The sequence below is a fragment of the Simochromis diagramma genome, unplaced genomic scaffold, assembly GCF_900408965.1.
Source record: "Simochromis diagramma unplaced genomic scaffold, fSimDia1.1 OVJJ01000171.1, whole genome shotgun sequence".
NCBI lineage: Eukaryota > Metazoa > Chordata > Actinopteri > Cichliformes > Cichlidae > Simochromis > Simochromis diagramma.
In genome coordinates, this window is record NW_024387222.1 from 396,090 (window position 1) to 646,390 (window position 250,301).

At 41.9% G+C, this 250,301-nt stretch overlaps 5 protein-coding genes and 1 long non-coding RNA gene across 13 annotated transcripts; 3 read left to right on the forward strand and 3 right to left on the reverse strand.

The window, feature by feature from the left end:
- Positions 1–2,903: 2,903 nt before the first annotated feature.
- LOC120746557 (ectonucleotide pyrophosphatase/phosphodiesterase family member 2-like) lies at positions 2,904–36,462 on the reverse strand. Of its 4 annotated transcripts, none has more exons than XM_040051975.1 (25): positions 36,121–36,462; positions 34,404–34,509; positions 33,636–33,785; positions 31,756–31,881; positions 31,610–31,670; positions 31,087–31,184; positions 30,809–30,888; positions 30,491–30,610; positions 30,136–30,191; positions 29,056–29,121; positions 28,083–28,155; positions 27,872–27,980; positions 26,524–26,649; positions 26,403–26,434; positions 26,172–26,299; positions 25,804–25,882; positions 25,018–25,105; positions 24,515–24,681; positions 24,330–24,387; positions 23,939–24,078; positions 21,765–21,906; positions 21,029–21,106; positions 19,337–19,469; positions 18,440–18,593; positions 2,904–5,158 (listed from the first exon to the last, which is right to left on the reverse strand). In XM_040051975.1, the coding sequence occupies exons 1-25, from the start codon at positions 36,457–36,459 to the stop codon at positions 4,988–4,990; spliced, it is 2,880 nt and encodes a 959-aa protein (XP_039907909.1). In that variant the 5' UTR covers positions 36,460–36,462; the 3' UTR covers positions 2,904–4,987. The 4 variants fall into 4 exon arrangements, with proteins under 4 accessions (XP_039907909.1, XP_039907912.1, XP_039907911.1 ...); XM_040051978.1 differs by having other exon boundaries at positions 36,126–36,257; XM_040051977.1 differs by lacking the exon at positions 2,904–5,158 and adding an exon at positions 14,604–15,245.
- A 7,357-nt stretch (positions 36,463–43,819) lies between these two features.
- LOC120746555 lies at positions 43,820–45,144 on the forward strand. Its single transcript, XR_005698879.1, has 3 exons — positions 43,820–44,051; positions 44,136–44,558; positions 44,663–45,144. It is a non-coding gene; the product is annotated as an uncharacterized LOC120746555 (long non-coding RNA).
- Positions 45,145–46,601: 1,457 nt separating this feature from the next.
- Positions 46,602–51,477, forward strand: LOC120746621 (DEP domain-containing mTOR-interacting protein-like). 4 transcript variants are annotated; one of them, XM_040052048.1, is made up of 6 exons: positions 46,602–46,836; positions 48,639–48,698; positions 48,735–48,869; positions 49,091–49,161; positions 49,505–49,609; positions 49,887–51,477. In XM_040052048.1, exons 1-6 carry the CDS (start codon positions 46,818–46,820, stop codon positions 50,013–50,015), a joined length of 519 nt encoding a protein of 172 aa, XP_039907982.1. In that variant the 5' UTR covers positions 46,602–46,817; the 3' UTR covers positions 50,016–51,477. The 4 variants fall into 4 exon arrangements, with proteins under 4 accessions (XP_039907982.1, XP_039907984.1, XP_039907983.1 ...); XM_040052050.1 differs by having other exon boundaries at positions 48,747–48,869; XM_040052049.1 differs by having other exon boundaries at positions 48,639–48,686; positions 48,723–48,869.
- A 5,489-nt stretch (positions 51,478–56,966) lies between these two features.
- On the forward strand, positions 56,967–217,267 carry LOC120746560 (collagen alpha-1(XIV) chain-like). Of its 2 annotated transcripts, XM_040051980.1 has the most exons (50): positions 56,967–57,165; positions 57,572–57,754; positions 57,955–58,102; positions 59,574–59,688; positions 68,356–68,472; positions 79,472–79,615; positions 82,168–82,251; positions 115,271–115,429; positions 115,552–115,671; positions 118,135–118,299; positions 119,018–119,179; positions 119,518–119,687; positions 120,976–121,102; positions 123,923–124,068; positions 128,068–128,197; positions 134,621–134,760; positions 134,988–135,114; positions 135,205–135,344; positions 136,216–136,348; positions 136,556–136,600; positions 137,883–138,028; positions 145,061–145,190; positions 152,947–153,069; positions 154,057–154,206; positions 161,847–161,963; positions 167,152–167,301; positions 170,370–170,444; positions 174,892–175,031; positions 177,947–178,070; positions 180,119–180,262; positions 180,435–180,599; positions 180,772–180,810; positions 181,904–182,042; positions 182,313–182,455; positions 182,697–182,806; positions 188,055–188,213; positions 191,170–191,247; positions 191,909–191,995; positions 193,201–193,254; positions 204,149–204,244; positions 204,334–204,387; positions 205,618–205,671; positions 206,283–206,336; positions 206,582–206,653; positions 208,577–208,612; positions 209,080–209,146; positions 209,231–209,419; positions 209,697–209,774; positions 210,399–210,554; positions 214,698–217,267. In XM_040051980.1, exons 4-50 carry the CDS (start codon positions 59,607–59,609, stop codon positions 214,976–214,978), a joined length of 5,601 nt encoding a protein of 1,866 aa, XP_039907914.1. In that variant the 5' UTR covers positions 56,967–57,165; positions 57,572–57,754; positions 57,955–58,102; positions 59,574–59,606; the 3' UTR covers positions 214,979–217,267. The 2 variants fall into 2 exon arrangements, with proteins under 2 accessions (XP_039907914.1, XP_039907915.1); XM_040051981.1 differs by lacking the exons at positions 56,967–57,165; positions 57,572–57,754; positions 57,955–58,102; ... (2 more) ...; positions 79,472–79,615; positions 82,168–82,251 and adding an exon at positions 103,288–111,788.
- Positions 193,341–196,039, reverse strand: LOC120746574. The gene is made up of 7 exons (XM_040052001.1): positions 195,767–196,039; positions 195,533–195,640; positions 195,243–195,332; positions 195,039–195,143; positions 194,887–194,940; positions 194,623–194,765; positions 193,341–193,935 (listed from the first exon to the last, which is right to left on the reverse strand). The coding sequence occupies exons 1-7, from the start codon at positions 195,888–195,890 to the stop codon at positions 193,870–193,872; spliced, it is 690 nt and encodes a 229-aa protein (XP_039907935.1). The 5' UTR covers positions 195,891–196,039; the 3' UTR covers positions 193,341–193,869.
- Positions 198,625–202,532, reverse strand: LOC120746572 (CD209 antigen-like protein A). Its single transcript, XM_040051999.1, has 6 exons — positions 202,147–202,532; positions 201,475–201,594; positions 201,251–201,370; positions 201,037–201,161; positions 200,252–200,370; positions 198,625–199,314 (listed from the first exon to the last, which is right to left on the reverse strand). The coding sequence occupies exons 1-6, from the start codon at positions 202,298–202,300 to the stop codon at positions 199,188–199,190; spliced, it is 765 nt and encodes a 254-aa protein (XP_039907933.1). The 5' UTR covers positions 202,301–202,532; the 3' UTR covers positions 198,625–199,187.
- Positions 217,268–250,301: the final 33,034 nt, after the last annotated feature.

Sequence of the window (250,301 nt, forward strand, 5' to 3'; positions counted from 1 at the left end):
GAAAAAAACAAAAACCTATAAATGACATATAACTCTGTCCAAGGAGAGCCGGGATGTTACAGCAAAGGAGTCAACCTAACTGAGAAGCATTTCTACATAAGTGCCCCTGATTATAAATCACTCATAAAACTATGATGCAGTGTGATAACAGGACTCGGCTGATGTCCAGAGGGGGGGGTTTATGTGCGTCATCTCTCTGGTTTACAGTGTAAAGACCCTTGAAGATCAGTAGAATAACCTTATCTGTAGCGAGAAATAAACACAGACTGAAGCATGAAAATGGTCCCACCCATAGAAGAAGGTGAGATTTCCAACATATTACAAATAGCTCTAATATCAATCATAAATATCAAGAATATTACAGATTAAATATGTATGACTCACATTTGACTCTAACTGTAACAGGTCATCAGCCTGTGGAGGCTGTTGATTGAGCAGAAGCCAGGCTGTTGTAACTATTTCAGTGCGTTCTGTGCTTTCGATGGAGGAGTACGGGGCAGCCGCCATGTCCTGTTCCGTGGTGCATCATGAGAAATCTCAGTTTCTCACTAAACGTTCTCCTGTGACTGGCAAGCAGGTCATGGAGTGGGTAGGAGGTGTTATCCTGCATTGTTCTTATCTTGGATAACATCCTCCCGACACCACCCTAAGGGAGTCCAGCTTCAACTTACTCACTTTTGTGAGATTTGCTATCGTTTTCGCTTTAAGTAGCATATTAGCTCATATTTCAGATTTAACTGGGACTGACTCGTGTTACCACTTGAATATTGTCATGGTCTGGGTCATGCAACCCAGTGTTTGGGTTCATGTTATGTCTGGTTTCAGGCGTGCTGGTCATGTTCATGTTGCTCATTCATGTATTTGTTTTATAGTTATTTCATTTCCCAGCACAGACTCATCATAGTCACTTATTCATAGCTTTCTGCTTTGTTTGCCACCTTTAATCCAGCCAAAATAAAGGCTCGCTTTTTGTTTCAAGTTGCTGTCTCCACGTCTGTGTCCGCTCCTGGGTCCTCACACTGCCCATGCCCACCCTACAAATGTATGGTAGTAGAAAACAGCTGACCTGTGTCCTAACATAGAACAATGCGTAATTTCCAGAAATGCTAGTTGGGAAAAATGAAGAGACACTACACGTGCATTAAGGAGATGAAACATTATCGTGTGTATCCCCAAAAGTTTATTCTGTTCATCTGGATGTAGCGTCTCACTGTCGTTGCCCACGTGAGCATTGAAGTCTCCCAGTAGGACGACAGAGTCCCCAGGAGGAGCGCCCTCCAGTGCCCCACTCAGGGACTGCAAGAAGGCTGGGTACCCTGAACTGCCGCTCGGCGCATAAGCACAGATGACAGTCAGGACCCGTTCCCTGACCCGAAGGCGACCCGGAGTGCCCACTCCAGGTCAGGGACGCGACCCTGCCCCAAGTGGAGGAGTTTAAGTATCTCGGGGTCTTGTTCACGAGTGATGTGAGAAGGGAGCCAGCCGGCTGGGGTTACTGCAGATGCATAAACACACCTAGTGTGATCTAAATGATGTTACATAAGCTGCATGATTATGCAGCTTATGTAACCTGTGAAAAACTCCTTCTAGCAGAAAAGAAGACTGTCATTCTGCTAAGAAAAGCATACCACTGAGCCACTTAAGCAAAGAGAGAAAGAAGCTGTGTGCCAGTTATGTGCCAACCATGAGCCAAACACTCACACCGGCTATTACATTAAAAACAAATATCCAGTCATGCAATAAAATGTAAGAAATGTAAAGTAAACACAATCATATTAATATGACTGAAGCTACTGCAGACTCACCGTGGCAAGAGACACAAAGTTCTTGACTCATTCCTGACTCTAATCAAAGTGCCTGTGGTGTATCTGCAGATGGGAAGCTGGATGTAAACCCTTGTCTCTGTTGTAAGAGGTACACACTTTATACACCAACCCTGAGAACCTCAAACTGATTCTACCGTTAATGGAGCTACAAGTTATTCCCTTCGCCAGCCTAACGGAGGAGTTCAAGGTCATCAGAACCAGGGAGGTGCTACTTTTTGGAGCCTCAGCAGACACTGGAGTTTCCTCTGCAGGTGTTGCTGTGAAGACTGAACAGATGTGGCAGGCTTTGGAGGCTTTGGAGTGAGCACATATTTTGAGTTGCTCCCCTAAAGCCCTGGTAGAGGGGAGAAATATATGGCACCACTGAGGTCTTGAACACAGTAGCTGATGCGATCTCTACAGGGAATCAACAGGCCAAACGCCAGATTTACCAGATACTGATTTAAACCTCTGAACTAGCTGAAGACCTGTACAGGCTTTACAGGCTTGTTGACCTTTGAACTCACAATCCCCCTCGGAGGACCATTTTGAGGACACCCATGAGCTAAAGGTGGCAAAATATCAGCAGCTTGTAGAATTCTGACGGGTGGAGGATCTGCTATGAACCCTTGAGATGGGCTACAGGAGGTTCCTGGGTCGGTCTCCGTACCACACACTTACAGTTGTTGGCATCAGAGGGTTGCAGGAGTGGAAAGCTTCCAGATGGCTGTGGATCAAGAAAAGGGAACCGTGGTGTAGTGCACTGCTTGGACACAAGCTGGGGCCCGATCACCTCCAGCTGAGTCACCCAGGTGAAAGAACGCCTGGGCTCTTCATAGGTAATGTGACCCAGCTCCTCACCTGCGCAGGTGCTGCTTCTTTAAACTTAGTTGTATAGCAAAATCATTTAGGGGACAAAGGTGAACATGAAGCATGAGCAATAAATTACAAGGAAATCTGTTTGCAAAATAAAGTTGAAGTTGAGCCATCACAGAAACCTTGATGCTTTCTTAAGAACAAAACTTCTCAGGTTTTCAGGAGTCATCATCTGCCAGTCCAGTGGTTGCAGAGAACAACACAATAAAAAACAACTCAGTGAACGTTTCCACTACTCTACAGATTTTATTTGAAAGACTACAAGAATAAACATGGCTTCATACACATCTTGACAGGTCTATTAACTGACTTTTTATTGATCCTTTTACTTATTACCATGACGATGGCTACGCAGTCACGAGTAGTTAGGTATGGTAACACTGGGCTGATGTTACAAAATGCCAAACGTGAAAAAAATGCAGGTTCTGGCTTATCGGTGTAGAAATAAAGGCATGGAAGCAAAGTTGAATTTGAATAAAGAGATAACGTCAGACAGATGACATCAGTGTCGCCTCTCCACCGTTTAAACAGAACTAAAGGACACTTCCATGGTTTCGAGGTTAGGTCTCATTTTAAGCTATCATGTTGTAACTCAGTTGGTTCAAAATCAAAGTGAAGGTCAAACGATATTCATTTTAATTTGTGCTTTCAGTATCTCGGCTATATTACACTGTATTGCAGAGACACGTGGTTTTACAGCAGCCTCTTTGCACACCTAATGTCTGCATTCAGTTTGCAAAATAGTAATCATTGGGACTGAGATGAATGCATTCATTTCTCTTTAAATTTTCTAAAAGAGGTGGTGGCATTAAGTTCTTTAAACTTTTAATTAAACTGGACATGTTCCAAACCACACTCCTTTGTTGTGATTGTGAGTACATTGTTAGAACGGGAAAAGCAAGAAAACAAGACTGGAATTGGCATGCTGTCCTTGTGCTGGCATGAGCTCCCTGCAGGTACTCCGGTTTCCTCCCAAAGGTGTGAATGTGAATGCATGTCTCAGATGTAAGAGCTGTGGAGGATTGGAAACCTATATAGGGTGCACCCCACCTTTCACCCAATGATTGCTTGGTTTCAGCTTCAGCTGCCCAGGACACTGAACAGAATCGGAGAAGCGATAGCTAGTAGGATGGACGAGTGGCAAAGTTATTATAAATATGATAAATTGTAGAAAAATTCACACCTTTTGACAGAGTTAGCTAAAGAGATAACAAGCAGGTGCTTATGAAATCACAACGACAGTTTTTCACTGTAGGTGCAGGACTATGGTCGGTTAGGCCTGTTGGATTCACTGTCACACAACTGTTGGTTAAATCATCATGGAATCAAGAAACTAAACACCAGCAAATTTGCACATTTTAGCCTTTAAACTCTTAACATCCGCTAGATCACCATCAAGTGGTTTAGGGACAAAGGGAGAAAGTTGGGTTTTGTAAAAAAGAAGTGCTACATTTTCAGAAATTAAAAGATAAGAAAAAATATGTGTTCACTTTTTTTCCCATTTGGGAAAACTCTGCCCATAATCATAGTCTTATAGTTAGTGGCACAGGCAGTATGAAACAGGAAGTAAAGTAAAGCCAGTGCAGACGTGCCTTCAGCTGAAGGCCAAGAGTTCTGGACCTATAGAAGTGTCTTAATCTTGATCAACCTTTTGATGAGTTTACAGACTCAGTGACTAATTTGGGGGCATGTTGCTTTTAAAAGTTTGTGATTCCACCTGTTACACTGGCTGCTGTGAACAGGTCAAGCTACAAGATTGAAGAAATTAAAGCCTGGTTGATATGTTCTCATTTTTCACGTCATTTTTTAACCACTTTGATCTTTTTTTTTTTAATCTATTTTCTTACAGTTTGCAATGAAAACTTCTCACTGTGTCAGTTCACAATGATTATCCTCCATGATCGAAGACCACCAAGAACGGATTTTTCTAAATGACTAAACACATTTAACTTTAAATATTAAATCTCATAGCATGCAGTGCATATGGCAGTAGAAATGTGAAGGAGAAATCTCTTTTAGGCACAGACATAAAACACTGGTGTGGTTCTTGATGTGTGCTTTAGAATGCGTACTGCATCTTTCCTGTGATAGCTTATTCCTAAACAGATTTCATAGCTAGGGTTGAATATTCCTGTCGTAACAAACCATTCTTGTAATTTTCAAATATGTGTTCCCTTTCCAAGCACTTCTTGGGCGGTTCTTCAGCAGTGGAACAGCATTATGTTGTCTTTCCAAAGAGCATGCAATAAAAATGCAGACATTTTACAAAGGGTTACATCCTATATGATCATCTCTGTCTCTGGCTCCTACTCATCCCCCTCAAAGGTCTCCAGGTAGGTTTTGAGAATTAGGGTGTTGGTGTATGTGAGGTTTGTGGATCTGTAGAGGTCCAGGCCCGTAAGGATCTCCACATCTCGTACTCGGGCTGTGTGGAGCTTCAGCATGTCTTCGACCCACTTCGATTCATCCTCGGCGCTCTGCAGAAACAAAGGCTGTGATTCAGCAGCCGATACCATCATGCATTCATTTTTTTCTAATATTTTCCACAGTTATTGAAAACATTTCACCACACAAGTTGTGCAATTGCAGTGTGACTTTTTCAAGTGACTTACTGTCTGACTAACAGTAAAGAAGAACGACGTCTTTGTGAATGTCTGTTGTTTCCCGTTTTACTTTCATAGTCTTCTGTGCTATGTGGACATTAGTGCCAGCTGTGTTTGCACCTGTTTCCTGCCTGTGTATTTTAGTCCTCAGTCTTGCCCTGTTTGGCGTCACGTTGTTAACCATCAAACCTCCTCAGTGCTGTGTGTGTTTCCTCCATATTCGTAGTATTTTCCTAGTTCTCAATCCCAGTTTAGTTCACTAGTTTTCATGTTTCTAGTAGTGCTGTCAGCGTTAATCTCGTTAAAATGACAGCAAACACAGCAAATCTCCATTAACCGTGGATCACCCCATGCGTGGGGCTGGACGGTGTCAATGGGTTAGTGCGGTTAGCTCATTAACGCGTTGACGCCGTCCATTTTAACGAGATTAACGCTGACAGCACTGTTTCTACTTTCCGGTTTCATTTTCTTGTATCCGGTGTAGAATTTTTCCAGCAAATAAAGCCGCCGTTTTGAGTCTACTTTTCCGTGTTCTGAGTCCTGCGTTTGGGTCCTCATCCTGTTTGCCACACAGGGAAACAGGAGACGTAGTTATTTCTAGGATCTGAAATATAATACAAACATAACCTCTGCACACTGCCTTGCTTCTCATTATTTTTATTCAGGACTAACATTTCAGTTTGTGCAACCTTTGACCCTGTACTTTATTTAGTTTACATTTCATCCCTTTTCCTGTTTTTCCGGTTAAGACATCTGTGAACTGGATGGATCCGCCTTTTTGTTGGGGCTTGCTCAAGTTTCACATAGCTAAAAAAAAAAAAAATATATATATATATATCCCACCACGCTGTATCTCTGCCTCTGTATATATTAATGTTGTGAAATTTTACCAGCCAGAATGTATATTAAATATTACACATGTCCATAAACCTTTCTCATATCAAACAGCAAGAATGTCCTTGGACTATTTCTGTGGCCGCTTTGGTGTAAGCAACATGTAAAACTATGAAACTCATTGTTGAATATCCAAGGTGCAGTAAAAACCCTCTTTAGCAGAGAAGTACACTTTAAAAACGTCTAAACATTTAGAACCCATTGAGTTGTTTTCTCTAAATTTATGTTTCAGTAATTTGAAACTAAAGCTAGATTGTGTTGGTTCTGCGTGATACCATTTTACCAAGATTGAAGATTATGTGAGACAAAATGAAATCCCTAAAACAAGTTAAAATACTGACCACATAACTACGCTTCAAAGCCAGCACACCATTGTTCATGGGAGAGCAGAAACATGTCAGCACCTGCCCTGCTGACAGTTTGGTTTACTTGTTGCCATTTTGATGACTCACTGTCAGTACTTTGCAGAATTAACAGGAATCTCAATATCAAGCAATAAAAAAAAAAATTTCAAACAGCTTTTCATGCTTCCTCAAACTGACAATTTTAACAAGGTCATAAGACACATGACACAGAGCTGCACACTGATCCCAATATTGCAGTTATTATGCGTGACAGGTTTACAGTTGGTGAATGTGACTTTCCTCAGAGCTAGATTGTGACACCAGTAATGCTAAACCTCTGAATCACCAGCTGTCTAGAAATGACACGTTTTAAGCTTCTAATCTGAACATGACTCTGAATTTTTTAATATCAATATTTGCTCACGGCCTGAGTTGTTGGTTCTTGTAAAGTTTATAGTCAAAATGCCAGTAACCAGAAACTATACAAGGTCTCCATGTTTTTGTGGTTGTTTTTATATCTTAATTAGCTCTTGTGAGGTAGGTAGGTATTTGATTTAGGAGAAATCCAGTATTGCAAAGTTTCATATCGTTTCCTTTCTGAACCCACATTTACTTAGTTTTGCAGATGAAATATTGGCTCTGTACTCTGAGCCTGTACCAGCCTGATTGGCTACAGCCTCCAAGATTAACCCACAGCTCATAGACACAGATGACATGCTGGTGAACACCGAACAGACCAGATGTGTTTACACAGTTGATCTAACACACAACTTGTCATTTGGCTTCAGCAGCCCGATTTTCTGGGTTATGGCATTAGACAGGTCTGACACTCCGTACTTTATACGCCAAACTACAATCTTTTACAAACTGAACACCCTGGTGTGAGAATGAATCTACTTCAAAAATTGTTCTGGTTCAATAACCGGTGGTTCTGCTGCTTAACATGGAGTTGAAAAGCAATCCAGAAGCTTTCAGTACCAAACATGTTGTCCCAGGACAACCGTACGTAAAACTTGCTGGAAGTAATTTCAAGATCATTCTTATGTTCACAACATAATATACAAAACATCAACAATGGAATCAAACCAGCAACCTCTAACCACTACACTTCGTTGATGATAACATTGAGAATAAAATGCAAGATGCATCAACTGATGGAAATAATGTGAAATTTAGTATGACTAATGCCATATCAGTGATCTTTCGGAAAAACAGATCAACGGCATTAACATTGATGACTACTACTGACAACATTTCATTTGCAACAGACAAAAATAAATATACAACAGGGGTATTTTTTGACTCAAAAAAAAGCTTTTGATACGCTGCAACATTTTATTTTGATTTCTAAGCTGAAGTATGGGGTGAGAGGAAACGCTTTGAACTGGTTAAGTAGTTATCTAGAAAATGGGTTCCAGTTATTTAGACAGTTCATCTGAAAGACTGAAAGTTGAATGTGGGGTTCCTCAAGGTTCTGTTTTGGGACCAAAACTTTTTAATTGATATATAAATGATATTTGTCCAAAATGTTAAATTCCGTTTTGTTTGCAGGTGATAAAATTTTATGTGCTGGAGATAAATTGAAACAACTGGCTGAATTGATGGTTTCTGAAATGGAAAATCTATATAAAAAAAAAAAAAAAAAGGTTTGATGTAAACAAATTATCTTTGAACTTGACAAAGAAATGAAATTTATCATTTTTGGAAAGCGTGTAAAAGAGGATGAAGTAACTCTGTCCATTGATGGAGTTCCAATTAAGAGAGTTACTGAACTCCGTTTTTTGGGGGGTAGTATTGGAGAATAAATTAACATGAAAATCGCATATTGAACATGTTAGAAAAAAAGATGGTTAAAAATATTTATATTTTGGGTAATGTCAGAGATATACTGGATTATAAGGCAATGCGTATTTTAGATTTCTCACTAATTTTCCAGTTATTGTGCTGCGACTTATATAAAACTTTTATACTTTTATACTTAGAAGAAAGTGGTACGAATGGTTCATAATGTTAAATATAGAGAACATACAAATCTGTTTATAAAATCGAAATTGTTGAAATTTGAAGACTTGATTTGAGGACCAGTCGCTCCGTAATGGTCGATTTGGGCAGCGGCCCTTTTATTTGCCACACACAAATACACTGTGGTTTCTGCTCATTCACCCTGGGACACAGACACTCCCCTGGTGGCTCACTGCTGCCTTCTGTGTCTCTGCTCCTCACTGACAACATGAAACAACCCCACGTCAATCCTCTGACCATTATTACTTTAAAAACTGATGGTCGGTCCGTCCAGAAAATTGCTAAAACCAGAAATCACACCTCAGGTCAGAGCCCACAAAGAGTCCCAGTAGCAGACACATCTCTACATCAGCTGTTTAGAGGAGCTGAAAAGCTCAAATAGCTGCAAAGAAACCACGACTAAGGAAAAGCAACAAGCAGAAGAGATTTGTCTGAAAAAGACAAAAAGTGAACAGATGGTCTCTACATACATGATTCCCACCGTGAAGCATAGAGGAGGAGGTGTGATGGTGTGGGGATGCTTTGCTGGTGACGCTGTTGGGGATTTATTCAAAACTGAAGGCACACTGAACCATGGCTACCACAGCATCCTGCAGCGACATGCCATCCGGTTTGCATTCATTTGTTTTTCAACAGGACAATGACTCCAAACACACCTCCAGGACGTGTAATGATGGAGTGCCAGAAGTAAAGAAAAACCAATGAAAAGGTGTGTCCAAACTTTTGACTGGTAGCGTACCTGCCTGGACCTTCTTTGCCACCAGCTCCACTTCCATGCACTCCTGTTCAATCACTTGGAATTTTCAAACAACTCTTTCCAAGAAGAGAACAGAACTCCCATGCCTGCCCTCCACTCCTTCCACCGACTCTCTGCTCACCAACTCCTACAGAGCATTCCCTCCCCTCAGCTGCTTCACTCACCTGTAGACCAAGTAAGCCGAACCCTCTCCATCTCCGATCACACACCTCTCTATAAAAGCAGTGGCAAGACTAACTCTTCTCTCTCCCGTTACAGAAGAACCGGCCCCTGTGAAACTCTCCAAGTGTCTCATTTTTGCCTGCCTTTCTTGATGAGATAATTCAAGAATTTCCTTGTTTCATTTTGCATTTCATCCGTCTTCTTGTTTCTGTCCTCTTAGGACATCTGTGAATCGGATGGACCCGACATTGTTTTACGCTACTGTATACTGGTTAAAGTGTCATCCACAGATGACATGAATTCCAGGAAGCAAAGGACAGACTCTATTTTTTGGGAAGATGAAACTTTTCAGTCAGGAAGTACGCTATTTCTAATAAAACTGAAAACATTTCAGGTTGTTCTCAACACATTCTGTGAATAGTAATGAGCTCCGTCATTGGGAAAGGCATCCAACTACAACTGATACTCCTCCACAACAGAAACCAGTCGAGCTGGTTCATGCATGTGACGAACTCCTAAAGATTCCTCCTAGGTGAGGTGTTTCTGGGATGTTCAATTGGGAGAAGGGCTCAGTACATACCTGGAACACACACGTGAGAGATTACACCCGACTGGCTTGTACATGCCCGAGTACCTCCCTGAAAATAGGCTGGGGGAGGGAGGTCTGGGGATCCATGACCAAGACAACACCCATCAATGCAAGAAGATGGATGTTACAATTACTATATTATGGTGTATTGATAAAGGTAGGTAGGCCTTTCTAAATAAAATCAACTGTATGTAACTATGTGCATATATGTTTGAAAAATGTCAGATTGTTCGTTTTTACATAATCCTGCTGACAGACTGTAAAAACACAGCTTCAGGCGGAGCTACAGAAACTCAAACATCACAGTTATAAGACATCAAAACAATATGACTCACAAGCAAAAGGTTGACGAAGAATAATATTTTGTCATTCCAAGACACATGAGCTAAAGTGGTGTGTGTGACTGGGCGCACACACAACGAATGGAAAAAGTTCAAGAGCACAAACAACCCAGGTACACAAAGGGAACCACATATCTCAAAACTATTTATCCTCACAACGCTTGTCACGCACATGCCTACACACAGAGTGAGAGAAACCCCTGCGATTATGTTTCTTTTAGGACATCAACCAAAACAAATAGAGCGCTGAAGCCTGTCAGGATATACTCAACTCACCCTCTGAAGAGTTATTCCCTGGAAAGCACATTACATTAAAACATCTTCCCATTTATCCATTCAGGGAGTCTGCCAGGAAGCCAGCTGTTTCCTCCATATCAAATGTCTTTGCCAGCTTCCAACTATACCTTTTATCAGACTCAAAGTAATCAGTGGAGTGCAATCATTTCCCAGAAACGATTATAATATTCAGAGTAAGATGACAGGAAAGCACAGACAGTGTTTCCTTGTCCAGGGGAATATTTGTGAGGATTGATTAACTGTTCCGATATCAAGAGCAATAAATACTTCCAACAAATAACTACAGCCTTTCTTCCTCAGTGACTTGTTTCTTATTGAGGCCATACCCATAACTTTCATTCTTTCTTTTCTTAGAAATTCGCCATGCCATAAGAGATTGCAAATGGGCCACTGTGGCTCCGAAAGTTTGCTTCAGGCACGTCCTCCCTCCACACCTTTGTCCCTTCTAAAGAAGGTACTTTGTCTACATCTTCCTGATATCTTGTTCTTTGTCCCGTTTCTTTGCTCCATGGATATTGTTAAAGAATATTTCCTTACAGTTTTCTATGTTTTTACTCCCTCTTTCATTCCTTTTTCATTCTCTTGAGCCTTCATTTCCCATCTTCTCTTACGCAGATTCACAGGCATGCTATTACTGAGCAATATATGATACAGTGGGGCAAAAAAGTATTTAGTCAGCCACCGATTGTGCAAGTTCCCCCACTTAAAATGATGACAGAGGTCAGTAATTTGCACCAGAGGTACACTTCAACTGTGAGAGACAGAATGTGAAAAAAAAAATAAAAATCCATGAATCCACATGGTAGGATTTGTAAAGAATTTATTCGTAAATCAGGGTGGAAAATAAGTATTTGGTCACCTCAAACAAGGAAAATCTCTGGCTCTCACAGACCTGTAACGTCTTCTGTAAGAAGCTTTTCTGTCCCCCACTCGTTACCTGTATGAATGGCACCTGTTTGAACTCATCATCTGTATAAAAGACACCTGTCCACAGCCTCAAACAGTCAGACTCCAAACTCCGCCATGGCCAAGACCAAAGAGCTTTCGAAGGACACCAGGAAAAGTATTGTAGACCTGCACCAGACTGGGAAGAGTGAATCTACAATAGGCAAGCAGCTTGGTGTGAAAAAAATCAACTGTGGGAGCAATCATCAGAAAATGGAAGACATACAAGACCACTGATAATCTCCCTCGATCTGGGGCTCCACGCAAGATCTCATCCCGTGGGGTCAAAATGATCATGAGAACGGTGAGCAAAGATCCCAGAACCACACGGGGGGACCTGGTGAATGACCTGCAGAGAGCTGGGACCAAAGTAACAAAGGTCACCATCAGTAACACACTACAACGGCAGGGAATCAAATCCCGCAGTGCCAGACGTGTTCCGCTGCTGAAGCCAGTGCATGTCCAGGCCCGTCTGAAGTTTGCCAGAGAGCACATGGATGATACAGCAGAGGATTGGGAGAATGTCATGTGGTCAGATGAAACCAAAGTAGAACTTTTTGGTATAAACTCAACTCGTCGTGTTTGGAGGAAGAAGAATACTGAGTTGCATCCCAAGAACACCATACCTACTGTGAAGCATGGGGGTGGAAACATCATGCTATGGGGCTGTTTTTCTGCCAAGGGGACAGGACGACTGATCCGTGTTAAGGACAGAATGAATGGGGCCATGTATCGTGAGATTCTGAGCCAAAACCTCCTTCCATCAGTGAGAACTTTGAAGATGAAACGAGGCTGGGTCTTCCAACATGACAATGATCCAAAACACACCGCCCGGGCAACAAAGGAGTGGCTCCGTAAGAAGCATTTGAAAGTCCTGGAGTGGCCTAGCCAGTCTCCAGACCTCAACCCCATAGAAAATCTGTGGCGGGAGTTGAAAGTCCGTGTTGCTCGGCGACAGCCCCAAAACATCACTGCTCTCGAGAAGATCTGCATGGAGGAATGGGCCAAAATACCAGCTACTGTGTGTGCAAACCTGGTAAAGACCTATAGTAAACGTTTGACCTCTGTTATTGCCAACAAAGGTTATGTTACAAAGTACTGAGTTGTATTTTTGTTATTGACCAAATACTTATTTTCCACCCTGATTTACGAATAAATTCTTTACAAATCCTACCATGTGGATTCATGGATTTTTTTTTTTCACATTCTGTCTCTCACAGTTGAAGTGTACCTCTGGTGCAAATTACTGACCTCTGTCATCATTTTAGGTGGGGGAACTTGCACAATCGGTGGCTGACTAAATACTTTTTTGCCCCACTGTATATAACAATCTGTTGTTGTTGTTACAATTTCCTCATTTTAGTAATTTCCTTTCGCAGTTTTCCCTCGCCTGCTTCAATCCTGTGACAGTGACTAAAGTATCTCAACACACTGGAGTCGGTTTATGTTTGTGCAGTAAGTTAGCTGTTAGCATATTATAAGTTAGCATATTACCATAACCTCACTGTAACACAGATTTTCATTGGCCTCTGCTATCAGTGCAGATTCTTAATGGCTGATATGTTGCACACAGACACACTGATCATGTACTCTGTGTTCTCTGAAAAGAATTGTTTTTATCATTTAGGACATTTGGAGTAAAAACATGAGACTAGATCAGTAATGTCTTTCAAACAGCTCGTGCTGGTGGTTGTTGGGAAGCCATCTCCTCAATTTTCTCCTCAAATGATCAGTGAAGCTAAACATCTATTGTACCGTTTGACAAGTGACAATGGGCGAATTTTTAACCATAAAAACACACAAACTCAAATGTTTTAGCACTTTTCCTGATTTATTTTTCTTGCAGCTATTAGATAAGACACGATTTATATGTTTGCCGATGGCTTAGAATTTTAATCCAAGGAGCAGCCTGTGTGTGTCACACTCAGTGACTCATTATTTATTCAGAGGCACATTTTTCAGTCACACTAACCCAGACCTTCCCAAAGTGTGGGGCCCGCCCCCTAAGGGGGGCGCAGAGCCATTGCAGGGGGGGCGCGGTATGAAAAGGGAAAAAACTAAACAACGCTTGGACACTGCTAGCACGGGGCACCCACAAAAACGCAAAGCAGGAGATGAAGCATCGCTGAATGTTTCCAAACCAACTTCATTCTAAGCCAAAGACTAGAAAATATGGTGAAGCAAATCTGCCCTTTGGCTTCACCTGCACAGGTGCTGAGGTAGGTCTCCCTGCATAACTGCTTTTCCCTTCGTCGGGAGCAGCGCTGGGCTGTTCAAATCACAGACAAACAGCATCCCACATTCTTGATTTTTAGTTCACAAACACTTCTTGTAATGACTCACTACTCCTGACATGTTGGAGATGTTAGCTCTTTATACAGTAAAGTTACAGTGAGATACAAATAACATCAGGCTGATCCTGCCACGATTTGTGTTTTTAAACCCATTTTGCACAGAGAGGCATTTTTTGAAAAATGTATTGACAGCAATGTTGAATATTATTACACAGGAAAAAAACAACTACATGTAAAATAATTAGGCCTCTGCCTTTGTAAATAGAGGGACGGTAACTGCTTGTGTAAACGTGCAAAACCTGCAGATAGAGACAAAATACTGTTAATCTGACTCTCTGCAATTCATCTCCTGTAAACAATAACGTGGCGCACAGCGTGACGTGGAAGAAGGCACATACCTTTAACATTGCGTGACGAACTCTGCATTCCTCGTCCACACAAACCCAAAAAAGGAGTTTAAAAAAAAAAAAAAAAATCTCCATTTTCGGTGATTCGAAACGCCGTTTACGTGGACGAAACAGCTGCGTGTTCAAAATCACCGGTGTAGGTGCGGACGCAGCATAAAAGCGTTAGTAGTTTATTTTATTACTACCTGCAGTTTACTTGTATTTGCTTAATTGTTCACTAAATGTTTGAGCTGTGAAATAAACCGCAATGGAGCAAAATATGGGCGTGTGTGGTTGGAGGATGTGTTTGTGTGTATGCGCGAATATTTTTCTTGTAAAACAAAGAAGGGCCCAGCAAAAGAAGTTTGGGAACCACTGCCCATATTTCATTACATATTTAGACAGCAGGGACAAAAGCCAGATGTTACAGCAATGAGTCTTATCATTATTTATTTAGTGTCCCAACACTCAAGTTTTGGCATCATTTCCATTCACAGAGAAGAGGAAATCAAGTGGATCCGAACACTACGAGTCTAATATGGGTTTTGCATTTCCTTTGTCTATAATCACATATTTATTGAAGGTGCAGTGATCTGAGATCGGTGGGACTCTTTATAGTCTGTTTTTTCGCAGAATTCATCTGGTTTGAAAATATCATATCATTTCAAATTTGTCTCTGAATCACAGACAAACGGGCCGAGTGCTATCCTGTCTTTATTTATTTAACATACAATAAACAGAAAACGAGTGCAGACAAAGAACAGCTGGCCTCTTGTCCTCACTTCTATTTGCCGTATTGCCTCTCAGCATCATGCAAAACAGGACTGCAAAATACTGTTTGATAGGTGGTTTCTGTAATCTGGGCGTTGTGCTCGTTTCAGGATCATTCGTGGCTCCTTGAACTGCCCAGCTGGCTCTGAACTAGCAGTTCTGCATAAACAGGCAGTCAGGGTGGTAATAAGTTTACATGTCATGTTGCTGTACTATAGATACAGTGTTTGCCCCTCCCTGATTTCCTATTTCTTTGTATGTTCATCAAACTTAAATGTCTCAGATCATGAAACGCCCATCAAACAGGTAAACACAAAAGCGTTTATTAGTAAAGGAAAAACTTATAGCCAGTTATCGCAAACGGTTGATTGCAGTTTTTGCGGCTCAGGCTGGCCCAACCTGATATTAGGTTTACGGGCCAAATACCCTCACACAGGACCAGCTAGGTTTGGATTTTTCCCCTTAATAAAAAACCTTCATTTAAATTCTTCTCAATGATCTGAAATATCTAAATGTATCAGGAAACCATCAAACGTGTTCTGTGTGTTCTACATGTTTAGGAGGACGAGGGCATCTTTGTTGGGAATTACTGATGCCTGATAACTCTCCAAAGCAACAGTACTGTTACAATCATGACACCATAGCATGTAAAGCTAATCTAGTGAGCGTGCTCAGAAGCATGTCATAATTGGTTCTTTGTGTAGGGAGTGAGCAAAGAACAAGTCAGTGACGCACAAAATCAGTGGTTCTGTGAGCACGTACTGGATCAGGGTTTTTATTACACTGGTCATGACTCTTTGTTCCAGTGCCTCCTAAAGCACACGGCATGAGTCAGTGTAAGAATTATCACTGTTTATCATTACAATCTCTAAATTATTTTTCCCCACTTCTGAACGGCTCAAAAAACCCCAAAGACTGACCTGGTCAGAGTCTAGAGTCCAATCAGATTGAGCTACTTTGGCGTGATGTTAAACACGATCATTTTCATGCTGGAAACCTTCAAGTGATGCTGAATTTAAGAAAAGAGGACGAGTGGGCCAAACGTTACAAATGTCATAAATGTTCCCATTGCTGCTTTCTTCTTCTTCTCTTGGATCTTGACCTATTATGAACTTGTTTGAAAGACGTTGCTCAACCTTACTCCGTCCCACCCAACAGAGGAAGAAAGGACCAAGTTGTGTGCCGATAAACAAAGACACATTCTTTAGAAATGACCCAGTGGTGCATTCGCAGCATGGGATTGTTGGCTGTTTAGTTTTTTAAAAGAGTCAAAAGCATGGCATGAGAATGGAAGTAGTTTAACCTATACTGAGTATATATATTTGTAGGGTCTGCATAAACATGAGCAGTGTGTTTATCATGAACTAATTGCAGTTTTATATTTAGAGCTGTTTGTAAAAGCTCCATCATTTAATCTGCCCGCTCCATTCATTCTGCTCACGACTGGAGCTGAAGAGTCCCAGGAAAGTTTGGAGATGTTTACAAAGCTGCCCATTAACAGGCACACAGGGCAGCGGATTAATCACAGTTTATGTAACATTGTTATTGAGCTTGGACGCAGAATAAGAAAATGTACTGGTACTAAAAGTGAATTAAGAGAAATGCTGCCCATTGTTATTTTATTGCTTTAATTTGGAGCCACGCAGTCGGCCTTCATAATGATTTAACACAGAGTGGGTAAGTCGTCAAATCAAACGTCAGTGTTGCAACACATCCCCTCCCAGATATTAGATGATCGACTGCAACTTATTGCAACAAGTCTAAGGAGCTTGGGAAGAAACATTTTGGAAGGAACGTCAAAGTATTTCAGAACAGCACGTATTTAATTCCTTCCATAACAGTCACGTGACTGTCTTCTGATAAGACTTATCCATCTCTATGGTAACGCTCTTAACTGAAAAACATCATCTTAAAACTTCAGTGAACGATTAATGAAGCTGAATGAGTTGTTTGTAAGGATGCATTATAGCTCATTACTGTATCATTACTGTCACCTGAACTACAAAAGCAGATACAAAGACACGATGCATGACTTCAGCTCATGCAGGAGAAAGCAGACAGGCCTGTTGACTGCTTTTATTTTACCGCAGTCCAGTGCTGCCGACACAAAATCGAAGCTCTACCAAAACATAGTACAGAATAGCATCGTTAAGCTTCACGATATTCATTTTATTCTCCTTTTTCTCAGTGAACGATCTTTTGTAAGAATTTCTGATTTAATTAACAAGCTAACAAAGAAGATGAAGGAGACGAGCACGGACAATAAAGATGCTGTTTGCTCACATAGCCCCACAGAGTGCATGTAGGACATGGAGCTGAACACGAGCCCATTCTATTCACCTCAATTTGGCTGCAATGAAAAAGGATTAGCTACACTCATCTTTGTCAGCTTAGCTTTGCTGAATCAGTCACATCACTACCAATATCCACTTCACCCAGAAGTTGGAAACCGACAAACCCACAGACTGTCATGGCGAGTCATCATATCACACAAGATTATAATACCAGTGGTATTATTATTATTATTATAATAACAGCAATGGTTACCAAATAGCTTGAGGCAAGTCAAGACAATCCATCAGATTTCGTAGTAACTGACTGGAATATGCAGCTGGTTTCTTTAATTTTCTCCTTTATTCCTACTCTCAGTGTAGATGGATTATCTGTTGGGAGACAACACGTCATAAGTGCCTCCAGCTAATAATAATACTACCCAAAGACAAATGACAAAATGTTAACAATAATAATAATTTTAAAATGCAGAAATTCAAAGAGGTGAGACATGAAATGTTGGTTTGGGCTCTGATCCTCTGATGTGCCCAAGGCAGGTCAATAATGATTCTGATTAGTACAAAGATAGAATTTTATCCTGCCTCTTTCTATGATACTATATCAAACTGCACCTACAACGGTGCTTTTGGTGTTTTTAAGAAATATGGTCAAAGTGACGAATTTGTGACAAAACCCAGCTGAAGGAGAATTCAAAATGATTTTTCTGCAGTTTGAGTCATTACATAAAGTATCTGACATTTACTGTGTTTAAAAAGGAAATATCGGCGATACTTTAATGCCTGGGAATTAAAAATTCAAAGCTTCATCCTGTAAATCTTTTGATTGTTTTTCACGTTTTCATTTTCTTAATCTTTAAATAAAAACCTACAGCTTAATAAAAAATAAAAAAAATAAAAAGTTAAAGGTCTTTTTTTTTTTTTTTTTTTCCCCCTGCTGCTGCTCACGCTGTGCAAATGAATTCACTACAAAGATATGTAGATACTGCCACCTGCTGGAATGATTGGAGGGTCTTTACCTTTCAAAATAAAGCTCCATAAGGCCATGAATTCATTCTTACTCACATTGCATGCCTCACTGTTGTCTGGCTTGTTAGGAAGGAGGAAGGAGAAAACCTTTAGCGCTCCGTCACACTCATCAACCGTCTGGTTCACCTCCTGGCAGCTTGTAATCACAGTGTAGAAGTGGGTGGGAACGGGGAAGCCATCAGCTGAGAACCTGGACCGAGGAGGGGGATCAGAGGCACGTGCAAAATGTGAAAAAGTGAAAAGCACAAATGCATCACTTACACTACTCTGGCTGCTTACGTTAGGAGCTAAATTGCATCAGAAGTCAGAAGTAAATCTTTAAATAACCTCCACAACCAGTTCAGCATCAGTAATGAACTAAACACTCGTGCCTTTGGACCACTGGTGGAACATGCACAGCTACTGAGAATATGTAAGCTCCACAAAGTGAAAACCACAGCATGCTGTGTAGTTATTAATCACTTAAATGATTCCTCACATGGAGACGACATGCTCGCCATATATTTATGGTGCATTTATGACACAGGCAGACAGGAAGTCTCTGCAAAGGCTCATAAAGACTGGAGAGCATCGGAGGGATAAAACGTCCATCCGTGGACTCCATATACACACAGCGCTGCCAGGAAAGAGCTGAGGGAGTTATCAGGGACTCACTGCTACCTCAGAAATGTGCATATCCTGCCACCCCTCTTGTAAAGAGGGTATAATATGATTAATAATTTATATTTGTGTTGTATTTTGCATTGTCTTGCTTATGCTTATCTTTTCTCTACGACAGAGAGCTCTGCGCTGCTTTATGCACAAATGGCAACAAAATAACCTTGAACCTTGTGTTGATGTGTTTTGACACACATATGCACATGCAAGCTCACTTTAGTTGTTATCAGCTAGCTGACCGAGCGCCATCATCGCTCGCCGCTGCGGTGAACTTACTCTTTTATCTTCTCGGTGGTGTCTCGAAGGCCGTCGTAGTTATAATCAAAAACAGGGCCGCAGAGAACGTTGATCCCATTGTTGGCCTCTGCATAACGCCGCAGCAGCGTGCCTTGTAGGTAACTCCACACTCCTGCACACCCACAGAAAAATAGGCCATGCTGCTTATACGCTCACCTTTTTTTTTAATAAACATCAGTAATAAACACTCGAAGAGCAGCTCAGCCTCTGTCCAGCATTTGATTTTGTATATATTCATTTTGTTTTCTTTTCGAGTAGATTTTCCATTTCAAAGAAAGAAAGAATAAAAACAGGAGAAGTGAGGTTTCACTGGTGGAGTGAACATCTGAAAATCTACTGACCATGACAAGACTTTAGGCGTCACGTCCTAAATAAAGAAACCTATCCTGCTCTTGCTGTTTCCCCATTTATTCCTGCAACCTTTTATGGCCTTAATATAGAACCTATTAGCCGAGCAGACACAAACAGACGCACACACAGCATAATGGGTGCATGCATGGGGCAGATATGCAGAGACTGAGTGTCTGCTTTCTCCTGATAAGTCCTCGCTCTCTTTATAAACAATGGGTATCAGGCCACCCTCGCTCACACCTGACATCACCACATTTCTGTCCCGTGTCTCATGGAACACAACTCAATTTCCACCTCCACAAGGACAGTTAAACTAACAGATAAAAAACGTGCTGATGTCAGACTCATTGTTTAACTCTGAAACTATTCTTAAGTCACAATCTACTGTAAATACAAAGGGAGGGGGTGAGAAAGTAAAATAGTAAGACTGTCACCAAACAGTGTGTTGTTGCAGCGGCTCCGGTGCTGATAAGAACTCATAATTATTCAAATAGAGATGCAGTCACTTCACACAATGTCTTTGTTTTGGGTTTGAGCTAGAGACTGTATATCAAAGATGGACATTCCCGCTGTACTGTATTTGCTGTACTTTTGTATTTTGAAAGCTTGATGTTGGCCGAGGGCCGACTGTGGCTCAGACTGAGGAGCGAGCTGCCTACCAGCTGGATCAAATCCTGTCAGTGGATCATGAACAACATACTGGACCCCAGGTGTTTGAGTGTTAGATAAAAGAAGCTCAGGTGTCGATAAAAGCACTGTATAAACAACTGATCAAACTTAATGAAAAGATGCTACGGCAGGGGTGGGCAACTCCAGGCCTCGAGGGCCGGTGTCCTGCAGGTTTTAGATGTGTGCTTGATCCAACACAGCTGATTCAAACTGCTAAATTACATCCTCAACATGTCTTGAAGTTCTCCAGAGGCCTGGTAATGAACTAATCATCTGATTCAGGAGTGCTGACCCAGGGTGAGATCTAAAACCTGCAGGACCCTGGCCCTTGAGGCCTGGCGTTCCCCAGAAGAGGAATTTGCTAATTACCAGCTGACAGTGGCATATTTGATTAGTAGGTTTTATTTTACAGACAAATCAGTGCTCAGTGAGAAGAGTCCTAATGTTTCACGAGCCTGTTACTGAGACTGAAGCACAAACATCTTGTATGGGGATGTAACATATTTTGTGGAATGCAGTAAAGACCAGAGTCCCCACATTCCCGGTCCCTGGTATAAATACAACATCTTGAGACAACTGTTAGCGTGTTGCTACAGTTACGTACAGCTGAAGTGAAAATACGAACTTTTGACTTTTATGGAGGTGACTTACTCTTGAAGGCAGGGTACATGGGGACAGTGTTGGTGATGAGCGAAGCGTCATATCTGGACTCGGGAGACGTTGCCAGCTCTGTCAACACAAACGTGTGAGTCACACCTGTCTTATCATCCACTGTTTGCACATATCCAAACAAGCTCGTATAAGATGTCGACATCGCAGAAACGTCACTCAGAAGTTGTGACAGTCAAAGTTAACCCAGTGAAATTTCAGATTATTGTAATGATTTCCTATTTTCCCGGCACTCCGCTGGAATTTCAGTGTTTTCTTCCTCAAATATCATTTTTAAATGTAACTATATTATGTTAAATAACATAAGCTATAGTGCTAACAATGTATGCAAAGTTTGGACAAATGAACTCCCCCATCATATGCAACAAGGTGGCCTGGTCCACTTCCTGTCGTTCTCTAACTTCCTTGGAAAGGTGAACTTCAGGAAACTGGTTCTCAGGGCCCTGATTGCCATCCTTATTAAAGGGTTAGACTTTTATTTTTTTCACATAATTGATACATTTTATTTTCTATATGACTACATCAGTTAAATCGTCAAGAATTAAAGCTCAAAACCTAAACGACTCTTTCGATTACAATTAATATTACAAATAACTCAACATAATATAATTTAATCTCATTTATACTAAGATCCGGTTTTTATGATGTTTGCACAATGTATATTAAGCAACATGGATATTTCTGCACAGAGGGTCCTGTGTTCACCCTGTGGTGCTACCTGGGGGGAAGAGGAAGCCATACGTGAGGTGGGTGTTCTGGCCGTAGGCGCTGCAGCTCTGACTGTGATCAGCTGACACTCTGGCGTCGACTCGGATGCACTGAGCACTCGGAGAAGCATCTGGTACAGGAGTCATGTCCTCCTGTGAGACAGACATGTGACAACATACAGTGAAACTGAACCAGAAATGTGGTTAATCGCAGTCAATTCATGATTTAACAGTAGGGGCATTACTTTTATCCTGCATAGGGCCAGGTAGGGTTAATGTTTTATTCCCTTAATAAATTTAAAAAAAAAAAAGTGTTTGTTTTGTCATTTAATGGTATCAGTTGCACTTTGGTGCAGCTGAAAGAATCTAAGATAAAAAGCATCTAAAGTGAGAGTGAAACTCGGATGTAATGCTGGGCGCTAATATAATGTTTACTTCCACTCATGTCTGCGTGTTGTTTTGGCATTCATGCATGGCGATGTATATGCACGGAGCAGGTGTGCCATACGTGAGCAGCTGCACAACATCACAACACAACACCTGCAACGAGTCAAACACGCACGTTCACCGGATCACAGAGCGAGTGTGTTTACTGCAGTGGCTGTCTGAGATTTCATGTTTGCATGTTTTCAGAGCTCTGTCACATCCTGCTGCGACACAAACAGTCACTCACTGCAAACACCACGAACAGAGTGCCTCTAATGTGGTTGCATCAGAGGTTTAACCTCATTTATATCAACGAAGTTCTGAGAGTAAAGAGAGGAAGACGTCTGTTTACATGCTGGACACGTCTGGACATGCTGTTCGTGCAAACACAGGGCAGGGTTAAAAAAAAAAGCAGAAATGCAAGAGTTACTCTTGTACTCTTACAGTCACTGTAGTTTTACCATAAATGCTACATTTCAAACATTTCAAACTAATCACCTGAGTAAAGACTTCTGTAATAGTCTTTACTCAGGTGTCAGTCTGTCGTCAGATTCTAGCATCCTTACACTGGCTGCCAGTCACTTTTCAAATGGATGTTAAAATGTTATTATCCGTCTTTAAGGCGTTGCATGGGTTGGCACCCTCAGACCTTTCTGATCTTTTGAACGGGTTCACTCCAGCAAGGTTATTGAGGTCTGCGGATCAAACGCTCCCAGCTGTGCTGAGGTCCACATTACAGCACAGAGGAGGTCGGGTCTTTGCTGTAACTGCTTCTAAACTTTCAAAACCCATCTGAAAACCCACCTTTATTCCTTGGCTTTTAAATGAGAATGAGGAATGAATGAACTACTTTTATTTATCTTATTTCTTATTCAAATCTTCTCATTTTATGCTTTTTTCATAAATTTTCTTTTTTTATCTCTTTTAATTATTTTTAATTTTAAATGTTCAGCACTTTGCTCAACAGTTGCTGTTTTAAATGTGCTGTATAAATACATTTGACTTTGACTAATCATCATAAAGCACTGATTGCACCAGGGTTAGTAACACCGGCATGTCCCTGAAGTGCCTTCAAACATGCTGATATAGCAGCTTCGAAACATTGCACAGGAAGGCTTCTTCCTCTTCTTCTATCCCAAGCGCCCTCTTGTGTCTCGCAGGCACCTCTGCATATCCTCCTTGACCACAACCATGGACGTCGTCCAAGGTCTTCCTCATTCCTCCAACATGTCCACTCTCCCTCCTCTGAACATGTCCAAACTCTCTCAGCCTCGTCTCGCTAGTGCCATCTCCAAACTACTCGACCTGAGCTTTGCCTCTGATGTACTCATTTATAATCCTGCCAATTCTGGATACTCCTAAATGAAAAAGTTTGCAAAAGGTGAGTTTTCACAGGCAAGAGTATAAATATAAGAATAAGACTTTCCACAGGAACAGGGCGGTGATGACCTGCAGACTCTTCAGGTTAAGTTTCTTGATATGAACAGCAGCTAATCTTAAGCAAACAACTGGCAATCAATATGAACATAAGGACTCCTGAAATATAACAGAAAGAAACTCAAACTTTTATCTTCATATCATGGAAGTGTATCTGTGAATTTATCCTCTGACGTTTTTATAATTTGGACTAGCAGGAACACAACAACCAGAGCTCAGTGAATGAAATTCCAACAAGAGAAAAAACTAAATAAAGTTTTAGGTGGCTTGTAGAACCAAGCTGACTGATATAAGACAGAGTGAGAACTTTACATGTGTGTACCTGTGGTGGCAGTGTGTATGATGTCCACAGGGGCATGGCTAGCTCTTTGCTGTATCCACTGATGAACTCCACATGATGAAGAAGACTGTACTGAGTGTCAAACATCACCGCTGGTCGACCAAACGGCAGCTGGGTGCTGTCTGCAAAAACAACAACATGTTGTACCTCGATGCCAAATTATTTGATTATACTTCATAATTAAAGGTGATTCTGTTGGTGTCCTCTGCAGTTCCTACTGACCAATAAAACGGCAAAAAATACAAATGAAAGCAGAAACAGGAGGCATTGCTTTAAGATACATGACGAAGAAAATCTAGATTTACTGTCAAATAATCCTATTTCCTCAGCTGCTAGCTGAATGCAGCTGTTCCAGTGTGTGTATAACACTTACTATAACTGTAGACCCCATCTGATGCACGAGTGAACGCTCCATTGATCTCCACTTTGTTCTGAAAATGATAAAATGTGGTTTTTTCCTCGTCCTTATTTGTTACAGAAGAAAGTGACAAACACGGTGAAATCAGCTGGATTTAGATGTTACAAATGATTTCTGCGGCATTGCTGCCTCCCACAGACCTCATCGTCACAGCTGCAGCCCAGGTCGTGGCTGATTTCGGCGTCGGACGGCGGCGACGGTGGCGTGACTTCCTCTGGCATGCTGGGTTGGAAAGGCGGATCTTTCAGCATGTCGTTCAGACTGCCGTGTGTCCCGTTGTTTGGAACTGGCTTCAATCCCAACAAGTCTAAAGCACGAACAATCAGAGGACACACTATTATAGTAGTAATGATAACATCGGTATTATTATCTCGGCCAGGAGCGTCCTTCTCCAGTCCTTTAGAGCTTCCGTCCTGCAGCTTTTAGACACATCCTTGTTCCGACACACCTGAATCAAATGAGTGGCTTGTTATCAGGCCTTTGCCAAACTTGATGGCTGAAGAGGTCTCCAACCGTTTGATTCAGCTGTGTTGGAGTAGGGATGGCTCTGCAGGACAGTAGCTCTCGAGGACTGGAGTTGGACACCCCTGATCTAGACCATATTTTCTGGCATTCAAAAGAAGATAAAAAAAAGAATTCTTACCACACATGACATTGTATAACTCTATATTCTCAAACTCTGGCACCATCTTCTGAAACTTAAAGCTTGGCCCATGGCCAATAAAGATTGTCTGCAAAAAAGAAGGAGCATGTAAAAAAAACCAAACAGTGAAATCAACTCGTGGAGTTTTCAAACAAACTTTATGAAAAACTGTCGTGTGGACATCAGATCAGAGAGATGTACTCCTCATAATGAATTATAAGGTAATAGTCAGCCATGTTTCTTGTCCTTCTCTCAAATTCTACTTTTCTCGAAACAATACTCAAGAAGAAAGAAACCTCTGGGGCTGAAAATGAAGCCGAATGAACCTTAGATTCCAAAGCTGCAGTTCCTTCAGCCACCACTTGATGTCATCATCAAGGGTCAGTCATCATGGCCTTCTGTGATAAACTGCCACTTTATAACAGATGGTTTTAAAACGGTACAAAGTCTTTTTTACGTTCTTTAACAATCACATCTGTACTGACAACACATCTGTCTTCAACTATTTAAATTCTGTTTGACTATAACTGCTACATGTCAGCCTTTAACTCACCTGGTTCAGCCACTGAGCTGAGCTGCTCGTAGAGCTGCTGGTGTTTAACAGATTAAGATACTATGGCTTGCTGTGTGATTTAAAAAATGCTACATGGTAACCTTTGGCTCAGAAAGCCCAAGATGGCGGTACTCATAACGCCAAGTATTCAAACAAAGTATCCAAGCTTGACGCGCGATGCCTTTAACATATAAACACAGAAGGAGCAAACAGCAGATACGACACACGAGTACCCTCATGCTGGTTATCTTGTTGTCAAAGCCGTGATCACCAAAGAAGCCACACCGAGTCCTCGGCTTTTCTGGCATTTTCCTGAAAACAACAAACATGGAGTATGCAGGCACCGAGTCATTCTGTGATTTTTGTAGCTCAGTGTGACAAAATTCAAAAATCCTTCCTTCACCTCACTTTCTAAATATCAGTGAACTTAACTTAAAGTCCTCAAATTTAACCAGACATAATTTAAACATAAAATGGGAGTAGAGGTCACTGAGGCTGCCAGTTTCCTTTGCAATCGTCTTATTTCTTCCTCAGACTTGATAAGATCTCGATTTATTGGTAGTTAAAACACCGTTTCTGACAGATTAGAATCACAGGCTACCTGGCAATGTGCCACTTCCTCTCCATCAGCAGATGGACATCCTCAATCCGTCTGTTGTTGGCGTAGTGAAGCCTCTTGGGTAAATCCCGTTTCAGGTATGGCTTGAAGTGCTGAGCTGGCATTTTGCACTGAAACAGTAAATACAAAGGTGAACGACCTGACCCCTGCAAACACAGCAAACCGCTCAGTTTGTTTTAGGCTGTACTGTGATCTTATACATTTGTTACTTACAGTGAGGTTTGCAACCACAACTTTTGGGTCATCTGGAAATGGAAATTTGAGAAATATAAAGCAGGTTTTGCACCTAAAGAAAGCACGTGTCACAGTGTGCTATTTAAATGTGCGCACTTACACGTGGTCGGTTTTGGCTCACGGGGTCGTATTCTGCCCAGCGAGCCAGGGATCAGCGTGATCTCGTCTATGTTGAGTGGGTAGCTGCTGAGAAACTCTGTCCTGTCGCAGTGGGCCTCCTCCATCCCTGAGACACAGCAGTGACATCTGTAACTTCTCGACACACCTCAGACGTACACAAGTTATGTGACCAAACGTTTCATGCTTGTGCTGACACTGAGAGTACACGCCAAGTGAAGGAACCTGTGTGTCTTTTAAAAGAACCATGTGACTTTCAACAGTTTTAATAGAGACTCTCAAACCTGATGCAGCTCTTGATGGCATCTCCGTGGCCTCCAGAACTAGAAGAGGTCAGATCTAGTGTTTCTTTAATCCTGTTTTTCTCCCCTCACCCTCAACCAATCACAGCAGATGGCCCCGCCCCTCCCTGAGCCTGGTTCTGCTGGAGGTTTCTTCCTGTTAAAAGGGAGTTTTTCCTTCCCACTGTCGCCAAGTGCTTGTTCATAGGGAGCCATCTGATATTTGGTGTTTTCTCTGTAATATTGTCTCTATTCATACTAAAAAGCAGCGTGAGCTGTTTGCTCGTGTGATTTGGTGCTACAGAAATAAAAGTGAATTAAATTAAACTAATGTGAAGAAATGTTGAGTCATTTTTGACCAATCGTTTCTTCCGTAGCCCTCATATAAAAAGTCTATGCATAACTTCTTCCTTCCATTGCGAAAACTGGGAACATCCCATCTCAGAGTGATGCTGAAAAACTAGTCCATGCATGTGGTGTTTCTGGATTGGACTATTGCGATTGCTCATTTCCAGGATGTCCGAAAAAGTTCAGTGAAACCCTTCAAAGTTGATCCAAAGTTGTTGCAGCAAGAGAAATAAAGAGAGATCATATTTCTCCAAGAACACTGGCTCCCTGTAATATTCAAGACTGAATTTAAAAGTCTCTCTGGGACGATAAAGCACCATAAGATTTTAACGGTCTCGTAAAATTGTATTATTCCAATAGAGTACTTCCATCTCAGGCTGCAACCTAGAAGTAGAAGAACCTTCAGCTATCAGGGCTCTCTCCACTGGAACCAGTTCAGATACCTGGATCAGGTGACCCTGAAACATTATTTAGTAATGAGGCTACAGGATCCGGCTGCTGGGGGGCTTCCTGAGCACTTTTCCTTCCTCCCAGTGAAGGAGTAAAGGTTCTAAAGAAGGTCTCTTACTCTGTAAAGGAGCTCTTCGCTCCAAGTACAAACATAGAGGACTGTCTAATCATTGCTGCATTTACAAGAACTGTAATAAGAGGGTTAATTAGACAAAATCCTCTGAATTCAGCGGGTTTCTGTGGAGCTCATACCGTGATCTCCTACAATGATGAGATTGATACAGCGGTGCAGGTTCATCTGCTTCAGTCCATTCATTAGCTGACCAATGATGTTGTCAATTTCCCTCAGAGGGTTGTCCAGCTGTGGACAATATTTCAATTGAAACCAAAATGATTGATTATTGCATATTATTAATCGCACCTCCAGTGAAGAACTCTTAGACCATCTGCAGGCCTAGCTCACCTCACTGCTGAGTGGACCCATTCGATGTCCGTAGGCATCGGGCTGCTCTGAGTGGATAGCATAAACATACGGCCTGAAAAGACATGACGAAGGAAACGTTGTGCTGCGAGACACTTTTCATGGAACAGTGATGACTGAACAAGGTAGAAAAAAACTTGTTTCAGTGTGAGTTCAAGCATCTCACCTGAACGCACAACCAGAGAAGAAACACAAACACCTACTTCACCTGCTGACGCACCGAGCTGTACAAACACTCCATGCACGTCACTACCCAGCACTTATCTGCAGCATCACCTTCAAGCTACTTTTTGCACAATGCAACAGTATTTTGCACATTTCCACTGCACGGTCTTGTTTCTGTATCGTCCTGTTCTGCCTGGTGTTTCACTGTCTTGTCTTGTTTTATTGCAGTGTTTGCACATTACTCTGTTATATGTCATATGTAGCACCAGGGTCTCTGAGGAACGCTGTCTCCTTTCACTCTGTACTGTAACACTGTGCATGGTTGAAATGACAATAAAAGCCACTTGACACTTATCAGCTTCTGATCCGATCACTGACCCCAGACTCTGCAGTCTCTTAAACAGACACACCCACAGTATCACTGTCACTTCATCTTGAGTAATTTTACACATTATTTTGTGTGTGAAAGCTACATGCTAATTTATTGTTACAGTTTAAGAGACAAGATTTTATATGTATATTTTATTTGTGTAATTCAACCCTCTCATAGTTGTTCCCCACTGAAGCATAAACAGCTACATGTATCCTTGTTTTAATATTATTTCCAGTTGTAATTTCACACATTTTGACAATCCTCTGCTCCTGAGTCTGATCCTGCTTGCACGGGCCATCGACCACATAATCATCAAATCAACACACAAACTTTGACATGAGAGAAACTTTACACGAGTGCTGCAGTTTTTGCCCGGCACCTCGGGTTGTTTAGTAAGTAAAAAAGACATGGACACACCTGACATCATCGGGCAAGTGCAGCCAGTGCAAGATGGTCAAAATCCTCCTTTCAAGAGGAATCACCCTGAAAACAAGAATCATGATGATTAAAATGTTAATGACAAAACCTGACGATCAATTTCTATTCTGTCACCAAATAGCTGAGGCTGATGGTTTGAATGTAAATCAGCAGATGAACACGGCGTTTTGTTCGGACTCCTCGGACTCTTCAATGGCCTTTGTTGTGACTGTGTGGGAGTATTGTCCCATTGTCTGTCTGTCTCAGGATGTGACTAGTGCGCATCTTCATGTGTAGCCCTCGTGATCATTGAGTCATGGACATGCAAACACTCGCTGACATGAACCTGTCTGCTTCGTGCCTGTCAGTCGAGCTGGGCTCGGTCATCGGGTCAAATCAAAATCAAAAGCTCCTCTTTTACGTCTGTGTTGCTCAGACTTAATAACACTTTGTAATTAATTACACGAAGCATCAGAGAAGCACTGTTGCTCGATGATGTCACACATTTTAATACTTGCTTTTTAAAATTAAAATCTTTGACTCTGCCCAGTATCCCATTATCATTTCTCTTCCCCTCACTGCTTCGGACTCAATCTTCAAGAGTTTTTCAGCTACTAAAGTGTATTTTTGTTGTTTTTTCCCTGAACCTCCCTCATTATTTCTCCTGAAAGACTGAGTTTTATTTATTTTAGTGCATTATTGTGTTATTTGGCAAGTAGAAAGATTTCCCCACAATGAACAACAGCTTCACCAGCATCCACATCATGTCTCCTTTCTGTACTGTTTCCCTAAATTGGCAGTATCCTCGGCAACATCCACACCTAAGCCACAGACTGGCATCCAGGGTGTGCCCAGCTGTTTGCCCATGAAACGAGTCATAGGCTCCAGCCCCACTTATCCCCGAGGGGGCATTTCATTAAGAGAGCTCCAGGGCTCTGACTGAGCCCATCGGACATTCAAAGAAAATCAACACAAAATATATCAAGAATGTATAAGTAGTGCAGGAAAAGTGGAAGTGACTCCTCAGTAAAGTCTGACATCTAAAGCTACTGAAAAACATTCCAGTACTAACTTAAGTACCAAGGCCAGAAGAACGTGCCTGGTTTCACTCCTTGTTTCTCAGCGGTGATCCAGATCTGAAAAAGAAACAAAAGGAGATGAAATCCAGAAATCCAACGGTCCTCTTAAACGCTGTTATAAGTGACCTTAACACCTTACGTAAGCTCTTCAAATCTATGGAGAGAAAATGTTGACAAAATGGTCACAAATGTGTTCAATATTCTCAGGATTTTGTGTCACTCTGCGTACTTACAAATGTGTGCTCCGGCACACGTACAAACACCAGTTTTTAAAGAAGCACGCTTTTTACATTTGCATTTTATGCTTTAAGAGTTACGCCTGCTTTCTGGTCAGCTGGACTCTAGACTGGACTCACAGGCTGTCCGCCCCACCAGCGGTGGTTCAGTTTCTCTCTGGAACGCAGTGTGAACGTGGCATTAAAGTCTGGGTCGTACATGGTGTTCCCCACAATCCCGTGGGACTCTGGGTACAGGCCCTGCAGACAGATGGCACATTTACTGTTTTAAAAATGAGTCCAACGCTTGAGTAGCAACACGAGCACAGTGTAAGGGCATTTTGAACACACTGGCAAACATTTGTGTTTGCTCATTCTTCAGACAGAGTACTCATTAACAGACTAGCTTTACTGTAACTTCTAACATGAACCATCCATTAAATATGCTGGCTCACTTACCGTGGCTAAGGTGTACAAATTTGGAAATGTTTTTGATGGGTAGACTGGTCGCATGTACGGTGTAGACGTGCCACATCCTCCTGAGGGGAAACAAAAGGTAACTTTTTGTTAAATTTTGCATTTTAAAGAGTAAAGAGTTGTGAAAGCTGCATTTTACAGGATGATACAAGCAACCAGGCTATATTTTTGACTCATCAAAAAGTAAATAAAGGACATACAGAAACTGCTGGCTCTGTAAAAATCACTTAAATACAGATGAAGTTAAAAAGAAGACATACCGAGTTTATGAAGGTTTGGGATGACAGACTGGTCCTTCTTCAGGTAGGAGGCTCTGAACCCATCGAGCGAGAGCATGATGAGAGGAGGACGGACGAAGCTGAGAAGCACAAGAATGACAAAGCTGATTGATCTGGTAACAAACGTCAGTTATCCTCCAAAATGGTGTTTCAGGTTTCTATAGAAGGCGTGGAGCCATTATGCTTTTTTTAGAGACGTGGTTAGTCATCAGACTCCACGGAGTTTGCATCTTCTCCCCGTGTTTGTGTGGCTTCTCCCCGGGTACTCCGGCTTCCTCCCACAATCCAGAGACATGCACTTAGTGGGGATAACTGGCAACTCTAAATAGGTGTGAACGCGGGGGTTAATGTGAGTGCAAATGGTTGTCGTCTCTGTGTGTTAGACGGGCGACCTGTCCAGGGTGTACCCTGCCTCTCACCCTGAGACAGCTGGGATAGGCCCCAGCCCCCCCTCGACCCTGAAAAAGGATAAACAGATGGATGGATGGTTGGTCATCGATCTTACCCTGCAGGGCATTCAGGACTCGTGATGTCCTCGCATTCTTCTTGCAGCCACGAAGTCTCACCTTGAGAGGAAACCACAGTACATCACATGCTTGAAAGCAAATTTAATCTCCATGTCACTTGGTTAAAAATGATAATGACATGTACCTTTGCACATGGACTTGTAATTTGAGCAGCAGTCTCCTTTTTCCAGACAGTCCTCTGAGCAGTGGCAGGCATGGTCTTCGTTCCTCTCCTCCCCACAACGTTCCTGTTTGCATTCAAAGCCTCCCTCTGAGCACAAACAGGAAGTCAGTTCATTGATTGTTTCCGTGTGTGAAAAATAACATTTTCACAGGATTCTCTGCAGTTCTTTGAGAATCTAAGCACATGCAATGATTCAGCTTGTAGAAGCAACTTCAGCAGCAGTAACCTAAGTAAGTCTAGTCCACTGGTCCACTGGTCCACTCGTCTTTGCAACACTGCTCCAGTTGACTGAGGTTGATGGTTATTTGTTTGTGCACAGATCTCTTAATGATCTTTTTCTTCTTCTGTATATTCAGATAGAACTTAGCAGACCTAATCTGTGCTGCCATGCTCCTTCTTAAAGATTAGAGTCCTATCCTGGCACAATATCATGAACTTTAACATTTTACATGTGAATGAAATGAATCATTTGAGGCCTCTGAGCTCCAGCTCTTGTTCTGTTTTGGGGGTTTTGCAGTTAGCCTGAGCAGAGGTCTGACATCCACTCCTGGGGATATGGTGACATCATGATAAGATATACATGCATTTGATTAGCAGCACCAAGCTGCTTCCTACCTTATTAATTCAGATGAAAGCAGGAAACACAACACATCAGCGTGCTGCATCATGACAAATCCAATCTGATTACATCATAACGTTACTCTTACTGGCTCCGTTTAAGACTCTCTTGTGTTTTTCCCCTTTCATTCAGGCGTTTACAAAACTTCTGAAGGAATGTGTTATCATGTACAAAGTTGCAGTCTTACAAAGTTTTCACAAAAAGTTTCCTGAGACACTAAACGATGCTGATCCTTCACACAGCCTGGTTAGTAGGTGTGAACCCACGTCCATTAAAAAAATGACTTTCAGCTGTTCCCTTCTTCACAGCACATAGTGCTCTGTGTTTGATTTGGCATCTCAAAGGATTTTTGTCACAAAGTCCACAGAGTCTCCTCGTTCTGTAGAAACCCATCCAGCAATCAGACTCCTGGACAGCACGTTCACTCCATTCACTGATCGTTAGCCATGTGGTACAAACTCTACAGAGCTTGTTGATTAAACCATTGTGTTACTGAGCCTTGAAAGTAATGCAGTGTCTCTGTGGGTCCACGACCATCTTCCAAGTCACATGTTAGACGAGCTCAGGCTGCACATTCGCCTCCAGCAGCCTCGACAGCTTGTTCAACTTTGGCTAAATTCTGCCGAGTTCATCTGCCTCCGAGTCCCCAATGAGCCCTGTTCCACTGTTTAACTGTCTTCTCCCAACCAATGTTTTCAGATCTCAGATCTCTGTTGCATAACAGAGGGTCCTAAAATGTGTTACAGATTATCCATACCCAGGCAACGCTGACTTTTTATTATACGTTTTAAAAAGAAGACCCACAAGAAGCTCATGGTTGCTGAATTCATTTGAAGATTTTTTTTAAATGTTCCACAGTTGTTTACTTCATGTTTTCAAGATGAACATACAGTTATATGTGATGCAACCGAGATTTAAATTAGCATCAGATGAAAATGAACATTTTGGCTTTTGTTAAGTTTCCCTGTGTTACAAGAGAAAGTACTCATGCCGAGCTTTGCAGGCATGTTAGACACTATATGAAGCATATGTAAATATCTATACTTTTAATATTAGACAGCTCTGTAGCTGTTCATTGGCTGTTACGCATCTCTAAACTGCTTTTAAGGGTTTACATTGTCAGCTCGATGCAGTTAGTTGTTGACCAAGAGCCACAGACTGGGTAAGAAAACAGGAAGTGAAGAAAAGACGAGAGACGTGAGCAAGTGTGTAGAAGCCTGACCTGTTTTCAGGCAGTGCTCATCAAAGTCAGAGCAGCAGCTGTAGTAGGTTTTGCAGAGATTGTCACATCTGCATCCTGGAGGGCTGGCCACCTCCAGCTCAAAGCACCTCCCCTTACAGGAGCCCGCTGAGCTGACCCACTCTGAAATGACTACAGGGAGGGGAAGGGCATGGTGAGACACACATGCTGCAAACATGCCCACATACAACGTTTGCCAAGTATAATGGTGCACAGCTCTGGTATAAAATGTGTTTTTATGTCTTTAAGCAAAATCGAGGAGTCATAGTACACAAGTTCTAGCTCGGTTTGCCTCCATAACAGTCATTCAAGGTAAACTCAAGTCATTTTCCTATAACGGTTTTTGTCATCTAGATTTTCGATGTCAAAACTCTTGATTAAAACACTCCTGTTGATGTGAAGTTAAAGTTAAATAAATGCAACTCGTTCCTGCTTGAAGTTTCGTTCACATTGGCCCAACCATTAAGGAGGAAATATGTACATACAGATATATATTCACATCTATCCTGCTATGATTAGAGTGAGAAACAAAACACCAACACGGTGCGCCTGTAGCTACTAGCTCGGTGTTTTTTCTCGCTTTGATGTAACTTGGCAATACACATTTTAAACATCAATGTCATTTTGGTCCAAATGCAGAAATAAAGGTTTCCACCATATTTGATCACATCAGTCTTCAGCTCAGTTATAAGACTTTCTGAACTCAACAGCCCAGAATAAGCGTTGCTAAGACATCAAGTGTGTTCTCACTTTTAGTATGAGACGGCGGGTTGTCCCCTCCCTCTGAAGGTCGGCTGGCTTGAAACACATAAGCTCTGCTGACATCAATGCCCCACAGACAGAACGCAACCACTACCTGCAGAAAACCAGAGAGCATTACTTTTGAACACATTTCCACTCCTCAAGGTCAAAGGTCAGGCTTGGAGCATCTCTAGAGCTGGTACAGCTTTAGTATCCTGCTCAGCAAATCTTTACAAGAACGGATGTTTTCCAAAGTACAACTTAAAACCCAGATTTAAGGTGAAAGCAGCTCAGAATGGTAACGGGAGCTTTGTTTCATGCAGCTCCAATGTTTCTAATAGGTTTAATTACACGATCATGCAGTTGGACATTTTCTTGCTTAAATAAGTAAGACTTTCCCTGAAGAATCAACTAGAAGATCTGTTAATGATGAAGCCTAAACAGTTGTGCAAGTTGCTGTGCCATGTGCACCAGGTGCACCTTTACACCCACATACAGTTGCAGATGTTGACTCTCCTCACAAGCCTGACGGTCTCCACTTTTACCCAAATAATAATAAAAAGATTCACACAGATTTACATATTAAGAGTTTCCCTCTTCCATTATGATATTTATTACTATTCAATATTTTAGACAATAAAAACACTCAAATTAGTAGAAATCTTACATGAAGTAACATAAGTTCAACCATGAGTTAGACCATGACCTGAACACCGAGTTTAGAAACAAATGTTTGATCTAAAATGTGACTCACATCGGCGGATCTCTCACAGATCACATTTGGCCTTGACAGACAGTTTGGACACAGGGTGACTCTGGTCACCCCAACTTTGCAGGTCAACCTCATACGTGTCATGTGTCAGCGGTGGTAACATTTCTGTGTCATGTCAGGCACGCACGACACTTGTCAGTGCCATAACTGAGTTAGAAAGTCCCAAAGTAGCCCAATTAGGTCCAGATGTAACTGGATATTTCCTGTCAACTCAGCATGTAGTGGCCAGATGTTAGATGTACTGTGACTTCTCCTCCACACTACAGCTGTCATAATCTATGTCAATACAGCGCCATGACTTGTGGATCGTGTCTGGCCCTCAGAGTGCTCAAGGTTGCCAAAATCAGTATGTTATCCGGGTATTTTGACGTCAACTCAGCGTGGACTGGTGTGTTCTTTAAACTATGACGATCCAGTGACTGATGACTAATTCAGGTATAATTCATTTTTAATATATTGCGTTTGCTAATTTCAATTCATTCTAAAATGAATGATAATAAAAGTGATGATGGTGATCAAACCCACGTCCTGAAGGGAGACGGGAGTGATCCACGGTGGAACCGTTAACCTGAAGCTTTTTGCTTACCTTTACCTCCCACAGGTAAACAAATCTGCGGCATTGTTGACAATGAGCTGTTCCAGGCTATCCATCACCATCACCATCTGTCCCGGCGTGAGTCAGACCAAAAATAACAGCAGCAGTCATCGCTGCTGCATAATTGATACTTCTCAGACTTATGTAATGCCTTCTTTCTTAAGGTAAAGCTTCCAGGTTTGCGCGTTTGCGCTGATATCAGGCACGGAGCGATTGTCTCGCTCTCAGGTCGATACATCAGTTCTGCAGCCCTGCAATCTGTGTTTAGAGGGCAGGCGGGACGGAGCTGGGAAACACTTCAAATGAAGCTAAAACTACACAACGCTGAAATCAAACCAACAAAACTGTCACAGTCTTACCGTACCAAATTTCCCAGAAGCATTTTCCAAAGAGTCACTCTGGCATTCACTTAAAAAACTGAAAGATGTGACCAATGTCCGACAGAAGGTCCTCGGTGCACCTCTGCAGATCGATGAAGCACGGCGCAGGCTTCCAACTCTCTCCCCCTCTCTCTCTCTCTCTCCACTTGTTTGCCTTTGCTCTCTCCCTCTCTCCCTCTCTCCCCCTCTCTCCCTCTCTCTCTCTCTTTCTCTCGGTCTTGATCTAATAAGAGATGAAGTAATGGTAACAGCTGCGCTGTGGTACAAGAGAGCGTCAGGTCGGGGTGACGCTCCGGAGTCCGACACAGTCAGCAGCATTGAACGATCACAGAGAGAGGGAGGGAGGGAGAGAGGGAGGGGGAGGAGGGGTGTGTGTGTGTGTGGGGGGGGGGGGCACTCACGGGGAAAAGAAAAATGTATAATCTTTGATCCTGAACCGTTTACTGTCTAAAGGAATATGGTGGTTTCATTAATAAGTGACCGTGATTTACGCGAGGTTGATCAGACTTTGTATAATAAGCACTGCCAGCTGAGATTTAAAGGTCTCTGTAGTAGCTGCTGCGATTTCTTCAAAACAAATAAGAAAAGTGTGCGTGGACACATATTGCATAACAAAGCAGTTTTGAATTTTCCTGAGAAATGTTGCACTGAGTCAAAGTCCCAAACTGACTGCAACGAACTGTATGCTGTCTTATCAAATGCTTAGCGTTGCCTAATGACTGGTGGTGAAATGTGAGCAATGCACAGTGACTGTGAGCTGATGTTTCAGAAAAACAGAAAGCAGTCCCAGTTTCACCCCATTTTCAGTCTTTATTGTAATATCGAAAATCATCTGAAAATACCAGTGAACTGTGGAAAATCCACAGGACGGGTTTTTGAAGCTCTGTCAAACTGTAAAAGTTCATATTTCCTTTTAACACAAACAGTAGGTTGAGCTAAACATTGGTTATTTCACCAATCTTAAAATGAATTTTGGCTGAAGCAGTAAAACAGAACTGTTTAGACCGAGCTCTGCCACGTCACTCAGTGACTACAGTGAGTACTCCCTGCATGAATACACTTTATGTTCTGTCTGCAAATGTTCCAAAACAGAGGGACTAGTGAGCCAATGCCCATGACTTTCAACAGGAAAGTACTGCAGTGCATAAGGATGGGCTTTCCACAGTCATCTATGTAAAGAGGTGGGCAGTGAGGGCTTCTAAAGTAAACCTGTTTGCCTCTGCTTTGAGTTTTTGGGGGTTTTCTTTTAATGTTTCTATGAAATTCACACACCTCAGGAATAATTCACCAGTGCACAATCATCCCTCAGACTGGGTTCCTCTTTGTTCACAGAAGAAGGTAGAGTTTCATCCAGGATGTGGCACCACCACACCAGATGTGGAAATGAGCTCTGTCCATAGTGTGTCTTGGATCGGCCCTAGGTGGCGAGGAGGGTGGCGTTCCACTGGAGGTGCTGGAGCGATTCTTAGTGTTTTATTGAGAGATCAGAAGAAACACATGGTTGCAAATTAGCAGAGCGTGTGCACTGATATTCCCGCCTGCTACCACACAGCAGCAGGCCATTAAAGGCTATCCAGAAGCCGTGTGTGCAGAACCACGTTGCCTTTCAGCACCGTAGACCTCCTCCTCGGATAAAGACGAGAAACGTTGGGATTTGTGTTCGTGAGACGCCTCAGAGGTGACACGGATGCACCTCAGAGGGCTTCGTTAAAGAGTTGGAGACATTTCATAAGTTTCCTTTAGACACACATGCTCAAATTTCAGTGGAGAGGTCAGAGGTCATGTGCTGCAGGTCGACATTTATTGACTTGTTCAAGGACATCAAACATCAGCGTACTCTCCTGTTTTTTTGTTTTTGTTTTTTTACTGAACAATGAAAGTCTTTTGTATTTAGTGTACGTGAATCTACTTGAAATTCATGGCATAAAATATTAATTAAATCAACAAATAAATGATTAATGGCCAACACTTATAAACACACGTAAACATTTAAGGGACTTTGTATCACAGAGGGTGCACATGTCAGCCGGAGACAAAAGGCTGATCCAGCATCAGAAGCTCAGCCTCGGTCTCTGACTGAATGACTGAAAGCTCAGAGATACCTGAAACCTGCAGCGTACCCAACCCAGCGCAGCCAAAGCAGCATGTGAACGTCTAACATTTCTTGCTGTACAAACAGCGGGACGAAGACACAACACTACGAAGAGAGCGCTATTAGTCAAAGCTATCTCGTCTCTGCACCCTCTCTAATGGCGCCCTTTGTACGGCGGGCGAGAGGCTTCAGAAGATGTTGATCTGTTCTGTAAGGCTGGATGATCACCGCAGAAAGTCACAGCTTAGCCATGTTTAACAGCACATGCAGGCTTTTAAAAGGCTCTGCTCTCACTGACAGTCTGGACTCTGCTGGGAACACGATGTTGGGGGGGACGTACTGGGGGAAGGGAGCTCTCTGGGCTTTGAAATGGATCTGTACATCCATCCCCTCAGGGGGAAACATCCTCGTCTTACAAAGACCACACACAGACATAAACAGTCACATATGCATGGGCACGCATTCATACAGAGGCACGGCCCACGGCGGCATGCCAGAAGCAAGCGCACGGTGATTTCCATGGACAAGAAGACAAAAGCCAAAACATTTGAAAACATTTTAAGAAACTGCGCCTCATTCGTGGTTGTTTCTGAGCCAAGCTTTGATGCTTCGGCCGGCTGATGGTGGTCAGGCCACAGCTTGAATTTCAAAGCACCTGGACAAACCACAGCAGCGAGACCAGTGAGATTGGATCAGATGAAACTTTATTAATCCCTCGGGTGGGTTCCTCCGGGAAATTCAGTTTCCAGTAGCACAGCACCGACAGAAGTTGCATGTTACAGATACAATAAAGGGGAGTGTGAGTGAGGATATCAGCATAAATATACCATATGTACACATATATAATCCATATAATATGGATAATGTGGATGTGGAGGTGCATGAGGCTCAAAAACATCCAGACTTGTTGTGTACAGGCATTTTATTTCATTCTTCAGGGTCACCAGGGGCCTGCTGCCGTAGGCTGAGGATGGCTGGATGGGTATTTAATTACCTTGCTTATCTCAGTATTTGAGTGCACGATGGAAATATTCAAAAGACTTTGCAGACATGCAAATATAAACAAATACACATGAAAACTTTGTAGGGTTTTTTGGACTTCAACACTATTCAAATCTTCAAACTTCAAACATGAGACGAGATGACGGTTTGCAGCCAAATCTTCATGATCCTCAGCCTGAACTGAACACTGACTCATGAACGTTGTGGACAGAAGCGCTGACCTTACAGAATCTGAACTTCCTTTTCTCGTGGCTCAGAGCGCCGCTGTCAGCTCAGCCTAACCGGAGAGGCAGGAAGAAGTGTGACGCAACCAGAAAGGCAGATGCTTCCTAAACAGTGCTTACACGTCTGCACTGAGCCAGCAGCTTACTTACTAGATGACAGTTATGTGATTGCATTAAGGTGCCGATGACACCATTTAACTTTAGCACATAAAAAAGACAGTTAGCGAGAAGAGCTGTTTGCATTTGTGTTATTATCAGCTGCAGGTCAGGCAAGAAGTAAAGGAAGTCAGGGACACGGAGTGTTTTTCTTTTTATGATCTATATTTTAAAACTACAAATACATTTCTGACAGATTTAGTGTGAAACTTCAGCTTTGTTACATCGTTCACTTTTATGATGTTTGGGTCATTATTTGGTGGTTTTTCCTGCTTCATTCTAAGAGCTCATACACTTACTGTCATGGGGACCCAGGGTTCATGTGTTTGTGGACTTGTTTATATTTCTCGGGCTGGCAGTCCTCACTGGTTGCCCTGCCTGTGTGTCTGTTTAACATGTATGTGCTGTTGTTGTTGTTGGCGGTGTCCTGGTTTCCCTGGGACACCAGGCCTGGAGAGTGTTTCCCACCGTGAGGCCAGCCACACCCGAGGAAGGATAACTACACGCACCTATCGCTGATCAGCTGATCTGTTTAACAGAGTAGCTGAGCTGCAGTGGATTGTTGTGAGAAACCCAGTCAGCTAGTTTGCAACCGTGTCTTGGTTCTCAGGTCTTTGCATGTACTAACAGCAGCCTGTTGTTGTTTGCAGAGGGTTGCAGAAACAAGTAGAAGCAGTGGAGCGCTGTTGTACGTCAGGATACGATGACTCACCACAGCACAGGAGCAGGGAGCGAGCACAGGAAGAAACCCCGTGGAGAGGATTATTTGCACCTTTGTCCTTTGATTCATTGTAAATAAACGCACTGAACTCTGCACAGGACGTCCTGCGTTCAGGCCCTACTCTCTCCATCTCTGACACTCACTCTGGTTTTCTTTGTCTGTGCTTCTTTCCCAACCTGTGTGATTGTTTAAGGAAACGTTTTGTTTCGTTTGTGTTCAGTCAGTTTTCACTCAGTTGTCGGTCAGTTTATCTGTCTGTGGGTGTTTCTTGGATTTTCTGTTTGCTTTCTGCAGCATCTTGTGTTTTCTCCTTTTTTAAGTTTCCTTAAGACCCCGGCCAGTTGACAAGAGGGCCTTTGGGTTTCTGTTTGGTTAGTTTAACCCAGTAAAACTGCAAATTTTAATAATTCATGTATCTAGCATTCATGTCAGGTATATGGGAAACAAGTCTATAGAAAACATTAGTATTAGGAGGAGAACCCGGTGAACCGACAGGCCAGACTCCCCAACGTTTCACCATAAAACTGCAATCATTGTTTTTAAGCCTTCATGACAACCTTAAAGTTGGCCTAACAGTCCCATATTTTTATTCTTGGACTAACGCATGTTTGCAAAATGATCCTTTTTACCTCTGCTTGGCCTTCGTCCTGCCCTGCGGTTCATCCATGTAACTTTTTGGCCACCTTCCCTTTAAACCACATTACTTCTGATTGGCCTGGAAGTTTGGCTGTTGGCCTTCTGTGCTCACTGTCAGAGCTGTATGCCTGGTGTGAATGTATAACCACTCTCACTGACGTTCTACAGATTCGAACATAGAAAGCAGCTGTATGGTGTGAAGGCTGAGCCTTTGACTCGCATGCATTTATCTTATTCTTTGAAATGCTGCCTGTTGTAATAGCACACATGAGAGAAAATAAAGAGGAGCAGAATAGTCCGCTTTAAAACAATCACACTCAGCATCTTCTTTCTTTATAAAATTGCTGCAGTAACACATTAACACGTGGTTGCAGTTCCCACCGTTGAACAGCTTCACATGTCTGAAGCAAAGCGTGGAAATGTTAGCATTACACATTTAAATGCGTGTTTAGAGACACATGTGCTCCTGAATGCCGTTTGAAGTTCAGATAGCATCGCACTGAAATACATGAACTCTTTGCTCATCGTAATTCTGGAGCAGTAATGTACTTTGGACGGGGTTAATATTTGCCTCACTACGCTCAAACACACACCCACACAAACAGCCTGGTCCAGTGTTCGTGTGTAACATGAGATATTTGATGCATAAACTGCTTTTTGTGTCACTCAGTTTCATTTTATTTCTATTGTCCCAAATCATTCAGCCCAAGTCACTTTATAAGGATCACAAGCCAACGGTGTCATTAGAAACAGGAACGAGTCAAAAATCAAACTCAGAAGCTTTCAACAGTTTTCAGAAAGAAAAAAACTATCGAAACACCAAAGGTGTGAAAGGCAGAGATGAGTGCTGGTCTGGGATTAATTAACACCCAGGACTCAAGTTCTTCATTGGTGTTATTTAGCAGGTGAGTGTGCAGACAGCCAATGGAAGAAAGCAGCATAACATTTATTAACTGTTAACAATTAAGAAGAAAATTTAGCAGCGACGTGTGAGTGAAGCTTGTGTCCAGCAGAGGGCAGCAGTGCTTCTTTTACAAAGGAGGTGAGGCGGTACGTGCAGAGAACAGAGGAGCGGGGAATGAAACAGATATTAAAGTTTACTCATAATCCTGAAAAGATGAACATAAATAAACCCTGCCAACACATTACTATGAATCAAAGTCAGATCTTTACAGCTGCAGCTTCGTATTTGCATGTGCACGCAGCACTCGGGTGATGACCATCATTTTAATGGATGATCTTTCCAAGAGTCAGAATTTACAGCAGAGAAAGGGCCGCATATTTAAATACAGACAGTGGATCAATAGTGAAACACGTTAACAGTTCTGTAAAACATTATGTGTATTGACTCTGGTGCTCTGTGTCCTGTAGTCTGGGAGCTCATTGATCCGCGTAATCAATGAGACACGACAGCGTTAGATCACCGCTGCTGAGGACAGTGTTCGATTATTAACGAGGAAGTGAGCAGCGAGTGATACTTAATCACTGGAATTTACATCCAGCAGGCAGTTGTTTAAACGGCCTCCAAACATGTCCGAATCTCTTCGTGAGCAAGACGCTCACAAACGGAGGCCTCGTGCTTTGCTCAAGGGCACTTCTACTGAATATGCAGTGACAAAGAGACGCGATTAGTCTTTTTATTTTCTACTTTTTAACCTTTATGTTTTCCCAGACTGGGAATTTAATTACTTTGTGATTAAAGAACTAAAAACGGACATCATAATAAGCCACCAAGACAAAGAACCTCATTAGCGGCTCTCGCTGCTCCTTCTTGGGACACGTGTGCCTTAATGTACCCGCTGTCTCGGGTGATTGATTTTAAATGAAGCCCAATTGTGAAACAAGCTTTTAAATTAGGACAAACATTTCCCATACAAAGGTTATTAACGGGCTGCTATTTTCTACATTCTCAGGAAGAGTATTGGAATATTATATTATCTACTGATTTGTGTCCATGCGCATCAAATTGTCCAATTTCTCCAAGTTGATGAGGTTGTTGTGGTTTCACCACCCACACCAGAGACCAGTTTGATCAAAAGTGAACCACAATTTCGACACTTGTTGGTATCAAATAATCACTCACCTGCTGGGTAAAAGCACCAGTTCTTCCTGTTAGTTATCACATTGTTATACCAGCCTATATGCCAGCATCAGTCCAGTTTTAAAGTTGCCTGACTTACTTATCTGAATCTCAGATCCCAGACTGCAGCATGCATCTCTGTGTGAGGGAGGTGCAGGGGGGAGACACAACCCCCCTTTCCTGTTGCTAGAATTTGTTGCAACTTGGGTCACTTCCTGCATTTGTGAGTTCTGGTTCAGTTTTGAACAGGTTGGTTAGCTTTAATTAGAGTTACCATTTATTTTATTATTTTTGCTATAAGCAGTAAAGACGAGAGACAAATGAGAATAAACTGCAGTAGCTCCAGAAAGAAAGAAAACAACGTGGCTGACAGAACTGGCTCTGTGTTAACATGTACACAAAGGAGCAACGTGCAACACGAGCTCTTAATTTAACTGAGACAGAAGATTGTTTTTACACTTGGATCTTTCAGAATAAGCTTTACTCAACAAACTCAGAACTGTGATCTGCCCATCCTGGTTTACTTCACATTATAGGTTTGTAGGCCTGCCATTCACACGTCACATGCAGTGAGATTCTCAGAAAATACAGAGAACCCCGGAGTCCTGCAGGTTTTAGATGTGTCCTTGATCCAGCACAGCTGATTCAAATGGCTAAATGACCTCCTCAACATGTCTTGACTTTCTTCAGAGGCCTGGTAATGAACTAATCATTTGATTCAGGTGTGCTGACCCAGGGTGAGACCTAAAACCTGCAGGACACCGGCCATGAGGCCTGGAGTTGGACACCCCTGCTTTAAACTATGAACAAAGAGCACTTCAAATGGTCTAAAACATGCTGAAATGCTGTGTTTGTTTCATTTTCTACTTATATGAAATCAAGAAGTGTCACGTGGGGTGAAGAAGCGTAAACGCTGCATGTTCGTTTCATGATGAAAGCACCTTTGCCAGCCTTCAAATGTCACTGAGGAGAAAAAAGTTAACCAGCAGCCTGACGCAGGTACTGAATAGTAGCAGCTCAGGCTCACACCTTTAACACTTCTCAACACTTTAATAATAACTCTGAGCTGTTATTAAACTGCAGCAGAGATCCAGGCTTTAATCCAAGGATACCGCCTTTGAGGAAACATCTGAAGGCGATGAACTCCTGACTCCGTTAGTCCTGCGGCAGGTTGCCATCCTGCCCGGGGCGCACCCTGCACCTCTCTCTGTGACAGCTGAAGACTCCAGCTGGGGCCACACTGCAGAACTGAAGTGGAAGAAATGAATGAATGGAACTGCAACACAATCGGCTCACTGTTCCTCCTGGTTACATTTGGAAATAACTGGAAAAGTCATCATATGAAGAAAACCGTGTGAGTCACAGAGGTGTCCAGTGAAAAAGCCCAAGATGGAAACTGACTATAAAACTCCTTTATGGATGAGCTCACGCCCACATGAGCCCTAAACTGCTTTAAAGTCGTATACTTTACAACCACAGAGGCTTTCTTCATTTTAATGTTTCCAGGTAAATAAAAGAAACACATGAGACGTGTTGTGTTAGAGGAGTTCATGACCCACATGACTCGTGGGTCACTGTGTCAAAGGTTAAGAGCTTGTTTTGTTTTGCAGGGCTGAACTCCTTTAGCCGATGGCAGGAAATCCCACCTCATCATCCGTCCCCAGTACAGTGTCACATCTGCTCTCAACAGCAACAACTTCATATTAAAGAAAACTGTCCAAGACCTTCCAGAAATTCCAATAATCAAATCCAAGTTGCAGGTGGAACAACTGAAACTCCATCATGCAGTAGAAGAAGGAAGTCACAGTAAAAACTGAACATGTGATTGAACACCAGCAGACAGTGATGGTGGAAAAATACAATGAAGGGCTTTTTTAGAAAACCATTAAATTAATGCATAACATAAAGTGCTGTGGATATTAAATCCATCTTAATTAAAGCAGAAAAGGTAAATAAATTAAAAGTACAAAATAAATGATCATCGTTTGATCCTGATACCAGAGTCACCTGAAAAATGACTAAATATTATCTCCAAGGTGACGACGCACAGGCTTCGTCGTTTTGTTTATTGTTTTGTAATAAATTCAGTTAAATGCAAATCTTGCTCCTGGATTCTTTTTGATGCATCTAAAAAGCTTTATTTATTTATTTATGCATTACTTGATGATTAGTTATTTATTCATTCGTTTTGGACATTTGTTTCCTCCAGAAACAAACACAAATGTCTTCTGGTTTGTTCAGTTTACACTCTCACCTTCATATCACTCCAGGATTAAATCACTTTTTATTCAAACGGGTATCATTGGCAAAAAGTGTCGTTTAGCCCAAGATAATGTTAATGGTGTGAAACTGGATATTTCCTGATTCTATTGATCTGTTTGTCAAGCCAACAGCTGTCCGTGTATCTTTGTGGTTTTATCTTCAGTTTAACGAGCTCTGTTGGCCTCATGATCGACTCACTGATGAGTAACCTGAAAACCCGAGATTTGACCTCCAGACATTAGAAAGGAATGTGGATTTATCTCCCACATGTTGTTGTTGTATAACGATGATTACGACCACATGTCCTTCCGTGTGACTCAATTGACAAGTTTAAAGCAAGTGACAGCCTCGGGGGTGTATTAAGGTGTAACAAGGAAGTCAAGAAACCTCATTACATGAGGCTCAGAGAAAATACTTCAAAGGACAAATATGGACGAAAACTCGCTGCTCTGTGCTGACCGATGGAAATCTCCACTGCTCTGCCCATCAGAGCAGAAATGATCTTTGTGTTTCCCCTTCCTCTCCACCTGCAGCTGCTCCTCCAGTCTGCATGGCAACCAGGCTGAAGCTCAGTCCCATTTACGAGCAAAAACCTTCCTAAATCCTTCACGTCTCTGCATGCTTTCTTGTAAAGTTGCCAAAAGCTGCCAAATGTTTGAGTGTTTTTATCTTCTAAAGTTACACAGTGCAAAACTGTAAATGCAGAAACCACCTGTATTATCACACAATGACTTTCAGTGGGACAAAAGCTGAAACTGAAAGGTGATTGATCCTCAGGAACAGTGAGTTCTGTTTGAGGTGATGGCAACACAAAGCTTGATATCTTGATGCGCTGCAGGAGCACTTGCTTTTGTTTTCTGCTCTCCAAACAAAGGGCATGCAAGCAAAGTCTGCCAGCAGGTAAACATGCATGCAGAGTGTGCAGGACGCCACTGTGTGTACAGACAGAAAACACAGGGTTTACAGTACTAAAACTCTAGCACCACACTGCAGATTCATGTGCAACAGTCTGTGGAGATTAGTGCAATACTCATGAAATCCCCTCTTGCTATGGAATATAAGAGCTCCCATGCACTCTTTGCATTAAACCTGATTTTTTTGTGACAATAATTGTTTAACGGTTCATAAGTAACAGTTAATAATTAAAATGTACTGTGAGATTTCTACATTTACGAGTGTTATTTCTCATTTTTTACATTTTACTACATGTCGCTTCTCGCCTCCTGCTGACGGCTGGTTTGTTTGTTCGAGGGTTTAATATTTAACTCGGTCACGCACGTCTATTCCTAACCAGCTGACTACCCTCCCTTCAGACCACAGGTCCAGTAACTGAGTACTGAACTGAGAAAACTGATAGGTGTCATCAAGCCTGTGCAGAGTCTCACTTGAAGCCGGGCAACACTCAGAGACTGATGGTCCGTCCATCTGCTGGTGTGCGCCTTTGAAGCTTGTCGTCTTCCGGATTCATCTTCTGCATTTTGCTTTTCTTGGACTTGAACAGAAATGGGACCTCGTACAGGAGGTAAGAACATCTCGCTTTACTTTCCAAACTCTGAACATGTGAGAAAAAAGAGCAGAGACCCCTACAGGACACAAACAACACACAAGATACAAGAAATTTAAAAAAGTTGTAAGAAAGTCAAAGTTCAGAGTTTTAGTCTTTATGTATTTCTTTATCTTTAGTTTCAGAGCTGCTCGTAATAAGTCAACAACAGCAACTTCTCAGTTTATCCCACATGAGCTGCTTTTCCATCAGTGGCTGGCAGATGGTTCTCCTGCATGTGTCACTGATGCAGAGTTAATAGAGTTCAGCTTGTCTGGTTAATTCTTATTATTAAAATAATTGTCATGTTATGACTGCATGTACTGATGGATACTGACTTCTCACATTTACTTCACTACACGAGGAAGACGGTAAATTATTATCCTGCAGAGGAAGTAACTGTGATGACTCAAAGGCAACCATTTCCTTCATGAAGCAAATAAACGCACTTTATTGTTTGACTGTCGTTGTCTTATCCGGGTGAATCTTCGCCGAGTCAGCCGCTCTTAATAAAACGACCTAAGCGTGGATCTGTGTGTGATCGTGTGAGACTCCACAAACACTCAGCATCATTTTGTGTTCTGATACATTTATGGAAATAAATAAATGGAGATGACGAAACTTTAAAAAGTGACCCAGAGGTTTTGGGCAAAATCAGTTTTAACACAAATTATTACATATGTGATAAAACTGTTTGCTTCAACACATTAACAGTTTTACACCTCAAGTCATCAAAGACTGTAAGGGCGAGGGAGCAGAGCGGCCTACGCTTTCTCATGCTCAGCTAATCGTGTAATGATCATGACCCCCGGGCGTCACATGTCAGTGGTTTAACCTCTTCACTCATAGCAACCTCAAGAAACGTTCCTCTGTCTGCTATATGTTTTTTAATGTTGCTGTTAATGTTACAACTGTAACCACTCAAACTGCTTCTCCGTTCTCATGACAACTGCACCGGAGCAAACATGGCTTCAGAGTCACGCGTAGGTTCATGTGCTACAAAGGGAGAAAACGAATGAATCGCCGTTAAACTCGTCTGGCGTGAATGTGCAGCAGCGGCGAGGCGCTCGTCACACTGCCTCGTCTCACAGCAGAAGGAACAACTCAGTCAGCACCATGAACTCTGTTAGCCCGGCTTATCTCTGCTATTGAAAGAAGCATGGCTTCTTATCAAAGCATGTTTGAACTGAATTGTTGGAAGTTAAATTCAGGAAGTCAAACACAGAACTGGGTCAGCTTTAATCGTTATTACTGAAAACATGGGAGTCTCCATCTCATCACTTCAACACTTTCCTTCTGTCCAGGGCCAAGTTTTCCCTGATGGGTGGGGCAGTGAGGGGAGAAGCATAAATACATGCATACACATCATATTATTACTACAATATGTATATTTTCATTCATTTAAAGGTGGCTTATTGTGAATAATCCCACTCTTGCCTCTGTATAATATCAGGAAATATCTCTGATGTGGTGACGTTAGGCACACGGCTCTGACTCATAAAACTCAGCTGCTGTTCAAACCTGTTTGTGACCTGCAGATGATCCGAGCAGCGCTGGCCTAAATCGGCTCAGAGGGCAAAGAACTAAAATAACCTGTTTCAGGGAGCAAACAATGAGATTCAACCAAAATGAATCATGCAGAGCTGCTCTAGTACATCAGAGCAGGAACTCAAGATGTTGATGTCAATATTCATTTGGTAAATAACTCAAATGTTTTCGCTGACATGTAAAATATAATCAACAGAGTATTAAGGTTATAGAAACTTCTTTGTCTCCATCAGTCACAGCATCCAAGGATGTGAAAGCTGTCACAGGTGGATGTGGTGGAGGTCGTGGCGGAGGTCGTGGTGGAGGTCGTGGCGGAGGTCATGGTGGAGGTCGTGGTGGAGGTCGTGGCGGAGGTCGGGGAGAAGCCCGGGTGAGAAGCTGCAGTGATGGAAACATACACACCCGAGGACGAGTCGGTCTCCCCAGCACCACCTCCTCCCTGGTGCTCTCCAACCCCAAATCTGGTAATAAAAATGCTCAACAACTGAAGGAAGGAGCAGCTTTAGACCTCCACACTGTCAGCGTCGTCTTTGCTTTTCCAAATATGGAAACCAAACTGCTTCTAGTCATAAAAATCTGCCAAATCCAACATGGAAAGTTACCCGCTGTGGCGACTCCTTGTGAATAAGGGAGCAGCCAAAAGCAGCTTGCATTAAATATAAAATGTCTTTTATTTTTGTCTCAGTCCTCAAGAGACCAGTGAGCACAGAGGAGCTACAAGAACCAGGAGGACCCTACATCAAGAAAACCTTCACGGTAAATTCATTTTACACACTTCAAAGAGTTTTCTATCAAGCTGAGGGAAAAACTTGTAACATTTTTTTCACAGTACAAGAGAAAAATGAGCGAATGGGACACCTTCTTTCTTTAAAAATGCTGTTCTTTTATTTTAATGTGAACATGTTTCAAAGATGATTGTGGATGGTGTTGGTGCTGGAGTGAGTGTAACAGGTGTCAGGAAAGACAAATGCTTCACAGGCTTCATGAACAAAACACTAGATGAGAACGACGATGTCTTTTTCTCACTTTCTGTGTAAAAGACTTTTGCATAGCACACACCCTGCAGATAAATGCGTGACTGTCGTCTGCGTGTCTGCAGATTGTCGGTGATGCAGTGGGCTGGGGCTTTGTGGTCAGAGGAAACAGGCCGTGCCACATCCAGGCCGTGGAGCCTCAGGGTCCAGCTGCTCTCGCAGGGATGAAGGTAAGCGTGACAGGCCACGTGGCTACTGAAGGAAGCCCAGTCACAACCAAAGCAGTTAGAAGTAGAGGAAGAAGCTACTGCTGTGAATTTATGCACCAAATATCCTGATATTGTGCTGAAGAGATACCAACTGAAGCTGAACTAGGACTGTACTGTTGTTTGTACCACAACACGGTGATGGGCTGGCAAAATCCAACTCTGTTAAGGAACTGATGTTGATTTCAGCAGAGGACACTTGAAAAAGTTCTTACTTCCTGTCTCGTGTCCTGATCTGCAGGTTCGCCAGTTTGTGGTTTCAGTCAACGGCCTCAACGTTCTTGATCTGGACTACCGGACAGTCAGCTATCTGATCCTAACGGGGCCCAGAACCGTGGTGATGGAAGTAATGGAAGAGGCTGAAAACTGAAATTAGAGTTATGTGACCTACGTGTGCCCTGTTCCAGTTTTTCCTACAAAGACTGCAAAGATGCAATAATGAAAGAGGAGAACCGTTTGTTAGGAATTACACGGGAAGTCTTCTGTCTTTAAACTGTTGCTGAGCTGATGATGGGTGCGGTTGTTTTCAGAAGGGACACTTTTATATATTTGAAAGATGATTTTGCAAAATCTGAGTAGCTTCATCAGGAATGAGTCAGGCTGCGATCCAGAGAGTAGAGTTTATCAGCGATGTGCGATCAGATAAAGTGGTGAAAGGTTTCTATTGAAATGAATGTTCAGCCATGATAGATTTGTTCATACATGCACTGTGGACAGGATATTTTCCACAGTTATTTCTCCCGTGTAGCACACATGCTGCAGGGAATAGTCCAGTCCTGATACTTTAAACTACTGGAAATATTAATGATGCAAAGCTGCTGAATGCAGTGTGTAGGAGGCGGCACACATGGTGCCAGCAGTGCGTGGAATACTAGCTGTGCTGCTCAGACATCACAACAAGGTACTAGCAAGAATGTGCTGGCTTTGTACTGTAGCAGCTCTTATATTATATCAGCTAAATGCATTCTGGCTCAACGAGTCCAAGAAGAATAACAGTGGAAAGGAGAAAACGTTGGCTGAACGCGTTTATTTTCAGGCGTTTTGAGACACGCCTGCACGCCGTCGACTTTCACAGTGACTCCCGAAGTGACATGATGATGACAACAGTTGTTGTCTTTTCTTACTGTGACGGGTTGGACTTTTAACCCCACGCGCCACCTCACTTCCTCGTCCACACACAAATACATTACTTACGTCCATCACAAGAGTGTTTACACACACCTGAACCCCCACGCCTGGAAACTCTTCCTGCTCTTTAGCCCTTCGTTGTGTTTGCCTTTCCATCTGCTCGTGTCTGATTCCCAGTAAAGAAGCTTCGAGTGTAGAGAAGTGTGAAGTAGATCAATTTAAACTTACTGACGGAGCGGCTGTAACTGCACTGCTTAGTTTTGAAGCCTCTCTAAAGAGTCTCTTATTCTTTTATCTTTTTATACCTGTTTTTATAACGTGCCTGTGTGAGAGAGAGTTTGTGGGATATGTAAAGCCTCTCTGCGGGAGGATCCTGGAGACTCGGTGACTCTTTTGGCTCCTCTTGCGTCGTTAACGCCGTTTTCAGTTTGAAGGATCGTTGTTTAAAATACCAGCTGCTGGAGATTTTATTGAGAAACTGAATTTTTAAAATGTGTTTCACTTTTTCATTTTCCGACAAAAGAAATAATCAATATTTAATGTGTAACTGTATATGTTACCTCTTTGCTTAATTATTTTGTAATTTGCTTCAAACTACTGTTCCTTTCTTTTATTTGTGCATGTTTAATTGCTTGCATTTCAGTTTCGTTGTGACTGTAAGTAAGCTTTAATTTTTTAATGCTGAATACAAATAAAACCCTTCAGTGACAAAGACAGGCCCTCCTGTTGTGTTCTTTATTGTAATTAAAGCTCATTAGTTGGAAGACGTGTAACAGAAAAGTTACAAAGAATGTTCTGAAATCATCAGACAAATTGTATAACCAACCAGATTAATACGAAGCAAAATAAACCAAAGTATATTGATCGGTTTGAGCTTAACTGTCTGTTTCCAGTAACTTAAAGTCATCACAGATAATCTCATCCTCCCACTGATGGCTCGCATGTTTGCTCTGGTTTCTCTCACCATCGCCAAACACTCCGCGTTAACACTGACTAATAATTAACCGTTCATCTCAAGAGTTTCTTGGTTAAATGTAAGTTAGAAAAAAACAGCCAGTTCATAAAAACAGGCTTTAATGATCTCAGAGTTGCAGAATGTGCACTGCTGTTCCAAGAAGAAGTGATGTTACAGTCGACCCCGAGGAGCAAAGTTCACTGTCTTCTGTTTACTTTTAACCCTTTATCCCTGCAGCTGCTGACAGGGGCGAGTTTGAGAGCTTTGTTTCACCTTTTCAGCGTCACTTCTCTCCGCTGCCCTGCTCATCACTACCACAGCTTTTAAGTGTTCACGCCTCACTAATGGCAGATCTTTCTCTTGTTGTCAGATTCAGGTTCTTGCCCTCGTCTCAAGAGTGGCATCTTATCTTAAAAAGTTTGAGGGAGTTTCAGAAAACTTTGTAGTTTGTAGGAACACATTCAACACAAACACACAAGCCTGCCAACATGAAGTAACACAGCTCTGTGAGCACAGGAGCACCTGCCCACTTTAAAAACTTCGTGACAGGAAGATCATTCAGACGAACTTTGTCTTAAAGTAGCTAAAGCAGCTTATTTCATACAGAGGATGAATCGAAGGGCTCGTGAATCATGCAAAGCTACTTCAGAGCAGATAAATAGTAATATATCTTCAAAAACTGCTCCCCACCATTACAGCTAAGATCATATCTAATATTTTAAATCTCATGAAAGAATCGAGGCTTGGCATGATAGTGATTGTTGTATAATAAATTCACTGTCACTATGAAGAGTGCATGAATGTACTGTCAGGAAGGGCAGCGTAGTAATGCTAGAACAGAGTCACACTGGATCCCAGTCAGGAAATAAACATCAGGACATGATTTCAGGATATTTTACTCTTACTCCCCTGGATGGTGTCAGATGTGCTGACAGCTAACAGTGGCAGTGATAAAGGGGTGGATAGTATTGCACTCACAGCTGCGCGGCTCTGTTTCAAGCACGATCGTGGTTACTGTGATATCTACGCCAACAGCAACGTGTTGGACAGATGGAATAATAACGAGCTGCTAACACAGTAAGTGTGTGCAGGACAAAATAGAATAGAATAGAATAGAATAGCCTTTATTGTCATTGTACAGAGTACAACGAAATTGGAGTGCCACTCCCTTGGTGCAAGATTCAATAATAAATATAAATGTAAAATATAAAAAGTACAAAAAACCAATCGCAGGTACTCAAACAATAGTAAGTACGATATATACAGGATAGCAGCATTAATATAATGACAGTGAGGGTATGGTATAGCTCAGCAGGTTCAATTGTTTTTGTGCTTATTTACTACGGTGATAGCTCTGGGAAAGAAGCTAGGAAAACTGGATGTGGAAGAACAGGAACACACAGAACCAGCAGTGTGCTCAGCAGCTTCTCACAGCTTGGTGTTTTTTATTATTGTTGCTTTGGAACAATTAAAATCAGTCCAATCACATTGCTGTGATGTAAATAGACGGGAGAGATTAACTTTGAGTTTTGTCTTTTGCACGAGCTTAAAATATAATCTAGCACATGACTCTAATGTTTAAATTTTAAGACAATGAAGGGTTTGAAAATGGGCTGTAGGACAGTCTGATGTGTTGTTATCTTTTAAATTAACCTGCTGAAGTGAGCCGAGAAAGAGCTGTCCAAAGAAATGTTTGGTTACTAAATGAAATATTCTTAAAATCACACATATGCCTCCTGACATCAAAACAGAGAATCTGTAAATAAGCTTCTCAGCAGCTATTTCTCATTTCTAAAGGTTAATTACTGTTTGCAAAGTGTTTGCAGGTCTCAGAGTATATGCAGGTGCAGCTTTGCAATTGTGTGCGCTGTCTGTTGAACCGTGACTAGCCTCTAAAGTAGCTGCGGTATCGAATCTTTAACTTTTAGGTAAGCTCAGAAAGTCTCAACAGAAGGACGGGCTTCCTGTGAAAAGCCAGAAGAGAATCCAGGATGTAAAAGAGTCCTTCACACAGATGTTTGACTGGTTACAACTGAAGCTTTAAGTCAAACACAGAAACAGACTGTAAATATGTCTTTGAAGCTGCGCTGTCAGTGCTGCAAAAACTATGGATCACCTTTGTTGCACTGCCCCCTACTGGCAGAACCGAGGTCCACCAAAAAGCCTCTTTTTTAGTAGTTTATATATATACTGTGAAACTATAAACCATATTTGTAGTTTATAGTTTGCATATTAATAGCTAATAGTAAACGCTAATAAGAACAGATGCTCTGTGGGAGTAATCTGTAAATTATATTCTTTGAAGTGTTGTTGAATAGATTATGCAGAATAATTTCATACATACTGCTGTCCCGTCGAGACTGATGATGTCTCCCTGTCATCCTCGTAGAGCCGTGTCAGTGTGCTTCACGCAGCCCTCTGTATCCTCGGTGGGGGAGCGCATCATTATTATTTTCCTTTCAGTCACAATCAACGTGTTGCGAGACTCTATCTGTGACTCTGCAGGTGAACAGGGTCATATTTCCAGCTTCAGCATGAGCAGAAATATAATTTGTGTTCATTTGAATCTTGTGGTTCAGTCGGTTCATTTACGACCAGCCACAGGCTCCCGTCAGCTGAACCCTGTCACATAATGAAGCCTTGGCTCGCTGGCTGATCAGTGCACAAGGAGACACTTTGCTTATATTCCCAACAAAGAGTTTGCTCGCACAACACAATCAGACAGAGAAATGTTGGCATGAGAAATCAGCCTGGCTGCAACCAGACAGTCAGAGAAGAGTCATGACAGCAAATATCTGCTTTTTAGATTATTTTTTGTCACAAAGATGAAAAAGATGATGTTTAATGCACACGCCTAATTATAAATGTCACACGACACCACACACTGTACTGTATTTGCACTAGTGCCTATTCAGATTACAGTAAACTCTCCTGAGCTCTGTCGGTGTGAGTGTAATATGCTCTGAGGTGCACTGCACTCTAAAAATACAGTTTGGACAGAAACTCCAATTGAAGAAAACTCAGTGAGACACACTGTTTATTCAAGCTGCTGTTTGAGAGCCATGAAACTCAACATCTGAGGGGAACGCATTTTTCCTGTTAAATATTTATGATTATGATAATACAAGAGACTCCAAAGACCTCAATTTCTACTGTTAAAAGCAACATGCTCACCAAACACACCTGGAATATCCGAGGTACAAAAGAAACTTAACCTTCACCTTCAGGTCACAAAGCCCATTATTCATTCAAGGCTCTGCACTATCTCAGAGATAGCAACACCTGCTCATTCAGTGCTGAAACTTCTGTGTGGTTGTTACTATGTTGCTGTGAAATCCCAAAGATGACATGATCGGTGAAGAAATGAGCAATTTAAAATGTAGGGAAAAGGGAAACGTAGCCTCTTTTTCATCATTTCATCCCTGGGTTTCTGGTCCCTGTCGTGTTGCTATTTCTTCTTTTATTCTAGTTTTCCAGGTTTTGATTATGTGTTTGTAGAATTTTCCGAGTTTCTATTATTTTAGTATTATGTAGGTCTTAGTTCTTTCATTTTTAAGTCTTTGGTTAGTGAGTTTAATTTATGGCTCTGGTAATGATGAGTTTCGGTTTTTTGTGTTTGGTTCTTGCCTTTCATTACTGTTATCAGCTTAAGTAGTGGTTTCCCTAACCCAGCCTTAGGTTATAACCCAGTGTACTGCTAGTGCTGATCACAATGGATGAACTCTGAGCCCCTTCTTGTTTGCAGTGGTGATGGACAGATTGTCAGTTGAGGTCAAGCAGGATTGTCTATAAACTATGAGGTTCGCAGACAATCTGTACTGATAGTCAGGAGCAGGTGGAGGAATGAAAGTCGGTGGTTCAGCAATGGTTTTCCTGGTGTTCCTCCTTTTGTCTCTTTTACATGTTTAGACTTTGACTAGTTGTTGTTGCCTTGGTAAATTTTTCAATTCAATTTTATTCATACAGCGCCACATCACAACAACAGTCACCTCAAAGCGCTTTACACAGTAAGGTGGACCCTCCAATAATACATACAGAGAAAAACCCAACAATCAGCGTAAGTTCCTGGTTTTGCCTCCCTGTGTGTTCTCGAGTCCTTTCCCCTTGTGTTTTTGATTTTACCCATTGGATTATTTTTGCGTTTGGAAACTGGCATCTAGATATTGTAGGGACTACTTTTTGTTGACATAGCTAAGTTGTGAGTGACAGCAGCAAAAACAGATGAGGAAAGTAGTTTAACATTTAACCAACAAGTGTAATTAGTGACATGATTGGGTATAAAAACATAATCGCAGACATCATAAAGAGGCTGGATTCAGCAAAGATGGAGAAGCGTTCACTGCCGTGGCAAATAGCTTAGCAGTATTTTAATAATGTTTCCCAATTTTGTATCTGTGGTGCACAATATCACTCAGTCTCTGCACACGAGGCAAAGTGGTTTTTGAACCCAAAGGCAGCTTTGAATGAACACATTTATTGCTGCATCCACAAAATCAGCTCAAATTCTACTATGCAATGAAAACATTCAACCCACAAATGCGTCTCTGAGCTCGTTTAAGACAGGCTAAAGAGAGCGCGCCAAACTGTCCTGGGTTTGACCAATCAGAACTGAACATGGCACAGCAGCCTGCACACCTGTGAAGACGCCATTGATGGTAAACTGTTTGCAGCTGGGTTTTTGAGCAGATGACAAAAGTCACACATTCTGCATGCATGACTGTGCAGTACATTTTAAAATCCTACAGCTGGAGAAAACTGTGAAAACTGGGCCTCATCACTCCCTGAACATTTAGTGTTGTGAAGACAAAGCTCATCCAGCACCTTTCTGTTTGTTTTTCCAACATGCTGCAGGCATCAACTTCAAAATGAGAACATATTTTTCAAACAGTAATGAAATTGTCTGTTTCGACATTCGGTTTTATTCAGTTTTATATAAGGTATAAATTACTGCCTTCTGTGTTTCTCTTTCTCAGATGAAGAGGGAATAAATGCAGATGTTTAATTTTTAATTCGCCATAGTTGCAGCTCATTTGTGCCTTCACCACCCTCCAATGGATCTTAGTGACAGTTGCTATTCAGCCAATAATGTTTCGCAAAGAAAGTCCCATTCATCTTCCTTTGTCATGAATTTTTAGATTTACAACGAGCCACCTGCCCCAAACTGAAGGAGGCATATTAACAGGATCATATTGGGCGTCTCGGAGCATTTACCCAGGGGTCACAGAAACACACATTTCGCTCCTGTCGGTGCTCAATCTGCCTGCCGCTCAAACGCATTTTTCTGCTGCCTCGTCTCGCTTTAAATGAGGTAAAAGGAATGAATAGCTGCAGGCGTGGATGGTGAATGAAGCGGGAAACACCCATCAATCCACTGCAAGTCTCAACTGAAGGGAGACTTACGGAAGAAGTTAACTTGGATACAAAGTACCACAGAGAGGTGGGAAGTGAGACACTTTTACCTTCAAATTAAAAGAGAGACTGTAACGCGCATCGAGCCCTGCTCCAGGTCTATTATACGTTACATGTAGCTCATCTGTGTAATGAGAGGACGCAAAAACCTGTTTAAAATCCGAATCTGACCATCTGTAAAATAACGGGCAGTGAATATGATGAGAAACAGATCTCTAAAAAGAAATCAGACTCTAATTATAAAATAAATACACAATAAATAATTTGCCTCTTTTTTTCCAGCAGATTTATTTCTACCTTTAATCTCTTTAGATAACGACACAAGTTAAACTCAACTTCCTGTAAAACACTTAAAACAAACTAACTAAACAAGAACTTTGAAAGTATGTTGTTGTTTGTTTGTTTGTTTGTTTTGGGACTTTTTCCTTTCATAGTTTCTGGACTGCAGCGCGTGCCTGTGTCTTTACTAAGGTCTACATAAATGCACCAGCTGAAGCTCGGAGCTGAAACATGTTCACGTGTTTGCTCAGCAGCGGCTCACTGGGAGGCTGGTAATGGTTTGTGGATCCTTCAGATTCTGTTGAACTGGATTCATCGTCCTACATCATATACAACACGTAAGCGTGTGTTTTGTATGTACTACTATTGTAATATTCAAAACTGCAAAACTGGACCAATCAAAGCGAGTTCAGACGACATCAGAATCACAGCAGTGTCGTCATGTTTATTGTTCTGGTGCGCACTGGCTCACCAGAACAGAAGGATGAAACATGTTGTAGCAAGTTTGTAACTTTATTTTGAAATTTTGAATCGGCAGTCCCGCGCAGCACTCCGTGTAACTTGTCTCGGGGTCGAGAGCGGAGTTGGTGAACAGTGTGAATCAGAGTCGCTGTGGGGACTGCTGAGCTCGCCACACAGCTGTCAGGAGGAGAGCCGCGGAACCTGCAAACTTATGAACTGAGAAGGTAAAGCTGCTCTTTATTCACACGCCGCGCAGTTGTTCCGAAATCAGCTTTGAAAATCTGCGACCCTTTTCTCCCCACTTCCACGCGCTGTGGTGCTGCGGGTGGCGCAGCGTGCAGACCTCACCTGCGCTCTTTTCAATTAAGAAACTTCCGCTGCTTTTATTTACTGTAATTAAGAGGTGCGGAGAGAGATGGCGTAGCATGTGTTATGGTGTTTGTTAGCACCGGGTGGCTGTGCAGGAGTGCGCAAAGGCCGATTCCACTGAACGCGCAGCGCCCGGGCTTCTCCTCACTGAGGAGCTGGTGTAGCTGTCAGTGTATTCACGACCCCAGCAGATCTTCAGCGGTGCCTTAACACGTGCTAGAAGCTGATCAGCGCCCTAACAGCCCAAGTCCTTCCTGCATTATTACAAAAACTGGACATTAAATCATTGTTTTCTCTTTTTTAACTTTAATTTCTTCAGAAATATTAAAGCAGTATTGCTCTCAGTAGCAAAATCTGTTTGATGGCAGCAGAAACGGTTGGTCTTAATACTGGGGCGATGAAAATATCACATCAAAAATATCAGAAAATTGGCGAAAGAACCGAATATTAGAAACAGACACAGCCATTTCTGAGACAAACGTGTAGGTGCTGTAACGAACAAGTAACTGCAAGTATTTTTATTTGTATTATTTAATAATTTTTTTGAATGTTTCCCTCAGACATTTGCAGGAGCAAACATGCTTTACTTTATTTACCTTGAAATTCTTACAGAAGTATTATATTTGAGTAATAACTCAGTTCTATAAATGTTTAGAATTTACCACATTATTTCTTTTACATTGATAAAAAAATACTTTGCAATGTCCTGCTGTGGGGTGAAAATTGTGACAGTAAGCATAGAAAGACACTTAACACAGTCACAACCCAAAGAAATGTGATGGGAGGGGCACTGTAGTCCTGCAGTGGCCCAGAGATCACATCGTCACATCTCCATTAAGATCTCAGTGCAAATCTCCACAAACTCGTCTGCCTTCATATTTCTGCACATTCAGAATATGAATGTGTTTTAACTGTGAATGGATTCATAAACATGGACAGAAATGACTGAATTTAACTTATGATAACAGGATGACATGATGTTTTTCTCCATGTCTTCATCTTCTTCACCTTCTTCTGCCATGGCTCCCTTTCTCACTCCCCCTTCTCCTCCTCCCTCCTTTTTCTTATCTTTGCACTACTCCATCCTCCCTCACATCCTGCTTTGTCCTCTTCCTCATTCTTTCCTTTCTGCTCCTCTTTCTTTCACCTCTCTCTACGTTCTTTTACCTCCTTTGTCATCCTCTCTGGGTTGTCTGACTCCTGTTCTGTTGCCTCCTAATCTCACGCCCTGACCCGTCCTTTCCTGCTCGTTCATTTCTTTTTTTACTTCCTCTTTTTTTCCACCCTGTTGTCTGCTTTCTCCTCTTGTACTGCTTTACCAATCAGGTGTATCGTGTCCTTCGGTCTGCTGGTATCAGGATGTGGTTCACAGTCAGACTGAGTCTCTGCCTGCTGGGCTTCTTTCTCATCTCTGTGTTCCCTCACGCAGCACAAGGCCAAGGTAAGTATCACTGCTATCCTGCTGTCCACTCAAGAATCAACAATCCCAGTTCACCACACTGGGCCCAAGCAGAGCTTTTTATACACAGCCCGGCAGGCCTAACCATGAAGTTCCCTAATGATACCCCACAGGGAAAGCCAGAGCTTTCAAACCGTGTGCTAAACTGTCAGGATTTGCACATGTATAGATTTTCTCCTGTGTAGAAGAGCGAGGAACGGGGTTACCTGACGATGTAGGACTAGTAAGGACTAGTCTGGATTTTCAGTCCAAGGTTTTGCAAAGCTACGTCCATCCACTGACTTCCCCAGACTGTTACTTATAGAAGCCAGGATTTAGTGAGTGTTGAACACAGGCCATACAAGGTCTTCCACTTTCTTTTAAATCTCATCATTCCACTGATTGGACCTTATCAGTCCCAAACATGCCGCCTGTAGGTGGCCTCCTACATATGACGTTCCTTGTTCCTTTCACACCGTTAAATGGGAGTAATGGTCAAAGTGTTTCCAGGTGAAAACTGCAACAAAACGTTACATTTGGATGTTGTAGGGATTTCATTTGTAACCAAAAGTTACAAATTTCTTCAAAAGAGAATGTGGACCTGACAAAGAAGATAAAATGATTGAAAAAGTGTATACAGCACTGAGATGGGGAAACTAGCATGGGGTGACTGAAACAGACCAATTTAAAATAAATAAATAATAGTCATGTGCACCCTTTCACATATTTAAAGCTATCCTACAAAGCTAGTTAATAGCATGAATGGAGATTTTCCATGCACTCCTTTTTGCAACCACTAGAGGTCTCCTATATCTCCAATCTGTCTTTCTCCCTCATGGATAACAGCCTAGTAAGCTGCTAGATGGTGTAGTATCATGTATTCATTGGTAAGTCTGAATGGGCCGTAAACGACACAGTAATGAAAGTGTATAGAATAAAAGACAGTATTATTGATTGGTACAAAAAAATGCCAAAGCTGATGACTGCATATCATTGACATGTATGGGCTGATACTGACTGATAACATGCGTTTAATGGGCTGATAACATCAGAATGGATGAATCATTGCCAGAGAAAACAGGGTTTTGCAGGCTTTCCATGATGGTAACATCCAGCAGAATTTTCTTGGGCTCACCGTTTTGGTGTCAAAGAAGCCCAGCGAGGGGTCTCCATTCAGGACCAAATATAGACATAAAAAGTCGAGGTTGATATCATAATGGTATCAAATGGCTAGAAAGCCTGCAGAACCTTTTGTGCTTTAGCGTTCTCCTAAAGTTAATTGCTGGTTGGATAAACCTCAGTGTGGTCCCGCTCTCTAAATGTGAAGCTGTTATACTTTGCAGCCACAGTTTTACTCAGCAGGTCACATATCTGAATTTCACTGTGACTGTTTCGATGTGCAGCTTTGTTCTGGAAAAAAGGTTGTTTTTATTCTCTTGATCCTTTTGTCTGTTTGTCTGGGAAAAGCCTCGATGCCAAAGTCGGAATGAGAAAAACAGTTTTGCCGTCGCTTAGCCGAATCGCTTTGCTGTGGCACGTTTTGTCACCTGTGTTAAAAAATACACGTGTTCATCTTATTTGTGAGTTACCGTGGAGTGTTGAAATGACAGTGACAAATGTCTGTGTAACCCTTGTTAGAAGCTGTGAGATCTTCAAAAGTCCCGAATCTAAATTTGATCAAGTTTAACGTCGTAACATCAACATGCTTCACCATGACTCTTAAATCAGCAGCTGTTTGTGTTGTTTTCCCTCTTTTTTTAAATCACTCTACGCGCTGACGTTGTCTTTCACCCTGTTTAACCCATTTAGGATTGAATATATTACCTTGTTAGTGAGAGATGACTCTTAATCTTAACACCATTACGAACAACCTTAAACACCATATTTTTCTAGACCTTTTGTCAAGAATGAAAATGACTGATTGATATTCATGACGCGTCTTGAATTGGCTGAGCTGAATGAGTTTGACCTGACCACATGGATCTCAGATGAAGTTTGGAATCAGCCTTAATGTGCCGAGCGTCACGTCTGGTGGGGAAAAACACCCTCTAACATACTCAAAAGTGTTTTGCTTTGAACACAGTCAGGTACTTGCGCTCCATCCAAACACCTTCTGCTTTGGCTAACGTTCAAAGGTTTTTGGCAACACTGAACATGAAGTGTTTCTAAACCTGCTGAAAACCAAAGCTTGGTGCTGTTCCACAGCCACACACTCAGGACTTGGGCCGATGCTGTGCCACGCCATAATAGCATGTTGAGAGTGTGAAAGTTCGTCCTGTGTGAAAATGAGCTTACCGTAGTTGGTTTACCTTTGTGCCCGCTACCAGGTGACTCGGGTATACCTCGTCATGATTGGCTGGAAGCTAGTCACTAAAGCTAGGACAGTACATGGGCGGTCTGCTTTCCCACCCACCCTTTACCCTGCACTGTGTTTCATATTAATCCAACTCTAATCTCATTCAGTCATATTTTTAATTAGCTCGACACGATTAATATATTCAACCACAAAAGTGACACTTTTTATGTTTGTGGTGCTCGTCTGATATTAGCATAGCATCTTTATTTATAACGCACTTTACATCCAACAGTGTTGACCAAAGTGCTACAAATATAAAACAATATTGTGAATAGTGACAATGGTGGAGTCAGAGGGTTCGGTTTTCCTTCTTATTTACAACAATATGTTGAGAAACTCTGCGTCGCCTCGCTGTATTAAACTGTGACACCAAGGCTTCTTTTCATTACCATGAACATTATTACATTATGATTATTTTATTCTATATATGATAACTGGGAAGTAAAACTCTTGATGTGAAACATTTGAGGAAGAGAAACTTGAGAAAGTGAACAGGAAGTGACACGCTGTCTTTTGTGAGTCCGTGTTCAAAATTCACCAAACATGCTTTTTTTTTGAAGGTTTTCAAAATGTTTTGCACTGGAACAGATCAATTCCTTTAGTGAGGATATTACCCTGATAAGCCTGGAGGGATAATGTCCATATTCACCCGTCGGTCTGCAGAGAGAATAAGTCTAGTAAACAACAGAATAACTCTTTCACAATAAGGAGAGTTGCTAGGTTTTGGCTAAAGTGCGAGTAAACTGAGAGAAACCGCAGCATTCCTCAGTGAAGAGGCTTTAGTGCGCGAGCCTCGGCTACAGCAGTGACCTGGGAAGAGCTAAAGGTTTCCGAGCAGCTTGGACAGCTCCCGCATGTGAAACTGCTCACTGCAATGGCTCTGATTTATTGCAGAGAAGAAGAAACTTTAACATGAAAAGCTGAGGAATGGCTATAATATATCAGAAACAAATTCATATCTATTGAAATTATCCATAGATATGAAGCAAAGGAACCATTTCCACTTTTTACTTCTTTTTTCCTTGTGCCATAAAGTTGAGGCTGTTTTAAGAAATTACTCTGCGCTTGTCTTAAATTACCCTCGAGCTCAGCACCTGTCATTAAAAAAAAAAAAAAAGGTCAAAGAATGATTTCAAAGGCTCAGTCCCAGCTTTGGAGGAGCTTTTCATTTCTTTGTTGCCTGCAGACATAAAGGAGCAGGTATCTAAACCCGGAGGGGCAACAGGCGTGATGAGTGTGGTCAAACGCCAACGTTATTTTGAAGTCATTTTAAGGGTTTAGTTAAGAGAACTTCTGGGATTAAAGGGAATGAAACGTGTGGAATGAGGGTAGGACTGCCAAAGTTATCAAATAAATAATTATAAAATTATCATCATAATAGTTATTGTTTATTGAGATGTTACTTACAACAATGTGCAAAAGTCTTGACTGTCTTTCACTGTTTTTTTTTTTTAGACATTGGTTACTTTTATTCATTTTCAGTCCAGTCTTTGTAACTTACCATTATCAGAGATTTGTTGAGCCACTTAATGCTGACTTATGATTCATTCAAGCATATAAAAGTGATCTAACCCAAGGGAACATCTTAGCAAACAGACATTTTTACATTGTATTTTAAGCCACTTTGTTACAGCCTGTCACAAACCATATGATTTGTTCCCATTTCTTTAGTTGAAACTACAGAAAATGCCAAAGATAACAGTTTGACAGGCATAAAATGGCATTTTTGCACCAACAAGCTGATTCCCAAAATGTTCACTGAAATCTTGGCGTATCTCGGCAGTGTGTCATTAAAAAACACTGAGGAAATTGAACAAGTGTGGGAGACGAAGAAGCAAGATTCAAAAGAAAACTATTTACAGCAAGTGAAAAGTATCTAAAAGACAGGACACGAGACCTGAGAGATACGTCTGGTTCTTCAGTCCATCCATTCATTGTTCACTAAAGCATCATCGGAAACGGTCTCAGACAGTAACTCTCTAGTGTCTGATTGCAAAGTCAGTATCACAAAACACACTGCCAGTGCAGTAAGGGATACCTGGACCAGTCAATGAGCGGGCTCCACAACATGATGGAAGCTGTGTGGAGTGATCTTAACATAGAGTGAAACGTAAGACAGCCAACATCCAAATGAGAACTTTGAATGTCCTTGAAGAAGCCTGGAGAAATTTTCCTGAAGACTAGTTAAACAAATAGTCAGACAGCTTTCCTAAGAGGGTCTGAGCCAGGGGTGGGGAACTCCAGGCCTCGAGGGCCGGTGTCCTGCAGGCTTTAGATGTGTCCTTGATCCAACACAGCTGATTCAAATGGCTAAATTACCTCCTCGACATGTCTTGAAGTTCTCCAGAGGCCTGGTAATGAACTAATCATTTGATTCACTTGTGCTGACCCAGGGTGAGATCTAAAAGCTGCAGGACACCGGCCCTCGAGGCCTGGAGTTGGACACCCCTAGCTTATCCCATTTTCCTAGCAAAAGAAATGAGCAGCGACTCAAACCTGTTGCACTCCAATATTCATTTCCGTTGCTGACAGCACAGTTTGCCTTCAGCACTGCTTTCTTGTTTTGTGGTGTAAAACAATTAAAGACCTTTTCCACCTCAAGCCGTGGTGTTAGGTATGGGAAGAAAAAATAAGGAGTGCTGTGCAGTAATTATCCCGATGTGTAAAAATGGTGTTAAAATGTCCTGTGTTGCATCTTTAAGATGAGAGTGTGTTTGGTAATAAGAACCTCAGTGTCAGAGTATTTTTCAAAGTGACTTTGATTTGCAGAAAACTCTCCAACTTGTTTTTTAATAGTTCCTGTTAAACCTTCTCATTCCTTATTCTTTCCTCTCTGCTCACTGTTGCCCTTTTGCCTAATATTGCCCTTTTAGTCTGCTCTCACTGACTTTAAATGCACTTCAAACTTTGCACTTCCGGCTTGCCACACCGCTCGCGGAGGGTGCGGTGGGGCCCTTCTCCATCCTCGGCTGTTTGCACAGGATTCTCCATGAAAAATAGATGAGAATTAAGTTCCCATCTCTACTGGTGAGGCCTTTTGTCGTCACCAGGCTCTTCGCTCGCCGTCCAATACTTGTCTCTGCGTGATAATACAATCCTGCAGAGAAGATCCACGGCTTTCTGTGAGTGTGTGTGTGTGTAAAAGGCATGTGTGCATGGAGCTGCAAAGGAATCGGCAGGTTTCAAAACAACCACCTGAGTTCCCCGGAACAAAATGCATGAAGAATGTTTTTTTTTTAATGTGGAAACATCAGAAAACACTTGCTTCCAGCTGCGGACACGTATACATAATTAATGCACACATATGCAGATGTGGCACACGGGAACACGCGACCGAGTTCAACCACACTACAAACAGAGCCGTGCGAAATCTGCTTCTCAAATCATTTGGGATTTGAGCAGCTCTCTTCAGACGAGAGAGCATCCTTTGTTTCCAAGACAGAGATCTGTAATACCTGAGCCGAAATCCCATGCAGCCCTCATTCTCATCCGCAGGTTGGTGCAATCACTGGTACTGTATTCCTTATGTGTGTTTCTGTATATTTGTCTGCTGTGGAATGCACCAGCTTCATATCTTCTCCACTAAAATCAGGATTATCCTTCCTGTGCTGAGCTCAAGTTTCTTTGTATACCTACATGAGTAGTTTTCTGCAGATAATCTCTTTGCATAAAGAGGTGGTTCACTCAAAATGCTGCAGAGGATTGGGTGATGAGCCTTATCGGCTTGACTAAATCTTTGATTGCCATCTAAATCGACCTAAAACTGTTACTTTCTCTTCAAACGTGCCAGTTTCATGTTTAACATTGATATACGTTATCATGTTACACCTGGAGAAAGCGGCATGCACACATGCAGATATAAGAGGTGACTTTACCCACAGTTTGGTTTTTTTTGGGTGAACCATTCTTACAAGGCTCTTGTTTACTCCGCTTTTGAGCTACAGCAGGCGTCAATCTCCGTGTAGGTATTTAAAGAAGTCGGCAGCAGCAGATGGCTCACCTCATAATGAGTACACAAACACAAAGACGAGTTTGTGGGTTTCATATCTTATTTTCCACCCCCTGGCTTTTCTTTTTTTTCCACAGTTAACCAAAGTAAACTGGGGAATAATACATATTTATTATCTGGGATTTGGCGCTGCTGGTGTGGAAATGATAGGCTGTTTTGGTTGTTGACTCTGGAAATGTGGTTTCTGCCGTTGCAGTGCTTTACAATAGCCTTATCCCTGTGTTTTAAACCAGCGTCTATGCAAAAACACAACAACACCACATACACGCTTGGTGAACTGTGAAAACAAAGTTCCCCCAATGCAGTGTTGTTGACCTTTCAGAGGTTTTGTGCACAGGTTGAGGCCATTGTAAAGTGTGTGTGGACATTGTGCAGCTCAGTGGATCAGGTGCTCCTGCTGAGGACAGGAGAGGAATAGTATCGAGATGCTATTCCAGCGTCTTTCCTTTTGGTTCCTTTGTTATTTTTTCTCTTAACAGTTAAAAAGAAGTCGCATTCCCTCCTTTTTGTTATCCTCTTCTCACCCTGACATATTTCAAAGCACAGATGCAGAAAAAAAATAATAAAAAGGGAAAGAAAATGAGATCGGGACAAGCAAGGATATATGGAATACAACTCGGGGACAGATGAGGTGACAGTGAGCGCGTAAGCTGGAGAAAATGAATATAGGTGAAGAATGGAAGGCGGGAAAGGGGGGATATGTAGCCCTCTAGGGTGCGGACGGGGACAACAACTAATCAGGATGAGAGGCAGGGGTGTCGCTTTGATGCAGACAGGAGACAAGCACAGAGCAGGAAGACGAGGATGAGGAAAAGGAGGAAAATGGGACTTTTGGGGCTTTTTTTTTAATGTGACATCTGTGCAAGCTAATCTCTCTGATGTGTATCCTCTACTTGGATGAGATACAATTTATCCTTCCTTATTTTTTTCTCCTCTTTCCTTACGGTTTAAAAGCACAGATGGATCGCCTGCCTCGACGCCATCATAACTCTGGAGGGAGTTCAATCTAACTCGAGTCAGTCACAGTTGTGTTTTGCGCTCAGCGGATGAACGAGTGTGTTGAAGTAAAACAGACGGAGAGCAGATTCTGTGAAACGTGCAGATTGTAAAACTTCCTGAGCGCCGATGCTCTATGTGACTAATTAAGGGGAAACGTTTTGTCGCGTACAGTTGCAGGGGAAAGTTTTTGGTGAGATATTTTTGCATAAATATGAACTAAAAAAATCATCATATTTTCACAGAATTCAGTGTTTACCAGATATACGTAGACATAAGTTAACAGCTGCCAAAATGATCCAAAAGAATGCCAACCTTGCTCAGTTTAGAAGTGGACAGGTTCCTTGCTTTTATTTTGAAATGTCAGCTAGCCCCAGCTCTTCCTGTTCCTTGTTTTTCTGTCAGCTGGCTATCCTTCTGCTGCTTCTTCAGTGAGTCTGTCGTGTAAAGATCGTACAGACTCCAGCTCCGCCATCTTTGAGCTGAAGAGTAGTTCCAACCAGAAGTTGCAGCAGGCGGAGAACAAAACACCATGAGGGTGGAGTCTGCTGGAGGTGAAAGGCTCATGGAAAGGCAGCTGATTATATTGATCCATCATTTTTTTTGTCACAAAAATTAGATGCAAAGGAGTTTTTTTTATTTTTGAATATTGAATTTATAAAATTATACCTGCACATACACAATAGGTGAATATTACAACTGACAGAATCTATATCTGTGTGAATCACCAACAGTCCTGTGAGACTAATCAAATGTAACCCAGTGAGTTATATTTTGATGTTACATATTTACAAAGGCAAAAGAGTGTAAATGTATCGGTTTGGTAGCTACAGAGGAGTAGTGGTGCTCAAAGCTACCAGGACAAAGTCGAGCTCTGCAGAATTCTTAGTTCTTACAATTTTTGCTAAAGATCAAAAAGCCAGAAGTTTTTTGTGACTGGATGACACATAAACTTAACTTTCTGTACTTTTTGAGCATTTTATTTGGAGGAAGTGATGCAAGTCACATGATGCTTTAGGTCGTCTTTAATTAGAAATGTGGAAATCTGAAAGGACTGAAACGTTTTCCTGCAGCTGTATGACACCATGTCGCGCAGTCGGCTAAATTGAACTCCATCCATTGTTATGGACACAATCTACTAATAAATTAATGATGACATCAGTTTCATTTCCAATATTACAGCAAAATATTGGATGTTGATGGTGCATGATAAGGAGTTTTATAACCACTCATTCTGCACATATATACACTAAATATCAAACTGACAGTTATTGTGTAAAGCTGTGTATTGTTTTTTTTTTATGTCTAGTTTCATCACCAAGAAGGCTTCGTACCAAAGTCCTGAGCCCCACCAAGCTGCACGTGTCTTGGAAAGAACCCAAAGGACAGTTTGAAAGCTACAAAGTCATTTACACCACACGACCAGGTAAGATCCAGAACTGATCCCGAGTCTGTGCCTAGACTGCCTCCACCTCTTATTAGTAGCTTCATCATTAAAAAGAGGGAAATTGGTTTGGGTGTGACGGTGACTATCACATTTAGTTGTTTAGTTTGTTGGTTTGATTAACTTTTTCGGCAGCAGTCAGCAGACTTAAAGCTTTGGCCACTGCTGGAGGCTGCTTACAAAATCACACACGATTAGTTTTTCTGCCACAGTGTGGTTCGTTTACGATGATGGCTGTGCTGTGATTTTAACAATCGCTTGCGGAGCCACAGAATGCGTCTTTTGTCTCTCGGCCCCGCTGTGAGCTGCTCGCAGAGAGAAATCTGTCCCTGTGCTGACCTCCGGTGTGGCGCAGCGAGAGCCCTAAACTTTTCTCTACACTCCTCCTGACGGGAAAGTTGCTACACCTAGTGAGAAATTTGCTAAGTTGGGAGAGACGATGTGAACTGAAGTGTGATATGATGACTGCTGTGAGAGTGGGATATCAGACTGAATCTGCAGCTTTGTCTACATCATTTGCAAAAATCAAACAAAATGAATAAACTAGCAAATTCTTTGAACATGACAATCCCACACCACGCGCCACAGGCTGAGCGCTTTCAGGCTTCACCTTTGCACAGAGCTGCTGCAGAGACCTTCCAGTTTAGACTTGATTTGTCCGGGAAATTTGACGAGGAATTCGCAATCTTCTCTGGTGTTCACACAGCTGCCCACAGTCACACCTCTGTGATGGATCGGCTGTCTCGTGCTTTGCTCAAGGGTCCCTCAGCAGTGATGGCTGCAGGAAGGCGTGTCATTAAAGACCAATCACCGTCAGCAGGAGCAGTAAAAAGCTGCACCGGTTTTGTTCTCAAATGACAAAAAAGTGCTCTGAAATGAAAAACAGATGCAGATTAATGCATCTGCAAATTAATATGAATGATGTCTTTTCATAAATCATGTTTTAACAATGCGGTATTTGTCTTTTGCTTGTGGGACAAAAAATTCTAGCTATGCACGGCGGAGCACAGCAGTTGAACTTCTTCCCCTGAGGGGAAACAAATCGACCTTTTTATGCGGTTTTCACTTGCATGCAGGTTCATAACTCACTGTGCAGAGAGAGACACGTAACCACACACGGGATCTGATATAACTGATACTGGAGCTGTTCGTGTGCCCAGTGTGGTAGCCTGTGGTTGGTTGCGGCTGACGTTTTCTTGATTTATTGATTAAGGCTTTGACGCGTTTGGCTTTTACAGCTCTGTAAAACCAGCGTCCAGCTGAACACTGGTACGGCAAAGCTTTGGCTGAATCTGAGGTTTTATTGATGACAACGGGATTTATTTTGTATCCAGTTCAGCTGCATCTGTGTGTACATAAGTGAAGACTTCCCCACAGCAGCGCTGTGCACCTCACATCCTCAGTAGTTGGCATCTTGGCTGCGTGATGAAAGAAGGAAGATTTTTTATTTATTCTGTTCTTTTTAAAAATTACTTCTCTCACAATTTCACTCACAAAACTGGAGCACAGACGTCTCGGTTTGGACACTTAACCGCACAGCCAGTCAGGAGGTACAGCTCGGTGCCTCGTTGCTTTATGTTGTATCAGACAACATGCTGATTTCTGTTGGAGTGAACAACACTGCTGAACTCTCATAGTTTTCAGGGGAGTGCATGGTGCATGTGGGATACTACATGCAAGTGTCCTTGGAAGTAATTGAATAGAGACACACTGAAATTAATATATTTATTTATTTATAGTCAGTATGCACAAATGGAGTTGATAAATTAGTTTCCAGGATGACTCTGAAGTTGACTCGATGAGGTTCTTGAAGGAGGGTTTGTTTAAAGGGCAAGCCTGCATACGTTTTATCCAGGTGCACCTAATTAACTGGTAGCTGACTGTAAACTGGCACTATACTTACTTGGCTCTCACAGACTCTGTCATCCTGATGCAGCTCTGCACTGCTTTTTTGATCTGAATTCCTGACTTTGAATCATGGAGCGTATGCTGTTTTTATTGCTTTTACATTTTAAAGGAAGGAATTCTTTGTCATACGCTGACTATAATTACAGCTGTAAAATGATGATGTGTATATAGTTGTTGTATATAGTTGTTGTATATAGTTCCTAAGCTACGTTGTGATTATATGCATAAGTGGTATTACTCGGTTTCAAACTTGTGGCCAAGGCTTTTTAATCACTGTTAGTGGAAGCAGGTGCACTGCAGACATCTTTACTGTCTGTTTATATTGATGCAAAGCTTGAAAGCCTGGAATTTGAGTCATACTGTTGTTTGCAAGTGTTATTAGTTTATAAACTACTCAATGTGTCATAAAGAGACTTTTATTTGGATGATATAGGAGCCGTGTCAGCATCTTGGGAATGCATTTTATTTAAAATATATGATTTTGAATTATATGAATTTCTCCATAAACAATAAATTCTGGAAATTCTTCAAAAGACATAAAAGTTTGGATCCCAGTCTGAGAGAAGATGAATGCTGGGTTTATTTTTAGAGTTGTTCAAGGTTTTTCTACCAACAAGTGTTAAATATAAAGCTGCTTCATTCATCTGTCTAAATGAGAATAGTTGTTTTATTTTTATCGATACACAAATCGCTTTGATTCAAAGCTTGTTCAGTCTAATTTAACACTGCTCAGCTCTCTTCAGAGTGCTGCCAAATAAATGCCAACACTTCCTCTGATTCAGGTTAATTTTAGGTGTGTCTCATTTGGTGGGGAGGATAAAAATGGATTAAGAAATGGAGAACACGAAGCCCTAATTAGAGAGAGAGAGTGTGTGTGTGTGTGTGTGTGTGTGTGTGTGTGTGTGTGTGTGTGTGTGTGTGTGTGTGTGTGTGCGCTTGAGTATGCTGAACTTGGAGAACAACAGTGTTGTTTTTAATCCCCTCAGTATTCCCAGGTGAACTGCAAGAAATGCTGTAAAAACTGGAACAGATTTCTGAACTCTTCTGTTGAAACACCCAGTTTGGAATCAGCTGCTGGTATTGAGAGGGTGTCCAGAGCAGAGAGGCAACATTTTTCTTAGAATTTCTTTTGCCGTTTCTTATCTGTCGTCTCGGTGGATATTTTTTCCTCTGAGGGAGACGTCAGGGTAAAAAGGGATATTTTATTGCAGTGGGAAAAGGTGCTGCTTTTAAAACTGTCAACCCGTCCCCAAGTCCTGTTACCGTTATGATGGAGAGTTACAAGGATTGGTTCAGTAACAGCACAGTTTGAATGTTCCCACAGCACGCGTGGGCAGCATGAGGCGTCCTTCAGAGCATTTATAAAGACATTATCAGAAAGGCTGTTTGGACGGATCATCAGCAGAGGAGAAAAATAGCTCCTACTCTTCATCTCAGTGAAGTAGCACCTAAATGTACTAAAATCATAGTGCATGCATAACCACATATAAATGGCAAAGAGTTGGTGGTAGTTGGGGCTACCTGTCAAAAGCTACAGAAACTTCCTACAAACTTGGTCTGTTCCAAAAGAATGTCTAATGTGTAAAGATGGATGAAGCAAATCTGTAAGGCCAAAGATGCCGTTGACTTAATTTCCAATATTCAGTTCAAATAGATTCAATGTTTTTCACAGTTCAGTTCACCACAACATAAATAAGAAACCATTTTCTTCTATGAGGAACAACTCTGCAAGTATGGAACAGAACTCGAGCCATCAGGTAATGAATGTTGAATAAGCGGTGATGGTGGGGAGGAAGAACTCCCTTTAAAAAAAAAAAAAAAAAAAAAAAAAGGATTCGGGCAGACATCTGATCGGGTGGGGAGAAAACAGGGGCGTGGAGAGATTATAGTCAACAAACATGAAATGCATGGATGGTAAATGGTTCTTATATAGATCTGCTCTCCTTGAGCACTTATACAACATGTCTCAGTCGCACTCCAATGGGCGCCTTGGAGATCTCGGATTTCAGTAGCCAAGGACACCTTAGCATCAAACCATCAACCTTCCCATTAGTAGATGACCTCCGTCTCTTGAGCTAGAGCCATCCTGGAAAAGTGAAGTAGCAAGAAACCAAAACAGTGTTTTGTATCATGGTGATCTCGGGTCTTTAATCATATGTTAAATGTTCCGAATATTGAATATTTTGGCCTCCTTTTACCCACTGAGAATGTTTAAGTAGTGTTTTAACACTTTATGAGAGAAAAAACTTCCATGTGTTTGAACCAGTTATCTCACTGCCAGATGCACAAGTCGACTGTAGCCTTGATTTTGAAGGTGAAGTCAACCTGCTCGTGTTGCTGTCCGCCAATGGCTAAGTAAACCTGTAGCTTTTGGTGGGGTTTGAATGTCTATTTGATCATAGTAATAGAGAAAAAGTCAGATAAGGTGCAGCTTTCCCCTGATACTCTAAGGCAGAATCGGGCAGATGGAGGGAGTGACACAGGAATACAAATGGAGGGAGATACTAGATGCCAGGATAGAGCTGGAGAGGCAGGAAGAGAGAGCAAATGGAAAGAAGGATGTTGGATATAAAACTGAAAAGAAGCAGATCCAGAAAAAATCTCTATCTGTAGCTCCTGTCAAAGAAAGAAAAACATGTTCATAACGTGTTTCTCTTTTTGTTTGTATTTTCAGAGAATGGCTCTGTTTTCATTTGGTGACTAAACTGAAGGCTTACTTACTGTTGTATGTTGTTTTTGTGGCACTGCGTAAAGGGTTGGGCAGTACGCACACAATCCTGTTCTGGAAAGCAATTCAAAACCACCTAATTGGAATTGTTTTAAGCTGCAAAAAACTGGCAAGCCAAAGGACCAAAGTGAAGAAGTCAGATGAAAGACACCTGGCAGCCTCTTAATGAACCGAACAGCAACGGGAATAATTCATGCTGTTACACGATCAGGGTGCACTGCCTGTGGTGTGTGGATGGAAAAAATGGAAACTTGCTGGTAGATGACTAGCAGGAAACTCCCTGAGCATGGGCTTGGGAATGCAGAAATTAGTTGTACACAGGAATGTAGACTTGCTACATAAGTATAGCCATGAGTATAAGCATGTAACAAGTGATTGGCATAAAAGTGAAATAATAAAAGTACTGGAAGGCTAGGTGCACAGTAAAGAGGTGGAGGTATGCTGAGGAGGAAGGAGGAATGAATGATGTAGATGCCGAGAGAAGAGAGTGAAATATTCTGTTGCTCGCCTCCAGGTCACTACAGGAAGGTGAGGAAGAGAGTTTAGGCTGATGAGCATCAGGGGTGATCTGTGACAGAAAGTGGGGAGTGGAGGAGTGGAAGGGAAGACTTACAAGATGGTCGTGGGACCTGCAGTGATGCATTGTTTGGTGGCACTGCAAAAAAGACAGGAAATCAAGTTGGAAGAGATGAAGATTTTCCTTAAGATTTTCATTGGAAGTGACCAGAATGGACGAGATCAAAAAGGAGTACATCAGAGGAACACCTCAGATTTGGAGATGAAGCCAAAGAGCCATGGGTGAGATGGTTTGGACATGTGCAGAGGAGGGTGTGGGCATGTTGGACAAAGGATGCTTCAAAGATGGAGCTGCCAGGCAAGAGGAGGAGAAGAAGGAAGCTGAGAGAGAAGATTCAAATATGGAGTGAAGGAGAACACGAAGAGCTTTGGTCTGACTGGAGGATGAGATGTCGGCGACCCCTATAGCAACCATGAGAAAGAAAAAGATTATAAAAGTCCTGCGAGGTAGTAGGTGTGTGTTCCTGGTTACTTATTCACTGAGCTCAATTACCAAAGAGGCAGACAACTAAATTAGACAAAGCAATCAAACAGCGATGGGCAACCACAGATGTTCTGCCCCACTCCTATATCTGATATTATAGAAACACGAGTTTCCTTTAAGAGGCCTTTTCTCATTTTTCACACATTGTACTGTAGGCCGAGAAAGCTTTCAGCTTCTCAGTCGTGAACACTGCAGCCTCACGAGCTTCATGGCTTTTTATACAGTCTTACGGGTTTCCAAATAGCCTTGACATTTTAGCAGAGCGTGATGCCCTTATTTCTGAAATGTGCTCACACAGGCCCGCTTTGCAACATGTTGCCTAAGGAAGTGCTTAGTTTTGAAGAAAAGGATAAAAATTATTTCTAAAAAGTAAGTGAAAGTGCCGGGATGACTGAGTGCCTTCTGGGCTAAGTGCAGGGAGCAAATGACGGGAACGATCATCTTCACGCTGCAGGCCGCTGGTATCGGTGCGAGGGTAATGAAGGTGGAAAGGCAGCGACTGAGCAGCAGTTAATTTTCTTAATCAGCAGGGATGTTTTTGTAGAGCTCTGCCGAATGGTTTTCATCAGGCTTGTCTATTCCTGGTTGAGCCCAAGACTCGAGTCATTTACCTTTTTACTTCCAAAATGTGAAACAAACCAGTTATTATTTAATTGAATTAAAATGTCTTCAGGGTTGAAGATGCTGTTTTTGACAGTCAAAAGTTCAAGGAAGCAATTGCTATTGAAAAAGCGCCGTATCATGTTGGTTTTTGCTGTCAGTCAATTTGAAGGAGCAGCTGCTGCAGAAGAAATTAGATTTGGTAACTGACAGTTTAAGATTTATGAATCCCAACGGGAACGTTTGTTCTCCAGCAGCAGGAAAAGTACGAGAAATGAACAGAAGGAAAAGTGGCTAATTTTAATTAAGCCTCGTGAAAAAAAGGCAAAGAAAGAATAAGCACTTTTCTTACATCACAAATTCTTAAACTAATTAGCATGTGCTACTCTGATGATCTTGGACTGCTCAGTAAATATCTGGTACACTCTCTCTCAAGCCAGGAAGCAAAAACCTACACTGCACAGTCAATTTGCAAACTGCTGACTTCTGCCAAAACTTTCTCCTGCTGCTACAGCAAAGCGCGTTTGGCAGAATCGGATGCTAAACACATACTCTTTATATGATTTTTATTTACAGTCTATTACATTTTTGCTCACATCCTCAGTTTCTCCCCTCAGCTTTTGAAGCCCGGGGCTTCTCAATATTTCTTGAGCAATTTAAGAGATCGTTTTAGCATATTTTGAGATTGCACAGCGGTGTGTGGCAGGTGTGCACGCTTCACACGTGTAATGATGGCCGAGAGACACTGAACTCAAAGAGTTCAACACGGGGTCAATGGCAATCTCATCACACCACGCATCTTCATCAGAAGTCATCTGCTTGTGTAAAGTGTTCTTGAACAGGCCCAATTTGTTCAAGAACATTAAATACTCGAGATCCAGTAAAGGACCAACAAACATTACGCTCATAAAACTGATATCACTCAAAGTTAAAAACAGACATGCTTGGTGTGGCTGGTTGATCATCTGCCCTCAAGTAAGACACTCATGTGGTATGTGAACAGAAGGAAGTCTGTGAAGCCTCCACTCAAAGCTTACAGGAAGTTAAATATGTTCTATTTTGCAGATTTATTAAATGATTGACCTTTTTTGACAAAATTTATTGTTAATCTGATAATAAAAAGTGATGTAGAGTCAGAGGGTAAATGCAAAGCTTCAGCATAGGAATCGTTACAGGTAACGTTTTGAACTGAAAGACATTTTCTAAACAAAAAAAATCCCTTTTCCTGTTTGCAAAAGGCAATGACTTTCATGCATTCTTGTTAACTCGGACCAGCACACGTTTTTGTGCATTGTAAAGCTAATATTACACAAGCATAGCTGTACGAGGATGAACCAAAAATAGGAAAAAGTGGCTTTGACCCCACAGATGCAGTTCACAGATCTGAAAGCGTTTGCTCAAGGCTTTTTCACCGGTTAGTTTCAGCACAGCTGAACAGACGATTATTCATGCAGCTGCAGATATTTGTCTGCCCTACGCGTGAGTCACAGGTTAAACTGCCTTCATGGCCAAAAGGAGCCCAGAATACAGGGTGGCCCATTTATATGGATACACCGTAATAACATGGGAATGGTTGGTGACATTAAAGTCCTGTTTGTGGCACATTAGTATATGTGAGGGGGCAAACTCCTCAAGATGGGTGGTGACCATGGTGGCCATTTAGAAGTCGGCCATCTTGGATACAACTTTTGTTTTTTTCAATAGGAAGAGGGCCATGTGACACATCAAACTTATTGGTAACGTCACAAGAAAAACAATGGTGTGCTTGGTTTCAATGTAACTTTATTCTTCCATGAGTTATTTACAAGTTTCTGACCACTTATAAAATGTGTCCAATGTGCTGCCCATTGTGTTGGATTGTCAATGCAACCCTCTTCTCCCACTCTTCACTGATAGCAACACCGCAGGAGAAATGCCAGCACAGGCATCCAGTATCCGTAGTTTCAGGTGCTGCACATCCCGTATCTTCACACCATAGACAATTGCCTTCAGATGACCCCAAAGATAAAAGTCTAAAGGGGTCAGATCGGGAGACCTTGGGGCCCATTCAACTGGCCCACGACAACCAATCCACTTTCCAGGAAACTGTTCATCTAGGAATGCTCGGACCTGGCACCCATAATGTGGTGGTGCACCATCTTGCTGGAAAAACTCAGGGAACGTGCCAGCTTCAGTGTACAAAGAGGGAAACACATCATCATGTAGCAATTTCAAATATCCAGTGGCCTTGAGGTTTCCATTGATGAAGAATGGACCCACTATCGTTGTCCCCATATACCACACCAAACCATCACTTTTGTTGTTCCAACAGTCTTGGAGGGATCCGTCCAATGTGGGTTAGTGTCAGACCAACAGCGGTGGTTTTGTTTGTTAACTTCACCATTCACATAAAAGTTTGCCTCATCACTGAACAAAATCTTCTGTGTGAACTGAGGGTCCTGTTCCAATTTTTGTTTTGCCCATTCTGCAAATTCTGTGGCCGATCTGGGTCGTCCTCGTTGAGATGCTGCAGTAGCTGGAGTTTGTAAGGGTGCCATTTGTGAGTAGCTAATATCCGCCGAAGGGATGTTCGACTAATGCCACTCTCCAGTGACATGCGGCGAGTGCTACGCTGAATGAAGCTAGGACAGCCACTGATGTTTCTTCATAAGTGACAGTTTTCTTGCGTCCACATTTTGGCAAATCCAACACTGAACCAGTTTCACGAAACTTAGCCAGCAGTTTGCTAACTGTAGCATGGGAGGTGGGTGGTCTCGTAGGGTGTCTTGCATTGAAATCTGCTGCAATGACCCGGTTACTGCGTTCACCAGAAATCAACACAATTTTGATCTGCTCCTCACGTGTTAACCTCTTCGACATGTCAATGGCTGCGAACAAAGAGAAACTTGTAAATAACTCATGAAAGAATAAAGTTACGTTGAAACCAAGCACACCATTGTTTGTCTTATGACATTACCAATAAGTGTGATGTGTCACATGGCCCTCTTCCTATTGGAAAAACAAAAGTTGTATCCAAGATGGCCGACTTCTAAATGGCCACCATGGTCACCACCCATCTTGAGGAGTTTGCCCCCTCACATATACTAATGTGCCACAAACAGGACTTTAATATCACCAACCATTCCCATGTTATTACGGTGTATCCATATAAATGGCCCACCCTGTATTGTAGCGGTACAACAGTGCTGGTGCCAAGTCAACTCAGTGGTTTGTAAAATTTGGGAGTAGAGAAACCTGAACAACATAAAGTTGTTTTTTAGTCATAAATTTATCAGTCCAGAGATTTACATCTGTTTTTAATTTTTACTTAATCGTAACAATGACCTCATCTTAGAACAAATTACAGCTGTTACAGAAAATGAAATGTACTTTTAAGCTTACCTGTTCTCTTTGCCCTGTCGGGCTCTTTCTGCACATATCTGAGCCGTGTGTTGTATTACCAGCTGTGTCCATGAACATGTTAAATGTAAAAAAAAAAAAACATTTCTTATAATGCACATCTGAAACACACCTATTGATGTGGATGGATATCTAGCCTGAAAGTTTAATTTAAAAAGTTTTGAAGCTCTGCAGTGATCTCTATGCTCCTAAACAGGCGTTGTGTTAAATTTAAAACATAACTACATGGAAATTACTGAAGTTGTGCAATATCTACAAAGTGATTGTCACATTATGAAGGAGGCTGGCACTGAAAATTATTCTGCCAAATGTACTTTAATTGTAAGGTTAGAGTTACAATAGAAAGAAAATGAAAGGTAATGAAGCGTTTTTTGTATTTAATTTGTTTTTGTGCAGCAGAGTGAGGTTTTTGTTCAGCAGTCTTACTAAAGACACTCGACACAACACAGAATCCTCCTGAAATTCTCGATAATATACTTTCGCTGTGTGACCGACAGTCTTGTTGTCCAAAATGACACTGAATTGTTTTTTCTTGACACTAAAAAGGTCAAACAAAGCCAGATTTCTATTGCATGCAGTCCGACCGCTGCTGTCTACCTGTGTGAGGTGATTTATTGATTTAGCTATGTTTTATCTTCACTGGTTTAAACACAGCCTTAAAATTCAGGTTGTGTCGTGCTGTGAATAAGTCCTGGGGGATGAGCTCGTACCCTCACCGACTGATAGCTGCACGGACATCTTGTGCTCACAGTGTTTGTGAGGACAAGATGCTATCACTGTTGAATTAACACCATTTCTGTGGCAGCTGTTTTGGACAGATTTACGACTGATTTGATAAATCTTGGCATATCTTTGGCTTAACCCTCATGCCTACCATGGTCTCTGTATTAAAACGACTGGCTAACACCCTGCTTATTCTAAAGTAAATGGTCTATCTTACCCTATGGTAGGTTTTAGACAATGAAAGTCATAAAACTTCAGGAAAATGTTTACTGAGATGAGACTTTGAGTCATTTTCTCATAGACCTCTATATTGTTTTGCCAACAGAGGTTTATAACGGCTGCAGCTTAAAGAAACTTAACTGAGACTTTGGCTTCACTTCTCAGATCCAGAGGCTTCATTGGTTTTTATCATACAGGGTCTATCAGTTGACTTGAATGCATGTGGGGTTGAGGTTTAACATACAAACAGAAACAAGGAGAAAGGGCCGCACACCCAGAGGGTGGGGGGTGTGTTTCTTGCTTGTAATTATCAGTCTTAAGTGTTTGTGCTTTTTCTTTAATAGGCGGAGAGCAGAAGGTGGTTCAGGCATCAAAGCAGGAAGCAAAACTGGTCATCGAGGACTTTGATCCTTCTAAAACGTACAACTTTAAGATCATTGCAGTCCATGAGGGGCAGGAGAGCAAACCTCTTCAGGGCAAACATGAAGGTAAGAGAATGACTCCACTGATTATTAAATCTGTTGCTTCAGGGATCCTCCAGCTGATTTCTGATTGGACAGCTTGATTGATGTAATTCGAGTTGTAAAATTAAGAGAACTGAAACGTCGTCACAGTCGCACCAAATCAGACAGAAAACTGCCTCCGAGTTGATTACGGTGTGACACCAAATTGCACTTTTGGCTCCAATCAGTGATGTGACAGCAGGTGCTTTCCATCAGCTGTGATTGGCAGAATACCTGCTGTGACATCACTTATTGGGGTGTGGCGACAAGAGCACACTTTAGTTTGAAACACTACAGACCAGTGCAGCAGCTCTCTTGTGTAATCTTGTGTTGTGAACACGATCAAAACATGTGCACCCTCATCCCGACCTCCTTTGTTCTGTAAGAACTTCTTATATGTTATTTAAGCTGCATTGTTGGATCCCAAAAGGTTCTGTTCATCTGGACGTAGCATTATTGTTGGAAGACGAGAGCAAAGCAGTGAAGAATTCAAATAGCCACCTCATCTCAGTGTTTCAGTTTTGAATACAGAGCTGAGTGTTTACTTAGTTTCAGTCATTGACATTCAGCGACCTGCTGGTATTTACTTGCTTTCATGCTGTGCTTTAGGAAAACAAAGCTTTTAAACCTGATGCTGAATGTACATATCCACAGGTGCTGAGTGTTTCCAGTATTCATGTCAGGCTACAAAAGCCCTTTTGACTCAGCATTTAGAATACCGCTCTGCTCTTCAGAGCTGACGAAATGGCGTTATATAACTGTGTCCTGATGTCTTCGATTCACAGCTCTGACTAATGTTCTGTTGTTGCACTGAAACTCTGATGTTTTCACCAGTGTGATGTTCTCATTATAACCAAACTCTGCCCCACGTTGGACTCGTCTGTCCAGAGAACATTGTTCGGTCTTGTGGGTTGTTCAGATGCAGCTTTGCAAATGTGGCTTGTTCTTTTAGGGAGAACAGGCTTTCTCCTGGGAACCCTTCCTGACAGGCCTTCACCTGTTCAGTCTTTTTCTAATTGCACTGTCATGAACATTTAACATGTTAACTGAGAACCTAAGAGTCTGACATGTAGCTCTTAGTTTCTCTGAGCATTTTGCAGTCTGACCTAGGGCTGGGCGATATGGCCTAAAATCCATATCGCGGTATAATTTGAAGCATCTGCGGCAACGATATATATCGTGATATACAGTGACTTGCAAAAGCCACTGTATTCTTTTCTTCTGTATAACATATTTTACACACTAAAAGGCACACTTAAAATCCTTTAATTTTCTCAAAAAGCATCTTATAATCCTGTTCACCTTGTGTATGAATTCTGGTTGTGCTCACTGACCTCGAACCGATTTTATGTGGTACACGGCGCACAGAAATCTGTCAAAAAATGTTTTAGTGTGACTTTGGTAAGCTATGAAGGCGCACCGCTTGATGGATTGTTGGAGCATTACTGCTGCCGTAGTCAGGAGCCTCGTGGAATAATCTGGGTCCAAAACTCCGTCGAATTCAGGTCCCAAAGTCAAACGAACACTGTGGCATCACTGAGAGTTAAAAATCAGTGTTGCTGCTTTACCAGGTGTAACAATTAAGTTTAACATCCAGGCATCCATGAAAACAGAATTTATTAAATTCGATGGAGTTAGAAGTTAGCAGGAAGTTAGCGGAAGTTAGCTCGCTAGTTTCCACCTAAACATGACATACCATGTTCTGACTGAGAGATATCTGAAAAAAATTCAAACGCACAGCTCTGTTATCACTTCCAACATAAATGAAGACAGAAAACTAAACAGCAGTGACGTTTGTAGGGTTACTGAAGTTGGACTAGCTGGTATATAATGATGTGCTACGTGATCGCTAGCAAAACAGCTATGTTAGCATAACATTTAGCATGGCATGATGCTATACACGGGCCAAACTTCAGTCAGGAGAACAACTGAGATAATCCATCCACAATACGAGGTTAGTCATTAATATACTGCAACAACATGGGAATAGAGCAGCTGCGAGAGAATTCAGCATTAATGAATCAATGGTAGGGAAGTGGAGGAAGCGCAGGTTTTGGCTTTTCCCCATATTCCCAAAGTGCTTCATCTCTTTGGTATTACTGTCGCCGGCATAATTTGCAGTTGTTTGCAGCCGCTGCAATGCTTTCAACCAAAACAGGCGCAGCTTGATGATGACACCATCAACATGCACTATCGTGGTAGAGCGGTATAGTCAAAATCTCTACCGTTGGCCAAATTTATACCGTTTCTACCGCCCACCCCTAGTCTGACCTTTGGTTGAATGTAATAGAATGTCCACGCCTGAGGAATCGCACAGTTGGATGCTCCAGACAAGCAAACCTCTGCTTTTATAGAGGAACTCACACCTGCTGATTATCAGACAAACACTTGAATTTGAATGACTGGCTGCTGCGAAGGTTGTGTGTATTATTTAACACATGTTGTCATATGTCGATGCACACATCGAGTCCTAGGCTTCTTCCAGTGTCCTACAATTCGTTAATGTTGTTTTTTGCATCATGTGTTATATCTTCCAGCTCAGCAATCAGCTGTTGAAATGGCTCCATCCCAAGGGAGAAAAAACGGCAGCGTCACACAGGAGAACAATGAGATCTCAGAAGGTAAGATCTTCAACAGGGAGACGGGAGATGATCCAGGTGAACAGACACAATGAAATGATAAAGATACAGCCGTCTGCTGAAAGTCTCGAGTTGTCTGGATTCAAGACCAGTATGGTGCAGTGACAGAAGATGATTTGCTGAAATACCGTTACAGGAAGACAACCTGCTGTTCCTCAAGAACAAGTTTGAAGAAGAGCAATTTTCAAAGTATCTTGTAACACATTCAGGATCAAGATTTCATATTAATGGAAGATGTCGTCACCGACCTTTTATGTCACAGCTGCTCTTCTTCTGGCAGTTTTAAACAGATGCCATGCAGGAAGCTTTCGTTTTAGTAGCTGGAGATTTTGAAAGAGAAGAAAAAACGACTGACACAAAAGCAGGTAAGTGTGAAGCTGCAGGGCTCTGATTTTTGCCACAATGGTGGTGCGGCTGAGTCACCGACTAAATCCTGATCCGTCCATCCATTTCAACAACACCGCCGTTTCACGATGTGTCAAGATTACTGTTCTGTGAATGTAATACTTCTGCAAATTGCACAGTGATTGTCAGTGAGACATACCCAAGGAAATGGAGGGAAAGGAAATGAAATGGCACAAAAATGGGAATTTAAGCAAGAGCCTCCAACAAACAGGAAATGAATGGAGAGAGGAGTGCGGTAAACAAGCCAATTGTAATTTCTGGTAAGTGGCGCATGCTGAGGCAAACAATCAGATGCCACAAAAAGGAAAAAAAATCTTTAATCTCTTTACGTCCTGCAAAATGCAGGAAAACTCAGTTTTGTTAGAGCTGTAATTCACATTTCTACCTCAGAAAAATTGAACTCAGAACTGTTCTTCAAATCTTTTTCTCATTTTAAAGATGTTTTTGTATTCCTGTTGTATTGTGATGAAATAATGAGTATTTTTTATTTTATTATTCCTGTGATTGCTATGCTGTGAATGTGTTTAGCACAATGAAGTGGATAAAATATAATAGGACTGCAAAATTGGAAAAAGTCTGCACACTAGTTGGATCAAATGTAAGACAAAGCTTTGATTCAGTTATGCAGACATTTGCCTTTTTTCATATTTATTTATTTATTTATTTATTTATTTATTTTTTAATATGGATGTGTGAATGCTCCTAAACAACAGATGCAATAAACCTATTGTCAGTGTAATTGGGTGAGCATTGTTCTTTAAATCCTGCAGGATCATTCCTTTGCTGTGACCTGATATTTTGCTGTGTTCCTTTGCAGCTTTTCAAAATGTGATGTGAACACTCGTGTGATTGGTTTTGTGTTTTGAAGACCAGAACTGAAGGAATGATGTCAATGATGGTGGGGTGAGACTTGTGGCAGCCGGTTAGACACCAGTTTAAAACCCAAATTACAGCTTTTGCTTTCAGAGTTGTAACAATGGAGAAAAACACTTGACATTTCTTTCTTTATCTTTCTTTCTTTTTGAACAGCTAAATCTATGCTTAACCACTTTGTGCATTTTATCTTTGTCACGTTTTTTTGGAGCAGGTAAAATTGAATCTGTACAAAAAAACGAAAAAATATTTTGCAACGAGCTCTAACTTTATCACTTCATCCTTTTCCATGAATTCTTCAGTAGGACTTTTTATTCTCCCCTCTAATCTGTCAGGCCTCTGGAGGACAGCTTTGCTGAACTGTTTGTTGTTGTTTTTTGTCTAAAGTTGAATGCAGTTCTTGGCTTTCTCATCTTGCAGCTCATGTTGTTTGCAAGGATGTAAGATCTGATCCTGGTCGTCACAGAGTGAAAGAATGATCCTGGTGAAATCTTTGGGGGACATTAACTACAAGTAAATATAGAAGTGTCATACGCCCGAGTTTAGTACCACAGAATTAAGAGCTCCGTGTTACTAAGGGTTTACAGCCAGCATTGTTGTGGTTTGTTTGTTGGTTTGTTACAGACCATGAAAAGAGGAAAAGGTGTTAAAACTGTAGCTTACAGCGGCGCTGTTATGCCAATTTCCGTTTTATAGTGTGATTCTTGGACTGTGCTCAGCATGATTGGCACAATACTGGCCCTCCCAGTTCATCCTCTACCTGAGACCGCTGTTCTTACACCCTGAGCTGTAGCTGATGTGGAACGAGAGCGAATAGCTGCTGTCTGTGTAATGACCACTCAGTGAGTCCTCATCCAAACTGTGCTCAGGGTCAGATTTGTTGTTTTGTTGTGAACTGTGATGGATTGTGAGTCGGATGAGCTGTTACACACAAAAGTGTCATATTTATGCTGTAAATGAAACCACTGAGGTTATTGGGACATGTAGGCTCAAATCAGTGAGGACAGCTGCTTCAACACTTGGACAGCACGCTGGTTAAAATGATCGTGTGATGCAAATTTGCCTGATGTAAAGCGTGAGGGCCCTTGTTGCATGGCAGGTGACTTGAAGTGGATGCTGGACTTTGCAGACACTGACTTGTCCTGTTCAGTGAGCGATATGTGGAGATGGTGAGGAACAAAGGTGTTAAGTACAGCCAACAAATCGCTTTTCTCTGATTGTTCATTTTCTTCTTTCTGCATCTGTCATGTTGCCAGTTTGAATTCTCACCTCATCCTCATGTTAAAATAAGACGGGATAAAAGAGTTACTGTAATTCATACGGTGTTTTGGAAAATGTGTCGCATTATTCCACGGGTAGTCGGGTTGATGCAGGTTCTCGTTTGTGTGTCTTTGGCTTTACTATTTTTCTTTCTGTATCTCACCTATGACCTCTTTCCCTTTGTCAGGCTGTCTCCTGCAGTTTACCATCAGTAGAAGCTCTCAGTGGATAGTATAAGAGTGAGAGTGAGGTGGGAGTAAGTAGAGTAAGAGTCGATGGTGTTTGTCAAAGATGCCATGGTGCAGCATGTCGAATGTCCTCGGGTTCGGCAAGAGGAGGAACCGTTTGGGTCATTAAAGGAAAGGAAGAGGAAAGAAGGTGACTGAGCTTCAGTTATGGACTCAGTCTGCTCAAATGAAGTTACACTTACAGTTTTGCAACTACAAAATTAACCAAGCGATTGTAGTGAAGAGCGAATTGAGGTGATCGAGATGATCTGTGTTCTAATCCTCACCTATGGTCACTGAGAAAATGAGGTCACAGGTACCAGCATCAAATATGAGTCTGTGGAGGCCCAGAGTGAGGCTGAGAACAAAGGTGCTGAACCAGCTGCAGTGGTTCAGGCATCTGATGTCCTGGCTGCTTCCCAATGGAGACCCAGGGTTACACGTTGCTGAGGGAGCTGTGTCCTGTCGACCTGGGAACGCCACAGAATTCCCTGTAAGAAACTGAAAAACATTGCTTAACCTCCTTCAACACAGCTTCAGATAGATGGAAGAAATGCGGTCTGAGTGATGTGTCACAATTTATGCCCAAAAGGATCAAGACATTTGCATTGGTCTGTACACGAATCTAAACTTGGTTCCTGTCCTCTGATCTTTGTTGTTGGCACTTTGACTTATCGGTTACTTTGTTTTCAGTTGCTTGTTAGGTTAGACGCAGAGACTCCTCGGTTAGGTTTAGGAAAACCTGTGAATTTAAAACTCAGAGTAGCAGAAAACAGGCAGAAAAGTCCAAATGCGTCTGATTTATGTGTAAACGAAATGCTAACAATCATTCTGACCTTTTAAATCTGACTTAATGAGTCACTTATCACAATTAAATCAATTAAGCTTCTGTCAGCATAAAAATGTCTTTTAAGCATTAAGTGCACCCTGGCTGTTTTGTCTGTTTATGTATGCTTACTAAGAGCTGCAGGCCCAACTCATGAATACAAACACTGAAAAACCAACTCTACATTTATATGCCATCAGTCTTTATGCTCATTTGATCATTTGTAATGGTTGGGTTTGTTTTTTTCTGGTAATGAGTGAGAACTCAAATAAACCTGCAGTACTGCTGCAGTGAAACACACTTTCCCCCCAACAACTTCTCCATGTAAATGTCCTGTATTTGTAAAGCGCTTTACACATGCAGCAGAAATGAGCAAATTAACCTGATCGTTCTTTCTCTTCTAGCACAGTCACTGTCACAGTTTCATGTTTTAGTGCAGTTTAAGGTTGCTGGGAGCCGTAAATTTATTACTTCTGAATATATTTTTCCAAGTTTTAATAAGAGCTCTGCTTTTTCTCTTAAAACCAAAATGTCTGAGCTGGTGGAAATGTTTGTTTTTGTCTTCTGTGTCGATTTAAATTTCTCAGTATTTTTATGGTTGATCGTCTCTGTGAAATGGCATATCTGCTGACTGCGAGGCGTCTTTTATAGTCAATAGATTCAGCTAATACGCCTAATATAACTGACATTTGTGTGTCGTCTTGGTGAAGTGCCCTCAGTGCTGATCCCATCTAGTCTGCTTTTTATCAAGCTGTGTCGTGAGCTGGGTAGCTTCTCCGCACCTTTTTAATTTAGTTCCTTATATTTTTTGTTATATGATCAAACTCAGCTATGTTCCAGGCAGATCAACAAGTCAGTGTCAAAGTCATCAGCTCCACATCCACCTGGCAAACTTCATTATTTAACTTGCTTTACCCCAGCCACAGTCACTAAACATCTGCAAGCCAACTGGCAACCCACTTCCACTCCAGCTCCTTCTTTCTGTGCTATTAACAACTGAAACAACGCCATGTCTGTTCTCACTGGTTCTCTGTGGGGGTCTTGTTGCTGGTCCTCAGCCTTTGCATGTATGGACATGGAAGGATGAGGTGGTGGGGGTCGGGGTTGGAGGTGGTCGCACCCTTTGGGTCAGTGCTTGTCTAACAGACGTACTTGACCCATACAGACCCACATTTAAGTGCTGATTGTTTGAATGTTTTCCATCTCTTCATGTAATTCTTCTGATTATTTTATTCATTATTTAATGCCAAAGGACTTTTTATAGCGTCTTTAGTTCATAGAAAAGATGGGATAGTGAGGATGCTTTCAGAATTTATCAATTGAATTCATTCAACGTGCACTAAAACATAAATCAATATTTGTTGTATTTTTCAAGGTGCTTGGCAGGTAAGTCGTTCATCATCTTGGAGAGCGTACGTCAGTGCTTCTGTGGGTTTAGTCTGTCTCCGTGTCTTCCGTCTCTTCATGTAGTTCCAGACTCCATGATGTTGAGATCAGTGCTCTGTGGGGGCCAGACCATCTGTTGCAGGGCTTCCTGTTGTTTTTGTCACTGCAAGTTTGTTTTCCTGCTGCAGAATAAATTTGTACCGGTTAGATGCTTTCTTCTGGTGCTGCAAAACAAATAAACCATAAATCTGAAATGCTGAATATTCAAAGTAAATATTCATAATTAGCCTGTGCGTGTGGCGTTTTGTGGAGTAGTTTGTTTGTGTACATGGACAGGACGTGGCTTGTATCATTTGCGTCTTGTTGCACGTGTCACAGCAATATTTGATGCTGAGAGACAACAGTCATTTTTTTTATTTTTTTTTATTTTTTTAAAGAAGGACCGATTCCACATTTTGGTGTAGGACAGGTGGAGTAATTCACGAGTACACCGGCCTGCATGATGAAAAATCAGGCTTAGCCAGTGCAACTGAACGTGACACTAAGAGGAGCCTTTACAAGCATCTATGTGTGACGAGCTGGAAGCAGAAGGAGTGCTCAGAGTTTCACCATTGTAAGACACACACACAGACACACACACACACACACACACACACACACACACACACACACACACACACACACACACACACACACACACACAGTATTTGATGCTCTCGGAGTAGGAACATGTTGCCCGTTAACGCATCTGTACCTGGATTTACTTGGATTTTGTAGAATCAGTCGTGTGTTTGTGTATCTCAGGTGTGTGTTGGGTTTGAGTGTGCGTCATCTGCTCTAACTCGCGGTGGGTGGATGTGGGTGAGGGTGGGGGTTGTGTGGGTAGAGAAGAGCCAAACGCTGATTAAAAACACTGAGCTTTTTATACGACTCCAAATCACAAACAACTTCTTCACCCCCTCCCTCCAAACTCTCACACAATCCTTGAAAACTCCACAATCATCACCTCCACCTCTCCTTTTCATCAGCCCTCCACTTTCTCTTTGCCGAGTGCTATCTCTGGTGGAGCAGTTATTTCTCTCTCATCTCTTTTTCTCATTACTTTGTTCGATTTCTGGTCCTTTTTGGCTTTTTTTTTCTCTTTGTCCCCTCCCTATTGTCCTTAACCACCCTGTTCTTCACTTTATATCTGAACTATGACCCTTCATCATCACTGTACCTATTAAGAATCCCTCCTTTACAGACCTGAAACCCACACCTGTAGTCTCTTTTGCTTGTTTGTGCCTGGTGGCCATGTTTCTACATTCAGAAGCTGAAAACATGGAGGATTTGTTTTCTTCTTTCTGACTGCTGAAATCAATACTGCATAGATATGTATGCTGCCTCTGGTAATTAGAATAAAACCTGCAGATCATATTCTCAGCGTACGTATATGGCGTCTTCATTTTCCTGGACTTGTCTGAAATGTGTGTCCTCTTTTATTACAGTTTGTCTTCCTCTCTTTTCACCCATCTCGGCACCATTTTTGTTTCCTTCCACCCTTTTCTCCCTCTTTCCCCGCAGCTTCACCTCTCTCTCTCTCTCGTTCTGCTTTTCCATGCTCACAGCTGATGCTCTCCTCCTTGCCCACACTTGCTGAATACCTCAGCTATAGCCTCACAGGCCTGTTCTTGGGCTCCTGCCTTGCTGCTGATGAGACCTTTAACAGCTGTCTGCTTGCAAGGCTGTCAGTCTGAAGCTTTGGCTGCTTGTTCATCTGCTGGTGTTGTTTTGTAGGTCTTCTCGTCTTCACGCTTGGCTCCGCACGGGTCCCCTAGGTGGTCACAGAACATGTCTTACTTCCTTCTAAGACTGGCAGGCTCTACATGTCTTAGAGGAAAATCGAAAGCTTCAGTATTTCAGCCCTGTACACCTCAGCGGTTGTCTTAAAGAGTTTGCAGCTGGTCTTTGACAGAAGGTGGTGGTTTTAATTAACTTCACGGCAGATACAATTATAACTGCGGTTACTAAGAAAACACTTCCTGAAGCACGGCGTCCTTCTCTGATGTTCACACATCTGATTCAGATAATAATAATAATACTGAGCAAACCTCAGCAGATATCTGATGCATATAAAATACACAGCCACTGTACAATTGTTAAGAATGGAGAAATTGGCTGTAGGGACCCACTATAGCTCTTATTTCATGTTATTTTCTGAGTGACCCTCAGGTGGCCGTTTGAGGAACTGCAGCTTCTTTCCTGAAGGTTGCATTTTGGGCTTAATTACGCTGAAGAAGGATAATTATAGAAATATCCTTTAAGAGTGAGTTATTATAGTATGGTCCTCATTTCAAGCCTTCCTAGGAGACGGGGTTGTTTAATATTGATGGATTTTTTCCTCTGTATCTTGCAGCCATCGCAGGTTTGTATAAAGGTGATATCCAGCTCTTTTATGCTCGTCAGTAAAAGCGCTCTCACTTTAGAGAAAGCCTCCAGCTATGCACCTTTTTAAAGACACTGAGAATTAATAGAAATAATCCTCAGTCTCTCGTCTTCTCTGCATGTGCAGTGTGTTAGGAAAGCCTTTTTAGAGTACAGCTCAGTGAGAAAACGCTACGTTGGCTTTGAGTCTGTTTTTATCAGCTTGACCTGCAACAGTTTGTCGGCTTATATTTCTTATAGTTTATATTTCAGCATCTCTGAGTGTCTGAGCTTCCAGGTAATTCCAGCTCATCAGATAAATGTTTTGTGTGCGTTTAACTCTCGTCTCATCCGCCCTCCATCGTGTGATGGATGTGGAGTGTAATCTGACACGACCGCGCTATAACTCATCGGATCTGTTGCTTCGATGTCAGAGCGCCCAGGTGGCACCCACAGGGGTCCCTGCAGGTCGGCACATACATTTCACTTTCCTCTTCGTTGCTCTTATAATGCTCTGCAGTATGAGTATTCTACTAATAAAAATAAAACTGTGTTTAAAACATTTTGTAATGATCCCTGTGACGTCTGCTCTTCGTTGCCTGATCCTTGTTGTTCCCCGATGATTTTTCGGATGCAGCTCAGCCGTCCACCGTGCAGCAGCAGCATTTAGGTTAATAACCTCACATAAGACCTGAGTGCCACATCAGACGGTTTAAATAATTAATCAAGTTACTGCTGCTGTGCATTTATTACACGTAGCCTGCGTCTCAGTATGAAGACGTATCTGCAAATGGTGCTACTTTGTGACGGCTGCGTCCACTTTCTGTTCGGTGGGTGTAAATCTGAAGAGGAGTGAAGAGTTTGGTGAAGCACTGCCTCTCACAATAATCCAGATGCTTTAATGAACTCAGCTCTACTTTATATTCCTGACAGTTGAATTTATTGATTCACTTGTTTTTTTTTTTTTTTGTCTTTTCTTCACTTTAAGTGCTGAAAAAAACAAAGAAAATACAGACGGGTCAGTATTTGCAGTGAATCCAGTCAAATACTCTCAGTTCTGATGGCTTTCCAGGGATAGCTCAGTAGGTAGAGTGCTGGCCCCATGATCGGAAGGTCGGTGGTTCGAATCCACTGAACTGAGGTACCCCAGAGCAAGGTACCGTCCCTACACAGTGCTGCCCACTGCTTCACTGAGCGAATGGGTTAAATGCAGAGAGGAGTCTCCCCACAGGACTCAATAAAGTATTCTTTCTTTCTTTCTTTCTTTCTTTGAGGAGAAAAACTATCTGCAAACACACATTTTTATTATTATTTTATTTACGAGTTGTTATGTTATTAATTCAGAGGTGTTATTTTGTGAAAGGTGTGATTACGGTTTCAGTCTCTATGCGGCCAAAAAGAGTGTTAAACTTTAGTTGGTGCTGTGTGTCGCTGTGACCGGCTCTTGTAGTGACTTCCACGCTTGGCCTGCAGCCACCTTTAGGGTGGTTGTTAAAAGATTTATTACAGCAATGTCCCAGTAACCCTGAGGAGCACAGATTGTGACAAAACCGATGTCATAGTTCAAACAATATAAGAAACTGAATCCAGGGTCCGTGGGTGAGGACGCCGTTTGTGTTCCAGTAATAATGTGTTTATGGAGGGGAGAACACTGTACGTGGTTTAATCTATAAGCCACAGCACGTATATTTTTAAGAACCTGTTGTTGTTGGTTACATTATAACTAAAAGGTCTCGCTTTTTTCTTTTAATATAAAAATGAGAATGAAACATCTGTGATAGGTGGCTCCCTGCTGAAAACTGTATGCACATGTCTCACCTTTATCTCACCTGCAGCAGGACAAGTTTTTATGTTGAGGCTCGTCTCCTGTCGAAACTACCAGGAGGCAGTTACACGTGTGACAGTAAAAGTACTTCTGAGGACACACACAGACAATTAAGCTTTAAGGCACTGATTGAGGGAGCAATGCAGGAGTGTCAACAGCGGCCTCGAAACTCCTCGGCGCTGTGAGCCGTGCGTTGGTGTTCATCACCAGTCTGACAAAACGGCACTTTTTTACTAAAGTGACCAAAACTGAGAACAACCAAACTGTGACATCTGACAGTTAACATAGTTCACGCTGCCACTTCTGCAGCTGCCAGTCGGACTTTGCCTGAACATGTGAAAAAGGAACACATGTCACATGCTGATAATAGCATTCTATTGTGAGGCGTGTGCACGCTCTCTTTTTGCTGTCCAAGTCGCCTTTTCTGTTTGCTCGCAGAACAAACGGGCTGCACAAACACAGGTACAGTCTTGACACACGCCCAGAGATTTCTTTTGAAGAATGGATAAACAGTAGGACTCGTGCCAGTTGCCATGGCACAGTTTATTGTCTGAAGGCCCATATGTTGGCTGCTGGTTGTTAGTTCTTTGCATCATTCTGGGATGGAGAGTTTGTGCTTTTAATTTAGTGAATTTCAGACAACTTACACTCTAGATGCTTTAAAGAAAACCAAACTGGTTCAAGCGTGTCTGTGCATTGACTTCTGCGTTTTAGCTGTGCTTTTAGATTTTGGCAACAAAGTAACTGCATGAAACTATACTGAGCTCTGTCTTTATTATATCAGCCTTATATCCTGATACACTATCTCACTCAATTGGAATCCAAATTATTCACATCCATGGTTCAGTGATCCAGCTGAATGAGCACACACTGCCAGGATTTGTCTGAAGACTGTCAGTCTGACTTACATCACTGTCTTGTTGCTTTAGTCTACTCACCTGTCCACAGAATAGTGGCAGGAAGGTGTGTGTGTGTCTGTGTCTGTGTGTGTGTGTGTGTGTGTGTTTTCCTGCATTCCTTATCTACAGTTTGTGAAGCTAATCTCCTGAAAGGACGGGAGATTAGCAGGAGGGCAAATACTGATTCAATAAACCATAAATCACACACACAGTGCTGCTTACCTTTGTATAAGAAAATGACACCTTTTAACTTTTCTTTCATGCATGTAGCCATTAGTTCAGTTTGTTTCACTACATCTACACTGACCATCAAAATGAACTTGCAGAGACTTGAAAGTTTCTGCAGACGAATAATCTGCTTCAGTGTTAAGAAGGACATTAAAGTGTGTGCATCTTAAGCTAGGAGTCCTCACTAGGTAGCATGGCAGCGTAGCAGCTAGCACGCTCATGTCACAGTAAAGTGAGTCAAACCTCTCGGTCATCTGACTTTTCTATTGGAGTATTCATATTCTCCTTGTGCGTTGTAGGTTAACTGCTGATTCTAAATCAGCTGAATACGGGGATGTAACTTAATGTATGTAAGTTAACTGTTTCCTGTAATGTAAAACATGATTTGTGTGTGTATAAGGGAGATATGATCTAAAGGTTCAGCTATAGTGCTGCTACACCTCTCCCACACTTCAGCCAGCTGAAAGCCTAGCTCATCTGAAATCACATTTTTGGACTTCTAAGTGATACAAACTGAATCTCCTCCGGTGTGTCAAAGCAACACTCCTTACCTCATTTCATTTTGTTTCCACCTTAGGCCATCAGATTAGAACCAACTATCTCTAGAGACACTATCTCTACTTTGGTTCTTCTGGAGGTTTCTTCCTGTTAAAGGGAAGTTTTTCCTTCCCACTGTCACCAAAGCACTTGCTCATAGGGGGTCATATGACTGTTGGGATTGTTCTGTTGTCTTTGATAGTATTGTTGGGTCTACCTTACAATATAAAGAGCCTTGAAGCAACTGTTGTTGTGATTTGGTGCTATATAAATAAAACTGAATAGTTTTCTTCTGAAACCATGGATGCTTCAAATCCCAGTGTAGCAGGACAGCAGTGAGCACAAGGAGAGATGTTTGAAGGGAAAATATGTCACAGTTAAAACAATTGTGTATTTGATACTAAAGCTCGTTAGTGCATCCATCTTCCACAAGCTTTCCTGCATACAACAGCAATGCTAACAAACCTGCACCACTTACAGGAATCTTGTGTTTGCTTTAAAAATTGAAGTTAAACCTGAATGCTGATAAATGGGGGATGTGGAAGATGCTTGGACAGCAGAATATTATCCTTCAGGAGGCAGATTGGGTGTTTTATTAAATGTGTAGTGCTTCTGTCCTGGCTCCACGTCACCGTGTCCTTGAACAGGACACCCGACTTTAATGACTCATTATGGTTTGGCCAGTGCTTTACATGGTTCTGCAGCGTCCCTGAAATAAGTGCGTATGTCTGCACCAATGCAGCCAATTACATTTTAATGCTGTTCATAATTTTTCCCATCTAAATTTTCTGTCTGACTTCATGTCCGTTTTTGTAATAGGATCAGTTCTAAATGTATATTTAATGGCATCACTGAATCTGTTTACCCAGTTATTCCTCAGTTATTCCAAAGACTTTACTCCTTTTCTAACTGGACGTTTCATATTTTGATTTCGTCTCAGAGACTTTGAACGTGTGGCATGGACCAGCTTGACCCATTTACTGAGGTGTAATTCCTGCCACGTTTGTTCGGCTGCAATAATTCGACGTTGTCACAAAAAGATGGACAGGAATTTTGACATCACAGCTCTCGATGTCATTTTGACATCACATAACACGGATGTCTGTGTGTCTGTGAAGGACAAAATAAAGAGCGTGTGACAGAGAATTCAGTTAATGAATTGTGTACTTTTCTAACATGTATCGATCCAGCAGGGGTTGTATGAGCAGTATTTTCTCTAACTCAACATTCAGCTTTTCTGCTTATAATTAAGATTCATTATATTCAAATATATAATAAGGTGAAAGCAAGATTTCCTCCTTAATTTCTCCACTTTTGCCTGATTTTCAAGCTTTTTAAATTAAGATTGGAGACGTAATGAACCCATAGACCCATTTGTCTGGGTTCTGTTTCGAAGCCTTGTCTTTAGCATTTTGGCCTCTCTGTGGCTTTTTCAGGAGCCAGAACATATTTGAATGTGAGGCGGATGGGAAATGTGAGCAAGCCTGCAAGTTGCATCCATAAACAGTAACGGTGCAACACAAAGACACAGATGCCTCCTAATTTGTGGTTAGCAAGAGAAAAATAACTTCACTCACCAACACTTGAGCGCATGACTTTCTTTTCGTATTTTTCAGATAATTCTGTTAAGAATTAAAACCACGAACACGAGAGAGAGTTAGAGACTATGAGCGCCTGCAGCTGTTTGTATAATGCATGGATTGAAGCCTCAACACAATTTGAATCGACAAGTTAAAACAAATCAATCTGCAGTCTGTAGAAGTTTAGACAAACCTTTCATGAAACTCTGGAATCTTTTGGTGCATCGTTTTTATGACTCTGCATCTTTTTGCTTGATCTTTACAGTCTTTGCAGCATTGAATGTCTGATGGATGCACTTGGTTAGAGATTGTTTTTGCAATGCACGCATTAACTGATCAGACTGTTTTATCTCATTTGGTTTAATCTGGATGTCAGAAGAAAAATCCAAAATCAAAAGAGACATTAAATGTTAAAACAAAATTCATATAAGTGGGAAAGAAGTGAAGCTTCAGTGTTTCTGTGTTTAGCATCTTGAGTCCAGTGAGGCAACTTGAGACACTTTTTCCCACATAAACTACGTGAAGCAAGCTTTGCAAATTTTCAGATGATACACTTGGTATAACTTGTATTTTTCTGGGCAGATCAATTCTCTGCATCGACGAACCAAAGTGAGACGGTCGGTGTGGACGGATAGTCAGGCTTGGGTAAACAGCATGAAAAGTGAGTCATCTGCGGCATCAAACAGCTGCACGCAGACGGTTTCGATATGGATCTGCACTGTTGCATTTGTCAATACTTTGACATGTTGATGTGGATTCGTTCATGTTTTTGTTTGATTTTGTTTCTGGGCACAGGTACAGAAAATCAGGCTGTAATGTTCCCCATCATGGTCGGATTTGGGAAAGCGTTCAGTGTTTTCAGTGTTGATGAATCTCTGGAAGCGTTTGTTCTTACTGGGGGGAGGGGTTACACGGAGTTATGAGGCGGGCGTACAGGGTCCAGTGAGTTGGTCATTTGGACTGGGTGGGGCTTGTTATTTTACTCGCACGACTGCCTTACAGTCAGAAATGAGCAGCTTCCTGATTTAGATAAAAAGCTCAGATATGAGAATAACTAAAGCAAACAGGTCAGAAATATGTGACGGATTTCTTCCCTGTCGTTTATATACTCGTGCACTCAAAATATGTGTATGTGAGCAGAGTTTTAATCAAGATGATTCATCTCTTAAAGGTTGGAAAAATAAATGTTATTTTTCAGGTGATTTATCAGTTTTTACATCAGCATGTAGAAGGAGCTGGCCTCTCTGGATCTATAAAAGTGTAATCAGGGTGGAGACGTGGGGTTTGCAGGTGGGGAAGCCTAAGATCCTGTGTAGCAGTGCAGTGGGAGGAAATGAGTCACTTAGAATTGAACTCCATAATCATTTCTGTGTTTTTATAATGGGGCTGAAATTGGCTGACCTGTGCTGTTGAAGTCCAGCGCTGTTTGTGGATTAATGCAGTCAGGGCTCATGTTACAAGAGAATTTTAACCCTTAGCCATTATAAACCATTAGCCTTTATAAATGACTAATAATGGTAACAAACTTCTTCCAGAATCAAAGAAGCCGTACATTCCAGTTCAGAGTTATTTCAATGATGTCTTATAACGTATCTGCTGCTTCCCAGTACCTAACCTGGCAGTGATGATGGCTACCAGTCTGCTATGCCCCATAATACTACTAACTACCCAGTTTAGCCTGCATCTGCCCAGTAAAACCTTTAATTTTACAAGATAATTGAATTTCCCTGCATTCTGAGTCAGACTTGGAGACATCTTCAGCAAACATCTCACATCAGCGGATTAAAAAAAAACAGTTGGGACATTTCATGTAAGTTCAGCAAATTATATTTTTAAAAAGTTGAGTTTTGAACAGTCCTTAGTTTTTCTTATCTTCCTCTCCTATCCTCTCTTTCTCCATTTCTGCGAGTTCTTATCACATGTTAACCTTTGTTTTTCTTTCTATGTCAAAAGACACAGTTTGACAAATTGCACTGAAACAAAGAAAAACTTATTGAACCATCAAGGTGAACCAGCCAGGCGTGCACCACTCCGGTTAGGCTTTGCAGATTGACAGAGCTGTGATTGGCCCTCTGAAACAAAGGTTTAAAGCCTGCTAGGTATTCTGCATGTGATCATTAAGGTCCTTCTACTATCTGCTTCAGTCTGATTTAAAACTAATATACAGTTATGCTGATAGTAGGTTTCATGTGGGAATGTGTTCCATACGAGATAATTGCATGAATTGTAAAAGCTGCACTGTACTTAAGGCTAAGTAATTATGCCACATGGGTGTAATTATTCTTATTTCCCTGTTGTTGTAAAACGTGTGCACGTGATTCATTAGCCATTAATAAGTCTGGAATTGGAGGCTGAGATAGCTTCAGCACACAGCGTCCTCCAACTGCATGAAGAGGACTCACACAGCAGCTTTAACAACAACACAGTAATGTCAGTCTGCAGTGCCACAAATAAAGATGAATGATGAACCAGTACATCAAACGTGGAGGGCTCTTGGAAGGCCAGAGGAGAAGAGATGTTGATTTAGTGAAATTGGAAAGGGAGGGAGAGGAGGGTGGTGGTGATGTGGGTTCAGTGCAGATGAAGCTCCATCGCCTCCTATTTGACACTGTGACAACCTCATTTAGATCTGAGAGAGAAATGAAGGGACGCAGATGGAGGAACAAGGAGAAGGACCAGAGGACGGCTACATCACAGAGCCAGCTGCATGGAAATGCTTGGCGTGGGTTTTGACATCTGGTACTCTGAAAGAGGAAAACGAGGGAGCAAAAATCTTTGTCTGCACAGATTTGCCATAAAAGGCTGCGAGCTGAGAAACGGGCTTGTTTGTTTATTGCATTTCTTATCCATATATATTGATCACTATTAACCTTTGTGTATCCGTGTCATTCAGTGTAAAACGTCCATGCGTGGCTCCAGTACAGCCTTTTCTCCATCCTGGCGTCTCCACCGTGGGAATACAAAGTAGCATATCTGTCAATTCCTCTAATGATTTTCTGCCTTTTTTGTTTGTTTGCTTCAGTCTCTGTTTCCATGCTGTAAATATCCAGTCAGCTCGTCTCTCCCTCTGGGTGTTTTTGCACTGACTGTCAGTTTGTTCTTTCCTAGATTCAAAAAGGAGAAAAGACACTTCATCCACTTCTTTCTGCATCTTTTGTCTCGCTCTCTGGCTCGCTCTGTTTTTGTCTCAATAGGGTTCAAACCCCGGAGGTGTCGAGTCCTGTTCAGTTTGTGCTGCTTTATGATTTGTTGTCTTCATGCTTTGGCTCAAATGTTCTCTTTTCTCCTCCTTGTCTTCCCTCTCTCATTATCACCTCTTCTTTCACTGTCACATTGTTGCTGCCTTTATATCTCTGCTGCTCTTATCTTTTCCCACCTGTGTTCCTTCCTCCGTCTTCTGTATATTTCCTGAGCCTCTCCTCACCGGATTGGTACCCAGCATTTTAACCTTTAACCTTTCTCTTGCCAGCTTTCTTTCTTCGGTGTTTTCTCCCTTTTGCCATCGCTTTTCTTCACATATTCCTCGATGATGAGGCTCTTTACCTTCTCTCTGTTTGACTGGCAGATGATTCATATTCAACCTCGTGTGCTTGTTTGAATAATAACACATTTTCTCCTCTGTCTGTCCACCTTTCTCTGCTTCCTCTTATTTTCTCCCCACATCACTTGTTTGACAAACAACTCATCTAATTTGCTTTTTTGTGTGTGTGTTGAAAATGACATCAGTGGTCAAACTTCTCCTAATAAAAATAGATTTAAACACGAGTATAAAAGGCCAACAGCCACTGTTGGCCCTGCAGAGACGAGCTGCTGCTGCAGGGATTATAAAACCAGCACTTGGATCTATTTATAGCTGCTGATGTTGCTACAGTATTTGTACAATTACATCGTTATTCCCAAATATTAGTATTGGGTAAAACTTAATTAGAGCCCAGTATTTGAATGGAAGTCCAAACACTTGTGATCGTTCAGTTAATTTTCTTTGTCTCAAACTTTGAGGACATCAAAGCGACAGTTTAAGGATATTTTAATATTATAACCACTGACTCGACCACTGTTTTCAGAAATACAGCCACAAACAGCACGAAGGTAACTTGAACTCGGTGTACAGCGGTTAACGATGCTCCTTTTGTCGGCTGAGCTCTGAGTGCAAAGACTAATGAAGCTAATCTGTTTGTCCTGGTCACACAAACACTGCTTCACACGCTGCTGTTCCAACAAGGAAACAAAAGTTAAAGAGGCCCAATTTCTGCTTCCACATTTCACTCTCAGACCTAATGAAGCTGTAGAGTCTGAGAGGTGAAGCAGTCCACCATCCTCCGGTTCAGTCCTTGTTTAACATAAACTGGCCTCGGTGCCGCTCCTCACTCACCCTCTGCCCTCAGTGTTTGGAGCTTTGTCTGAAATCAGTGGAAATGTACACCAATGCCAGAAAATGACTGATGGCCTTTACCTTAGAGATGCTTGCTTCAGCTGTGATACGGGAGTGTGTCTATATGCTGTCACAGAAATAAATCATCTTTAATTTCATGATAGTTTCATTTTAGTTTCGTTTTAGTGGAGAGAGAAAGCGAGCAGCTGAACATGTAAATGATTTAGAGGAAGTGTGGGAGGAAGTGTGGGAGGAAGTGTGGGAGGAAGTTCCGTGGTCAGAGGAAACCAACAGTGAACTCTGGCATCAGCTCGTCTGGCGGAAGACTAATGCTGAGCATGACCCCGAGAACATCTTCCCCAACACCGGAGCATGAAGGTGGACTCGCTGTGCTTTGGGACTGTTTTTCTGCTGGTACAGAACGATTTCACCACATTGAAGGTCCGATGGGGTCATGCGCCATTAAAATCGTGGTCGAGGAACTCCTCTCATTCAGAAGATGGCTCTGATGGCATGACAGTGATCCAAAACACCGCCAAGGTAACAACAGAGTGGCTGAAGAAGCACATGGAGGTCGTGGAGTGGCCTCCTCAGTCTACAGACGGCAACCCTGCAGAAAACGTGTGAGGGAGCTGAAGCTTCGAGTTGCCAAGCAGCAACCAAAGGTTTATTTAGAGTTTGTGTAGAGAGGAGTGGCCCAAACCCTCCTGTGGTCTGAGCAAACCTGGTGACCAACTACAAGAAACATTTCACTGCGCGTTCTACCAAGCACAAAGTCACATTTTGTTTTGGGATCAAATAATAATCTCAACTTTTATTAAATCAATTCTTTGGCTTCATGTTCTCTCCCCGCTGAAGTGAAACTACCATAAATATGGAGCTTTTTTCTCATAACAGTGATGCTTTATATATTTTAGCATTCGTGAAATGTCTGAAGCGTTTCCTCTGTCGTGTCACTGCAGGGTGTGAAAGTATTTTTGAACAAACACACACTGACACACATTCACCATCTGTGTTATTTATACCTGGAACATATCGGATTTAACGTTTATTATTGTGACCAATCGAAGGACTTTTGTGCAGGTTTTACTTTCTCTCTTTTTCTTTTTTTACTTTGTAGTTGAAAAAAAAAATTGAGCAAACGGAAGTGACACTTCCGGCTTGTTGGAAAAACAGCTGCAGTCGAAGCCACAGTGACTCAGTGCTGCCTGTCTCTCACACACTGTACTTCTCAGTTTTGCTCTTTCTGCTGCTGCCGAGTGTGTGCAGCTCGGCGTGTGTGTGTGTGTGTGTGTGTAAGCCTCGTGGGACTTCCTGTTGTTTCAGTTTCTCTCAGTCTTGTGACGGTGCTCATTAAAGAGCTTCAGGTTTTCTTCCTCTTCGTCTCTCATCTTCTGTCTTTTGCTGTCTGTGCTTCTCACATCTGCACACACAGACTGTCTTTTACAGCTTCGTGTGAATTCAGTCCCCGGCGGTGGCAGCGTACCCGTGAAGTTAATGTCAACAAGAAGTCGCAGCAGCCCTTTGGTGACAGGTGTGTTGTCACCTGTTCAACCTGCGCGCAGTGAGGAAAGTTCACTATCACCTTATGATGAGATTAGATCAACTTTAACACTATTCTGTCTTCAGGTAACACTGAAATCGAGCTTGTCTCCTTCTGCTGAGAAGGGAACTGAAGAGGAAATTAAACCGTGCCGACACTGTTTGATAAACAGGTCTTTCTTACTGTTCATATTCTTGTTTCTGAACACGGATAATAACGGTTCTAGACTTTTGGAGTTTCAGCGGTAATGAAGTGTTTGTAGATTTATGGGTCGTGTTTTTGGAGCTATGCTCTTTTTGCCCCAGTTTGTGTGACTGCTCACTTCCGTCAGTGTCTGCAGTGGAGGCTGAACGTGTGGTGATAGCCCAACCCATAGAGCCACAATGCCCACAGTGACAGAGGAAATGGTACAAAACAAAACAGCTCTTCTTCTTCTTCTTCTTCCTTTGTTTGAATGTTTCACATTTGAATTAGAGATGGACCGATCCGATATTACATACCGGTATCAGTCCGATACTGACGTAAATTACTGGATCGGATATCGGAGAGAAATAAAAAATGTAATCGATCCATTAAATATCAAACAAGCACCTCACAAAACTTGTGACACAGTGTAACTCGGCTCATAACCGTAGCACATTGCAGCAGTGTGGTCACGTGATAGAGCGGCTGTGTGTATTTGTAGCCTCAAACCAGCATTTCATCTCCGAGGAACTGATCCCAGAGAGAAGTAAAGCAAGTGTGCAAGTTCATCTCTGAATGTTTGTAAAGCATTCCCAGGTTAAGCTTAACAACTGATATATGGAGCGACTGCCCCTCTCTCTCTCTCTCTCTCCTGCTGCTACTTCAATCTTGAAACTGATCAATGATCAGCTGATCGTGTCTCTTCTTTGTTTTTGGCCCACTTTGCACCAGAAAGAGGAAACCAGCGGCTGAACAACAGCAGCACGTTTAAGCTTGATAAGCTGTCATTAGAATTTATTTAATATTACTTTCTACACCAGGATCTTTTTCTACAGCTGACGGCTGGTAACTGTGCAGGGGCGGATCTAGCAAAGTTTAGCCAGGGGGGCCGATAGGGCATGAACAGGGAAAAGGGGGCACAAAGACATACTTTTCTTTCTTATTCTCATTTAAAATGTCGAGCTTTTAATAAATAATTATCTGACACCCAAAGTTTTAATCTGATGTAAAATGTATAGAAGTCCATTACTGTATATAGTAACTATTAAGTCTATTATAACCTAGTAAGCTATAGTACTTTTTCCTTTGGGAAGGTACCATCTGTGCAGTCTGCAGTTCTGTTGAAGAAAGATGTTGAATCTATTTAATGATTCTTGAAATATAATTTATTTCTGTGCATTTTTCCACACTGCATCAAATTAAAGTTGATTACATCGATTAAGCATCATGAGGTGGGGGGGGGTGGTTCCCTATTTTCTTTTGCTGGGAGTTTGCAACCCTATTAGTTAGGTTGCTTAATATTTCTGCTAAGTACTCTTTAAAATACCAGAATAGGGAGGATGGAGCAGGTTTAAGTTTATTAGATTGATCAGTTTTGCTGAACTATGAAATATTTTGGGTGCAGTGTGTTTTTTACATACAGGTGTAACAGAATAGCTTTAGTGTTTTGTTTTGTTTTGTAAACTTGAGTATGAACTTATACAAAATGCACCAAGATATTAAAAAACAGTTTTATTGATTAGAAACACACTATATCGGATTCATATCGGTATCGGCCGATATCCAAATTTATGGTATCGGTATCGGACATAAAAATGTGGTATCGTGCCATCTCTAGTTTGAACCAGTGTTAATAATGTCATAACAGGAAGCTAAAATGAACAGAAGTTGAGTTAATCTAGTAAAAGTCCCGACAGCCTGCAGGTGCTGCGTCAGAGTGGTCACGAGCAGAGATTAAAGTGATGTTTCTGCAGCTCAGTTAGATGCTGAACTGCTGTGACTGAAACTTTATGTCTGCACCTGAATGCATCACAGGGATGAGAAGGAAAAACAGTGTAAGCGTGATGTTATTATTTTCATATTATATACAAGAGTCCATGAACCTGCCCAGCAGATTTAGTTGTTCTGGAAAGTTCCGGGTGCTTTAACCGCAGGTAATGAAGGAGAACTGGAAACCGTGGAAACCTTCATTTAGTTTTAAAGTCTTTAAGTCTAAAGATGTGCGACTCATTGTGTGTCTCTTTGTGCTTCAGTGCAACCTAAGCTCAGCTGTTATCACTGGAACTACAACAGAAGATTGTAATGTCTTTTTCAGACATCGTAACGAGAACATATCGTACGACGTCTGCAGGTTGTGTGTCCACACTCATCTAGTGTGTGATTCTGTAGAGAGGGCAGTGGGCAGCTGTGGGTTGTTTTTAAAGCCAGAGACACTGGAGCAGGTTGAATCCAGGGATATACAGTCACAGCTGGTGTCATGAGCTGAAGGCCGACTGACACACCTCATAAAGGCTCCAGTCTGGGATCTTCAGCTTCTATGCTGATTCCCAAAAAAAGTAATTATGTAGTAGTTGGGCACAATTTGGCTCAGTCAACCCTGACAGGTGCAATTACCACAGTTCTGTGCTCGTGTGTGTGTGTGTGTGTGTGTGTGTGTGTGTGTGTGTGTGTGTGTGTGTGTGTGTGTGTGTGTGGTGGGGGGGTCTTGATTTGAAGCAGTTCATTGATTTGTCCTGATTGACTTGCTGTCAGTTTTATCTTTTCTGAAAATGGGCTGCAGCCAAGTGCTGATTCATCTGCAGGGAGCCTTTAATGCTGCGCCGGTGGAAGCTGGAGTTGGATTCTTGACTCTGAAAAAGGAAGAAAAAATGAAGATGTACGAGTAACCCTGAGATAATATTTCCTGTGCAAATCACAGTGTATCTGCTTGCCCTCCGGTTTGTGAGGATTTGTACTCTAGGTGGAAAACTCTACCAGAATGTGAACGTTTGCTCACTAATACGTCTGCTAATTAGCTTGAAACTGTTTCTTTTTTAATCTTTGCTGTGTTGCACTCATCACTCTGGTTCTTCCTTCCTGCAGTCAGTCGATCGAGACTGTCAAAGTGTGCTGGCAGGATGTGCGCTGTTCCATTTCCTGTGCATTTAACTGGAACCATGTTCTTTATCTGTGGGGTGGTATTTTTGCCACTGTGCATCTTTTCCACAGCATTTGATATTTTATAACAAAACTTATTTAAATGAAACAAAGCACTTCATGGCAGTCTTAGAAACCCTGCTGCTCGTGTCAAATGCAACTCACGTTTTCAGGGTTTCTGAAAGTTTTGATGATAATGATCGATTTCTCCAAAGACTTGTGGAAACCCTTTAGTCTTCCTAGGAAACAGGTGGTCTGCCCTCTCAGAATCTCATTGCATCTCACCCTTTGATGTTTTTAATGACCTCTACAGCAGAAAACGAACGTTTTTAATCTCAATATTACATTTCCTCTTTCATGACACCAGATCTTTTTTTCACCTCAGTTAACAGAAGTCACAGAAACAGTCTTTTTAATGCATTTATGATGCAATTATCTGACAATTATATGACTTGTGGAGTAGTTAATTCTTCTAACAGCTCACTGAAAAGCCTTTGCTTCAGTTTTAATGAGTGAAATTTTAGTATTTTATTAGTCTGTTAAATGAGCACCAAGCAGACGTTACCTACGTCTCCAAGGATGCAGCGTGCCAAACAAGCTAGCTAGCACCTACACCTACCTGTAGCTCCACCCTCTCATACAGGTAACGTCACTTTTGGCTGCAGAAAATCAACATCTATGCTCGGATATTATTTGAATGTTTTTGTGTCTCATGCCGCCCCCCTGCACCCGGGCCCTCCGTCACTAAAAGCTTAAATGTGGAAATCTCCTGTTTCAACAAGCATTAATGTAGTGTTAGTGTTTCACTTTATCAGACACATTAGTGCTATAATTGGTTAATTTTAATATGCTCCTCTAATTATATATAAAATCCCTTTTCTCCCCTGTGGTACTGAAAGCAGTATTGAGTGTTTTCCTCAGTATCACAAGAAGAACAATGTTTTTCCAGCTTTGAGTGGTTCTACTGAGGCGGAGGATGATTCCCAGTCACAGCTCCTCTCCTCAGTGGTGAACCTGTTGTTGGGGCACCAGTCTCACATGAGAGACGTCTCGTTTTTATTGTAGGGCAAGGATTCATTTCTGGACTCCTGGTAAAGAATAAATACTGCAACTGGAGCCGATTCTTTACACTTTGTTTGGAGCCATCGTTTCTTTTATTTTGGGGTAAATAGTTCTCTGGACTTTCTGAACGTCTTTCAGTGCTTTCACTCACTTCACTTCAGTTCTTGTACCTGAGCAGTTTCAGAGGGATTTTTATGTTTGCTAACGTTGATCTATGAATCACTCAAGAATAAAAAAGCACCTAGCTTACACAATGACCCTGCTCTGTGTAAATAATCATTTTAAAATTTGATCTTTAAGCACTTTGTTATTAACGTCTATTAAAAAAGGGGGTTGTTTAGTTGACTCTATAAAACCTGCCACAGATAACAGTCTGACTGGTATATAATAGTATTTCTGCACCACTAAGGTGATTCTTAAAGAGCTTCAGTATTAGTAAATCTCAATATGCTGTGTAGTGTATTCTTAAAAAAGTTAAGTGAGCTGGACACGTGAAGGACAAACCATAAACAACCCCTCAGCAGATGGACAGTATCTGAAAGTCGTATCTTTAAAAAAATAAGAAAACAAAAGCAGCAAAGATGTGACACAGGACCCGAGTTCATCCTCCTTCAGTTGTTCTTCAGTTGTTGAGAGGCCTCAGTGAACAGTAGGAGGCAGAAAAAGGCGCAGAGACGCCCAATTATACAAGAACCCGGTTGAATCAGTAGCAACAGGTGGTAACGAGTGATGAGTGGGTACGTATGGAGGAGGTGATCTGTCAAACACAGTGGAGGCTCTGTTGTTAGAAGAGGCCTTATTACAGAAAGCACTGAAAAGTACCCTCAGCTATTGAGCCGCCACATCAGATCGTTTCATTATCACCGTGACGACGATCCCAATCACACTGCCAGCGTAGGAAAGACTCAAGACTTTTGCACAGCACTGCATTTTCTGGATAATTATTTAATTGCACCTGACTTTACATGACCTAATCACAACGTGGTGTGATGCACATCTGTTGGCCAGCTGTGCGGGGCTGATGTGTCCATGCAGCTACAGGAGGAACACCTTCAGACTGGGTTTGTTCCTTTTCTACCAGAACTTTTAAAGAAGTTTGGCTTTTTGAACTTCTCAGCTCCGCACTCTCCAACAGAAATATTACACCTTCTTGAAAACTTGTTACAGTTAATTAGAGTAATTTAATGTTACACACAGTTAGATGTAGAAGGTGAAAAAAGAAGTCTTTGATCAAAATTGCTTCAAATTGGGTGCCATTACCCCAAACAGTGGACCTTTCCTTACTTTTCCTGCATTTGCATGAGAAATGTTTCCTGCCACAGCCCGACACCTGAAAGCAAACTTTTCACTCACCACCCACGAGCTGAGACTCATCGTGGTAACAGGAAGTCACTGTGGCAGAATGCTGCCGAGGGCTCAGAGCCATAAACAACCTTCAAGAAATCTTTACGCCATAATGAAGACAAATTGATTGTAGTAGCTTGGTCTCGATGTTATAATGAATTAAATTACAAAATTCTTTGGAGAATATTTGATGCTGACCGGAGAATCACCTCTGAGCTGTATTTCAGACCTTTGTTTCTCACTCAGCTTCTCACGGCTGAAATGAGCAACTGTTCAACTGTTCAGATTTATGTTGACTCTGATGAGGTGCATTCATCTACTGCAAGCTTGTGACTCAGGTTCATCCAGCCAGTTAATTTCTGCGCCCCGTAGCTGGAGACGTTCCTTCCAGAGGCTCGGCGACGATAAAAAACAGATCATTCATTTGACACTTAATGAGATTTCTACATCACAAATAACTATCTGGCCCAATACTGCTGAATGTATCTGAACCTGTTTTAGATTCACAGCACTGCAGCTTGTTTCTGCACACTGTGCACATGACCGTGTTTCTCTACTTATTTGTGACCTTTGTTTTTCCAGCCGCTCTCTTTATGCTGAGCTCGCGTGTTCACCACTCCAGCAGGAGTGACCACTGCAGGAAAACCAGGAGCTGAGAAGCTTCATTTGTGCAAATTGGAGCTTAGTGCCTTGCTCAAGGTCTAATGAAAACAAATGAGTTACGTGAGTATCGGTGATCGACGACCGGGACCTCGCCTGTTGGTCAATTACATCTCGTTAAGCCTGGAGCATTCTGACCGTCACCATGTTGGTGTTATGAAAGCTGATGGCACACTGCAGGCTTGGATTTGATTAGTCATAAGTCAGATCTGATTAACACAACATGTTGATTCTCTTTTCTGACTCTAACAGTGACCATAAATTATAAAAAATAACTTCATGTCTTATCAATTAAGACTAGTGACTAGACCCATAAACTCACCAGGAAACTGTTCACTAAGCCTGTTTTCCTGTTGACTTCGGTGCCACTAGAAGTCGTGTTTGTAACTAATGGAGGTCCCCCTGCTGGTCATTAGGAGTAATGCAGGTTAAATATCCGCTTTGGCTTTTCTTTCGAGAGATAAGTTATCTGTAATATTCCATAATTCAAAGATAATTATGTAAAGTGAAAAAGTTCTGGATATTTAAAGTGTGAATATTAATGAATAAATTAAATTAAGTAGTTAACAATCACTCTGTGATTTTGTGACATTACTGGGCTGCATGCTAACAACCTGCTCTGCTTTAACGTCCCCGACAGAAACTGGACGAGGCGGTTTTCCACAGTCTCGTTATTTCTCAGCGACTCTTTAACAATCTGCAGAGCACCTGGTCTTTTCTAAGTAAACAGTTTTTGTTACATAAGTAGGTAGATACTGCATCATTGTTTCCAGGTGACTATGATGATCCAGATGATGGGAAACAGGAAGGCACAGACGTTTTGTGAAAACCACGTTTACTGTTGTACCTGCTGAACTTTCCAGGCGGATGACCATGTGGAATCTGCAGGGGCTGAACGCTGAGTTTCTCTCACGAGCTTTTCCTCAGTGTGGAGTGATGAAATTGACTTTGCCGGGAAGTCAAAGCTGACCTTTGACTTCCCAGCATGTAGGTTAGCTCTACTGTAGACAAACCCATGAGAGAAAGCGTTCAGGTGGGCTAGCTCACCTTTGACACAGCAGATATTGGCAACGCAGCTCTTCTGCTGTTGCCTCGAGTGTCTTGCTAAGTGCTGGACTTGCTTTGCTACTTCTCCACCTAAATAAGCTTCACACTGCTAAAGAATCACAGACACGCTGTATTTTAAAGCCAAAAATGTTGCACATGCGCTTCAGATAAGCTTTGTCAAATAGTCGGTGGCTGTGGGCTCATGGACTCGGTGTGATAAGGAGTTTTGGGTGCTTCCTGAGACGGGCTGGATGTCTGGGCTTCGTTGCAGCATCCTGCTCTGTTGTCAGTGTGGCTCTCTGATTGAAACATGAGACTTTATTCTTTCAAATCTTCATGCAGTCTCTCTGCTGCAGCTCTGCTGATCGCTGTCTTGTCTAAATCCATGCGAGCAGCAGCCACACACACACTGTGTAAACATAATGGAAAGGAAACATGAACCGTGACTCATTCATTACACAGTGAATGTAACTGGACCTGTAACCTGACAGTTACGCTGCCTTGTTTTGGACATGGTATCAGGCTGAGCTTGGACCCAGCTCTGGGCCCTGCTTTCACTCATGAATATGTAATATCAGTAAAGAGAAACAGACTCATTATAATATTGTTTACACTGAGCTGACTCGGGTCATGTCCTCTGTTCGCCGGTCTCGACATTTCCTGTCTCAGCTGTGCTGCAGACCTGCGACGCTTTGACTTCTCGACCTGAAACACTTAAAGGTCTTTTTATGATCTGGTTGAAGAAACCATCAATGAAGTTTTTTTGTTTTTGGCTAGTGTCTGTTTGCCGCTCTTCTTGCCCTCCTTCCCAAATGGCATCTGTACACTGCAGCACAGTGAGCTGCAGGACAGGTGAAGCATGCTGTCTATTTATTTTTATTTAAATACCAAGAAAACCCAATAGTCTTTGTTAAAGACTGAAACTCACTCTTCTCTCCTAATTCATGACAACTTTGTTCAATGATTATATCAGGAAGTAAACAGCTACAGAGACACAGCTGGCTCACAGCTGGATTGTGACAGTGAAAGAAAATAATGCTTAATTACAGAATCAGTTTAAAACAGAATCTTTGCTCCCACAGGTGTGAAATGCTGACTCATTACATGTATTTAGAGACATGTTTGTAGTTTGCTTTGCAGTGGACGAGCAACCCAATTCCTTTTTTTTAATAATGTATCATCATCATCACCATCATCATCATCAGGGATGAACTAATTCCTTGATGCAGAGCTCAGTCTCAGTACCGGATCCCAGCAGCTTATCCTCCTCTCGACTGTCAGTCAGCTGCGCTCGTCTTCGGGCTGACGCTCGGCTCTGTTCTGAGGCAAAGTGTGAACAGCAGACAACATTTCAGTTACAATATGATCAAAACATATAAAACTGCAACTTTCTGTGCGGAAACAATCAAAGTTGTATCTCAGGATTATTAAAGATATAGAAAACTGATGCTCTGCACAGACTGTTCCTGTAAGGAGACTTCCTCGTGTTTCTTCTGTTTGCTTTTTTTCATCCCGGTTGGTGTCACACTGGGTTGACCTTTGACCTTTGCTCTTTTCTCCTCCCTCCATTGTTGACTTTTGTTAGCTTTGTGCTTTTTCAACCAGTGTTTACTTTTTTTGTTTCTTTGCCTTTAAACGAAGTTAAAACGAGCTTTAGTTTTACATTTCAAAATAAAAGTTCATTGTTTTAGTAACATTTCTATATGACATCGATCTCAAACGTGGCTTTATTCACATTATTATTGCACTTTCTGCCATGTATATGAAAACACCAAATTATAGACACATCTTTAGAAAACGAAAGGTTTCTAAGACCCTTTCCTTCATTTGTACTTAGTGGCTGCTCATGTGAGCCTGTGGCAGGTACCACTGTGTGGCAGGCAGAGGTCGGACTCAAACACAAAGGGATTAACTAAAAAAGACGAAACATGAAACTCTAAAACTACAAACTGGGAGCTATAAGCTACAAACAACTAATAATTAACAACCAGAACATTACCAGGGAAACATGGCACAAAAGGAAGCAAACAGGGACGACACAACCACGAGCAGAGTGAGGACTTGAACGAGGGCAGCAGGTGAGAACACAGGAGGAACAAATCAACATATAAGGAGAAAGGGGAAGCAAAGCAATGCACTACTAAAATAAAACAGGAAACACAAAACGGAGACTGAGCGACGACGACCACGACGAGCAGGACACGACCAAATAAACAAGTAACAAAGAACCAGAAATACACACGATGAAACTCGAAAGCACATGGAAGCTAAACAAATATGGATCATAGAGGTAAACAGAATGGACAAAAACACCGTCACAGACACAGGATGGCCTCTAACAAAGTCATTAATGTTACAGTTTTTGCAAAATACCCAAAAACCATGATATTCTTCATTTTTGCTGCTGTAGTAAAAACAGAGGTGTCAGTCCGCTTTAATGGAGCTGTGACGATAACGGTCTGTGTGCTTCCTTTGCAGTTTGTGCTGTGAAACCAGTGTTTCCTTTGTGTGCTAACAAATGTCAGTCGCTTGTGTTGTTACACTCATTGCTCAGAGTGTGTTGGCCCCGCCCTCTTTTCTCTCTGCGTGTCTCTTTACCTCCATTTTTTTTTGTTCGTATTCTCACATTATCCAGTTTGCTTTTATCCTGTTTGTTGCTTCTCGTGTGATTAGTGTGTGCACAGTAGTTATTAAGTGAAAATATAGATGTGCATTGCAATTACAGCATAATAAAACAGAGCAGTGCTGATGATTAGTGCTGGAGGAGAATCAGTGCAGCGCACTCACAGAGAATAAGAAATAAAAGAAAACAAATGCCAAGGGGGGCATTAGGAAATCAAGCAGAGAAAAACACAGCATTGGTATTCGCAGCAGACTCACTTGTGTACTTTCATCCTTTAATACGCGTCTGCCACTTTTTTTCCCAGTTCTTCTTCTTCTTTGTCTTTTGTCCTCTTTCTGCCATCTGTCCAGGCACTAGTCTTTTCCCAGACGTGCTATTAAAAGAGAGGTAGTTCTTTCACCTGCTGCCCCCAAGCACTGCTTTGCCCTTCTGTTTCATTTCCTGTGCTGACTAAGAAGAATCCGCCTCTTCCATCTTTAATTCTGTTCAAATCCTTCATCTTTAGACGATTCTGTGTTTAGTTCGGTCTTTTCAAGCTGTATCGTTTCATTTAATGCCAAATCTGGCAAACTAAAAATAACACCAAAATAGTTCATTCCAAACTAGAAAATATCTGTTTATTTACTTTGTGTTATAGAGTTAAAACAGCACTTTATAAAAAGTCTTCTCAGGTCAGCCCAAGACTGCTGAAGGTTCTTCATTTGTCAAACTGTTGTTGGCTGAATATGATATGATTAAGTTTTTGTCCTTTTATTAGTGACTTGAACCGATCTAGACTCAGAAACAATTTGCTCTTTCACTTCAGTTCAGCATGAATCAGAAACAATGGGAGCGTTCAAAGAAACAAACAGGAAGCTGATGCAACCTGAGCCTCTGTCTCAAATCGTGTTAATGATGTCGCCGTCAGTGCTCACACATGCACCGCTTTCGGCACTTGACACACGTATTGGACAACAACAGCTGATGACTTTTGAAAAATGAAGAAGTTGGATGCTGCAGTGTGACCCTGAGGTTTGTCAGAGGCTGCGGTTCATGTCAGGAAGCTTTGTTTATTCAGGAAGAGATGGTGGTTTGGCTGCTTCACCACAGCAACTCTGCACACTGACTAATCTTTCTTACCCAGTGCATTAAAATGTGTCGTGAACCGGTCCTTAGGCATGACGGATGAATCGCTCGGTATCACTGTAAAACTTGTGGCCACAACACCAACATGAAGCGAGACCATGTGCATCACAGCAGCTTGTACAAAAGCGTTTGGTGCAGTAAAACTGGACCAAAGAGAGGATTCACTGTGTTCGGTTTCTGCTTCGTCCATCTGAAGTAAGGCTTTCCTCCAGCTGCTTTTATTTGTCTAAATCATGAGCAAAAACAAACAGGTCAAAAGTCTTTAAGCCTCCAAAATGATAGTTTGGACCAGAAGACTACAGCACATTGATACAGCCAAAACTTTCAGATGTTTGTGTGGTGCAGACAGCAACCCAAAAACGACTTTCAGTTTCTGTCTCACCACACAAACCTGATGCCAGGCTCACAGCTCGTCTTCCCAGAGCCGCGGAGTAATTGTGTGTTTTATGTGTCACTGCTTTCATCTGAAGTCACGCTGAACAGCGGCTCCGAGACTCGGCTGGAAGACCGAGGAGGAGGCTTAAATTCCTACACTGTAGAGACTTGTAAGAAGTGATACCTTAGTTAGTTCCTGTCAGCGATGAATGAAATGACTGCTGAAGAATGCCCTTGCCCTCCTCCAAACACACTTAACGATACACCTCTTGAGACATGTTATAACCCGAAAGAAATATTCTCCTTTACATCTGCAGGATAAGTAATTGGGTGCCACGGGCATCAGCGACACACGTTAGATCTCACGTATAGAGACGCAGCAGCACTGAGCCAACTATGTGTCAGATTTGTGCTCATGCTTGAAATCAATGCTCGTGTTTCTTCCTGGGAGTAAAATGGTTATTCTACTTAATCCACTGTTAAGGCGAAGCATCAAGGCTCTGTTTTTATAATCGGTATGCATCATGGCTGCGCTTTTGTATGTCAGTGTGTACTGATAAGCTTTATTTGTTCAAGGAAAACATGCTGGGCAAGTATGACCCTGTCTCTGGTCCCTGCTTGCTTCATTTGTTTCCACATTTTAAACCTTTGAGATCCTCCCCGAATGACCCTCCAGGGTTCCTGATGGGTTTTACGTCTGCTTGAATCCTGTTGCTAGTAGGAAGAAATTAAAAGCCACTCATCAGTGAATATCCTTGAGCCATTTGTAACTTTTTCTGCCAGTTGGTGCCGGGCAGGTAGCGCAGGGTGGATTTATGGTGCTTCAACCTTTGAGTCTAAAACATTTAATAAATGCACCACAAAACTGAGCAAATATAAAGAGGCCATTCCACAGAGCTGCACAGATGGTGGTAATTACATGTGATGAAGCCACCGTGAGCGACCCCCGTCACAGTACACATTCAGAATGACACAAGGGGCATGTCAGTATTTTTAATTAAGCTTTTAAACGTAGAAGGGAGAGCCTCTGTGTCCCAGAGGCAAAGGATGCTTTTGCATTTAATCTTTTTGGATGACACTCCGTATTTCTCCTAATGCTAAAACATGGAAACACAAAATCAAAGTTTAACACAGCACCATACGGCCATCTGTAGCCTGGTTTCAATTAAAGGGAAAACCTGAACCTCTGACCCCTACACTGATGTCACCTGGTGGCCTCTTATGATGTGAGGGCATGGTGCTTTCTCCACTTTGATGAAAGGCTCACTGCTAATTAATAGAAAGCTTCTCTGAGCAGAGGCACTTGTGTCCTGATGACAGTGGCCTCCTCTATCCAGAGCACACCGAGCTCGGTGAACAGCCTGATGAGACGAATGTGAATCGTATGCTTGGAGCGTCACAGTCACCTCATCTCAACCCAGCTGAAAACCTTTTTAAGAGTTTTTTCACTGATGCTTTAGACACAGATCTCCAGCACTATCCTCAAAACATCAAATCATGGGAAATGCACTATAATGCACCTACACATTACACCTACAGGAGACCCGTGCCATGAAGCTCCTGGTGCACAGTGATTCAGCTGATATCAATGCCAGATGGTGTTTGGAGACTTTTAAACACCTTCCTCTGTTGCTTTAAATGATCTGCTTGTTTGTAGCTGCTGTTTTTTCCTGAATTCTTCCAATTTGTAATAATTCCACTTACAGTTGATGGTGAAATATCTTGCTGTTAAACGTGTATGCAGAGATGTTAGCGGCTGCTAATAGCAAGCTAGTGTGGTGGGCGTGGTATTCATCGCCGTGGGGCAGACATTTGGATTCATCTACTTGCTTCGTTCACGCTGCATTGATGGTTGGTTTAGGGGTGTGTTGGCATTAAGATGCAGGTGCAGTCACCTGTTCAGTTTACCTGGTATTGATCAGTGCTGGCCAGGGTGAGCTCGAGGCGACAGAGTTCGGTTGGCTATAGGTTGAGCAGTTTCTATCTGTACATCAAGCACACGCCTGTTAAAACTGCAGTGCAGGGATATGGAAATAAAGAGGAGCTAACAGTCTCTGAAGTCCCTCACAGCCTTTCTTCTGTGCATCGTGTTTATTTTTTCTTACACTGGACAATTATCATCTTCTTATAATATATTGTTGACTGTCCAATAAAATATAGAAACCTGCTGTAAGTGTATGAATGCATCATGTAAATAGTAGCTGCAGTTAATCTTACAGCAGCTGCTAACCCACAGTAACACTACTCATGAACTGTGACATGATGGGATGTCTTCATTCACATTTAGCATGGGATTTTTGTGAAGTGCAATGTTATCATTAAAAGAAGCACTTAAATTTCAAAAGTTATATACTCTGATTTTCTTTGTTTTCCATCCAGTGGCTGATGTTCAAAGTTTTAAAGAAAAAGTGTGAAACAAACTTGGATCTTGATTCTGCCAGTGAAAGGGGACATCCTTATTACATCATCTCAGGCATAGAAGCCACACCCACCTGCTGTTCAAATGCTTTGTGACCGACAGCCAATCAGTAGAAAGTTGACTTTAAAGGAGCGGGTGCTGAAAGCAAACAGAGGATGAGGGGCTGCAGAGAGGTGATGAAGCTACACATGTTCCCACTGGGAAACTCCCCAGTATAGCGACCCTCTTCCAGTGGATCTGCTGGGAGTTTTAGGTGCCATATTCAACTCCGGTTTGATGCAGTTTGGAGGCTTCTTGAATTCAAACCCAGCACCCTTAACGATTGCAGTATTTCCCATCGAGACCCAAACTCGGGTTTCCTCAGCTCCGTGTGAAAGATAATTGGTGGACAGAAATATGTCTGTTTCCTAATTTGCTTGGCCTTTGGCTCACTGTGCTGCACTGGCTTTTGTAAATGAACCGCTGTTTCCTCATTAGAGTCAGGTCTGTTTTATCACCCAGTAAACTGTTGAGACAAACAACAGAGGGGGCTGTTATTTTTCATCTGCTAAAACGAAGCGCCTCGCTCCTCTAGGGTTTAATTATACTGTGTTGAACTGAATTAGAATTAATGAAACACTTTGTAATACTTTGGGACAGAAGCTGCACATCAAACTGTCCTACTTTTACCAGTGCAGATTTATCACGTATGTGCTGTAGGCTGCCGTGGAAGTTTGGGATCCTGTTTATAGTCTCAGTCACATGTTAGGCAGAGGGATAAATGTTTTTGTGGTCCGCCATCATGGCGGGAAACCTTCCTCTGCTGATTTAGCTTTTCAAAGTTCAGAGTTTTCCTGTTTTCAAAATCTTTTCTAAATTCCTGTTTTCTTCTTGTGATTTTAAGCTGAAGCGGGATTTATGTGTAAGACTCCAGCCATAGCCGACATCGTGATCCTGGTAGACGGTTCCTGGAGTATCGGGCGGATCAACTTCAGGCTGGTCAGGACCTTCCTGGAGAACCTGGTCAAGGCGTTTTCAGTGGAGATTGACAAGACTAGGATTGGTGAGAAGATTTCTGTCCCTTTGGAGGATGAAGTCTGAGCCAGACTGGAATCTGTTATTAAGTTACTGTTAAATATTACTACCTAATTGTAGTTTAAATTCCACTCTTACTTTTGCACGCAGGTCTGGCTCAGTACAGTGGAGACCCCAGGATCGAGTGGCATCTGAACGCTCACACCACTAAAGAGTCTGTAATCGATGCTGTGAAGAATCTGCCATATAAAGGAGGAAACACACTGACAGGTGCGAAGCCAAGCGAAACCCCAGCCTCCCACTGGTTATTATGGTCTGCTCTCCCCATCAGAGTGAACAGATAATGCTCAGAGGTGCACTTGGACCAAAGCCCGTCCTTTTGCCCGAGCTTATTAAACTGAGCGGAGCTCATTTTGGATTAGTCTTCAAGTGTTGGTGACCTTGCCGCCTTCGGCTGATAAGAGCTGAGTGTGAATCAGAAGGTCGGCTAGCTTTCTAAAGTCTCAGCATCACTTTTAACGGACAGTAGAAGGAAATAAATAAAGACATTCACCGATATTCAGGACAAGATTGGTAAAGCAGGAATGCAGCACATGCTGTTATTTGAATAATAGTTATAAAATTAGTCTTTTTGTGTTTGTTACTTAAACCAGCAGGAGAAACATTTTATAGAAGTATGACTTCATCCTGGAATTCATCAGGATGTTCTTGGACTAAACAACCATCAACTCTACCAACAGGCACTTTCATTTGTTTCGTGTTGTTCTGGGAAGAGGGGGAAACAGAAAATTAAAGAATCCAAAAACTGAATTATACAAAAATGAATCCACGTGGAAAGCATCACTAATGAAGCAGAGGGTCCCGGCTGTCCACAAGATTCAAGACGAAAGAATAGTCAGCATTAAGCTGAGTTTCTAGTAGCTGTCCAAAAGCTGCCTGAGGTAAACTTTCAGTCCCAGAGCAGATTTTATTGGTTATATCAATGAAAGGCCAAGATTCGTGAACATCGGGCATATTAAAACATACGGTACTTTATCGATACCTAAGCACGTGTACGTCCACACAGGCTGACTCAGGGTTCAGCATCTCGCCCATGTGTCACTGCGCCACACTGACAGGAGGAGCCAGGATTGGATGGAGATGACCTGCTCGGGCTTAGTGAACATCACAAAACTGTCAATATCATTAAATGCAAACTGACTGGACTTGAGTGGGCGTCTTCCTCGTGCACAAACTTTAGTTATGGAGTTCTGAGCAAAGACTGATGCATTTCCATCACCATCCAGATGATGTGCAGTTACATTTCTAAATTATGAGTTTGACCCTAGAAATCTCTGGAAGGTTTCATGTGTGGCTGCCCTCCGGTCACGTTGTAAATACTATTGTTTTGCTCTTAAATTTAAAAAACCAAAAAATTAGGACAGCTTTGTTTTATCTGACAGAATATTCACAAATAGGAACATTCAGTCTCAGTTTGGGCCTAAAACATCTCCCCCACTGATCTGACACTTGTAGACTGAAATTGTAATATAGTCTTATGGAGGCGTCCTGATAGCTCACTGTGAAGCCTACACTTTATCTGTTATTCTGATTGGAGACTACAAACAGGGTCGGAAAAGAAAAACCGTTTCACCCCAGGGATTTATCACAGACGTCCACCCTCCCCGACCCTCCTGGTGGTTTTGTTTTTGTTGATAGGGAATCATTGCAGGGTCTTTACCGTGAAGTATGGATCACCTTGAGACAGGCTGTTGCAATTTGACCCTCTTTAAATAAAATGTAATTGAACTTCTTGTGTTGCTAATGAAACTGATCTATCGCTCGAGGGAGCAGCAGGACTAACAGTCTGTTAGAAGTTGAAGAAGACGTCTGTAATGTCGTTAATGGACACAGCTGAACTCAGCTGCTCATTATGTTATCAAGCTCATTAGACAAAAACCTTGTTGAGCTAATAAGGCGCTCTATAACAATCATTTTCAAGTCTTTGATTGCAACTCTTGAGGCTACGTCTCGGCTCGGAGGCATTTATCTGTCCTTGCTACACCCCAGTGGGAAACTTTAAGTACACTCAAACTGTCAGCCAGGACGTAACTGTTGCTTTAAAAGTGCAGACGATAAACGGCTCGAATCTCCCGCACTTTATCCAACTCATGATAGATTTAATATGTATGCAGAAGTATGTTATAGTAAAAATAAACCATGTTTTTATGGTTTTCCTACATTTAATGTTTTTGACTCGTCAGCTTTGCTCCACGCAGCAGGAAAGCTGAATGAAAACAACGTTTTCTTCATTGTTGTGACTAAAATGTTCATGTTTTCTACACGAATCTGTGAAATTCAGCTATATATCACTAAGTGACATTTACAAGGTTTTTTTTGTTGTTTTTTTACTGGTTTGTGCCCAAATTTGGGACTTTGGGTCTTTTTTCTTATATTTCAACTAGCCAGTACTTTTGTTCCCAAATTACAGATCCTGGTTTAATAGTTTTTGAGATATTTATGTTTGAATATTGCTTCAGATTTCAATGTGTGAAAAAAATATCTGGTTTTCAAAAAATATTTGATAAATGAAGCAAAATTTCCACAGCACTCAATATCTAAGTCCAGACTTTAGAGTATTTAAACAAATCGCAGACGGCCGAGGCTGCGATGATTCCAGATCAAATGCTCCTCTTCTTATTTTTATTTCAGCATCTTCATGTTTTCACTTTATCTTTGTTTGAATCCGACCAGGTCTGGCTCTGACCTTCGTCCTGGAGAACAGCTTCAAACCCGAGTCAGGCTCCAGACCCGGTGTTCCCAAGATAGGAATCCTCATCACGGATGGGAAGTCCCAGGATGATGTCATACCCCCAGCGCAGAGCCTGAAGGATGCTGGGATAGAACTGTTTGCCATTGGTATGACAGCACTAAATGCTCCACACACCATGGACTCGGCTGTTGCTCTGCTACACGTGCAGCTGGTTGAAAGCAAACATAGAGCACAATGATACTTCTACATCTGTCTGTATGTGTTAAAATGGTGCAGCTCCTTTGGTTCACTGAGCTCTCCTTCATATAAACCAGCTGATGTCTTTAAAGATTCACAGTTTTTCCTTTGGAGTTTTCTAGGCTGAACTCTGTTTTCTTCTTCAGCACAGTCACAGCTTAATTTCAACATTTCTGCCGTTCTGTGTTTGTGCTGAAATAGCAGGTTATTAATTAACTGACAAAAATTGAATAAAAGACCTTTAATGATATTTGCAGATATTCATGAGGCAAGAACAGCAGGCAGCATCTTAGATTCATGCTGATGCTTCTTGTCTTATAAATATTTTTAATGCATTTCATTTCAGACTACCCCTGATGCTATGCTACCTTTGGACTCAGTCTGTTGCTCTTGTCAGCCTTCAGCTTTAGCTTGTAGTTTCAGCAGGGGGAAAGTTTAGAGATGGAATAAGAAACCCTGTTGCAGAGAGCGCATGTCACAGCCTGGCGAGTAGTTTTGCTGTTGTAGATGAAGTCCTGTGTATATATTCATGTTCTGGTTGCATCATGGAAAACTTATTTCCAACACCTTTCATGTCACCGTTGCTGACAGTCGGATCACTCGGTTTTCTCTCTCCTCTCCCTCCAGGTGTGAAAAATGCTGATGAGAATGAGCTGAAGGCGATTGCCTCACCTCCAGAGGAAACTCACGTTTACAACGTGGCAGACTTCAGCGTGATGAGCGACATCGTGGAAGGTCTCACCAAGACCGTTTGCGACCGCGTGGAGCAGCTCGACAAGAAGATCAAAGGTCTGAAGAGCAGCAGGAATCAGCAGAGTCGGAGATGATACGGCGAAGATGCTGCTGTTTGCATCGGTGTTGCTTTGTTGATGCTGTTGGTTATAAAAATAACAAGACCACTTCTCCACCAAATATATTGCAGCCTTGTTATCTTTGTAATGAAATGCCCACAACGTTGTGCCGCATACACACAGATGTGGCTTCAGATAGCAGCAGAGATGTTGCAGTTTATTACTTTCAGAGTCACTTTGCACACACAACAGGATTATTTCAGCTCTCGCAGGCTGCTCTGACCCGAGTTTCACACGTAATAGAAGAAAAATCTCTGCTTTCTTTATTATCTGCAGGGGGGGCGGAGCCTGCCCCGCCGCCAGCCATCGTGGCTGCACCTCGTGACCTCGTGACCTCGGAGATAACTGCTCGTAGTTTCCGGGTGACATGGACACACGCATCGGGTCAGGTGGAGAAATACCGAGTGGTGTACTACCCTGCCAGTGGGGGGCAGCCAGAAGAAAAGGTATTTTACTTGTTTTATTGTTGGTCCATTATTATTTTAATCATTTTCATTTATTTTTGGAGTTTTTCATGCCTGAAAGAAACACACTTTTTCTTGGCGATTAATGCAAATCATGCAATTTTCAAGAAACTACAAATAGTGCTCTTTATTTTTCACTTTTAATTTTCAGCTTCCATCATAGTTCTTCCACCACAGCGAACGGCCCTGCTTTTATTGTAATTGTGCAATAAAGTCTAAACTACTGTGTGATTGTTAGGCGGCTCATCTGGCTTTCTGGCTTCTTATAACTGACTGAAGGGAGCGCTTTTCTTTTGTCCCCTTAATTAGTGGAACTTTGGTCCTGATTCGCCTCCACAGAGCAAATAAAATACAAACTGTCTGTGATGTAGTGGCAGCATTTTAATTAAAGCTGCTCGGCTAATCCTTTTAAGGGTCACTTCCAGAAGTTAAGTAATTTCTCAGAGTGATCTGCACGATAAATGCCAACAATTATGCAGGATTTGCAGTAAGGGAATAATAAAAGCGAGCACTCTCGTATGCTGTGGTAAACTATATTCTGTTATTTTCATTATTAGCCATTAGCTGTGGAAGATGTGAAAAACTGGAGCACTGATGTGTCTTTTTAATCAGTGTCCCAAACTACAGACATCCACTGACTTATTCTGTGACGTAGGTGTTTTCCCATGTGCGGAAATGTCCGGATAATACATTCAAACTTTGTTTCCATACCTATATCACCACGGAGACATGCAGTGCTGTAATTTTCCAAGTTTATATTTATGCTCCTGCAGTTCCTTCTTATTTTTATCCCATTTCTCTTTGATGTTTATTACAACTTGCAGCTGGAACGGCCCAGTTTCCCCACAAGGAAAACTGAGGTTTCATCAAAGCTAATCTGATCTAGTTACACTCAATTTAAATCTCTTTGGAGAGAGCTGAATGCCTGCAGCAACATGTGGTGCTTTTTTTCAACCTTGTGATATGCAGTCGCTTAATAAACAGAAGATTTTTTTCTGTATTTTAATGCTTTTTGACAAACAAAGTTCTGCTGTCTATTACAAAGACATGAAGAGCTCTAATTTAGAGCAAATTAAGATTATTTTAATCCCAGCTGTATCAGACAGTTATGTCCCTGAGAGCACAGCAGAAATGAATGAGCATCACAAGCAAACGTACTTGTTTAGTGTGTCTGACTGACTGGCTTATCTCATTCCAGCATTGTACACTTACTGCACTTGATAACACTGCTGTGATATCCAGGCTGTGACCCACTGGGATCTGTTTTTAGGTGGTCCAGGGGACACAGAACAGCGTGGAGCTGAGCTATCTGAACTCTCTGACAGAGTACCAGGTGGCTGTTTTTGCCGTCTATCGCAGCGCCGCAAGTGAAGCCCTGAGAGGAAGTGCTACTACATGTAAGTTTATATGTTTACGCGTTCAAACAGATGGAAGCAGGAAACATGGTAGTAAGCACCATGCAGCATCTGATGGTCTGTAAGGCCCATTTTGAAGCCTCAATTGCAACAATATTGGCGTCTTCATTGAGACATGTTGAAGCTAACAGTAATGAAGCTCTGCTAATGCTAGCAAACCTGGTGCAGTCACCTTGCAGTCCTGTTGCCTTTGAGTTGGGGACCAGGTCTGCGACCAGTCATAGTCAGTTTTTTCATGCATTAGTTCAGTATTGAGTGGAAATGAATGCAGTATGTTTGTGAAATTACAAACCTGTTACTACCTACATACACAGAAAGCCACACTAACTCTTTATACAAAGTTTTGTCAGAACCTCACAGATTTTAAACAATCTGTGGTTAGCACTGTTGTCCCACAGCAAGAAGGTCCTGAGTTCAGTTCCACCATCAGGCCGGGTCTTTCTGTGTGGAGTTTGCATGTTCTCCCCGTGTTTGCGTGGGTTCCCTCCGGGTACTCCGGCTTCCTCCCACCGTCCAACGACATGCAGCTTGTGGGGATAGGTTTAATTGGTTAATCCAAATTGCCACTAGGTGTGAATGTGAGTGCGAATGGTTGTGTGTTGGCCCTGCGACAGACTGGCGACCTGTCCAGGGTGTACCCCGCCTCTCGCCCTATGACAGCTGGGATAGGCTCCAGCGCCCCCCGCGACCCTGAGAAGGATAAGCGGAAGAGAATGGATGGATTCAGAATTTCGTCTACAAACAGTTACACAGTTTAGCAGTTTCATTGTAAAATTATGCAGGGACTAGGCAGCCGTGCTTTTATGAAGAGATGTAAGCAGAATGCAGCCAGTTGGCAATCAGCTGAGTCGAGTCTTGAGTTGCAACGTGACATCTTGTGGCGAAGTTGCGCTCATCGCTCATCGTTACAGACTGAGACTGACTGTAATGTGTCAGCAGTTTATTTGCATCTATGATCGAGATGTGATTACCTGCAAAAACCGGTGAATGTGTCTGAGAGCGACTGCAGTTCCTTTGAGTCAGACTGCAGTTGTTTGGAGACGGGTTCCCTCCCACTAAGAGGCCTGAGCCATCGCCAGTGGTTGAGGGTGTTTCACATTCAGGTGAACGTTTGGTGACCGTGACTACTTCAAATTGTTCAAAGTGCTCCAAAAGGCATCGCCAGCACAAACACAGGTCAGGGATGAGATGAATTCATGAATACATTTTTAATTAATGAATGAATTTTTCATATTTCTGTTGTAACTTGGCTTGATAGCGATTGATTCACTTTTGGATTGAGTCTCAAGCGGCCGTTTGAAGAACTGTGAAAACCACACGATGAAGATTTACCTCTAAATGTTGCAGAGGCAAATGAACAATGTCCATTTGAGCCTCATTTAAGAATTAAGTCCCAAATGAGGGATCTGAACTCTTCATTTTTCCCAGCATGCACCTCTTCTATTATTCACTATCGCTCTCTGTCTTAAATGGCAACCGTTGAAGTTGAGGTCACCTCCAAGACAGTCTTCCCCGGGGATCTTTCATTGTGCTGTTAATTCTCTGCATCAAACCATTTCTGCTTCTGTGCAGTAGAAATGTGTTCTTGCTCACACTGAAGAGAAAGACTCAGTGTTAACCTGCAGAGCTTTTAATCATTTATTTATTGCTTTAATTTTGCTTTGAAGAAACTGACAGGACCGAGATGAACAACACACCTTTGGTCTTTTCACTCAATTCCAATGAAGCCAATTTATGACTGTTGAGTTGCAGCATCCGTAATAGCAGTGATAGAGCAGCAGACATGTGTTGTACTACAAAGGAAAACAGTGAATTTGGGCCATAAAAGCTACACAGGTGTTTCATTATTTATTCGTGGCCCGATCCTCCTCTGACAGGATGCCTGTGGCGAGCTCTAATTCTGGTGGTATTGCCCGAGGCCTCGTGCTGACATGTGTACCCCGAGCCAGAGCCTGGCTGGATTCTCTGACCTTCTCGACCTGGCGTTCGCTGACGAATGACAGGGGATTCCTCCCTGTTGGTCGAGGATGAATGCAAAGTCACAAGTTGACCTTGTAGCAAAGTTAATGTGCTGTGGCTGTTTGCTGGAAGCTGCCACTTCTGCCCTGCTGCACTGTCTGGTTAAGGCAGCAAATTAAACATGATGCTAGGTACTAATTGATTTGGGGGTTTGAGCAGAGTGTGGTACAAAAGTGGAACATTTATCAAAGCAATAAGTGAGGACTTTGCTCGTGCTGTCCGACTCTCTGAAATATATTCGATTTCATGAAACCAGACCTCCATTTCAATCACATCAACTGCTTGACTTAAAATACACTGTGGTGGTTTGCAGAGGCAAAACTACATCACGTCGGCCGTTGGCCCAAAGCTTGAGGACCTGGTTGTAAATCTCATTAGTCTCTTTTCTAGTTAAAGCTGGTTTGGCTCATTGCCGTGCAGGACAATGACCTCTGAATAACTGCTGTTTTTAACAACCCTGACATTGTGCATTACTGTTTAAAATACATCAAAGAAGATTTGGATTTCTGTTTAATCATGCATGAACTTACAAGACCTAATTTACTTCTATTGCTGCCGGAGAGCCGTAGGATAACGAATTCCTTAGAATTTAGAAAAGAGCGAGTTTTCTATGAAATGTGAATTTTCAGGACTTGTCTGGCCCAAAAGAGTCGAAGGTTAGTGTAAAAGTGCCAGATTACTGTTTTAGGTAAGATTTAATCAGCTACACTTCCTTATTGTTTAAAAGTAAATGTGTCAAAGGAAGAAACGCCGTCATCCAAACCCTGTGCTTGTGTCCGACAGTGGCCCTGCCCACGGTGAACAACCTGGAGTTGTTTGATATTACTCACAGCACTATGCGGGTCCGCTGGAGGGCCGTCGCTGGGGCTTCTGGGTACATGATCCTGTACGCCCCGCTGACTGAAGAGGACGCTTCAGATGAGAAGGAGGTGAGGAGTGTGCTCGTGTGCAATGAGAGTAAATGTGAGGCAAAGAATGAGCTGTATGATGCAGAGCAGGGTGCTCCCTGCTGGGCGCCAGCTCCTTTTCCAAAACAATGTTTCCTCAGATTTCTTTACATCACACAACGTTCCTCACAGGCCTACTTTAAACTCTGATCCAAGTAAAATATCTCCTACTTTATGTCGTTTTAAAAGCCATTCAAATATAGTGTTCAAAACTTTGTGAAAGTAACTGAACTCCTGTGCTGCCTTGTCCAGTTGCCCTCATCAATTAGTCCATATTTCAAAAAACGAGACGCCAAAATGTTGACAAAGAGACTTTAATCAGGCTGTAATCAATCTGAGTGGTAAGCAAAGACTGTGTTAGTGTGGCTGAAAAATGTGGTTTTTAATATGTGCCAGTGTGAGTATTTGACATCTTACAACTCAGCATTGTTTATCGGAAAAACATGAGCTGAATTCTTGATGTTGAGACTGATGATGGAAAAAACAAACGACTCCGCTGCTCCAGGTCATTGTGCTCACCTGATGCGCCGCTCTCAGGCTTGGACACATCATCCAATGAAGGCTGCTCTCTGGTCACCAGCTCTCATCAGCAGAGTATTTCAACATGAGAGGCAGCAGTGATGGAAGAGTTGATATTTGCTCTTTGTCGAAGTTTGAAGTCTAAGTGCGAGCAGTCAGAACAAGACGTCCACCCAGACAGGAAGTGGTCCTGTGGTGCAGGCGGCGACCCTGGAGGAGGTTCAACCAACTTTACTTCAGGCATTTTTAATCAAACAGAGTAACCGTACTGTATGACTGCACATCGTATACTTTATAGAAGCAGAATTCTGGATGTGCACTTTTCATATTGTCCTCCATGTTAACTCCAACACTGTTAGAGTTAACATGGATGTCATTATGGTTTGATATGTGATGAACAGTCTTTTGTTAGAGTGAACATGAATAGAAAAACTTGAACTATAACTTCAAATACCTGCAGGTTTGAGCGGAAGAAACTTTGGCCTGAATGTAATCAGCAGCTCAGGATCTCACAATTTAACTTTTTGACTTTGGAGAAAAATCACAGGATATCGTTGGACATTTGCATAACAAAGACTTTCTGCGCCTGTTGACTTTTGTCTGTGGTTTTGCTTCTTGTTTGGTATTTTTGTCTTCGGCGTTCGCAGGAATTCCACCTAAATTTGCTTTGAAATAATCTATTAAAGACAGTGACTGTCGGAGCTGACAGACTGCTAATTTGCATTCAGCTGAATAAAGTTGACCTTCTTAGATGTCTTTGTAATTATAATTGAGTTGCTTCAAAGTAAACGTCTGCTTTCATGTGCTGTTTCTGTTATTTTTCTTCATATTCTGTATGTTTGACTACTTTGTACTATGAGTCTCAGGAAGGAAGCAAAGGAAGGGGGATAGAAGGAAACGGCCAAAAACATGTACCAGAAATATCAGATAATATTAGAGAAAGTGTGGCAGGAGAGAGTTTTTAATTCACTCTAATAAACAGATCCTGAGCCACCTTTCAGTGTCCCCACCATGCAGGAGTCAAAAAAGTGCAGCCACCCTCTGAGTCACAGTAATATATCTTTAAAAACTGTGACCAATTAGAGGACAAAACACAACCAAAGCATCAATTACACCTTAAAGACTGAATAACACTTCAAAGTGAAACAGGCACGCATACAAAGACCAGCACTGATTGGAAAGAAGACATTAAAAGCAAACAGCAGGACAGACTGGAACATGGGGATCTTTTGCAGGTAAATTCAGCAGTTAAGGAAGACGAGGCATTTAAAGGAGAGGAGGAGAGGTATGAAGGGCACAGGCAGCCGTCCTTATCCCTCCTTCTCCCATTAGACCTCATTATGCCTACCGTCACATTCCCCTCCAGGCAGAAAGCAATAAAAACAATTTAGGAAGGAATTTGGAATCAGGATGGATGCTTTCCAGCGGTGAGGATAAGCCTGGCTCTGAGGCACTCCGTCAGAGCCCAGGCTTGGCTGGCTCGTCCTCGTGTGGCTTCCACTTATGGGCCGTGCGGGGACTTGTCTGGGCCAAAGCCAGCCTCAAATCCAGCCCAGTTTGACTGGAAAAGTGCTTTCATTCAAACAGGGACCCAGTGTAGGTCTGCACAGATTGAACCCGAGGGAGAGAAAGGACGAGCACAAATGTGAACAAGAGGTAGATCTTACAGCAGGATGTGACTCCAACGGTCCCCGAAGCTGCTAAATGTGTCCACGCCAAACAAACACAGCAGTAACACGAATGTGGTGCACGTAACAAAAGGGCCTTCTTGTCGAGCAAGAAATGCTTCAGCTAATGTACATCGGCCCGGGTCCAACCCTACACCCACATCTAGCACCGCTCCAAACCTACTAGCTTTAACTGGAGGTGAGTGATGAAGCCAACTCAGAGTCCACACCGATGCAGACTCCACCTGCTTTGAGTCAGGAACGGAGGAAACTCCACACAGCACAAATATAACTGTGGTTCTAAGAAGGGTTGGACTCTGCTGGGTAAATGAAAGCAAAGGGACGAGATGATGTTTAAAGGCGGTGATAGAGAATAATGTGGTGTTTCAACAGGAGCAAAGGGGCAGTGACCTTTATTTAAGTAAAATTCCACGTAAATCCATTTTGATTGTTGATGGTTATGTAGGTCATGTGCGCTTCAGAAAAGGAAACTGTATTTCCTTCCTCTGCACAGACAAGAAACAGGGTTACGAAATTCCTCCTGTGTGCCAAGCTACTTAGAAAATGTATGACCTGAAGTCTTTTACGGTGTTTATCACAGAAAACAGACAAAATGAAAAAAGTCAGCAGATTAAATAGGTCACATTCTACTAAAAACACAAAACATGCTTTAATACCCCTCCTGTAATGATGGGAGACGCTCATATCAAACAGAGACAGAATTTGAAGTGGTAAGATGTGGACATGCAGCAGCTCTGGCTTCAATCTACATTAGTTGGTCTTCAAAGAAGAGGATCTAAAATCGCTGCACCAAGTCTTTGTAAAGGAATAAGGATTTTTTAAGGATGCAGAGTCGCTTTGATAGAATCCAAGAATAAAAATATGAAGTGAGAAACAAGCAGAGTTGGTCCTCTTTAAGCCATCCTATCTGATTGCAGCAGCTCTGATTCTGATTGAAATTCCTACTTCAGTGTGAGAAAGGCAGGGGCGTCCCAAAGCTCGGCGGTTAGAGTCTATTCAGAAAATTGTCTCAGGATAAAAAGAGATAAAGCCTTTAGTTATTTAGCTCTGTTACATCTTAGGCCAATAGATAAGGTGGAAATATTCTTAAATGAGGTAAAAACTAAAAAAACCTGTGAAAGTATTAACAGTAGTTATTGATCACGTTGAACCTTCTGGCTGATTGTTCCTGTTGTACGTTGTAGTTCTCTAAGGAAACAACAAAAGCCATTTGTTGTATTATGTCTGCATCCAGTGTATGTTTGGCAGAATAAGCGATGGTAAAGTTGAATATTTGTGTGCGCGCTGTGCAAGCAGCTGCAGACTGGTTGAGTTCTGTGTTGGCGATTGAGATGAAACAAATCGGCCTCTGTGGGGACAGAAAGGTCTGTTTCAGCTACGCAGACAAGCTCCAGCTGCAAAGCAGAAAACAGCCGATGTTTTTCTCACATTTTAAAATCGACCACTGCGGTCCTGCAAACACAGTTTCATCATCTTCCTTTGTTCTGAGTTTCAGCTCAGTAGATGTGGGACATACTACAAGAGCCTGATTGGCCCCTCCTGCTTAATGTAAAAGGAAGATCTCCATATTCAGAACTCATCTCATGCAATCACACTTTAATTCTCTGCTTGCCTGGACGAGACTGCTGATGATAGAAGAGTAGACGTGCAGAGAGATGAGTAACAGGGCGGATAAACGACTGCATGAAATCCACTGACAAGACAGAGATTTAAAGGATCTACTAGAAAGTCTCTGCGTCTTTGCTAAATGCACATACCTGCTGTGTGTGCGCAGGTGAAGGTGGATGACTCGGTGACTGAGGTGGAGCTGGAAGGATTGACTCCAGCTACTGAGTACACAGTGACAGTTTACGCCATGTACGGAGAGGAAGCCAGTGACCCCATGACCAGCCAGCAGACCACATGTAAGTCTAACATGCAAAACACTCCCACCATCAAATATTTCTTTGATCTGTTGTTAGCAGCCAATACATGAAGAATGAAGCCAAAATCTTCAGTTCGCCAAAGATTCTCATGTCTCATGTCTCAAGTATCTGTTTAAGGCTTAAACTTGAGCATCACTCGAGCCACAGGCCCAGCCCGGCTCTCTGCTCGGTGCCACCTTAGCTAACAGGCGGTGGTCCTCATGGCCACTATTTGTGTTTTTGGTGCCATTAGTAGCTTTTTAATGGAATTATCTGATACCTGAACATGGATTATTATGTGGCCGATTGGTGTAATAAAGTTGTTGTATTTTCTGTTAATGTTATTTAGATGATTAACATTCATAATAATAATCAAACAAGTTTTCTAGGATTTGCTAATAACACTGTTAGGTCTCCAGAACATTGTCAAGCTTTGGCTGAACCTTCAAAACAGGCGTCCAAACCAATCAGTAATGACAGCGTGGCTACATTTATGCTTTATATACAGTCTGTGGTGACCATGCAGACTTCACTGGTTGGACTTGTCCTGTTGGCAGCCATTAAACTTTGGCTGATTCTTGACTGAACGACATGGATCCACCTCAAACTCTGGCTGAAAAATAAAGTGTTGATCTGATCACCAGAGTTATGTAACGACAATGTTGACGTCATCCAGGTCACACAAATATCAGCATCACAGTTTAGGAGCTTCAAGTGTAAAGAGTTGTGCCTGCATAAACAATTTCAGTCAATATTTAAGCATGCAAATATTTTTTTTAAAGACACAAGCCTTCACAAATATTCCACGAGGGCTTTGTAATCCTTCACACACTACAGCCGGATACGGTTTAAAAATGAGGCGCAGGCACACAGTTTTCACAAAGTGTCCTCATCTTCTTTTAATGTCCTGGGAGTTGAGATCTGAAAGAAAGGCAAACTGGTCCTCTCAGAAATGGAAATAAAAGGCCGCACATATGCTTTACTAACTGTTGGTGAAATTCAATTTCATTAAATCCCCGACAGATTGTGTGACCCTTTGAACTCGAGTCACTGCTATTCTCATCTCTGAAAGCAGCCGGCACATTTTTCATTTTCCTCAGGACGTTAACTGTCAGCTGTCTGATCAGGAGGAAACCACATCTCCAAGCACTTAAACCTACATCCTCCATGTACAAACCTCCAAACCCTTTATCAGCTAATTTCTTTCATTATCTTTTTTATGTGTTTTCTAATCAGAAGGATCAGCTGCCGCAGACATATTTGCTTTTCATTTGCTGAGTGTTTGCTCATAGTTTCTTCCCAGACGGCTGCAGCGTGCTGAAGTCCTGTCCCAACACGTATCCTGCTCCTGACAAACTAGCAGCCAGCAATGCCAAACTCTCTACATGGCGCCAACTTTGATTCCCTTATTCCAGCTATTTTCTGCACCTCGCTGTCATTCTGTAGAGTTTTGATGAGAGTAACTCAGCGCTCCGCCCACCCTAAATCCCCACCGTGCTCACTAATTAACATTTTATGAAGTCTCCTTTAAGGTTTGAGGCCTGCGGCTTTAAGTCAGGGCATGTTTATGTCTTTACGGTGTGTGTAAGGCTTTGGATGCGGGTCAGAAGAGGACACAAAATACATTTTCATAATAAAATAACTTTTATTGTTCCATGCAGGCAGGACTTAATGCCCTTGAATGAAGATGGGACACATTAAGTTTTGGTCATCGTCTTTGTATCGGCCCCGTTCCCTGAAATATTCCTTCTGCATTATAAAAACGAGGTTCCTCGTTAGCTGCACACCACATGATGCAAATGACGGTCGTGATGTGCTTTTCATTCAACGAGCTTGTTCGTATTCATTCAGTCTGCCTCTCTGTGTCATCAGAGGCCTCTCATCCCTCATTTCCTCTCGTCATTTAACTGTCGTTTCTTCCATTGTTAAGACAAAATGTGCTTTAATGATCATTGCAGTGAAACGAGGCCGTTGCACATGCAAATGGGTTGGATTTCTTTTTCTTTGAAGGAGCATGATGGAGATTAAAGATAAAGACTCATAAAAATCAGACTACAGAGAGCTTTGCACATCTTCCCACTTTGCGGTTTTACAACCAGAAGCAGGTCGTGAGGCCACAGAATGCAGATTTGATTTTGAATTGTTTTTTTTCATTGGTTGTTTGTTATTTAACTGTAGCTCTAAGTGTGTGCGCTTGCAGAGGTTATACATGTCATGAGAGACTTGCAAACACTTGATCCCTTTTATATAAGAAAGGATTTAAAACAAAAAGGGTTTTTTTCAATAATTTAGCTACAATAAAAAAACTGAATATTCTTCTGTGGAAATGGGACACTCAGAAACAAGAACTGCACTACAGAAGCTGACAGATGTTTGAAGGTTTCTTGTGCTTCCCACACAACTTTTTAATGACATGCAAATCTCCAGTTTGACTTGGCCAGTCTGTATCCGTCCATTTTCCTTTTTTTGTTTGTTTGAGGGTTTTTTGGGGCTATTTTCTCATTGGTCCCCTTTAGCTCTCAGAGACATGGCTTCACTTTGTCTTCAAGCATTCTTGGACATGATGTGGTGTGATGCAGAATTCAATTACTAATCACACTGTGCTCTTCAAGCTGCCCCATCATTGAAGCAATGAGGCAACCCCAAACCACGGCCGTTGTATCACTGTTATGGGATTTTACTGTATTGATAGATTTTCTTTTGCCTATTCCATCTGTGGTCTTTATTTTCTCCACAACACATTGTTTCAAAAGGCCTGGTGTTTAACTGTGTGTTCTCTGAAAAATGTCAACTTTCTTTTTGGACAGCAGGACCTTTTTTGTTGTTGCTGGCTTGATTCCAATGCATTTATGTGCAGGCACATTCATATTGTAAAAGCTCACATTCTGATGCCAACAGTTATTTGCAGATGCCGTTGTAAAACACTGGGGTTCTTAAATATGTCTCTTTGCCTCAGACGGTGTGTTGCTGGAAGTAAGTGAGACTGTGTTAGCTTTATGGACAGAAGATGTAGGCATAGACTGAATGTTTTCTGCTTTGGTGCCCTGAGGAGCTTATTACTGCTCTTCGCAGAAGCTGGAGTTCTTCTGGCTTCATCGGGCAGTGACCTCCGCCTTGCACTGGATCAACTTACAGTCGAAAGAGAAGTAGCTGGGATGAGAATTAATTAGCACTTCCAAGGCTGATACCATGGTTCTCACCCTGAAAAGGGAGTTCCCACTCCAGGTCGGAGAAGAGTCGCCATCCCGAATGGAGGAGTTTAACTATTTCAGGGTCTTGTTCATGAGTGAGGCGAGAGATTGACAGAAAGATTGCAGCAATGTTAATGGTGATGCAGAGGCTTTCTTGGTCTGCTGTGGCAAAGAGGGACCTGAGCATGAAAGTCAAGCTGTTGCTTTGCCAGTCAAGCTATGTCCCTACCCTCACCTGTGGCCACGAGCTCAAGGTAGTGACTGAAAGAATGAAATTGTGGATACAAGAGACAGACAACAGGGTGTCCTGGGTGTCCCTTAGAAATGTGCTAAGTGGCTCGGTCAGGTGCTCGGAGTAGAGCCACTAGTCCTCCAAATTGAAAGGAGTCAGTTAAGGTGGTTCGGACATTTGGTCAGGATGCCTAGAAAATTTCTAGGTGAGTTTTTTTGGCCATGTCCATCAAAGCTCTAGAGCAGGGGTGGGAAACTCCAGGCCTCAAGGGCCAGTGTCCTGCAGGTTTTAGACGTGTCCTTGAGCCAACACAGCTGATTTAAATTGTTAACTGACCTCCTCATGTCTTGAAGTTCTCCAGAGGCCTGGTAATAAACTAAATTTGATTCAGGTGTGTTAATCCAGGGTGATATCTAAAACCTGCAGGACACCGGCCTGGAGTTCCCCACCCCTGGTCCAGAGCCACATGGCTTTGACCTTGGTACGATGATACTACATACTCAAAAGTGAGCAAAACAGCAGAACCTTGATGTCAGAGCTTTAAATAAGATGGGTTCCACTAGGGCTGGGCGATATGGCCTAAAATCCATATCACGGTATAATTTGAGGCATGTGCAGTAACGATATATTCTTTTCTTCCTTATAACATATTTTAAATAATATAAGGCACACTTAAAATCCTTTAATTTTCTCAAAATTCGACAGTGTTCCTTATGTTTGAATTCTGGTTGAGCTCACTGACCTCGAACCAATTTTATGTGGTACAGGGCGCATAGAAATCTGTCAAAAAATGTTTTAGTATGACTTTGGTAAGCTATGAAGGCGCACCGCTTGATGGATTGTTGGAGCATTACGGCTACCGTAGGAGCCTTGGAGTAATCTGGGTCCAAAACTCCGTCGACTTCAGGTTCCAAAGTCAAACTGTCTAAATTTTTTCATCTTTAATAAAATGATCAGTGTTGCTGCTTTACCAGGTGTAACAATTAAGTTTAACATCCAGACATCTATGAAAATAGAATTTATTAAATTCAACGGAGTTAGAAGTTAGCAGGAAGTTAGCTCTCTAGTTTCCACCTAAACATGATGTAGCATGTTCTGACTGAGAGATTTCTGAAAAAATTCAAACGTACAGCTCTGTTATCACTTCCAACATAAATGAAGACAGAAAACTAAACAGCAGTGACGTTTGTAAGGTTACTGAAGTTGGGACTAGCTGGTATATAATGATGTGCTACGTGATCGCTAGCAAAACAGCTACGTTAGCATAACATTAGCACAGTGAAGCTGGAGGATGAATGCTGGACAAAAGTTAACGTGAGGGTTCCTGATGGTTAGGGACAAATGCAATCGCATGGCAGGATGCTGTAAACGGACCAAACTTCAGTCAGGAGAACAACTGAGATAATCCATCCACAATACGAAGTTAGTCATTAATATACTGCAACAACATGGGAATAGAGCAGCTGCAAGAGAATTCAGCATTAATGAATCAATGGTAGGGAAGTGGAGGAAGCGCAGGTTTTGGCTTTCCCCATATTCCAAAAGTGCTTCGTCTCTTTGCCATTACTGCCGCCCGCAAAATTTGCAGATGATATTGTTTGCAGCCGCTGCAATGCTTTCAACCAAAACAGGCGCAGCTGGATGACACCATCAACATGCTATCGCGGTAGAGCTGTATAGTCAAAATCTCTACTGTTGGCCAAATTTATACCATTTATACCACCCACCCCTAGGTTCCACCTTTCACTGCCTGATCTGGAACCCCTAATTAAATTAAAGGAGCACACTTTTCCTGTATTGGTGATCTGCTTAATGAAACTTCATCAGAGCTGTTATAATAATGTTGAAAGCTCTGATTGGCTGAGCTGTCAATTAAAACAACACTAGAGTTATGTAGGTGTTGAGCAAAGCTGCCAGCTGCAGTGACACCCCTGAGCTGTAGCGTCATCTATATGGTTCTTGTAATACTTTATATGGAAACGTTTGGAAACTTTAGCGACTTACCTGTTGTTAAACTTTTTTAATTTGCGTTTTGCTCATTGCTGTTGTGACCCTGGGATACCCCGCTGCAGTATCTCACTCCCTTCAGCCCACTCTGTATTTCTCTCTGTCTGCTGCTTTGTTTTTAATCTGACCCTCGGTATAATTGAGGTGAAGCACTGGTGGGTACAATCAGAATTATTTTTCTTTTCTTTTGAAGAAAACAGATCAGTGATTCTAAATGTAAAAGTTCCAAAGCTCAGAGAGAATCAGATTCTGCGGCTGAATTTTTAAAGTGAGGGCAGGGGGGGATTTTTTTTAGACCTCCGAGACGGCGAGAAGAAATGAGAAAGAGAGGACGTTTAGGCAGAGCCTGAGGGAGTGCGGTGATGTAATGAGCTTCTGTCCACTTTATAATTAAAAGTAGTGGAGTCCAATAACCCTTGTACAAACCCCCATGAGTGCGAGTGTGAATTAGATAGACCTGCTGTTATCAGGGGTCACGATTTCAGGCCCCTCGTGAAGGCTCGGCTGTGTTTGCGTGTCCACGTATCTGCTGTTGATAAAGAACATAAAGCTGGTTTGTTCTTTCTTCGTCTTTTTGCGATGTATACGTTCAGTTTGAAAAATATTCCATTTCCGAGGCCACACACGCTTCCTTAGTGTTGGATTATAACTATGCTAATATGAGCAACTGGGCAGTTTATATGATTTAAAGTTTTGGAACATTTTCTGAAAGGCACATTTAATAAAGTAGTATGGAGGAACAAAGCTGCCAGTCTCCCAAAGTCAATGCAGGAACGCTAAGTTAAAAAATAAATAAATTAGTGAAGGTAAATAAACAGGTTAATTCATTGGTATACAAATAAAGAATAATAGTATTGCATTATATGTCCAGTAGTCATACTGATTAATATATATTTTGGCTGATTCCATCCTCCATAGGGAGAGGAATTTATAGTCAGTTCACAGCCGTTTCTTTCCAGATGTTGTGTTTATGGTTTGCTTTCTGTCCCTCAGTACCGCTGATCCCAGCGAGGAACCTTCGTTTCTCTGAGGTGGATCACAGCTCTGCCCGGATCACATGGGACTCCGCCTCCAGGAAGGTTAAAGGGTACCGCATCATGTACGTCAAAACCAATGGAGTCCAGACCAATGAGGTGAGGGAACCCTGGAGGACACAGGTCATCAGGCTAGCCCAAACTTGTCAGAGAGGAAGTAGTTACGTGTTCGGAAACTGTCGTTCCTCGATGAAGTTTAACAATTCCAGCAGAGCCTGATCATTGGTCCGGCATCTGTGCACTCTCCGTGCTGCTAATTTCAACATGACAAACAAACCGAGTCGCTTAGGAACAAATGTCATTGGGCTTTGGTCCTGTGTCTTCAGGTGGATGTTGGCCGTGTGACAGCCTGGCTGCTGAAAAACCTGACATCACTGACGGAGTACACTGTCGGTGTGTTTGCCGTCTATGATGAAGGACAAGCTGAGGTTGTGACAGACAGCTTCACCACAAGTAAGAAACTATCATCATTGTAAATAGAGATTGTTATATTCAAAAGTGTTTCTGAAATGGTTTCAACCAGAATTGTTGGTGTTTGTTTAGAAACTGTCCCGGACCCAGTGGACCTGAGGAGCAGTGACATCTCCACGAACAGCTTCAGGGTGTCCTGGGCTCACCCGGCGTCTGATGTGGTGCTTTATCGACTCACCTGGACACCCACCGACGGAGAAGAGAGCAGTGAGGTGTTCACGTGTTTCTTATACGCTTATATGTGTATTTTAAGCTTGGAAGATGAAAGAAAGTCACCTGGAAATCTTATGATTTCTGAAGTGTCATCTCTCAGGATGGAAAACGCTCATTCTTTCAAGTAATTCAGTCCTTAATGACCATTAAAACTCTCGTTATAAAGTTTTAGACTGCTCAATGCTTAAATTAAACACATGTTGGCAGTGTTTCATGTGGCCAAATGGCAGTTTCTACTCTCAGCTCTGTGTAATGTTACAGAGGGAATATCCTTATATGATCATATCACACGAAGCTGACTGTGAGCACAGAAGACTGAACCACCTTCTGTTCTTCTTAAAGGATAAATGGCTTCATCCAGGCAGTGGACAGACTGAGAGGCTGCACCAAACTCCTCAGTCTGACTGTCGCAGAAATAAGGATTATTTTGCATCACCTCCATAAAAATATGGAGCTAGAAATGAGCAGATCGGATCCTTTGAAACACTAACGAGCACTAACGAACGAAGCTGCTCCCGCCAGCACAGTCAGGTTTAATAACTGTGTGCTGACTTTGTCGCAGTCATTGTTGACTGGCAGCGTCTTTGAACCTGATAAACACCAATCAAATGATTTCATTAAGATATGAGAAGAAGTGCACGTGACAGCAGATAAAAGCCAACTTTGTCACTCCAGTGAGTCTCTGAGAGATAATGTGGGCGTCACCGGCCTTTGTATGTCTTCTGATCTTTGTCTTAACTGATGGTGACTTTGCTTTTATGTACTCTGCAGAAAGAGGTTTTATCAGGAAACTCTTAGAATGAAACATTTTGGAACATCTTTTTCTGTCACCTGTCTGTCTAAAGCAGATTTGTTGTCCTGCTGTTTCAGGTTTTGGTGAATGGGAATATCAACACGTACCTGATAAAGGAACTCACCCCCTCGACAGAGTACGAAGTCCTCCTCGCCGCCATTTACGGGAATGAGCTGGAGAGTGATGAGGTGATCCTCGTGGAGTCCACCGGTAAATTTATTGTTACAAAACCTCAGATTTCTTCACACTTTCATGTTTGTTGTGTTTATTAATGAGACTGTTTGTCGTCTTTCTGTTATTATTCTCTGATTTTATTCTGTAAACCGCTCAGAGGAATCAGACATCAAAGGATCCTTTAAACTTTCTGAATTAATGGATCAGTCGCATCAGTGACATGTTTCTGCATTTGATTTTCAGCTGAAAAAACAACCACCATTGCCACGACAACCACCACCGTAGCAGGTAATTAATCCCGGGATGAATTTGGATCTTTTTTTCTCTTCTCTCCATCGTCTGCGTTTTACTTCATCCTTCATCAACTCTGTCATCCTAAGACTTTCATTTCTCACTTGACTTCTTTCCACCAACGTGTTGCTGAGGTTTAATGTAGAAACAGTTCACTGGTACTGGTGCCACCGGCTACTGGTGAAAATGGGAAACACTGCCTGGTTGTTGGCTGAGACTGGTTAATGAAACGCACTGAGGCAGCGTTTGTGGTCCTGTGCTGATGAAGAACATGAGTAATAGATGCCTTTGAACTGTTGGTGTGTTTTTATCAGCTCTAACTTGCATGAAACGAGGGATTTTCATCAATCAGCAGCCCTGTAAGTGCATGTGGAACTGCAGACTAACGAGTGCTCATGGGAATTCTTTAGGCAACAGAAATCTTTCAGGATCTGTCGAATAATGACTCAGAATTTCAAACTCTGGCAGTTTTCATTTCTCCACGCAGTACGTGTGCCTGAAGATCTTTTTTTTTTTTTTTTACTGTAGTAACCAATTAGCTTTTAAATGTGAAACACATATTTTTCATGAATTTGAAATTTTCCAGACTAAATAAGAAAAACCAAACTGTTACCTATGGGTGCAGTTTGGATCCAGTGCAGCTACTCAGTATCGATTATTTAGTCAGATTGACAGAGTAAAGCTGCAGATATGAAGTAAATGTCTGGTTCTTTCTAGCCTGGCACAGGACAGAGACACGTAAATGCAAACCAGCCGAAGTCGTCTCAGTTTGGATTTCGGGAAGCAAGAAATCTCGACAGGATGGAGAGCAGTTATTGTCTTTTAGAAATCAGAGAAATAAAGAAAAAAGATAAAGATCATAATATTAGGACTCATGTGAGAACACTGTTTGTGGTTTTGTGTTGAAATGGCAGCACTGGGAAAAAAGTTTCCAAAAATTCGAGCGTGTAAGTGACTATAAATGCTGATGTTATAAGATCAATATTCTGAAACTGTAAATCAGATAAGAAGTTTGCTCCTCCTGTTTCACTGATAGCGTCTGTAAACCTGTTCCTATATTATCAGAGGGAGGGTGCGTTGTTCCGATATGTTCTCCGAAGGAACGTTTCGATATTCCGAAGACACTGATGTGATATGAAAATCTGAGCAAATTAAATGCCAGAATGATGACATTTTGATACCATCGCTTTCTGTGATAGGCTGTGACAGCTTCATGCTTCACTGAGTTGATCTTTGAGTCACTCATCTGCAGCCAGAGTTTCTCTGTCCAACCCTTCAGCTCCTCGGTACGGGGTGAGAAGCATGAAGATCGATGAAGAAACTACGTTCAGCATGCGGGTGTCCTGGCAGCCCGTCGACCCCAGAAATGCTCGACATTATCGACTGAGCTACATTAGTGCGAGGGGAGACCGAGCAGCAGAGACGGTAAGACAGAGAGAGACACTTCATTTCATAATAATTACTTCCAGGTCTGATGCTCGTTTGAACGGTCTTCAGCAATGCCTGCTTTTCATTCCCAGCATCAACACTCAGCAACACTATCTTAGCCTATAGGAGCCGCACATTAATAAAGTCAACAAACAATCAGCCCCAGCACACAAACACCACCTAAAAACAACAGGAAACTGACAGCGATGTGTTTTCCATGCTGATAGAGCCTTCCCCTCTCATTTAAAATAAATGAAAATCCCTTGTGGCAGCCAGCACGACCACATCACCAATTTGCAGAAGTTTAATTTGCAGAACATTTCCAGCCGTAAACTTTACTAAGTCACGTTTGTGTGATTTCTTTGAATACTCTTCAAATTTTATGCTCTGAAAGTCAAACTCCTACAAATTCATACAATGGAACAGACAAAAGAGCATCAGTCTTCAACAGGAGGAGGGTGGGAGATTATTGATGAAGACAATGGCAGGCCCTCAGATTAGAAGTCCTCCTTGGAGAGAAAGTCAGTGCTAGTGAAGTTGATGGCAGGCCTTCAGAGTCTAGTTAAGGGGCAGAGACGAGAGCAGGAAGAGGATAATGATGATGAAAACAGTGGCAGACCTTCAAAGAGTTTTTCTTTTTTTTCAGTGAGGTAGAGAGAGCCTGGCAGCTTCTGCAGTAATGAGCCGAGAGAGAAGGCTTTTATAGAAAACAACACTCGTGCAAAAATATGCCACAGGCGTGCGTGACAATACATCAATAATAGGGTACAATCGTGGCGCCGCGTGCCAGAAATGTCCAAAGGGAGCCAAATATTATTTTTAATAACGAAATATGACATGAAAGTTCGCTCACAGGTTCTGGCTCCGGGTCTCTACCTTAACCCCAGAAACTGTGACTTTTATTGCCAGAACTTGCTTTCATGCCTACAGAGCGACTCATGCGACCCGTCAGGATGTTGGACCAACACTGAGCACAGGCGCAAAATCCCAGCTTGGTTTTTGTCCACTTCCACTTAAATGGCAATTTAATCAAAGGGGGAAAAGGGCATTGATGCTTTCTGCACTCCTGCCACACAGGAAGGACGCAAAAAAAGAAAAACCTCTCAACACTGTGATTTTACCAACAGCACGTGCATGTGGGAAACCTGATGTGGAATATTCCAGGCAAAAGTGTTAGCGACGCCTGGAATCTGGGTGTGTGGGGAGGGGGTGTGCTTTAAAAGATAGTTGTCCTCAGTAATCAGGGTCAAACTTCACGGTTCCTGCTCAACTATTCAAGATGTCTGTCTGGTTCTCGGTGATGAGGAGGGTTTTGACTAAAAGTCCCCGTGAGAAGGACATGTCATGTTTACAGTGTGATTAGTTTTCATGATAAAAGCTGCTTCGAATCCTAATTAAAGACAAACTCCCAGCTTTCCTGTCTTTAAACTCTGCTCACACACACCTTTACATGCATCACAAAGACTTTTTTCTTTTTCATGCTCTCATTGTTTTCTTTCACATTTGTGCAAATCACATTTATTCTGTAATAATTGTCTCTTTGGTGTTAATAAATGTAGAGCATGGCTTCCAAGGTTCTTTGTAATCCTAAGTGGTCGGGTGTTCCCTTTGCCAGGTTAACGAGTGTCAAATATCTCCAGAACCGTCTCATCTTCCTGTGACTTTTGACTTCGCTGGTGTGTGTCGTTGTGTGCTGGTTGTGCTGCCACCGCACCAGAGGCCCACTCTGGACACAGGTCCCGCTTCAGCCTTTTCATCCTGACAATAAAGAGCCACCAGCTGCTCGCACCGGCGGCTTGTTAAATGAGATCTCTTATCAAAGCGCGAACAGCTGTGGCCTCTGTTTGGCAATCCGGTCAGGTTATGAATCACCAAGTGCTGCGCTCAATAGCTACTATTTAGATGTCTATCTGCTGTGGGGGGAGAGAAAAACACCTGCTTTGTTCAAAGTTTCACTCTGTGGTTCTCGGCTGCCAAAGCAGGGCAACGCGCCACCGAAGGAGCGCGTCTCATTTACGTGTTATTGATATGTGGCTCATCCCACTTCATCTTCACTGGTGGAATCTTGTCCTAAAGAGCTAACGTGTAATGTTAGATCTGCAGCTGCAACAAATCATATTATATGTAATTAAATTGTGGATATTAGTGGTTTTGTAACACGATTACAGAACGCTCTGCATCACAGGAACACGCAGCAAAGAAAAGCCAGAAATCAGACTTCCTTGGCCTTTTTGCAACTTTTGAATTATTTATATTATTTAATTATCGCGTGTTTATGTCTTAGATTTTGTCCTGTTCTTCTCTGGCTGATAGAAATATCTGCATTTCCATTGTTATCGTCAAATTTTGACCTCCTGGGCAGAAGCATGAAGCCATCACAGAGGTATTAAGAAGCCAGCTGTCCTTCAGACGGACTCCACAAGTCAGTCTGTCCCCAGTGCCTCCCACATCAAAATGCCCAATTTCCTGACACGGGGAACTGTAGGCAATCAGAGCTCGCCTCCTCTGACTGAAGCCACTGAGTCTGTTGGTGCCTTATGAAGCTTTTTTCATCTGACAAACACTCTGTGGCCTGCTGTCAGATACAGACATCAGGGAGTGAAATGCTAGCGTGTTATTAGTCTGTTACTTAGCTGTAATTAGCAGGTATGATTGTGTTTGTGGTGCACCTGTGCAGTCTGACGGGAACATTTCCAATCCGTACTTTTTGGGTTACAACCTCTAAGGTTGTAACCTGGTCTGGTTCTTTCTTGCTAGACTTGTACTAGAAAATTAATGCACGAATAAATGAAACATTTCTCAGTGCTTAGGTCTCTACAAGCTTATAAATCTAGAAGTTAATGGTTCGGTTCATTCAGATGGCTGTGTCACTGCCATACCAGATGATGGTGTCTACACCATAGCCATGGCGTGACTCAACTCTGAAGCCATCTGTCCACAGGCAGCTGTGATGCTCAACTCATTGAAGCTCCATTATTTCCCTGTGCCGCTTCATTCAGCGTCCAATAAACCAAAGCTGCCGGGCATCAAGAGCAATTCCACCGTGTGCAGGGTTCTGGCTCTCACTGCTCGGGAGCAGATTCTTGTTCCAGGAGGTTAAAAACTGGGGATTAAAAAGTTTAAGGGATCTTTTTCTTAAAAAACTGTAGCTGTCTGTGTGTGACACTCACAGCTATTAGAAAATAATCAATAAATACAGTGTTTTGCACTAAAGCTTTAATTTCTGATCTTTGAGCCATGTCTCAATTGCCGGTTTTAGCTAATGGAAGCCATTTAGGTCTAAACACCATAAGTGTGGTTTCATGAGGGAGAAATCCAAACCCATTTCTTTTTAACTGTGATCTTTGGCATCATTCAGCAGAAATGTCTGTCCCCTAACTGCTCATTTAGTGTGTCTGATCCACTTCCAGTTCTCTGTTTATTTGTTTTTTGTTAATGTTAGGTCTGTTTCGGATATTTAACAGTAAGTGTCTTTGATATATATATATTCTCCAAAGTTATTGCATTTAGCTTCACAAACCTCCAGGATTTGTGCGTCCAGCAGCTACCAGCTGTCAAAAATGTCCTGTAATAAACTGAAGGCTTCTTATGACTTGACCTGAGCTCAAAGTCCTCATCTAAGATTAAAGGTGTTTCTTCTTTAACATCGTCAGTGATGTCGACCACTACTGCAAAGCTAGGCATGTTAACACCAGAGTTTATGAGGATTTCTCCCCAAGTGGCCACTAAAGGAACTGCAGGTTTCTTCTCAGCTTCAGTTTTCAGCCCCCGGAGGTTCCCGCTTGGTTGGCAACATAAGGGATGCGTCCCCACTTGGATCTAGGGCGATTATTTGGATTTATCATAAAAATGATTTAAACAAGACTACTGACAGTTCAACATTATTCATTAGTTTTGTCACACTGACTGGCTGTGGTGTGTTTATGTATTTATTAGGGGTGCAACAAGTTCGATACAGTGCTTTCGGTTTGGTACCCATATGTATCGAACAATACAAAATTTTTTATTTATTTTATCAACTTTTCTTCTGACGATGCTGTCTGTGTTGAGCGCTCGTTGCAACATGGCAACTGCCTCAACGCTACCCGAAATTGAACCTCCCCCACCCTCATTCAGATCTGGCCTTTGGAACCATCTTGGTTTTCATGTGAAGTATGACCCTGAAGGTAAGCGCGTCATGGACTAAAGTAAAACAGTGTGTCGGATGTGCCGCAATGCTCAATTGGTGGGAACTAGTGTGTTAGCGCAGTTAGCTTGTTAAGGTGTTGATGCCGTCCAGCCCCACGCACGGGGCGATCCGCGGTAACTCGTTAACGGAGATTTGCCGCGTTATGGTGTTAATGTCGTTTTAACGAGATTAACGCTGACAGCACTAGTGGGAACACAACGAATATGACTGCACATTTACTCCGACATCATCCTAGTGCAAAGACAAGTGGAAGCAGACAAAAACAACAAGCATGCTACAAACTTTACCCGAGTCATTTAGACAGCCGTTAGCACATGATTCTCCTTATGGGGACCTGATATGTTTAATATGCTGCTGAGAATATAGAAGCGTATAGTATAGCTTTTATTTTGAAAGAGCCATTTCTCTGTAATAAACTCTCTTTTCCAAAGATGAGTGATTTCTCCATCAGATAGATTAATTTATTTTTATTACTTTGTTTCAGCAACATTGAATTTAAAAACTGTACTTTTGAGTTCTTGTGTCATCGCACTCTGACTCTGTCAGCTGTGTGTTTGACTGTCTACCCTGCAGTTTACCTTTAAGCCTCGTTGTTCCAGCGAAGGTGGATCAAACTTAATATTCCAGACCTGCGTGGAGCCTCTGTCAAAACAAGATTGTGTTTCTGGATCACATAAATACTTTATGAGACCGCGTTTGCATTTACAAAGAGGTTGGAGTAAAAAAGGGAGTGCAGCTGGAGGTGGTTTATTCCAACTGTGTGACAGTGTGACAGTTTAGAGACTTGCTGCCTTTTTCATCAGGCTGGGCTGAAATTGATTTGTTAAGGCCCACAGTGCTGCTCTGACTGACACGTATAAGAATTTCTTTCTGTTTTTTTAGAAAGTGGAAGTTTTGCGAATGGAGTCGGGCCAGACTCTACATGCTCAGAATGCAAACTGGCCCAGCAGACAGACAGACAGCAGAGAGAGCTCAACCTTTAAAGATTTCTCCTACGCACAATACAACAATAGCTCTGGTTACCTGGAGCGAAATGAGCTCTGTGTTCAATCATATGTAAAATACAAACATTTCCCTTCACAGAGCCACTTAGAGCATTCACAGCATGCTTTATGCAGATCAAATAACAGACGAGTGTTTCTTAACTGTATCATAAGGCTCGGCTGATATAATATGTCCAGTTTACTGAGAGAAGATTTGGCTTCTTTCTAACCAATAGAATGTGAGGAGCCACTTGAATTTGTCAAGATTTTCTTTTATTATGTTGCCACAACCAGACGACGCCATCCTTTTCAGTTTGCTCCAATTGGATTTGGTTGGAAATTACTGTCATCATACATAAAATATATATATGTGTATCATAGAGTTTAATAACAGAAGGGGGAAGAGTGTGGAAGAGAAGGTGATACTTTAAGATGAGCGGAGGGGAAATGAGCCAGAGGTTTTGGAGAATAAAAACAAAGAGAGCTCCACTGGGTTTCGGATTCAAAGAACAAAAATAAATAATATAAGTCACCATATAAGTATAATTTATGAACAGCAGATGTGGTGAGACAAACAACAGCAGAGAAATCGAGAGAAGCAGAGATGAAGAGAGAGGAAAGATGTCCACGGGGTAAAGAAGCAGATTAGATTGTCTTCAGTGTGAGATCATCAGTTTTAATAAAAGACTCAGCTCGCCCACAGGTGAGGAGGACACCTGGACACAATTAACCTCTGCAGCACTTTGAAACCTCGCAGTCCACTGCAGCCACTCTCCCTCCTTCACCTCTATTAAAAAGGCTAATACTATTTTTTTGCTAGCTCGTGCTTTAGAAATCTTAATTCTCTTTGTTAACTCATTTTTAAATCCGCCCTTGTTAGACTCTAAATCCATGGCTCAGAGGAAGCCAACACATGAGACAGGAGTTCAAAGAATGGAAAATAAAAAATGATAATAAAATATTAACAATAAAAAAAAAACATGTATTTGGAACACAAAGCACAAAAAAGGGAGACGGGAGTCAGAGAGACCAACAAACCCACCGGTGAGCTGTTGGACTGAAGATCAAGCGAAAAAGAAACAAAAACTGGTTTGATTTTAATTTAAAAAACACACGAATTTGATTTAATTTTAAACACATATGACCTGCTAATGTAAACACAGTCGACGTCCCTGCAGCGTTTTACCATAATTCATTCAAAAGTTTTCAGAGTGGGTTTAAAGACTGAATGCAGATACAGAAATGCTACTAAAAACATCAACAAACAGAGGGAAGAATGCAGAATGCTTGAAGACGTTCTCAGTCGCAGTCCGTCACCTCGGTCATGCTGTGAAGGAAGAGGGAGGGTAATGAGAATGATCAAAGAAACAATCATTTAGACGCAAACGCATCTCTGCACGTGGACACAAATTATAATCAAATCACTGAAGACATGCACAAATCTTTTGGGTTTGCAGAAACATCATTTTCCTATTTTTTTTAAAGCAAACTCGAGGTCCTGTTAAATCGAGAAACCTCAGCAGTCACGTTATCCTGCTGTTACATCTGATCTACATGAAGTGATCCTGCAGTGAGCGTATGTGGTGCAACATGATTAAGAAGCAGCTGGAAAAGTCCACACGTTTAATATTACAAAGCAAAACTGGACGATGAGCTGTGGAAACTATCGAGATTAGAAACAAGGAAACGGCAGAGTGCAGTTTCTCTGTTTGACTGGCAGCTGAACTTTGGGAGGTGAAATGTCACATCAGTGCAGAGAGACTGAGGATGGGGAAATGTCTAAATGTTAAAGTCAAACATTAACGGCTTTGCTTGTCTTTCAAAACTGTCCTGACTCTGGTCTTTCTGTGCTTACAGAGAACAGTGCCCACTGGTCAGAACAGCCTGGTTCTGCAGCCTCTGCTGTCAGACACAGAGTACAAAGTCTCCATCACTCCCGTTTACCCCGAGGGAGACGGACCGGCAGCCGCCGCGACGGGACGGACGCGTGAGTCATATTGATGCTGAGTTCGCTTGACTTCTGTTTCTTCCGCTTTCTTTTCTTCACTCTCTGCTCTTTTTAAGTCGTCTGCAGTATCGTGTTTTATCATTAACCTGTGATCAGGACCTCAGAGCAGAGCTGGAGTTCCACTTGACACCAACTTATCTGCTGTCTAACACAAGCATACAAATTAGACCAGGAAACAGCGATACAAGAAGAAAGACAGACTTTTTTGATTCTGTAAATGATGGATATACAAGATGATGATACAAAATTAATTAATTAATAAACAATTTAGATTTAGCCCTCAAAGCCTGCTTGTGCATCTCTACGCTGTTTACAGGATGGATGGTTTGGTTTACAGGAAGTCCTGCTCTAACGTTTGAGTCTGGAGAACAAATCCCAGCACATGCCCCTCCCCTCAGCCTGGCTCTGATCAGGTTTCTTCCTTCCCACTGTCACCAAGTGCTTGCTCATAGGGAATTGTTTGATTGTTGGGGTTTTCTCTGCACTGTTGTGGGGTCTTTGCTGCACAATATGAAGCACCGTGTGGCGACTGCTGTTGTGATTTGACTGTCACTTTGAGACACAGACCTTTGAAGGACAGCAGCAAGTGGTCAGACGTGAATAATAACCACACTGGAAAACAAATATGTAACCTAGAAGGGACAGAACATTGTGGAACCTCTTAATATCATTTAGCTCTTTGAGTGTTCAGTCAAAAAGAGCTGTATCATTATTATTGTTGTTATTATTATTAGAACCAGTCTATTTACCATTTTAATGTTTCTTTTTTATGCTTATTTATTCATTCAGCAAGTTATTTGTATCATATCTGATCTTCTAAGCCAGTTGTACTCACATTTGTTCAGCTTCTTGTGTCTAAAAATACTGGCATAGTGTAGAAAAAGAAGAAACACATGGTGGAGAAACTTCATGTTGTCCTCCCAGCTGACTGTAGGAGTAGTTTGTTATAGTTGGACAAATAACCCCGGCTGGGATTTGAAAGTAGAGCTGAGAAGCTGCTGTGGATCAGAGTGCCACACTTGTGACCCTCCGACACTCTCTGGCATCTTTGCGCTCTGATCTCCGGCACAGTCCTGCTGCTGTAGACAGACTAAAGTATTATTGGATTTGTGCCGGGAAAATCTTGTCATGACAGAGCAGACAGGAAGAAGGATGAAAGTGAACAAAGGCAAGACCGGGATGAAGAAAGGTGAAGGTGCTTGTTTTCCACGATGATCTCTTCCCTGTTGATCTGATAGAGGTTGATTTCTACATTCAGTCGCAGTTTTCAGGATTCCTCTTTCACCCTCTGTTTATTTATCGTTATTATTCCTTTTTGTCCTCTTTGAAAAGTGGAAACATCTCAAGTGAAAACAAACAGAGAAATGCCCTCAAAATCTGTGGATGTTATGTTGTGAGTATGACAGTGGCAGGATATGCTTCGAATATTAAATGATTAAATATGTGAAGCTAAAGTGAATCCAGAGTAAAGGCAACAAAGCACGTGTTCGACTAGCCTGTGTCATCCTGACTTTAAAGTTTCTTTGCCACCACAGATTAAAAAGATGAGCTCTGCAGAAGACCGTCTGTCCTCACTGTGCCGTCACGTTTTGTTGTTGTTTTAGGACCTGGTTTCATTTTTAGTTTCTCTTTCTTTTGGTTGGTTATGTTTACATTTATCATGGTTTGGATAAAGATACATCATTTGAAGAATAGTCAGTAGTTGGGGTACGATGCCGTCTTTGGTGATGTATGAACAGCTCTCAGGATTATGTTGCTTCCTTCAAGTCGTGTTGTTGCTGCTCCTGGATCTCCAGTGTGGTGAATGTTGACCTCGTGCTCCAGTCCCCATTTAGCTTGGTCCCGACTCTCCAGTTTAATAACACAGAAGGCTTTTCACTGCGGGCCAGCAAAGCTGTTGCACACTTCAACAATTGCCAGGCTTTAAAAAATAAACGGCTCAGTGGTATAAATCACACAGAAAACAAAGAAGGACAGAAAATGTGTTGTCCTGTACATCTGCTGTCCATCTCAGCATGTTATAATATTACACTAAGTTTCAGTATATAATGATTTAATTATGCCAACAGATAACTCATTGAAGAAAGCCATATGTATTCATAAAATCATAAACATACGTCTCTTTTAACAATCAGTTCAGCATAATTCAAACCAAGTATGTGAAGCAAAGTTTGGATCTGAAAGGCCAAAAAGATTCTGGGAGATAGAAAATCCTCCTGTGCAGGTGATGACAATCCTGGAGGTGTTGAGGGTCAGCGAGGACCAGGAGACAGGCCAGAACAAAGCAGCGCTGTGGTTTGCAATTAAAAGATAGTGGAAATGTCAATGTCACGTTCACAACCACAAGGGTGCAAAAAAAGTGAGCATTTTCAGGATCAAACGTGGAAACGACTTCACTGATTTGGAAAAGTTTGCTAATGGGACCCATAACGAGGGGCTGGTGTCTCGGGTGTTTGTGCCTCCTGAGAGGGAGAATCTGTTGTGGGTGAGTTGAGGATGAGAGATGCATTTCTGCCCACAGCGGCTGTCACTTTCTTAAAGTCTCATTACTGTGAAACAAACACAACAATTTAAGCCGAGCAGCAAAGGGTTCGCCATTCATCTTGTTCAGGACGCTCAAGAAAATGTTGCCGGAAGCTGAATGATTGAGGGGGCGTTTTTCTTCCTGCCAACACGGGCAAAGAGAGGGTTCAATTATATTGTAAAGTTTAAATCACTGCACAAGATAAAACGTTGATTGATTTGATGAAATATGTAACAAGATAGAAAAGTCTCTGTCAGTGCTAGATTCAAAATACTGGAGCCGAACCTTTATTAGAAATTAGGTGTGCGCTTCCAGTTTTGCTTTTCGTTACAACTTTGCCTTCATTAACAAGTATTTAGATGAAAAATAGGAAAACGTACTTTCTCCCTAACCCAACCCCGGAGATCTCTGCAGCTCATTACACCTGAGACAGTTTCCCAGGAAGGAAAAGAGACGGCGGCCGCTCAGTGCTCAGCATCCATTTGCTTTACTGTGGAGCTGAAGACAGGAATATGCGGGAAGCATCTTTTCCTCTTTTGTTAAATATGACAGAGCGCCGCTGCGAGTGCAGCAGAGGCTAATGATTTTCTCTGCCGCCAAGTGCATTACAGAACAAACACTCCACTTTTAGCGTGGAGGAAACTCTAAATTTAAGTCGTTCATCTTTCCGCTCCGTCCCATCATGTCTCCCCCGTGCGACGCGTTACACACATTAGCAGACGCTAACGACGTTCTCCGCTTTTTAAGCGACGAGCCTGCGACACCCGCTGATGATGAATGGCTCCTGTTAGGTAGTGAGGGATGAGACGATCACCTGGGGAAGAATGACGGGGATTGCAGAGAGAGAGGAGGGGGGATGATTGCGTTTTTTAAGGTGGAGATGGATGATGTGACAAACGGCGCCCGTGTAATCTTGGGATTTGAACCTATGAGGGATGGGGCGAACGCCGAGGGAGGCATGACAGGGAATGCAGAGAGGATGATTGGGTTTTTAGCTCCAAACTGAAGATAGATAATGTGACAGAAGAGGCAGATTAAGCTGCGTTTGATCCACTGAAGGATGGGCCGATCAGAGAGGGAGACGTGGGGGGTAATACAGAGAGGGCGGCGGGGAAACAAATATAATGTGATAGAAAAGTCACTACCAACTTGATGGCAAAGAGATTTAAGACCGAGAATTAGAAGATAATTGACTTTCATAGCCTCGGTGTGGAATATGTTGTGACGAGGAATGAATGAGGAATGAATTTAAGAGACAGCAGGGTGTTTTAATTTGTGCGATTTGGATTTTGAAGCAGCTTCGAATCTGTAAGAAGCACTAAAAAGAAAAGATTGTAAGTCTGCAGTTCATTTTATTTGGAAAAATACCTTCAGGCAAGAAGAGTCCTGCTTATCTTTTCAAACGAGGTGGTTTCAGGTGTTCTCATTAACAGAACATCACACAGTGTTGTTTTGTCAGAAGCCGCTGACATCACAGAGAAGCGGACATGTTTACTGTGGCGGCGGTGCGGCGATGCGGCGATGCGGCGGTCTAAGCATTCGCAGCCTGTTAAACATCAACACTGGTGCAGGATGCCTGCACTGACTGAGCCTCCCACAGCAACTTAGCTGATTTCAAACACAGCCACAGTGTGTTTGTCAGGTGACGAGTAAAGTTGGTAATTCCAGCACGATTCTTTTTTTCTGTAACATCATTTAGTCAACAGTTGATGACCAGTCAGATAGAGCCACGCTTTTAAAGATGACACCTTCAAAGCATCAAAAGATGCTTCATTTTGAACCAGTGCTGGTCCCTCGGTGCTTGTTACCCTTCCTGTTGGCTCGTGTGGCTGTTGGAGAAGAAGAAGCAGACAGTTACTCCTGTAGCACCGTGGACGAGTGGTTTCTCCAGAACGCTGCAGCCCACAGTCTGCATCACAGAGTTTGTCTCTCCTCAAAAACATTAAGTCAGTGGCTCGTGACGCTGTTAGGAGCCATCTGTACACATCTGGGTAGTTCAAGTAAACATGCATTTAAATTTGAAAAAATAACAACACTCAAGCAAAAATAGATGTTTTTAGGGCTTTAATATTTCGATTTACTTTGAAAAATGGGACAGAGTCAGGTTTATCCCCGTGTGACAGCCTGGAAACGTCTGGGAACCGAGGAGAGACGTTTCTGGACTGGAGAGGAATGTTGTCCCGTTGTTGGCTGATAGAAAATTCTAGTTCTTCAACATTTTAGAGCTGTCTTTATAAAAGTTTTTGTTTGATGCTCCAAGTGTTTCAGTTGGGCATTGGCTTGCTGAGAAATGCAAAGTCTCCCCTGGATGTTGCTCTGAAACCCGAGCGCGCCTTTCAGCACTGATGGTGCTTTTCCAGATGTTCAAGCTGCCACTTCCATAGACATCCATGCGTTCCTTTGCCATCAAACATGCAAACTTCAGAACAGAAATAAAGAGCTTTCCACTTTGTCTCAGTCCAAAAAGAAGGTGGTGTTTCTGGGTCATGTTTCCATACAGCTTCTGTATGTGACCGAGCTTTAACCTGCAGTGATGCCGTGGTTTCCATGACAGAATCATGCCTGTTTTTAAAGGAGCCCCAAAGTCACGTAGACTGATTTTTGCTGTTTCCTGCAGACAGAGATTCTTTCAGATTCCAAAAACAGTTTCTTTACTCTCTCCGTCTCTCAGCTGTTTTTGAGATTTTCTGCTGCCATCCGATTAAAACTGATCTAATATTTAAAAATATTGTTGATCTCTGAGTTCTGTGTTGGAGGGTGAATCAAATATAGATTTATGAGATTTACACACGATTGCATTCTGCTTTTGCTGACTTTTCCACAGTTTTTTCAGAATTGGGTTTGTAATTAGATCATTTTCCTCGTTTTCTAACCGAGACTCAAGAATAACATTTTGCTGCTCAATTAAATTGTTGGCTGTTGTCTTGGAAGACTTAATGCTCTGCTGTGTAAAAATGCTTTAATTTCCCACAGGAACTAAAAAAGTGGGCAGCAGCTTGGGGACTTGATGTCATCTCAACAACTGTTAGATGATAGATGCACAGAGTACAATGGAGGAACCAGTACGACGTCTGCATGCAGAATTAGTACCCTAGATCCTCAGCACCCAAAAAAGCATTTTTTTACTCTGAAAGTTTCATTAAATCTCCAGATTCTCATTACCCTCAGGCCTGAAGGGCGAAGACATAGTGGGAGGAAATGCAGACGGAGTTCAGAGGATGATGGTAATTTTCTCAGGACCAGGAAGGGCACAGTGAAAATAGATAATACGACCGAAGAGGCGGGTATAACAGAGGGATTTGAACATATGAGGGTGCAGCAGATACCAGCGGTGTGGGGGGAGTACGGCTTTCTTGCAGAGAGCATGATTAGCTTTTTAATGGTGAACGGCCGGGAAGGTGAAGAGGGAAAATGAGGCAGAAGAGCCGGCACAATTTGGAGGGTTCAGTTGCAGTAATGGTGAGACGGCTGCAGCTCAGGGAGAGTGATGGGAGGTTTTTAGCATTTCAAATGTGCAACTCAACAGCCAGCAGATCCACTCTGGGATTTCCACCCAAAAAGTCTCACAGCTTCCCATTAACCACGGCGATCTGGAATCTATCACGGCTGTGGGAGAGCAGAGGAGGCTGCACGGAGGTTATAAATGTATGTGAACGTACAGACGGCTCGAAAAGCACACGTTCCTCAAAGAAAGCACTTTATTTTAAGATTCGTATTATTCCATTCGGCCATTTCAAAGGACGTGTCCCAGCTGTCGAGCCAGTGATAAGTCCTCTGGTTTTAATATCACTCTGGCAGATTAATTCGACTGTACACTCTGTAACAGTGGGGAGACTTTACTTTTCTGCTGTGCCGACAGTTGAAATTTTATTAGGCGTTATCAGACTTTTAGGCCTTTTTTGACTCGTCATTATCTTCCTTTTGCCAACTCGACGTCTGCCCTTGCAGTTCCTCTCTGTACTTCCTGTCTCATTATTAAAGCTCATTCTAATCATTCTGTACTGAGGAATATATTCAGTACTTTTGCTTCTGCTGGATTTACCTTATTTCGATTTAAACTGTGGCTTCAGTTTGTTGGTATACAGCCGACTTCTCTTCTTTCCCTTTCATGTTTTTTCTCTGTTCTCTTTGTTAATGATTTTTCTGCTTCACCATCTTTCTCTCTCACTCTGCTTTTATAGTTTTTTCCCTGTTTTGACTCCAGACACTCACACATAAAATGCCCAAATATTTGCCTATATCGATATTTGTTCCTTAACCCTTTAAGACCTACCATTAAAACCAAGTCCGCCAGAGCTTATATTATATTTTCACATGCTGTGGAGCCATTTTTGGGAGCATTTCAAGTTGATATACATCAATACAACCATTATATTTTAATAATATGTCTGCATTAAGTGCATAGTAATTACATAAATTGCAAAAAAGTGCAATAAACTACAAAAAAATTGAAAATCGTTTTTGTTTTTTAACATATATTTCTAGTTAGAGAAATTTAAGAGGCTTATCCCTCAAAACTGTAAATACAAAAAAGTTGCACAAAATAGTTTCCCACCACAGGAAATTTATTTTGAGTGTCTTCATAGTTTTATTTTTGAAATACACCAATTTTTATATACTGCAGGAAAAACGAAAATAAATATTATACTGCAAATTTGCAAAAAAAAGCAGCATCTGCATCAAAATAAACTATTTCCAGCAGTGCAATATGAGTCCTAAGCATCCCAGAAACCACACAAAGTCATAAAGTCAAAGATAACCAGTATAGGCTCATAAGGCCCTGATGGTAAAAAACTACATTTCCGCAAAATGACGTCACTTCTGGTTTTGGGCAGGACATGGAGGACATGTGATAGTTCACGCTGATGGACGTAGGAAGTGTTACAAACAGCTGATCGGATCAGCAAAGCGTGTTTCTGGAATATTATGTTTTTGTTCCTGCAAGTGCTTTTTATGCAGTTTTTGCAAAGCTATATGTGGAAGGAAACTGTGACCGAGGACAAGCTGATGGCATAAGATGCAAGTACAACTCCTCCGGTTTCATATGCAAAAAAAATTATTGCACTAGCTCACGTGGTTGCAGAGCTACCGGGATTTAAAAATAGTTACGCAAAACGGAGCATGCTGCTCTGACCGGTTTTAAAGGGTTAATATTTGTTAACACTTTGCATACATATAATCTGTCTTTTCTCGTCCCTCTCTGCTTCTCAGTTCCTCTCTTAGCTCCCAGGAACCTGCGTGTCTCAGAGGAATGGTACAATCGCTTCAAGATCAGCTGGGATGTTCCACCGTCGCCCACAATGGGCTACAGGGTCATCTACCAGCCTCTAACTGGTAATTTAAACAATACCAATTATTTCTCCCTAATCTCTTTTTTAGCTCATTGCAAATATTACAGTTTAAGTCCCATCGAGTCCAGACAGTTTTAAGAAATGTTTGCAAACCATAATTCTATAATTTTGTCAATTTCATAAATATGTGGATAAAAACTAAAAGACAGAAATGCTGATGGATGGGGGAAGGCATGCTGAAGGAGTTTCTTATTGTAACAAACCACCAGGGATAAAAATGTAATCCAGTGCTGAAGTGCACATTTGAAACTGTCACTGACACTTAAAATGCCAAACTTTACCTCAGAGGAAGGATCAAAAAAGGATGTTGGTCTTACTTCCTCACCAACGCTGGAGGACTCGGGCTGGTTTTTAGTACAATTACCCACACAGTGTACCGAATATGTTTGCAATAAAATCCTTTAAATAGCTCCAAAACCACAACGTGGTCGAGAAACCGAGTTCAGTGACAGATGAGTGAAAGTGAAGGCAGACAGCTAACTGCAGCTGCTAGCATCTGAGCCGCACCACTAGCCCAGTGTAAGGCTCGGAACAATTTAAAGTTTCACCCTCACGCACAGTCTTTGCATTCAGAGAAGAGACCCAAACGGTTTTTATAGAAGGCTGTTAGCATATTTTTCTGTTGTAAAGCTGAGATTTAAACTCAGCAGTCTGTGGGACTGACTCACCATCTCAGGTGGAGTAAAATACCTGAGCTTTATTCAGCTGTTACCTGGTTCTCATCTCTTTTTTGTTGGGTTTTGTCAAAATAGGATTATGTTATGAACAAAAGAAAATATCCTGGACCTGCTGCACTTCTCACAGCTGTCAGTTTTAACAGTATAGACGAATGTGAGAGGAAAACTGATATTTTATGCTGCAGCTGAAGCTAATGATGACCTCTGAAGTTGCTCCTCTGTTCTCCTTCTGCTTCACTGACCGTCTACTCATCCTTGACGTGTCTCCTCCATTATCCCACCGCACCCTGCAGCCCCTGGACAAGCCCTGGAAACCTTCGTGGGGGAGGATGTGAACACCATGCTGATCGTTAACCTGCTGAGCGGTACCGAGTACAGCGTCAAGGTCATCGCCTCCTACTCGACCGGATCCAGCGAAGCCCTGACAGGAAGGGCCAAGACCTGTAAGTTCATCATTCATTCCTTTAATTCTATAGTCCCGGTCACACTGAATTAGATACAAATGTGCTGTTTAAGAGCGTCTCTGGAAGTTATTACTGTAACAACATAACTCAGGCCCTGTTCAAAGCATCGAATAACATTAGAGAGCTTTGTGGCCTCCAGTTAAGCTCATTAAGTGTTTCCTCGGTTTAAACCGATGCTCTTCAGCAGTTGTACAACTTTTCTAATTTAATTTTTCAAACCAATATTTCAGTCACTGGAAACTGTTCATGGATCCTTCCAACAGTTTATAGTGTAATCTCTTTTTTGTAATGGAGTATGTCTCCATTTTTAATATCACGATATTTTGCAAAAAAACAATTGTTCTGAAAAACAAAGCGACACTTTTTATTTACTTCAAATCTGATTTCATCTACATCTAATAAAACTACACCTGCAGACTTGTATATATAATGTTTTTACCTGCAGCTTTATTTCATTGCCCCAAACAAATCCCTGCTTGTTGTATTTCGTCTTGAATGTTGCTTTCAACCTTTTTAAAGATTTATTTTTTGCTGACCTTCCTAAACTCCACCAGCTTTAATTAAGAACAGCTGCAGCCTCTTAGTTTATTTCATTTCAATTACAACAGGCAGTCAGACACTTCAGAGGTTGATTCCTAGATACCCGTGCGATGCTCTTAGCAGCAGTCGCAATCTAATTACAGGATATTGTCTTTAAAATTTTATTATGGTTGTCTTCACTGTAACTATAACCATGATTAAAAGAGTAGGATGAAGGAGTCTTCAGCTGTTGCCTCGTAGCATCCAAAATCCGTCTCTTTTTACTCTGTTATGGATTTATAGTGTTTTACTCTTTAGATGTAAAGTAAGAGGAGCCTCGTATTAACAGACGGGGTTTGTGTTTTCATTGAAATATTTATACCTGCACCTGTTTTGAGTGCAAATTTGGTTTTTTGTTAGTTGTAATCAGAGATGGGCAGTAACGCATTACTGTAATCCGATTACTTTTTTCAAGTAACGAGTAAAGTAAGGGATTACTATTGCAAAAACGGTAATTAGATTACCGTTACTTTCCCGTAGGAACGCTGCGTTACTGCGTTACTAAAACCGTGATTTTTTTTTTTTGCGAGAATGTCTCACGACAGTGACGTAAGCGAGTGCGCCGTCAGTGACAACAGCTGTGTGCAGATCAACAATGGATCATATATCGAGTGCAGAGAGAGTATGAGCGTGCAGCGTTTAAAGCGTGGAAGTACTGACCTTACTTTGAGTTTGATTCCATAAAAAGTGACAAAAACATTAGTGTCCGCTGTGCGTGGGAAGAAAACTTCTTTTTACAGCGAAAAAACCCCTAAACTTCCGAACAAGCACCGAGTAGCTACGACGTAATGGGAAACTCACAGAGAAACTCGCGGATTCTTCCACTGACCGCGGCACACCTGCACCAGGGTAAACCTCCGCCTACCCCACTCCTGCTTTACAGGTGAAAATAGAGCAACAGGACCGCTGAGTCTTTGACTTTATTTATTTTCTGCTGTGTTTTACTTGCATCTATTTGAAAGACTGAGTGTAAACACAAAAAATATTTTATTTTATGTGCAGGAATGTGCAGAAAATAGGTTTAAATGTTAAACTAATTTCTTCCAGTCAGAGAATGGTGCATATAATTACATTTTTGCTTGATGCATAAAGTTAAAAGATTAAAACTAATAAAACAAGTTTAAAAAGAGACTTTTCCATTTGATTACATTTTGTATGATGGATTATGTAGAAAAAGTAGAATTGGGCTGAAAGATCTATCGCTTTATCACCTATTCAGGTTGTAAATCGTGTTTTTAAAAAGTAACTAAGTAACTAAGTAATTAATTACTTTTGAAAATAAGTAATCAGTAAAGTAACGGAATTACTTTTTTGGGGGGAAGTAATCAGTAATTAGTTACTGATTACTTTTTTCAAGTAACTTGACAACACTGGTTGTAATGCACTGATTTCATCAGTCCTTTCAAAAACATGTTCACTGTTTGAATGTTATATCCTATATGCTTTAATGAGGAAGAGCACTGCATCTTCCTCTTACCTAATTCTGCTTTACCTTTATAAAGTGTGATATTCTCTGTGGAGCTGCAGAAGGAGGGATATTCATGTGCGACTTGCTTTATTATTATTATTTTATCTGTAATCTTCATTTTAAATGACTCGTGAATGTGCTGACAAGTGCATGCACTGCAGCACGTGCATTTTGGCAGCTGGTAGTGTAATTGCGACCATAAAAGCCATGAACATTAACACGCCACTCAGCTGTTTGTTAATGCAAACGTCCACGCAGCCAATCACATTGATGGTGCAGTTAGGGATGACGTGATGGAGAGATGACCTGCTGTTCAAACTGAGCGTCAGAATGAGGAAGGAATGACATTTAAGTGACTCTGAACATTTCGTTCTAGTTGGTGCATCACGAGTTGGTCTGAGTATTTCAGAGGCTGCTGATTGGCTGAGATTGTCCTTCCCGTAACCATCTCCGGGGTTTTCAGAGGTCAGAGGAGTGAGTGCTTGAGCTGAAATGAACTTAGACCAGTAACTTAAACCAGTGTTGCAACGTATGCAGAAGAGCATCTCCAAATACACAACACATTGAACCTTGAAGCAGGTGGGCAGCAGCAAACGACACTGTGTGACACACGCACATTTCTATTGCAACATTCAAATAGTACAATCAGAATCTGACACAAACATGAAAGCATGGATCCGCCTGCCTTGTGTAGGTTGTTCCTCGTGGTGGTCTAAGGGTGTGGGGGATCGTTTAAACACTACACCTCTATGACCACAGTCTACCATCTTCACTGCACTCAAATGGCCTCTACAGTCACCAGATTTCAATTCAACAGAGCACTTTTGGGATGTAGTGTAATGGAAGATCCTCATCATGGATGTGCAGCAACAATCCTATGATGTCAGCTTGGACCGAAATCCCTGAGAAATGTTTCCCGCCCTGGTTAATGGTAGCAAGGCGTACCTGATATAGAGTGTATTCCACCACTGTGGTGACTAGTCCCAGTTTAACAGGTGGTATTATAAGGAGAACCTAATTATTGTATAAATAAATGCCATATTTGTCAGTATTGATGTTTAAGGGGATTTCATGACCCGGTCATTTAATTTTATAATTGAGCTGAAAAGACAACTCAGCACATGGCCCCGCCCCTCCCAGAGCCTGGTTCTGCCAGAGGTTAAAAGGGAGTTTTTCCTTCCCACTGTCGCCAACGTGCTTGCTCACAGGGGGTCATGTGATTGTATGTATTATTCTAGGGTCTACCATACAATATAAAGCCCCTTGAGGCGACTGTATGAATAAAACTGAATTGAAAAGAACCAAATATTGCAAAATCTATGATCGGCACTGACTGGATGTGTCAGACGATCATTATTATTTTTAACTTAAACAACTACTAAAGAAACACAAGAGTAACTGGTTTGTTTTAGGTTTGTAGTAAATGAACTTGACACAAATAACAAACCACTTTCATATTACCTGTGGCACTTTTTGAAAAAGTCATTTGAAAGTCCAACCGTTTGCTCAATTTTGTATATATATATTTATTTATTTTAATCAAATATGAGGTCAAAATCTATTTAAGAAAATAAAGATAAAAGCAACTATAAACTACAAAGTATACCTTTCCTGCACCGTGATGATTTCCCAATAGACCAGTACATCTTTGCTCGGCTTGCTCTTAATTGTTCTGTTGGCATTTTCTACCCAGGATCATTTATACACCTTGTTATTGGTTTTCTCGGCCCATTCTACCTCTTTGAGTACAAGTGAATAAACAATATCATCTAATCTAATCAGAGAGCAGTCAGACTCCTGCAGGCTCAATATCTTGATATCCATCTGACACCTTTAATGGCGACTCCACCTAATTACATCCCAGTGCTGGAATGAACTGTATGGATTTAAGTTATCTCACTTGTGATGTGGACACTTCCTGGGGCTCTGTGAGTGTGTGGCCTGGTTCAATCAATCACTTGCTTCTCAAGTACAATCATTAGAGTAGGAGCCTGGATTTTCCTCTCCTGCATGATAATTAATCACTTCAGTGCAGACTGGCCTATCGGTGAAATAGCCCTTTTTGAAAATGAAAGGTCTCTGGTTTGATCTCCATGACAGCCAAAGCATCCAGTGAAAACGATGTGTCCTTTTGAAGTGTCCTTGAGCAGGACTCCGAACCTCTACCCTTTCATCCGCTCTCATTGCTCTCTGCGCGAGAGCTCTCGATACAAGTGTCAGCTAAATGCCCGAACACGCAGCTTTAAATGGAGCGTGTCACTTTGCATTGGAGCCACAGTTTCCGCTGCCTGCATGACAATTAAGCACTTCTTGGTTGAATTGAAGGACAAGTTTGGAAGGAAAACGAGGAAAGAAGAAGGGGATGAACTCTGACAAAGATGGAGAGATGGGTTGAGTCGAAAAGAGAGCAAGATGATGAGGCCAGTGGGATCCCAGGAGGTGAATGGAGCATCTGTCATATTGCTCACCAGCATGTTAATGAAGCCAATGGACCAGCAGAGCTTAGTGGGCTGATGTGTCAATGTCACGCAGAGGACGAGTATCATGGTCGTTGTGGCAAAAAGAAGAATGACACTCCAGGTTATCTGCTTACACTCTTATACCTAAAGGTTTATGAAAGAAATACCCCAGAAAAAATGTTGTATATGGCCTTTAATGCTTATTGCAAGGATACAGCAAAAGGTTACTTCTTGTGAAATACTCAAAATTTAAGTTTTAAGTTCAAGAATTTCAAAAGTAAAGCAGTGATTTAGAAGTAAAGCATGAAACTTGTGCTGGGGGACCTAATCAAAGCGTGTTGAAAGCCACAGAGACGCAGTGTTTAGAGAAAATGCGTCTTAACTGTTCAGATACTCCGGACACATGAGGGATCACTGAGGTTGTCCTTCCCTCCTGGATCGGCTGGAGCTTTCTTTAGGTGCCTTCACAGGTTTGACAAATGTCCAGCTGGGATAACCACATTTACTCAGCAACGTCTTGCTCTCCTGCTTCCCTGGACGCTGTGTCTGTGGGGATGGTGTTCGATCTGTATTGTAGCGTCCTGATGGCGCCCAGTTTGTGCTCCAGTGGATGTAGGTTTACGGTACGCATCAGCTTTTAAATGTCCCCCATTACTGATGGAAATCTGTGGCTAACCTGCCACTTTTTATATCCTTCCTGATGAATTTGATGTGTCGGTCCACTGAGTTAATGTGATCCGTGAATTTTGGTCGTCCTGAGATTTGATTTTCACCCACATATGTCATCCAGGGTAGGATAGCAAAGCCCTCTTTTCCACTGTTTCCATGTAGAAGTTGGCCACAATGGGTGAAACTGGGGAAGCCATGGCACATCCATCCTTCCATCCACATCTCATAATTATTCTTGTCACACAAATTGTTTTTGTGCTCTAATCAGCTGTTCAAGCCTTTTCACAGTGAAATCGAATCTTACTTTAATGAATTTACATCAAATATCAATCTACTGATAACAATCTGAGCGACTCGATATTAAGGGAACAACCAGAAACATTATGACCGAAGCTTCCTGCACATACAGATTGTGTGGCATTTAGAAAAGTGCAGCTGTTTGGAGACGGGCTCTCTCTGCGAAACAGAGCCTGAGAAACTGACATATTTTGCATCTTAAAGATACTAATTAGTAAAAAATAAAGCTGATGAGCTAATCGTTAATGTTTCCATGTCTCATGAATGTTGCGCATTAGATACTTTTTCCATTGCAGTGGGAGCGCGTTGGGCAGGCTAACATAGCTCTTTATATCTAACTTTTACAGGTGATCCTGCATCCTTTGTTAGGATATGGGACTCGAAATGTCTCCAGTGCTCGGTTTGCTTGAACATATCTGTGAGCAGCATGTATGTGCAGAATATAAGTTTCCTGAAGAGCCTCATTGTAGTTTTTACAAGACAAAGAAGCAGCTGCTTTACATCCATCTGAGCTCCTTTAACTCGCGGGGGGTGTGAGCGTCTCTGCCCAACGGGACAGTGTGAAGCAGCATGACAGTCTGAGGTCACTCTGCTTGTAAACGGTGCATTGCTCTTTTGGGGGTGGGAGTGAGTAACTGCCCAAATGAATAAGCATCATGGGTTTTTGTTAACGAGTGTGGGCGAGATGGAGTCTGAATGTGCCGCATCAGCAGAAACAGAAACGCTGCGCTGGATTGTCGTGGTGAAGTGGGACCACTGAATCAAAGTTACTGCTGATGATTCTCAACATTTTCCTCTGTGTGAAATTTACCAGTAATTCCTGTCGAATATTGGCAGATTATCAGTAGTAGCAAATTCAAACAGCTGGAGTGTTTTGTCTCCCGCTGCCTTTACTGTGTCGACATATATGTAGAGATGCTGACTTAAGAATCCCTTTGCGTCTCCTCATTAAATCACTTGCTGAGAGGTTTGCAGGAATATTATGCAGGGATACATTATGCATTTGTATGAAGTTCACAATAATGCAGATTAGATATTTGGCTCAACTGGAAATGTTCTGTTTTGTCAGAGGGAATGATACTGAGCTGTACAGGCCATTACCAGCTCACAGAGACACGCATGCTAATGTTCTTCAGCTGGGAACAAGAGCTGCTTTCAAACGTCGCACCATAAAAGCGCATACATACCATTTGCATAAACAGAGTGTGTGTGGGTTTGTTTGTGCGTGTGTGCATAAGCCAGACTTCTGAAGCAAAGACAGTGCAGCTACATTTCTGTGTGTCTGTAAATAACTTCATGAAAGTGCACTTTGGTGTCCTTGAAACCAACTGGCCAGAGACTTTTGCATCTGCCGTGTGGAAACAGGATGCCGTGTGGTTCCTCAGATGTGAGCTGAGTGCTGTTAAACATATATATAGCTTTGCTCCTATGGCAGTATAGAGAGGAATGCTTGCAAGTTTATAATGCACATTTTTAGGCTTCCAGAAAGGTTTAGTTTTATGTCTCAATGCTGCTTTTGTTCGTGTCCAGACTCATGACATCAAAACTCGTAGCCTCCGCCACAGCTGACTGTAGGAGAATAGCAGAGACATCAAATTACATTAAAATGTCCAATAATACAGCTGTCACTGACCCACATCACATCTGTTCTAAGACTAAGAGATCTGAGACAGATTTTAGCTTTAGTTTTTGTAAATATCTTATCATGTTCGGTTCAATTTAAATCTAAATAACTTTCTAAATAATTAAGTTTCTAAATAACGAGAGCAAATGTTAGATATGTACGTAAAAAACTGAAACTTCCACAGCTAGTCGGGGGCTCCTGGTGTGAGGAGGCTGCTGCTCGTCTGATTGGTGAAATGTTCTTGGTGCATGCCATGAAGAGGCTCACGGTGCTGTGATGTCATTGTTCCAGTATTAATAAGAGATGTTTAAAGTTGGTAGAGAAATATGTTTACTGCAGAAACCCCACATTCCTGAGCTGCAGCTCTTCATTCACTGAACCAAAGCAGTCGTCGAGCATTTAGTTCTTTTTGTAAAACTCAAACACGGTGCTCCGACAGATTCAAGAATGGAATTTGGAAATAACGTCTGGGCCCGTAAATATCTGCTCTGCAAGTAAAAACACCTTTTCTGTTTCCCTGCAGTGTACCTGGGTGTGACTAACCTGAGTACCTATCAGGTGAGGATGAACGGGCTGTGTGCCCAGTGGCAGCCTCACCGACATGCCAGCGCCTACAGAGTGGCCCTGGAGTCGGCGGTTGGTGAGTGCAGTGATGGCAGCGTGATTTTAAAGGTGGTCTTATTCCTTCTGTGTGATGTTTTGCTCGTACTCCCATCTGTACTGTGTATGTAAGCAAATGAAGGTCAGCCTGAGGCGTTTGTTGCATCATGTAAGTAAATATTTCTCAGTATTAACATTTTAAACTTATGAACCTGTTCTCATCATGAAGGTTTGTAGTTATTATATTTGCAAGTGGAATTCCTTTCATCCCAGTATCTCTGCTTGACTACGTGCACAATCTCAAGCTGCTAAAAAAAGACTCGTTTGTAGGTGGTGGAAGATCTGTCAGCACGTTGGACGGTTCCAGTGTTTGTGCCAAGCTTCGTAGGCACACCAAGGAAACACATTTCTGATCTCTCGTTCTGAATTGGGGAAAGACATTGTGCATGTATTTTATTAATGTTTTAAGATTATGTTATTGAGAAGTATTTACAGCTTTGTTTGCAGATATTTAAGATACAGCTGTGTGAACATGTGAACCCCAAACATCCAGGTCACACGTATGGATACAACACAGAGCAGTTTGGATTTCCTTGTCTTTAATAAGCACAGTCTCACGGCGCACACCTGGAAGAAGAAAAAACGAACTCTGTGCTCTGTTGGAGGAAGAAGGCCTGCTCTTTGAAACTGTGAAGCACCGTGGAGGGAGCGTCCCGAATCGGGGCTCATTTGGCACCTTGGGGCACGGATGCCTTCCAATGACTTGGAGAGCAATAAATTTCAAAAATGTGTCAAGAAATTTCAGAGGAGAATGTCAGGGAATCAGCCCGTGACCTGAAACAAATAAATCGAAACCATAATGATTAAAAAAGAATACAAAAGGTCCCAACATTAACCCAGCTGAGACGATGCAGCAGACCTCGAGTGTGCTTTTTCAATCAAACCGTCCCACAAGTGCCGATGAACCGGAACACTTATATAGGAGTTCTCCTCATTGTTGTGCGAGCTTTATGAGCCATGAGAAGAAATGGTTGCTGCTGTTGGAGCTAAATTCAAAGGTTCGCTACCTTCTCCCACCCTGCACGTGATTCCTCAGTCTGTCCCGTTTAGACATGAAAATGACTCAGATGAAGATCTCACCGTTCTCCTCCATATTTATATAAAGCTCCTATAAACACTGTTAAAACAAAACATGTCCAGTAATCTGGAAAAATCTTGCCAATAAGCTTGTGTACCAGATCAACATTCGATTAGCTTTGTGTGCCTGCAAAGCTTGGCACAAACGCTTGGCTTTACAGTGGGAGTCACTGAATCAAGAAAAACCTGCTTACACATATTTTAAATACACAATACGCTAAATTTTCAGTGTGAATTCACAAACATTTTGCTGCTACATGTTTGGAGATGTTTGCAAATGCGATATCAGTGCAAACGTGCGAATCTGAACTCTTCTCCCATCATGCTGCTGGCTTTGGATTAAGGCGAGGAGTTAAACGTGACAGTGCATCGCTTTAGCATTTACAAAATACTGCATGCGTAACTGTAGTTCTTCCCATCAAACTCCTACGCTGCATATCCAGTGCAGTAGGAGAGCAGCCTCATTCATACCCGCATGCTTTCATCAGTAGGAGTTTCAGTATGTAGCTGAAGCAGAGGGTCCAATTTTCTGAATCCCTAAGCAGCCGGAGATGACAAAGATATTGTTGTATCCCATCGGAGACGTGCTGACACTTTAAAGGTTTAGCTGTACAATCAGACACTGTGCCGCTCTGTAGAAAAGGAAGGCTTACGGATCACAGCACGGGTGACATTTACATTTGCTGCACGAGGTAAAATAAAGCGAACAAAAAAGACAAAAGGTCGCGATTACGGCTGCCGAGTGAGGAGATGCGCTTGTTACAGCGGTGACAGTAATTATGCCCTGTTGTGTCTATTCTCAGAGGTAAACTTTAAGGAGGGGGAAGGAAAAAGTACAGTTATTTTCTTCTTATGAAGTTTTCTGTTGAAGTTTTGGTTGCACCTGCAACTTCTTTCCTCTGATTGTGACAATATATTTTTTTAAAACAATAAAAACTGAACTGCTTCTATTTAGAGTTCATTATGTGTGGGAGTGTGAAGAAGAAGGGAAGTGAAGCCTGCCGTCTGCATGAGTCAGTGCGCGCGTAAACGACAATCAAGCCGTGCATCCCAGCGTTAGTTTGAAGTGTGCCGAGACTCTGGCAAATTCAACAGATACGTTCTGCTTGCAGAAACGTGTTTTTGTTTATAGCCCACCGCTGACGTTCTTTTAACTAGACTGTCAGCTAATTAACTTTAGTGTCATGCTAAATTATGCCTGCATCGTTAAACATAATAATATAAGCTAGGTGGCTGTAGTGGCTCAGTAGTACGTGGTTTATGTATGTATAGCAAGCAAAAGCCCCCCGGGTTTGATCCCAGGAGGAGACGCAAACCCCTCGGCGGTGGGGGCGGGCGGGGGTCTCGAAAGGGAACCCAGAGTATAAATCTGCCAAACATCAAACATGCGACAGTACCTGCTGTGGCGAGGCCTTGTGAATAAGGAAGCAGCAAAAGTACAAAGGTGTCTGCACGTGTGAGTAATAATAATAAATGCCTTTGTTTTTACGGTGAGATTATACTTTTAGACGAGCAACAGAAGGAAAAGCACCTTTAATTTTTTATGTTATTTGCACTTTGGCAGTAAAAAGCGTCGTGCAGCTCTACAAAGTTTGATTCAGGATAGGCCGACATGTCCACACATCCTGCTTCTGCCAAAGGTTTCTTCCAAGTGCTTGCTTATAGGGGTCCATTTGACTGTTGGGGTTGTCTCTGTGTTACTGTAAGGTTTACATTACCAGGTAAAGTGCTTTGTTTAGGTTGGTGCAGAACTTTTATAACTGCAGTTGATTAAGACTGGAACAACACACCTGCAACTGGAGTCAAACAAGGATCATTCCACTGTTCATTAATACATGCACAGTACAAACAAATTCAGATTTACAGGAGGACATGTCCTCTCGGTGGAAGTCAGATGTAAAGCTTATAAGTAGCAGCTAGTTGTGGTTCTCTGTTGCTTCTTGCTTCTTACCCTGACTTTGGTGCTGTGATGATCCCTAAAAATAAAAATCTAATAATATCTATTGGTTCTAAAAACATGATCAAGGATTACAAGATTCCCACAGAGAGTGGGCATTCTTGCTAACAGTGTAGAAGTTCTCCAAATGCATATTTAAAGGAACGGTTTTCTAATACATGGTTCACCTATGATCCTTTTCTAAATGGAACCAAGTAGATCGTGTCCTTATAATCAGATATAATATGTCCACTAAAATCCTGCGTTTGTCCCTTACATCCCTCACAAACATGTCTTTATTTAGAATTCCTCTTTAGCTCTGCACTTCCTCCACTACAGAACAAATTGGCTGCAAGGCCTTATTACAGCATTTTGATTGGCCGTCAGAGATGGTCCCCAAACCAATATTAACTTGATGTTCTAGGAAGAAAAACAGCCACATGGCGACAGCAGATACACTTTCACATTACCTCCAGTGTCTGTTAAACTCTCCTGAAACTCTGCAATTTATTTATGAACTGATGAACTTTAATGTGTTCGTACGTCAGCTGCCAAACAGGCCACTGCACCAAAGTCACCTCTGTGAAGCAGCCTTATGCCTATAAAAGTCATTTCCTCAGTTATGATTCTGTGCAGCCACCAACAAAAACAATAGTTCTTTGTCTGACACTGAGAACACGTCCAAATAGCATCAAACAACAGATGGTCTGGCCCTGAATCGATTTTAAACATCCACCACTCAGTCAGCACCTCAAAGCTAAGACTAACTTTTAATACAGCCGTCATCCACCAAATAGGAAAGTAATAGCTGTTATTCATCACCTTTAGGCGTCCAGCAATAACACTGGCGTCATTAACGTCACATAAAAGGCACAAATTCCCCCGTGTCTCCTCGGGGAGATCCAATGTATTGGTTCTCTCAACACACAATGAAGCTAAATAATGACTTATGTTAGAACAGCTGGTAAATAATTACACCTGCTGCTGAGAATGGGGGAAATGTGTGATTATCCTGTTTTATTATTGAACAGGCTGGAATTTAAAGGGAGTGGAGGGAGGTAAATTTAGGGAATAGCGTATAGAAAGAAAGACAGAGTGTAAAGTGTGTTTTCATACATCCTCCTGCAGGACAGAAGGATTTACCATGTTCAGCTAGAATTTACAGAAACAACTCTTTGATCTTTTCCAGCACAGGATCAATTCTTCACCCTTATTATGGTCTTATCCCAGTTTAGCTACACAGGAATGTTGTGGTGCATTTAGGCGTCTCATAGGTTCCTCTGCCTGATGACTCCCTCACAGCTCGAGCTTCCAGCCATCATCAATGTGATTAAATCATGTCACAGATTATATGCAGTATTACTCATAGTGGCACTTCTGGCATGGATTCTGAGGGATTAAACTCTATTTGATGATGCCTGAGGATAAAGGAGCATTTATGGGTTCAGTGACCTTCGGTGCAGAGGTGGCGAACTCCAGGCCTCGAGGGCCGGTGTCCTGCAGGTTTTAGATCTCACCCTGGGTCAACACACTCAATCAAATGATTGGTTCATTACCAGGCCTCTGGAGGACTACGAGACATGTTGAGGACTTAATTTAGCCAAATAAATCAGCTGCGTCCTGCTGCTGCTCACATTGGTTTGATTCACTTGACTTGACTCCTTGACTTGACTTAAACTGAGATTTTTCCACCCATACACTCCCACCTGTGTAGTTTCGTGGTGAGCTTGTCCCATTATCTTTGCACTCGATGCCTCTTTAAGTCATTAAAATGTTCCACCAGTTCCCTGTAATGAAGTGAATGCTTGGTGTTTCATGGATAACAGGTTTTTTCTTGGAAAACTGTTTGACATGTTACCAATGGACCCTGACTGTTAGGATGGAGTGAACAAGTACAACAGGAAGGTGTTTGATTGGTTCAATAATTGGATTTGATTCATCAATTATTAACAAACCAAGCGAACAGTAGCATCCTAATGACAACAAAGATAAATAAATGCTTTCATTTTCAATCTGTGACAACGTGCTGGGTTTACGATGTGTGCAGATTGTTCTACACACTTGCATGTGCATGCACTTGCTTTTATTTCTGCATGTGACAAATACAGAATCATTTTTGAGAAAGATAAAAGTGTTTTTTGTACTTTTGTTGCAGGCAGCCAGAAGCAGGAGACGAGACTGAGCGGGGGAGCGAGCAGGCACTGTTTCAACAACCTGAAGCCCAACATGCAGTATAAGATCAGCATCTACGCTCAGCTGCAGGACGGGACCGAAGGGCCTGCAGTCACCACCGCTGAGAAGACACGTAAGGACCTGAGCTTTGAACACACGTGTCATTCACATGTTGCAGCTCCACGACTGGATTTCTCCTGCTGCTGCTATTTTAAGATCACTGCACAGAAGCCTCGTTTACATTTACACTTGTGTGTCTCTGTGTGTGCTGGGTTGCTTCCACTCTTTCAAATTGGGCACACTTATATATTGCATGCCATTGCACAAGATCTTAATTTCTGACGCCAGTGGCCAACGTTTATCTGTTGCCAACGTGTCCATTTATCCCCGGCTAAATATTCAACAACAGTGTAATGAGGAGCTAAAAGGCTTTTAAGAGTGCAAATATTTCACAGTAAATGCATTTGTTGAGGGTTTCTCCACACCCCCAGAAACTCTTGAAATCAATGCCTCAAATAAGCTTAAAGATTTATTTTTAAATCTTAAAACGTTGATACTTTTCAGAATATAACGAATCGTGTTTTGTGATGCCAAAGTTTAAAATGTAAAACGTGGTCTCCAGGTTGCTGAGAGCTGCTGCCGTGTGTATTTTGGGCAGAAGGTTTTTCCAACTTGGCTTTGTGGGACTCAAAGCAGTGATCGCCAACACAGGACTGAGTCAGGCAGCTCCAACAAGGCAGGCTGCAGCAGTCCCCTACATTTATTCAGCAGTTGCAGATACAGACAAAGAATAGTTTGCATTAATGTAAACACAGCAAACAGCTGGTGTAGAGAGAGCACGTGGGAATTCATGTAGTTTCATTGAGTTCTGATTGGTTATATGTTGGTCGTTCATCATGTCTCTGGAGAAACAAAAGAAATCCACTGACAACAGCTGTGCTGCAAATATTTATTGTAATCGTCAATATCAGCCTAAAATTTCACAATCCCTACATGACCTTTGTGTGGAGACTGGCCACTTTTATTTCTGATAGGGAGGCATGTGTGTAGTATTTCCCATTTAGTGTGAGACAAATGTTTCAGAGCAGCCGCTCTGTTCTTTTTCTTATTTGTGTGTTCTATGAGAGAACTAATGTGTACGACCGTAATGCCGTCGCTCAGTCATTCTCAGGCTCGTTTATTTCGACCACAGACAGAGGACTGAAAACTTTGGCTGCCTCTAAGGTTGTCAGATCTGCAGCCAATTTGAAGCTGAAAAACTGGGAAATCCTGTAAACTGCTTTTTGATGTGCAGCGTTTCGCACAAACCCACTCGTGCACTCACCGCCGACACATCCAGAAGTACTTTGCCTCCTCCATTCGATCTGCCAAACGCCCGTTTTAAAAGCGCCCTTACATGTGTCATAATAACAATATAGCAGAAGCACACGGCGGGGAAACACACACAATTATACACAAACTGCTGTCAGCTGTCATCGGTTTAAGAAGAAGCCCGGTCCGGGCTGGGAGGACGATCACGTCATTTTCAACATAAAACATCTTTTATCCTCGCCGGAGCGCCGAGTGCTGAATCCTCTTCCTTTTCAGGATGAGCCTTTTGTTCTGCAGCAGCAGCCCCAAACACTAATCAAGACCCACTGTCTGGAGACGGGAGGGTGACGGGGTGGGTGGGCTGTTGTTTTATTTTCAATGAGGCCCGTGTGCAGTAAATTCACTACTCGCTTTAGTTACGTTCAGCTGTATTCAACACTTTAATCACCAGCTTCACTGCAGAGATGAAGAAGTTTTAATCAACTGCTTTGAGAGCGCGCACACGTCAGCGTGTCTCACGTGTCACTTTATAAGATCCACCGTGTGTTGAAGAAGCGCTCGAGATCACAGCCAAACCTGCGCGACGGTGCAGTTTTAATAACGAGCCGACCAAATAACTGGATACAGGTTTGTTTTCAGTCAACACAGCTGCCAGCAGCCGTGCTGTGAGACTCGCAGGGTTCCAGATGGATGCAGATATGTGCGTGCTGTTTTATCTGTTTTCCACTGTTATTGCAGCAATAGCAGTATTGATTTAGTAACGGCACTTGATTAGTACATTCAGCAGAGGGTGTAAAAAATACAATAAAATGGATAAAATAAAAGTTTTTGGAACTGCAGGCAAACTCAGTTTCTGATAAATAAAAATGGCGACGCCCTGCTGATGAGAAGTTATTTGGCTAACCTCCCATTCCTGGTTGTTTCCTCTGCACTGTGTTCAGTTTTACAGTGCAGGCGATGATCACTGGAGGTCCTGCTCTGCTCTCATCTATGTGCACATTTGCAGTTTCAGCTCAGGCCCACAGACCAACTTTTACTTTGAGCACTTTTATTGTTCCTGAGGTCGCCGCGAGTAAACTCAGAGGTGAGCAGCCTGTTTCCTTTGCCAACTGTCTGCAGTGCGCTGAACTTTTTTGCAATATGTGCGTGAATGTTTTCATTCATCTGTTAGCAGTGCTACACAATTATAATGGGAGCACAGTGTTTCCTAAATCAGGCTGCTGATCTGAAAGCTAATTTCTGTGGCAAACGAAAACGAGTGAAGTGAGAATGACGAGCCGGGAGAAAAGCATAGTTCAGAGGCGGCACGGAGACGAGAACCCGCAGAATTGAAAACGGGACAAAGAAAATATCCACAGAGATACAAGAAAGAATGTTCCCTCCTCAAAGCTAAGCAGACATTTGTTTGCTTGAAGCTGCTCCCCTCTGTACCGCAGCTCTGCAGTGAGCCTCCACAATGATTTATTGCTTTGTTTTGATGCAAATGAAAGCCAGAGCCTTTCCTCCAAATGACTATCCCCATCGCTGCAGGCAGCCACTACTGAATGCTCCCTACCTGCCATCACAAGTAATTCTCAGCCTCAGGTAGCTGATTTACTGCCTAAACAGCGCTGAGTGCATAAACGCACAAAGACGCTCAAAGACACACGTAGAATACAGGCAGGAAGTCGAAGGCAGAGACAGTGGGAGTGCGCGTTGGACCGCAGCTAACACTGTGATCAGTGCAGCAAATTATACATGAGCTGAATGTAGTTACTGTACACGTTTGGGCCATACGTGAGCGCTCTGTGCAGTTTCACCGCGTGTTTCACTCAGGGTCATGTGGCACACGAGGGTTGTTTTGTGATAGTTACAGGCTGTCACATCCTCATGTGTTTGTTTGTTCTGCAGTACCCGTCCCGACCCCACCACCCACCAAGCCCCCGACCACCACGCCTCCACCCACAATCCCTGCTGCCAAGGAAGGTAGGAGAGCAGTTTCTAATACTGTTATTGATCGTCTCATCTGTCGATCTCTTTATGTTGATGTATTGTTGTTGATGTGTTTGGGTGACATCAGGCTGCATCCAAACAGCTTCTTTTATTTCTTTCTTTTGCTCAGTTTTCAATAAATATGTATAAATATTTATGTATTCTAGTTTGACTTGTTTGTTTTTATGAAACGTTTTGCATAACCAGCTTTCATATTCTGATTTGTAGCAGGAGACCTTTTATTATTTTATAGGTGTGCAGTCAGATATGTCAGTGGCCCCCAGCCCCCGGTACCGGTCCGCGAGTCGTTCGGTACCGCGCTGCGAGATTTGAGGCTCGGGTGTGAAATTTATGGCTTTCAGAGTTTTTATCGTTAACTTGGTTTCCCTGGGTTTTATTGTGTCTTATTTTGAAATAAATATTTACGCGTTACCATAGCGACCAGAGAGCATTAAGGGGCAGAGAGGAGGACGTTACTCTCAATGTTGTTGGTGCATTTCAGGAGGACGCTGCTAATAAAGTTACACAATTACACAGTACATCCACGTTTACTATTATATTTACAGAGACAGTTTTTGTCGTATTATTTTATTTTGTTGTATTTATCCGCGACACCTTAAAGGCCGTGAAGATAGTGTGTGACATGAAACCGGCCCGTGGCCGCTGTGATATGTGACACGCTGTCTGAGGTTGGCACGATGACTTTTTCTTTATTAACATGACTGAAGTCCAGGCACTAACGTTTTGTACAATTCACTTGATAAGTGGAGGACAGTGGGTGGATAGACTGTACTGTAGTATTTTATGTGTGGACTGTGTACCACGATTGGACGAAGCCTGGCTGAGTCTGGAAAGTGAAGCCAGAGGCTCGAAGAGGCTTTTCGGGGACCTGGTGGTGTTTCAGCTGCGCCCCCACAGACAGCTGTTCAGAGACTCCTGCTTCACTCACGATCCTCTCAGTTCACAATAATTCAGCTGTTAGATGCTGTGATTGTCAGTGTCACATCTCTCCACCCGTCAGATCCACAAAGTGCTGCACAAGCCAGTTACATTATCACACAGCAAAGACGATGGTTTTGTAACCTGGTAACAAGAGTTTGAGATAAGTTCACGAGCTCTTTCCTCATCTGGCAGCCATAGTTACCAGTTACCTTTATTTACTTCTTATTTAATCTTACAATGTGGAGAATGGATCTTTGAAAGGCAGAATCTTCATTCGCTGCACTTAAGTTAAGTTAAATATAATCTCTCTGTACTTGACACGAGCTTTAAATAGACTACCAGGCGAGCGTTAAATGATGCACTTAATCTTCAATTTAAGGCCAACTGTTGCCTTTTTCACTCGGTGCTTTGTTTGTTTCCTCGTGTGGACGACATTGAATAGTTGTACACTCCACTGGAGCGCCGTCAGAATAATAGCATCGCGTGAATGTGAATGAATGTCAAAGATGTAATGAAGAATATTCTCAACGAGTCTAAATGATGACTGCAATTAACGCAGAACTGCAGCTTCCACACAGCCACAAGACACTAGAGCCATTACAGCTAAAGAATTATAAAGTACCACATAATCGGCCAGAGGAATTCAGTGTGCGGATAGCTCTGAACATTAGTAAGGGAAGCTTCATTTTACCATGGAAATGTCTTCATATCAGACAACACTGCAGATCGCCCTCATCCTCACAATGTGAGAGTGTCTCAGGTCAGGTTTTATCCTCAGATCATCTTTGCTGGGACAGAAAACATGTATATCAATGACACTGTTACAGGAAATATAAACCCAATCTGCAGCTACAAGCTGAAACCGATAAACAAATAAATGCATAAATACTTCCGTTCATTTTTAAAGTATAATTATTTGATAGACGTCCTGTGAAGTATTTTGGGGGCAGAGTTTGATCCATATGCCCACCGATCAAATGTCACTCGTTAAAGAAGCAAATCTGCAGCAAAGTCTGAAACTTGCTGTAATTTCTAATGAGATCAGCTTCAGAGACATATCAGGCTGAGAGTCTCAGTAGACTTTCTCTTGATGTCACAGACAGTCAAAATGCAGACAAGCTCACTGCACTATAGAAGGAAGTAGGTCTCCTATTGGCTGCTTTTTGGGGTTCATGTCACTAAAAGCCAACCTTGTTACAAACTCATCCTCACGCTGGCCGGGCAGGAGAATGAGAGCTGAACAAAGAAGAGCAATGCTTCTCAGCTCCAATAACAACACACACAGTAACATGTGACACACAGTGTGTCTGACGTCAGTGTAATTATAAACCGAGCGAGTCTTGGATCTGTTACAGCGGTTCTCATTCTTCTCCTGCCGTCACCACAGAATCACCAGCTTCACTTTCAAACTGCCACAAAAGGTTTCATCACCTCTGAGAGAAGAAAAAAGCACTAGCAGGTGAAATGAATGAGTCTTATCTGTTATCAGTTATGTAGCATGTGCAGCAGGTTAGTGTGATTGAGGACAGACGTGGGAACAAGTGAAGCGTGTTGAGAAGATGTAAGGAGTACTTTGAGGAGCTGAAGAGCATCGAAAATGAGTGAGAGAGAGAGAAGAGGATGGATGGAGGACAGTAAATCAGAAACCTGTCGTGGACCTCTGCATCCACAAAAGATCCACGACGTCCTTTCATTCCTGAATAAACCAGATTAATCAGAGCTGACCTGAAGAATCAATCCAGAGAGACCCAAACACGAACATCGACAGCAGCATGAGCTCGCTGCTTTATCTCACCATTAACAAGCGCTCTCCATGGGACAGAGCAGAAATGTAGTAGTAAGAATGCACCAGCATAGACTCACTCTGCTTTCACGACACATTTATTGAACAAAAACAGAGAAGGATGCTGTTCACGTGCTGTCGGCATCAGCGAGGAACAAATAAGGACACATTTACACACAAATGAAGACCTGTGGTGATTTAGAGAGAAACAGAACGATCTGGACCGAGTCAGAAAGAATCCACTGACAACTAAACGAAATAAAAGCAATAAACCTTTCGGCCGCCCTGCACATAATGTGGAAATGTGCTTTCTGCATAAATCTTATTTGTGATGATCCAGAAAATTCAGAGGAATGATCACAGAGATCAACACATTCAAATCATTCTGGCTGACGAGGAGAACAGTGGGTGTTTCCTCCTCACGTGTTTGATTACAGCTTCCTCTACAGCCCCGGCAGGTACGCTGCGGCAGGTACTTAGGAAACACTTCCACATGTCCCAAATATGGGATTCATAAAGTATTTCTTATCTCATCATCGTCTCATTTCAGTTTTTTCATCACTAGATGTGCACTAGCTTTATAAAGAGCAGCATCATCTGGTCCCTGCTCAACCCTGAATAGGATAAAAGATGAAGAAGAGGAAAGGATGACTTCATCTTTTTACATCTTTCATCCAGTTTCTCCACATTTGATAAATTCTCTTTGAATTACTGCTAATATTTCAGTTGCATTTGATTTGAAATATGTTTAATTTGTTCAGCAACTCTCTAAAAAAATCCACACATCTGTGGGTGGAGTCAAAATGCTGTAGTTCTGTACAGTGTTATGCCACAAGGGGGCGCTATACTGACAACAGAAAACAAAAAACAAAATCACTACTATCGCACTAAAGGTTAGAAACACAGTTCCACCTTGAAAGCTTGTTAGGATGACAGTAATGTGTAATACCAGCATAAAACTAAATCTCTCTCCTGCTTTCAGCTGCTGTCAATGCTCTGCAACCACCTGCAGTTTTGACAGCAGTGAACCAAAGTGTCCTTACAAAGAACGGGTGAATAATTCTAACAATCAACTTACAAAATATTATATTTGAGCAAAATAGCAATTTGAGTTTCACTCAATCTGTATTCAGACTTCAGAACAAAGTCAGTTTGATTCCTCCTGAGATGTGCTTATTAAATGCTTGCAATAAACAAAGAGTCGAATGCCGGATTGAAGCCGTCTGCAGATCAATGTGGCGCCGGCTGACCCTTAAATAGGGTTTGATTAGAGGAGAGAAGGAAGTGATTGGAATGACTTTCGAAGAGCAGCAGAAGCAGCTCTGTGTTTTGCATTTAATGTGTTTCAATCGTTTACAAGTCGAAAGCTCTTTGAGTGCAATTAATCACAGGATTGCTTCACTCACAAGCTGCTTTTATTCATCGGTTTCTAAATGAAGCCAGTTTGTTTATTTGCACGGCAATAAAGCGAACAAATGAAAGCAAGTGGATAAATATGTGTTTTTAATGATAAATTATCCTTCAAAGTAAGTAAAAGAAAGCCAATCAAATGTGATCACAATGAACGTTCCAACAAAACCCTTCAATCAGCTATTTTCAAGCTTCCATACAGCAGACTCACAACTTTTTACTTATTCCCATTTGAAGTGTTGCCTTTGTGAGTCAACCAGTTGCTGTTGTTATGTTTACTTCATGTTTCTCTGTCTCCTCGTTCAGTCTGTAAAGCTGCCAAAGCAGACTTGGTCTTCCTGGTTGACGGTTCCTGGAGTATCGGAGATGAAAACTTCCTGAAGATCATCCGTTTCCTGTATAGCACCAGTGGAGCTCTGGACCGGATCGGCCCGGAAGGCACACAGGTACCACCGAGGGCGACGTGTTAGCCTTTAGCAAGCAGTTCTCTGAGAGCTTTGGCGTGTGTTGCTTCTGGTAGCTCTCCAGCGCCGTGCTTTGACTGACAGGTTGTTGACAGACGTGCCACAGAAATACCAGAAAAACAATGACTTGATGGGAAAATGTGCACTTTGCCCGAGGCACAGCAGGCTCCTCGTCCTCACTGTGGATGGTGGAGGTTTGCCGCGCGCTGCTTTGGCAGCACAATGAAAGAGATCATCAGTGGTGATGTCAGCGCTGACTGTGGGTGGGGCCATCTACAGCCCACTGCACATACCACACCTGTTTTATCAATGTGTGATACAAATGCAGTTTGCAGAAAGTGCTTTAGCAAAAATATAGATATATTACAAAAATGCGTCTATTATTGGTATGAAGGTATGTTATGAATATGCTATAAGTTTGTACAGGCTGTGAACAGGATATAAATATGAGGACTATACAGAAATATGAACTATACAAGTTCTAACAGTTGTAGAACTATAATTATTATTGTACAGAGTGATTGTCTGTACAGCAGCTACAGTGAGATATGTGGCTCCTACAGAGGTTCTATAACGTGCTGGTGGGTCAGTCCGTGTTATTATTGTGTGTATGAGGGTCCAGTTGTTTGTTTTTGTCCATTGTGTGTGTGTGTAGGTGGTTGTGGGTGTGTTTAGTCCATGAGTTTAACGTGGGTCAGATGTCAGGAGGCCGAGGAGTCTGACAGCTGTAGGGAAGAATCATCTCAGCAGGCTTGAGGTCAGGTGACTGTTCGTACGTCAGAGAGCTTTTACGTAAACGTATCCAACAACTATCCAAGTAAGCTCACACAGTGTGGAGATAAACAGCAGTGACCCCAGCAAAGCTGCTTCCCTCTCCATCACTGCTGCTCCTCCACCCTCCACACATGCAGGGACCGTCCTCTCACCTGTCTCACGAAGAAACCACAGCTGGATTCATCATTCATCATGAATCCATTGGTTTAATTCCCATCTTTATAGTCATGATTCTCAGCAGTTCTATTATTATTATTATTATTATTATTATTATTATTATTATTATTATTACTGTCGGCCTGTGTAAGACGTGATTGTCTGTAGCTGTTAATGTGGAGACGTTTGTTCTAACGAAGACCATTTCACTCATGATGTAGCTGCATATTTAAATCGGCCTGTTTATGTTTGCCAACACTACCATTGATACATCACAGCTGATCATATGAAATCAAAATCATCTTTGTGGACAGACTTAAAGACCGCGCGCTATGAATTTTCTTCTTACCAGATCACATTTGATTTTTCATATCTTCACTATTGTGGGACGTGACAGGAATAAGACTACCACGTGCACAGAGCGGCCTCCTGGGTAATTCAATTGTAAAAACTCTTTAATCTTAAAGATTTGATTTCTCGTGGTTGTTTCTTTGGCCTCGCTCGGACCTCTTCATCTAAATGAGTTTCCCCGTCATCTGTAGGAGCGTCTGATGCACTGTAGATGCAAAGAAAAGGGAAACTTTCCAGGACAAACTAGAGAAAGAGAACAAACTGTTTACATACAGCAGTTTTCTCCCAGTTGAGCTAAACCTCTTTTTCACTCCTGTGTTCAGAGTCTCGGTGTAGCGAATCAGCACCAGCGCCAAGTTTCCTCTGAGCTGCTCTCATTTTGATTTTTTGTTATTTACAAATAAAGAATGTTCCTGAGTGGTCTCCCAGGTGGCCACAGCCCACTTCACTCATGAAACAGCTCATTTGCACGCTCTGTGTTACAGCTGCTCACGTGTCTGTCAGTGCTCCTCTTTCCTCCCCGTTCAGCTCCGTTCAGTCACAGTGGCATCAAGTATCGGCTCAGTTTGTCTGAGCTTTAGAGAACATTGTACATGCTGTCTTTAAATGCTGTGATATACTGTAGAACAAGCGTGTATGTGACAAAGTAAACAAAGCGTTCCAGGTGGAAGAAAACAACAAAACAGAAGGTAAATATGAACGTCAGCATGATTTTATGAAGCAGTCGAAACTAAGAGCTGTGGCTCTTTCTGAACAACAACCTGGATGTCGATCAAAGTAACTGAAAAAATCAAATCTGCCCTAAAGAGGGTTAAACAGGCTCTCACTAGCAGCTCAAACACACTGCCAGACTGATCCACTGGTGCTGGCCAAGAGCTCGCTGAGTGCTCCACCCAACTCACTGATTCCACAGCAAGAAGTACCTGAGGCAGCGAGCAGCAGCACACAGCCACCCACAGCAGGTTCAAGCCAGGAACAGATGGAGAAGGAACACAAACGTTTTGATCTGCAGTCCAAACAAACAAAAAATAATTGCTTAAAAATATATAGCGTGGGGTTAATGTACCTCACTGTTTTAAATCATCCCATCTAACACAGCCTGACTCTTTGCCCGCTGCAGGCGTATCATCCACCCGTATTATCTCATACTTTATTATTGAAAACAAAACTCTATCCTCCATTTTTCATAGTTTTTAAATGTAATAATTCTTAAAGACCTGTCCAGTAATAACCTGATTCGTTAGGAATGATTTTGACGGGAGAATCGAGGCTCTCGTTGCAGCGGTGTAACCCTCCTCCGTCTCCATCCTGGGCATCATTATCCTTCTCTGCTCTTTGTGGTCGTTACAGTCGCTCTGTACCAGCCCGGGCTGTGATGCTGATCACGTGTGGTTTCAAATAGAATCACGGTTGTATAAAAGTAATACAAACATGATGCTCACTTTCTAAATGATGACCCCATTCGAGTCTAAAAGGAGGATTCATGGAGATCAGCTTTTCTGTATTCGGTGACGGTGCTTCTTCTCGTAGTCTCCTCCTAACCCTCGTCTCCTTCACCTAACAGTGGCCTACTTCCTCTTTTGGTTTATTAGCTACGTTCATGTGTTTTGTGACAGGTGGCTATTGCCCAGTTCAGCGACGATGCCCGGACAGAGTTTAAGCTGAACTCCTACAGTGACAAGGAGGGTCTGCTGGACGCCATCAACAAGATCTCCTACAAAGGAGGAAACACTAAGACAGGTGAGGACGCGCACAGCATGCAGGCTGCTGCTTTTCTGTGAAAGCACTGCGTATGAGTCACTGACGCTGGACGAGCGTGCTGCTGGAGTCTGCTAGAGTTTCAGGATGACAGATGTTGGCGTGCGCGCTTGAAGCCGGTGCGATACAGTGTACGAATGTATACAAGCTGTGCGACTGTGACGGATCAAATCCGTCTTTACCGCGGCAGAAATAATCTCTAAATCTGAGAAAGACGTCTGGTCGAGACAAATCCACAGTGTAACGTGCACACGCTCAACCTAACTCCCTCGTGACGTTATCAATGCTACTGAGCAGGAGGCGACCGCAAACAGAAAATTAAATCACTGTGGAAAAGTGTTGTCCTCTCGGCTCTGTGTCAACATGCGTGTGTGCAAGTCGAGCGTGTTCATGCATAGTCTTATTCATGGATGTGTGTGTGTGTGTGTGTGTGATGAGAGGAAGTCTGCAGGGAAGCAGTGAGAGTCATTAATCGCTGTTTACAAAGCAGCGCGGGCGGTTTCTCCTACAGGGATGAGACTGAGGAGAATAGATTTGTAACAGCGTCACCGGTGGGGAGGAATTCTCCCACTGCTGATGCGTTGCTGTAAAACACTAATCCTCCGTTTCTCACAGGAAGCAACAGTTTCTGGGATCGCCGCGTTGCAATTAGCAATGTGCTTTCTGTTGTTTCCAGAGGCCTAGAAAACGTCTGATCTCTGGATGTACTAACGGCCGTGCAGCAGCCTCACATCCAGGCAGGTGCTCATGGATTTGTTAATGACTCAGTCAAGCTGTGGTTTAAGGTGTGGGTCTGAGTAAATATACAGAAAAGAGACAAAAGAGGCTCAGTAGATGATCATTATTTGACTTTATGGGTTTTTTTTCCATTTATGCACTAAAGACATAAAGTGCACTAGTTCCAGTCCCAAAACCTTTATCCTGATTCTTAAGCAACATGAAGACGCGGCGCCGAGAAACGTCATGACCAAACACCAAAGAAGAAGACACAAATCAAGAAACGGCTTATAATCACAATATATAACATAAATAGCAATAATAATACTACTAAAAATATAGTCGTCTTCATCATTGCTCATTATGTTGGTCGTTGCTTTGTTAATTCTGCAAAATGAAATGAATATTAAAGCCTATGAAACAAATATTAAGCAGTGGAAAAACCACATGAGCCTGTATGAGCACATTTATAAGGCATGAAAAGAACAGAAACATTCAAATAAACATCTAAATATTAATATGTGATGGTAACTGTTGGTAGTAATGTGTAAAATTTGATCATAGTTGAAGAGTGTGAGTAAGTCGGGGGTCCCGGGTGTCTGGTGGGTGTCTGAGCCTGCAGCGCAGTGGCTCTGCAGAGTGGGGGGGGGCCCAGCCTTAGATGTTGAGCTGGTCCTCCAGCTGCTGCAGAAACATGAATTCTCTTCACACATTCAGTGAAACTTGTGATGTGATTTCCCTGGTGGGACGCTCTGATGCAACACTCTCTGATGTTCCTGTACATCAGCAGGGCATGCATCAATAATCGTGTCCTTTCATCACGATTAATGCTACAGTTTGGAGTCAGATCTTCATCCTGCACTGATGAATAATTAGCATGAAATTTGAAATTAACTGATCGTGTCAAGTTTATGTCGTACAAACCCTTAAGCTTCCTTTCTTTCATGTTTTTAATAGTTAACACTGTAAACAAGGATCCTCTGAAGCTGATGGTGTTGCAGGATTTTCTGACTTCCTCTCAGAATAATGTCTGCCACACCGGAGACTGCAGCTGAAAATTGATTAATTTTGATTTCCCATCACTGCCAAGTCCGCTGTGACAGACCTGCAGCTCCGCTAATGACTTTTTTAACCAGAACAGATGGTGTGAAGTCAAATCAGCATAATAAAAAAATCCTCTGGTAATAGACATGTTGTTTCAAATAACTCGTCTGCTGCTGTTTCTCAACTACTGAGAATACGAAGCTAAAAAATTGCTGTAAAAGTAGAATATTTGGAGTTATTGGAGATGGTTGTTCTGTCTGCTCACTCAGGTCGAGCCATCCAGCACGTGAAGAAAAACATCTTCACAGAAGAGGCGGGAGCAAGGAGAGGAATCCCCAAAGTCCTCGTGGTGCTCACTGACGGTCGATCTCAGGATGACGTCAACAAAGTCTCCAAAGAGATGCAGATGGAAGGTCAGTTGTTTCTGTGTGAAGCTCTGAAGACGGCCTAGAGCTGCGGTCTGTGTTACTGGAAGGCCAAACTTCATCTGCCTTTAAAATGTGCAAGAGTCTGCGTTCATATTGCTCCTCCAGTTTTCCTGCAGTTGGAGACATGGATCTTTCTCTCTCTGAATTCCCATCAAAGGTTACATCGTGTTTGCCATTGGCTTCGCTGATGCTGACTACGGGGAGCTGGTGAGCATCGCCAGTAAACCCAGTGACAGGCACGTCTTCTTTGTGGATGACCTGGACGCCTTCAAGAAGATTGAAGAGAAGCTGGTGACCTTTGTGTGTGAAGCTGCAACTGCCAGTGAGTCCCTGACCTGACGTTAGAGCTAAATGTAATCCTGAAGAGATCCCTGCACTGGGCATTATAGAGTAAATTATACAACATGTGGTGCTTTTTCCGTACATTAATAGAAATGGTTGAATGTGGTGGTTTCTAAATATTTGTCATCAAACTCACTTTTTGCCTTTCCCAGCGTGTCCGGCTGTACCGATGAGTGGCAGCACGATGCCAGGTAAGAGCTGGAGCGCTACTGCAGCCAGCCTGCTGTGTCCACGTGTCCACGTGTCTCAGTTATGAGTGCTTACAGAATAACTTCAAATAGGAAACAGAATATAAATCAAGTGTGAGCTGTGGCTTTAATGTGTTTGGATGAACACAATAATGTAAAAGCTCTAACCCTTCATTTCAAACAGTATGGAGAGCCAACACTGCCAACACATGTACAAACAAATAACTTAAACAACTGAGAATGTTGTTCATCAAAATGTCATTAATCATCAACATATCATTCTTTTTTATTATTATATTTAACTTTTCAGAATAAGCTGTTGCTCTGTTTTATTTCTTCTGTATTTTTTCTTTTCATTTTAATACATTTTGAAAAGTTTTTTAGTTATTTGTTTTATTTTAATAGCATAATTTACATATCCTCTTTTTGTGTGTTATGAATAAATACAAAATCAAATTAAATGGTATCTGTTTATCTGACATTTCATGAATAAATAGATTTCTATTGGTTTTTGCTGCATTTATGTTCATTAAAAATGCACCAATACATTTGCTGAATATGAGTAAGGGCCAGTATTTAACAGATGGTGTTTACTGTTGACAGAGACATCTGTGGTATCACATCAATATCTTGCTGGGCGAATTGAAGCTCTGAAAGACAGAACAGGGCAGATATGTTTTATAATGAAGAGCTCTGACAAACAGCAACAACAGCTGAATAAAAGATATTAGACTATTTGTTATTCAAACATCATCATCAGCCCCAGATTTCACAGTTGGCACATGTTTGTATTATATTATATTATATTATTGAGTCACTTTGTTATTTCTTTTTAATTATTTTTATTTTTGGCAGTTTTGGCCCTCTATACTGGTGAAAACTGGTATGTTTAAAATGATTGGCTGAATTAAATATCTTGTATCCTGCTGTCATGTCTTGTATGTCTGGACTGCTTTTTCTGCAGCTCTATATTTCTTTACTTACAAATGTTCAAATACTTCCTCTGAGCTTTTTTGCTGTTTTTCTGCTTGTTGTAACTTGTTGAGAACTCATTGAAATGGTTACAACAGGTGATAATTGCTCCTTGTGTCATCAGGCTTTCGCATGATGGAGCTGTTCGGGCTCGTGGAGAATCGGTACAGCAGCATGTCTGGCGTTTCCATGGTACCCGGCACCTTTAACACGTTCCCCTGTTTCCACCTGCACAGCGACGCGCTGCTGGCACAGCCAACCAGGTACACAGGACACAGTCTCCACGCTCATAAAAATAGCACCTTATTTATTGGAAGCTTCACTGCTGCACCTTGATGGAAGAGACATCATAGCATGTTTTTCAAAGACAGATGAAAGTGCAGCAAATAGCTTCTGGAAGGAGAAGCAAGCTTTGATTTCACCAGCTGAGTATTGACTGCATCCAGAGCCCATAACCCTCACTGTTTGACCTAAAAGAGACATCACCAATGAGGACGTTTACCCGGCTCTGATGTTTTCACCCTGGCTCACAGGTACATCCATCCTGAGGGGCTGCCTTCTGACTACACCATCACCCTGCTGTTCAGGCTGCTGGCCGACACTCCCGAGGAGCCTTTTGCGCTCTGGGAGATCCTCAACAAGAACAACGAACCTCTAGTGGGCGTCATCCTGGACAGTGAGCTGAGACGTGTTTATTTGTTTCCATTTTATTTCTAGACTCAAACCTATCAAAATAAATCAGTGAACACAACATATTTGCCTGATGTTAATGAAAAGGAGAGTCGGGTACAGTGCAAGCTGCTGTTCTACTTCTGTTAAACTCGAGTTAAAATTCTGAACAAGATTGTTGCTTCTTATAAATGTTGTGTTTTATTTGTTGATTTATGTTTTTTTAATTCTCATGTTTCTTCCTGCAGATGGAGGAAAAACTCTGACGTTTTTTAACAATGACTTTAAAGGAGAGTTTCAGACAGTCACCTTCGAAGGGCCGGAAATAAAGAAGCTCTTCTTTGGAAACTTCCACAAGGTCAGAATCACACCCGACCTCCGCTGTCTGTTTGCCTGACACATGGATGATTGATCGTCTGATTGGCTGACAGGCTAGAGAATAATTTGAACTTTAACCCTTAAATATTTACCAAGATGATGTGTGACATAGTTGTTGTACAGTCAGCAGAAATCACACTAGCAAAATATTTTATAAGCAATATGAAAAACACAGTGAAGACCAGTGGAAGCTGGGACAATGTCTGTCTGTCCTGCACATTAACATACAGAGTCTGTGGCCTGATGGAAGCTCCTTTGATAGCTAAATACAGCTGCGTGCAGGTGTGGGAGGTCCTGCAGGCTGCAATCACACGTTGAAGGTGCTTTTAGTTTTTAGGGTGGGGTAAACCGAACCCGCTGACAAACGAACATGTAAAAACAAACCGAGAGCAGATGCAAGAAATAGTTTGTGATGCGTCCAAGAGGGAAAACGTGTTGGTGGAAGTGTTTGAAGTAATACAGGTCTGGTAATATTTTACTGAGATTTTAAGTAAGTAAAGTTTATTTATTAAGCGCTTTTCATAGACAGGCAGTCACAGAGCGCTGAGCATGAAGGGTGAAATAAACAGGTTAAGTGATAAAATGGAAAATATAAGCAATAGAAAGGGTTAAATGTTTAAAAGCGTTGATCAACAGAAGGCTTGTTTGAACAGAAAAGGTTTTATCTGCTTTCTAAAGGATTCCACAGAGTCAACCAATCGCAGCTGTGGTGGTAAACTGCTCCACAGACTGAAAGGCTCCGCCCCCTTTGCTCCAACAAACTCTGAGCCTGTGAGCAGAGGCAACGAGCTGCTGTGTATTTTATGAGAAGCTTGGATTAATAATCTGGGGGCCTGGTCATCTACTGCTCTGTATGTTAATCTACTGGGAGCCAGTGTACTTGCTAGAAGATGTTAGTAGCCTGGCTGCTGCGTTGTGTAGTTTGGAGGTGATGATTGTAGGTGGTCAAACATGCTGAGAAACTTTCCCTTCTTTAAGTCTTATTGGTGTTCTTATGCAGTGGATCGATTAAAATGATATAGATGTTTTTCCTCTGGTTTGTTGACTGACAGTTTCACAGGTTTCTATTGACAAGCTCCGGTCCTTTCCCTCCTTCCCTCCCTGCGCTCGTTCCTCTGCCACGCGAGGCCCTGTCGAGCAGTGTGACAGTAGTGGAAGTCCTGACAGGCGTACTGTAGTTGAGTCATGCCCCGAGCCTGAACCTGCTTGCAGTCGTGTTGTGTTTTTGTCGGCGTGTCAGAGCCGAGGGACGCTGACTGATCTGCTGTCTGCGCGCCGTCAGCAGAGCTTATCCTCCTCACCTTTTCACCCTTTGTTCTGCTTGCTCTGCATGTGTGTGCGCGTCTGCCTCTGCATACATTTTTAAATCCTAGACCAGCATCTGCAGCGCCTACCTGACAAGTCTGTGTGACATTTGTATAGGACTCTGTGATTATGGATCAGACGACTCAAATGATTTGATAGTCAGCTCAGTTTGGCAATTATCCTGCTTTTAAGTACTTTGAAGATTAAAAAAGTCTCCTGTAAGTTCTCAAGTTCAGTTTTTCTTAAACTTTTTCTCAGTTCTTTGACAAACGCAGGATGTGATGTGTTGTAGTGGCTAAAAAACCGACATTAGGAAACATGACTGAACATCTACACTGCACACACTTACTGACAGCACACACATGTGGGCATCCACAGCTTTAAACCTGGTTTACATGTTCCAAAAAAAAGGTTTTAGGTTCTATCTCTTTAAGACCGCCCACTTAAAGATCCCTTTCTTCTGATTGGCTGCCCTCACTGGTTTCCTGTTCTTGAACATCTGGATGTCAGTGACATCATCATGCAGTATGAAGAAATCAGCCCGGCAGTAAAGTTAGAACAGTGTTGCTGATTATTGAAAGCTCATTTCACTTGAGCACCACTTACTCTGATTCTCTGGAGAAGTTGGTCCCCTTTAAACGTGAACTTTGACCTGACTGCAGAGAGATTTCTGTAAATCACAGTCGCTCTATTGCAGATTGTCAGTCTCTATCTACAGTGAGGGACACTGTAGTGCTTTTGGCTGTTCTCACTTTTAAAAACTAGTGACTCTGAAATGTGCAGCGCACCAACGTGGAGTTTGCACCACAGCTGAATAATCGTCTCACGTTGGGTGAAACCACCCCTGACATCAGCAACAACAATGACCTGACACGACCAACCTTAAAATCCTCTCCTGCAGCCAAACTGAACCCAGCTCTGCTCATGCGTGCACATCACTGCCAGCACGTCTCTTATTCAGTGATGATGATTATATTTTGTCAGAATACTTTTGAGACTTTTGCACATTTTCAGTGACCTGTCAGGTGCCTAACAGCTTCTTTTAGCAGCTGCTCGTAAACCTGCTGCTGTGAGCTGAGCCAGAACAAAGATAACAACATGAGAGGAATGTGACGCATGACAGTAACAGCAGCGCTCCTCCAGGTTTACACTGAGCGCTGTGCTCATTGTTTGAACACGTGTGATGGTCCTGGTGATGGTTTTGATCGTTTAGCATGCTGTGAGTGTTTCCAGGGTTTAGTCGCTGGTTTTAGTCGTTTAGTTCGTAGGTGTCGTTCCTCTGCCTGCCGTGTTTTGTGTGTCACGTCTCTACTGTAGATTTTCTTCTGTCTCCATGTTTCATCATCTGTCTTTGCTGTCAGCCGTGTCTCCTTATGTCTGTGTCTCTCTGAGTCACATGCTCTAGTTTTCTGTCTCTGTGCCTTTCCTGTGTCCCACGTTTAGCTACTCTTGTCTCCATGTATTATATTCCCTCTGTTCCCCTTCTTCGTCATGTCTCAGGGTCAAGTCTGCATCTTTGTGACGGTCTCACGGTCTCTTGTCCTGTGTTCAGTGTATTCAGTTTTGCTTCCTCCCCGTCTTGTTATGTCTGATTACTCGCAGCTGTGTTTCCCTCCTGTTTCCATCCCCTCGTTACCCCCACATGTATTTAAGCCCCGTGTTTCCTCTGTCCGCCGTCCTGTCATACACCCTCCCTGCCGCGTGTTTCCCTTGTGCGCCTGTCTAATTCCTAATTCTCAGTTCCAGGTTTGTTTTCTTGTTGTCTAGTTTGCGTTTCTAGTTTCCATGTCCAGGGCGTTGGTTTGTTTTTTTGTGCGTTTGTTTTATGGAGGATTTCCCAGCTGCATGTACAAGTCCTGTGTTTGGGTGCTTCAGTCCTGCCTGCCACACAGCGTCCCGCGACAGACACCTCACGTCATGTAGCCTCTCAGCATCCAGACCAAATACAAACACGGCTGGTTGTAATGTAAAGCAGGATATGAGAGAATAAATGTATTGTTCCTTTACTGCAGTTGCTCTTGTTTCATTATTATTATTATTATTAGGAAGTTTGGGATGTGTAGAAATTCTAGTCCCGTCCTTCCAAATATAAAACGCATGTTAGCTTCAGTGCAACACTTTCAGCTCTTCAGCTGCGGTGACTTCCTTCTCACTTTCTCGCTGTATTAACATTAAATTTAATGTTTAATTCCAAATGCAACACAACATTAACCAAAGTAGACATCAAACTGTCAAAGAACCGCAGATTGATTTCTGCAGTGGAAATGAATCTGACTTTTGCAGGCATTAGTAATCTGAATTATTATAATCATTTTTTTCAACCCATAATTTTGCAGACTATAATTATCTGAGGATGCGAAGCAGCCAGAAAAGTATTTCATCCAACATTAAAATCCCACCTAAAAGTAAAAAAGTGTGTTTATCTCCTGTGATCCAGGTTATTACAGGAGCTTTGAAGGCTTCACAAACGTTCGTCTCCAGCTGTCGGAGAAAATAGAAACATTTCTTCATCCGTGCGTACGTGTCACAGTTTGATGCAGGCATATAGGAACTCAAATTACAGAGCAGCCTTTTTGGGTTTACAGCCTGTTGTCTTTATAGCAGCATGCGTATGTTTTGCATTTTGAGTGTTCGCTCTGCCAGGATAAACATAGACCCTTTTAACAGTTTAATTTGCACTTTTCAAAAGTAGCGAAACACGAACAAACAACTCGGATGGTCCAAAAACAGCTTCTCTGTAAACCGCATCACTTTCACCAACGCACAACAGTGCACTTACAGACGGAGGTCAGTGGGGTTTCAAGGTGTGTTAGTGTGTGTGCATTTGTGTGTACTGCTGCTGTGAAACCAGCAGAGTCGCTGACGGCAGCCTGGTGGTCTGCTGCGATATTGGGAGAGGAGGGGTAATGGTGTCGAGGAGCCACTCAGAGGAGACGGGCGGCGTTTTATCCGCCTCGCAGTTCAGCTCTCGACTGTCCGTGATGGTGACAGTAATACCTGTGTGTGTCTGTGTGTGTGTGATTATAAATAGTGATGTCACTCAGTGAGATAATCTTAGTCTCAGTCTACTCTGCTGGTTTGTGTCCCAGTTCCAGCTCAGGCTGTGCAGCTGCTGTAACACTGTCCTGTGGGAACAGTGCAACGTGCTCCCTGTGGGGTGTTTTTCCTTTAACATTAAATTAATTGGATGTGGCTCATTGTATTATTTTATTCCAGCCAAATATCCTTCACTTCTTTTTTTAACCTTATTAAAACAGTTTATTAGCTGCTGTGTGTTTTAATGCACATTTAAATGCAATTTAATAATAATAATAATTTAATTATATAAGTGCTGGAAACAGTTCAAATATAGTTGCACTCTGTGATATTCTGTTCCTGTTCTGTGGGGCTTTTTAGCCTCACTGGGTGAAGATACAAAGGTCAAAAATCCTCTTTGACAGAAAGAAAACGGCTGAAAGAGGACAGACCTGTGCCTGGACTGGTGACTGAGAGCAAGGAGAAAAGAAAAGACCATAAATAAATTCACATGTGAAGTAAGAGAGAAGTCGTGCGAGGTCTCCCAGCAGTCTGAGCTGTAATGTTAAATCCTTTGAGCTGTTCTTGTGTGTTTAATGTTTGTGCACTGTTGGTGCTCGGTGTTATTCAACTGTTACTGTGTCAGTGTGTGAGCACCGTACTGACAAACATGAAGAACAGCTCGGTCATGTTACGGCTTCACAGGAAGAGGGCGCTGTTCTCCTACTTTCTGCAGGCCGAGACGTCTGCAGGGCTTCTAAATGCTGCTGCTGTTTGTGAGGAGTCATAATCATCACAGATATTAATAATAATTGCTTCTTTATTCACAGCATTTATCACTTGTTTTGCATTCATGTTTGGACCTCTAAAACTTTAAACGAGTGACTGTATCTCTTCCTTCTCTGTAGCTTCACCTCGCCATCAGTAAGACGAGCGCCAAAGTGTTCGTTGACTGCAAGATGGTGTCTGAGAAGACCGTCAACGCAGCAGGAAACATCAGCACTGATGGGCTGGAGGTTCTCGGTAGGATGGTCCGCTCCCGAGGGAACAAGGACAACTCTGCACCGGTGAGAGCAGCAAACTGCAAAGGAAGCTGCTGGTTTGAGCCCCTGCTACCTCTAGTCTGCATGTTGAAGTGTCCTTGAGCAAAATACCGAACCCCTGATGAGTCCATGAAATAGTGAGTGTTGGAAGAAACACTTTGAGTGCTCAAATATAAGAACCAGTTCACACATCGTGGACGTTAGTCTGCTATGAAAACGAAATATCAAAATGTTTCTGTGTGTTTCGGCCTTTTACGTGAGCCCAGAATAAATGTCAGAGTAAATCTCATTCAGTTACATTTAAGGACCCTGCAGTAAGTCAGAGAAAACCCCAAACAATCAGATGACTCCCTGTGAGCAGCACTTGGTGACAGCTGGAAGGACGAACTCCCTTTAAACAGGAAGAAACCTCCAGCTGAGCCCAGCTCACAATGGGGCAGACAAAGATGCACTGTGGGAGCAAACCAGAGAATAAAATTCATTACTAATGGTTAAATGCATCTGAACTGTTGTGACAAAACAACCATTTAGCTGCTGAAAAAGTAGCAAACGAAAACTGTTGTGAGCCGCCAGCCTCATATCGCCTTTGGGCTTTTGGAGCCTTGACGTGACTTTTAAAAAGTTATTGGAAAAAAAGCTCTATGCTGATAAAAAATACTTGCAAAATTCTGCCTAAATATGTATTTTACCTGGTTAATGTGTGTGGGCGGGGCGTGGTCTGCAGCGCCGCTGCAGGGGTGGAGGACTCACCTGAGCGGCACCTGCGATCACGCCTCGCCGCTTTAACGTCTGTGCTCTCTATGCTGTTGTTGTGTTGGTGTGTGTCGGGCTGTGAGCTGCAACGCTACAGCCGGCTGTATGCGTACAGCAACCGTGTGTGTAAAGTGGTCAATAAAGAGATGCTGAAAAGCGTGTTCATGCAAACATCGTCGGGTCTGCAGTGATATGTTTACAACGGGACTTCTGCTCCTGAACCTCTGCGCACAGCGTCTGCAGGTCGGGGCTGTACGAAGTCACTTTCATCTTTACAGGACTGTAAGCTGTCGTCTGTGAGGCGTGAGCGGCGTTTGTTTTTAACATAGTTCATGGAGGAGAACAGCTGCTGACGTAATGTGGATCCGAAGATCCATAATTGACCTACCTGGGGTTGAAAGTCTCCATAAATGCAGGCGTTTAGGCGGGTACACCGGCTTCTGCGAGTGTGACGCTTAAAAAATATAGTTTTATTTTTATTTCAGTATCACAATAATCTTCCAATTTAGAACTACAAGTTAACAAGAACGAACATAAATAAAATACACTTCAGCTCAATACATCTCATTTATTCTCCCAAACCACGCGGAGCCGCAGGCTGCCGCCCCCTGGAACAGGCCTACACCCAGGGACAGAGTATGGGTGCACGTCATGCTCTCCTCAGACCCAAATCCGCCACTGTCAGCCTTCCTGTGGTTTACTGCACATGTGATACATGAATTCTAACACTGAGGGTTTCATCACATGCATGCTGCACTTTGTTCTTTTTCTCCATCTTTCCTCGAGCAGTTGTATGAATGCAAACAAATCAATTTCTGGCCTCTCCTTCAGAAATAGCGGCGGCACAGAGGCCGTGTCTGATTGTTTGATCTCCCTTTGAAGAGAAAACGTGCAACGCCGACTTTGCTCCGAAGCTGCAAAACTCAACCGTTTGTGTCAAATAAGCAGCGTAATTATTTACTTATTTATTTTATTTCCCTGCCAGGCACGGCCGTGTCAGCGCCCAAAACGAAGCAATCGAGTACGGATTTATGCTGGTGTCAAAATGGCAGCGAGATAAGGCGCAGCTTTTCATTTTCACTCATGCAAAATTCCTTGTGCGTGCATTCAGACCCGCTATGATTCAGCAGCCAAACGCACAAAGAAGCCCTCGCACACACGACGCCAGGCGCTGCCACACACTCCCGCTCTCGCAGGCAGCTCTGCTCGCTCACCTCACTCTGACTTTTGGCAGTTTGGAGGGCGGAGCCCACCAACTTTGATTGACAGGTTCAGTTTTACACTCAGCTTCATGGCATCGGCACAGCTGCCGTTTTGGATTGTACGTGTTTACAGTTTTGAAAATGAAGTTTGCAGAATGAAGCATCGGCAGGTTTTTGCAGGTAGCAGCAAACAACCATCACAAGATTACTTCTGTTCTTAGAAGATTAGAAAGAAGGACACTTTCTGGCCTCAAAGTTCAAACAGTTTTATGGATTTTGGCCTCCACGAGCGTTTAAATGTGTTCGACTCTGGTTTTTTAACTATTTCCCACAATCCAAGACGAGATGCAGAGACTCCCGCTGTGCTTTAAAGCCCGTGAATCGTAGGGTGGCCCTGACTAATGCTCTCATTTTACACCTCCAAATTCTCCACACTTAATTAGACAAGCAGAGAACAGGCATTTGAAAAGATTCAAAGGAAGGTGTAAAGCTGGGGTGATCTTCCCTTTCTTTATGGGTGTAATACAGGATTATGGTGAAAAGCCACACATGCTCAGCACCAGTGATTTATTAGTGATTAGTTGCAGTGAGTCATCAGCAGCTTTTTATGTGCCAGGTAAAATAAAAATACCGCTGCCTGCTGAGTCCCATCAGCTGATCATAATTAGCTTTTATTGATCCTCACCGACGTCCTGATCCAGCCGTGCTTTGAACTACCTGCAGTTCTCAGTGCGTCTCTGTTCAGTCATGTGTTTATCATTTATGCCCCTGTGTGAGTTTGGCTGCTTGCAGACACGTGTTAGCTGTTTGTGGTGCAGTGGTTACTGTCACTGTCGCCTCACATTGATAAGTCTGTGGGTTGGAATCAGCTTTATGTGGACCTGTGTGGGTTCTGTGGCAGGCCAGGGTCCTTCCACCCTATTAGTAGGTGTGTCTCTGTTTCTCTCTGTCATAGACACCTGGCAGCTGATTGGCTGTTGTTCATACCTGATGTGGATTTCATTTCTTTCTCTCCTTCTCTGCAGTTTCAGCTCCAGAACTTTGACATCGTCTGCAGCACCTCGTGGGCCAACAGAGACAAGTGCTGTGAACTTCCCAGTCTGGTGAGGTCAAAGTCTGAAGCAGTCTCGATGTTTGCTTGTGTAAAGCAGGAGGAGATGACCTGGAAGCTCTTAAGTGCTCATTTACACACAGTTTATTAGCACTGCCTGCACCAAGGTGACAGTTTCAATCTATTTGAGACTGAGAGAGAGATTTTTCCATTACAGTAATTTTCTTGATAGCATTCGGGGTTAGAATGAGCCAAGTTTGCTTCCATTTTCACTGTAAAACCATTGAAAGCAGCCGTTTAGACTTAAACTGCCTGCCTGGTTTTATTTGGATCTTTTCATGACACCAAACCAACATCAGAGTGTGTCGGGAAGCAGCTGCTCTCAGGCGTCTGTGGCTAACGTGTTCTGGACAGTCGTGCAGGCTGAGGTCTTTACTGCTGGGGCCGAAGGTTTCCAAGCAGAACGTAGCGAAGTAGCAGCATGACTGAACCTGACAGTCACTGACTGCTGTGTGCCACAGTGACTGTAGTCTGAAAATATCTGAAATTCACATCTGAGACGGAGAGCTTTGTCATATTTCCACCTTGTTTGGTTTGTTTTTTAATCACAATTCATGCCATTACATTTTCTTTGTTTTCTATTCTGTTATTATATTTATTTATTTGCTTTTGTTTTTTCTTTGTGTCATCCTCATCATGCTGTGGTCATCCAGAGGAAGGAGGTAGACTGCCCGGCCTTGCCTAAAGCCTGCACCTGCACCCAGGACAGCAAAGGCCCCCCAGGCCCTGCTGGACCACCAGTGAGACACACACACACACACACACACTTTGGTTACTGGGCAAGTCTCACCTCTGCTGCATTGCATTTCATCGTCTGCTTGCTTACTTGAATGAAACTTGGACAAAGACCAAACGTGATCGCACATCAGCATCACAACAATGACACAAACATCATTTTTCCTGCACTTTGTCACATCACTTTTTACTCACATTACATGTTTCTTTGATATGGTGAAGAACAATCACCAAACGAGTAACTTTTTGTACCACTGCCAAAAGCACCATGACTCTAATATACCACCTGGTATTTAAAGAGTATGCAATTTCATTTCTCACCAGCAGAGAGCGACAGTGAGACTTTTTTGCCGACCTGTCATTATCCATATACTAAACACACACAAAATATGGAGGGCCAGGAGTGACAAAATGAATGCATTAAAAATGCCAATAAACAATGAAATACAAAAGTCAATAATTAAATAAAAATTTAAATAAATAATGTATTACATGTTTTAAATTAAATGACTGGACATTTAATTAATTATTGAAATATTTATTTAATAAATGAATTCCAATTTTAATTATTTAATGAAACATTTAATTCATTCAGTTTGTCACTCCTGGCCCTCCATAAAAGCCAGTGCTGCACATTCATTCATGGAGTCACAAAAGTCTCGTCTGATCTGAGGTCATATTCAAATGGTCTTGCACCCCCTCCGCCTTGTGGAGGGTGGGGCAGAGCATTTGTGGCTCCCGGGAGAGGCTCACGTGCGCCGTGGTGTTTTTTTTCCCCGGACGCGGCGAGTGGCGGCGAGCTCCGGAGAGGCCGGCAGCCCTCTTGAGCCATGGCAACCCACCGAGTCACCCGCTGGAGCGATCCTCGTCTGGTGAAATACCACTACTCTTATCGTTTTTTCACTTCCCCGGTGAGGCGGGGAGGCGAGCCCCGAGCGGGCTCTCGCTTCTGGTGTCAAGCGCCCAGAAGTCCAATAACAGGACAAAACACCAACATCCTGTTTTATGTTCCGTTTACATTTCTTTAGTAGAATTCTTTTTTTTTTTTTAACTTTCACTTCCTGGCAGATTAAACCTTTTTTTTCTTGCACCATGACTCATCTGTCAGCTTTGTGGGTTATAAAGTCTTCTGTCCTCACCTTCAAACCTCAGCAGCAAACCTGGTAATCGTGTGTTTCTAAGCACCTCCTGCTGTTTGTGTATCTAACAGGGAGGTCCAGGAATCAGAGGAGCCAGAGGAGAACGTGGAGAGCCAGGCCCTGTGGTGAGTTGTTGGTTTAGCCTATCAGAAACCACGGCTGTGTCCGATGGGCCCGCCTTCAGCACGTTGCTGAATAATATCAACAGATGTTATCAAGAAATCGCATTTGTTTTTATTCAGTTTCTCAGAGTAAACACACATCCATCATGCTCGTGTTCATCCTCGTCTTAAAGAGACAGAGCCGATATAACTCACCCACATCCCAACTATTCACACTCAGAAACACGCAGAATCATTTCTGATCAGTTTAATAACTTCAGCAATAGTTTATAGATTGAAAAGAATTAGGATGCAGAAAGCTGTATACATAAATTTACAAAAACACTTTTATAGACATTTTTTCAAAAGTTATTATTATTATTATTAAATCCCTAATTTAAACAGAGTTCAATCAAATCATTTTTTCCAGAAAGAGCTGTCTGCAGAAACAATAAATAAATACAATAGTAATGATGATAATAATATGAAACAAACGCACAGATAAATAAACATCAGGGAGGTCAATCAGTCGATTAAATTGGAAAATAAAAATAGCTTCTTTCCATATTTGCAGTAATCGTCGGGTTTACACACACACACACGAGTTCTTGATGTGACCGCTCTCATGAGCTCCTCCCGTCACGGCGGAGGCGTCGCCGAGCCACACTGCAGGACATCTTTAGGCGTTTCGCCCTTCAGTATTCTCTATGTGTAGAAAAATATGAAAGCTTCTAAGTGTCGACTCAGGTTTTATGCAGTTAAGACAACAAATGTATTAGTGAGTTAGTTTCAGAGCATAATTAATATATTCATGTAACTCCTCCCTCTGCGCTCTGCTGCACAGCCTACATGTTAAAGGTCATTTCCTGGTTGGGCTCTTGCTGTTTTGAGCCACGCTTGATGGCGTGCTCACTGTTGCTGTGCCTGATTGTGGTTTAGATACGACGATTCAGTTTCCTCGAACAGTCTCAGAGCTCCGGGCACGCCCACCTCTGCACAGTTCGAGTGTTTCATGCCTCGTGTTCCACTATCACAGCGCTGCTTTGTGACCTGCTCTAATCTGATGCTTTGTCAGATTCATCTCTTGCAGTGATGTCTTGCAGACTTTTAGCTTTTCTTTCAAAAGCAAAGGTGTTCAGTTTTCTGTCATTACAAAGTCAGAGGCATCATCGTTCGTGTTTATAGACACCTACATATCTGAGTTTTCTTCCGTTGCTTAAGAACCAGCTGCTGCTTGTACTAAGCTCACTTCCTTTCTGGCTCAACATGATTTTATCTGGGTGACTGCAGAGACGTCAGAGGACAGTTTTCTGCACTTTTTTTCATATTGCAGATTTAAACTTCTTGATTAGTTTTTATTAAAGTCACGCTGCTTCAGACAAACGCACTCACCTGTTTTTCGATGCTGTTCACAACGATCAGGTTTCCTCCCTTCTTCTCACAGTCTTCTTGGCTCTTCTGCAAAGCGGACGCTATGATGTATTCATAATAACAGCTGCAGCCGACCTTCACCCATCCTGGAGGACAGCCGTTCCCTGAAAACATACCGACACCCTCTTACTCCAAACTCCTGTCACGTGTCTTTGCTCAGTTAAAATGGCTTTAAATGAACATTCTGAGTTCTGTGTGTTCCACATTTTAGGGAAACTGTAAAACCTTTCTCAGTCGCGTTTGAGGTGTTGTTCACTTCAGTGATGTTCGTGAAAGAGCCTTAAAAAAGGAAATAAAATGTGAAACACAGTAACTGCTTCAAACTGCAGATAAACACAGTTGTTTCAGTTACTGAGGGGAAAAAAAAGCTTTGTAACCTCTCTCAGTTACAAAGCTTTTTTTTTTTCGCTCGGGTCGATCATCTGGAAATCCAAAATCAGGCCAACCATCAGTTCTGTTTGGATTCTCGAAGTCTGAGAAGTCTGGACACGGAGAACCAAAGAAAACTTGTTATGAAATAATTGTTCTTCAGCCTGTGAACTTTGCTGTCACTGGCTGTGAGTTTGATTTTCCTCTCTTACCTGAGCATTGGCTCTTCATCCTGGTCATTTCCTCATTTAGTTCATCCAATTTTATTTTGAGCTCGTCTCTCTGCAGGGTCACTGAGATATCTGCAGAGGAAAGTGCTCATGTGAAACTTTAACAAACGTTTGTGTGTTTATTTTTTAAATTAACAGTTTAAAGTCATTAAAAAGTTCAGCACTTCTCTGGGAACGATGAGAGCATTGCTGTAATGTTCTCATCGTTCCCAGAACAGTTTGCTGGATGCTGAACACTGATCGTAAACAGCGCAGCACGTGTCGGCGCTCACAGCGGAGTCCTGTCGAAGTCAGCGTGAGCAGAAGAAACGTTCCCAGCACTGCAGCGATGACTCGAACGTCTCTTCTCTTCGCTGAATGTTTCTTTCGAGCACGTCGACCTGTAGAGATGAAAAGCGCAGTAACTATACTTAACTATACTTATTTATTTCATGTTTAAAATAAGACATCATCCATGTTTTGTTTGCGTTTACTGCCAGGCCATGAGTGTACTTATTCATGCTTACTGGTTTTCTGTGACCCAGTCCTGGTGGCGTGGGCTTCAAGCTCTCGGATCTCCGCTTTGTTTTTCTCTCCACCGTCCGCTCGGACTCCTCTGCTGTATCTCACATGTTGGTTTCCTGTGGACATCTTGGGCGAAGTAAAAGTCTCGTCCGTCTGCTTCTGTCTTTGTCACGCAGCTGTTTTTAGAGACGAGCATGAAGGAAGTAACAGCTACCCACAAACACAACCGCACACACAAACACTCTAACTCTAATAAATGCTGTTACAGCCACTCTCTCTCTCTCTCTGTGAGTTAAAGTGTAGGATCTAAGAAATCATTGACGTATCACTTACGATCCTCTGACCTCAGGCAGGTGTCCACTCAGACACTAATGACAGAGAGGTTGTGTTTGTCACAGAAACATGCAGCTGTGAGTCATGAAACTCTTTTTGACTTTGTTAAAATGTTTCCCTTTGATATTTTGCTGAATAAAAATGAGTGAAGGTCTGTTCACCAGAGTTCATCAGAGTCTTAAAGCACATCTCTGTTGAACGTCTATCAGATAAAGATCCAGATTTCCCCCCCGCTCACTGTGAAAACACGGAGCACCACACCGCGCTTGCATTTCGGTCGTATGTAAAAATCTTTTGTTATGAAAATTCTGTGCGAGCAGCTTTTCAGTCATGCAAAACATCTTTCAGGAGAGAGAAGTTATAAAATACTGTTACATTTATGAAAAGTATTGTTTTTTCATAAATGAAACAATGTTTCAAAAATATTGAAACATTGTTTCTCTTAGCTCGCTCCTATCGTTACTCTTCCCTCCAGATACAACACTCCCTTTAACTCTCTCTGTCTCTTTAATTATGTAAAATGTAGAAGTAGATTGATGTCATTTGGTGCACAAAGAGGTGTTTATGAGGGTTAAGGAGTTAGTTATTTGGTGGTTACATGTTTTGATATTTACATGTTTACATATCTGAATGTTTACACAGTTACATTCAAACAGTTATAAGTATGTGCTGATTCCACCTGGTTGGTTTTCCTGCATTTATCTGAGTGCAAGATTTCCTGGCTTCTGAGTTGCCAGTGAAGTATCACGATGGCTGCACACAGGAAGTGCTCTTTTTTATGTTGAGCTGTGCAGCGAGTAAAGATGCTGCTAAGAAACTTATCAGTCTCCATCTTGCTGTTTCTAATAGTTTAGAGAAATTCTGAACCACGTGGATAAAAGTAGTAGTTCCTGGTCTCGAGGCTTCCATGGAAACAGAAGAACTTAAGCAGAGACCTAAAGGCCAAGTATCAGAAAACCCCCCACGGAGCAGGACACGTGCTCCTCCATCCTCCCCTTAAAAGATCAGATCTGATTGTTTTCTCTCTGTCTTGAGTTTTGTAGTCTAACTTTTGTACTGTGTGGAAATTGGTAGAGCGGGAGATTTTGTGTTTGCTATGTGTTGGTGTTAGTCTGTAATATAAAGCAGTAAACAGGAACAGGAGTCTGGGCTTCATTAAAGGAGCTGTAATTGCACAATGTAACTAAAGGTTCCAACACTAGGTGGCAGTGTTTTATCAGAAGATATCAGTGTCGTTGCCAGCAGTGAGAAACGGTCTGCCCTGTGAGTGTGGTGCTTAGTGCTGACGGATTTGTGTTCAGGCTTCCTGTCTGAGGCCTTTCTGTGTCGTTTGTCGTTCCACAGGCCAAACACACACTCGCTAAGCTGTGATCCTAAACGGGCCCTAGGTGAGCCTGCCTGTGTTGGTCCTGAGCCTGTGTGGGGGGCACCCTGCCTCACCCCGTAACAGCTGTAGTCAGCAGATTACATCATCTGTTGATGTTTGTGGTCTGTCTTTCTAACCCACTGTAATCCACAGAGGTGGAAAGCAGCTCCTCTCCACTGTGTTTATTCCAAGTCATAGTGAGTGGACACTGCTTCACTGATCAAGTCCTACATTATGTTGCCTGCTCAGCGGTCCCCAACCCCCGGGCCACAGACTGGTACCAGTCCATGAGTCGTTTGGTACTGGGCTGCACTGAGGCTTCGATGTGAAATTCATGGTTTTCGGGGGTTATATCAATTTTTAGCTTTTTATTTTAAATCATTTTTATCATTAACTTGGTTTCCCCAGGTCTCTTCCTGTGTGTTATGATTAAATCTTATTGTTTTGGCACCAGTACTGGTTTTATTTTGTTGTATTTATCCGTGACACCTTATAGTCCGTCCCGTGAAAATATTGTCAGACATAAACCGATCCGTGGTGCAAAAAAGGTTGGGGGCCGCTGACTTAGAAGACATGATTTATTGAGATACGATGGAGATTAGACTCCGATGACCTCGTCATGGCAGGACAGCTTCTCAGCGGTGGGAGGATTTAGGAAAGGACCTCCCTGTGTGAGGTGGAGATGGGAGGAGGCGGGGTGCATGAAAGAGAGTCCGAGAGGGAAAATAATGGAGAGCACAGATTTACACCACGCGAAGCAGAGTTTGATCGGCTCCATGAAAGATGATTGGACTAGAGTAATGATGTCATTACTGAGGTTGACAGCGTGATGGGAAATCTAAAAACTATTTTAATTTACAGTTCGTGCCTTCAGAGGCCAACTATTAAGACAGTGTAATGTATATGTGCTAGCATGTAACCTGAACCACCACATGCCGCAGTGTGCACAGCATAAACTCATTTTCACTGCCAGTGACTAAGATACATAAAGCTCAGCACTGCAAAGTTAGGGGACAGTGCAAAACACACTCAACAGTTAACATGTACAGTAATAGTTAATGAACTAAAATGCAACAAAAAGACAGAGCAATGCAAATCACAATAAAAGAATAGAAACTGACATAAACTGACAATGTTGACTGAAAACTGACCACCAGAGGAGACGTGTGTTTTTTCTGGTTGATTAGACTTTCACACATTGTTTTGTGTATTTCAATCCTTTTTAAGTAGAGAAGAAAAAAATGCCACTGCATCCAGATTCAGAGGAAATATGGAATGAGGACATTTCTAATATTGATCGATCCGAAGCTGTGGGCCGAAACTCAAGTTCTTATTTGAACAGTTACACAGTGTCGGTCCTCTCGCCTCTGAACGCCACCATGGCGTATTTTAAATCTAACAAATCAGGTGTGATTGAAGTTCAGACTTTCAGCTTTAATTCAAGGAGTTTAATAAATGTATGAAACAGTTTAGGACTCACTGACAGTTTTTACATAATCCCTGATTATTAAAGTTCTGTGGTTTTCAGTCTGGGATTTCACAACAACAGACTTTTGTTGACTTTTCAGTAAAACATAAAGGTCAGAACACCACTATGTCAGTTTTACCTTCACACAGCTGTACTGGGACTTCAGTTTCTCTATTAAAACCCTTGGTAAGGTTTAAATCTGATACAGTGCAGTTACATGTTACACATGTCAGACTGAGAGGTGACCAGCAAACTCTCAGTAGATGTCCCTCTCACAGATCCAGTGTTTCGATCCAGTGTTGGTGTAGTTCCATGTTCCTTGTAGATCCATAAATACTTTGAAGTCATCCTCAGGATCTAATTTTGCAACTGGACTCCAGCCTCTGTTGAACAAGTACAATGTTGTTACAGGTAAAACCCTGAAAACACCACAGAGTATTTTGCAGAGAGCTCTTAGCAGTGCTTAGAAACACACATCAACATATTCTCCTGCTGAACTATTTAACGTCCATTTGTCTTCCCCAGTATTCCCATTATTACCAGTTATGCAGTTTTCACACATGAACTGCAGCTCTGAACTTTTCTATACAAAATGATGCAGGACGCATGAGAACCATATACTGTAAATAAAAGATGGACGTTGCCACTGTGACATCACCCGTTAGTTACAAAGCCGTGTTTTTAAAGCCTCCTGAGGATCTGGCCTTTAAATCCAGGAACATCGCATCCTCATCAGTCACCTTGGTAACCACACAGTCCCCTCCCACTAAAGCGTACCTGCTTTATCACCTGCTTTGAACATTAACAGCAGAATAAATGATTAAATGAAGATCACTGTGTCCAGTAAATCTTAAACTGAGACCATGGACTCATAGAAAAGTGTTCATGAGGACTTGGATCACTGCAGCTGAAGGACATTTTCCCACAGACGTCAACACAAGCTGACCTGTGTATGCAACCACAGGAGACGCCCCCTGCTGGCTGTTAGAAATAATGCAGATTTAAGGGATTTCTACATTATCTTGGTGAGAACATAAAGGTTCAGTGTAGTCAGATCAGACCTGAAATGATCTTTAACAAACAGTAACTGTGTGGTGTGAGCGAGTGGGTGTCATGTATCCTGCCTCCTGCACGCTCTCTACAGACAGCAGCTCCTCCATCAAGTATCTCCAGCTGGGACAAACTCCTGTTCTGTGCTACATGGAAAAAGCGTCCCGTCCTGATTCTGTGACATTGTTCAGAGTTCATATGTGAAAACGCCCATAGCTTTTATCCAGGAGATAGATCACAATTTTATAAACTCTAAATTAAATTTCTCACGTATATGCTAGTGGTGATCCGTCCACCCACTCCCACGCCTTTGACCAGTCTTTTATCTGTGCCTTTCTCTCCAGACCGATCCAGAAGTCTCCACGTTTATTCAGCTCTCTGAAAAATTCCTGACAGTTTGTCAGAAACAGGAATGGATTAGTTTTTTGTAGATTCATGTTTCAGGTTTTTTTCATTTTGTTAATTTTTACTAATCCAAAAAATAACCAACATGAAGATCTTACTCATAATTATTGATTTAAGGTTCAAGGTTCTTTATTATTTGTCACATGCATAGTTATACAAGTATAACACACAGTGAAATGTAGCCTGACACGCTCCTCGACATGTGCAAAAATTGGGGGGGGGTGTAGAGGAAGAACATTATTATATATATATATATATATATATATATATATATACACACACACACACACTGGGTGAATGTGCAGTAGTAGCAGCAAGCAGGTGAATTCTGTACATTAATATGAATAGATATCTGACTATTTTACAGGATAGACAATATAAACATATTTAAAATTAAAGGAATTGAAATGTACATTGTGCCTTGGTTTAGTGTCTGGAAGAGTCCTGACTCAGTCAGTTATAGATGATGTGAGAGGGATTTAGAGATTCCATATTTAAACAGATAACACTGAACAGCAACGAGAGACACAAAAACATATCACATGTACATCCGCACATATTTAAATCATTCATGGACGACTGAGCTCTGACAACAACATCACGTATATCACACATTTAGTATCTTAAGTTAACAGTTATGACACACTTACATGTTTGCGCCTGGTCTTTATCACCAGCAGATCTGCTCCTCTCCTCTCACAGTCTTTCCTGCTCTCTGTCCAGTTTTTCCTCTCAGTAGAAATGTAGTAACAGCTGCACTCAAATCTTTTCCATTCTTTAAGAAATAACTCATCATCAACATGAGGTCCAGTTTCAAATCATGTAATAACAGTTTAATAAGAGTCAGTTTGAGATGTTTCTCACCTGTGGTGTTCGCCTGTGTTTGGTTGTCGTTTCCAAACTGGCAGTTCATCCTTTCCAGATCCGACGTCAGCTTCTGATTCTCAGACGTCAGCTTCTGATTCTCGGACGTCAGCTCCACATCTCATGAAAACCATAAAACGAGACAGTTCAGGATGTAAATGCAAATCAGCTGCTGAAGGCTTTGACCTTTTGACCATGTTATTTAAATAAATGTGAGTCCTCACAGAATTTGTAGAAGACTGTAAGCCCCGCTACCAACAGGAGACACAGTAGACCCAGTATCAGGGCAGGAACTCTGAACTGGTCTCGTCGGGCTGCTGGGAGGTGATACTGAGTGTGCGCTTCTACAACGTGAAGCAGAAGACACGGTTGGATTAAACACATTTTAAGTTCCTCCTTCAGTTTATCTGAACAGATGAGATGAAAACATTTGATATTAGTGAAAACACCACGACACCTACTGCAGCAAACACCGTCTAACATGAGGGGAGATGCTAACAGGTGTTAGCTAGCTGCTTTTGGTTCATTACTACCTGACCGAGGAGAAGAGAAGGCTAACCTCATCTAACAAGCTGCTGTTACTCTACCACAAATGTCTCAGAGCAACAAGGACGTCACGGCTCCAAGCAAGCTAGCATGTTACAAATCTTCTCTCCTGATCGAATAAATAAACCAACAACATCTATTAAAATTTCCTGAAATTATTTCAGGCATTTTACTGATACTTTTCAGTGTCACTGCCATATCTCTGCTTTCAGGCAGCAGTGTGCTCAGCTTTGCAAACTGGTTTGTGTTTTAAAAGAAAATGCTAGTGTTTCATTTAACATATGATCAGCCCACAGTTAATACTGCACTTTTATATCTAGCATGGACGTCTTGATTCTTGTGATTCTTACCTCCGTGTCGTGTTGAACGAGCCTTCTGGTCTGAGTAGACGACCGAAGTCTCGTAGATGTCGACTTCTCTCTCCAGTCTCTCCTCTCTGTCGTCTCGGTTGCCATATTTAAATTTAATGGTCAAATCTGGATCCTCGTAAATGTGGGAAGACATTTCAAGGTGTGCGGCTTCCAGCAGACTCAGTTTTCAGTACAGCAGAGCTGTCAGTTGTGTTTCTCTGATGCTGCTGTCAGTTTCTCCGTCGTTCTGTGTCGAGCTGAAAAGGTTTGAACAGGATGTCGAGAGGAAGCTCTGGCAGGAAACCATAAACACAGATATTTGATTTTTAATGATTTGGAATTATAAAAGTGTTGTTTTTGTTCATGTTTGCTTCTAAATGTATTAAACAGCAACAGCTAAAACAAAACAAACTAGAGAAAGAGATGCTGGCGTGCAGTAAAAAGGCCAATGTGTTCGACTCTGTACGTGCTGTTTCTCCACTGACAGATGTGATGATATGAATGTGCCTCACTCATGTCCTCATTTGACACCATGAGATAAAAGATAAAGTTTCATAGACCAATAAGAAACAGTTTGAAGGTCATGTGGCACATATGGAGGAAATGGCGGAATGACGTGGACGATCCAGCCGGACGTACTTACACTGTAACTCTGCATTTCACTAAAATCTAAAGACATGGAGTACTACAGGAACAATTAAAAATAGGTTGTGATAATTGAGGAAATGATAATAAATGTAATAATTGTGAAAGCAGGATTATTCAGGGAGTCCTTTTAATAATTGGAATGATTGAATATCAATAATATTAATTCACCAATGTCATCAGTTTTGTACCAGGCACGCACATCTAATCTTTTTAGTAACCTCATTATGACAGACCATAGTCATGCTCATCAACAAACATTTGGAAACAACAAAACATTAGGCTCCGCCCTCTGCAGGGACAGTGTCCAGGTTTTCTTAGTTTTTCGGTTGCTTTGAGTTTTTGATCTGTGGAAATATTCTGTAGCTGTAACATTTCCCATGTTAGAAAAGCCAGTTACAAAGTAAAAGCTGAAAACAACAAACAAAGTTCACTAATCGGCCCTAAATTTTACAGAAAACACAAATCTAAGAAATATTTAACAAAATTATTAAACCAAAGGGAAAAAGCAGACTGTTCACAAACGAGGCGACTCTGACCTTTGATCAGTAACTTTTAATGTTCGTCTGCTTGCACAGATCACGTTCTGATCATTATGAGGGAAATACACCAAACTACGCCTCATCTTTAATAAGGAGTCTTTAAATAACCTCGGACTGGATTAATGTCTAGTTTGAACTTTCACATGTTTGTAGTGACTTTGTGACTGAAACGTATCACGTAGCTGATCATAAACCCACTTCCTCCTCTATGAACTCACAAACTGATTTCCTCCCGAGTATTTGAAGCCGTCTTCTCAGACAGCAGGACTCGTTGTTGGTGGAGTTAGAACTAGATCAGTTATGTGGTGTGTTTTGAGGTTTAGGTAACACAGAATAGTATCGTATTAAAACGTAATAATGCACAAAATATAGCGAACTTAATCAAATCACTATAAAGGCAGAATTAAGTAATTAAATAATGAAATGATGCAAAGCCTTTTTATCCAGCCTGATAAATACAACGCTCCCTGTTTAATCAAAGTCTGCTTTCCAGGTTTGTGTAAACTCCAGCAGCCATTGTAGCTGAGGGGGTGAATGTTACTGTACACTGATACATGCACGTATTTGAAAATGATTAGAGCTGCTGTGTGTGGCGTGTCTCACCTTCTTGGATCTTGGATTGGCTCCGGCCACCCTGTGGTTGGTCAGTTGGTTCATGGGTCACCTGATAACCAGTAACTCTCTGGGAAAGTGTCCCACATGACCAGTTAAAGCCACCATCACCACCTCAGACTATCCAAACCTGCACGTTTGCCTACATCACATCCGTGTTTTTAGCACATTAGCTTCAACTTTCTCTGTCCTGCTCTCTTTAGGGACCAACTGGTCCTGTTGGAGATACGGGTCTTCCAGGACCTCAGGGACCCCCAGGACGGCAAGGACCCAGTGGACGCTCCCTTATTGGACCCCCGGTGGGTTATACAGTTTTCAACAACCTTTTAGTCTGTTTTGTTACTTTTTTCCTTAATCTTTGATTTAAAGTGTGTCGTTGTGCCTGCAGGGCAGTCCTGGAGAGAGAGGTCAGAAAGGTGATGTGGGACAGCAAGGAACTCAGGTAATAATAGTGATCAGCTTTTATATACTGACAGATCATAGCTCTCATTGCACTCTGAGTACGATACCAACACTCAGCTTCTCATTTCTTTACATCAAGTGATGCTTAAACACATTACTGTGCTTTCATAATTGAATATAAATTATTTAGAGAGATGATAAAGATCAAATTTAGACTGTGAGGTGGAATTACCTGTTACTTAGGAAAGAAGGAGACTTCCACATCACTTCTAAAACACTTCACTCTCTGCAAGTGTTTAACCTCCTTTCATCCAGATGTCCGTCACGTTGTGTCGACCTCCTTTGCTGGAGCGAATAAAACGCAGGTACAGGACTTCATATCCTCAGACTAAGGCTACGTTCACACTGCAGGCGAAAGCGCATCAAATCCGACTATTTTGACCCCATGTGACCCATATCCCATCATGGTGTGACAGTGTGAACGGCACAAATCCGACCTGGGTCACTTTCGTATGTGGTCCTGAATCCGATACATATCTGATGTTTTAGAAAGCGACTGCTGTTTGATGGTCATGTTGCATTAAATCCGTCTTTTACGTCACTGACGCAAGACAGACGCCAATTATCAGCGCCGGAGAAGACATCGTGAACGCTTCCTGGCCATCCAGCGTAGATGTCAGTGAAACTGTTGGGAAGACAACGTTGGGGAAACGTGAACATTTTATTTGTATAATCTGCAGATTCTGACAGAAATCTGTAGCTATCCTTTGAAGCAGCGCTCCTCTGAAACAGCAATAAGGATCATTATTAGGCCAAACGTAAATAACAAACAAAATTGGGAAAGATAAAGTCTGAAACAAGCCTTTACATTAAGGTCCATCAGTCAAACAATACTGTTGCTCTGGGTCTGAACAGAGCGCGTTGTGTGTCTTCTTTTGCACATGCGGCCGCTTTGAGGGTTCACACAGGAGCGCGTTTGCTGTCGCATTTTATTTGTAGTGTGAACGAGCAGACAAAAAGATCAGATTTGATCATTAAGACCTGCAGTGTGAATGCAGCCTGAAAGTGTCCCTAAGAGTAAAAGTCATGTCATGGGAGCACCTGTGAGTACTCTTCTCTTAGGAGGTATTTAGGAATCGTGCATCCAGAGCTCCATCACAGGCCCACTCACATATAATGAGTTACAGACACTGATCTTGATGCATGTTGAGGTTTAGGGCTGGTGTGAACGTGACCTGCAGTGACCTCTGCTCTCCTCGTGCTGTTTCAGGGGGTTCCTGGAAGCCCCGGAGGTCCAGGGAGGGAAGGACCTCCAGGACCCAGAGTGAGTCATAACAGACACACTAATAATGCAGCTGTTTGACAAGTTTGTTGATACTACAAATATTAACAGTCAGTAAACCACTGGGATGTTGTCAAATACTAATATGAACAATATAACCTGTAATGTAGATATTTTATCATCTTCACCTCTGATACTGTTCATATGAGTACTACTGTAGTAATACTGTTATATCTGTAAACTGTCTCTGCTCTCAGATGTTGAATTTGAGGCATTGGATTGATTTTAAATATATGTTAATTTGGGGCAGGAGCAACAATGAAGTACAAAAGAGGTGCGATGCTTTAGAAAATGGCACGTTAATGCACGGCATGGCTCCACGGAAGGACGAGTGGAAAAGAAAACAGAAGAAAGATAAAAGTTTCCTAAAAAGTCCAGAGGTTGAAAAAGGGAGACAGTCGAGCTGCTGTCAAATGAACAAAAAGACCCTTACAGAGCGAAGCAGCATCTGTGGCCCTGGAGCGCCCCCCTCTGGCCACAGTAGAGCCAGCATCACAGCCAAGGCTGGAAAGAGCGAGACAGCTGCTGGGTCAAAGTCATCGGAGGAACTCTTTAATCCTTTTTTATTATAACATCTACTTTCACCTTCTCAGGGACTGCCAGGCAAAGATGGCCCCCCAGGCACACAGGGCCCCCCAGGAACCATCGTAAGTCACTGTTGCTGTTTTTGAGAATGTTTCGGAGGATTCAGAGGATATATATGCATGCAATGCCTGCAGCTTCTCTGTTAGGCACTTAAATGTAAAGTTTAATTAAAACTGTGACTTTAGGTGATAATGATGGAACTGGGTCAAGCTGGGCAGGGCTAATAAGCTCAGTCAGGCGTGTACAACAGGAACAACTTTATAATAATTAAAATAATATAATTAAAAATTGCTTTTCATTTCTTCAGGGAACTCCGGGAGCTCCAGGATCCCCAGGAAGTACAGGCCCTCCAGGAAAGCAGGGAGAGCTGGGCCCACCGGTGAGTCTGTCAATGAGTGGAGCTGCCTGTCCCCATTAACCAAACGGGCCGGGGTGGGCGGGGTTTTTAGCTCTTAGAAGGAACGCCATCATTTGTTTTATGAGCATGAGCTGCTGCATGTGAACAGAGACGCAGGAGGCAGCGGGATGTGTCGTCAGCGACTCTGTCGAGTCAGCTGAACACTGAGAGTGCAGCGAGGTGAGCGTCTGTCAAAGAGGTTAACAGCTTCCTGTCCAATCTGAAGCTCTAGAAGCTGTTTGACACATTCACTGATATGTGGAGCTCAGTGTTTTGTGTTTATGTCAACAGAAAAGTGCTGTTTGAGCCTTCACCTGTGACAGCCTTTCAAACGGCCAACACAAATCCTTCTTTCTTTCTCTCGGAGGCTGGCAGTGTCGTTATCCTTCTGGGTAAATGCTTGAGTGAACAGATCCATCACTGGTGCTGACGGCTCCTCTTTCTCTCATTCTGTTTGTACATCAGGACTTGTGTTATGTTGCTGTGATGACTCGGTGGCAGGAGTCACAGTTCACTCAAAGTCATTTTGTTCTCACTTAAACGTGTTTATTTCTGCTGTGAATGTGGAAGCTTTTGGAGCCTGCCTCTAGTGTTCAGAAGAGGAACTGCACGTATGCACAGCCTTAATGTTTCAGCCCCACAGTGTCGTTGTTGCAATGTGTTAAAATATTTTGCCAGCAGTGGAAATAAACTAAAAATTCAAAGAGTTTCAAGCATTTAAATCAGACTAAAGGAGAAACAGGTGGGACAGCAGCTTCATGCAAAACGCAGCAAAGTGTCTCAGTTTGATCTCCACCTGTTTGCAGAGTCGCTGATCAGTATGTAGGCTGTGCATGTAAACCTTTGTCTGCAGTCCATTTGCTGTGCTGGTTTCTACTTCAGCCACTGTAAACAGAGGTGTGTGAGCGCTCGCTGCTTTCATATTTATTCCTGATTATGTGAAAACTTCATGGAGAGTAAATCACATTCAAAGTGCAGCAACAAAGAAAACACTGGACTCTGTGGGCGGTGATACAATCTGCTGACAAATGATTATTCATCACTGTGATAAAATCTTTATAAGCATGTAATTACAGATGCATGGGTGGCCTGCAGAAAGGCCTCATCAGCTCTTCACCTCATGCTGGCAGATTACAGGTCGTAATGAGAATTTAGTAAAATATACAGTAGTTCAAGTTTTGGGTATTAACACAGTTTCCATAAATACTACATTCTGGGTTTATTTTTTAACACTTTTTATTCTTTCTCACCTCGATAAACATCATTCAATGAAAGTTTTGTATTAGAAAGAAGCACCGAGGTCACAGCAGCTCCATCGAAGTTGGTTTATTCTGTGTTTGTTCCTCTGTTCTTACTGGATGTTTGTCTGTTTCGTTATTATTATAAACACGGCGTTAAGTGACAGCGCTGCACAAATATTCATATTCTCTGTTTCGTGTCGACACATTTGAAGCTTTTAATGATGTTTCATGTAGATTTGCTCCAGACTCTGAGAGGGAACGTTAAAGTCCCGACAAACCTATCACCATCACAGTCCTGTAGGCCAGCGGTCCAACCCCCGGTCCGAGGCCCGGGGGTTGGGCCGCTGCTGTAGGCCTCTCGCTGGTCTCGACAGGTTCCTGAAATCGAATCCCCTCGATTTAGGACGTGTCTGTTTCCCTCTGAGACGTGTCAACACTGAAAAGTATAAACATTTGAAATTATGGTTTTAGTTATTATTCATATAGATAAAGATTTCCAATATTTTAAATAAATGACAAAAACAAGCAGGCTGCAGTTTAATCAGGACAGCAAGATGATCAACATGCTGTCCTGACGAGAGAATCACCTGCTTCATCTTGTGTTCGATGCTTCACAAGTTTGGAGGTTTTTTCCTGGTTTTTCATGAATTCGTTTCTCTTGCAGGGACCTCCTGGAACTAAGGGAGAGAAAGGTGAACGGGTAAGCTCTCTGTCTTCATGTTATTACTTCCCCCAGTCACAAACGTCCTGTCTGCTGACCTGCACATTGAGATATATTGTTGTGTTGCAGCCGCAATGTCAAACTCAAGGATACACAAACAGCAGACATTCATCAAAGTATTAATATATGTTTTATTAATATGCAGTAAACATTAGTCACTGTTTCCTTCGTTGATTACAATAATGAAATATCAACATCATCCAATAAGTAAATATAATATGTGTGTATTTGAGTTTCATAAAATAAATTTACTTTAAATTTGCTGTAACTAAAAATTTGACACCAGCAGCTGAAAAAGAAACGAAACAAATCTGCAGATTTATGAGTGAATTTCAGTCCTAATAATTTGAGTCTGTAGCGCCTTCATAAAACGCAGAATATGAATCATTTAAAAACACTCGCACATAACTACGTGTGTTTTATATGAACATCGTGTGTTTTTTCAGGGAGATCTCCAGTCGACAGCATCAGTTCAGGCCATTGCCCGACAGGTCTGTGAGCAGCTGATCCAAAGTGAGTTAAAAAAACCCAAACCTTTATTTGTTAATAATAATAATAATAATAATACTAATAATGTTTGAACTGAACTGTTTTCAGGCCACATGGCGCGCTACAACAGCATCCTGAACCACGTGCCGAGTCCTCCGGTGTCAATCCGCACAGTTCCCGGACCACCGGGAGAGCCTGGTCGAGAAGGACCCCCAGGACCACAGGGAGAACAGGGACCCCCAGGCAGACCAGGCTTCCCAGGACAAAATGGACAGAATGGGCAACCAGGAGAAAGAGGCAAGTTTAACAAAACAGTAAAACGCTGTTACTGTTTAAATCAGTGTGAACTGAGGGGCTGCCACACGGCCCAGTGTAAAATAAATACAAAATTATTTTGAACTGCAAACGATGCAAAGCTGCACTGGTTCAGTCTGACAGCAAAAAATAAATAAAAAGTCAGAAATGTGCAGGAAAGGTCGAACTTCCTGACTTTCTCCATGTTACAGTGTATCTGTATGGAATGACACAAAATATAGAAAGTTAAGCAGTATTTATTTCTGTTGTGTGTTTCCAGGACAACCAGGAGAGAAGGGTGATAAGGGATCTCCAGGTGTTGGTGTACAAGGACCCAGAGGACCTCCAGGACCACCTGGTAACTTATTTTCCTGCTAAGCCTTTCTGAACCATCCCAGTGATGCAGTGAAGAAAGTCCTGAACATGATTGTCTGATTAGTAAAAGAAAAAATGTTTCACATGTTTCACATGGATCATTAAGATGTTGTAAAATCCACAGAATTCAACAGAAAATATAATTTTTTATCAAATGTCTTAACTGACATGGTAAGATAGATTATTATTTTTATTATTAGTATTAGTACTAGTTTTGTTGTTCTTGTTTTTCTGAACTGAACCAAAAAATGTGAACAAATTGTCTCTAAAATTAAATAGTTGATATAATTTTTTCTATAGTTTTAGTTGTTGAGGTGTTCTTAAGTTAATTCTGAGTGCCATTTAAAAATGTCTTAAACATTTGTTACCTGGAAACGTCTGGAAGTACTTTAACTACTAAAATCATTAAAATAATCACTTTGATAGCTGCAAAGTGTTTTTCTGTCCTCTGACTGACAGAACGCAGGAGAAAACACAAACACATGTTGTGGTAACTTCGGGCTCACAGTCGGGGTTCTTATGACTGATGATGAGTTTGACCTCAGAGTGATTCTGTAATTCTAACATTCAGTTTTGTTTTCTAAACTCTTCATCCTCTTCCTCCCAGGTCCCCAGGGACAGGGCAGACCAGGTAGCTCTGGACCCTCAGGACGACCTGGAAATCCCGGTGTACCCGGTCGGCCCGGAGCCCCCGGACCCATCGGCCCCCAGGGGCCTCCGGGTTACTGTGATCAGAACTCCTGTGTGGGCTACAATGTTGGAGGTACGTAGTCTCAGAAATATGAGGAAACTATGATCCACCAGTGTTATCAAGACTCTAATTCTGGTAGTTTTTAATCATGCTGCTTTCTCTGGAGTTTTTCATCAAAGAAAAATACTGAGCTCTTTGCTCTGCAGCTCTTTGCTCTGGAGCCCTTTGCTCTGGAGCTCTTTGCTCTGGAGCTCTTTGCCCTGGAGCTCTTTGCCCTGGAGCTCTTTGCTCTGGAGCTCTTTGCCCTGGAGCTCTTTGCCCTGCAGCTCTTGCTCTGGAGCTCTTGCCTGGAGCTCTTTGCCCTGGAGCTCTTTGCCTGAGCTCTTGCCCTGGTGCTCTTTGCTCTGGAGCTCTTTGCTCTGGAGCTCTTTGCCCTGGAGCTCTTTGCCCTGGAGCTCTTTGCTCTGGAGCTCTTTGCTCTGGAGCTCTTTGCTCTGGAGCACTTTGCTCTGGAGCTCTTTGCTCTGGAGCTCTTTGCCCTGGAGCTCTTTGCTCTGGAGCTCTTTGCTCTGGAGCTCTTTGCTCTGGAGCTCTTTGCCCTGGAGCTCTTTGCCCTGGAGCTCTTTGCTCTGGAGCTCTTTGCCCTGGAGCTCTTTGCCCTGCAGCTCTTTGCTCTGGAGCTCTTTGCCCTGGAGCTCTTTGCCCTGGAGCTCTTTGCCCTGGTGCTCTTTGCTCTGGAGCTCTTTGCTCTGGAGCTCTTTGCCCTGGAGCTCTTTGCTCTGGAGCTCTTTGCCCTGCAGCTCTTTGCTCTTTGCTCTTTGCTCTGGAGCTCTTTGCCCTGGAGCTCTTTGCTCTGGAGCTCTTATTGTCAACCACATGATTAAAGCAGCAGCCTCCACCGTGACTGTTGTGTAGTTACAGCCACAGACTGAAGAGGCTGTAATGAGACAAACCTGCATGTTTGTTCAAATATGTGAACAGAAGAAACTTTTTAACTGAGCATGAAAACATTTCACTGCTGATTGTATTTGGACTGAAGTCATGAGGACAGATGTTCAGTTCTTGTGGTTCATTTTCACACTGAAAAGCTGCCACTGAGTTAAACAGAGTGCATGTCACAGAAGTGGGCATGAAACACTGCGTGTATAAAGGTTCATTTACACTCTGGAACCCTGCTTTCAAAAACTGACAGAAATTTAAAACCTCATGAAGCTGAATTTAAGAAAAAAGTGACGTCCGGCCACAAGGTGGCGCTAAACATGTTCTAAGAACTTTAGACACTTATTTCTTAATTCCACCTTAACAATCAGTCTGTGCCGGTCTGTGAGAGCAGCCTTCATGGTGTAAATGAGCCTTTATACATTTAGTGCTTCACATAAAGTCATCCACCCACACTCAGTGTATCTGAAGGTGAAACACGTTCAGATACACTCACAGCTAAGATGCAGGATTCAGTTTCACAAACAGCAGTGTGTGTGTTGAAGTTAAAAACACAGAAATTCGTCTTCAGTGTGTGATTTTTACATTTTGTACAATTTCAAATATCATGCAGCGCACTGGGCTCAGAAAACAGACTCGATGGAACGACAGAGACAGAGATGATGTCTTTAACCATTTAGCCTCAAAGTGGTCGTGCTACGGACTTTAAAGGCTCATTTCACCCAAAATAATCAACTCTGAGCAGAATTTGTTGAGACAGTTTGTTTCCGAACATTTGAGACAAAACAGCTGAGTTTTTAAAGTTTATTTATTCTGCTGCTTCTTATTTTAAATATCATACACAGACTTTTACAGTGGTAGATTTTTCTGTTGATGCTAAGGATGATCAAAATGAGGTTCAGTTTGTTGAACTGAGACTAGATGTTGAGTAAAGATGCTGATTATTTGACTTCAAAGTGAAAAATAAAAGAACAGAATATTTTATTGTGGTTAAAACTCATTTAAACGACAGATCTTTGAACATCAGCTCTGGAAGGAAGTAGAAGGAAAAAGCCTCAAAAACATGTTTTATTCCACACGTGGTCATAAACTCTGCATCTTAACATCTCAGTTGGTGCTAAATCACTCTGTGCAGTGAGTGTGGGTTTAATCTGTCACTGGAAAGCTCCATGCAGGGTTTTCTAATGCATGCATTAGTTATTAAATGTCACCATATAAACATTCAACAAATGACTTTACAAAATCCACATGAAAGTTGCAGGTGATGAAGCAGCACTGCAGGCAGATGTTACCTTGCAGCATCAGTCTGTTCTCCCTCCTGCTGCAGGCAAAGACCCAGGAGGCATTTCTATCTGAGCAGCTTCACAGCTGATCCCTCACATGCATCCTGATCACTGTTAGTTTGCACCAATCACAAGTCAGCAAACATGTTTTTGAGAGGCTAAAGAAAGCCCTGCAGGAGTCATCTTCAGCATGTTCTGTGCATGTTGGTGCTACATCACTGATGTGTTTGAGGTTAAAGGTCACACAGTGGCCTAAACGGAGCTGTGCAGCTTGCAGTCTGCAGGGGGTCATGTGAGTAATGTCTGCATGTTGTAATCACTCTTCTGTCTCTGTGTTTGTGTCTCCACGTCTCTGTCTTCACCTTCTTTTATCCCCCATAATAACCCACAACAGAATATTACTGAGACGTTCACAAATAATCAAACAGGGCTGTGCAATTCATTTGTTTTGTCTCGTGCTATAAATCCAATGCACCCTTTTTCCTTCCCAGTGTCCACTTTCACCCCCTCTCTAAAACCTTAAATCCCTGACAGTCAGTGGCAGGTTCAGTGTAGCACCATCAGAATTATTGCTATGATCCAAACAACCCCACATGTTAGACCACATGTGACTTCAACCATGATGTGGCTTCAGTTAAGTTTGTATACACTCATGATGGGCGGGAATGTGGTAGTAATTTGGAGCTTTTTAGGATTTCTTTGAACTCTTCTTTTTCCAGGCTGGAATGATTGTAAAGCTTAAATCTTTAATGACTTATGGATCTGGATTAAAAGTATGCAAACACTCAACTATGCAACTAATATGTGGTTAAATATACCTTCAGGCAAGCTGCACCTCAACCAGATGCTTTTGTTAGCCATCAACAAGCTTCTGGCATATTTCTGACCTGATGATGGACCAGTCATCCAGGAAGAATTGGGAGAGATCATTTAAATTTGCTGGTTTCCTGGCAGACATTCCTGATCTGTCAGAGGACTCACAGGACGTTGACCATAATCATAACACTTTGTAGAGATATATTGCTCCCAGTATTACACAGACATGAATTACTTAGAGAACAACATGTAATTATATATCATCATCTGAGCTGATCATCAGCAGATGTAATCTTAACCACATCAAAGACCATTATTATTATTATTATTGTTATTACTTCCTGTAATTGTAGATCCCTAAAAGTCAAACGTAGATTTGGTGCACATGAATCTAGAGTGGCTCACTGAGGTGCCGTATACAAACAGCACTACTTTATGTGACGCATCTGTTGCTTGTTTTAATTTTTTGTTGTATTTTTTAGGAGCAAGAAAAATATGGAATTATCAGTAGTTTGATAAAGAAATACTGTGAACATTGACACGGTCGTCCTCTCCTTACCTTTTCTTCTAGATTATGATCATCCAATTCCTCTTTTTTAATTCCCAGACTCCACTGACTTAATACAAACTCCTGTAACTCGTCCTAAACACTCATCTGCACGACAACTTTGAATATTTTTGCACGTTAAGTATCCAGATGCTTATCATTTGAAAGACGATATCTGAAATCTGTTACTTAAAATATGACAGTTTGAATGATGTCATACTTGGTTGGTAATACTTAGACATTTGTACAAAATGTCTCACAAAACGTAAACATCAAAGCTCAATCTGACTTATTTAAAGCTTTTTATCCTAACGACCCTCAATATTGTCAACACTGACTTTCTAACCCAGACTCACACATCCTGACTGGGTAACCCAAACTTTAAACTCCTCACCTTATTAACTGACTCATAAACCTGACCTGGTAACCTTTGGTAACCCTTGTCTCTGTGTCTCTTGCTCCTTCCTTCTTACCCACCCCTTTGTTCTTGCTAACCCAATCAAAACCCTACAAATTGCTCCAAAACACTGCTTCCTGTGGTGGCGGGGTCGGCCATCTTTGTTTTGGGCTTTTCACTGCCTATCCGCCGGGCTGCTGGTTGGCTGATTGCCTGGTTGGTCGGCATCACAGAAGGCGAGGATGTCACTGACGGCGGCGCTGTCCCCGCAGTCCAACTACCACCCAGCGTCTTCCAGAACTACGGCGAGGTCGAGGAAGACGATCCGTACCGCTACTACCAGCCCAACTACCCGGCCCCTCGACCAGTGGCGCCTGATGATCCCGCACTGGCCCTGGGTGACATTGAGCTGAGGTCTCCTGGCGTCTACCGCACCTCTCGGAGTGTGAAGGAGGAGGAAGAGAAAGTCGGGACGAAGAGGCGACTAAAGAGAGGCGCTGCGCGGACTAACTGAGAGGAGTTGATTCTGATTGGGCGGCTCGGAGCTGCTATGGACTAATCAACAAGTGCCTGATGTAAAGGATTTCTTATGGACATTGTAGAGGGACGGGAAGGGATACCAGTCGGGACTATTGTAACATCTATGCTACATTAAGAAAACTTTCAAAACAATTTACATTTTGTTTTTCATTTGTCAACAATATTGTTTGGAAATCGTCGGATCTTAAAGAGGGTTCATGTTTCACAGGTGAACTGTTCTCACAGACTGTATAACAAAGGTTCATGTAGCCACCAATGACGTTCCCCGCTGGTTTCTAACGTTTCGTTTTGAATCCTGTTTGGTTTCCTGATGCTGTTTAAAGAAGCAAGGGATCAATGTGAGAAACCAGTGGAAATGGTCAAGGGGTCGTGACCTCTCAGTTCATAGACACATTAAAGTGCAGTAACGTGTCAAAACTGGGCAAAAACACAGCCGTCCATTATTTTTAACTGCTTCAATAAGGATCATGGGGAGGAACAGAGTCTCTCCTAGTTAACACACAGTGAGTGGTTTATCACAGGGCTGTCGGGCTGTTTGCTTCAACCAGTGGAATATTTAATTCTATCCACAAGAAGGGAAACCAGTACAACAAGAGACATAACCACTTATAGATACACATGGAAAATGAACACTAGGAACACTGGTGCCCTTCTCATTGTTCAGTCATTAACAGTTGTGCTTTCACATGTACTGACCAAGATGTAAACGATCTAAATGGGCCTCAGAATGTAAATGTCTTTGAAGCAGAGTTTGAATCTCTGCAGTCATCAGGACACAGCTGCTGGATCCAGGCTTAACTTCAATCTACGACTCTATACTCCATCGACTTTAATGTCTGCATTAAATTCTGTCATTACAAAGTAAACAGCTTGAAGCAGATTGTTGAACAAAGTAAATAAAACCCTGACAAATATCTAAATGTACCACTGCTTACCTTCAGTCCCTCTGATGATAAATGGTCCCTCAGCTAAATCAAACGCTGCTCGCTCAGTCCTCACAACAGCAGCTGAACTGCTCTGAACTCTGCATCTACACACAGATGATCTAAACTAATGGAGCCTTAAACCACGCCCCACTTTATCATTTTTATTCTTTATTGGACAGTTGATTAAATAAAGTGGGTTTTAAAGAAGACTGAAAACGACTGATTCTGACCCTGAAAGTTTCAACTTTAACTGGTTACTGAGGTCACAGATCGACTATGTCAGTTTCCCCACAGACTTCTGTCAAACGCTGCCACCTTCTGGTCATCAGAGAGAATTTAGGGTTCAAGGCTAATCAGACGTAGAAGCTACATCCTTCTTTTATATACAGTCTGTAACTGTCCCTGTGGTCGTTAATCAGAGACTCGTCTGTCATTTATATTTTTAACCTGGTTGGTTAAGTGCCTCCAAACGGTCCAGCAACAACTTATTTCAAACGGTCTCCTTCATTATTTTTTCTTTAAAGCCTGTTAGTCTTACAAGATTTTATTTTACTCTGTTGCTTCTCTGACAGAAAAATAAAAATATCCAAAAGGTTTTGATTTAAATTGCAAAGTATTTGATGACAATGATGTAATCTGTTAGTGTGTTGGTCCTGTCCTGCATCAGTCTGATTATTACCTCCAGTGTCTTTGTTTTAAAGCCTTTTTATGTAAAGTTTTGCATGTTTTTGTTTATTTCAGTTACCATGCAGTGTATCATTTTCTAATCATAGAGCCATACAAACATTTTATTGTTACATATTCATATTATTTTGTAGTGCAGGTGTTGTCGCAGTATTAAGCTCAAACTGGTCTCTGTGTTTGGGGAGGCTGATGAAAATATAAGTTGTAAAAACTGAGATTCTTTCTGTGTAAATGTATTTTGGGTTCAGTTTGTCAACCCACAGTTTTACTCAGAGAAGCAAATTTAACAAAGTTTAGTTGGAAAAAATGTTATTTTTCACAACGCTCTGTTTCTTACTTGGTGTTTTTATTTAGTTATCACTTCATTTCTTGTCTTTACATTCAGACTTTAATCCTTTAGTCTCACTGTCTGAAAAAAATCCCAGTTACGTGGAGGACTGTGCTTTTATTCAACCTTGTTTGATGTGAATTTGGCCAGAATTTGAACTTTGAACTTTCCTTCTGAGTTTAGTGTTTTGAAGCCTTCAGGTCTGTGAGGAGAGCAGTTCCCTCTACACCTCCGACCAGAATGTTTAAAAAATAAAATCGAGGAATTAATTTATTTTTCACTGGTGTTGATTTCTGAGAACAATAAAACTGAAGTACAACCATCAGTGCTGCCTGTGTGTGTGTTGGTTGTAAATGTGTTGCTGGACTGAAGTCTGATTAAACTTGAAGTGAGCAGGAAGCCTGTTGGAGCTGCAACAGCAGGAGGCTGACTGGAAACTTTCAGGTGAGTCGAAGTTTAAAATTACACACATTATATTTGTTACACAGCAGACGATATTTAATATATTTAAGGGACAACTTACATTAAATGAAAAAACAAACAAACAAAAAAAACGATTTTTAATTTTTTTGTAGTTTATTGCACTTTTTTGCAATTTATGTAGTTACTATGGAATTAATCTACACATGTTATTAAAATTTGGGCTATAATGGTTGTATTGATGTATAGCAACTGAAATGCTCCCAAAAATGGCACTACAGCATGTAAAAATATAAAGATAAGCTCTGGCGGACTTGGTTCTTTGGGAATTATATCATTTTTATATCATGTTTATTCTTGTATATCCTTTTTATTAAGCTTTGAGTAGTGGCATTTGATGAAAACATTTATTAAACATATAGTTTACGAATCAGGACAGTTCTATGGTAGGTCTTAAAGGGTTAAATTTTGGTAACTTTAAAAAACAGTTCATTAAAATACCTCAATTTTTAATATTTTCTGTCGTAATGAGATAATTAGTTTCAACTCAGCAGCTGCAAAATGTACATAATAACATGACTTTTTTAGATGCGCCTTCTACAAATAAATAAATGTGTCAGTGTGAACTATTTATGCATCTTTATTTTTAACTAGCAGAGACAATAACAGGGCAGTGTGGTGCTGCTTCTGGGTGGAAGTTTTGCACGTCCTCTGGTGCTTGGGTGGGTTTAATGCAAGGGTGGGGAACTCCAGGCCTCAAGGGCCGGTGTGCTGCAGGTTTTAGATGTGTCCTTGATCCAAGACAGCTGATTAAATGGATAAATGACCTCCTCAACATGTCTTAAAGTTCTCCAGAGGCCTGGTAATGAACTAATCATTTGATTCTGGTGTGTTGACCCAGGGTGAGATCTGAAACCTGCAGGACACCGGCCCTCGAGACCTGGAGTTTCCCATCCCTGGTTTAATGCTTCCTCCCACAGTCTAGAGACATGTTTGCTAGGCTAAATGATCATAGTAAGTAAAGTAAGTAAAGTAAAATTTATTTATTAAGCGCTTTTCACAGACAAACAGTCACAAAGCGCTGTACACAAAAAATAAAATAAACAATACAATCAATAGACATTATACACAATCTAAAAGATCAAATGTAAATAATGTAAAAAATATAAAATATGTAGATCAACAAAAGGCTTGTGTGAACAGAAAAGTTTTTAACTGCTTTTTTTTTTTTGGCTGTCTTGATCTGCTTCTCTGTTTGTCTTTGTCTTCTTTCAGTATTTGTTCCCCTGTATGAGTTTATTTATCTTTGTGTTCAGTATTTGTCTTTCCTTACTTCCTGTTTTAGTTAAAGTTTAGTTTTCTGTTGTCTTATCCAGATTCAATCCCTGTTTTTCCCTCCTGTTTGATTGGCAGCCCCACCCTAACTGTTTTCACCTGTGTTAATTACTGCTGCTTGTTCCTGTGTATATAAAGTCCTGTGTTCCTCTTTCAGACATCTATTATTCTCCTTCTGTGAGCTCTATCCCTCTCTTGATCCTTATAATTGCTTTATTTGGATTATAATAAATCTTATTCTGGAATATCCTGCCACACACTGGAATATTCTCCCACGTTGCTTGTCTGTGGTTTAATGTGTTATGGTGTGATGATATCTGTTGCTTCTTTTTCTCTCTGAATTACCCTTTTGTGTTACACATTTCACTGTTTTTCCTTTTGCTACCTGGCCTGACCTGTCTCCCAATGTGATGTTGTGTGTGTGTGTGTTCTGTAAGGCTGTAAAACTCCACATGTGGAGACAGAAATCCATCTATTGTAACCTGGGTGTGAAGCTCAGCACTGTTCTCATGTTCAAGTAATTTGGATTTTTCTTTAAAGATTTTTTTTGGTGTTTTTTACAGACCTTGAACACACAAGGTATTATTAAAATGGTAATTCATGCTTGAAGACGGTTCTTTTTCCTCATTTTTAAGCCCACTGCACAAAAATTAGTGTGTCACTTCATGTGCCTACTTACGCTCTTTAGGATTGTACCCCGTCCTCAGGCTTTGGAAATACCATTTTGATTTGACAAATACTAAGTCTTTATGCTTTAAGAGCTGAGTTTCATTTAGTTTTTATTATTTATCAGCTTGTTTTATGAAGTCTTACAGTCGGGTCCATGTGCTGTTTTTATCGCTTTGCCTCTGTACATCATGACAGTAGATTTGAAATCAAACAGATACGATGTGATTGAAGTGCAGACTTCCATCTTTAATTCAAGGAGTTTAACAAAATTATTACATTAACTGTTCAGGAATTACAGACATTTTCGTTCATAGTCCAACCAATCTAGAAGTCTGTCAGTCAGTCTGTGATTTCACAACAACCGACCTTGCTTTTATTTTTCACTTTGACTACGCTGTGAGCAAAACTTAAAGTCATAAACTCAATGATAGTTATTTCACACAATTGTACCTTCTGACTGAAGCAGTTTCAGTTTCTCTATTAAATCCTTGGTAAGGTTTAAATCTGATACAGTGCAGTTACATGTTACACATGTCAGACTGAGAGGTGACCAGCAAACTCTCAGTAGATGTCCCTCTCACAGATCCAGTGTTTCGATCCAGTGTTGGTGTAGTTCCATGTTCCTTGTAGATCCATAAATACTTTGAAGTCATCCTCAGGATCTAATTTTGCACCTGTATTCCAGCTTCTGTTGAACAAGTACAATGTTGTTACAGGTAAAACCCTGAAAACACCACAGAGTTATTTGCAGAGAGCTCTTAGCAGTGCTTAGAAACACACATCAACATATTCTCCTGCTGAACTATTTAACTTCCATTTGTCTTCCCAGTATTCCCATTATTACCAGTTATGCAGTTTTCACACATGAACTGCAGCTCTGAACATTTCTATACAAAATGATGCAGGACGCATGAGAACCATATACTGTAAATAAAAGATGGACGTTGCCACTGTGACATCACCCGTTAGTTACAAAGCCGTGTTTTTAAAGCCTCCTGAGGATCTGGCCTTTAAATCCAGGAACATCACATCCTCATCAGTCACCTTGGTAACCACACAGTCCCCTCCCACTAAAGCGTACCTGCTTTATCACCTGCTTTGAACATTAACAGCAGAATAAATGATTAAATGAAGATCACTGTGTCCTGTAAATCTTAAACTGAGACCATGGACTCATAGAAAAGTGTTCATGAGGACTTGGATCACTGCAGCTGAAGGACATTTTCCCACAGACGTCAACACAAGCTGACCTGTTTATGCAACCACAGGAGACGCCCCCTGCTGGCTGTTAGAAATAATGCAGATTTAAGGGATTTCTACATTATCTTGGTGAGAACATAATCCTGGCTGGGACTGATTGTTAAAGCTTAAATCTTTAATGACTTATGGATCTGGATTAAAAGTATGCAAACACTCAACTATGAACTAATATGTGGTTAAAAATACCTTCAGGCAGCTGCACCTCAACCAGTGCTTTTGTTAGCCATCAACAAGCTTCTGGCATATTTTCTGACCTGATGATGGACCAGTCTCCAGGAAATGGAGAGATCATTTAAATTTGCTGGTTCCTGGCAGACATTCCTGATCTGTCAGAGGACTCACAGGACGTTGACCATAATCATAACACTTGTAGAGTATATTGCTCCCCCATTCAACTGACAGACTTACTTAGAGAACAACATGTATATATATCATCATTGAGCTGATCATCAGCGATGTAATCTTAACACACATCAAAGACCATTTATTATTATTATTATGTTATTACTTCCTGTAATTGTAATCCCTAAAAGTCAAAGTAGATTTGTTGCACATGAATCTAGAGTGGCTCACTGAGGTGCCTATACAACAGACACCTTATGTGACGCATCTGTTGCTTGTTTTTATTTTTTGTTGTATTTTTTAGGAGCAAGAAAAATATGGAATTATCAGTAGTTTGTAAAGAATACTTGAACATTGACACGGTCTCCTCTCCTTACCTTTTCTTCTGATTGATTATCCAATTCCTCTTTTTTAATTCCCGACTCACTGACTTATATAAATCCTGTAACTCGTCCTAAACACTCATCTGCACGAAATTTGAATATTTTTGCACGTTAAGTATCCAGATGCTTATCATTGAAAGACGATATCTGAAACTTGTTACTTAAAACTATGACGTTTGAATGATGTCATACTTGGTTGTAATACTTAGACATTTGTACAAAATGTCTCACAAAAGTAAACATCAAAGCTCATCTGACTTTATTTAAAGCTTTTTATCCTAACGACCCTCAATATTGTCAACACTGACTTTCTAACCCCGACTCAACATCCTGACTGGGTAACCCAAACTTTAAACTCCTCACCTTATTAACTGACCTAAAACCTGACGGTAACCTTTGGTAACCCTTGTCTCTGTGTTTTCTGCTCCTTCCTTCTTACCCACCCCTTTGTTCTTGCTAACCCAATCAAAACCCTACAAATTGCTCAAAACACTGGCTTCCTGTGGTGGCGGGGTCGGCCATCTTTGTTTTGGGCTTTTCACTGCCTATCCGCCGGGCTGCTGGTTGGTGATTGCTGGTTGGTCGGCATCACAGAAGGCGAGGATGTCACTGACGGCGGCGCTGTCCCCGCAGTCCAACTACCACCAGCGTCTTCCAGAACTACGGCGGAGGTCGAGGAAGACGATCCGTACGCTACTACCAGCCCAACTACCCGGCCCCTCGACCAGTGGCGCCTGATGATCCCGCATTGCCCTGGGGTGCATTGAGCTGAGTCTCCTGGCGTCTACCGCACCTCTCGGAGTGTGAAGGAGGAGAGGAAGAGAAAGTCGGGAGAAGAGGCGACTAAAGAGAGGCGCTGCGCGGACTAACTGAGAGGAGTTGATTCTGATTGGGCGGCTCGGAGCTGCTATGGACTAATCAACAGTGCCTGATGTAAAGGATTTCTTATGGACATTGATGAGGGACGGGAAGGGATACCAGTCGGGACTATTGTAACATCTATGCTACATTAAGAAAACTTTCAAAACAATTTACATTTGTTTTTTTTGTCAACAATATGTTTGGAAATCGTCGGATCTTAAGAGGGTTCATGTTTCACAGGTGAACTGTTTCTCACAGACTGTTAACAAAGGTTCTGTAGCCACCAATGACGTTCCCGCTGTTTCTACGTTTCGTTTTGAATCCTGTTTGGTTTCCTGATGCGTTTAAAGAAGCAAGGGATCAATGTGAGAACCAGTGGAAATGGTCAAGGGGTGTGACCTCTCAGTTCATAGACACATTAAGTGCAGTAACGTGTCAAAACTGGGCAAAAACCACAGCCGTCCATTATTTTTAACTGCTTCAATAGGATCTGGGGAGGAAACGAGTCTCTCTAGTTAACACACAGTGAGTGGTTTATCACAGGGCTGTCGGGCTGTTTGCTTCAACCAGTGGAATATTTAATTCTATCCACAAGAAGGGAAAACCAGTACAACCAAGAGACATAACCACTTATAGATACACATGGAAAATGAAACTAGGAAAACACTGGTGCCCTCTCATTGTTCAGTCATTCGTTGTGTTTTCACATGTACTGACCAAGATGTAAACGATCTACCTGGGCCTCTAGATATGTAAATGTCTTTGAAGCAGGGTTTGAATCTCTGCAGTCATCAGGACACAGCTGCTGGATCCAGCTTTACTTCAAATCTACGACTCATACTCCATCGACTTTATGTCTGCATTAAATTCTGTCATTACAAGTAAACAGTTGAAGCAGATTGTTGAACAAAGTAAATAAAACCCTGACAAATATCTAAATGTACACCTGCTTACCTTCAGTCCCTCTGATGATAATGGTCCCTCAGCTAAATCAAACGCTGCTCCGCTCAGTCCTCACAAGCAGCTGAACTGCTCTGAACTCTGCATCTACACACAGATGATCTAACTAATGGAGCTAACCACGCCCACCTTTATCATTTTATTCTTTATTGGACAGTGATTAATAAAGTGGGTTTTAAAGAAGACTGAAAACGACTGATTCTGACCCTGAAAGTTTCAACTTTAACTGGTTACTGAGGTCACAGATCGACTATGTCTCAGTTTCCCCACAGACTTCTGTCAAACGCTGCCACTTCTGGTATCAGGAGATTTAGGGTTCAGGCTAATCAGACGTAGAAGCTACATCCTTCTTATATACAGTCTGTAACTGCCTCGTGGTCTTATCAGGATGTCTGATGTCACTATTTTTTTTAACCTGGTTGGTTAAGTGCCTCCAAACGGTTCCAGCAACAACTTTTTCAAACGGTCTCCTTCATTATTTTTTCTTTAAAGCCTGTTAGTTTTACAAGATTTATTTTACTCTGTTGCTTCTCTGACAGAAAAAATAAAAATATCAAAAGGTTTTGATTTAAATTGCAAAGTATTTGATGACAATGAGTGTAATCTGTTAGTGTGTTGGTCCTGTCCTGCATCAGTCTGATTATTACCTCCAGTGTCTTTGTTTTAAAGCCTTTTTATGTAAAGTTTTGCATGTTTTTGTTTATTTCAGTTACCATGCAGTGTATCATTTTCTAATCATAGAGCCATACAAACATTTATGTTACATATCATATTTATTTTGTAGTGCAGTGTTGTCGCATATTAAGCTCAACTGGTCTCGTGTTTGTTTTGGAGGCTGATGAACAAATATAAGTTGTAAAAAATGAGATTCTTTTTCTGTTGTAAATGTTTTTGGTTCAGTTTGTCAACCCACAGTTTTATCTCAGAGAAGCAAATTTAAAAAGTTTAGTTGGAAAAAATGTTATTTTCATCACGCTCTGTTTCTTACTTGGTTTTTTATTTAGTTATCACTTCATTTCGTCTTTACATTTAGACTTTAATCCTTTAGTTCACTGTCTGAAAAAATCCCAGTTATGTGGAGGACTGTGCTTTTATTTCAACCTTGTTTGATGTGAATTTGGCCAGAATTTGAACTTTGAACTTTTCTCTCCTTGCGTTTGTGTTTTGAAGCCTTCAGGTCTGTGAGGCGAGCAGTTCCCTCTACACCTCCGACCAGAATGTTTAAAAAATAAAATCGAGGAATTAATTTATTTTTCACTGGTGTTGATTTCTGAGAACAATAAAATGAAGTACAACCATCAGTGCTGCCTGTGTGTGTGTTGGTTGTAAATGTGTTGCTGGATGAGTCTGATAAACTTGAAGTGAGCAGGAAGCCTGTTGGAGCTGCAACAGAGAGGGCTGACTGGAAACTTTCAGGTGAGTCGAAGTTTAAAATTACACACATTCATATTTGTTACACAGCAGACGATATTTAATTATTTAAGGGACAACTTACATTAAATGAAAAAAACAAACAAACAAAAAAAACGATTTTAATTTTTTTGTAGTTTATTGCACTTTTTTTGCAATTATGTAGTTACTATGGAATTAATCTACACATGTTATTAAAATTTGGGCTATAATTTGTATTGATGTATAGCAACTGAATGCTCCCAAAAATGGCACTACAGCATGTAAAATATAAAGATAAGCTCTGTGCGGACTTGGTTCTTTGGGATTATATCATTTTTATATCATGTTTATTCTTGTATATCCTTTTATTAAGCTTTGAGTAGTGGCATTTGATGAAAACATTTTAAACATATAGTTTTACGATCAGGACAGTTCTATGGTAGGTCTTAAAGGGTTAAATTTTGTGTAACTTTAAAAAACAGTTTATTAAAATACCTCAATTTTTAATTTTTCTGTCGTAATGAGATAATTAGTTTCAACTCAGCAGCTGCAAAATGTACTAATAAAATGACTTTTTTAGATGCGCCTTCTACAAATAAATAATATGTCAGTGTGAACTATTTATGCATCTTTATTTTTAATAGCAGAGACAATAAAGGGCAGTGTGGTGCTGCTTCTGGGTGGAGTTTGCACGTCCTCTGGTGCTTGGGTGGGTTTAATGCAAGGGTGGGGAACTCCAGGCCTCAAGGGCCGGTGTGCTGCAGGTTTTAGATGTGTCCTTAATCCAAGACAGATGATTTAAATGCGATAATATTGACCTCCTAACATCGTCTTCTGGAGCTCTTTGCTCTGGAGCTCTTTGCTCTGGAGCTCTTTGCTCTGGAGCACTTTGCTCTGGAGCTCTTTGCTCTGGAGCTCTTTGCCCTGGAGCTCTTTGCCTGGAGCTCTTTGCTCTGGAGCTCTTTGCTCTGGAGCTCTTTGCCCTGGAGCTCTTTGCCCTGGAGCTCTTTGCTCTGGAGCTCTTTGCCCTGGAGCTCTTTGCCCTGCAGCTCTTTGCTCTGGAGCTCTTTGCCCTGGAGCTCTTTGCCCTGGAGCTCTTTGCCCTGGTGCTCTTTGCTCTGGAGCTCTTTGCTCTGGAGCTCTTTGCCTGGAGCTCTTTGCTCTGGAGCTCTTTGCCCTGAGCTCTTTGCTCTTTGCTCTTTGCTCTGGAGCTCTTTGCCCTGGAGCTCTTTGCTCTGGAGCTCTTATTGTCAACCACATGATTAAAGCAGCAGCCTCCACCGTGACTGTGTGTGTGTATTACAGCCACAGACTGAAGAGGCTGTAATGAGACAAACCTGCATGTTTGTTCAAATATGTGAACACAGAAGAAACTTTTTAACTGAGCATGAAAACATTTCACTGCTGATTGTATTTGGACTGAAGTCATGAGGACAGATGTTCAGTTCTTGTGGTTCATTTTCACACTGAAAAGCTGCCACTGAGTTAAACAGAGTGCATGTCACAGAAGTGGGCATGAAACACTGCGTGTATAAAGGTTCATTTACACTCTGGAACCCTGCTTTCAAAAACTGACAGAAATTTAAACCTCATGAAGCTGAATTTAAGAAAAAAGTGACGTCCGGCCACAAGGTGGCGCTAAACATGTTCTAAGAACTTTAGACACTTATTTCTTAATTCCACCTTAACAATCAGTCTGTGCCGGTCTGTGAGAGCAGCCTTCATGGTGTAAATGAGCCTTTATACATTTAGTGCTTCACATAAGTCATCCACCCACACTCAGTGTATCTGAAGGTGAAACACGTTCAGATACACTCACAGCTAAGATGCAGGATTCAGTTTCACAAACAGCAGTGTGTGTGTTGAAGTTAAAAACACAGAAATTCATCTTCAGTGTGTGATTTTTACATTTTGTACAATTTCAAATATCATGCAGCGCACTGGGCTCAGAAAACAGACTCGATGGAACGACAGAGACAGAGATGATGTCTTTAACCATTTAGCCTCAAAGTGGTCGTGCTACGGACTTAAAGGCTCATTTCACCCAAAATAATCAACTCTGAGCAGAATTTGTGAGACAGTTTGTTTCCGAACATTTGAGACAAAACAGCTGAGTTTTTAAAGTTTATTTATTCTGCTGCTTCTTATTTTAAATATCATACACAGACTTTTACAGTGGTAGATTTTTCTGTTGATGCTAAGGATGATCAAAATGAGGTTCAGTTTGTTGAACTGAGACTAGATGTTGAGTAAAGATGCTGATTATTTGACTTCAAAGTGAAAAATAAAAGAACAGAATATTTTATTGTGGTTAAAACTCATTTAAACGACAGATCTTTTGAACATCAGCTCTGGAAGGAAGTAGAAGGAAAAAGCCTCAAAAACATGTTTTATTCCACACGTGGTCATAAACTCTGCATCTTAACATCTCAGTTGGTGCTAAATCACTCTGTGCAGTGAGTGTGGGTTTAATCTGTCACTGGAAAGCTCCATGCAGGGTTTTCTAATGCATGCATTAGTTATTAAATGTCACCATATAAACATTCAACAAATGACTTTACAAAATCCACATGAAAGTTGCAGGTGATGAAGCAGCACTGCAGGCAGATGTTACCCTTGCAGCATCAGTCTGTTCTCCCTCCTGCTGCAGGCAAAGACCCAGGAGGCATTTCTATCTGAGCAGCTTCACAGCTGATCCCTCACATGCATCCTGATCACTGTTAGTTTGCAACCAATCACAAGTCAGCAAACATGTTTTTGAGAGGCTAAAGAAAGCCCTGCAGGAGTCATCTTCAGCATGTTCTGTGCATGTTGGTGCTACATCACTGATGTGTTTGAGGTTAAAGGTCACACAGTGGCCTAAACGGAGCTGTGCAGCTTGCAGTCTGCAGGGGGTCATGTGAGTAATGTCTGCATGTTGTAATCACTCTTCTGTCTCTGTGTTTGTGTCTCCACGTCTCTGTCTTCACCTTCTTTTATCCCCCATAATAACCCACAACAGAATATTACTGAGACGTTCACAAATAATCAAACAGGGCTGTGCAATTCATTTGTTTTGTCTCGTGCTATAAATCCAATGCACCCTTTTTCCTTCCCAGTGTCCACTTTCACCCCCTCTCTAAAACCTTAAATCCCTGACAGTCAGTGGCAGGTTCAGTGTAGCACCATCAGAATTATTGCTATGATCCAAACAACCCCACATGTTAGACCACATGTGACTTCAACCATGATGTGGCTTCAGTTAAGTTTGTATACACTCATGATGGGCGGGAATGTGGTAGTAATTTGGAGCTTTTTAGGATTTCTTTGAACTCTTCTTTTTCCAGGCTGGAATGATTGTAAAGCTTAAATCTTTAATGACTTATGGATCTGGATTAAAAGTATGCAAACACTCAACTATGCAACTAATATGTGGTTAAATATACCTTCAGGCAAGCTGCACCTCAACCAGATGCTTTTGTTAGCCATCAACAAGCTTCTGGCATATTTCTGACCTGATGATGGACCAGTCATCCAGGAAGAATTGGGAGAGATCATTTAAATGTGCTGGTTTCCTGGCAGACATTCCTGATCTGTCAGAGGACTCACAGGACGTTGACCATAATCATAACACTTTGTAGAGATATATTGCTCCCAGTATTACACAGACATGAATTACTTAGAGAACACATGTAATTATATATCATCATCTGAGCGATCATCAGCAGATGTAATCTTAACCACATCAAAGACCATTATTATTATTATTATTGTTATTACTTCCTGTAATTGTAGATCCCTAAAAGTCAAACGTAGATTTGGTGCACATGAATCTAGAGTGGCTCACTGAGGTGCCGTATACAAACAGCACTACTTTATGTGACGCATCTGTTGCTTGTTTTAATTTTTTGTTGTATTTTTAGGAGCAAGAAAAATATGGAATTATCAGTAGTTTTGATAAAGAAATACTGTGAACATTGACACGGTCGTCCTCTCCTTACCTTTTCTTCTAGATTATGATCATCCAATTCCTCTTTTTTAATTCCCAGACTCCACTGACTTAATACAAACTCCTGTAACTCGTCCTAAACACTCATCTGCACGACAACTTTGAATATTTTGCAACGTTAAGTATCCAGATGCTTATCATTTGAAAGACGATATCTGAAATCTGTTACTTAAATATGACAGTTTGAATGATGTCATACTTGGTTGGTAATACTTAGACATTTGTACAAAATGTCTCACAAAACGTAAACATCAAAGCTCAATCTGACTTATTTAAAGCTTTTTATCCTAACGACCCTCAATATTGTCAACACTGACTTTCTAACCCAGACTCACACATCCTGACTGGGTAACCCCAAACTTTAAACTCCTCACCTTATTAACTGACTCATAAACCTGACCTGGTAACCTTTGGTAACCCTTGTCTCTGTGTCTCTTGCTCCTTCCTTCTTAACCCCACCCCTTTGTTCTTGCTAACCCAATCAAAACCCTACAAATTGCTCCAAAACACTGCTTCCTGTGGTGCGGGGTCGGCCCTCTTTGTTTTGGGCTTTTCACTGCCTATCCGCCGGGCTGCTGGTTGGCTGATTGCCTGGTTGGTCGGCATCACAGAAGGCGAGGATGTCACTGACGGGCGGCGCTGTCCCCGCAGTCCAACTACCACCCAGCGTCTTCCAGAACTACGGCGAGGTCGAGGAAGACGATCCGTACCGCTACTACCAGCCCAACTACCCGGCCCCCTCGACCAGTGGCGCCTGATGATCCCGCACTGGCCCTGGGTGACATTGAAGCTGAGGTCTCCTGGCGTCTACCGCACCTCTCGGAGTGTGAAGGAGGAGGAAGAGAAAGTCGGGACGAAGAGGCGACTAAAGAGAGGCGCTGCGCGGACTAACTGAGAGGAGTTGATTCTGATTGGGCGGCTCGGAGCTGCTATGGACTAATCAACAAGTGCCTGATGTAAAGGATTTCTTATGGACATTGTAGAGGGACGGGAAGGGATACCAGTCGGGACTATTGTAACATCTATGCTACATTAAGAAAACTTTCAAAACAATTTACATTTTGTTTTTCATTTGTCAACAATATTGTTTGGAAATCGTCGGATCTTAAAGAGGGTTCATGTTTCACAGGTGAACTGTTCTCACAGACTGTATAACAAAGGTTCATGTAGCCACCAATGACGTTCCCCGCTGGTTTCTAACGTTTCGTTTTGAATCCTGTTTGGTTTCCTGATGCTGTTTAAAGAAGCAAGGGATCAATGTGAGAAACCAGTGGAAATGGTCAAGGGGTCGTGACCTCTCAGTTCATAGACACATTAAAGTGCAGTAACGTGTCAAAACTGGGCAAAAACACAGCCGTCCATTATTTTTAACTGCTTCAATAAGGATCATGGGGAGGAACAGAGTCTCTCCTAGTTAACACACAGTGAGTGGGTTTTATCACAGGCTGTCGGGCTGTTTGCTTCAACCAGTGGAATATTTAATTCTATCCACAAGAAGGGAAACCAGTACAACAAGAGACATAACCACTTATAGATACACATGGAAAATGAACACTAGGAACACTGTGCCCTTCTCATTGTTCAGTCATTAACAGTTGTGCTTTCACATGTACTGACCAAAGATGTAAACGATCTAAATGGGCCTCAGAATGTAAATGTCTTTGAAGCAGAGTTTGAATCTCTGCAGTCATCAGGACACAGCTGCTGGATCCAGGCTTAACTTCAATCTACGACTCTATACTCCATCGACTTTAATGTCCTGCATTAAATTCTGTCATTACAAAGTAAACAGCGTGAAGCAGATTGTTTGAACAAAGTAAATAAAACCTGACAAATATCTAAATGTACCACTGCTTACCTTCAGTCCCTCTGATGATAAATGGTCCCTCAGCTAAATCAAACGCTGCTCGCTCAGTCCTCACAACAGCAGCTGAACTGCTCTGAACTCTGCATCTACACACAGATGATCTAAACTAATGGAGCCTTAAACCACGCCCCACTTTATCATTTTTATTCTTTATTGGACAGTTGATTAAATAAAGTGGGTTTTAAAGAAGACTGAAAACGACTGATTCTGACCCTGAAAGTTTCAACTTTAACTGGTTACTGAGGTCACAGATCGACTATGTCAGTTTCCCCACAGACTTCTGTCAAACGCTGCCACCTTCTGGTCATCAGAGAGAATTTAGGGTTCAAGGCTAATCAGACGTAGAAGCTACATCCTTCTTTTATATACAGTCTGTAACTGTCCCTGTGGTCGTTAATCAGAGACTCGTCTGTCATTTATATTTTTAACCTGGTTGGTTAAGTGCCTCCAAACGGTCCAGCAACAACTTATTTCAAACGGTCTCCTTCATTATTTTTTCTTTAAAGCCTGTTAGTCTTACAAGATTTTATTTTACTCTGTTGCTTCTCTGACAGAAAAAATAAAAATATCCAAAAGGTTTTGATTTAAATTGCAAAGTATTTGATGACAATGATGTAATCTGTTAGTGTGTTGGTCCTGTCCTGCATCAGTCTGATTATTACCTCCAGTGTCTTTGTTTTTAAAGCCTTTTATGTAAAGTTTGCATGTTTTTGTTTATTTCAGTTACCATGCAGTGTATCATTTTCTAATCATAGAGCCATACAACATTTTTATTGTTTACATATTCATATTATTTTTGTAGTGCAGGTGGTTGTCGCAGTATTAAGCTCAAACTGGTCTCTGTGTTTGGGGAGGCTGATGAAAATATAAGTTGTAAAAACTGAGATTCTTTCTGTGTAAATGTATTTTGGTTCAGTATTGTCAACCCACAGTTTTACTCAGAGAAGCAAATTTAACAAAGTTTAGTTGGAAAAATGTTATTTTTCACAACGCTCCTGTTTCTTACTTGGTGTTTTTATTTAGTTATCACTTCATTTCTTGTCTTTACATTCAGACTTTAATCCTTTAGTCTCACTGTCTGAAAAAAAATCCCAGGTTACGTGGAGGACTGTGCTTTTATTCAACCTTGTTTGATGTGGAATTTGGCCAGAATTTGAACTTTGAACTTTCCTTCTGAGTTTAGTGTTTTGAAGCCTTCAGGTCTGTGAGGAGAAGCAGTTCCCTCTACACCTCCGACCAGAATGTTTAAAAAATAAAATCGAGGAATTAATTTATTTTTCACTGGTGTTGATTTCTGAGAACAATAAAACTGAAGTACAACCATCAGTGCTGCCTGTGTGTTTGTTGGTTGTAAATGTGTTGCTGGACTGAAGTCTGATTAAACTTGAAGTGAGCAGGAAGCCTGTTGGAGCTGCAACAGCAGGAGGCTGACTGGAAACTTTCAGGTGAGTCGAAGTTTAAAATTACACACATTATATTTGTTACACAGCAGACGATATTAATATATTTAAGGGACAACTTACATAAATGAAAAAACAAACAAACAAAAAAAACGATTTTTAATTTTTTTTGTAGTTTATTGCACTTTTTTGCAATTTATGTAGTTACTATGAATTAATCTACACATGTTATTAAAATTTGGGCTATAATGGTTGTATTGATGTATAGCAACTGAAATGCTCCCAAAAATGGCACTACAGCATGTAAAATATAAAGATAAGCTCTGGCGGACTTGGTTCTTTGGGAATTATATCATTTTTATATCATGTTTATTCTTGTATATCCTTTTTATTAAGCTTTGAGTAGTGGCATTTGATGAAAACATTTATTAAACATATAGTTTACGAATCAGGACAGTTCTATGGTAGGTCTTAAAGGGTTAAATTTTGGTAACTTAAAAAACAGTTCATTAAAATACCTCAATTTTTAATATTTTCTGTCGTAATGAGATAATTAGTTTCAACTCAGCAGCTGCAAAATGTACATAATAACATGACTTTTTTAGATGCGCCTTCTACAAATAAATAAATGTGTCAGTGTGAACTATTTATGCATCTTTATTTTTACTAGCAGAGACAATAACAGGGCAGTGTGGTGCTGCTTCTGGGTGGAGTTTGCACGTCCTCTGGTGCTTGGGTGGGTTTAATGCAAGGGTGGGGAACTCCAGGCCTCAAGGGCCGGTGTGCTGCAGGTTTTAGATGTGTCCTTGATCCAAGACAGCTGATTTAAATGGATAAATGACCTCCTCAACATGTCTTAAAGTTCTCCAGAGGCCTGGTAATGAACTAATCATTTGATTCTGGTGTGTTGACCCAGGGTGAGATCTGAAACCTGCAGGACACCGGCCCTCGAGACCTGGAGTTTCCCATCCCTGGTTTAATGCTTCCTCCCACAGTCTAGAGACATGTTTGCTAGGCTAAATGATCATAGTAAGTAAAGTAAGTAAAGTAAAATTTATTTATTAAGCGCTTTTCACAGACAAACAGTCACAAAGCGCTGTACACAAAAAATAAAATAAACAATACAATCAATAGACATTATACACAATCTAAAAGATCAAATGTAAATAATGTAAAAAATATAAAATATGTAGATCAACAAAAGGCTTGTGTGAACAGAAAAGTTTTTAACTGCTTTTTTTTTTTTGGCTGTCTTGATCTGCTTCTCTGTTTGTCTTTGTCTTCTTTCAGTATTTGTTCCCCTGTATGAGTTTATTTATCTTTGTGTTCAGTATTTGTCTTTCCTTACTTCCTGTTTTAAGTTAAAGTTTAGTTTTCTGTTGTCTTATCCAGATTCAATCCTGTTTTTCCCTCTGTTTGATTGGCAGCCCCACCCTAACTGTTTTCACCTGTGTTAATTACTGCTGCTTGTTCCTGTGTATATAAAGTCCTGTGTTCCTCTTTCAGACATCTATTATTCTCCTTCTGTGAGCTCTATCCCTCTCTTGATCCTTATAATTGCTTTATTTGGATATAAATATAATCTTATTCTGGAATATCCTGCCACACACTGGAATATTCTCCCACGTTGCTTGTCTGTGGTTTAATGTGTTATGGTGTGATGATATCTGTGCATTCTTTTTCTCCTGAATTACCCTTTTGTGTTACACATTTCACTGTTTTTCCTTTTGCTACCTGGCCTGACCTGTCTCCCCAATGTGATGTTTGTGTGTGTGTGTGTTCTGTAAGGCTGTAAACTCCACCATGTGGAGACAGAAAATCCATCTATTGTAACCTGGGTGTGAAGCTCAGCACTGTTCTCATGTTCAAGTAATTGGATTTTTCTTTAAAGATTTTTTTTGGTTGTTTTTTACAGACCTTGAACACACAAGGTATTATTAAAATGGTAATTCATGCTTGAAGACGGTTCTTTTTCCTCATTTTTAAGCCCACTGCACAAACATTAGTGTGTCACTTCATGTGCCTACTTACGCTCTTTAGGATGTACCCGTCCTCAGGCTTTGGAAATACCATTTTGATTTGACAAATACTAAGTCTTTATGCTTTAAGAGCTGAGTTTCATTTAGTTTTTATTATTTATCAGCTTGTTTTATGAAGTCTTACAGTCGGGTCCATGTGTGTTTTTATAGCTTTGCCTCTGTACATCATGACAGTAGATTTGAAATCAAACAGATACGATGTGATTGAAGTGCAGACTTCCATCTTTAATTCAAGGAGTTTTAACAAAATTATTACATTAACTGTTCAGGAATTACAGACATTTTCGTTCATAGTCACCAATTAGAAGTCTGTCATCAGTCTGTGATTTCACAACAACCGACCTTTGCTTTATTTTTCACTTTGACTACGCTGTGAGCAAAACTTAAAGTCATAATACCATGATAGTTATTTCACACAATTGTACCTTCTGACTGAAGCAGTTCAGTTTCTCTATTAAAATCCTTGGTAAGGTTTAAATCTGATACAGTGCAGTTACATGTTACACATGTCAGACTGAGAGGTGACCAGCAAACTCTCAGTAGATGTCCCTCTCACAGATCCAGTGTTTCGATCCAGTGTTGGTGTAGTTCCATGTTCCTTGTAGATCCATAAATACTTTGAAGTCATCCTCAGGATCTAATTTTGCACCTGTATTCCAGCTTCTGGTGAACAAGTACAATGTTTTTACAGGTAAAACCCTGAAAACACCCACAGAGTTATTTGCAGAGAGCTCTTAGCAGTGCTTAGAAAACACACATCAACATATTCTCCTGCTGAACTATTTAACTTCCATTTGTCTTTCCCAGTATTCCATTATTACCAGTTATGCAGTTTTCACACATGAACTGCAGCTCTGAACATTTCTATACAAAATGATGCAGGACGCATGAGAACCATATACTGTAAATAAAAGATGGACGTTGCCACTGTGACATCACCCGTTAGTTACAAAGCCGTGTTTTTAAAGCCTCCTGAGGATCTGGCCTTTAAATCCAGGAACATCACATCCTCATCAGTCAACCTTGGTAACCACACAGTCCCCTCCCACTAAAGCGTACCTGCTTTATCACCTGCTTTGAACATTAACAGCAGAATAAATGATTAAATGAAGATCACTGTGTCCTGTAAATCTTAAACTGAGACCATGGACTCATAGAAAGTGTTCATGAGGACTTGGATCACTGCAGCTGAAGGACATTTTCCCACAGACGTCAACACAAGCTGACCTGTTTATTGCAACCACAGGAGACGCCCCCTGCTGGCTGTTAGAAATAATGCAGATTTAAGGGATTTCTACATTATCTTGGTGAGAACATAAATGTTCAGTGTAGTCAGATCAGACCTGAAATGATCTTTAACAAACAGTAACTGTGTGGTGTGAGCGAGTGGGTGTCATGTATCCTGCCTCCTGCACGCTCTCTACAGACAGCAGCTCCTCCATCAAGTATCTCCAGCTGGGACAAACTCCTGTTCTGTGCTACATGGAAAAAGCGTCCCGTCCTGATTCTGTGACATTGTTCAGAGTTCATATGTGAAAACGCCCATAGCTTTTATCCAGGAGATAGATCACAATTTTATAAACTCTAAATTAAATTTCTCACATATGTGCTAGTGGTGATCCATCCACCCACCTCCCACAGCCTTTGACCAGTCTTTTATCTGTGCCTTTCTTCTCCAGACCGATCCAGAAGTCTCCACGTTTATTCAGCTCTCTGAAAAATTCCTGACAGTTTGTCAGAAACAGGAATGGATTAGTTTTTCGTCTCATTCCAGTTTCTATAGGAGTGGGTCCATGACAGTAAAGAGAAAAATAAAAATAAGAAAATGACATATGACCTACTGAAAGCTGACTGTACTAAAAGACGACAGAATGATGAATAATGTCTTAAGTTAACAGTTATGACACACTTACATGTTTGCTCCTGGTCTTTATCACCAGCAGATCTGCTCCTCTCCTCTCACAGTCTTTCCTGCTCTCTGTCCAGTTTTTCCTCTCAGTAGAAATGTAGTAACAGCTGCACTCAAATCTTTTCCATTCTTTAAGAAATAACTCATCGTCAACATGAGGTCCAGTTCAAATCATGTAATAACAGTTTAATAAGAGTTAGTTTGAGATGTTTCTCACCTGTGGTGTTCGCCTGTTTGTGGTTTTCCTTTCCAAACTGGCAGTTCATCCTTTCCAGATCCGATGTCAGCTTCTCGTTCTCAACCATCAGCTCATATTCTTAGATAGCAGTGTCTCATACTTAGATGCCAGCTTTTTATTGTCAGACATCAGCTTCTCTGTATATTATGAGAACCATAAAAAGAGACAGTTCAGTGATGTAGAAAACAAATGAGGTCATCGGGGTTTTGAATGACTCATGTTATGGTTTTAAAAATGAAGTGAGGGCCTCACAGCGTATGCACACGACTATGAGCATGCTAACAGCAGGAGAGCCAGAATTAGTCCAAGAACTCTGAACGGTTTCTTCTTTGGACTGCTGGAGATGATTCTCAGTGTGCGGCGCTGCAAAGTAAAAGCAGGAAGTCACAGTTGGACAGTTTGAAGTCACATGACTGAAGCATTTCTTCTGTTATTTCATCTCAGCAGATAAGAACAAACAGAGTCCCGCCTACTGCAGAAAACAACCACAAACAGTTTCACAGGCATCAGGCAGCGATGCTGATAGCTGTTAACTAGCTGCTCTGAGTTCATGACAAACTGAGCTTGTAACAGTGTGCTGATGGGGAATATGAGACTGCTCTAACATGAACTGTCTTTATGACAATATCAGGCTGTGTTTGAAATGTTGTATTTGTCACAGAAGGTTAAAGTCTCTAAGTTTATTGAGAAGATGGAAACAGTCTCTCCTGATTCCTGATGCCTCAGTATTTGATTACTTACCTCCGTCCTGTGTTGAAACATGGACCTGATGGTCTGTGCAGGAGTCCACATTCTCATGGAGGAGGACCAGTCCCTCCAGTCTCTCTCCTCTGTCCTCTCCTTTGCTGTATTTCACATTCATGCTCAACTCTGGATCCTCATCAATGATGGAAGACATTTTAAGATGCTCAGTTTTCAGCAGTATCAGTTTCCTGTGGCAGCAGAGCCGTCACTCAGTCGCTGTGTTTCTCTGTTAACTGGAGCTTTTCTATGTGAGCTGATTCTGATTCTGCAGTAAATCATAAGTAAATGTTGGTCCTCTGTATTCTGATGCTGCTGTCGCTTCGCTGTCTCTGTCTCTCTGTGAGCTGCTTTCAACAGGAGGTACAGACGTCATGACAGGAAAAGCTAAACCACATTTTGTTCATAGTTAGAATTAAAACTGATAACACAAAGTCCAGATAAACAGAATCAACTTTCTGGTTTGTTGAAGGTTTAGTCAACAAATTAAACTAAATTTCCTTCAAAATAAAATGTTTGCATTTTATTTTATTTATTTATTCATTCATGTTTGAGTTTATGAACTCTACTTTTTCACAGATATTTCTTTGTTCTTGTTTTTTGGACAGAGACCATTGAACAGTAAAGAAAGTCGGGGGAGAGAGAGGGGCTGAGCTGCAGCACAGAGCCTGGGCTGAACACGAACCTGAGACTCTGCAGTACTTTTTTACTGCTGCTAGTGTTTCTGTCCTGACAGATGTGATGATCTGATCTGTGACTAAATAAGAACACAGACGTGTTTATATGACAGCCGAGTCACATGATGGAACAAATTTATAGGACAAAATGATAAAAGTGCATCTGAACGGTTTCTTCTGAAAATTTTTTCTTATCTGATATGAAACTCACGAATACGTTGTGCAACCTTTAATGTGCCACGCATCCTCGTGTCCTCATTTGACATCATCAGATGTTACAGCCGAGATAAAGTGGAGAGAGAGAGAGAGAGAGAGAGAGAGAGAGGTTGACAGCGAGTCTTGAGATGTGAGAGACTTGTCATGTTTAGTGTAACAGTTGGTGAAATGTTAGTATTTGACCACTAGGCGGAGCTCTTGTAATGATAATGTAACTAACGCATTTTATTTTGTATGTTTTATTTTTGTGTTGAGCATGTTAACATTTTCCTTTTTTGCCTACCGGATTGGTGTAAAGTTAATTTGATACATGGAAAGTAACCAGTTAATTTTGTAAGTATAAGGTAAGGGCAGAGGTCACTTCCTGTTTTGGGAAGTAAGGTCAGAGAAGCTGCGCATGGTGACGGTCTAGCTGTGTAAAAGTCAAGCTAAGAAGAAGAAATAAGCCCTAAGTTCCAATTACACCGGTTTGTCTACTTGCAGGCCAAAGTGGTATGTTTGTTTTATATTTTGTGAATTTTATAGTGTAATTTTTTTAATGCTGAAATATAATTTTCTTGTACATTTGTATTCACCAGTTCTAACGGTGTACCTGTACGTTAAGAGAAGCACAGTAAACATCCAGTAAAGAAGAACTCTCGTGTCTCTCTGTAGGTGTACAAGCCGGCATATTTAGCGTGTTTGGAGTGTGTAGATACCAGTGTTGGGCAAGTTCCTATGAAAAAGTAATTAATTATAGTAACTAGTTACTTCAAATAAAGTAACTGAATTAGTAACTGAGTTTTCTAGATTCTAAAAGTAATTAATTACTTGAAAAGTAACTTTTGTGTTACTTTTAAAAAATGTTTAATTGGCCATTTTTAACTACTTTTGATGTTTCCTCTATTTCACCTTTAAAAACTATTTACTTGCCTTGTTTGGTCTCATTGTTTTCAGCACAACCTCACGTGTCTGAATTTACAGTCATGTTTTCATTTTGACAAACTGTATTAACACAACTGATCTAAATCAGACAAAAAAACTGTAACAACCACAAACATGTTTAATGATCATATTTCATAACTTTAAATGCAAATATAAACTGTCAATTTTAAAATCATATGCACAAGTTTTGCAAACAACAAAGTTATTTGCCTCCATTTAATTTTACCTTGATTTTTTAAATAACCATTTCAAACTATTTACAGAACAATCAGCTGTTCTTCAACAAGATGTCACACAAATTATTTGTGACACTCCAAATGTTTCTGTCCACTATAAAGGAAACATCACAGCCTGATACTGCAGGTCTGACAGCAGCAGGTGTGTCACTCCTGTTTCTACCTGGAGACAGCAGTCGCCTCCATTGTTCTGACACACAACACAAAACTATCCACAACACTACACACTAACTACACAAGACAACACACTAACTACACACTCCAAACACGCTAAACGTCACAATCTCTCTCTCTCTCTCTGTCACTCCTAAAACTTCCCCCTCTTCCTAAACAACCAAATGTCATGTTGCCATATCATTTTTTTAATTGGTCGACATGGTGCATTTTTCCACCAACACAAAATGGGTGTTTTTGTTTTGTTTTTTTATTTTTTGCTCATAAGCAGAGAGGTCTCGCTGCGCTGTCCTTAGACAGCAACGTGACGAAACTATTGAGGAAAAAACGCTGCGTATATCTTGTTTATCATGACTCTGGTTTTACGTGGCACAATTTACAAACTGGTATATGTCACCCTTGTTCCTTTGTCATCTTGAAGTGGTCATGTGATTGGCTTACCACGACTACTTTATTCTTCCTCAGTCAAACAGCAGCACTCGTGCGATTGTTTTGCCCCCTGAGCTCCAGGTGTTGTGGCAAAAACTGATCGTCTACCAGAAAGTGATTGCCGTCCGTGGGCAATCTGTAGCATCCAGATTACTTACAGCTACTTACGTGCAACTGATATAAGATGCAGTAAGCTGAACACAGCTTCAACCGTCTGTTTGTTGAAAAATAGTAACGCGACCGCATTTTCTTGTTAGTAACCACAGCTGGACTGGCGGTGATTTTTTGTTTTACGGCCGATGATTATTTATTTCATTTTTTAAGTAACAGTATAAACAATGAAAGGTGGTGGATTGGCCAGATGCTGGCCGATGTGTCAAAATAACTCAGTTGTTTGGTGGTGGCTGTGGCGGAGCTTCCACAGAGGCCAGCAGGTGGATGTTCATAAGGTTAGTTAGTAGATTTGCCGTCCGGTACAAACGGAATCGTCCCACATTCAGAGAAAATATTACGCGGTAAATGACGTCAGTGCGCACACTGTTTCTGAGGAGGATGTGCGGAAGTGCTTCAGGAAGGTGAACGCACGCAAAAGCTACTGGTCCGGACGGGATTCCCGGCCGCGTCCTCAAGTCATGCGCGGCTCAGCTGTCTGGAGTGTTTACAACACATCTTCACCTTCCCTCTCTCTGTCTGTAGTCCCAGCCTGCTTCAAAATGGCCACCGTCGTCCCTGTACCCAAATCCTCCACCATCTCATCATTGAACTTCTGGAGACCTGTAGCCCTGACCCCCATCGTGAGCAAATGCTTTGAGAAGCTGGTCAGGGACTTCATCTGCTCTGCACTACCCGACTCACTGGACCCTCTACAATTTGCATACCGCCACAACAGGTCCACTGATAGACGGACAGACTCCCACGCCCCACCCTCCCCTCCCCAGGGACATTGCTTCAGACATTGACCCCCAACACACCTTCCACCTCTCCCCCCTTCACCCTGCCCCTCCCCAATCAAGACTCAACGACCACCCCCACCCTCTCCAATCCAGACTCAACGACCTCCACCACACCTCTCACCCCCCTTTCCTCCTCCCTGAAACTCAGAATACACACTGAGGATGTGAGCCGACTATTCCAGAAACAGAAGCCCAGGAAAGCCCCCGGACCAGACGGCGTCTCACCCTCCTGCCTCAAAACCTGTGCTGAACAGCTGGCTCCATCTTTACTCGCATCTTCAACAGATCCCTGGAGCTGTGTGAAGTTCCCTCCTGCTTCAAACGCTCCACCATCATCCCTGTTCCCAAGAAACCCACCATCACAGGACTGAATGACTACAGACCTGTCGCCTTGACGTCTGTGGTCATGAAATCCTTCGAACGACTGGTGTTAGCCCATCTGAAAGAACATTACAGGCCACCAGCTGGACCCTCTGCAGTTTGCCTACCGGGCAAACAGGTCGGTGGATGATGCAGTGAACATGGGGCTGCATTACATCCTGCAACACCTTGACCGCCCGGGAACTTATGCCAGGGTCCTGTTTGTGACTTTAGTTCGGCTTTTAACACCATTGTGCATGAACTTCTTTCCTCCAAACTCTCCCAGGTCATCGTGTCACCAGCTACCTGTCAGTGGATCACCAGCTTCCTGACAGACAGAAAGCAACAAGTGAGGCTGGGGGAGATCACCTCTGAACTCGGTCCCTCAGTATTGGTGACCCTCAAGGATGTGTCCTCTCACCACTACTGTTCTCCCTCTACACTAACGACTGCACCTCCAATAACTCGGCTGTCAAACTCCTAAAGTTTGCAGATGACACCACTGTCATTGGCCTCATTCAAGATGGTGATGAGTCTGCATACCGGCAGGAAGTTGAGCGGCTGGTATACTCTGGTGCAGTCAGCACAATCTGGAGCTGAACACTCTTAAGACTGTAGAGATGACAGTGGACTTCAGGAGACATCCCTCAACTCTGCTCCCCCTCATCATATCAGACAGCCCTGTGTCAACTGTGAAGACCTTCAAGTTCCTGGGTACAACCATCTCCCAGGACCTGAAGTGGGAGACCAACATCAACGCCATCCTCAAAAGACCCAGCAGAGGATGTACTTCCTGAGAACAACTGGGGAAGTACAGTCTTCCACAGGAGCTGCTGATCCAGTTCTACACTGCGGTCATCGAGTCTGTCCTGTGCTCCGCCATCACAGTCTGGTATGGAGCAGCCACTAAACAGGACAGGAGCAGACTGCAAGCGGACTGTACAGGCAGCAGAAAGGATCATCGGCGCCCCCCTGCCCTCCATCAGGATCTGTACCTCTCAAGAACCAGGAAACGGGCAGGGAAAATCATCGCAGACCCCTCACACCCTGGACACAGACTTTTTGATCTGCTGCCCTCTGGCAGACGGTACAGAAGCCTGCAGACCAGGACCACCCGACACAGGAACAGTTTGCTTTCCCCTCGCCATCTCCCTTCTTAACAGTTGACCTGTCACACTGCTCCACTGCCAGACTGCACTGCACCTTATGTACATTTTGTAGTATTCATTCCACCTCATTCATTCTGTATTTTATGTATATACGTTCAGATTCGTTATTTATAGTTGGTTACATAGCTTTGTGTATGTATGTGTAATGTGTATATATAGACACGTGTGTGTGTGTGTGTGTGTGTGTGTGTGTGTGTGTGTGTGTGTGTGCGTGTGTGTGTGTGATTTACATTGCTGTGCTTGAGAGCCACCATCTACCGGAACCAAATTCCCTGTATGTGTCTGCAACATATACTTGGCCAATAAACACGATTCTGATTCTGATGATGCCATAGCCCGGACACTACACACTGCCCTCTCACACCTGGAGAAAGAGAGACGGCGTATGTGAGAATGCTGTTTGTAGATTACGCTCAGCATTCAATACCATCGTTCCCTCGAAGCTGACAGGAAACTGCAGGATCTAGGACTGAGCAGCTCCCTCTGCAGCTAGATCCTTAACTTCCTGTCTGACAGACGCCAAGTGGTCAGACTGGGCAGCATCACCTCATCCCCCATCACACTGAACACTGGTGCTCCACAGGGGTGTGTACTGAGCCCTCTCCTGTACTCACTCTACACCTACGACTGCACAGCCACTAACAACTCCAACATCATTGTGAAGTTTGCGGACGACACTACAGTGGTGGGTCTTATCACCAATGGTGATGAGACGGCTTACAGGAAGGAGGTCAGCACCCTGACCCACTGGTGTCAAGACAACCATCTCACCCTCAACGTCGCAAAGACAAAGGAGTTGATAGTGGACTTCCGGAGGTGCAGAGAAGTACACACCCCCATCACCATCAACGGCGCTGCTGTGGAGAGAGTGAGCAGCTTCCGCTTCCTTGGTGTACATCTGGCTGAGGATCTTACGTGGTCAGTACACACAAACAAAACAGTGAAGAAGGCGCAGCAGCGCCTCTTCTTTCTCAGGAGACTGAAAAGATTCGGCATGAGCCCCCCGCATCCTCAGGACCTTCTATCACTGTGCCATTGAGAGCATCCTCACTGGATGCATCACCACCTGGTACGGCACAGCAACCGCCTACAACTGCAAAGCTCTCCAGCGAGTAGTGCGGTGCTCTGAACGGATTAATTGGAGGTGAGCTTCCCTCCCTCCAAGACATCTACAGGAAGCAGTGCCTGAGGAAAGCAGGGAGGATCATCAAGGACTCCAGTCACCCCAGCCATAAACTGTTCAGACTACTTCCATCAGGAAGGAGGTTCTGCAGCATCCGGTCCCGAACATGCAGACTGAGAGACAGCTTCTTCCACCAGGCCATCAGACTGCTGAACACTTCATAGACACCTGAGCTTCACTACTGGAACTTCAACATTATGCACTCCACACTGTATATAAATGCCAACTTGTTTTGCACATGTCCAACTACCAACCTCTGTAATATTTTATGTATTTTATCTTATTGTTTACTCTATTTAATTTTGTAAAATATGTATATACGCACGCACACCACACACACACACACACACACACACCACACACACACACACACACACACACACACACACATATGTACACACACGTAGAAAAACATATTTAGTATACACATTCAGTAATATGCATACACTCTTATATTGTACATATATTTATTCATATAATTCTCATATTTAGCCATTCTTATATTTTGCTTGTTCTTATGGTATTGTATTTTTGCACACCTCTGTTGCTTGTGAAGATCGCACACAAGAATTTCACTCACATGTAGTGTACCAGTGTACCTGCACATGTGATGTGGCTATAAAAGTCATTTGATTTGATTTGAAAAGGAATACAGTTTGTCCCGGACTTCAGCTAGAATGAAAAAAGAAAATGTAACCCTGGTAAGATTTACAGCATCAGAAGTACAGGGTTCTTGAATGCATCGTAGTTCTCGTCTGATAGTTTAATTTCCGGGCTTGCCCTGAAGGCACCACCTGCCGCTCGGTGTGCATGAAGGTGTGGTGTAGAAGAACAAAGACGGCAAGGAAAAACTCCATGCTGCCGCGGAGCACGGTTTTTCCCAGTTGAAAGAGAGAAAAGAGGTTCAATTAATATTTGTGAGAGAGCTGTCGTTAGCGGTGAACCACAGACGGGTACCTACCTCGAAGGAGTCGGAGTGTTTCTTCGAACTTTTTGAACTATTCTGGTGAGTTAGCCTAGCTCACTTAGCACCGCTATTGCAGTTCAATGCACTGAAAAAAACAACTAACCAGTCAGAATAGTAGTAAATGTGTTTAATTATGTTTAAGATGTGTTTTCATAGTATTGCAATGTTGTGACAGTTTTGTTTATGATAGTGTTTAGTGTTTTTTCCTTTCTTGGGCCTGCTAGTTCAGCCACGGCCAGCTAAGTGGTTATGCGATTAGGGTTGCCAACCGTCCCTTAAAAAACGGAATCGTCCCGTATTTAGAAACAAAAGTACACGTCCCGTATTGAGCTAATAAGGGACGCACTTTGTCCCGTAATACAGTGAGAATCAAAAGTAGTCTATAAATGTTAATGAAATTAACGCTTTGTTTGAAAACATAATTCCCAGCCCCTCTCCTGCTTTGTGACCAATGAGCTGACAGCACACTTATGACAATTCGAGTATGACAATTCAGATTACCGCTCATCTCATTGGTCGAGGAAAGTTCGCTTAGGGAGAAAATACAACAGGTGACCACAACAAGAAGCATGGCCAACAGGGAAACAAACGCCGACACTGCGGTGCAAGTCTCGGACGACAGTACACCTAAAGCTGGGCAGACACTGTGCGATTTTTTTCAGTCACGTTATTCAGCTCCTGCTCAAACTGCACGATTGACTCGCAGGGGTTAGAAGTTGGTAGGTCACGATCAGGGTCTCACACTATACCGCCCGATGTTCTGATGCGACCTGAGTGCTCACACTGTGCCTCCATAACATGAAGGTTATAACAGAATTCTGTCGCTCTCCTCCCTCTCTGTCTTTCACTCACACAGACACACCACCACATCAACTTTGCTAAATTGCTAATGAAAAACATTGATCAGGCAGCTGTGATTGAGCAGCATGTAAATCCAACTATTTTCACGGTTGTTGTGGTCGTGATAATTTTGTGATGCCACATCGAAAAGGCTCGGATGAGCTTTCCAAAGTTCTACAAGTTGTGCCTCCATCGCTTGTGTCCAGATCACACGCTGCACAGCCGTGCTGCGCCGTCTTTTTCACCGACGTTTACGTGTTTGCGCGTGAGCAGTGTGCTTCTCGTTACCCCACGTATACTACACGATGCACGATGAAGGCCAAAATCGGGCCGATCACCAAATCGGTCGCACGACTCAAAAATCGTCTCAAATGGGCCAAAAAATCGCACAGTGTAAGCCCAGCATTAGAGCAGCAATGTTTGTTCCCCTCAGAGAAAGAAAAAAAGGCTGCAAAAGTACAGGGAGGAATGGGGAAAGGGAAACACCTGGCTGGAAAGTGCACGATAACACCTTTAAAGCGCACTGCACTGTGTGCCGGCACACTTTTTCCATAGGCATGCTTCTAGTGGTGGGCACATGAAGAACATGAGGGGCGTGAAAGCTCGGGGAACCCTTAACCAATTTCTTGTCCACCAGGCCACGGCAGAAGCAGATATGGTATGGAAACACTGGTTTGTTTTTTTAAACCCTCTGGTTAATATGGGCATGTGCAGTGAGTATCAGCGCTATGTGGCCAGAAGTGTGATAATATATTTATTTTGTGTAATAAACAACTGCAAGGATAGATGATTACAACAAATAGATGACTAATACATAAAAGTAATACATAGATGAATAATGATGATGAGTTATGATGTGTAATCATGGGAACAAGTGGGTTTACAAACAGGAGCAGCTGATTAGCATTAGAAAAGCTGAAATAATACCTCGACTGAAGCCAATTGTAAATGCACTATATGTGCACAGTTACAAGAATATTTTTTTCTATTGTTTCTATTAATTATATAATTTTAAGTTAAGCAGGACAGGTTCTTTTAAAGAAAGATTTACTATTCTCAAAAGTTAAGCAGGACAGGCTTCTGTTTAAGAAAGAGACCTGTTTTACTGTGTTAATGTTGTCATTGTGAGCTAAAAAAATGGCTAAATGATCATTTGTTTCCCATATGGTCATATCACAAAGAATATGCATCTGCTTAAATCAAATTCAAGTCAAATGGTTAAAAAATAATTTCACACACAAAAAAAAGCTACAAAATTCACCACACTGGGAAGGGTGAACTGGGTTGCCCGGCCCTGGCCACGAGGTGTCCCTTATTTATTTTTCAGGGAGTTGGCAACCCTAGTACAGGCTGACATTAGCTGCTTAGAGGATGCTAACTTCAGTTCATATAGATGTGTTGAACATGACGTCAGAGATGTTTTCTTATATTCTGTTGATGTTTTGAAATATTTCAAAGTGTCTCCAAGTTAAATGTTGAACCTTTAATATAGCGACACTTAGAGCTCTGAAGCCGTTTTCTTCTTTTACATTCAACCAATAAGTTACTGAGTAAGTTATTTTATCTGTAATTAAAGTCATCAACACTTAAAGCTTTATGAAATATTTGTTTTTCAAATCAAAACAACTTCCATATAAAATGCAAAACTAAATATATATGACTCACATAACACAATTAACATTTAATGTCTTTCTGTCACTTTCACATACACAGAGGTATAAAAATGTCCTTCTGATGTTCCAGCTGATCAGAACCTTTAAAATTCTTATTAATCAAACATATTTTTTACTGAACTTTTACAAACAAGACATTTACTGAAGTTTTAGGACCAACAGGCTGATGAATAAACCAAGTAAACCAAAGTAAAGACAAGCTGCACTTTGACTTTTATTAGAACAATTTGCTGGAACTACAGAGTAATGAAGTACTTCAAGTTTTGTGTGGATGACTTCCAACCTTACTGTACAGCACAGAGCACAGAGGGACAATATGTAATCAATATGATGCAGAATGAACAAGTAAAGACTGTAAGCTGAGTCTGAGGCTCATGCAGGACATTTCATAGTGAGGTGTCTTTGGTTGGATTATTCAAACATTTACATCAAAGCACCAAACTCATTTCTCACACATGAAGGTCTTTGAATTAGAATAAGATGACCGTGTCCATTTCCCATAATAGTCACAGCAGACTCCATAGTGACCAGAATAAGCATATGACCGTCTTGGTGAACAACTTGTCAAAAGTTGTCAAAACAATGTCAAAATGAACACAAAACGCTGGGTCAACGACCGGGACCATGACACCCAGAGACTTACAGAAAACCATTTTCATGTGTATGTAAGCGTTGCTGCAAAGTCCCCGTGCACTCTGTCTCTAAGCTTTCGACCTTCAAAAGACAGAGTGCCAACTCATATGAGCACATTTGCATTGTGTAATAAAATAATTAAAACAGCTGCCTTCAATTTTCAACCCTAATAAACTAACTCCAGATTTCCCTCAGTAATCCTGATTCATGTTGTCACAGTTCACCTGGTGAAGAGCACATTCCCAAAGGATTCTTTCTTCCCAGAGCATTTTAGCATGACACTCTTTGATTACCTCTCCATCACAGATGTTTGTTTTTATCACAAAGCTGCTCTTGACAGTCCTGATAGATTTGAAACCATATTGGAAAAGATTTGTGAGAGCTGTTGTAAAAACTTTATCCCACCTTAATAGATCCATCACTAATGCACTGAACTCTTAGTAAGAATTGGGAGCTCCCCCCCAAAACTGTGTCCTGTCTTCCAATCAGCTGTTTGTGTATAAAGTGCTGTCTCTTTGAGACATCTGTTATGTTCCCTGTATGTCCCTCTGTGATCTCCAGCTCACTCTTGTTCATATATATCTGGATGTTAAAGACTTCTTTTTATTCTGAGTCCTGCGTTCGAGTCCTTCCCTCTCTTCCACACCTCGACCTGACAGTTATGTCTTAGACTGGATGTGAAATAGAAGTGAAGCTGAAACATTTTGTGACTAAAATAATATGAAACCATTTTTAGATGTTTAGGCCTCTAAATATAAATATAACTTCCATAGTTCAATGTGTTTAAATATGTGGATTTGCAAACTTTTTGTTTAATATAATATTTATATCGTCATGAAATGTCACCACAGGGGGCAGCATAGAGTCAGAGTTTTTAAATCTTATCTTAAAAGGCATTTTTATTTACTGGCTTTTAATACAGCATGAGAGTTATTTGTTATTTTATTAGGTGTTGTATTCTTGTACAGCACTTTGGTCAACGCTCCTGTTGTAATTAAATGTGCTATATAAATAATTAAACCATTAAACCATTACAGGTTGCAGACATGGTACAGAGAGGGTGGAGCTGCCTGTAGCTGTCTGTGGTGCTGAAGCTTTCAAACATTTCATACCAACACTGACTACAACTGTGACCACAGGGGGGCAGCATAGAGCCAGAGAGTGTTAGTGTAGCTGTTCACCCCTATAGTAAGAAACAAGAAGACTGATGAAGGAAAAGCTTCTTCCACTGGTGTAACACACAGGTTTGTATGAAGTCACACTAACTAACCAGCAGTAACCCACATTTGATCAAAGCAGGGGCAGAACTTTAATAACAGGTTATAATGTGTCATCACAGTTGTTGTCAATCCAAACACACTTTCTGATTGTTGCTGTTTATTGTAAAAGAACAACACACTTGTGGTCTGACCTAATGCTGTAGTGCAAAACAACTATACAAATGTGAGCTCAGTGCAGACTAGATGCTGACTCACTGCAGCCTCTTGTGGTACAAAGTGGTATTACATGAGTGTACAGGCTGACATTAGCTGGATGCTAACTTCAGTTCATATATAGATGTGTTGAACATGACGTCAGAGATGTTTTCTTTATATTCTGTTGATGTTTTGAAATATTTCAAAGTGTCTCCAAGTTAAATGTTGAACCTTTAAATAGCGACACTTAGAGCTCTGAAGCCGTTTTCTTTCTTTTACAATTCAACCAATAAGTTACTGAGTAAGTTATTTTATCTGTAATTAAAGTCATCAACACTTAAAGCTTTATATGAAATATTTGTTTTTCAAATCAAAATACAACTTCCATATAAATGCAAAACTAAATATATGACTCACATAACACAATTAACATTTAATGTCTTTCTGTCACTTTCACATACACAGAGGTATAAAAATGTCCTTCTGATGTTCCAGCTGATCAGAACCTTTAAAATTCTTATTAATCAAACATATTTTTGCTGAACTTTTAGAAAAAATTCATTTACTGTAGTTTTAGGACCAACAGACTGATGAATAAACCAAGTAAAGCAAAGTAAAGACAAGCTGCACTTTGACTTTTATTAGAACAATTTGCTGGAACTACAGAGTAATGAAGTACTTCAAGGTTTTGTGTGGATGACTTCCAACCTTACTGTACAGCACAGAGCACAGAGGGACAATATATGTAATCAATATATGATGAAGAGAACAAGTAAAGACTGTAAGCTGAGTCTGAGGCTCATGCAGGACATTTCATAGGAGGTGTCTTTGGTTGGATTATTCAAACATTTACATCAAAGCACCAAACTCATTTCTCACAGATGAAGGTCTTTGAATCAGAATAATATGACCGTGTCCATTTCCCATGATAGTCACAGCAGACTCCATAGTGACCAGAACTGGGAAACCCATGTCCTTCTGCCCAGAACCTGTCAGAGAGATCAAATCTGATATGAAACTGGACTAAACTCATAACTATTGTCACCTTCATATAAATATGCGTCTCTTTTGGAATATTCCAATATTTGCTGTATTTCTTTCCCAGGTTTCTCGCCCACTTTCCCTCCTTTAGACTTTTCTCTGAGAATCATCATGCACACTAAAACAGCTTTCAAGCTTTGATGAATATGAAATCTTCCTGCTGTAAAAATGGAGAATAAAAAGAAGTCAGAGCTGACTTTCTGCTGTTTGAAACTGTTTTGTCAGCTGTTTACAGACATCACTTTGAAATGTGTGTCTATCAGGTCATATTTACTGAAGCTTCTTCCTTCATATGTTCTGAAGTTTACAAACCCAAAGAAGAAGAGACAGGAATTCTCTGAAACACTTTTTGTTCTGTGAGAAAAGAAACATTACAGCACAAAAAACATGAAGACAAATTGAACAAAGTGAAATGTGTCGGTCGCTGCTTTGAACATGTTTCAATCCTGATTCCTTCAAACTGACTTGTTGTAACTGAACGTCATCACAGACTGCAGATGAAGAGTTCAAGCACAGCTGTAGCACCAGATGTTTTCATTCAAAGGAGGATTTCTGCGTTTCTTTACATTCAGTTTTGTGGGGCTGTTGGAAAATGCTCAACTCATGTATTGCTGATCTATCTTCCAAACATCAATGTTTCACTTACTACAAATAATAACGCTGGA

Coding starts and splice junctions, on each gene's coding strand:
- LOC120746557 (XM_040051975.1), bottom strand. CDS start 36,459: ATGCTGCTGACTGTGTCGGACTCCGGAGCGTCACCCCGACCTGACGCT. Junction 30,889..31,086: donor CCCAAACCTTCATAAACTCG/GTATGTCTTCTT, acceptor GTTTCCCCTCAG/GAGGATGTGGCACGTCTACA. Junction 26,435..26,523: donor TGAGCCAAAACCGACCACGT/GTAAGTGCGCAC, acceptor TTCCATTTCCAG/ATGACCCAAAAGTTGTGGTT.
- LOC120746621 (XM_040052047.1), top strand. Junction 48,870..49,090: donor GCTCTCCAACCCCAAATCTG/GTAATAAAAATG, acceptor TTTTTGTCTCAG/TCCTCAAGAGACCAGTGAGC. Junction 49,162..49,504: donor ACATCAAGAAAACCTTCACG/GTAAATTCATTT, acceptor GCGTGTCTGCAG/ATTGTCGGTGATGCAGTGGG.
- LOC120746560 (XM_040051980.1), top strand. CDS start 59,607: ATGTGGTTCACAGTCAGACTGAGTCTCTGCCTGCTGGGCTTCTTTCTC. Junction 115,430..115,551: donor GATTGACAAGACTAGGATTG/GTGAGAAGATTT, acceptor TTTTGCACGCAG/GTCTGGCTCAGTACAGTGGA. Junction 145,191..152,946: donor CGCCGCGACGGGACGGACGC/GTGAGTCATATT, acceptor TCTGCTTCTCAG/TTCCTCTCTTAGCTCCCAGG.
- LOC120746574 (XM_040052001.1), bottom strand. CDS start 195,890: ATGTCCACAGGAAACCAACATGTGAGATACAGCAGAGGAGTCCGAGCG. Junction 195,641..195,766: donor GACTGGGTCACAGAAAACCA/GTAAGCATGAAT, acceptor TCATCTCTACAG/GTCGACGTGCTCGAAAGAAA. Junction 194,766..194,886: donor CTCAAACGCGACTGAGAAAG/GTTTTACAGTTT, acceptor GTATGTTTTCAG/GGAACGGCTGTCCTCCAGGA.
- LOC120746572 (XM_040051999.1), bottom strand. CDS start 202,300: ATGTCTTCCCACATTTACGAGGATCCAGATTTGACCATTAAATTTAAA. Junction 201,371..201,474: donor TACAGTCTTCTACAAATTCT/GTGAGGACTCAC, acceptor GGTTTTCATGAG/ATGTGGAGCTGACGTCCGAG. Junction 201,162..201,250: donor AACACAGGCGAACACCACAG/GTGAGAAACATC, acceptor TATTTCTTAAAG/AATGGAAAAGATTTGAGTGC.